This window comes from Melanerpes formicivorus, unplaced genomic scaffold (assembly GCF_026170545.1).
Source record: "Melanerpes formicivorus ecotype bairdi unplaced genomic scaffold, bMelFor1.0.p_v2 SCAF_83, whole genome shotgun sequence".
Taxonomy (NCBI): Eukaryota; Metazoa; Chordata; class Aves; order Piciformes; family Picidae; genus Melanerpes; species Melanerpes formicivorus.
This window is the reverse complement of record NW_027142435.1, coordinates 2,668,654-2,897,700: the sequence shown is the minus strand read 5'-3', so window position 1 is coordinate 2,897,700 and position 229,047 is coordinate 2,668,654. Positions and strand designations below refer to the sequence as shown.

The following is a 229,047-nucleotide window of genomic DNA, read 5'->3' as shown; positions in this document are numbered from 1 at the left end:
TCATGAGGTCTGTGGTGACAGGTCGAACTGGATGATCTTTGAGGTCCTCTTCCAACCTTGGTGATACTGTGATGCTGTGACCACAGGTTTCTTGAACACCAGGGATGGGGACTCCACCACCTCCCTGGGCCAGCCTGTGCCAATGCCTGACCATGTAATGCCCCATCCCTGAGCAGGCATCCCTGCCATGAGCATGTCCAAGCCTCCCTCATGGCCTCACCAGAGGAAGGCAGCTGCACATGTGACATTTTCACTGATAAAAGTGGAGCTGCTTCGTGTGGCAATGCCAGTGTGACTCCAGAGGGTGGGAAATCAATGGAGCCCAACATTAATTAGCCATGGCTGCAGTGGGGGCAACCATTTCAATAGAGCTGAAGGAAGCTTTTCAGCCTGCAGCTGGAAGCCTCCAACTCCATTTCCTTACAGCAAAGAAACTTTTCCTAACATCCAATCCACCCCCCAGCCAGGTGAAGAGCTTGGAAATGAAGGATAAAACATTGATAACAATTATCAGTACCCAACCACCCCCTCTGAGATAAAAAAACCCCACAACAACCCCCAAATCCACCAAACCCCAAATGAAGAGAGGCTCTTGCAGGACACCCCAGGACCTGCTCTTACACTGTGTGCGGTTTGCAGATGGAGTAAGCAAAGCAAGCTGGGCCCAGAGAGCTCTGTAGCAGGGAAGTAGGCAGGGGCTGGAATTTTAAAGGCAAAGAATTTAGCATGAGAAGGTAATAGCTTGCAGTGGCTTCCAGTAAATGTCATTGCTGTAATTAGGAGAACAATTATTGTCAACCAGCAGAATTGTTCCCTATCTGTCATTCCAGCAGGAACAGCCAGAGCCACAATTAACACCCAGGCAGGTGGAGCACCCAGCTCAACCCCTGCTAAATGGGATCAGGGAGGGCAGAGCTGCCTGCTGCCAGCCAGAGGTGCTGGGGGAAAGGGGTTTGGGGGGGTTTCATCCCCACCCATCCCACTCCTCAGACTCACCAGCCCTGCTCAAAGTAATCGTAGAAATCATGGAATCCCCTGCTCAAGGAACTCAGAATCATAGAATCACAGAATTATTTGGGTTGGGAAAGGCCTCTGAGGCCATCTACTCCAACCTTCAACCCCACACCACCAGGGCCACTACACCATGTTCCCAAGTGCCATGGCCACAGGTTTCTGCAACACCCTCCAGGGCTGGGACTCCACCACCTCCCTGGGCAGCCTGTGCCTATCCCTGACCACTCTTGCAGGAAAGGAATTGTTTCTCATCCCCAACCAAACCCTCCCCTGGCACAATTCCAGGCCATTTCCTCCTGTTCTACTCACCTGATAGTAGAGAGAGGGAGAGGAGAGGAGAGGAGAGGAGAGGAGAGGAGAGGAGAGGAGAGGAGAGGAGAGGAGAGGGAGAGGAGAGGGAGAGGAGAGGGAGAGGAGAGGGAGAGGAGAGGGGAGAGGGAGGAGGGAGAGGAGAGGGAGAGGAGAGGGAGAGGGAGAGGGAGAGGAGAGGGAGAGGAGAGGGAGAGGAGAGGAGAGGAGAGGAGAGGAGAGGAGAGGAGAGGAGAGGAGAGGAGAGGACAACCATCACACCTCTTGTCTCCATGGACCTATTTCTTGTGGCACCAGCCCCATGCTCTGACCTTAAAGAGGAAAATCTTTAAGTGACTGCTTAACTGGGGAAAAAATAACATGCAGAGCTGATGTACAAATTGGAGACCTTGGGAGCCAAACCTGCCTCCACCTACAGCAGCAGGAAGCTGGAGGAGATCCAGGGAGGGGGAGGAGGATGCCTAGCCATGAAGCTGGTCCAGGAACACATATGTTACCTCCAGCTTCCCCCCCCCCCCCCCCCCCCCCCATCTATTTATTTTCTCAGTGAGAATGTTGCTCACAGTGCAGCTGGCAGCACATCTGAGGCATGGGGGACTGATGAGTAAAAAAGAGGTTCCATGCTGCTGGAGCAAGGAGGAGGCTGCAGGGTGACCTGCGTGAGAATAGAACCACACAGAGCCATGGAGGCCTTGAGGTTGGAAAAGATCTCAGAGTCCAACCATCAACCCAACACCACCCATGCCCTCGAAATCACATCCCAAAAGTGCCAAGGCCACACATTTATTGAACACCAACAGGGATTAATGGCACCCAGGTGCCCCAAGATGGCTCAAGCCTGACCTTTCCCAGCCCCCGCGCTCCCAAATCTCCCTCTCCTGCTGCTCAGGTCCTGCTGCCATTGAGCTGTGAGGTGAGTTTGGGCTCACAGTCCATCCCCAGCTCCATCAAGGAGTCACCACCAGCAAAGCCAGAAGCAAAACAGCCAAGTGCAGCCTGCACCCAGATTTGCTGGGCAGAAGAAGAGGCTCCTGCTGAGAAGCCAAGGGGGGAAGGAGCAGGGGGGAAGGAGCAGGGGGGGTGATTGCATCCACCGAGCGCATTTGAGCATCTTTGCAGCTTGCTACAATTAGCTGTGGCCAGAGTGCATTAGCAGCCTGGGTAGGATGATTAACAAGCTCTCCTAATAGCTGTTTTTAAACCTGCTGTAGAGCTGGAGCAGAGCTGGAAGGGGGTGGGGAGACCTGGTGGTATCTCCAAGGAACCTGAAACAAAATGGGCTTTGGCACATCGCGGGGCCAGGCGAGGCAACCAGTTTTAATTTAAGGTTAATCATTGTTTACTCTCTGGAGGCTGCTCCCTTGGAAGGCAGCAGTTGGGCTGACCTCCAGCAGCTCGTGGGTGGGGCCCTCTGGTTCTCCACTGGGAAGGGTTCACTGCATCTCCTGATGGGAGCAGGGATGGATGGAGTGAGGGGGAAAGAGGAGCTGTGGGAGGGAAGAATGGATGGAGGAGAGCAAAAGGAAATGAAGTTGGAAGCCTCCAGTGTTGAGATGGATCCTGCCCCAGCTGCAGGCTGAAAAGCTTCCTTCAGCTTTATTGAAATGGTTGCCCCCACTGCAGCCACGGCTAATTAATGCTGGACTCCATTGATTTCCCACCCTCTGGAGTCACACTGGCATTGCCACACAAAGCAGCTCCACTTTAACCAAGGAAAATGCCACATGTGCAGCTGCCTTCCTCTGGTGAGGCCATCTACCCCTGCAGAGGAGAGATGGGGTGCTTGAATGTGCTCGTGGCAGGGATGCCTGCTCAGGGATGGGGCATTTGTGGTCAGGCACTGGCACAGGCTGCCCAGGGAGGTGGTGGGGTTCCCATCCATGGAGGTGTTCAAGAAACCTGTGGCCATGGCAGCTGGGGCCATGGTTTTGGTGGCCATGGTGGTGTTGGGTTGCTGGTTGGACTGGATGAGCTTAGAGGCCTTTTCCACCTGTAACATTGCTAGGAATTGTGCCTGGGGATGAGGGCCCAGGGGGTGTGAAAATTCGAGGAGCTCCTCTTACCATGGGGACACAGCTGATCAGGCACCAGCACTGCCCCCAGCTCTTCTCAGAGTTTATCTGCTGGATGGATAAGGTTGGCTCCTTCCCCCAGACCAGACATGATGTCTATAGATAGAGGTGGGCAGGGCTCAGGGCTCAGCACCCCAGCCCCATCCCTTTCTTACCTCCTTGCCCCCACTGACACCCACAGGTCCAACTCAGCCTGCCAAACCCAACTTTCCAGAGCACCCCTCACCGCTCTCCTCCCCTCTTAGCTCTTCTCCAGGCTGCTGCCTCCACTTTGCTGTGACCAAAGCAGGCTGCAAAGCCGCAGGGACATCGCTCAAAGTCTATCCTGGAAGACACATTTCCCCCCTCAGCCTCCCCCCTAAAATAAAACAACCATCTGCTGCTGCCCTGCCAGCGGTGCTGAGGAATGGCAGCTGAGATTAAGGATGGTGACAAGTCCCCTAAGCTCTCCTCCCTTTGCTGGAGACAGACATCTTTAATTATGAGAGAAAAGCGATCCTGCGAATCCTTGCGGTGATTTGGAGCGTGGAGCTGCATACAGGCTGGGAGATTGGAGCTCCTGATCTGGCTGGGCCTGTGGAGACACTTCCTGCTGTTTATTCCCTCTGTATTTGTAGATGCTTTCTACTACGTGGGGGTTTCAGAGAGACAACTCTGGGGGAAGGAAGGAAGGAAGGAAGGAAGGAAGGAAGGAAGGAAGGAAGGAAGGAAGGAAGGGAAGGAAGGAAGGAAGGAAGGAAGGAAGGAAGGAAGGAAGGAAGGAAGGAAGGAAGGAAGGAAGGAAGGAAGGAAGGAAGGAAGGAAGGAAGGAAGGAAGGAAGGAAGGGAGGGAGGGAGGGAGGGAGGGAGGGAGGAGGGAGGGGGAGGGAGGGAGGGAGGAAGGAAGGGAGGGAGGGAGGGAGGAAGGGAGGAAGGAAGGGAGGGAGGGAGGGAGGAAGGGAGGAAGGGAGGAAGGGGAAGGAAGGAAGGGGAAGGAAGGAAGGGGAAGGAAGGAAGGGGAAGGAAGGAAGGGGAAGGAAGGAAAGGGAAGGAAGGAAGGAAGGAAGGAAGGGGAAGGAAGGAAGGGGAAGGAAGGAAAGGGAAGGAAGGAAGGAAGGAAGGAAGGAAGGAAGGAAGGAAGGAAGGAAGGAAGGAAGGAAGGAAGGAAGGAAGGAAGGAAGGAAGGAAGGAAGGAAGGAAGGAAGGAAGGAAGGAAGGAAGGAAGGAAGGAAGGAAGGAAGGAAGGAAGGAAGGAAGGAAGGAAGGAAGGAAGGAAGGAAGGAAGGAAGGAAGGAAGGAAGGAAGGGAAAGAAAGAAAGAGAAGACTCCTTGGAGAAAGGTTTTGATGACTTAATTCCCTGTCTGATGCTGGGGATGAAGTGCAGGGATGGGGTCATGGGGTCGGGGGAGGAGGGGATGTGTACAGAGGAGAGGCAATCACCTCTCTCCAGGAGCAGTTTTGATCATAGAATCAACAAGGTTGGAAAAGACCTTAAAGATCATCAAGTCCAACCTGCCACCCAAGACCTTCTGACTACTAAACCATGGCTCCCAGTGCCACATCCAATCCCCTCTTGAACACCTCCAAGGGTGGTGACTCCACCACCCCCCTGGGCAGTCCACTCCAATGGCCAACAGCTCTCTCTGGGAAGAACTTTCTCCTCACCTCCAGCCTAAAATGAAGCCACATGGCCACACATTTTCTGAACACCCTCCAGGGATGGTGACTCCACCACCCCCCTGGGCAGCCCACTCCAATGGCCAACAGCTCTCTCTGGGAAGAACTTTCTCCTCACCTCCAGCCTAAATGAAGCCACATGGCCACACATTTTCTGAACACCTCCAGTGATGGTGACTCCACCACCCCCCTGGGCAGCCCACTCCAATGGCCAACAGCTCTCTCTGGGAAGAACTTTCTCCTCACCTCCAGCCTAAATGAAGCCACATGGCCACCACATTTTCTGAACACCTCCAGGGATGGTGACTCCACCACCTCTCTGGGCAGCCTATTCCAGTTCTTGCCCACCCCACCCAGCTGGTTTAGATGTGGATCTTGCAGTCTGAGGGCTCGTTTGGGATTCTAGCCAAGCTGAGGGTCTTGCCAGCCTTGACCCCACCAGCCAACATCAGGTCCCTTTGCTTTTGACCCAGGCAGGAACTGACCAACAGGAGATGTCAGAGCTGGATAAGGAGAGGTTTAAATCCTGCCTGGCTGGGAGCACTGCAGGTATTTAGAGAAAATAAACCAAATGCTTTTCCTGGGTTAATATTTACCTGGGAGATCAAATGATTAAACTATAATCTCCCCAGAACATTTCTTTATTAAGTTGCCTTTGGAAGCATTTATCACAAGCCTCTTCTGCAGCATCTCTACCCCTGGTGCCCCTCCCACCCCCATGGAGACCTGCCCCCATGCCAACCAGGAAGCCAGCAGCAGAGCAAGAACTTCAGCACAACACTGTGCAGTCCCCAAACTACTCTGTTTGCTCCCAGAAGTGAGCTCTCTCCTCAGCTTCTTTCCTGTCCTCAGCAGCCCACCTTGCCCCAGGGGAGATATCTGGGTTGGAGAAATCACCCCTCCCACTGTCCAAATGGAGGTGGGATGACTCCAGGTGGCCTTTCCCTAAAAGCTGCCTAAAATCTGCAGAGTCCTTCAGGCTCAAAGCATTTCCCTTCCAGGCTGATGGATGCTCTGGCTCCTGTGCTCCCTTGGTGTCTGAAGAAGCCTCAGTTTAAATGCCAGCTCTCTCTGTCCACTTTCCAGAGCCAGGTGCTCAGATGGAGGCAGTTCCATCTCAAGGCTCCTCCAGCCCTTCTGCAGGCACATCTGCTGTCGAGGGGAGCTGCTGCTGCTCCCTCCAGGATCATTTCTGTGGACAACCCATTGGGTTTTTGTCCCCATTAAATATTCTGAGCCTCTCCTGGGATTTCTCTCTCAGGGACTTGCTGTGGTTCCCAGGGGAGTAAATGGTGTCAGCTTAATCTCTCTGGCTCCAGCTCCCAGTGCAGCCCTGGAGCCTCAGGCTGATGCTATTTTTTGCTGGGAACTCTGGGCCTGGGATGGGTGCAGAGACACAAGAGTGAGCTCACAGCCTGGCTTTGGCTGAGCTGGTGGCTCTGGCCCAGCCAGGGAGTTCTGATGAAGGTGAAAAAGGTGAACATTTGGCTTGAGGGCAATGAAATCCCAATTTTCAGGCAACCCAGAAGTCAGCTAGTGACTGGATTTGGGCCAGACCCTCAGCAAGGCACAGCAAGAACCCAAAACCTGTGGCAGGTAATTGTCCACATGCTGCATGGTGTCCCCAGGCACCTTGTGTGCAGGGGTGGAAGGCTGCTGCAGGCACATCTGCATGCTCCTGGCTTGCATCATTCACCTGGACACTCAAGGGCATCCTGAAGCCTTCTAAAAAGGCTCAGGGGTGGAGGTAGAGCTGCAGTGGGGACATGGACAGGAATGGCTCAGCCTTGGGGACTGTGGACATTTCACAGCTCTTTTTGGCTTATTTTAACCTTCTGAAGCTACTGAAGGCAATGGAGCAGACCACAAGCCAGAGTGGCTCAGGAGCCAAGGTGGTGACCACCTCTGCACTGAGGAAGGTACAAAACACAGAGCTAGAAATCATCTGTTTTGATAAGCACTTCCCAACACAGGACCTGCTTGAGACATGGCCTGGGGAAGACAGGCATGGAGGGGGAGTGTGGGATGCCAGAGTCACCTACACCTCTGGATGCCAGCAGGCAGCACCAGCTCTGGTCAGGTCCCAAGAGAAAAGGACAGGTGAGGGAAGGTGAGATGGATGCTTTGGGGTTTGGGGGGTGAAGGACTTGTTTGTTTGGGGTTTTTAAGCAGCAGTTTTGCATCCCTGGTTGCCATGGCAGTGCAGAGCAGGCTGCAGGCTGCATCCCCAGGAGCTGGCAGAGCTGAGCACCACACTGAGCTGGGGCCAGCCATGGCCAGGCACAGCTGGGGCCCAAACAGGGTGTCCAAGGCAGCTCAAACTTGCAGTGAGCCTCAGAGCAGAGCAGGGATCAAACCTGGAGCCCTGCCCCAGGGCTCAGCCCCTGCCTGCAAAGAGGGACACCCAGAGTCCCCTGCCCAGGAGCTCTTTGGCCACCACTTTTCAGGAGCTCCTTGGTCCTGCCCTCCTGTTGCTGCCCCTGCAAAGGGGCACAGCACCAAGGGCTGCAGGAGCCCAACTTTCCCACCTTTGGCACACTTCCCAGTTGCTGTTTCCCCCCAGAGTTGCCCCCAACATCTCCAATCCCATCTCAAACCCCTGCTGTCCTTCTCCCTGTTACCTTGACTGCTTCTCTTTATTGTCTTGTTTGTCTCCCCTCCACAGTGTCATTTTCCCCTGCTGGAGCATCTCTGGACTCCCTTTGCTTTGTTGTCCTTCTGTGGTGCTTTTTATTCTAAATTCTCTTCATCTGGGCAGCTCTTTCTCAGCCAGGGGAAGCCAAAGGAAGCTACCTTTCATCCTTATCAAGATTCCTCTCCTTTCATTATCTCCAGTGGTGCTCCAGAGCATCAAAAGGGCATCTTTGTTCTTGCAATCTAATGTAATTTCAAATACAGCAATTCAAGCCTCTGGAGAAGATTATGGGCACCAGCACACATTCATTACCACCCCTTGCTCCCCCACACCTTGCCATGCTCCCAGGGGAGCCCCATGGATGCTTTGGGGCTGCCTGGGTTTCGGGAGTGCAAGGCAGAGGGAAAGAACATTTCCAGAGCCATGTGGGATGAAGGATGGGGATGAGCCAGAGCAGGTCTTGAGCATCTCTGGTCCTGATGCCATCCCTTGGGGGGTGAGAATGGCACCCAGAGGGGTGGGGTCAGTGGGACCAGTCAGGAGCTGGCAGTGGGCAGTGTTTTCCTCTGCTGATGTGCCCATGCTTGGCTGGAAGTGCTGCTGCATGCCAGATGCCAGGGAGATGGTCCAGATGTTTCCTCCTGGCTCCATCTGTGGCAGAGCCATCTGCAGTCATCGATCTCATTGCGTCTCCCATGCAAGGAGTGGTGCAAGGTCCAGGGTGGGCTGGAGGAGTCACTAGCAGTGATGGACGATGCTCAGGGTGGGCTGGAGGAGTCATTAGCAGTGATGGACAACGCTGCTGCTGCCGGGGAGCCCAGCTGGGCACGGCAGAGAAGGTCACAGATCTTTCATTGAAAGATGTGACAAGGTGAGGTGGTGAAAGCAAAGTCATGGGGAACTTCTGCCTGGGAGCATTTCCTGGGCCAAGGGACTCACTGGAGAGGTTTGAGAGGGGTCTGGCTTGAAATGCTGCTTGCTGGGGCAGCCAGAAGCTCTGTCTCTCATGGTCCCATCCTTCCTCACTCCCAGCCAAGAATAAACCCCAGATATTGCCCAGCCAGCAAATGCTGAGAGCTAACACAGGGATGCCACAACACCTTAAAACCCACTAGAACACATCCCCTGCTTCCCCCAGCCCAGACTTTACCTCTGGCTGCTTTTCTCTGCCCCTCACTTGCCCAAGCAGATACCTGGCCAAGGATAAGGCCATGTCAAGAAGAAGGGGGCAGTCTCTTTTCAATGGCCTGTGACAGGACAGGGACCAATGGATACAAACTGGGACACCCAAAGTTCAGCCTCAACATGAGCAAAAACTTCTTTGCTGTGAGGGTGCTGGAGCCCAGGAGCAGGCTGCCCAGAGGGGTTGTGGAGTCTCCTTCTCTGGAGTCTCTCAAGCCCCATCTGGATGCGTTCCTGTGTGACCTGCCCTTGGTGATCTTGCTTTGGCAGAGGGGTTGGACTTGATGATCTTCAGAGGTCCTTTCCAACCCCTACCATTCTATGATTCTATGGCTCTATGCTGTATCCAGACACCTGGATATGGTCACATCACAGCCCATGGTGGCACAAGGACTTACCTCCCACCTCTACACCCCTGCATCCCTTCATCCCCATCACCGCTCCAGCCTGATCCATCTCTCCAGCTGATCCACAGCTCAAAGATAACCAGGTGTGAAGGTGGCAAAGCTTTTGAAAGCTGCTGGAATAGAACAGAAATTAGCCAAACAGAAAATAGAATAGGATAGGATAGGATAGGATAGAATTAGCCAGGTTGGAAGAGACTTTTGAGATCATTGTGTCAAACCTATCACCCAACACTATCTGATCAACTAAACCATGGCACCAAGCAGCCCATCCAGTCTCTTCCTAAACACCTCCAGTGATGGTGACTCCACCACCTCCCTGGGCAGCACATTCCAATGCCCAATCTCTCTTTCTGTGAAGAACTTCTTCCTCACCTCCAGCCCAAACCTCCCCTGGTGCAGCTTGAGACTGTGTCCTCTTGTTCTGGTGCTGGCTGCCTGGGAGAAGAGACCAACCCCCACCTGGCTACAACCTCCCTTCAGGTAGCTGTAGAGAGCAAGAAGGTCTCCCCTGAGCCTCCTCTTCTCCAGGCTAAGCAACCCCAGCTCCCTCAGCCTCTCCTCATAGGGCTTGTATGAAGGACCATGAGGAGGGGCTTCCCTAGGCTCTGGAATAAATTGCCCATGAAAGTGCTGGGGAAAACCTATCTGAGGGCAAAAAAAAACTGTTGAGAGAGAGAGAGAGAGGGGAGAGAGAAAGGGGAGAGAGAAAGAGGGGAGAGAGAGAGAGAGGGGAGAGAGAGAGAGGGGAGAGAGAGAGAGGGGGAGAGAGAGAGAGGGGAGAGAAAGAGAGAGAGGAGAGGGAAAGGGGAGAGAGAAAGAGGGGAGAGAGAGAGAGAGGGGACAGAGAGAGGGGGAGAGAGAGAGAGGGGAGAGAAAGAGAGAGGAGAGGGAAAGACAGCGATCTATCTAGGAAGGGGAGAAGGGGAGAGATGGGGAAGTGGCTGATTGTTCCATGAGCACCTCTTAAAAGCAAACACAATAGACATGAGCAGTTTTTAAACTGACAGACAATACAATGGCAGATAATATATTTAAAACCCATATCAGTTGTTAACAGACCATAAAACCGCCGCTACATTAATCTGGGCTGTCTGTCAGAGGCTCAGGAAGCAGCTGGGTTATTTTATAGTTTCATTCCTGCAGGCTTCTCTGACACTTCCACAAATACATCTCAATTTATTTGGATAAGAACAAATAGAAATATTGAATTCTGCCTCCTCTGCTTCTGTGCCTTTTTTGGAGGAGTTTTTGGTGGATGATTATTTTCTTCCCCCCCCCCTTCTGTTCTCTTCTCTTCTCTCCTCCCTCCCTCCTCAGCCCTGGTGGAGGGATTCTCAGGGCAGCTTTCCCAGCATGGTTTTTTATCTGTCAAAGTGATGGCTTGAGGTGGAATGCACCAGGCTGGCACGTGCCTGCTCGCTTCCTTTGGACTCTGAGAGCTTCGTTGGTGCCTTCACAGTGAGTGGGAGGAAGGCTGGGCTCCCACAGCACCCTCGGGTGCTGAGCCCAGCTGGGCAGCGGGCGGCTCGCTCGCAAGGGGCAGCTCTTCCCCATCCTGCAGCACTTTGGGCCTCCCAGCCAGCCAGAACTGCCCGAGTGAGATGTGATTTCTGCCTTCAGCGATGTCCAGCTCTCACCTCTGCTTGCCCTGTCTCCCATCTCCACCTCCCTCCTCCTTCCCTTCAAGGTGGGACCAGCCAGTCCCTAAATCACATCCCAAATCCCATTGCCTTCGCTCCCTGTTTGCTTTTATTTCTAAAGAGGAAAGAGGAGGAGGAATAATGTGCTCCTCTGCTCCCAGAGAACATAAAGCACAGGTGAGGTGTTTGCTCAAAGCCATAGTTTAGTTTTCCCTCTAAATTTGCACTCAGATTCTGGTTTTTTTTTCCCAAGCACCAATTTTCTGCTCACAGCTACACAGAGAGCCACAAAACAAAGCGATGGCAGGGACAGGAGCTGCTCCCAGCCTCCTGCCCCCCATGGGCAGGATGGGTCCTGTGAAGCCCTTTGCCAGGGATCCAACACCTTCCCTGTGTCCCATCCTATCAACCCCATGAGCTGTGCTGCTCCTCAGAGGCTCTGCAGACCTGTGGGCATCCCACGAACACTGTGAGGATGCTCTCAGCCCTTTGCCTGCTCTCCAGCACAGCCCAGGAGCAAGGGGAGCTCTGGTCCGTGCACTGCTATGAGCAAATGTTTAACATGAATTATTCCAGGCTATGACACGTGGTAGGTTCAAAGCTCAGAGGCAGGCTTTGGTGTGGGCCCTTCAAAGAAGAGGCATTTCTGCTCTGGCTCCCACGAGATGCTGGTTGGGAATAGCTTAAGAAGCTGCAAAGTGCTCGGTGTGTGTCTCTAATGAGGGTGGAAGGAGAGCGGGAGCCTGCCCAGGGAAAAGCAGGCAGGGGGCTGGAAAGGGCTTGTGGTGAGCAAGCCAGAGCCAAACCAGGAGCTACTATCACCCTTAAGATGTAAGCTGAGGTCTGGTGGCCCTTGGACGAGGAGCATCGTTGTGCCCTCTCCCTGCTGGATCATCACATCCGGTCCAACCATTAACCCAGCACCACCATGGCCTCTAAACCACATCCCCAAGGGCCATGGCCACACATTTCTTGAACACCTCCAGGGATGGGGACTCCACCACCTCCCTGGGCAGCCTGTGCCAATGCCTGACCACTCTTGCAGCAAAGAAACTGTTCTTAATCCCCAACCTGGACCTCCCCTGGCACAGTTGCCGTTCAGCCTGCCAAGCCACACCAATTCCTTCCTTTCCATCACCAACAAGCACAAATAAACCTCTGTCACCCACACATAACCTTTTGGGTTGTCAGCTGAAAGACTGCTGCTGTCCCCACTGCATTTTACCTCCCAGCCCAACCCCATCCCTGCTATCTCCAGCTCTCAGGGCTGTCACTCAGCTGCAATTTCCCACTCTGGAGCTGCAAGGAGGAGAAGCTGCAGATCCTCTGGCACTGTCAGGATATCATTAACCTTTGCTTTGGATTCAAATGGTCTCTCCTTGTCACTTCAGAGCTGTGCAGTCATTTACAATCACAGAAACACTGTGGTTGGAAAAGACCTTTAAGATCACCCAGTCCAACCATTATCTAACTCTGCTACTTACTTGCAGCCTCCTCCCATCCTTCAGGTCTTGGGCAGCTCTTTACTTGGTCTCAGCACAACCTGGAGCTCACATGGTGCCACACACAGCAAGATGACCTCTAGAAGTCCCTTCCAACCCAAACCATTCCATGATTCTACGGTTCTGGGACTAAGGAGACATGCCCAAGCTGGCCTTGATCACGTTTACCACAGTCAGGAGAAGCTAACCACGTTTGGGGGCAGAAATTGACTGTTTGGTGATGGAGCTGCAGAGCTCCTGCTGCTCTCCTCTGAGCCCCAGCCACTGCATGAATGTTAAATGATCATCAAATATACAAATATAATGAGGAGAAGGATGGAGGGGAAGGGGGTGGGGAAGAACTGAAGCCATCAAAGCTGGGATGGGAGCCAGGAGCTTCTCATCGGCCCCACGCTGCTCCCGGGAGGCAGCAGCAGCTCCCCAAGCTCTCACCAGGGGCACACAGACTTGGGGCTGGCTTTTGAGCAAGGAAAGAAGATTGTATTCTTCTTTTCTTGATTTATTTTTCCCTATCAAAGGGATTTTCTTTGCCCAGACCTCCCATCCCAGTCCAGAGCCAACCATTTGACAGGAACTACAGGGAAATGGAGGTTTTGTAGCGGTTTGGGGAGGGGAAAGGGCAGAGCTGGCTGAGGGCTTCAATAAAATCAGAGCTTTCTGTCATTTGGGAATGGTTCCTGCCTTTTATGCTGCTTTGCAAGTGAATTTGTTCCAAATTCAAGCTGGAGGAACAGGGAAGTTTGTCACTCTGAGCTCCAGAAAGGAAATATTGATCATTTCAGACTCGTTCTGTCCATCAAAGCCAAAGGTGCTGCTCAGGAAGTGTGTGGAAACTGGGTCTGGCCAGGGGGAAATGTAAGTTTTAACAGGAAAAACAACTCTGCAAACCACAGCAAATGTTTGCTGCAGGTCCCCTCCAGCTCTGTGATGTCAGGGGCAACCCCAGCCTCCAGGTGCTTGTGGCAGATGTGGGTGGGCCTGCCCCACCCCCTGGAGATGTGCAAGGTCAGGCTTGATGAGGCTCTGAGCAACCTGCTCTAGTTGCAGATGTCCCTGCTGACTGCACGGGGGTTGGATTGGATGAGTTTTAAAGGTCCCTTCCAACCCATTCCACGATTTTATGACCCTTCAGGCTGGGGCCAGACTCTTGTCAGCAGTGCCCAGGGACAGGACAAGGGGCAGTGGGCACAAACTGGAACCCAGGAGGTTCCATCTGAACAGGAGGAGAAAATTCTTTGGTGTGAGGGTGCTGGAGCCCTGCAGCAGGCTGCCCAGAGAGGTTGTGGAGTCTCCTTCTCTGCAGAGCTTCCAACCCCCCCACGGCCATGGTGCTGCTGTGGGTGCCCTGCTTGAGCAGGGGGGTTGGACTGGGTGATCTCCAGAGATCGCTCCCAACCCCATTCCATGCTTCTATGGCCCAGCCCTGGATCCTGAACAGGGCACAGAATGGTGAGCTGGGGATGCAGAAACCTTCAGCCCCATTTTGGCCCTGGTTTGACCTCCTTTTGGCCCTGCTCTGAGGTGTGATGCTCGGGGGGTGGCGACGCTGCTCAGCACTCTGCTCCAGCCCACCCGCCCCCCCCCCCCCCGTGCAGGACACATCTCCCCACGGTGCCATCCTCCCAGATCGTTAGAAGAAAACAATTACTATGCAAATCTTAATGAATCAAGGCCACAACCCACAACTGGGAGCATAAATATCAAAGTGCAGGCTTCGATTGAAGGCAGAGGAAGAACTTTAATTAATTCCACCATGAAACATCCTCCTGCTCCAACCAAGAGCCAGGCTGAGGCTCACCACGGGGAGGACAGCTATGGATGAGGCAGTGCCCCAGGCTGGAATTGGGGTGCTGGACCCCATCCTGTTTGGACAGTGCCCCCTCAGAGGACAGGGCTCCGGGTATCTGGATCTTGGCTCCCAGCTCGGAATTAAAAGGTTATTTGAGACTTTGCCAATTGCTTTTAATCTGGTGATGAAAGAGGATGATAAATCTTAAGAGACCCAAATTAATAGAGAGGAAATTGATTTTGTAACGTGTGGACTTGTTTTATTAGACTCCTGCAGGCTGGGCAAGAGTGGGAAAGCAGCGGCGTTCCGCTGGGCAGTGGCAACAGCACGTCCCTGCCAGCCCAGTCCACGCAGGCAACACCACATCCCCCACCCCACAAGCAAGATAAACTCCTCACCCACTCCTGCCCTCACAGCACCCCTCACCATGAGCTGGTGGAGTGGTGGTGGGGAGCAAGCAGGTGCCCAAACCCTTCCTTCCCCGTCGCTGCCTCCTTCCTTGCCACGCCACGAGAAACCTTTGCTTATTTAAAAGCTGCTGCTTATTCCTCCACCCCCCCCAAATTGCTTCCCCCCCCCCCCTTTCTCCCCCTCCCTCCCAAGATTTGGAGCATGACCTTCCAGCTGTGAAGATCTCAACTGCTGGAGTGACAGCTTTGCAAATCAAGGAGTGATCAGGCAAAGGACGGGGCGCCTGCATCTGTTTATTAATTATAATGACTTGGTGACGTTCATTAAGAGCTGGGATTTATTTATCAGGCAGGGGTTGGAGTGCTGGGTGGCATTAGGGCTTGATTTCGTTGGGTGAGCTGGCAGAGGAGGCCAGGAATTAGGAATGGCTCTGTGCATTGGGCAGGAAAGAGATGTAGGGATCAAGCTAATGACATGAGAGAGAAGCAAAATTGAGCTCCACGGCGCATGCCTGCTCCGCCGCGCTCCGGAGGAGTAAATGGACGTCCAGATTATGATTGCAATATAATTTGAGCAGAGCATTTTCCCAGGATCTAGAGCATTTGCTGTAGTTAATTGAGAGCCCCAAGTTCAGTGCCTTTCATTACAGCAAAGCTCTGGAGCGGAATACTCCCAGCTAATGATCAGAGCAAGATGGAAAGGGCAGTTACCGGAGCTGCATAATGCGGCTGGGAGGAGGCAGAGTGTCAACAAATTTCCTCTGACCCCATCCTCCACGCTGGGGCTGCTCTGTGGCATGCTGGTGTAAACTGGGGGTGAGCTGGGAAAACCTTCCTGAGCAAGCAGAGGAGAAACTTCTTTGGTGTGAGGGTGCCGGAGCCCTGCAGCAGGCTGCCCAGAGAGGTTGTGGAGTCTTCTCCTCTGGAGAGCTTCCAACCCCACCTGGCCACTGTGCTCCTGGGAAAGCTGCTGTGGGTGCCCTGCTTTAGCAGGGGGCTTAGATTGGGTGATGTCCAGAAGGCCCTTCCATCATGCCTGGATTTGGTGATTCTGTGATCAGGCTGCAAAACCACCCAACACCACAGACTCCCCTACTCCCCCCTCAAAAACACTGAAACCAAACAAACATCCTGGGCTGCAGCAAGAGAAGCACAGCCAGCAGGGCCAGGGAGGGGATTCTGCCCCTCTGCTCCACCCTGGTGAGACCCCAGCTGGAGTACTGTGTCCAGTTCTGGAGACTCTGTTACAGGAAGGATGTGGAGGTGCTGGAAGGTGTCCAGAGAAGGGCCACGAGGAGGAGCAGAGGGCTGGAGCTGCTCTGCTATGAGGCCAGGCTGAGGGAGTTGGGGCTGTGCAGTCTGCAGAAGAGAAGGCTCCCAGGAGACCTAATTGTGGCCTTCCAGTGTCTAAAGACAGCTACAAGAAAGCTGGGGAGGGACTTTTGAGGGTGTCAGGGAGGGATAGGACTGGGGGGGGATATGGAGCAAAACTAGAAATGGGGAGAATCAGATTGGATGTTAGGAAGAAGTTCTTCCCCATGAGGGTGGTGAGAGCCTGGCACAGGTTTCATAATTAGCAGTGTTGGGTTTGCACGGGAGCAGCTCTCACAAATGCTTAGCCCAGAGCTCTGAGCAGAGAGGTTTACTCTGCTGTGTCTCACAAAGGTGCTCTCTGCCTAATGCCCTCTGCCTCTGCAGCAAAGGCATCACCTGTGAGGGACTTTTGAGGGTGTCAGGGAGTGATAGGACTGGGGGGAATGGAACAAAACTAGAAATGGGGAGATTCAGATTGGATGTTAAGAAGAAGTTGTTCCCCAGGAGGGTGGTGAGAGCCTGGCACAGGCTGCCCAGGGAGGTGGTGGAAGCCTCATCCCTGGAGGTGTTTGCAGCCAGGCTGGATGTGGCTGTGAGCAACCTGCTGTAGTGTGAGGTGTCCCTGCCCAGGGCAGGGGGGTTGGAGCTGGCTGAGCCTTGAGGTCCCTTCCATCCCTGACAATTCTCTGATTCTATGATCTTAAACAACAACAACAAAAAAAAAGAGAGAGGTCCCGTGGGGAATGTGAGCTCTCAATCATTCTGATGTGTGCACCTCAGCACCTGTCACCCATCCCCTTCCACCTGTGCACAGCAGGTTTTGCTTTTCATTAGAAATAAAAATAACCCTTGTCAGAGGGAGGGTTTTTTTTTCCCTTCCCCCTCCCCCCTCCCGTGGTTGAAGGCCGAGACGGCAGAGGAGCGTCGGCTGCGCCAGGGCCCCCTGGCAAGGCTGGAAGCTGGAGAATTTCTCTGGAGTTTTTCTAGGTTTAGCGAGGTGGAAAATAGAGGAGGAGAGCACAAAAGCAAAGGGCCGTCACTCAGGGGGACTTGAGCCCGAATTAATCCTGCCAAAACGTGGCAGGGAGGGAAGGGCTGGCAAAGAAGGGAGAAATAAAGTCAAAGGTAACAGGGAGAAAGTTTGGGCCCCACAGTTCAGGACAGATGTTGAGTGGCTGGAAGGTGCCCAGAGAAGGGCAGCAAAGCTGGGGAGGGGTCTGGAGCACAGCCCTGTGAGGAGAGGCTGAGGGAGCTGGGGTTGCTTAGCCTGGAGAAGAGGAGGCTCAGGGGAGACCTTCTTGCTCTCTCCAACTCCCTGAAGGCAGGTTGTAGCCAGGTGGGGGTTGGTCTCTTCTCCCAGTCAAGCAGCACCAGAACAAGAGGACACAGTCTCGAGCTGTGCAGGGGGAAGGTTCAGGCTGGATGTGAGGAGAAATTCTTCCCAGCAAGAGAGATTGGCCCTTGGAATGTGCTGCCCAGGGAGGTGGTGGAGTCACCATCACTGGAGGTGTTTAGGAAGAGACTGGATGGGGTTCTTGGTGCCATGGTTTAGTTGATTAGATGGTGCTGGGTGAGAGGTTGGACTTGATGGTGTTGAAGGTCTTTTCCAACATGGTCTATTCTATTCTATTCTATTCTATTCTATTCTATTCTATTCTATTCTATTCTATTCTATTCTATTCTGTTCTGTTCTGTTCTGTTCTATTCTATTCTGTTCTGTTCTGTTCTATTCTATTCTATTCTATTCTATTCTATTCTATTCTATTCTATTCTTGTCAGAAGGTGGTTTTCCACAGAATCCCCAAATCCAAGCATGGTAGGGTTGGAAGGCATCTCTTGAGATCATCCACTCCAACCCCCATGCTCTGGGTTTGAAATCTCTGCAGAGAAGGAGGCTCCACAACCTCTCTGGGCAGCCTGCTCCAGGGCTCCAGCACCCTCACAGGATGGAAGTTTCTCCTCATGGTCAGATGTCCAACTGGACAGGTGGGAGAAGTCCTGCCCCCTGGGAGCTGTGGCAGAATCTGCCCTGCAGCAGGCTGCCCAGAGAGGTTGTGGAGTCTCCTTCTCTGCAGAGCTTCCAACCCCCCCTGGCTGTTGTGCTGCTGGGCAAGCTGCTGTGGGTGCCCTGCTTTAGCAGAGGGGTTGGACTTGGTGATCTCCAGAGGTCCCTTCCAACCATGCTGGGAGCCTGGGATTCTGTTCCCTACCCTTTGCCTAGGAATTTCTGGTTCCCTTCCCCCTTTCACCAACCCTCTGCTTTCCAAAGATGCTTTTATTTTATTTATCTCCCCTCTGAGCTGCTTCCCAGCACCTTCACCTGGTTGCTATAGCACCCTCCATGCCAGAAATACCCTCCTTGCCCGCGAATCTGCTTGATTTCAGCCCAAAAGAGGCTGGGCAGCTGCAGGCAGGGCGACCTGGGGACACCCAGCCACTGACCTTGAGGTGCAGCTTTGTAGCTGTGATGCCATCACCCCTCTCTCCCTGGCCCCCAGCTGCATGGGTTCTCGCTGGAAGCAAACAAAGCCCCTGCTTGTGGCATGAGAAGCAACTCTGGGGTTAACCAAGGTGTTATTTTAAGCTTGATCTATTTTAAGCTGGTGCCTGTCCGGGGGGAAATGAAGCGGAGTGAGCATGTTTACACGTGGAGCTATGGAGATCTGTGGCATTAAGCCTTGTCACGCAGAAACCCCCTTGGTTTCCAGCTGCTTCTCCTCTCTCCTGTGGCTTTTAACCCTGATACCCCATGCCCAGTGCTTTACTGGAGCAGGAAACAGTGCCCAGAGCATTCCCTGCTATGCTAACACGAGCAGCCTGGGACCATTGTGAGAGGCATTGCTGGTGCAGAGCAAGGGAGGGCTCAGCCCTCAGCTGCAGCTCTCTCTCTGCCTCTTTTCTGAGGGTGTAAATGACCTCGTGGGTGCCAGGGGACAGTGAAGTCCTGGCTGGGGTCAGGAGGGATGCAAGCACAAAAGAGAGTGGTTATCATTAGTTAATACCAGGGAAGAGGCTACTGCAGCAAAACCCAATACCAAAACCCTTTCCAGATCTAATTTCCTTCTTTCCTAGCTCAATATTCCCCTGGAAGAATGACATTTACTTTGTGAGGTCACTCTCCAGCCCCCACCCCCTGCACTCCAGCAGTTCTGTGGCTGTTCCATTCCTCCCTCTAGCTGATCCCCAGGACTTACAGCAGGACCCTGAGGGGTGGGTGGGAGATGCAGGGTGCAAGGGGCAGCACCAACATCTCCCCTTTGCCACGGTGCTCCTGGTGAGATGAGGAGGTAGAAGAGTGCAGGGGCACATCTGGCAAACGTGGGTTCCTCAGCCCTAACACATCTGGACAGATGAGCATGGCTCTGACAGAGCCCAGCAGGCAGGGAAGAAGCAGAGGCTCTGCAGCATTAACCCTGCAGGTCCTGCCAAGCAAAGCTCAGCTGGGAGAAAAGCAGCAAACCCCACAGCGTGAGGGAAGGAGGGCTCTGCTCCAGCTCCCTGGTCTCAGTCCAGCTGGATGACCCTAGAGAAGAAACTCCCAGGCTTGCACAGGCTGCCCAAGGGAGGTGGTCGAATCTCCATCCCTAGAGGGGGCCTGTGGTGCTCAGGGCCATGGTTTAGCCCCAGCCTTGGTGGAGTTAGAGAATGGTTGGGCTGGATGACCTTAAAGGGCTTTTCCTTGAGTCTGTGAGCTGGGATCTGCACCCATCTCCCTGAGCACCCTATGCAGCTGGCAGGATTAGAGCAGCACCCTCGCTCAGCACAGCCCAGGTACCAAGGACAAATGGCCAGCAGACCTGCAGAGGTGCTCCAAGGGTGTCTGTCATCTCCACAGGAACCTCAGCCAAGCCATTTGGCAAGGAGTCAGGTGGCAACCTGAAGCTGGAAAGGGGCTTAAAACTCCAAAGATTTACAGCAACCCACCCTCTGCAGCCCTTTTATGTGATTAGAACAAGGACCACAGGCTGTGCTCAGGGTGAAGTGGGACTGCTTGTACCCAGCGTGCAGCCAAGAGGCACCTGAGCTCCTTTTGGGAGACAGAAACAGACAGAGGAAATCTCTAGAGGAGGTACCTGTGGGCTCATCTGTGCCAGTGGTGTGCCACACATATGTGCCATGTATGCTCCCCAGCTCCCTGGGCAGCCTGTTCCAGGGGCTGGGAACCCTTTCGATGAAGAAGTTTCCTCTAAGATCCAACCTAAACCTGCCCTGGTGCAACCTGAGGCTGTTTTCTCTCGTCCTGTCACTTGTTGCTAGGGAGAAGAGACCACCCCGTGGGACTGGTGCCCAAATGGATGCCATGAGAGCAGGCAGCACATCCCAGGGTGGGGAGGGAGGTGCTGAGCCGGTGGCTGTGGCGTGTGGCTGCATGGCATCGCGTGTGCAAGCCTGTGTCATGCCCAGGGTGCCCAAGGGTCAGGGCTGACGTGTCCCAGGCAGCCTGGGGAGATGCTTCCTCCAGGGTTATGTGCAGGTCACCTCTCAGTGCTTGCAGAGAACACAGGCACTCGGTGGGTTGGGTTTTTTTTCCCTCTGCCTGGTGACCAGGCTGAACTTCCCAAGCTGTTTGAGTGCTTGCAAGTGAGAACTTCAGCTCATTAATTAAGCCCAGAAAATTAGAAAGTGGCCTAAATATAGCTGCCCAATGAGGCTGTGAAATGAAAGGGGAACAGCCTTCCAAACCGCCCACCCACTCGTGCTGGCACACAAATAAAAGCCAGAAATTCCCCTTGGAGCTCCACTTCCCCCAAGCATGAGGGAAGCTCTGGGGAGGCATTCAATCAGAAGACCTCTTTGCAAAGAGCTCGGTCCAGGCTCCCATCCTGCAGGTGACTGGGATGCAGGAGCTTCCTCCAGGAAGGGGACATCTTTGCTTTGCTGTGTGGTGTGAACATGAGGTGCCTGTTGCCAGGCATTCTGCTAGCAGCAGTTGGGTCTCTAGGGGCTTCTCTGCCTGACATGGAGCCAAATCTCCTGCAGTTCCCTGCCAGCCTCTGGTTTGGGATGAGAGGAAAGGGAAAAGGAGAAAAAGGAGGAAGGAAGGAAGAACTGTCTTCTCTTCCTCAAGGGCAGGCAGAGTGTTAAGCCCTCACTTGCTGAGCACAGAGCTCACTGGAGCCCCACACAGCACATCACCTTCAGTCTCCTGGTTTATAGTCCAGATAATTTCATCCAGCCTAAACAAAAGCTTCTCCCCCTGCCTTGAGCATGGCAGTTCCCCAGTACACTCATGCACTCCACTAGGGCATGGATCTGGGGGACAGATGCAGGTTTTTTACCTCCAGGCTCATGCTGGAGGGGTTGTTTCCCCATCAGGCCCTGGAGGACACACAGTGATGTATTCTGGACTACAGAATTGCCACTCTTGGCATTTCCTTCTGATGGACTTCCCCATAAAGAGGCACTGGCTTCATCAGGGAGCTTTTCTGGTCCAGGGGCACTGGAGATGGTGATGGTAAATATCGCTTGCAGGTGCCCATGGGCAGCCTCAGCCAGCTGCCACCTCTTGGGAGGTGACAATACTCTGGCCTCAGCGCCAGAGCTTTGCTTCCTGATGCTTCTTGTCCCAACTCCTGAGCTCACTCCTGTCCCCACCACAGTGATCTTAGCCTGCAGACACTTTCTGGTGTGAACGAGAAGGGCTGTGGCCCCGGGAGGACGTCACCACCCCGTTGCCATTTGCCCGTGGTGGGGCTGCCCCCGGGGCTGCTGCTGGCTCAGGGAGGGCAGCACCCAAAGCCGGGTGCCAGCTGGCAGAGCTATGAGCAGAGAGCTGCAGTGGCAGGACCCCTCCCGTCCCACAGCAAGCCCCAGGGTTTGCTCTCTGCGGGCGGCAATGCTGCCGATCCAGCAGCCACCCGGAGATGGCAAAGCCAGCAAGGCTGCCAGGATGGAAGGGCTGCAGGCAGGCACCCGGCGTGACGGCATCTCCCTCCTCCGGGCATCCAGGCTGCCATGGTAATGAGGGCTGTATAAATACCAGGCATCGATCGGCCATAATTCCCAGGCTGAGGAAAGCAGGGCGGAGGGTTAATGACAGCCCTCGGGGCCAGATCCTCTGCTGCACCAGCTAGGAGAGCAGGGAGGGATTCCCTCTCCTTCCTGTGCTCCTCTCCGCAGCTTGGTGCCTTGCCGCACCGCGATGCGATGCTGGACCCACTGGAGTTTGCGAGTTCCGTTTGTCTCCTCCCTTTCCCCCCTTTTAGCTTCCCGAGCCCGTGAGGACAAACCCAAAAGCAGGGACGTGCTGAGTGATGCCCATAAATACGGTCCCTTTGGCACAGGGGGAGGGTCCAAGCGCCGGGGCTGGGCTGAGTCACCTTCCAGGTGACAGCAATGCTTGAGTGTCTCAATTAGCACCAGCTCCTGGAGAAGGTGAAGTGACTAATGACGAATCTCAGCGAGCTATTCCAGCCAGTTTTGTTCTCATTTCATTCAGACAAAAAGCCTCTGCTGCCTGCTCCGGCCCGAGGGGAGCAGCGGTAGCAGCACTAGCGGTGATGTGGGTGGCTCCTGTTCATGCTCTGCTGCCCAAAAGGGGGTTCTTTTTTTTGTTGGCAGCTCTGTGGGGTGACCCTCAGTGCAGAGGAGGTGGGATAGGGTCGGCCTGCAGCGAGTGGGACCTTGGGGTGCAGCTGGAAGAGGGGTGCAGGGCTGATCAGAGCTCAGAGTCCTTCTGTGGTAGGCTGGAGGAGGTGTGTGTGGCAGGGGAGAAACCCAGGGGAAGTGAGCCTGGTTTAATAGGTGGGGGTGGAAGGAGGAGAGTGTAACTGGTGGGTGGAAACCTAGCCCAGAGGCAGGAGCAGACACCCCAAGGCACAGCCTGCAACACTCTGCATCCACACCAAGCAATGTGCAATTGTTTTGCACTCAGGAAAGTCTTGGGCCTGGGTAATAGTACCCAGGGTGATGCATGGCAGTGGCTGTGGCCATGATGTGCTCCCTACTCACGGACCCACTGGCACCCACTCACCTTCTCCACTGCAAAAGGGAACGTTTCTGTGCAGCAAGGAGAGGGAACTCCTGCCCTTGCTTCTCCCTTCCTTCACTGTCGCTCTGGCAGGGTCCAGGTAGTGTCTGGGAATTGCCCCGGGAGGGCACCTGCTGTGGTGAGTCCTCACACCAGCTCTGGCTCGTGGTGGGGAAAGCCAAACCCCAGCATGGGGGGGAGTTTGGACCTTACATACAGAGTGGGTTACATTCATGGTGAGGCTGTTTGCAGCATCCCACACAGCTTTTCCTTATTTAGCCCATTCCATATTTATCCCACAGGCTCCTCTCCCCACACCAAGCCCCATCTCCACGTAGGCACTGTGGAGCAGGGGGCGAAGCTCATCCCCACCGAGCAGCTGAGCTGGAAATGTCCCTCCTGGGATGGAAAAGGAGAGGGAAATGAGCTGATGGTTTAATTCCCCACCAGATTGCTTCCTGCCTGTAACAAGTTGCTTTCAGCACAAAGATGCTGCTGCCTTGATCCAAAGCACCTGCATCTGCACCGAGCCGGGCTGGAGCACAAAGAGCTGCTTTTAGGCTTGGAAGCTAAAAAGGATTCATCAAGATTTTATGGCTTTTGCTCTGCAGTGATGAAACAGTGACCACAAGCCAAATCCCTCTGTCCTCTACCTTCCTGCAACACCAATGACTTTGGTGCAATGGAGAGCAACAAAGCAACGACACCCCCAGCCTGCCATTTTTCACCACAAAGACAGAATCCAGCCCGGAACGTTCTTGAGACAGCCAAGCCCCAATGACACAGCTGAAAAACATCAGCGGAGCAAAGAGCAGCACAAAACTTCCCTGGGCTTCCATATGGCAGAGCTCCATCTTGGACTGCCTGCTTATGATATTTCATCCAGCTCGAGCTGCTTCTCTGTGTTATCTGACGCGGGGAAAATGTTGATGGTGGGGAAGACTCTTTGGCTCCTGGCTGCTGCCCGCCTGTGCCGCATTTGAATTCTCCCCCACGGCTGCGCCGCTCTCAAAATGTTTTGTGAAGTTAATTTGTATCCGCAGCCACTTGTGAATTTTTCACATTATTTGATCTGTAACTGAACTAACACAAAGAGTAACTATTGTTCTGCAGCAGGCAGGCGCTGCCAAAGCCTGCGTTTTCGCTTTGACACACGCTTGTCTTCTAACCCCGAAGACGAGGGTCCCCCAGACGCCGGCAAAGCCGCTGCAAACCAATCTGGGGATGGCGCTACGGGGGTGTCCCCACGCTGCTCCAGCCCAAGCTGCTACCCTGCAGTCTCCAGGCACCATCACACCCCCCAAAAAAATCCTCACTGGGAGGCATTTGCCTTCAGCGCTGATTAGCCCAGATGGCAAATTGTGCCTCAGACGTGCTCCTGCAGCCCAGGGAGCTTCGTCGTGTCTTGTGGACACACAGCTTTTGGGGAGCCTGTGAGCAGGGGCAGCTTTGCTCCAGCCTTGGCAGGGATATGAGCCTTGTAGCACATCCCCCAGCTCTGTTTGCTTACCTCAGGAGGGAGGTTTCATTTTTTTCCTTATCAACCTTGGCAGCATCATTGCATTTGGGCAGTGTGGGGGCCGAGGTTGGGGCCAGCCCCATGCAGGTTACCTTCACAGCAGTTCCCACCCATCACTGTGATTATAGAGGGATTTATTCTCTAGAAAACAACATGTAAGGACCTGGGGGCAAGGAGAGAGCACAAAGCTGGAGCAAAACCCCCTGAAGGCAGCGCTGAGCTTGGGTTTACTCCCTCCCATTGCTCCATCAGCTTCACTGTCCCAGCACTGCTGCTGTGCAGAAGCAGGGTTCTGGTGGGACAACAGCGATAGAGAACCACTCTGTTAATTACCTCAGATGAGTTTCTGACTGAGGAAGAGCCTGGGATGATTTTTTGGGGGGTGATGTCTCAGCCACCAAGGAGACTTTCCCCAGCAGGGAATAAGGAAGGCTCTGGGAAGGGCTGGGTCACTCCCTGCAGCTGACCTGCCAGAATCCCCCAGTGAAAACACCCACCTGCTCTGGCTGGAAGAAAGTGGAAATGAAACAGAGAATGTGATGAGACTGCAGACTTGGTAAGCCCAGGCATGTCCACCCGAGGCCACAGGCACAGATTCAGCATCTCCAGAAGTGAGAGGAGGCACTGCCCCATGGCTTGGGGTCATGGCACCGGCTCCGCTCCCTGGGGATGGGGTCGATGGATTGGCACCTGCCCTTCCAAGCGGGAAGGAGCTGGCATCGATCGAGTGCCAGGCTTGTTCTTCAACTTGTTGTTTTACCAGCTTTAATTTAAGAACTGAATTCAAATGCTGTCAGGGGGGAGATCAATAGCTTTTTTCACAACCCACCAGTGACGGTGTCTGGGCACGGCAGCTCCAGCTGCTGGAGCTGACTCACTTTCCACCCAGCTTTTAGCTGAATTAAAACCCAGTGGAAACAAAAATAGGTTGGGAAAGAAGTGAGGAGCCAAGTCAGCTCCAGCACAAACCACAAGTGTCAAGGTCAAGCCCAAATCTTTGAATTTCTGAGGAGATGGGATGCCTTTGGATGAGGGTGTTGGGTTTACAGGCTAAAGGATGTTCTTTCCTTCAGGAAGTTATAATCCCAGCATGTTGGGGGTTGGAAGGGACCTCTGGAGATCATCCAGTCCAACACCCCCTGCTAGAGCAGAGGCACCCACAGCAGCTTGCCCAGGAGCACCATGGCAGATTCCACAAGGTGACTCCACAACCTCTCTGGGCAGCCTGCTCCAGGGTTCCAGCACCCTCACACCAAAGAATTTTTTCCTCCTGCTCAGATGGGATCTCCTGGCTTCCAGTTTGTGCCCACTGCCCCTTGACCTGTCCCTGGGCATCACTGGCAAGAGTCTGGCCCCAGTCTCTTGCTCCCACACAGACCCCTTAGCTCCTGCTGAGCATTGCTCAGATCCCCTCTGGGATTGCTCTTCTCCAGGCTCTCAGCCCCAGGGCTCTCAGCCTTTGCTCCTCACAGAGTTGCTCCCAGACCCCTCAGCACCTCTGTAGCCTCCTCTGGACTCTCTGCAGCACTTTCCTGTCTCTTTGAAGTGGGGATCCCAGAACTGTGTCCTCAGCAGGGTAGGGCAGGGCAGAGCAGAGAGGAAGGAGAATCTCCCTCAACCTGCTGGCCACACTCTTCCCTATGAACCCCAGGATCTCCCTGGCCCTCTTGGCCACAAGAGCAGACCGTGGAGGACCCACAAACCGTGTCTGCACGAGCTGGACCACATCCTCCTGGCACAACACGATGACAAAGGTGGCATTAAGATGTGACTGCTCCACATCCCAGGATGCTTCACTACAGCAGCCACCATTGGGCTCCAGAGGAGCCCTCACACACTTCAGCAGATGAAGCAATAGGGCAGAAAACAACGAAGCAAGCAGGATTTGGGGGCACATCTCCCCAGGCTCCACGTGCACCTGAAAACTCAGGCATTAGTCATGCGGCCACCCAGCAGTTGCAGATCCCTGCAGTCATTCACAGCTTTATGGCAAGTCATGAGATATTTGGTATTTTCCTTCCAGCAAACAAAAGCAGATGATTAAGGAAGAGGCACAGCTCGCTCGCTTTCGGGAGGAAGACAGCTTGCAAAATGCAACTCTCAGAGCTTCAATAAAACTCCAGAAAGCAAATAAACAGCCTGGCTGCGAGGAGAATGCTCCCAGAATGCTGAGGGTTTAGCCAAATTTGGGACTGGGGAGGTGGGGAGGATGGGGATTACCTCCTGCAAAACTGGCACCAGTGAAAATGTCATGGAAGTGTGGATGTTGAAACGTGTGTCGCAGCCCCAGCCTGGCTTTTCGGGCTGGATATAGAAGCAGAGAATCATGGAATCATGGAGTCATGGAATTACAGGATCATGGAAACACGAAATGATGGGATCATGGCATTCTGGAATCATAGAAACGTGGGATTGTGGGATTGTAGAATCATAAAAACATAGAATCAAAGCATCATGGAGTCACAGAATCCCAGGAACATGGAACTGTGGAATTATGGAATCATACAAACATAGAATCAAAGCATCATGGAGTCAGAGAATCCCAGGAACATGGAACTGTGGAATTATGGAATCATACAAACGTAGAATCAAAGCATCATGGAGTCACAGAATCCCAGGAACAGAAAATCATGGAATCACAGAAACATTGAATCAGGGAATATTTTGTGTTGGAAGGGACCTTTCAAGCTCATCCAGTCCAACCCCTCTTGCACTCAGCAGGGACATCCCCAACTAGAGCAGTTGCTCACAGCCCCAACCAACCTGACCTGGAATGGTTCCAGGGACGGGGCAGCTCCTGCCTTTCTGGGCAACCTGGGACAGGGTCTCACTACTCTCACTGTACAAAATTTCTCTCTTCTATCTCATCTTTTAGTTTCAAACCACCACCTCTTCTGCTGTCACAACAGACCCCAAAACTATAACAAACAATTCACAGCTTCAGAGTCTGCACTGGGTTGGAAGGGACCCTCAAAGGTCATCTTATCCAACCCCCCCTGCAGGCAGCAGGGACACCTCCAACTAGAATCAGGCTGCCACATCGAGTCTGATATTGAGTGTCTCCAGGGATGGGGCTTCAAGCACATCTCTGGGTAGCCTGTTCCAGTATCTTACTACTCTCATTGTAAAGAACTTCCTCCTGATCTCTCTCTCTCTCTCCATACATTACATTTTTATATATAATACATTCATATATAATTTATATATCATGCATACAGCTACAATTTATAGGTGATACTCACTCATAGAATTTGTAGATAATACATAGAGATATAATTGATATGGAACACCACCACCACCCTTCCATAATTTGTATTTAATCTATACATACACCCCAGAAACTTCCAAAAGTCCGTCAGAAAACCTCTTTCCAACTTTTGGAGAGCCAAAAGAAGAAAGCAGTTTGAATCTCACCCTTATTACTTCCATGTCCAAGGCCATTCTGGCTTAAGGCAATGCGTTCATACAAAACCCTTCGCTCTCCAGCCAACCAACACTCCCCCCTCCAAAAAAACCCAAACCAAGGCCCACCAAAAAGCAACAAAACAAATCAAAGAAAATAAAAAACCACACACAAAAAAAACCCCAACCAAACCCAAACCAAACAAAAAAAGAACCAAACCAAAGCAAACCAAACCAAAAAAACTCAACCAAACCAAACCAAACCAAACCAAACCAAACTAAACAAAAAAAACTCAACCAAACCAAACCAAACAAAAAAACCTCAACCAAACCAAAGCAAACCAAACCAAACTAAACAAAAAAACCTCAACCAAGCCAAACCAAACTAAACAAAAAAAACTCAACCAAACCAAACCAAACCAAACCAAACTAAACAAAAAAAACTCAACCAAACCAAACTAAACAAAAAAAACTCAACCAAACCAAACCAAACCAAACCAAACAAAAAAAACCCAAACAAACCAAACCAAACAAAAAAAACTCAACCAAACCAAACTAAACAAAAAAAACTCAACCAAACCAAACTAAACAAAAAAAACTCAACCAAACCAAACCAAACAAAAAAAACTCAACCAAACCAAACTAAACAAAAAAACCTCAACAAATCCAAACCAAACTAAACAAAAAAAACTCAACCAAACCAAACAAAAAAAACTCAACCAAACCAAACTAAAAAAAAAAAACTCAACAAATCCAAACCAAACTAAACAAAAAAACTCAACAAATCCAAACCAAACAAAAAAAAACTCAACCAAGCCAAACCAAACTAAACAAAAAAAACTCAACCAAACCAAACCAAACCAAACAAAAAAAACCCAAACCAAACCAAACTAAACAAAAAAACCCCAAACAAACCAAACTAAACAAAAAAAACCCAACCAAACCAAACCAAACCAAACAAAAGAAACCCCAACCAAACCAAACCAAAGCAAACCAAACTAAAAAAACTCAACCAAACCAAACGAAACTAAACAAAAAAACCCCAAACAAACCAAACCAAACCAAACTAAACAAAAAAAAAACAAACAAACCAAACAAAAAAAAACCCCAACCCAACCCAACCCAACCAAACCAAACCAAACCAAACCAAACCAAAGCCTTTCCAAGAACTATTTGCAGCTGGCAAAAAAACCCCAAACCCAATCTCCTGTCAGAAGTTTCCTGGCCACCACTCCATTTCATGCCAACGCTTCACAGGCTTTGAAGGTCTATAAACGACTGAGCAGCAGCAAATTTGGCCACTGAGACTTCAAGCAGTGGTAACAAGCAGCCTCTCCAGGCACAGGATTGAACTCTTCCTTCCCCCCCCCCATTTTACACCTCCCTTCACAACTATCTCTCAGCTATAAAATATACATGGCCACATCGATTGCTTTCACCAGCAAATCTCTTTTTCCCTTCCAAAATGATATCCACAGCCCTAAAGTGTCCTAATTAAAACTATGTCAGCGAGTTGAATTGCAAATAAATCAATCCCTTTCCCCAACCCCCCAAACACCAACCCCCCCCCCAAAAAAAAATTCATAAGGAAATCCAGGCAGGCAGTAGTGGAATGGGATGGTTAATAATTGATATTTACATCTCACCCGTGTCTGATCAAAGGATTTGATTGCATGACAAATGAGGAAATTACTGTAAAGGATTCGACATCCATTAAGAACACAGATGGAGCAGATAGGACGTGGGAGCCACAGGGATGGAGTGTTTGCCACCAGGATCTGCAGCCATTCCAGAAGGAGCTGGGCTGGTGGGGAAAGCAGGGATTGTCTGGGCAAGGGAGGAGATCAGTGATTTACCCCAGCTTTATAGGAGATGGGAAAGTGGTGTCTGGGGCAGAGAGTCGGAACGAGTCCAGCGGAGGCCACAAAGGTGATGCAAGGATTGGAGGAACTCTGCCATGAGGACAGGCTGAGGGAGCTGGGAGTGTGCAGCCTGGAGAAGACTCCAGGAGGACCTCAGAGCTGCCTTCCAGTACCTGAAGGGATCCTACAGGAAGGCTGCAGAGGGACTTTTCCTGAGGGTGTCTGGAGACAGGACAAGGGAGAATGGTTTGAAGCTGAGGGAGAGCAGGGTTAGACTGGAGCTGAGGAAGAAGCTCTTCAGTATGAGGGTGGTGAGACTGTGGAACAGGTTTCCCAAGGAGGTTGTGAATTCCTCCTCTCTGGGGATATTCAAGGCCAGGTTGGCCAAGGCTTGAGCAGCAGAGTCTAGTTGAGAGGTGTCCCTGCCCATGGCAGGGGGGTTGGAGTATATGATCTCTGAGGTCACTTCCAACCTGAACCAGTCTATGACTGTGGGTCCTTTATGGACTCCCATGGATTCTTTTGGGGTATTTTGGGTTCCTGTAGACCCCTGTGGGTCTCTGGGTGCACAAGAGCTCCCATGAACCTCTCTGGAGTGGTCCCCTGTAGGCTGCTAGAGGATCCTGTGCATCTGTGTTGGCTTCCATGAACTGCTGCAGGTTTCTATGAGCTTCTACAGACCACTGTACACCCTACTGGCTCCCATGGGCTACTATGAATCATGCAGGGGCCAGTGGGTTGCTATGGACCTGTACAGACCTCTATGCACTCCTGTGGACTCTTATGGACCTGTACACATCTGTATTGGCTCCTGAGGACTCCTACAGCTCTGTATGAACGTCTATAGACCCCTACAGGTCTTGATGGGTTCCTATGGGCTCTTATGAAGCTCTATGAGTCTCCATGAGCTCCCATCATTGGAAATGGCTCTTTCTTACAGAAGGAAATTAATTTAAGGACAAATGTGGAGGTTCCTCGTGCTGCTCCATGCCCTCAGGGGTCATGCAGCACGTGACAACGCCACTGTGACAACACTGCAGAGACCTGATGGTGTTTTCCTGGTGCACTTAGGAAACTAGAGCAGGTTTAACGCCCACAATTGCTTCCCAAGGCCGTAGCAACAGCAGCCTCTTGGCTCAGCAACAAGTGGTTCTCAGCACACAGAATAATAGGCAAAATCCCTCATGGATGCTCATACCTCAAGGCTGCTGGGCAGAACAGCTCCTCTCGGCCCCTGGCAGAGAAATAATAACAACTTTCTGCTGGATTTCCCCAGAACAGTTAAACCCAGCGCTGGGCTGACATTTGGTCAGTATTAGGAGGCACACGAGGGGATCAAGGAAAGTTCACAGAGCAGCAGATGGGGGAACAGGGTGCTTGTCCTCACCAGCGAGAGCACGGGCGCGCTTGGGAGGCTTGGAAAAGGAAAGTGATAAAAAAAGAATCTTCCTCTAATTCTGTTGGGGTTTTTTATTCCTTTGTTTCTCTTTTCCCCCGCTTTTGTGTTTGCCTGTTTGAGAGGTCTTAAATCCTTTCTCCCACGTCGTTCATCCAGTTGTCACGTAATCCCAGAACCCCAGCGTGGTCAGGGTTGGAAGGGACCTCTGGAGATCATCCAGTCCAACCTCCCTGCTAGAGCAGGGCACCCACAGTGCCCCACACAGCCAGGTGGGGTTGGAAGCTCTGCAGAGGAGACTCCACAACCTCTCTGGGCAGCCTGCTGCAGGGCTCCAGCACCCTCACAGGATGAAATTTTCTACTCCTGTTCAGATGGAGCCTCCTGGCTTCCAGTTTGTGCCCCCCCTTCTTGTCCTAGGCACCACTGAGACGAGCTTCTCATCAGCCAGCTCACCCAAGGCTGTTTCTTTAGAGCCACTCTCGAGCGACTCAGCACCCAGCTTGGATTTGTGCCTGGGATTGCACCAGCCCATCTGCTGGACCTTGCACTATGACTTGTTGAGCCCCACGCACTTGGCACTCACTTCGCAACTGGTTCAGAACCTTCTGGATGCCATCCCTGCCCTCGAGTCCAGCACCACACAGCTTGGTGGACACTGTGTTATCCAGGGCTACCGAAACGTACCTGGGACCATCCAAACCCACCCGCGGCCCGGCCCGGCCCGCCCCGCCCCGCCCCGCCGCGCCCTTCGCGCCTCCGCGCCCACGTGCCCGCAACGCGAGCGCGCCACTGCGCGAGCACGCGAGGGGCCTTTAAGGCGCGGCCCCGCCCCTCGCCTCCGCGCTGACGTCAGCGCCCCCCGCGCGCCCCCCGCCTCCTCCTCCTCTCCCCTCCAGGAGAGAAAGGAGGGGAAGGGCGGAGGGGGGGGGGGAGCCCGCCCCGCGGTGACGTCAGGCGGCGGCGGCTCGGGGAATGACATCACCTGTGCGAGTGGCCGGCGGCGGGCGGGCGGGAGCTCGCGCCGCAGTGTCCCCGCGCCGCGGCCTCAGCGCAGCCGCCGGGCGGAGGCGGAGGGAGAGGAGGGAGGAGGCGGAGGAGGAGGGCGGCGAGGAGGAGGCGGCGGCGGTGGAGGAGGAGGGCGGCCGCGGCCCTTCCGCGCCCCTCCGCCCGGCCAGCATGGGAGCGGGCGGCCGTGCCGGCAGGTACGGCCGGGGAGTGGGAAGGGAGGGGGGATGCGCGTTATAGTGAGGGGCGGTCGGTGGGTGGGGGCGCCGCGGCGGGGCTGCTTTGTCCGCCCGTGGGGTTGTACTGAGCCCGCGTTGTAGCGGGGGGGCGCAGGTGGGTCGCGGCTGAGGAGAGAGCGAGGGGCGGCGGGTGGGTTGCGCTGGAAGAGACGCGGTGTAGCGAGGTGGGGTGGGGGAGAGCAGCGCCGGTGGGCTGCGGGGAGAGGCGGCGTTGTCAGCGGGGGGGGCGTCGCGGTCTGAGGAGGGGTCGCGTTGTAGCGGGGTGTCGCCGTGTAGCGAGGGGTGCGAGAGGGTGTAGCGGTGCTGGGGGGGGGCGAGCGGTGCGGGTGGCTGGCATTTGGGGAAGGGGGTCGAGGGGGGGTGTTATAGCGAGGGGAGCGCTGGGGAGGGTGTGGGCAGGCTGCGCTGGGGTCTCGCTGTAGTGAGGGGTGCGGCCGGCGTTGGTGGGGGGCGAGCCGCGTTGTAGTGAGGGGGTGCGGGTGGGTGGCACTGGAACGAAGGGGGGGGTATAGTGAGGGGGGGGGGCGTAGGGGAGGAGTACGAGGGGCTGCACCGAGGGGAAGGGGCCGCGCTGTAGTGGGGGTGCAGAGAGGGGGCGCGCTGGACCCACCGGCACTTGCAGCGGGAGGATGCGAGGGAGAGCGGGGCTGGGGGCATCGGTACCGGCGGGATGGACACCGGGAAGCGTTGGAGCCCCAGGGAGAACGTCTTGGGGCGCTTCCATCCCACGCCCCGGTGCCGGTCCCCGCGGTGAGCCCTGCTCCGCGCCGGTGTCCGCGATCTGCTCGGGTACCCGCGATGTGCTCCGGTGTCCGCGATCTGCTCGGGTACCCGCGATGTGCTCCGGTGTCCGCGATCTGCTCGGGTACCCGGGATGTGCTCCGGTGTCCGCGACCTGCTCGGCTACCCGGGATGTGCTCCGGTGTCCGCGATCTGCTCGGGTACCCGGGATGTGCTCCGGTGTCCGCGATCTGCTCGGGTACCCGGGATGTGCTCCGGTGTCCGCGATCTGCTCGGGTACCCGGGATGTGCTCCGGTGTCCGCGATCTGCTCGGGTACCCGGGATGTGCTCCGGTGTCCGCGATCTGCTCGGGTACCCGCGATGTGCTCCGGTGTCCGCGATCTGCTCGGGTACCCGCGATGCGCTTTGCTGTCTGCGGTGTCCTCCAGTGCTCCGGTACCCGCGATGTGCTCCGTGGCACGGTACCGGCGGGTACTCTGCTGCTCCACTGCCCAGAATGCTCTCCGTGTTCCATCTCATGTCCCGGTGCCGGGAATGTGCTTTGTGCTCCATCCCATGCCCCGGTGCCGAGGTTGCGTCCGGTACCCGCTCGGTGCCGAGGCTCTGCTCCGTCCCGTACGCCGGTACCGGTTCATCCCCTCCGCCCTCCCAGCCTTTAGGACACGGCAGCCTCGTGTCCCTTTGCTGACACCGCTTCTCCTGCCCTGTCCCTCTGTGTCTCCCACCCCAATCACCTCTTCCCGACCGCTGTCGTACCAGGTGAATGGGTGCTCGGACCCATGGGTGTTCTGGTGTCATCCCCATTAAGGGCTGAGCATCACCGTGAGACCACCCGTGGGGCCCATGTGCCCCCTTAGTGGCATCGGTGGCTTCTTCATCTGCCGGTATCCGCGTGTGCTGGGGTTGCTCTGGTGGCGGAGCCGGTGTCACTCCCGGAGCAGCATTGCCGGGATTTGCAGAGCTTTCCCCGCGGCGCTGGCAGGGTGATGCTGCAGCCTGGAGGTACGGCTGTGTCCCCTCGGGGTGCTGCCCTCACCCCACCCCAGCGCCAGTGGCCCCCAAGGTGCCTTGTCCTCTCTGCCAGCTCTGGAGCCCATCGACAAGTGGGGTTTGCTCCGCTCCCCGCAGCGCTGTGGTAGCCCAGTGATGGTGACAGCAGTGAGGAAGGGACTTGGAGCACCCTAAAACTACCCGAGAGGAAGGAGGTGTGCAGGGGAAAGTGTCCCCACCCCTGTGCTGGGGCAGCTACACCAAACCTGCTGCTTCTGCAAGGTGCGGCTGGCTCGGGGGACCAGGGCACACTCCTGGGCTTGGCATTTTCCATCCACCCTTGGGGATTCTGACTAAAAGCCCCAAGCCCTGGGGCCATCCTGCAGTGGGCAAGAGCTGCCCTGGTGTCCTCAAGCAAAAACTTGTCACACAGAGGGCAAAAAAACCCCAACCCCCCCCAACAAAACGAAGAGTAATGATGATGGTGTTTGTTTCACTGGGAGGATCCGGCTCCGCTCCCTGCTGGGGAAGCAAGTGGTGTAGACGTGGGATAAGTGAGGAGGGGAGGTAAATGCTGGTGAAGAGGTGACACCCGTGGGAGGGTTGCTGGGCTCTGTGGGGACAGGGAGTGCCTCGCAGTGGGTGCTGCACCCTGCCGGGGCTGGGGACATCTCCACTCTTCGGTGGTTTGCTGTCCCCGAGAGGCTTTGCTTTAGCAAAAGCTCTGGTTGCAATCGGAAGGGAAAAAGCAGTTTTGGTTGGAGGGTGGTTTAAGCTCTTCCTCTGAGCTGGAGGCCCTGTAGGGGTTGGGGCGTTGTGCCTGGAGTGTGTTTCTGTCTTCTCCCTGGACAAACCTCTGGTAAATTGCAGGGCTCCCTTCAGGCACCCAGAGCCCTGCTCCTGCCTGCAGCTCCCAGGCTGTCAGTGCTGCCTCGGGCAGGGACCTGTGTCTCAGGCAGCAAAATATTCTGGGTTTCTCTGTTTTGTTGTGCTTCCCCCCACCCTGCTGTGAATTGTGTTTTGGGGCTCTGAACCTTTGCTGGGCTGGGGGAGCTGGTGGTGTGTCACCTGAAGGGGGTCCTAGACTGAGGAACGGGGAGGGAGGGGGAGAAATGTCCTATCTGGGTCATGAGCTCAAAGCCAGGTTGGGCAGGGCAGGGTGTGTGGCAGTGCAGGGACCCTCCTGGGGCCCTGGGGGAAGGCCCTCTCCTCCTGCCAAGCTGGTGGTGGGAAAGCTGTTAGTCGTTCCCTGCCAGATTGACTTATAAATTAATGAGCTTGCTGGCACTCTCCTCCTCCTTCCTGTGCATGGTGAGGGCCCAGATTTCAGATGGGGGAGAAAAGTCATCAATACCTTGAGTGATGCCAGCAGAGCTTCCATCTGAAGCTGTGCCACTAACTAACGTGGGGGGCTGCCCACAGGGTCCCCCCCAGTGGAGCTGTTTGTGCATCTGGATGTGGAGTGTTGAAGGTGATGAGGGGCAGGAGATCTTCAAGTCCTCTTCTGGCATCAGCCTTGCTGGCAGGACAGGGTCAGGCCCTTTGTGCCTCCTGGGGGTCTCTGTCCTCTGCTCCCTGGTGCTCACCAGGTTTTACAAACGTGAGTTTGGGAACTGCAGCATCTTTCTGGGCTGTCTCCTGTGTCTTGCTCTGAGGGGAGTGGGTTTGCTCAGCCCTTTGGATGCTGAATAACCACTGTGATGCCTAGCCTGAGGAGAAGAGGAAAAATGTGCCTTTGCCTTTTCTCCTTGTTAGACACCTCATTCTGCTGCTGCTTTGCTGGGAGAGGAGGGAATGAGGGTGAAGAGACACCTGAGGCCCAACCAGGTGGGATGTCTGAGGAGATGCTGTGGCCACACACTGGGGAGACTCAGGCTGGAAGGGGAGGATGTTTGTGGTCCTTCGTAGCACAGGAATAACTCCTGCCTGCCACGTGTGCCCAAAGGGCTTGGGCCATGGTCTGTGACTCTATTCTTGATGATGCCCCTGCTTACTGCAGAGAGGGTTGGACCTCATGACCTTTGGAAGTCCCTTCCAACCCAGAGCATTCTATGACATCCAGAGACCTCTAAGCTGTCTTTGAGGTGGGGCAAGCGTTCCACCTGCTGCTGCTTCAAGATCTCAAAGCGCAGCCCAGCAGTGGGTGAGGATGGCTGCCCTTGGGGGTGCCCTCCGTGGCTGTAGCCCTGTGTGGTTCAGCAGGCGTGGAACAGGCTGGAGATGCCATCCAGCTGCTCTGCTTGTGGCAGAGTGACTGAGCCAGGCAGCGTGTGTTGAGCTGTTTATCCACTCTCCCACGTGGCGTACGAGGGTGCGTGGGTGGGGAGTTGCTGTGTTGGATTCGAGGTGTTGCCCGTGGCCTGCCACCACGTGTGGATTTTATCTGAACCCTTCTCTCTTCCTGACTAAACCAGTTGTGTTTTTGTTGTTTTGGGGCTTTTGGTTTGGTTTCTTCTCTCCTCTCTCTTTTGCATTTGCAGAGATAACAAAGTTGTGAGTGTAGGATCCGGAGATAAAGTGAAGCCAGGGCTAGCCTGAGTCAGTGTGGGCAGCATGGTGAGGAGGGAGGTTGTTCAACTGCATTATAAAAGGTGCTGCTGAGTAGTTTAATTTGTGTCTGCTGAACTCTGGGCTTTAAATTCTTCTTGTGTTGGATAAGGATGTGCAGATTGTTCAGAACTCCCCCCAAAAGTACAACCTGCAAATGGCTTCAGCTAAACATCATTGCTTCAGCAGCGTGAGAAATGTGCTCAGCGTTCTGCTTCAGCTCCTCCCTCCCCTCTGCCCAGCTCCCTCCGTCCACGAGGCTCTTTGCTTCCTGCTTCTGGCGCAGAGGGGAGCAGGGTCGGTGGTCCTGGGTCGGTGACTCCAGGCAGGGTCCCCAGACCCGGTGCTGTGGTATTTGCAGCGGGCAGAAGATGGCTGGGCTGGGAGGTGCCTGCCTGTAACAACGTTATTGCTTGGAAATTGTTGTGGATTTTAACCTCCCGAGCCCTGCAGTAGGAGAGCTCAGGCCAGCTCTTTCCTGCAAAGTTTATTACACAATAAGCTGGAACAGTTTGAGGGCTCTGTTTGTTAGCTGGTTTTTAGTTGTGTTGGTTGGGTTTGGTTTGGTGTTTTTTTTTTCCACTTGTCCTCTCTTTCTGATTGTTTGCTTTACAACTTGACTGATTTTTGGGCTCTTTTCCTTTGACATCAGCCTAGCAAGCTGGAAATTGTCTGTTTTGTGGGGTTGGGTTTTTTTTCTTCCCCTCCTATCCTTCAACTCGTAAACCCTTGAGACTTCTGGGTCTGATCCAATGTAATTCTCTTTGACTTCTTTTATTTTCTAGCTTGGGTATCATTGTCTTGGCTTAGTAATTTATCAAGCCTGGCACCCCTGTGGCAATTGCTGCCTGTGCTCTCGGATTGTTTGCTGCTCTCCCTGAATGAGCCCTCCCCGAGCTGCCTGCCCTGCGCCCAGAGCCCTTCAAAGGCGTCGAGCTCCAGTTCAGCCCCAGCCCCATCCGAAGCAGTCATTTCAGCTGGTGTTGCATGAGGTGCTGGCTGGGAGGGGTGAGGGGTTTTTAGACTTTATTTATTATTCCTTTTTAATCTCTGAAGCCTTTTTGGCTCCTGTCCTCCCACCAGCTCCTGAGGGCAGGCAGGGCAGGCGCGGCCGGCGTGCGGCTCCCACGCACGCATGCGAGCAGCACACGCCGGGTGCAGCCGCCAAAGGGAGAGGAGGTGGAGGTGCTGCTGCAGCTGAGGAAGGAGACAGGGATGTCTGTGTGTCCCCCAGGATGTCCATGCACCCCCTGGGATGTCTGTGAGCGGGGAGGCAGCATGTGTAGCCCTGCCATGCAAACCCAGCGCAGGGTACGAGGGGAGTGGTGTGGGCTGTAGGTGGACCCAAGAGTGTTAAGAGAGATGCAGATCCTCAAAGATGCTTAGGGATGCTCTGCTCAGTCTCTAGGGACAACAGGGTGGTGATGAAGGCGAGGACAGCCCAGCTCGTGAGGATGTGGGACAGGCTAGGACCCAATGCTGGGAATTCTCTCTGCCCTTGGGACTTGTTGGCCTCATTAGGGACTCTTATCCCCTGCCTTGGCAAAATGAGGCTTCACCATATCCCAGTGCCAGCCTGTTGTGGCCCTGGGCTATGTGGGATTCACCTGGGCTTGTGCATCTTGGGTTTGGAAAGCTGTGAGCTCTGCACAACTGCTGGGGTAGCAGAGGGATTTCAGAGCTCTGCAGCCATGTCCATGCCCAGCCCGGAGAGTGATTTGAGCACTGCCCTCTCCAGACGTCGTAGCTCAGGCCACTGCACCGTGAGCTCTGTCACACAAACAGGAGCTGCCACGACGTCCATGCTCCACTTCCTTGGCAGCACTTACACAATTAAGAGCTACTCTAGATTAGAAAGCAGATCTTAGTTTGTCTAAACAGGTTTAAAAACCAATCAAATTAAACTGGTGATTCGTGCAACGTGCACACCTAAATTGGTTTAGCATTTGCATAAATCAGATTAAATGGGGGCTGTGGGATGGGTTAGGTTAGGAAGCCTCTGGCCATTTCTGCCCAGCTCCTGGAGGTCTCCTCTTTTTGCAGAGCAGCCCCTGAATCACTTGTTTACACTCTCATTCTTAGGTGGTTGCTCTGTGCAGTGCTGGTGTACGTCAGACCAGAGGGTTGCAGTTGGGCTGGCACCTCACAAGCAACCAAGAAGCCCTCGCCCCTGAGGGGATGTCCTCCAGAGGAGGAAACCTGAAGGCTGAGAGGCTTTTAGTGGTGTGGTGTGGGAGGGTGGATGGCAGCATGGCTGCAGCAGGAGATTCAGGTGAGGGCTGCTTTGGCTGCAAACTGTAGTTTGCAACATGTGGTAGGTCCTGCAGGTGGTTTGCAGGAGGTGTCTCTGTCTGGGGGGGTTTGAAACCTGTTGGGCTTGGAGTAGTGAAGCTGTCACGTGTGGGCCTGTACGTGGGGTGCACAGTGCCTGGGGGTCCTGCCTCTCCTGCTGCCATCTCTCTGCTTTGCTCTCAGGGTGTCTCAGATGTGGTCCATGGAGGCGTGAAGGTAGGAGCACATCTGGTGTCCTGCTTTTGAGTGTTGAGTTTCTGCTGGTTAGCCAGTTTCAGAGCACCAGAGGTTAGTGTTCTGCTCAGACTTCAGGAAGGATTTGTTCCCTTCAGCACTTGCTGCTGTGTCCCTGGGAGGTGGCGGATTTAGACACTTGGCTGAGGGATGAGTTGAGCTACATCAGATCCTAGCTTCAGCAAAGCCTTAACTTTACATAATGCTGGTTTGTTGCTTTTTTCTCTCCCCTTTTCCCTTCTGTGGGCAGTTGACACATGATGCACTGGGAGCTCCATAGGGTAACCACGTGCTCTGGGTGCAGAAGGCACAAGGCTGCAGGCAAAGTGCTCTCCATCTCCCTTGCTTGCAGCCACTGAGCTGGGATTGCAACTAGCAGGAAGGAGAGGGAGGACATGGAGGACATGGTGTGCTGCTTTCTGTGTGGCTTCCCAAAATGCACTATGCCCATCATGGGAAAACAGCAACCTCGCCTGAAATTCGGCTCCTTGGCTCTTTGTGGTGCTTGAGTTGTATCTCACCATCTCTCTCTCTCTGAGCTGCTGCTTAATTGTTTGCTTCTTTGTGGTATCCCTGTATCCAAATCGATGTTGCTGCTAATTCCACTGATGATTTCAATCTGACTCTCTCCTTAGAAGTCTTGCTCATGCTCCCCTCCATTTTGCTGTTGTGAAGAGGCAGAGATGGGCAGAGCGCCTGCCTGCCGTGCCGCGGCCGCACACGTGTGTGCATGCGAGATCTGCAGCGAAGGGGGATTTGTTCTAAACTAATCTTCAGCTCTGATATCATCAAGTGTTTGCTCTGGTGCCCGTGAAGCATAGATGGCTGCTGCTTCTGGCTCGCACTGATGAAGGTTTCCCTCCCGTTGCTTCTTTCCTTTGTTTACTGAGCCGCTGTTGCTCGCTGGCAGTGGCTTCGACTTGTTCCCTCCATCGGCTGTGAAGCTGAGCAGCAGTTTCCAGTCACCACGTGAAGTTCCTGTGGCACTGGTGGAGCTCAGGATATGCAGAAGGCAAAGGTGGTGGCTGGAGCCACATCCTGCTGGCAGCTCTGAGGTTGAATAGGCAGGTGGGGACCAAACTGGCCTTTGCTCCCCGCAGGAGGGGGTGGCCTGGGTGACGGGCAGAGATGGTGATGAGGAGAATCTGGTATCAGGATGCTTCAAAGGTGTTTCTTGGGGTGCTGTGGTTTCTCCAGGCAGCTAACTAGGGCACCCAACCCCCATGGGCAACCTGGGGGAAGGGGAGGGTGGGGGCTGAGCACCACATCCAGCACCCATACCTGTTGGCAGGCACCTGATGGCCACCTGTGAGTGGGCAGGGTGGTGGCAGTGCCGTCTCCTGGCCAGATACGGCCTGGTTGAGCTGAACACCCTGCAAGGGGCAGAGGGCTGCTCTGAAAACCTGGAGGCACTGGTGCAGGAGTGATGCAGAGGGCTGGGTGCCATGGTGGCTGAAGCAAGCGGTGTTCCTCTCCCCTGGTCCCCAGCATGGGGTGACTGACGACAGCGCAGACCTCAGCCTCACAACACTTTGTGCTGGACCATCACACACCATGCGTGGAGCAGAAGCCTGCTGGTGGGGTCCTTCCCTCCGAGCTGCCATTTTATTTCTCTTGAAGGTTGAAGTCTACCCCTACCCTAACCTATAAAAATTAGTTTAGGATGGCTGCCAAGAAAATCTCTGCAGTGCCTTGTGGGTAACTCCCTGTGAATTACCATAAAAGCTGTAGTGCCGAGGCTGCTGTGGCAGTTGTGAGGATGCCAGTCATAATGTTCTGTATTTAAAATTCAGATGAATGTGTAATGCATTCGTGTCTGGATTGCAGCAGCTCCAAGCACTTCGGGTGTCCCTTCCCTGCACGCCGCTGCTCCCACTCTTGCCTTTTTAATGTTGTCTTGTGCTCTTCCCAGTGTTTTGCCTGACTGCAGAAGGCAACAGGTAGCAAAACGTGGGCTAGGCAGGCTCGGAGGGAGAGCGGTTTCTGATAGCTTCCTCCCAGGAGGGACCAACCTCCTGCTTCCACCGAGCTGGCAGCAGTGCTTCACCCCGGGGATGCGCCGCTCCCTAGCCCTTCCCCTGCGCATCCTGCCTGGACCGTTCCTGCTTCCGAGGGCGCCGGGACCCAAACGTGAGCGAAGCGTGGCTTGTCCCAGTGCTGCCCTGCTGAAGAAGGCTGCAGCTCTCTGGCACCAGAGCTGGTTAGTGCTGCTGCTTTGCCTCCGTGTGCCCTTGGAAATCCAAAGTGCTTTGCTTTATCTCCTGCTGCTGCCTTTCCTCCGGAGTGGAGAGCCAAGGTGACCGCAGGTCTCCAAAGCGAAGCCTCGGTTGAGGAGCTCGGTGTGGGTGCTTGGCAGAAGGTGCTGCTGATCATCTGCTGGGCATGATGGATCATTTCATTTAAATTTTCCTGAAATATAATATTCATCACAGTGTCAGTGTCCCACCTTCATTATAGCTTCCTGATAAACATCTCTAATCGGGCAGCGATCTCTCCGCCCTGCCAGCAGCCGCCTGAGCGTAATGAATACATTTCTGGAGCTGGGAGAGGGTGTCTCGGGGATGTGTTCCTGCTCTCCCACCACTCTCTCTGCACAGAGAATCATCTGCCTGGCTGATAAATAAGGCAAGAGGCAGATTTGGTTTTCCCAGGTTATATTGGTGGTATTTGTGTGTGGCTGTTGCTGCTCAGGGCTCTGGAATGGTGGCGGTTTGGGTGTACCCTGGTGTCCCTGCTAGTACCTGGTGGTGCTTCTGAAGGGACCCTTGAACCCTGGGGCTGAGGATTTGGGGCAGCCCCCTAATGCAGTTTCACCCCCACCAGCCAGGCTGCCTCTTCCACCTCACCAGGGGAAAATCCCTGCTGCTTTCCCAGCTGGATTTGGGCAGAGGGGGATGCAGCTTTACGCTGGCTCTTGCAGGGTGCCAGGATGGTGATGGCCCTGCCTGTGGCCATCAGGGGGGCTCAGAGGAGCCATTTTGCTCTTCTCCTTGCAGGTCTGGAGCACATATGGGAGTGGGCAGGACCCAGTGCAAGTCCTGGGAGCAGTTCAACCATTTCCAGGCTGTTTTGGGGAGCTCAGGGACTGAGCAGCACAGCTCATCTCCTTCCTGGTGCCCTGTCCATGATGGCACAGCTCCACGCTGGTGGCTTCTGTGTCTTCATATTGCCAACAGCAGCCATCAAAGTGCTGCTTGTCTTGCTGCTCTGATAACTGGGTTTGCCACTGGGGAAGGGCTGCTCTTTCATGGAGGGCTCTGACCATGGGAGCTCAGTGTCTGCCCTCCCCACCTGGATCAGTGCACCCTGGCTCAGCTGCCAGCCTCAGTCACCCCCTCCAAAGTGAAGGTGACATCCACTGTGCCTGGGATGGATTTGTTTTCTCATCTGTGCAGCAGTGGGACATTATGGCTGCTGGTCCCTGTGCCACTGGGACTGCTCTGCCTTAGACAATTGTTGGCTAATTGCCCTCTGAGCCCTCCTGGGAAGGACCCTGGAGGTTTGGGGCAACCAGCTCCTGATCATCTCTGGGGCTTGAACTTCTGGCATCAGAACTGAAGCATTATGAGTCCCTTGAAGCTTTGTACAGACTTGACCTCCTGGGCTGCTCTTCTGGAAAGGGCTTTCCTCTCCCTGCACCTCCATTTCTGCCTCCGCTTCCTCCTCTGCATTTGACCCAGAACAAGCTGAATTTTTGTCTAGTTTGGGATTTCCTGTCACCTCTGTTCCTCTCTGGCATCCAAGCTCTGAGCCTCACAGTCAGTTTCTGACCTGCTGTAAAACATGTCAGGAGAAGGAAAGTTCCCCTGAATTTGGAATCCCTGGACACTGCCTGACTGCTGTATGAGCCCTGGCCCTGCGTCCAGACCTGCTCAGAGCCCCGCGGACAGCCGAGCAAGCTCCCTGCTACCTCCTTCCTGGAAGGACTTGTTGCACCACGCTGATAAGAAGATTTATTTTTTCCAGGAGCCCAAAGCACAACTTGGCAGCGTCAGAGGATGAGGCTGAACCAGCTGTCGTGCTCTGAGTGGAGCCGGGCACAGGGTAGGAGCTGGCAGCAGGGTCTGAGGCCAAGCCACGTCGCTGCCTGTCCTTCTGATCTCCCCCTGCTTCCTTGAGGAGGGACAAGGAGGAAACTCCAGCCACCAGCAGCCCCTATCACCTTTCAGCACCTCAATTTTTAGCTGCCTGACCTCCTGAAGCCCGTCTGGCTTGGTGGGGTGGGAGCAGCAGCATTTCTGGTCCCTGTGGCTGCTCGTGGACTACGTGCCCTAAAGGCTTTGCTGCCGGTCCCTGTAAGGGGATCCCACTGGGGTTTTCAGAGTGACCACGACCTCCAGTGCTCTCAGCATCTGCTCCTGAGCTGCAGGCAGCAGGACCATGGCTTCAGTGCTTTCTTTATCCATTCATCTCTCTGTCCCTCTGCAAAGCAGCTTGAAAATCCCCAGGCTGAGCAGCTGAGCTGCCCTGGCAGCACGGAGGGCAGGAGCATCCCTTTGCTTCTCCTCCTGTTGGAGGTGACGTGGGGACAGCATCCATCCAGCAGCCCCAAGATGTCCTGACCTCCTAAAAATAGGTGTGAGGCTGCTTTGAAAAGAGGGAAAAGCAGGGAGGTGGGGAGGAACTGAAGTGTTTCTTAGAAATAAGAGGAGAAGGTGCATAAAATATTTAATGGCCCTCACAGCTAAGGCTTTTCATCTTGGCTGCCTCGGGGAGTGTGCCCTGGGGGTTGTGAGGGCTCGGATGGGTGCCCAGACGAGTGCCCACATGGATGTTGTGGTCCTCCAGCATGCACCAGGCCTGGCAAGGAGATGGATTTTTGGGCTGAGCAAGGGGAGGATGAAGAGTGGAGATGCAGTTTTCGTCCCCAGAGGTGTGTTTGCAGCTGGCAGGGGTCTTCCTGGTCTAGGGGTGTGCACAAGGACCCACCTGGGCAGTGTCCCAGGAGTCCTACCTCATCCTGTGCTTTACTGCCCAGACTGTCCCCATGCATGGGGTATGGGTCTCTGCTTGGTGTCTAGGGGAGCTAGGGACAGGATTGGTCAAGTGGTATGGGCAAGGAGGTGACATCTGTGCTGTCTTTGGGTGACTCCTCGCAGGGGTGAGCTTGCTGCATGCTCGAGTGCTTCCTGCTGCCGGTGCAGCCAAGCACACGCTGAGGGGATGGGAAGCAAGGGCAGAAGCACTTCAGCTCTGCCCAGCAGAGTGGCAGAGGGCTGTCCCCAGACAGGGTTCTGTCCCCAGCACTGTCCGAGCCGGTTCAGCCTGCGGAGCACACAGGCTTGGATGTCGCTGTTCAACCTCCCCCGATCCAGGCTGTAATCGGGCTGTGCTGTCTTGTAACTGGATCTCCCAGCCCCAGGCTTTGTTCTTGGCTTACCCTTGAACTTTTTCCAATGTCTTTGAGTTGTGTCTCTTACCATGCCTCCATTTTTCAGCCTCCATCCTGACTCTGGCAGGACAGATGCTCTGGAGGCAGGGGCTGTCTGGCAGTGTCTCATGCAGGGCTTGCTCTCCTCTGAGCCCTCAAAGTCTCCTCATGAGGAGTGTTTACAGGTGCAGGTTTTTCTGGGATGTGTCTGAGGAGTTTGTGATGCTGGACTCATGCTGAGCCCCCAGAACAGTGCAGCTTTAATCTTCAGAATAGAACTAAAGCAAGACTCCCAGCTTGGAAGATGCTTTCTTTTCAAACCACTCTTCTTCTAATTCATCTTTTAGGAGGGAAGGAAACCTCCTATCCCAAAATCTTCCCTATGGGAATAATTGCCAGGCTTGGGCTTTAAGTCACAAGATGGCTGTGTTGCCTCCTCAGAGCCCTCCTCAAGGCATTGCTGGAAGGGCTGGCATCAAATGGAGTCCTGCCTGTCCATCCCTCTCTCTCTGTCCATGCATCTCTCGGCTCCGTTAGGATCCGCATCCTCCGGATGCGGATCACAGGAGCAGGAGAGCACAGACAGGTAGCCGTCGGTACCTTTTATGCTCGCAGTTGGTTGATGCTGGGGGTATTTGCTTGCCGTCGAGTTGCTCAGGCTGCGTTCTGGCACCGCTGGGCAAGGGCTGGGCAAAGCAAGATCCCTGCCAGGCGGCACCCCTCTGGGGAAGGTTCTGGGGCAGGCAGGATGGGATGAGCTAGGGGCGGACAGCAGACGGGTGCGTGGGGGATGCCGGCGGGAAGGAGGCGGTGGAGGGGATGCCGGGAGCGGCGGCAGCCCGTGCGGTGCGGTGCGGCGCGGCTCGGCGGCAGCCCGTGCGGCTCGGCTCGGCTCGGCTCGGCGGCAGCCCGTGCGGCTCGGCAGCGGAGGGGGTGTGAGCCCTGCTGCTCAGCTCGGTGCCAGCTGCCCCCTCCCCGGCTGTGCCGCTTCTCCCGGCAGGGCTCCGTGCTGCGGCCGCCCCCTCCCAGGAGGATGCTGCAAGGCTTTGGCAGAGCCCCGTTCCGTGGGAGTGGGAGCTCCCACTGCTGCAGGAGAGTCCAGGTTCCATCTCGCCCCCAGGGATGCTCCCAGCACGGGACAGGCAGCCCCTGCTCGGCTCGGTGGCTGTGGCCCCGGGGGACAAACGATCGTGAACCGTTTTCACGTTCAGGAGCTTTCATGACTTGCATGGCTGGGCCTCGTGCCGTGGGGTGTCCTGTTCTGCCTGGCCTCCAGCCTCGGCTGGGCTGTAACTGTATGTTCCCTGCAGTAAATTCACCTCGAGGGGAGGTCTCGGGTTCCCTGCCGGCTGGAGAGGTGCCCAGGGGCTGCTGCGCTCCCTCCCTGCCCCGTGGCATGACCCGGCGGGGAACGCAGCCCTGTCTCTGCCCGTGGCCTCTGTGACCAGGTCCTGCTGTGCTGACACAGCTTTTGGAGGGTTGGAGGCAGGGTGCCCTGAGTGCTCCTGGCAGGATAAGGCAGCAGAAACCCTTCTGGGCACCCCTTGCTCCAAGACCCAGCTCAGGAGAGGCAGAGGCTGTGGCGAAGTGCTGCTGCGTAGTTTGCCAGCACGTGCCAAAGCTTTTCCCTGCTCCTTGGTGGAATACAAATGGCCTCTGCTGTGTCTGCAACACTGCCACTGTGTCCTACCCAGGTGGCAGATGTCCCAAGTGGCCCTAGGAAAAACCCTTTGATGTTAGCTCTTGCTTTCACTCTTTGCAGAGAAAACAGAGCGCAGTGTCCTGGGGGCTGCGGGGCACCTGCAAAGCAGCCTCTGTCTTGGCAGGAGCAGAGGGAGCTGCTTGTGGTGTTGCTGGCAGGCTCTGAGCAAGTCTTAGCCCACAGGCAAGCTCCTGCCCTTCCCTGGGGAGTCTTGCAGTGGATTTTCTGCCCTGTTGAGGGGCAGCCAGCAGCCTGGCTCTTCCTTGGCTGTTGGGGTGGATCTGCCATCCAGCCTGCTCCTTATTCTTGGTTGCAAGGGCTTGGCCAAGCGTCGTGGTTGTGGGTTTTGGCCCCGGGTGAGCACAGGAGCAGAACCAAGGCCTCTGTTCCCTGGGGTGGTCAGAGTGAGCTGGGGGAGCTCAGGGAAATGTGACAGTCTCAGTTGTCCCCTGCATCCAGGGGAGCATGGTGGAGGGGTTTGGGGCCAAGGAGAGCAGTAAGGGCCTGGTTTGCAGTCGTGAGTGGGTGTTTGTGCTCCAGCTCTGGTCATTGACATCCCTCTGCTGAGAACTCCTACTGGGAGCACTGGGTCTGCAGCACAGGGATGCGTGGGCTGATGGGCACCTTGTCCCCAGTGGTGACAGTGACCCCAGCTGCCCTGTCTTCCTTCCCTTCAAGCTGAGCAGGGGTAGCTCTTGGAGACCATCTCTGACCTTTCCAGCTTCGTGCCCTCAGCTGCCACCAAGTGCCATGGTGACATTTCATATCTTGAATGTCTGAGCAATTTCATAAAGAAGGAAGCCAGCAGAAATGAAATGCTTTGGCTCTTTGTGTCCCACAGAGTGGGTTTGTTAACCTGAAGCTTTGTCTGACAGCTGGCAGGGCCCCTCTGTGGCCAGTAGCTGGTGGGACAGGGTGGGAAAGGAAGAGAGTAATTGTGGCTGGGACATGGGGAAGAAGAGGAGGGAGCAGTGTTATGCAGCAGTGTGTAGTAGCTGCTGTGCTTTCAGCATTTCTGGAGGTCTTTTTGGAAGGGATGGATCTGATAAAATCAGAGTTGTTTGGGTTGGAAGAGACCTTTAAGATCACCAAGTCCAACCTGAGACCACCATGGCCGCTACACCACTGGTGTAGTGCATCAGGCATGGGACAGTCCCAGCAGCGCTGCAACCCAGCCTGCTCCAGGTGGCACTTGCTGTTTCTGTCTCCCAAGCCAGGAAAGCAGAGTCTTTGCCCCCCTCCAGCAATGGGATGATGCCACCTCAGGCTGCTCTCCCCCAGCGAGCCACCGCCGCACGGCAAGAGCAGCGCCGATGCCTCTGCCGCAGGAGCCGCAGCCCACGCCTGGGCCTGTTTGGACAGGGCAGTGCTGTGGGGAGGTGCCAGGGCTGTGGGCAGGAGCCTGGCATGTCTGCACAGAGCAGGGGCCTCCTTCCCCAGGGGGAGGCAGGCACTGACCTGTGCTGCTGCTCAGCCTGGCTGGAGGTGCAGCGGTTGCACAGGACCCGCAGCGAGCTGCTGAACAAGGCTGCAGCTGCCTGAAAGCAGGTTGGAGCCAGGGGGAGTTGGTCTCTTCTCCCACATAACAAGTGATAGATCAAGAAGAAATGGGCTCAAGTTGCTTCAGGGGAGGTTTAAGTTGGATATTAAAAGAAGCTTGTTCATTGAAAGGGTTCTCAAAGGCTGGAACAGGCTGCCTAGGGAGGTGATTGAATCCCTGTCCCTGGAGGTGTTTCAAAGCTGCAGAGATGTGGTGCTGAGGGCCATGGTTTAGCATCGGCCTTGGTAGAGTTAGAGAATGGTTGGACAAAATGACCTTGAAGGTCTTTTCCAACCACTGACTGACTCTCACACTGTTTATGGTGCATGTGTATGGCAGGTAGAAGGTGCAGCCCCAGGTCCCCTCTGCTGTCCCTGGGGAGCAGGAGGAAGCTCGTGTGCAGGGGAAGGTCATTTGTTTCTTCTGCTTGCAGCCTCTGTCAGGGAGCTCTGTTCAGACTTAATGCAGTTTAACCCTGCTCTGGGGGTGAGCACCAGGAGTCCTGGGGCCCCTGGAGTATTGCAAAGTTGTTTCCCTTCCTTTTCCCTTTTATTCTAAATTAAGAAAAGAGAAAGAAAGCAAATCCAAAGGGCTCTGTGGGGCAGGCTCTCTGTGGGGCAGGCTCTCTGTGGGGCAGGCTCTCTGTGGGGCAGGCTCTCTGTGGGGCAGGCTCTCTGTGGGGCAGGCTCTCTGTGGGGCAGGCTCTCTGTGGGGCAGGCTCTCTGTGGGGCAGGCAGGTGAGTGTGCATGTGGAGAGCCAGCTCCCTGCTGAACTGCCACTGCTGCCCTGGGGACCATGCACCAGCCTGGCAGTGCTGGGGCTGGCTGCTCTCTGTCCCTGTGTCCCCTCTGCTGTGGCTCCCTCTGTCTGTGCTGCTGTTCCCAGCGCTGCCTTTCCCTGGCAGTGGCTTTGTGCTGAGCCCTGGGAGGATCCATTGCTGCCCGCGTGGCAGCTTGCAGCCTGCGCTGGGGTTTTGCAGGTCTCGCTTGGCTGCTCAGCAGGCTCCAGTGTGGGATGGCTGCAGGCTCTCCAGTGCTGCTCAGATGGAAAACACTCTCAGTAACCATGAAGAATGGAGATGGTGCTTAAAAAAACACACAGAGAAAGGTCATCTGTAGGGGCCCGTGGGCTGGGGATCTCGACGCTGCCTCATGTCACTTCTGCTGGGTTTGTGTGACTTGAGCAACTCCTTCCCCTGAGGGAGGTCTGCACAGAGCAGGGCTGTGCAGGAGGTGTCCTGTCCTGCAGATGTCACTGGACTGGATGCTTCCTCCTGCCCACGCAGCCCCACTGGAGATCACCACCAAAACAGCCCCAGTGGTGTTTCCTCAGGAGGGATGATTAATCCTCCTGTTTTGGTCACACGAGGCCTTGTGCATCAGCTGCTGCTGTGGGCATCTCCTGTGCTCCTGGAGCAATCCCTCAGGAGGGCATAAAGCAAATCTGGGATCCTCCTGTGCAAGCAACCGTGGCTGTTGGGAGAGAAGAGGAGCTTCAGCTCCAACCTGAGCCTGAGTTGGTCCCAGCTTGCTGCCAACCTCAGAGAGATCTGGGAGAGCTGAGGGATGTGGCAAACATCTTGGTTAGGTCTTGGGAAGATGTTGGAGGACTCAGCAAGGTGCTGCAGCACCTGCCTGGTGTCTCCCATGGCTGTGCTTTTCCAAGAGACCTATTAGAGAAGCTCCTCCAAGATTGTTTGGGCCCCAATGTGCATGACACAGTGTTTCCTATCCTGACATCACCCAGAGGACCTCCACCACCCCAAGCACTGGGGACACGGAGCCAAGTACAAGGCCAGGGGCTATACTTGAGCCCAAGGTTGAGGCTGAGGTGCCCAAACTCTCCTTGGGCTTCAAACTATACCAAAGCTCAGGCAGGGCAGGCAGAGACCACCAAGCACTGCCAGGAGTGGCTGCCAGAAGAAGCTGGTGGGGTGGCAAATGCCTTTGTTCAGTTTTCAGCAGTCTGAAGTGCAAGTGGGAGACTTGCACCCAGCTTTGTCTGCAATGTGGAGGAAGGGGCTGCAACCTTGTGCTGAGGCAGCAGTGCCATGGATGTGTGTGGCACATCCCCCTGGCTCCATCGCCTCGATGTGAGCATTTGATGCATCCTGCAGTTTAAAAATAAATAGCTGGTTATTTTGGGCAAGGGAGGCAAACAAATCAGCAGAGCAGTGATTTCTTCAATCATCCTGCATGCTGCACAGGGGGAAAATTAATAAACTACCTGCCATCCCCACAAGCTATTTGTTAAAGGCAAGGATGATGATGGGCAAAATTGAGTTCCTGCTTATGGCTCCTTCACTCACACTCCTGCTCTCCTGCTCCCTTTCCAAGGCATTGCTGGTCCTGGCAGTGCTGTGAGGGGGAAAGATCTGCAGCCTGGGGCTGAGTTTTTTCCAGTGTTGGCTGGAAGAATGGCCCAGGGCTCCCCAACCTCTCTGGGGCCTCAGAGAATCACACAACATAGAGGTTGGAAGGGACCTCTGGAGATCATCCAGTCCAACCCCCTCTGCTCAAGCAGGGTACCCACAGCAACCTGCCCAGGATCACAATGGCCAGGGGGATTTGGAAGCTCTGCAGAGAAGGAGACTCCACAACCTCTCTGGGCAGCCTGCTGCAGGCCTGCATCACTGTCAAAGTAAAGTAGTTTTCCCTTGTGCTCTGAGCTTTGGGTCTTTTGAGGCATTTTGGGATCAGAAGTCTGGATTATCCATGGTCCCTATCCTGTGGTTATTTCTCATTTCTTGATGAGTTGGGGCCCTTAGAGGCTCTTGAGGAGAAACTGCTCCTGGCAGGTGGCTGGTGGAAGCTGCTGTATGTGGTGGTGGCTGTTGGAGAAGGGCTAATCAAGGGCAGGCTCCATTCCCTGCTTTGCTGCAGCCCATGGGAATGTTGTTTTACCAGCTCAGCCCTGAATGCTCTCATCTGTGAACTGGGCACCTGCAGAGCTCTGCTTCAGGAGCCCAGGACTGAAAGAATTGTGAATCCTTGAGGTGTGCACATGACAGCCATGAGCTTAGAATCATAGAAGAGTTTGGGTTGGAAAAGACCTTTAAGATTGAGTCCAACCCTTCTCTACCTCTACCAAGTCTGGGGCTAAACCATGGCACTTGAGAAGCCCAAACTTTCCTGGGGCTGCTGAGAACTTCCTCAAAGCAGCAGCCAGCGTTGCCTGGCTCCTTGGGGCTGGTGGCTACTCTGTGTTTGCCCTCCCAGGGTTAACCCCAGAAACATTTGAACTTCTGGCCTTGAGAATAAGCCATCACATGATGAGAGCATCCAGCACCTCTTGACTGCAGAGCTCCTGGTGTAGGAAGGCTGAAGGAGCATCCTCACCTCGGGGTTTCATCACTGCAGAGCAAACCTGCACAGGCACCCAGTGTTGTCTCTCCCCAGCCCTTGTGTTCAGTGGCATCCAAAACACTCCTGCAGCCTTGCAGCAGAGACAATCCCACAGCTTGTTGCAGTTTCAGGGGGGCTGGCATCCAGCTGCTTGCTTTGCACCTCCTCAAAACTTGCCTCTTTGCCTAATTATTTCAGGACTGTTTCATGCTGAAGGTGGGGAAGTTGCAAGATCTCTTGTCTAGAGGTGGAGGGCTGGTCCAGCTGGGAGAGGGGGCTGTTTATTTACTGGTTGAGTGCTGTGTGGGTCTTGCATTGCCTCTGGGGAGCATGAACTGGTTGTGAGTGTAAGAGTCAACCCCAGCTGTGCTTGTGTGGAGGCCAGAGGGAATGCTGAGCAGGTCAACACTCACGTCCCACAGCCTGAGTGGCCAGGGGTCTTTTGAAAGATGACTTGAGAAGAACCTTTCCCCCCAGCCTGCTTTGGGTAATGCCCTCTGCTTACCCACATCCACAGGAGGCCTTTTGGCATCAGGGAGGCTGAAGGCAGTGTTTGCTGTTCTGTGTTTTGGGGTTGGTTTTTGTGATGAATTTTCTCCTCCCCCACAAAATACCCTGCTCTGGGCTGCTTTCATGTTCAAAGCAAGAAGAAGCAGGCTCCTCCTGCTAATGAACCTTTGCTGGCTGCCCCAGCTCGTGGGTGGGTGTGAAGAGCAGATCTGGATTTAGCTCACTGCTGGCAAGGCTTTGGGAGAAAGGGGGGGAGGGGGAAAGTCCCTTTTGAGTTTACTGTTGCTGTTGGAGATGCAGCTCTGTGGCTGGTGTTGATTGGGGAACGTGGCCATAAGGTGGTACAAGGCAGCCCTTGAGCTGAAGGTGTGCTCCATGGTGCTGGATGAAGCTCCCAACCCACTTAGCAGATGGCTCCCAGGTCCCATCGTGCTACCAAGGAATATTTAACTAAGAGATGGTCTGCATCCAGAGCATCTCAATTAACCAGAGTGCAAGGTGTGCTTTTAATCTGCTGCTGGTGTGTTCCTGGGAGCCCCTGGATGGAAAGGGTCCATGCTCAGGGGTGTCTCACCTGGGTGGGGCAGCAGGATTCCTTCTGGGGCTCTGGGATCCCCTGTAGCTGTCTCTGTGCATCCTTAACCCTCTTTGTCTTCTTAGTGAAAAAAAACATTTGTCTGCAGTGATGGCAAATGAACTGAAATTGCCCTGCTCATGGAGAGATGATCAGGTCCCTGCTGAATGCAAGCAACCACTTGAATCCCCAGCCCTGTCCTTAGGCTCTGGATGTCCATTTTCACCTTGGGGTGCTGGGTCTGAGGCTGAAATCACAGAATCAATAAGGTTGGAAAAGACCTCAGAGATCATCAAATCCAACCTATCACCCAACACCTCATGACTACTAAACCATGGCTTCAGGTGCCACATCCAGTCCCTGTTTGAACACCTCCAGGGATGGGGACTCCACCACCTCCCTGGGCAGCACATTCCAGTGGCCAACAACTCTTTCTGGGAAGAACTTTCTCCTCACCTGAAGCCTACATAGAATGGTCCAGGCCAGAAGGGACCTCCAAAGGTCATCCAATCAGACCTCACAGTATCACTAAGGTTGGAAGAGACCTCAAAGATCGAGTCCAACCTGTCACCACAGACCTCATGACTAGACCATGGCACCAAGTGCCACATCCAATCCCCTCCATGCAGTCAGCAGAGACATCCCCAACTAGATCAGGTTGCCCAGGGCCTTGTTGAGCCTCACCTTGAATATCTCCAGGGATATCTTCCCTGGACAACCTGTTGCAGTGTTCCACCACCCTCACAGTGAAGAACTTCTTCCTGATACCCAGTCTAAATCTGCCCTTCTCCAGTTGGAAGCCCTTGCCCCTAGGGAACCCTCTCTTGAAAGCTGGAAGAAGCTGACTTTCCCCTCAAGACTTTCCCCATTGCACTGGGGCTCCAAGCTGCTCCCATCCCAACCTGGGGGGGACCTCACCAGGGATGCTCCTGAGGGCTGTGTGGCAGCCACCACGAGCTGCTCAGGGCCTTCCCTGGCACAGAAAGGACAAATTAAACAAACATGCTTGATGGCTGAGAGGTTTGTCTTTTAAATTAGCAGCAGCTCTTCTGCATTAAGCTCTGTGGCTGTGCTGCTGGGGAACACTTCAGCAAGGTGGGGTGGGGTGGTTTACTTTTGCCTTCCTGCTGCTACTTTTCCAGAGTGATTTCTTATTTTTTATTGATTTCTATTTAAAAACCAAATGCAAAATGCAGGCCAGGTTTGAGGCTTCATCCTCTGAAAGATTGTGGTGGGAAGAAACTGCAGTGCTCGGAGCTGTGGGGCCCTGCTTGGATGTGTGATCAGGCAGGCCCCGAAGGCAGCGGTGTTTGCACATCCTGCCTTGGAAGTGCTGGAGGAAAGGGTCCAGGAAGGGCTTGTGAGGGCCTCCACCAATGTCCACAGCTTCCTGGGAGAAGTTTTAGTGCTCCCTGATCTGTCAAAAGAAGAGGAGGCTCAGGGGAGACCTTCTTGCTGTCCACAACTACCTGAAGGGAGGCTGTAGCCAGCTGGGGGTTGGTCTCTTCTTCCAGGCAAACAGCACCAGAACAAGAGGACACAGTCTCAAGCTGTGCCAGGGGAGGTTTAGGCTGGATGTTAGGAAGAAGGTCTTCACAGAAAGAATTGTTTGCCATTGGAATGTGCTGCCCAGGGAGGTGGTGGAGTCACCATCAGTGGAGGTGTTTAGGAAGAGCCTGGATGAGGCCCTTGGTGCCATGGTTGAGTTGATCAGATGGTGCTGGGTGATAGGTTGGACTTGATGATCTCAAAGGTCTCTTCCAACCTGGTTAATTCTATTCTACTGCAAGGAGGGGTTTGGAGGTGCAGTGACAGGACAAAGGGTAATGGGCACAAACTTGAACATAAGAAGTGGAATCTCCATCTCTGGAGACATTCAAACTCTACCTGAACGTGTTTGTGTGTGACCTTCTCTAGGTGACCCTGCCTTGGCAGGGGGGTTGGACTTGATGATCTCCAGAGGTCCCCTTCAGCCCTTAGCATTCTGTGTGTGGGAATGGAGCTGTCTGTGGGCTCACAGGGATGTGGATCTGCAGCCTTTGTGCTGTGGTCTCAGTCAGCATGGCTTGGGGACCGGCTGGGCTTGGTGTCTTCCCCTACAGGTGTGGCATGATGGGTGACCCTCTGCTGAGCTCTTCTCTCTCTGTGCCTGTGTATTTGTTTCCACTCTTTGGTCTCTATCCTGTTTAGATGGCAAAGAAGCAGCCTGGTGTGAGGGTTGCAGCTTGTTCAGCATGACAGGATAAAGAGGTTTTAGATGCTGCTCTAATAGTGCCCAAGATTGCTAAAGAGCATCTCTGGGAAGGCAAAATGCTGCTGGAGAAATGCTAATGCTTCAGCTTGACCTTGCTTGAGGCACATGGAGGTTTTGCTGATTCCACTGGCTTGCTATCAGATGTCTGAAATAGCATCTGGCCAAAAACTGACACCAGCAAGGATCCCTGTGTGCCTACCTGTGGGAATGCCATCCCTGCTGGGCTTCCTGGTGCCACTGCAGACTCAACTCTGCTCCTGCAGCTTTAGGGGAGAAACAGAGTGCCCACAACCCTGCTGCTCTTTGTGTCAGCTTCCCCAGCTGGAGCAAAGCTCCCAGCAGCCAGCTCGGGGACCAGCCTGGCTTGGGGGGAGCCTCCAGGAGATGCAGGGCTGGTGCTGTTCCCTTTCCCTTTGTGTGGCCCTTAGGCCACATCCTTAATGTCTTAATTAAAGGATGCATCCTGCAGGAGCCCAGCTCCAGCTTGCCTGAGAGTATCCAGGCATGGCTGCAGGAGCAGGGAAGAGGATGGAGGAGGCAGATGCTGCTCTGCACCCTCGCTAAAGGCAACCAGCAGTGGGGTTTGTTCTTTTGGTGGGTTTTTTTTTGGTGTGTGTGTGTCCCCACCACGTATTAAAGGTTTAATAAATGGAATTAAATACTGTGAAACTTAAGGTAATTAAATGTGGAAGCATACAGGGTGGGGAAAAAATTGTAGAGCATCCTCTCCAGGAAACTAATAGGCTCCATGCCTCCTTATCTTAATGATTTTCATCATTTAGCTGAATGCAGAGATAATGGAGCTGATGAACCTTTCTGGAGCTAACTTTAGAGTTAATGGGCTCCTTGCTGGGGGAGCAGAGTGGGGGCAGGTGCAATCAATGTGCTTGAGGAAGGAGCCAAGAGCCAGAGAAGCTGAAATAGAGCAGGCAGGAGGCTTTCCCGAAGCCTGAGAAAGTTGCTGTGTGTCCACCCTCATCCCACCTGGAATTAAGCCGGGAACCCTCGGGGAGAGGCCGTGTGCTTCCCTCCAGTGCAGCGCTGCCAACGGCTTCTGCCTTGCCACACAACCTCTGACCCTTCCCCGGGCCCAGGGAGCTGCAAAGCTGGGATCATCCTGCCTTAATCTGGTCTCATTGAGGCGGGATCAGCGAAACCACCTCGCAGATTCGCTGCATTATGGAGCAGATTGAGGGACTTAGAGAGCAAATTTAATAAATATCATTTTGATATTACTTGGTGCAGGGAAAAAAAAGAGAAAAGTCTGCTGAGTGAGTGGTGGTGAAGCATCCTGTGAAGGGTGGGTGAGAGGGATGTGAGGGGTGTGGAGAGCTGGGGCAGAGGGGATGGGGAAGATGCTGAATGGTGCTGTGGGATGATGGAGACAGCAGGAAAGGACATCCCTCAGGGCTGGCCTGGGCCAAGACTCGAGTCACAGTGGCATGTGCAAAAGCGAGCAGGGCTTGGAAGGAGGGGAGAGAGAGATGTGGGTGTTTGCTCAGGGATGGAGGTAGGATCCACACTTTTTGGTTCCTCTCTGCTGCCTCCTTGACTCCAGCAGAGCCTTGTGTGAGCAGGGCCTGGAGCAGGGCTGGGTGGAGATGCTGAAGCTGACCCCTACCCAAAGCCAGCTTTGATGTGTCAGTGCAGGGATGGCTGCCCACGATGCAGAGCAAAACTGTCCCCCGTGTGCCAGCAGCCCTGCGTGGGCACTGTGAGCAGCACAGTGAGTGGCAAAGCAGGGGTTGGGTTTGCAGCCAGCCCTTTGAAATCGTAGAATCATTTCCGTTGGAAAAGACCTTTAAGATCATCACGGCCAAGCATTTGCTAACCATTCGCACCACATCTGTGTCAACTCCTCGTGGGCAGCGTGTCCTGCTCCTGCACCCTCCCGAGCTGCTGCAGCGAGGGCAGCGTTCCCGGCCCGCCCCTGCGCCGGGCACCCGCGGCCGGAGGTGCAGCGCTGGCAGCCGACAGGCAGCCAAAGAGGCTGCGTTGCCTTTGTCCCCAGCAGGACCCCCTGCCTGCTGCAAAAACGCTTGGCTTAGGAGAAATGCCTGACCTCTTGCTAACCCCCTTCCCCTCTCCCTCTGCAAGATGTTTGGAAAAAAAAGAGAGGGGGGAAAAAAAAAAGGAAAGAGAGGGGAAAAAAAAGGAAAAAAGGACAAAACCCAACCCCAACCCAAAGCCCAGGCTGTGGCCAATCCAGAGAGGGTGAGAGCTGGGCACCATATCATTAAAATGCTAAAAATGAGCGTGCTGAAAACAGACACAATTGGGTATTTAAAGCTCTGAATGAAAAGAGTGTGTGTGTTAGCTGGCTCGTGGAGAGCCGGTCTCCCAGAGCCCCTGGAAAATATGTGGTCAAGCCCACACCATTAACTTTGTGTTTCTGGTTTGTAAAGTGACTGTGAAATCCTGGGGGGTGCGTGTGGGCATAGACCCCATGCCCCTGCCAGGCTGGGGAGGATGCCCATGCCCTGCTGGAGGGCTTGTGCACACCCTGAGCCTCTTGCTGTCCTGCAATGAACTTTATCCCAAAGTGTGGTGCTCAGCACAGGGCCTTGTGCGGCCTCTGGGTCACTGGGAACCCCTCTGCCGCCTCTGTTGCAGAGCAGGTGGGATTTAGAATCATGGAGTCATTTGGGTTGGAAAAGAGCTTTAAGATCATTGAGTCCAACCATTCTCTAACTCTACCGAGTCTGCTGCTCAACCATGGCCCTCAGCTTTTAAACACCTCCAGGGATGGGGATTCAACCCAGCCCTCCACCCCCACCCCCCTTGGCAGCTTGTTCCAGTCTCTGAGAGCCCTTGCAGTGAAGAGGTTTCTTCTAATATCCAATTTGCACCAGCTGGTCCCTCTTGCTCTGGCACGTGTGGGGTGTGGATGGAGGGATGAAGCATAACCCACAGAGACCTGCTCCAGCCCTGCCCCAAACCAGCCTCAAACTGACTCCTGGGTGAATCACCCCCAGGTCACCTCAGGGCCGTTGGCATCGTTTTATTTGCAGCATTTAAAACCTGGGCAGCTTGGGTTGCTGGAAGCTCCCAGCTCAGGTGCCCAGGGCTGAGAGGGCTGAGGTTCTCCGGTGGTTTCTGGTGCTTCCTTTATGTGGAAATGTGAATCTTCGCAGCCACGCTCCAGGATGGGTTTGCCACATCCCAGCTGGTCCTCGGGCAGAGGTTGTGGCTGGTGTTTAACTGCAGGCTGACAGTGTGAGACGTGGGAGGGCGAAGGCGTGCAGGGGTGATTTCTGTGTGGGCACTTGGGCTCCCGTCCCGTGCGCAGGCAGCGGTGTGGGTGCAAAACGCCCCTAAAATGCCTCCTAGGGCAAGTATTAACTGCCAGGCTGGGCTCAGCTCCAGCAGGCAGGAGCAGATGAATCAGACACTTAATGGTAGAATCAAACCTCTCCAAAGTATCAAAAACAACCCAGCCCCAGAGCCCCAGCGGGCTCCTCTCTGCCATCAGGGCAGCCCCAGCGAGAGGGAACGAGCAGAGATTTTAAACGAAGCTGGGATTTTTCGGGGCTGCCTCCCCCCCCCCCCCCCCCCCCCCCCATATCTCTTGGCTGCCAGCCTCTCCGAAGGGGAAGTTTTACCCCGCCTCCCGCGGTCTCGGATGTCAGGTTGGCAAGAAAAATCCCATCTGTTTTCAATCTGGATCCTCACTTCCATCCACCCAGCCCTTTTCCTCCCCTCGCTCCCCCGCTCCCAGCCCCCAGCGCTGGCGTCTGCGCCAGGCAGCCCTCGGTGACGCTTTTAGGTTGGGTTTGGATTTTTCCCCCCTCCCCCCCTTCTCTCTTTTTTTTTTTCCTCCCCTTTTCTTTTAATATATATATATTTTTTTTTCCTCCTTCTAAAAATGTATGTGGCCTCCTTTGCCCCCTCACATCCCCCCCTTCACCCAAGCACATGCTCCAGCACAGCCCTCTCCACGTCGGGGCCTGCCAAGAGCTTCTCTCTCTCTCCCTCTCTCTCTTTGCACTCAACCCTGCTCCGGTCGCTGGCTCGGAGAATTCCCAAATGACCCCAGGATTTTCAACCCTGACTTTCGGGGGGGGTGTGTGTGTGTGTGTGTGTGTGTGTGTGTGTGTGTGTGTGTGTGTAAAAAAAACCCCAACAAAACCAGGCAAAATATCTCCATGTGAAGAGAAAAAGAAAAAAAAAGACAAGAGGGAAAGAATTTTGTTGTGATTTTTTTTTTCCCCCTTTGGCGTTTGGGGGTTTTGTTTGGTTCCAGCTTCTTGGAATGACTTGGAAAAGAGCAAGTACAGAGTGTTTTGTTCCTGCCCAGTGATAACAGAGCTGCTTGAAATCCTATCTAGAGCCCGTGCAAAGGTGGGGACGTAGCAACTGGATCTTAATCTGTGAAGAAACCTCTTTACTGTACCCTCCCTCCACCACCTTTCTCTTAGCCGTCCCCTCTTGCTGGGTTATGTCTTATTTAAACTCTAAAGTCCTCAGGCTAGGAATTATCTTCTCTCTTTACAGATGGCTGCAAGGGCTTTGCATGTCTGCAGAGCTCCATGAAAAATAAATGAAGAAGGTTGAGGCTTTTATTGTTGGACTTTCTTTTCCTTTTTCTTTTTTTTTCCTAAGTGTTTGGAGGTGAGAGTTTATCTGACGGTAAAGCTAGGACCGGGGTAGCACGGACCTGGGTGTTGGGCTTTGTATCGTCAAACGTCCCAGGTAGGGATTATCCCAGCTGCACCCTTTCCGTTCTGGTTCTCTGCGCTGGCATGGGGCTGGCACGGGGCCGCTCGGCGCTGCCCCATCGGCAGGGTTTTGCCCTTCGGGTGCAGTTTGGAGGGCTCAGGGGGAGCCCTGGCTTCTGCTCGGGTGGCGTTTGCTAAGGGAAGTGCCCGGGTGCTGCTGTTTGGAGGGGCTGGGGGGTGTCTGTGTGCCAGCTGCCGTGCTTCGGTGTCCCCTTTGGCCAAGCGCTGCCAGCGAGCGGCTGCCCCGTGGGGAGGTGTTCACGGTGGCATGGCCGAGGGTGCCGGAGGAGCAGCGGTAATCCCCTGGCAAGGGAGGGCGAGGGGGACTTCTGCTTTTCGTTTTGGGGAGTACTGTGTGAGCTGGGGGGTCACGGCTGCGTGTGAGGGGACCCTAAGGGACCGCTATGCGGAGACGGACCACAAAGGGACCCCAGGCTGGAGCGGGAGGACCCTGAGGCCAGGCAAGGGGCACCCCAAAAGCTCATCCCCAGGGGCACCAATGACAGAATTGGAGTCCAGGCAGGGGTACCCCGGGGCCGGGCTTCCAGCGGGGGGTCTCACTGCAGACCTGGCCGGGCCGCAGCGTGCCCCCGCCCCGGGCCTCCCGCTCCCCCCCGGGCTGGCTGCCCCCCTGAGCCTCCCCCCGCCTCGCCGCTGCGCTGCCTGGCTCGGGTTGGGCCCCGCAGCTCCGCGGCCCGGCCCCGCCCCGGCTCCGCCTCCCCCCGCGCGGGCCGCGCCGGGCTCCTCGGCGGGGTCGCGGCGGCCGTGGGCCCCTAGGCGCCGCGGGGCGCCGTGCCGAGGGCGGCTCGGGTGGGACGGCCGGGCCCTTCCCGGTAAGTGACTGCCCCAGCCCCGCTCCCCGAGGGGCTGCCCTCGCCCCAGCCCCCTTCTCGCAGCCCCTCCGGCACCGCGGCGGGACTGGAGCCGGTGGGTTTGGTTGAAAGATGCAATTGTTCATCCAGTTTGGGGAAGGGGAGGCGCAAAACCCCGGCGCAACCTTCCCCCGGGGAGCAGCCAGCGCGGCCGCGGCCCCCCGCCGTCGTGTGCGGGACGGACCCGCGGCTGGAGGTACAGCGAGGAGGCTCCGGGGGTGCCGGGGTGGGGCTGGCCGCCCGCCGCTGCCCGCCCGCGGCTAACGGCCGGGTCCGTACCGCGCCGGTGGGCTGGCTCCGCCGGGGCAGCTGCCGGGCCCTGGGTAGCGGGGCTCGGATGGAGAGGAGCGTGGGCTGGGGTGGTGTTTGGAAGATGGAAAGGGACACCCCCCACCCCCATTCCTTCACCCCCTTTTTCCTCCCGGCAGTGGCTCACGGGAGCGTTTTGCTGCAAAACGAGAGACGAAGAGCAAAAAAAAAACCCCTCCTCCAGAACCCCCCAGTTTGTGCTGGGCGATACAAAGGGCCGAGCTTTCCAGCTCACCCTTTCCTCTAAATTATCCTTTTTACTACATGTTGTGGGTTGGTTTTGTGTTGTTCTTTTTTTCCCTCTCTCCACTGGAAGTGCCTTTTAGTTTTTAATGAGTAAAAGGCAGCCCAGGGCTGCATCCGTTGCCTGCATGATGCTCTCTGCAGCTCGGGGCAGGACACGGGCTCTGAGCATTTGAATAACGTACAAAATTTATTCACTGTAAACATTGCACAATTTCTGTGCCGCCTTCCCGGGATGAAAATACAACTCTTTGCTTTCTCGGTTCGGTGTGGCTTGCTCGCTAGCTGCTCTACTACTGCAAGCGCTGGAGATGAGGATTTGCCTAAAATGTGGCGTTTCAGAAACATAAAAGGGGGGGGGGGGGGGGGGAAGAAAGAAAGGTGTTCGTTTTGCTGTGAGAACTGTGTAGCTGGAACTTTCCCGAGGAATGGCCATATTTTATCCTTCTCTGCTCCCCACCCCCCCCACCCCTTAACTCTGGCAAAGGCAAAAGACTTTTATGTTGCAGGTAACTTTAACGTCGAATTTGAATTCCCAGCAGTTGGTCTGACTGGAGGCAGTTAGAGGAACGCTTGAAATGAAATTTAAATTTATCTCGTTGGCTGGCAGAGAACTTCTCCTGCACTTGGGGGGGGAGGAAAAAAAAAGTAAAGATTAAGCTGATGGTTGCTATATATGAAAAGTAGTTTCAAACGTGAACGTTATGGCTCATCCCTTAACAAAAAATTAAGGCAGAAAGGTGGATTCTCCGTGCTTTGTAGAGCTGCATCTCCCTGTGCCTTCAGCTGCCTTTTCCTGAGAGCCTGGAGGAGAAATCACAGAGTTGGGTGCAGTGGGATCACCACACACAATGGCAGAGGAGCTGAAAAGAGCTTTTCTGGGAGGAATAAACCACCTGCACCAGCTGGGGCCTTTTTTTCTTCTCCCTTAACTCGGTGTTGCTCACCCCAGGGGCTGCCCCTGGCTGCAGAGGTGTTGGTCCTCCCTGGGTTTTTACCAGCCTAAGAGAGATTTTCAGGCTGATGCTGTTGGTTAGGGTTTAGTTGTTTGGGTTTTTGGTTGGTTTTGTTGTTTGGTTCTTTCCCCCCCCCAGAAAAACGGAGGAAGTGAAAAATCTGCATTTGAGCTAATTGAGCTATTTTAACAGTTTCTTCCTGATTTGCGTTTTCTCTAACGTAAGGAGCGTCTGGAGTTGATTGGTGCCTTTCAGGCCTCCCTCTCACTGCTTGTGGAGGAGGGTGTTGGAATGTGGGCTGGAAGATGGTGAGTAAGGCTCCTTCAGGCAGCAGCTCTGGCTAAATGAGGTGGTCTGCACCTGGAACTGAGCTCGGCAGCTCTGGGGATGTGCTTCCATCTTTTTGCCTGTCATCCCTGGGGTAAAACTCGTAATACTCATCATGATTTCAAGTTACTGCTCCAAAATCCTGCCAAGGGGAGATACCTGTGTCCTTTGCCTTAGGAGTGTGTTGCTGGTCCTTGGTGCAGCAAGAGGTACATCACCTCCAGGAGTGGTGCAGGTGTTTGTTCCAAATCTCTGTCATTCAGAGTGGGGAAGCATCAAGGCTCCTGCTCTGCAGTCCTGCTGCTCTGCAGCCTCCTCCTGCAGCCAGCAGGCAAGGCAGTGATACTCCAAAGGTGTTGAAACCACAGAAGGCTCAGCTATGCTTTTGACTTGGAGATGTGTAGCATTTTTGGGGGGAGGTGGAGGTACCAAACTCAGCCATCTGAAGGTTCAGAGTGCAAAGAGAGAACGAATTCACCACTAAGTTCCTGCAAAGGTGACAGTGCAGCAGGTAGATGAGGAAATCCCTCATTACCCTGCAGAGCTGGAAAAGCAGGATATGGTGTTTTATTGTGTTTCTTAACCTTGATCACAGCAAGTTGCAAGCACCCTCTTTACCCTCTGCTGTTGAATCTGGCCTGTGGGTACAAATTCTTGTACGGCAGAGCTATTTCACTAGATTTAATCTCAAAGGAACGTGCCAGGAAAACAGCCCTGGGGAAATGGCAATCTGCTGGCTTCCTTCTCTGTAAAATGGGAGTAGCCATGCCTGACTCCTTTAGAGAAAGTGTTTTGGGGTCCACCGGTGAAAGCTACTGAGGTCCCACGGGTTGAGAAGCCAAAAAGGAGCTGAGGTAGAAGGGAGGTGTGCCCTGGCTCCTGTGGCAGGCCGGCAGCGATGCCGGGAGCGGTGCCTGCTGGTGTCTGCTCCAGCTTTGGCATGTGGGTGCAGGCCAGAAAAGAGCAGCAGCTAGGTGTAAAGGAGAGAATTGAGGTTGCAGGATCCTATCCTTGGTGCCTTTTGCAAGGGCTGCCCTGTGGTGCCAGGTGTAGGAGTGACAAGTTGTCTGACACTGGTCCATGAAGAGCTGGATTGAAGCCACTTACTCATTTCATGCTGGCTTCTGTGCAGCCCTTGCGTAGTGATGGCTTTGTAGATGCTGCTCACCTGGGCTGAATCTTTAACCAGTCACCTGGAGATGAAAGGAGCTCCATCCCGTTACCACTCCCCCCCAAGCCAGCTCCTTCCCTCTGTTGGAAGAGATTTTGAACCCCAGTTATGTTTTATTCCTTGGCTGTTGGACTGGGCAGGGGTTGCCAGGTGTCCTGTGGCACCAGGGAAGGGCAGCTGGAATTTACCTCATGTTGCCTTGGCATGTGGGAAGAATGAACTGGCAAAGTGAGGGCCTGTGGAAGGTGTGAGACACTGTGTTTGTTCAGATGCTGGTGCTGGGGAAAACATCTGTCAGAAGCTCTCTTTGAAGGAGTAGCTGCCCTTCCAGAACTGTTCTGTAGGAGTAATAACTGTTGCTGTAGGTGAAACCTTCTGAATCAGGAGGCGCCTGGGAGCTGTGAACGTGCTGACGCAGGGATGGACTCACAGAGTCATTACAGTTGGAAAAGATCTCTAAGATCATCAACCTTCTACCCAACACCTCCATGACCACTAAACCATGTCCCAAAGTCCCAGATCTACTCAGTTTTTTAACACCTCCAGGGATGGTGACTCCACCACCTCCCTGGGCAGCCTGTTCCAATGCCTGGCCACTCTTGCAGCAAGGAAATTTGTCCTGATATCCAACCTGACCTCCTTTTGCACAGCTTGAGGCCGTTTTCTCTTGTCCTATTGTTACTTACTTGGGAGAAGAGACCACCACGGGCCTCACTACAACCTCTTTTCAGGGAGCTGGAGATCTTGGCAGAGAGATCTACCAAACTCAATGATCTCAAAGGTCTTTTCCAATCTGGTCTATTCTATTCTGAACTGAACCCTACAACACCTTTAGTTTTCCTGTGCATCTTATGTCACTTCCAAAGCAACTGCCTCCTGGGTTTTTCATGAGCTCATGTGTGCTTGAATGAGCTTGGGTTTAAAGAACCCTCAGAGGACAGCTTGCAGGGGTTCGTAAGGATGTGATTCATAGAACGGTTTGGATTGGAAGGGAGCTCCAGAGGTCATCCAGTTCAAACCCCCTGCAGTCACCAGGGACATCCTCCACTAGATCAGATTGCCTAGAGCCCTGTGGTGCCTGGCCCTGAGTGACTCCAGGGATGGGGCCTCAACTACACCCCTGGGCAACCTGTCCCAGTGTTGCACCATGTCTCATGATGCAGAACTTGCTCCTAACATCCAATCTGCTCTTCTCTAATTTCAAACCCTTGCCCCTCATCCTACCACTGCAGGCCTTGGGGAACAGTCCCTCTGCAGCCTTCCTGTAGCCCCCTTCAGGTACTGGAAGGCTGCTCTAAGGTCTCCCTGGAGCTCTTTCTTCTCCAGGCTGAACAACCTCAGCTCCCTCAGCCTGTCCTCGTAGCGGAGGTGCTCCAGCCCCACTTTCCCATTTCTCCCTCTCCTAATCAGGGCTTCTATTAACACTTAGTGAGTGCCTTACACAAATTCTTTATTAAAAGCCTCTGCAGGGGCAGCTTTCAGTTTGCAGCCACAGCCTCAGCTCCCGAGTTGCAGGCTGCCTTACCTGCGAACTTTGCCTCGCCGTCTCCTTCCGATCAGGCAGGAAAAGCTGCAGCCTGGCAGCTGGGGGACTTGAGGCCAGCCTCCTGTTTATGGTAATTCTTAAATAGTTCATTTGGGGCATAATGCCTCCCTTTTCTTCCCCCCCACCCCTCCCTTTGGTTCTCTATTACAAACAGATTTCCTGATAATGGCCCCGGTGCCATTCAGCTGGGATCATTACTGTAATAGCCGCCAGGATTGGTATGGAATCGGTGTGTGGAATTTATGGAGGATCGTTATAATGACACCACTAATCCCATAAATAAAATGATGCTGGAGCAGCAGCACTAAACCTGGGTGGAAGAGAGGGAAGTGACAGTTTGCAGTTCCCCCGGAGCCTCCACGCCTTGGGCCCTACCGCCGGGAGCTGTCACCTACGGTCCCTGCCCGCGGAGGAGTGAGGTGGGAGCCTGGGTGGCTGGGGAGGGATGGAGCAGAGCCTGTCCCCGTGGCACAGGGATGCCTGTGGGGTGTGGGAGGGAGGGAGGGTGCTCATCCTGCAGCACCCATGCGGATCTGGGAAGCCATTAGCTGGAGCTGCTGCAAAAGCTGACCGGGGAGATTGCTGCAATTAATTAATTAGTGTAGAAAAGGGACATGGCTCTTCCAGCAGGGTGCTGGGCTCTGGGCTCGGGGCTGGGCTCTGCCCTGGGGCCAGATTCTGCTCTTAGAGCTGGGTTCTGTGCTTGGAGCTGTGTTCTGCCCATGGGGCAGTGTTCTGCACTTGGAGCTGGGTTCTGCCCTTGGGCTGGGTTCTGCCTGTGTGGCAGGTTCTGCCCGTGGGCCACATGCTGCACTTGGAGCTGGGTTGTGCCAGTGGGCAGGTTCTGCCCGTGGGCCACATGCTGCACTTGGAGCTGGGTTGTGCCAGTGGGCAGGTTCTGCCCTTGGGCCACGTTCTGCACTTGGAGCTGGGTTGTGCCAGTGGGCAGGTTCTGCCCTTGGGCCACATTCTGCACTTGGAGCTGTGTTCTGCATGTGTGCAGGTCTGCCCTTGGAGCTGGGGTCTGCCCTTGGAGCTGGGGTCTGCCCTTGGGCCGAGCTCTGCAGGCTCTGCCCCGGGGCCGGATTCTGCTGGCGTGCCGGCTCCATTAAGACAGCTCTTTGTGGGATGGGGCTCAGGCAGGGCTTTTGCACGCACAGCCTGTCCCTCCTGCACGGTGCTGGGACCGTCTGTGCCTGCCAGCACGTTGCCTCTCCCGTTTTCTCTGCGGGAAATGTGGGAAAGCTTGAAATTGCATTTGTGAAATAATGATGGGGGCTGAGACTGGAAACTGCCCAGCGGGACTTGACGGAGGAGGTTGATGTGAGCAGCATGCCCTGATAGCAGCAGCAGCAGCAATAGCACCAAAACCTCCAAGAGCAGAAGGAAAAAGGGAAGAAAGGGTAAAAAAAAAAGATACTATCAAATATCAGCACATTAACCAAGTTCCTGAGGCCGTGGAGTGCTGATTATCCTCCTTTCCACTCTCCTTTCGCTAAGCAGATCCCTGGAGATGGGTGTGTGTTGTCTTAAAGGCCAGGCTTGTGGTGGGGTTTTAGCAAATGCAGATAATCCAGATGGCTAATCTGGAGCGTGGTTTGGCTAGCAAAATCCTCCTGGCAGGCGAGGAGGAGGATGCTGGGAAGGGGTTTGCAGCAGCCCTGGTTAAACACAGCCGTCACTGGTGCTGCTTCAGCCTCGGCGTGGACGCAGCACAGATGTCTTGCTTGGGGGGTGATTGATTGATTGATTTGTAAAATAGAATCCCTTTTCCAGCAGGGCCCCCTGGTTATGAATCCCTGCTCTAGGAGAGGGGGAGTGGTAACCCTCTCGAGGCTCTGGGGTGCGGATGGAGTTTAGCCCCGGGGAGGGATGTGGCCCCTCGGGGGCAGGGTGGTGCGCAGCAGCAGAAGGGTGCTGAGCCGTGCAGGAGGGGTGCTGAGCCGTGCAGGAGGGTTGCTGAGCTTTGAGCTCGCTTTTTGCCCAGGGGCCCCATCGGGACAGGGGTGATGGGGCGACCGACTGCTTTTTGATGCTTGGCGCTGCCTTTGTCAGTGGACATCTGGTGCCAGGATTGCTGCTGTCGGGGCTGGGGGTGGGCTGCAGGGCCAGGGAATGTGATGGATTAGTGCGGTTGGAGGGCTGGGGGAGGGGACGGGTAGGGTTTCAGCTCTTGCTGCAGGTAGAGAGAGAATTTGGGGATTAGGGGCACTTTACTGCAGGCTGCAGAGGGAGCAGGATTTGGGGAGGGGGAAGGGTTGGGGAGCAAACAACCTTTCCAGTTTTCCCGAGGAAATGACATTGGTGTGTGTTGGGAGGCAGCTCAAGGGAGATGTGAGTGCAGGGGATGAAAAAAAAATCCACAGCAAATCTGGTGCCAGTCTGCCCCCCCCCAGCTTTGTAACCCTTGGGAATCCTGCTTGCTTGTGCCTGGCCTCGGGGTCACTTGCTTCGTTCCCTGCTGCTTCCTATGGATTCAATAACCTCCTTCACTCCCCAGAGATCAGCTTAAATTAAAACTTTATCCTTTACTTAAGGAAGCAAGCAGCAGCCTCTCCCCGTGCTCTGTTACAGGATCTGGGTAGTTTGCCTGTCCCTGTCCATCCGTGGTCACCAGATGGCCTGTGTCGGGAATCAGCAGCTTTTGAGCTGCTGGAGCAGGAGGGGGGGTGGTGAGAGATATCTTCTGCCTCTGATCTCTGAGGGAAGGGTAGGAAAGAAAATCCTGCTTTTTAAAAGCTTCCCCTAAGGCAGATATTTCAGTGTGCTCTTGCTGGGAAAATGGCTCTTAGGGTAGGACCAAGGCTCCTGGGGGCATTGCCAGGGTACATCACACAGTCCTCTCCTGGAGCTCTGTGTGCCAGCCAGTGTCCTTGTGTTGGTGGAAGTGCCCTGTCTCTTGTCTGCCTGCAAGAGCAGAAGGGTTTGCATAGTGGCAAGGGCCACTGGGAACTGATGAAAATGGGGACCTCAAGAAATAGCCCCAGTGAAATCCAATCTCTGACCAGTGCTGTGTTTGAGCATCAAATCCATGTGTAAAATCTGTCTGGGAGATTTAATGTCTGCTGGCTTTACCTCCTGGAAATGGTGCTGCAGGGAGGTCAGCTCTCCAGGAAGCACCTTTGGGGTTTGGTTCATGTTTTGGGGCTCCACATGTGTCAGAAACATCAGGTGGGTTCAGGGCTGGGTTTGCATGGAGCAGGGAGGGATGTGCAGCCCCCTCCTCCTGCCAGACCTGAGCCATGAAGAGCAGAGGGGCAGCCTCAGCCAGGCAGGGAGCTCTCTGCTTGTGCTGTGAAATAAGCCCTCATGGGTGATTTTGTTTGTTTTGTTCTTTTTCTTTTCCCTTTTCCAGCAGAAATTGAGCAAATTGCTGGTGGAGAGAAGCAGGAAGTGGAAGTGTAATGAAGGAACTTCAGGACTGAGATGAGTGAGGTACTGCAAAACATGAGGGACACCTGAGGGGTGTTGGAGGGTTTGGAATAGGGAATCTTTTGCCTTTCCCTGTGTTGCTGTAGTCCTGATGTGAAGGTTGCTGAGCAGCCTTTTGAATGCTGATTTCTACTCTGTAGAGCAAAGTGGTGGCTAAGGGCTGTGGGGATGCAGCAAGCCTTGTTGCTAGCAAGGTTTCGGAAGGCAGGAGGCCTTACAACGTTGCTCTGAGGAGAGGAAAATGAAAAATAAGGGATAAAGTTACAACTGCCAGCCTGGAAATGTGTTTATTTGAACTTTAGGGAGCAAAAGGTGGAAAAATTTGGGGGAGGGAAGAGAGGATGGAAGAAGCCCTTGTAAAAAGGCAGGCAGGGCAGTGAGCAGCTGTGTTGTTCTGTGAAATGGGAGCCTCTGGGGTTCAAAGGGTCATTTCTCCATCCAAGACCTGGGGTTTGTGCTGGGGCTGAGAGCTGCAACCCCAAGCTTGCAGAAGTTCAGATTGCAACTGGTGGATTAACTCCTGCTGGAGATGAGTTCTGGTAGCCAGGGAGGCTCTGATCTCCCCTGCCCCTATACTGCAGTATCCTGTGGGTCCTGCTCTTGGGGTGCTTTGGTGCCAGCCACATCCTGTACCTAACTGTGGAATGGTTGAGTGAAAACTTGGCTATTTGCTGCTGTTTCTCCAGTGTTAAGCATAGAATGGCTCAGGTTGGAGGGGACCTCAGAGATCACCTACTCCAGCTTCCCTGCCATGGGCAGGGACACCTCTCAACTAGCCCAGATTGCCCAAGGCCTCAGCCAACCTGGCCTGTAACACCTTCAGGTAGGAGGCATCCACAGCCACTCTGGACAACCTGTTCCAGAGTCTCACCACCCTCACACTGAAGAACTTCTTCCTGAGCTCCAGCCTAACCCTACTCTGCCTCGACTTCAACCCATTCCCCCTTGTCCTGTCTCTAGACACCCTTAGAAGAAGTCCCTCTGCAGCTGTCCTGTAGGACCATTCAGGTATGGGAAGGTAGATAAATAGGAATTTATCTTGTGAATTTATTTGAATGGATTTGGTGATTTGGTATCTTGGATGCTGAAGGATGCCATAGGCTCTGCAGGAGACCAGAGCTCCTCTGTGGTCCCTGCCCACCACTCCTGCTTCAGGTCCTCTGCCAAGCAGTGGTGGCTCGGAGCTAGGAAAGAGCTTCACCCCAACAGGTGATTCCTCTGAAGCATCAGCTTTTGGGTGCTGCTGGCCATGATGTGCTGGTCTAGATGGATCACCCTTGCCTCCAGCCTGACGTGCTTGATGGCTGCAGCGCTGCCTTGCTGGAGGGGAAGGAATTGTAGTCCATTACCAGGAGTCCATTTCTCTTCCCGAGGGCGGAGCGTCGCAGCCAGGCTGCGCTCACCCCCGTGCCTCGCAGCAAACCTTGGCGTGCCATGAAACACTCACTTGACAGCACCTTCCAGAGCAATATCCTGGGATGAAGGATGGGCCTGCTCTCTGCTTTATGCACTGCCCTGAGAGGTGGGGACGTGTAAATCGCACCATCCAAATGATTTAGCCCCAGGTGCAGTTGTGATTCAAAATGAATTTCTGGCCCTGCTTCTCCCCTGTGCCAGCACCGCAGTAACTGCTTGCTATAAACCAGGAGAAAATTGCAGCCTCCTGTGTGCTGGGAGGGGGATGTGTGGCTGTACCCTCCTCTGTCCCTTGCACCCATGGCCTTGCTGTGCAGGGTGTAGGTTTGTCTTGGATCCCTCTGTGTCTCTGGGTGGCTCTTCCCAAGCCAGCCCTAAGCGGGGAGCTGCACGGTGCCCAGCTTCCATTAGGCTTAATAGGGAAGATGAGTGACATGTTCAAAGTGGCTTTAGGTTTTATGCAAAGCCAATGATGCTTAAGCCAGCTGCTGGATTTTAGCATTTTCAGCAAGTTTTTATTGGACAAAACAACTCCTTTGGAAAGTGTCTGAGGTCCAGGGTGACACTCTGGTGGAGGTCAGGGTGATGGGAAGTGTGGGAAGCTCAGGGGTTGCTTCACACATTGCTGTGCCTTTGGGGAGTAGATTTTCTTCCCTCCTGCTTTGAGTCTTTCTCATTATTTTGCCATTTCCCTCCCAGTTTTATTTGTGGTGAGCAATGAACATTAACATGAACACCTCGGGGGAATCTTTTTTACAGATGAGTTTTGCTTCTTGGCTTGTGCCTTGGTTTGGATCTTTGAATCATAGAATGGGTTGGGTTGGAAGGGACCTTAAAGATCATCCAGTTCCAGCTTCCCTGCCATGGGCAGGGACACCTCCCACTAGACCAGATTGCTTGAGGCCTGATCCAAACTGGCCTTGAACACTCCCAGGTTTGGAGCCTCCACAACTTCTCACAGGCAACCTGCGCCAGCCTCACTGGGAAGAATTTCCTCCTAATGTCTCATCTGAATCAAGCTCCATTCCCCCTTCTCCTGTCTCTAGACACCCTTATGAACAGTCCCTCTCCAGCCTTCCTCTAGAATCCCTTCAGATATTAGGTGGTGTCTGGATGTGATCCTGTGTAACCTTGCTCTGGCAGGAAGGTTGGACTGGATGGATCTCTGGAGGTCCCTTTCAGCCCCTGCATTCTGTAACTCTGTGATTAAACTCCAAAGACTCAAATCACTGAGCCTTCAGAATACAGAATTAACCAGGCTGGAAAAGACCTTTGAGATCATCCAGTCCAACCTATCACCATCTCATCAACTCAACCATGGCACTAAGTGCCTCATCCAGGCTCTTCCTAAACACCTCCAGGGATGGTGACTCCACCACCTCCCTGGGCAGCACATTCCAATGGCCAATTTCTTTCTGTGAAGAATTTCTTCCTAACATCCAGCCTGAACCTTCCCCCTGCACAGCTTGAGACTGTGTCCTCTTGTTCTGGTGCTGGGTGCCTGGGAGGAGAGACCAACCCCCAGCTGCCTACAACCTCCCCTCAGGGAGTTGTAGAGAGCAAGAAGGTCTCCCCTGAGCCTCCTCTTCTGCAGGTTAAGCAACTCCAGCTCCCTCAGCCTCTCCTCCCAGGGCTGTGCTCCAAACCCCTCCACAGCTTTGTTGCCCTTCTCTCCTCCTGTGGCAGACACAGCTTGGGTGCTTTCTCCTCAGGAAATCCTTAGCCCTACCTGCATTAATTTCCCTGTTTTGAGCTCAAGGAGTGAAACCATGCCTGGGCTTTCTCCAGGAAGCCCAACATGTGCTGTTCTTTACCTGCTGAGAGCCACGGGTTTGTGGACAGGCAAATAAAAGAATTCCTGGTTCAAAGTGTTTCAGCAATGTGGTAAAGTTTATGGAGCATTTAACAAACTTTTTTAGTGTGCAATAGTTTATCCTGCCAGCAAGCAGCCAAGTGTCACATCAAAAGTTGTGGTCTTTACTCACTTAATGGCACAATGTTTAGTGCTGCTTGGGTTTATCTTGGGTGGCACAGCTCAGCAGGGCTTTTTCTTGTCAATTCCCCTCCCTCCTCCCCCCCAAAAAAAAATATCTCTGAAAGACAGGTTATGAAGAGTGATTTAGAGTCCACAGTTCAAGCCAGAGTGGTTGGATTCATTTTTCTCTTTCAAGTGGAAAAGACAAGCAAAAGGCAAATCATGGAGGTGACTTCAGTGGTGGTGTCCCTCTGCAGTTCCCTGCTGGGCTGGCAGAGCAGAGCAGCAGGATGAGATCTGCTCACTCCAGGAGAGTTTTGCCATCAGCTCCTAAAAGTTTTGGAGTGATTTCTCTTCTAAGACAGGAGCTGGGCTGTGTCCCTGACAGGGATGGTCTCTGCAGCTGAGGTTAGCAGAGGTGGTCAGGCCAGAGCCCACTGACAGCAGCATCAAGGCGGCTGCAATTTGCTGCATTTTGGGGTTTAATTCTCATCTGGGCTGGTGGAGAATGAGCTCTGGGGAGCTGTGCAGGGGCTCTCCTGTGCCCCAGTGCTTGAGATTGTAGTCATGTCACAGAATCAGTCATGTGACAGATTAAGGCTAGATGTGAGGAGGAGGTTCTTCACCATGAGAGTGGTGAAGCCCTGGAGTGGGTTGTCCAGGGAGGTGGTCGAGGCCCTGTCCCTGGAGGTGTTTAAGCCCAGGCTGGATGAGGCTCTGGCCAGCCTGATCTAGTGTGGGGTGTCCCTGCCCATGGCAGGGGGGTTGGAACTAGATGATCCTTGTGGTCTCTTCCAACCCTGAATGATACTATGATACTATGATAATCACAGAATGGTAGGGGTTGGAAGGGACCTCCAGAGATCACTGAGTCCAACCCCCCTGTCAGAGCAGGATCACCCAGGCCAGGTCACACAGGAATCCATCCGGGGGGGTTGGAATCGTTCCAGAGAAGGAGACTCCACAACTCTGGGCAGCCTTCTCCAGGGAAGAAGTGTCACCTTACGTTGAGGTGGAACCTCCTGTGTTCCAGCTTGTACCCATTGATCCTTGTCCTGTCACTGGACACCACTGAGAAGAGCCTGGCACCTTCATCCTGACACCCACCCCTCATTGATGAGATCTGAGGAGGAGTCCAAAAGCAGCCACTTCCATGGGGAATATCCTGAGGTGTGGGGTTGTCATTTCTATTAAATCTGAACTAGTGAGGAGTAAAAACTTCGTAACAGTGCCTGGGAAATGCATCATGAAGTCCCTTAGTTACTTGATTGTAGATTTAATTGTGATAATGCAGAGAGATAAAATGATGTCCACATGGAGGATCTGTTGAGTAGCAAAGTGTTTGTATAACTCTATCCTGAAACCTGAGCTGGATCAAGAGCTCCCTGTAGCATCCTTCATCATATTTTTTACAGTGAGGATAGTGAGATGCTGGAACAGGTTACCCAGGGAGGTTGTGGATGTCTCCTCCCTGGAGGTGTTCAAAACCACGTTGGATGAGCCCTTGAGCAACCAGGACTAGAGAGGGAGGTGTCCCTACCCATGGCAGGGACTTGAAACTGGATGATCTTTAAGGTCCCTTCCAACCCAACCCATTCTGTGATTCTATAAATATCCTGGCTGAAGGTGGGAAGTCCTCTCTTAGGTGTGATTACAGCTGGGGTTCTTGAGGCTCAGCCATTTCTGGGGGGTGGGGGTGACACAGCACCGGGTGTGATTTTCATCCCACCGCCTGCATTTCGGTCTTGGTTGCTTTGGAAATTTCCTGTGGAGTAGAAGGCAGCAGAAAATGTCTTATTCATGTTGATGTGATGTGTCATCAGCAGTAACCAGTGAGTTGGTCGATGAGAGAGGCATGTAAACAAGTTGGAAACCAAAATAATCTGGCTGTATTATTAAAACCCAAGCCAGTGTGGAGCAATAGAAGAGGAGGAAATTCCATTTGGAGTTTCTAACGACAAGGCTCTCGCACGTTCCTCCCGTGATTTATCTAATTGCTTTGATGGCTTGATGGAGTTATAGCTCTGCATTACACGAAGGCTAATCAATCAAAACCAAGCCTGTTTACCCCTCTGCTGCAGCCTGGCTATGAAGCAGATATGTTAGAGCCTGAAGTGTTCTTCAGCGTTGACTTTTTTCCCCCCTCCTGAGTTTCGGGTGTGATTTCAGGATCTGATACCGGCGTGAACCTGACCTCACCTTGCAGGCTTCAGAATGGTGCTGGCTTCACCGGGGGCTGTACCAACTTGCTCTTTCTATGGTGCATGTAGGAACACTTCTGCCTAAATATGCAGTGGGCTTGTTTGTTTAAAGAGCACAGAAAAGCAAACCGCAGCAAGGAGGCAAAAGGTGCCAACAGCCGAGCTCGCTGTGAGGGCTTGGAGGCTGCAGTCCTGCTCTTCTGGGCTTGGAGTCGGTCTGGTCTGCTGTTTCATAGGCTTCTTCCCCACCTCATTTGCTGCACAAGTTATCTGAGTGTTAGTCTCTGACTTTAGAGGCATTTCTTTGCCTGTTTACCAAATGTGCTGTTGTAAAATGTGGAAACTCCTCTCTTTTTCTGGGGGGGTTGCTGGAGTGAAAATTCAAAGCAGGCTTAGCGGCGAGCCATAGCGGGGATAATGTGCGCTGAATATTTGCGCTTCAAGAGATGACTTGCAGGAGATGATCCTGTTTCCTGGAGCACAGAGCACACTCAGTGAGCCTTTCTCTGTTGCCCACCCCGTTTTTTGTCCCTTTACCCAAAGGCAGAGGTTTCTCAGGGCCGTTCTGAGGCACAGTGGATGTTTAAATGGCTTCCGTGGTGTTGCGGAGCCGGGCTGTGCGCACGCAGCGTCCCTTCTGTCCTCTCCTGCCAGGCTCTGATGAGAGGGAGATAAAATGGAGGGGCTCAGAGGGCTGTGGGTGCAGTGCCTCACCCCTCACCCCACTGCTTATCGCTGGCTGCAGCATCTCCATCTCTGGCCGGGGATTATTTTTGGGTCTTTTTCCTGCGCGGCTCTGCCCATGGCTGCTCCCCGGAGACTCCCTTGCTCCTCTCCCTCCTCGCCTCGCTGCGAGGGGATCACAGCTGCTGAGTAAATGTTAAGATAATAGTGTTATTACAGAGTAATTATACTGCAAGTTATTGAATTAAAAGTGATGAGACTGCCTGGAAATGCTGAATGGGGAGAGGCTGGGTGGGAGAGCGCAGAGCCGCGAAGGTGGAGAATAGAGAAGAACCTAATAAATTTCCTCTTGTCGAGAGCCCCTCGCTGCCGGGACTGGGGCTGAGAATGAATGAAAGGGAAGCTGGGAGAGCTAATAAATAAACCATTTCCCTGAGAATAGAAGGGGGGATAATTAGAAACCATGGCCCTGTGGTTTTGTGTCTGCCCCGGGGTGGAATCTGCTCAGCGCTGCGCCACGGCGATAAACCAGGGAGACAATGCGGAGATGATGTCGCACAGTTGTTAACTTTGGAGCAAGGAAGCTGCTCTTGGGCCTCTCTTTCTCTCTCTCTCTCTCTTTTTTTCTTTTTTTCCCTAGAATGTGATAATAACCCCCCAAAATTAATAAATAATTGAAGCTTTGTGTGGCAAAACTTCAGTAAGTGGCTGCATCCCCCCTCCCCCTGAGCCTCCCCATCAGTGGCTCTGGCTGATGTGGCAGTTTTCTTTCTGTGTTCTCTAGGGGGGAGCTGATTGTCACTGTAGACTTGAGAAAACTTTACTCTCTTGACTTATTTTTTCCCCAAGAGGGCCAAAAAAGGGACTATTTTTTTTCCTTCTTTCTTCTTTGTCTTCCTCTATCTCAAGCTGAGATGTACTCACAAATTGAACATCTCTCCTTCCTCTCCTGTCACTGTTGTCTTCAGGGTAATTTGCTAATCCAAGGTTGGACTTGGATGATCTTTGAGGTCTCTTGCAGCTGGATGTGCTCTGGGATTCTGTGATTGATAGGACACAAACTTTTACTTTGTCTTTAGTGCCTCAGCCTGTCCCTGCCCTGGAAGATCACACCAGCTGCTTAGGTCTGTGGGAGGCAAAAGGATGGGGCCAGACTCAGTGGCACCCAGGGACAGGCCAAGGGGCAATGGGCACAAACTGGAAGCCAGGAAGTTCCATCTGAACAGGAGGAGAAACTTCTTTGGTGTTAGGATGCTGGAGGCCTGGAGCAGGCTGCCCAGAGAGGTTGTGGAGACTCTTTCCCTGTAGAGTTTCCAACCTCCCCTGGCCACTGTGATCCTGGGCAAGGTTCTGTGGGTGTCCTGCTTTAGAAGGGGCTTGGGGTGGGTGATCTGCAGAGATCCCTTCCAACCCCACCATGCTGGGATTCTGTGAAAGCCAGAGGAGCAGCAGCAGCCCTGCAGTGGCAGGGAGCAGAAGGAAAAGGGAAAGTGTGCCGTGCTCTCTTTGGGGCTGGACAGGCTTTGACAGCCACAGGGTTTTCATAGGTTGTAAAAGAATAAATTGCTGTCTCCTTCCTCTCCTGACAGAAGATGCATCACTGTCTGCCCATGGCTGGTCCCTCTGCAGCCATCTGTGAGGGGTCAGGAGTCAGTCCAAGGGGCAATGCCGGGGGCTGGCTGGAGGGTGGCTGCTGGGGGGGCCTGGGGGCCGCTCCTTTCATTTGCAATAATTGGTGGGTCTTGGAGAGAGGAGACAACAGCCAGCGAGGAGAGTCTGGGGGAGGAAAGTGGCATTTTGCTGCTGTTTAGCTTCACACTATCTTGTGTGGCTTTGGTGGAAAGGGGGGTGGTGCACTGCTCTCCAGATAAGAAGGTTCCCCCCACACTGGGATTTGTGCAGCTTAAGTAATTATTTCTGAGCAGCTCTTTGGTAGGTGCTGGAGGAATGTGGAGTGTTTACCTGACTTTACAATCTAAAAAACCCTAATAAAATACACAACAGGAACATTAACAATGGAACTATTTGGAGGATTATTAAGCTGCTATAAAAGAATGGGAGAGAATCTGCCTGGCATTATGTTCTGTGCCACTGGATATTTAAATTGATGCCTTTCCTATAGCAGCTCCTTCAGAAATCTCAAGGCACTTAAGCATCTTCAGTGAATTAGATGCTTGGTGTTGTTAAGTAGCTCTTCAGCTTTCTCTCTTCATGGGGCACAGGGTGGGGGAAACTGAGGCAGAAGACTTTGGCCAAGTGCATTCATCACTGGAAGGGTAAAGTGGGGATCTGGTTCCTGTGGGTTTCCATGGCCTTTTGGCTGATGTATGATGGAAAATGTCCTTGTCCAGCAGCACTTCCCACTGCCTGGGGATGCCAAAGCTTATCTGGGAAAGAGAAGACTGAGGGGGAATCTTCTCAGTGCCAATCAATACTTCAAGGGTGGGGGTCAGGAGGATGGGGCCAGGCTTTTTTCACTGGTGCCCAGTGACCAGACAAGGGGTGACAGGCACAAACTGGAATATCCCTCTAAATTCTGCAGTACTAGGGTGGTGAGATGCTGGAACAGGCTGCCCAGGGAGGCTGTGGATGCGTCCTGCCTGGAGGTGTTCAAGGCCAGGTTAGATGGGGCCTTGAAATGGCAATTAAAAATAAGGTTATGGCATCCAGTGAAAGGCTTTGGGGCTTTCAGTGTCAGCAGCAGCCAAGCTTTGGTGTACACTCAAGATTCCTACTTGCTTTCACTCATAAGCATAGAATGGTGCAGTCAGCAGGGACATCCTCACCTAGATCAGGCTGCCCAGAGCCGTGTCAAGTCTCACCTTGAATATCTCTTCAGCTACCTCCCTGGGCAACCTGTTCCAGTGTTGCACCACCCTCATGGTAAAGAACCATAATGATCCCACCCTTGTGGCTCAGCTCTTCTCCATGCTGGATATCCTTGGTGCAAGACCACCTCTACCTTGAAAAGAAACAGCCACCAGAGATCTGCATCTCAGCAGGGAATAGCTCCTGGATCTTCAGCATCAATGTGCAGCCCTTCACCCTCTGAGCAAGCCCTGAAGGAGATCTCAGCAGAGCCACGGTCCTGAGCAGACATCTGAGGCGGTTGCTGTGGGAGCTGCTGACCCAGGAGTGCTTTCTTCAAGGCACAGCTCAGAAAAGGGACCTGAGCTGGTGGAGTCATTTGCTACACGGAGGAACAGGCTGTAGATATTCTGAGAAGCCAAAATCAAATAGGAGAGCTGGTAGTGGAGCCCTTTGAAAAGTGTTCAAAGGGGCCCTGGCAATGCAAAGCTTCTATTTACGTTGGGCTGGGGTTTTTTTCTTGTTCTTTTTTCTTCCTCCTCCTTTCTTTTGTTGATACAATCTTGGCAGTGGGAGGATTTACAGAGATGCCTGTGTTTTTAAGCTGCTTCTTCAGACACCTTTTTTCCCTTGTAAATATTGTGTGAGAGGCTGAAATGAAAACCACTGAAAGCAAACATGGAAGAGTCCTCATCAGACCCTTCCTCTAATCACTTCAGAACCTGAACATGAGACTCGGTGTTGGATGTGTTGGAAGTGGATCCCCACAGCTCTGCAGATGCAGCAAGGATAGACCCATGAGACACCCATCACTTGGACTCACCTTTAAGCCAGACCAGTGGCTCCTTTTAAAGGCTGCCTGAGGAGGGATGGTGAGCACCCCCAGGCTCTCAAAAGGAGCCACCTCCAGACTCATCAGCATAAAGGTCCTGCCTTCAGGAGCATCCATCCTTCTTCTGGTGGACCCATCCAGTCTCTGACTGGGAAGGATTACTTTGGTGTATTCAAGAGTATCTAAAAGAACTCCGAAGTGGAATGCAGAGGAGCATCCTTCAGCCTCCCCTGTGCTGGAGGAACTTGCAAACCTCCTCTGGACACCATCTCCAGGGATGGTGATGAGGACTGCTGCAGCAGATAGAGGACTGCCAGCACTTCAAGCAAAAAAAGTGAGTTTTCAGAAGGGGTTTTGCAGCAGCAGCAGCAGCACCAGGGTGGCAGGAGTGATGTGGAGACCTGGCACACGAGGCCAAGGGGAGCTGTGGAAGCCATGCGTTCATGGAAGCTGGCACTGAAGGCTCTGTGAATGCTCTTTTTCTCCCTTGGGTGACTTGCTGGTTCCTTGCAGGCTGTGCATGGGCTGAGCAGTCTCAGCAGAAGCAGACTAAGGTTTTCAGGTGAATTAACAAGCAAAGGCAAAACTTGTGGGGTCCCTTGGCTCTCTGTCCCCACCCAGCTCATGGCAGCTCTGTGTGCTTTGGCTTCTGGGTGATGCTCACACTAAAGCCCTGCCAGCCCTGAGCAGGTCTCTGAAACCAAAGTCAGTGTTTGTGTTGGGGGTTGGCATGGGTTTGGCGTGGTGGATGTGAAGGGCATGGCAGAGCTTCCCTCCCTGGCCGGGCCCGCGTGGGGTTTGTGCTGGCAGGGGAATGTGCGCGGCGCACGCAGGCGGAGAACAAGAGCAGGCGATGAAGGGCATAATTACAGGGAAGGATGTGGAAAGCAGTGTGCTGAAAGGCAGTGTGATTGCCCAAGGACATGGGGTGGTGGAGCTGGGCTGGGAGCTCTGCAGCTCCTCTTCGTGTGCTGTGTCCAGGCTGGCACTTCGGCTGGGAAGTGGTTTTGGGGTGGGTTGCCAATACCTTTACCTTGATTTTTCTGGCCTGAAGGACTTTGTGAGTTCAGCTGAGTGGCCTGAATGGCTCTCCCTGCAAGCTATGGAAAGCAGCACTTTAAAAGAGTCCTGCTTGAACTTGTTAGCTGACAAGCTACAAAGGTTGTTTTGACCCTTCAGGATATTAAAAAAGAATCATAATAATAATAAAAAAAAACCTCTTTCTTTCACCTTCCTTCTCCCAGTTTTACGAGGGGGCAGAGCCAGGAGCTTTGCATTCGGCAGTAGGAGTCTGCTTGCAGCAAGTCAGGGCGAGCGCCTCTCCCCCAGGGCTGTTTCAGAGTTGGTGTTCACTCCTCTCTTGGTTTTTTCCCCCTCCCTCCTCCATGTTTTTGCTCTTTCTTCTCCTCCTCCTCCCCACACACGTGCAGCTGCGGGACCCCGCTCCCTGCCCGCAGAGCCCCGATGGGAGCGGTCCGGTCTGCCTGGGCGCCGCAGCCCGAGATGAAGCGCAGTGGAGCTGGAAGGGAGCAGCAGCCAGAGGGCTCTGCCGCCAGCCTGCCCCGAGCCGGGCAGGGAACTGCTGGCCGCGGCCCAGCGCAGCTGCAGGGGCCGGGGGAGCTGGACCCAGCTCCGGGCCTGTGCGGAGCAGGGCAGGAGCAGCTGGAGCGAGGGCTGCGCTTTGAGCCCTGCTGGCAGGCGGTGGCGGCTGGAGGGGCAGCAAGCTGTGCCCGAGACTGTGGCATCGGCACCTCCTCTTGCACCTGGGAAGCTCCCTCTTTGGACAAGGTCTGAAATGCTCCTGGGCCACAGCCAGCGCTTGATTCCTTCTTGTCCAGCTGGTGGCTTTGGGGTCTGATGTTCCCTGTGCAGTTGTGCCTTTGCATCTCCTCTGGAAGGCTGGATTTGTCCTGGGATAAACTGGGTGCAACCCCAGATTGGTTCTGCTGGAAGAGCAATGATCATCAAAGTCCTTTTAATTCTCAATTAGTGTGTGTGCCCAAGGCTTTAAAATTGGTTAGATAAACTGCATGAAAAGTTAAATCTGAATTAACCTTTCCTTGCATAGGCAGCCCTTTGGAGCCCTGACTGCAGCGAAGGCCTGGGTGGAAAGCAGAGAGCTCCCACTGGGACAAGCCCTTTCTGGGGCCAAAGCAGCTGCTTTTTGGGTGCATACCCCTGGCAGGGCACCCATTGCAGCAGGGCTGCTCCTCTTTGCGTGGCTGAGCCCTGCCATGAGCTGACCTTTGGCACAGGGCTGCCGTGCTGGGGTATTTTTAGAGGAGATAAGAGTGATGGCAGGAGAGAGGGCTCCCTTCCAGGGAGCTCCAGCTCTTTAATTATGTTTTTGGTCTAGAAAATTACATGGTTCCTAGAGCGTAAATAGGGAAAGCATGGAAGGTAATTGCACCTCTGGGTGCAGATCTGCTGCTGGCTGGGAGAGGCCATGTGGAGGCCAGGATCAGAGGGAAGAGCTGGACAGAAGGAGAGGGAGAGACTAGTTCCTTGAAGCTGCACCCTGCCTTGGCCCAGGCCTCTTGAAGCCCTGTCCTCTCCTCAGCAAGACCTCTCCTGTGTTCCTCCCTGCTCAGGAGTGGGGTGCACGCAGGCAGAGCCCCATTTCCCTCTGCATTTCCTTCCCTTCGCTGCAGCCCTGATTTCAGCTGCGTAATCCAGAAGCGCCTGGGTGTGGGCTCTGGGGCTCAGTGTGTGTCCCTCGCTGCTGCGTGCTGCCAAAAACGATGCTCTCGTTCTGCAACAGAAAGCACAAAAGCAGGAGCTTTGCCTTTCAAGTGCCTTTTTTTTTCTTCCCCCAGTATGGACAAGCTTAATTTTTGGTGCATCCTTTTCTTTTCAAGAAAGCTTTAAATTAAAAACCACCCAGAGCTCTGCATTGACAGCGGTGATTTTTCTGCCTGGTTCCCTCTCCCTTCCCTCTTTTCATGGAGCATGAGTGGTTTGGATGGAGGATTGTGTAGACAAAGAGAAGGGTGTGTGGGTGAGCTTGGGCTGCTGAGGATGGAGAAGGGCAGAGCTTTGGATCTGCTGGGTCTTGCAGAGCTCAGTACCCGCAGCAAAGAGCTGAAACCGTCCTTGGCTGCAGAGCGCTGAGCAGGGACCTGCGGTGACCCTGTCTCCACATCTGAACAGTTCCAAGCTAATGGAGACCAGGAGGTTTCTCCAAGTGGGACCTCACTGTTCTGGAATCTCCCACCTCATCCCCACAGTCCTGATGTTTATGGGATGTAGAGGCTGTGTTCAGGGCGAGTCCAGCAAATGCTTTGCTTGAGAGGAAAACCGAATGTCTCGATGGTGGGAGGAAGCCTGGCTGCTGGTGCTGGGAGATAGGAAAGGGACTCAGGAGAAAACAACTGGGATTGGATAAGGATATTTGGGCTTCAGTCTCAAATGCATCTCCAGCTGCAGTTTGTGAAGCAGTTTTGCAGAGCCTTCCTCCTCTTTAACCCCCTCCACCTGGCCAAGTGCTGGGGATGGGGGAATTTTCCCCCCCCCTCCGCCTCCCTCTCTCTTCCTCAAGGTTCCCAGTTTAAATACATGGAGCAAAGCCACCAGCTCTGTTTATTGAACACAAATAGAAGATAAAATAGTGGAAAACTAATTTTTTCATGCTCATTGGTGGGAAAGATTAAAATTATGCAAATCCTCAGCAGCGAGCTTGGTGCAGAGATAAGGGGATGTTCAAGTCAGCTGGCTGCCTGCTAATTCACTCATTGAAAACGAAATGAGCAGGAAAGCTGGGATCAGCGTCACTGGCCCCTCATGGTGCTCACAGGGCTGGGATTTCTTTGCTGTGCTGGGAGGAAGCTGAACAAAGAACAATCTTTGTTGTTGTTGTTGTTTTTTGGAGGTGTGCAGGATCCGTGCCAAGATGCTCCCCCCCCAAGCCACGTGGGTGCTGAGCGCCAGCCGCGCTGGCTGCCCGCTGAGCTGTGGGCCTGCGGCACGTAGGCCTTGTCCAGGGTGTTTCTGCTGACCTCCAGCCAGTGTGCAATGACCTGAAAGGACCTGGCAGTGGTGAGGGTTCTTTTCTGCTGGCATGGTGATTCTGAGGGTGAACCAGGTGAAATCTGCCACCCTGGTCCTTCTGTTGCATGCCGTAGAATCGTAGGACGGCTTTGGTTGGAAAAGCCTTTTGAGGTCGCCCAGCCCAGCCATTCTCTGGCTCTACCAAGGCTTTCCCGGGATGAAAGGCCTCTGTGTGTGTCTCTGAAGGATCAGGGGACATGCAGATGTGTTTGTGGTCAGGAAGGAGCAAGTGTGAAGCAGCATCCATCCCATCACCCCCCTGACTTCGGGTCTGTGACTCAGCCCCGTGCTTTGGCTGGAGGAAACATTTAACTCCTTGGGAGCAAACTGAGCCTGTGGAGCTGGTGAGCCTGAGCTGGTGAGCTTTAACTAACTAGTGAGTTTAGCTGGTGAGCTTTAACCAGTGAACTTTAACTGGTGAGCCTTAGCTGGCCACCTCTCCCATCCCAGAGAGATTCTAGGGTAACCAGTGGGTGCTGCACACTTGCCCAATCTCTCTCCAGACCTTGCATTTATTTCTTGAAGTCTCTCAGGATGCTGCTGGTGTGTGATGCCTGGCACGAGAGGTACCAGGACCCCCTGGAAACTGCAGCCCAGCAAAGCAGCTGCGAGTGCCCCCTGTGCCAAGGCACCCATGACGGCTGTGACGGTGTCGGGAGAGGGCCCCGGTGCCAGGGTGTGCTTTTGGAAGGCTTTGTCTGACTTCCTGGCAAATCAATATTTATTCACAAATCTATTTGTTTGCTTTTGTCCCTGAAAACTCTTGGGGGCTGCTGGTGTGTGTGTGTGTGTGTGCCTGGTGCTTTGTTCCCCTGGTGTATTTTTGGCGGCGCGGCGCTGGCGCGAGAGGGCTGCTCCAGCTTTGGCTGGCTCTGGTCATTCCAGCTGCTTCTCCCAGCCCTTGCTTTTGAGCCTTTTTTGGGTTTTTTGTTAGTAAGGAAGGACTTGGCTGGCAGCTCTCTGCCTGGGCACATCTTTCTCCCCCATGTGCCCTTGGGCTGGAGGGGACCATTGCTGCTGGGAGAGGAACTGGTTGACCTTGGAGAACTGGACTGGGCTGTGGATGAGGGGTGTGGAAGAGGGCTTGTAGTGATAGGGGGAGAGGGAATGGATTGAAGCTTGAGGAGGGCAGATTTAGATTGGAGATTAAGAAGAAATTCTTTCCAGTGAGGGTGGGGAGACACTGGAACAGGTTGCTCAGGGAGGTTGGGGATGCTCCCTCCCTGGAGGTGTTCAAGGCCAGGTTGGATGAAACCTTGAGCAACCTGGGCTGGTGGGAGTTGTGCCTGGAAGTGGATGATCTTTAAGGTCTCTTCCAAGCCAAACCATTCCATGAAGCTATAAGAATTCAGCTGCCCCCCAAATGCAGTGCCAGGATCAGTGCTGCCTCTGGACCTCTGCGTTTGGTTTTCCTCCATCTCCACATCCACAACCAGAACCTTTGCTGGTTTCTGGCCACGCTAGGAGCATGCTCTGGGTCCTGGCAGGTGTGGGACACCCTCACATCCACAGGAGCTGCCTGGATTGTAGCCGTGCCACAAGCCCTGAGCCGTCCCTCCTGGTGCCTGTGCCCTGGCAGGCTGCCTGCGGCAGGGCTGGGTGCGTGCGAGCAGGTCCCTGCAGGCGCAGGGAAGGCTCCGGTTTCACCGGCACCATTAACCTTCCCCTGCAGTTAGCTTTCCATTTTACTGTCAGCGAGACAAAGAGCGGCCTGGGCTTTGTGCTCTGCCTCCAGCCTCTCTCCTCCTTCTCTCTCCCTCCATCCCTTGCCTGGTTCCCATCCCGCTGGTGTTTGTTTTCCTCCCTGCCCCTCTGCTCTCCCTCCCTTGCCGCTTTACTTGCGCCGCCGTGCAGGCGGGGACCGGGGCTGTGACACCTCCCAGCTGGCGCAGCTCCAGCTGTTTGCAGAGCTCTTTACACCTGCTGAAAGCTGTGGCTGACGGAGATGGTGCCGCGATGGAGGCACCGGCCCCAAACCAGGGGCTGGAGCCGCAGCTGGAACCCAAAGGGGTGTTGTTTTTCAGCAGCTGGGTGAGGACTTGTGGTGCTGCAGGGGACCTCGGGCATGGGGAGAGTGTTGTCTTCTCCTGGGGTTGTCTGCAGAGCCCAGGAGCTGCAATATTATTTATCTCCCCCATGCCAAATCACGCAAAGCTAAATTGAGCTGTGGCAGGCAAAAGTGTGAAGCATATTATTAGGAACAGGGAGCTCTTGTTCCACAGCTGCTGCTGCTGCTGCCGTTGGTAATTAATGTTTGAGGAATTGCAGATCTTCATTAGGAGAACAATTAGATTAACGAGAGAACCCGAGCTGAGGCTGTGGTGGGAAAGGGCTGGGGGGGAGGCTTTGAAAACAAAATAAAATCCCCTCCCTGGCAGCCTGCCTTGCAGCTCCAGAGAGGTGCCCATGCTCTGGGGGGAGACCAGGGACAGGCACTGAGGGACTCTTGGGGGGGCCCACGAGATGGGGGGGGGATCATTATGGAGCAGAAAGACGCAATCTCTGATCGTCATAAATATTTCAGGCAGCCCAGCACCCATCCTCTGGCCATGGCAGCAGGTTATTAGTGCAGAGAGCACCGAGGAAGGCTGCTCAGGGCTTACCAAGGTCCTGGGCTTGCATCGTTAAAAGCTTTAATTGGTGTCCCTGTTGCTGGAATCGTTGACCCCTCCAAGGCAAGAGCCACCCTGGCCATGAGGCATCACCCTCAGGGTCTGGGCTTTGGTTCAGGGCAATGAATGGGCCTGAAGCTGAGGGATTTAAGATGCTTCTCAATACTTTTAGTGTTCTCTTTTTTCTTTTTTTCTCAGAAAGAGGTGTTTGGGGTTCCCCCCACCCCTTATTTTCTTCCCTGTGGGCTGCCCCCAAGCTGGGTTCATCCAGGCTTGCCCTGGGTTTTGCAGAGGGTTTGCCCTCAGCAGTGTGTGGCTGGAGGAAGGTGCTGCACAACTGGCTGCTGAGCAGGGTGCAGCAGGAATTCACTCAGGAGAAATGAACTGTTCAGAGAGGTTGTAAAATCCTGGAAGGCAATGCCAGGAGGGAGGTTGAAGGTCAGTTAATTCCTCTCTCTGGCCCAAGGCAGCATGGTGTGTTTGGAAGTTGTTTGAGGCAGTTGCATGCCTGACCTCTTCAGAACCTGCAGTGAAGGTGCTCCTGTCCCCGGGCTGTGCTGCTGTGGCCCCACTGCCACCTCAGCCCCACATGGGGGTGCCACCAGTGAGGTCCTCCTTCCATGTCACCCCTGCAGAGTGACCACAGCATTCCCTGCTTCTGGGAAAGGGTTGGAATGGAGGTACTCAGCAACTCTGCTTTCAGGAAATTGGAGCACATGAAGCTCAGTTTTCCAGCAAGGTGGAACCCAACTGGAGCAGCCTGGGCTGAGCTGGGATGGGGAAGCTGTGGGTCAGCTCCCAGAAGCAGTGTGGTGCTCAGGAGGTGAGAGACCCCCTCTGTGTTATGTGAGGACAAATCTCTGTGCCTGATCTTTGTGCTGATTGACCAAGAGCAGACACCCAGATGCTCCCAGCAGCTTGTCAAGGAAACCTTGGTGCTGGTTTAAAGTGAAGTGGAAAATGCTGTGCCTGCCAGGTGGAGGCTTTCTGAATCCGAGGTGATGGGGAGGATCTCCCAGGCTCCTCTCATGAGCTCCTTTCCTGAGCCTGCTCTCCAGGAGGGTCATGATCGGTCCCTGAACGCTTATCAGTGGTTGAAGCTGCCTCTGATGCATCTCTGGTGTGGGCAGGCTGCCTCTGGGTTGCTTTACTTTAACCAATGAAACGCAGCTGCCTCTGATGTGGGATGTGCCTGGGCTGGGGTGGGATGCCTCTCAGCCCAGCAGGCCCATGCTGCTCCAGCAGAAGGGGAGAGAAATCATATTAAGAGAAGTAAAGCAGCAGGGAGAGCTCAGGCTGTCAGGCAGGAGCTGGAGTATCCCAAGGATGATAGGACTCCCAGTTTCTGCTGCTTTAGCAGCCTCTTTATTTTGCATCTCAGATGGAAGGTGAGAATTGCAGCCAAGCCTGGCCTGGCTCAGCTGCTCAGCTCAGGGGTGCTGCACACTGCTGTGTGTTTTGGGGCTTCACTCCATGCATTGAGGTAACTCTGGAGGCACCCAGTGGAGCTTGGGCTCTCTACAAGGATGTGACAAGAGCCAGAGGCTTCCTAGACAGGGGGGCCAGAATGAAATCAGAAGGGAAGCAACCACAGAACATGGACACAGCTTCTTAACCCTCTTGCTGACCTTGAGCAGTGCAGCCTAAGACTCTGTCCAGTCTGCTTTGGTGTTTGCTGGTCTGCAGGGCTCCTGCACCAGCCCAAGCAGTGACCTAGCATCCTCCCAGCTTAGCACTCAAATTCAGATGAGCTCATGGCAGGCAGTGATGGATGTTTTCTTTCCTTTTGCTCCTCCTTTCTTAATCTCCCCTGGCTGGTGGGTCTGAGACACAGGATTCCTGCCAGAGCAAGGGAAGGGATTTGCTCATCTTCTGTCTTGCAAGCTCCAAACCAAATCCTCTTTGTGGAATTTAACCCTCTGTGTTGGCTGTCAGGGCTGGAGAGCCTGGCAGGGAAGTGGTGGGGAGAGAAGAGCTGAAGGAAAAGCCAGGTTCAGGTAGAGGTGGGGGGGAGCAGGAGGCACATCCCTGAGCCCTCAGTGCCCAGGGGGTGCCTCTGCCTTTGTGCTGTCTCAACCACAACATGCTTGGTCCATGGAGGGGTTGAGGGGCCTGTGGCTGTGGCAGCACACTGCCCTGTGTGCTGGCCAGCATGGGTCCCAGTGGAGGGGTGGAATGTCCCCAGCATGCTGAGGCTGGGTGAGTCTCCTCCCGTGCAGGGCTCCGAGCAGGCTGCCGCCGAAGGCAGGGCAGGCAGCGCTTCTAATAGCCTCGATTAGCTTTACTTGCTGGTCTGTAATCAGCAAGATGCAAGCTGTGGAGGCAAAGCCGGCTCCAGGGGATGGACAAAGGCAGACAAGCCTCTCTATCCTTCTTACTGCAGCTCAGCAGCCCTGGCCTCACTTGCTGGGGGATTTGCTGGTGCGGTTGTGCCACACGGAGCAGCCAGGCTCACCCCCCTGCTCCCGCTGCTGCTCCTAACCCCTCCTCGCTGAACACAGCTGCCCCTTTGCCATGGGCTGTGGAGGAGGCAAAACAGATCATCAGCTGTGCTGCTGCCACGGTGATTTTCATTTACCACCGAGTGGTAATTGGGCTGAACCTGCCCTCTTTGCTTCGCTACTTTCCTTCCTTCTCACTTGTTGTTTTTTGCTGGTAAGCAGAGTGTGTGCTGCAGCCCTGTCCCCACACAGCACTGCCCTGCGGCTCCAGCCTGGCTGCACAGGGGTCAGGGACTCACAGAATACACTGGGTTGGAAGAGACCTCAGAGGTCATCTTGTCCAATCCCCCTGCAGCCAGCAGGGACATCCTTAACTGGAGCAGGTTGCTCAGAGCCCCACCAAGCCTGACCTTGAACATCCCGAGGGATGGGGCCTCCAGCACCTCCCTGGCCAATCTGTTCCCTCATAGTAAAGAACTTCTTCCTAATGTCCAATCTTAACCTACCCTGCTCGAGTTTCAAACCATTGCCCCTTGTCCTAGTGCTGCATGCCCTTGGAAGGCTGCTCTAAGGTCTCCCCACAGCCTTCTTTTCTTCAGCCTGAGCAACCCCAACTCTCAGTTTGTTTTCCTAAGCGACCTGCTCCAGCTCTGGGATCATTTTGTGGCTCTCTGGACCTTCTGCATCAGCTCCATGTCCTTCTTGTGGTGAGGGCCCAGAGCTGGACACACTACAGCCTGTGAGGTCTCACCAGAGCAGTGTAGAGGGGCAGTATCACCTCTCTTGATCTGCTGGCTGTGAAAGATGCTCTACTTGGACCCAAACTCAGAGCAGCAATAGGTGGGCAGATTGTTCCTCACAGGACGTGAGTTCAAGGCTCTTCCCCAGCTTGGTTACTCTTCTTAGGACACACTCCAGTACTTCAATATCTTCCCTGTAGTGAGAGGCCCAAAACTGACCCCAGTACTCAGCCAGTAGAGAGGGACAATCACATCTCCAGACCTGCTGCCCGCACTGTTCCCCAGCCAGGTCAGTCTTGGCATGCCGCTAACCGCTGCTTCCCAGCATCACCTCTCTGCCCAGCTCCCAGCTCGGGGTGTGGGTGCTTTGGGAGGGGAGGAGGTGCTGGTGCTGCTCTCCCTGGTGGTGTTCTCCCAGGGATGATGCTGTTTGCTCCCCACGCTGAGGCTGGCTGGGGCTGACGGACGATTATTTACCGAGCGCTGTCGGCGTGCGCGTGGCGAGCGTGGAGACGAGCTGCAGTCTGTGCCCCAAGGAGCTCCCAGTCTGTCAGGCAGCTGAGCTGGGGCTAATGATGAATGACTCCCTAAATAAATAATAAAAAAAAGGAAAAAGCAGCTTGGAGGCCTGGAAAGAGAAAGGCAAAAGCATTCTCCTGAACCAGAAGGAAATGTGGCTGGCGATGGTTGCTGCTGCCAGGTGCTCAGTGCAGAGCTGCGGTGCTTTGGGGGGAGATCTGATGGCTGTTTGGGGGGGAGTGAGGGGAAGGGGATGGAGGGAGGCAGAGGGGAAAGGGACAGGGGATGGGGGGAGGCAGAAAGGAAAGGGATGGGGGGAGACAGGGCAAAGGGACAGGGGATGGGGGGGGCAGAGGGGAATGTGGCTCTGGGTCCAGTTCTTCCCTGCCTTGTGTCTTTGTGCAGCCCAGCTCCTGCCCTGCATGCCCAGAGGCAGAGGAGAAGCCCACACCTTCATCCCAGCTCTGTGCTGGGCCCAGGAATGTGCTCCTGGCACTTATTGTTGCCCTCTCACTGGTGGTGCCACCAGCACAGCCTTTTAGCTGTCTCACTGCAGCAGGGGTGGTCCTTTAGGGTCCTCCCCAGGCTGTGGCTGCAACACCCCACAGCATGACTAGGCTTGGGCTTAACAAGGGTGCAGCCCAGCCAGGAGCTGTGCTTCCTCCTCTTCCTCCTCCTCCTCGGTGCTGCTTGCTGTGGCTGCAGCAGTGTCCCCTCTGTGCACCTGCTGAATGCTCTCAGCCACCGCAGAGGCATCAGAGCTGTCAGAGCTGTCGCTGCAGGGAGCGTTGGGGCGGGGGGGACATTGATTTCTCCTGACCATTGGAACCCAACCTGGAGCTCTCCTGTCTCATTTCTTCTGCAGTGACCATGGCTTAACCCTCCCCATGCCATCATGCCCTGGGACAGGGAGGCAGCATCTCTTCCAGCACCCACTGTGCTGTGCTATGTCCATCCCCTGGGGACAGTTCTGGGCACTTTGGGAGGAGCAGGAATGCCTCAGGAAGGGAAAAAAGAGAGAGAGAGAGTGAGTGTGTGTGTGTGTGTGTGTGTGTGCAAAGCCTGTGAAAGGCATCATGACTTCATGCTCAGAGTGCTGCCTGAGTGTTTCCCACATTGTAAAAAAGGATAACTCTGTCATATCAAAGCACTTGGAGATCTTGGGATGAAAAGCAGCATACAGGACCGAGACAGTCCTGATCAAAGCTCTTTCTTCTCCATCTGTGTTTGTTTCCCCACTGAAGATACTACTCTGCCTCTTTCTTGTAAATATTTTTTCCTAAGATCTAAGTAAGTCCCTGCTAGATAAACAGTCCTGCTTAGCTCTGAAGGATCTCTGCTGCCTGCTCTAATTGTGTGTGCCAAGGCCATGGCCTGTGTTTTGAAGTGGGCTGGGGAGCTGTGCTGGAGTGTAGAGGAGGAAGTGTGGCCAGCAGCTTTGGAGGGGAAGGGACTGAGGTGGAAATGCTCCAGCAGCTCATTTTCCAGGCACCATTCACAGAATGCATCGAGTTGGAAGGGACCCTTGAAGGGCATCTTGTCCAACCTCCCTGCAGGCAGCAGGGACCCCTCCAGCTAAACCAGGCTGCCCAGGGCTACATCAAATCTGATTCTGAATGTCTCCAGGGATGGGGCCTCAACCACATCTCTGGGCAGCCTGTTGCAGTGTGGCACCACCCTCACTGTGCAGAACTTCCTCCTGATGTCCAACCTAATTGTGCCCTGCTCCAGCTGCAAACCTTCAAGCATCTTTTGAGATCAATTCTGCACAGCCCTTGGAGCTGGGCACCCAAAGCCACCAGTTAGCCTTGAGGTGAGCTTCACTGGAGGGTGGGGGTTGTATTTGTTGCATGAAGGTGTTTGCAGTGCCAGGGGGAAGGTGGGTGCTGTAGGGGACAAGATTGTCCCTCTCCCATGTGCCCCAGCAGAGGCTGTTCCTTGGAGCAGCCACAGGCTCCCACATATGAAGCATCTTTGCTGAGATGAAGTGGGCCAGATGGCAAAGCCATTTTGGGTGGTTCAGCAGGGACAGGGAGGTCTGCAGAGAGTTAGGAATCTCCCAGTGTGGGGCAGGGATGTGCCTGGGTCTGGCACTGGGATGTTCAGCATTTTGGGTTTGTGCCTGCAGGTTTGGTTTTTCTCTCCCCTGAGCTAACTCTGTGAGCAGCACCAATGCTGCTGTTGTGTGCAGACCCTGCTCTCTGGGTCAGCTTCCCCAGGGCCTCTCCTGTCTAACCAGGGTTTGAGGGGCTGCTTTTGGAGCAGAGGCCTCAGCAGCATCTCCTTCTCTGCCCTGACAGCAGCTTTCCAGTGCCTGATAGGGATCCATGATGGTTGTGATGTCTCCCTGCCCCTCTTCCCCTTAAACAGGGCTTAGCTGGTCAGCACATCAGTGGGTGGGGAGGGGGGAATGAGTGTCAGGAACGTGGACTTTGAAGCTCATCTCTTCATGCTCTGTTTCCCCAGGAGAAGAGCCTAATGCTTGCCAGCAAAGCAACCTGAGTGTGGAGCCATGGCCCACGTGGGCATCCAGGGCTTGCATGGTGGCATCTCCTTGCTCCCCTGCACCTGTGGGGAAGGTCCCATGGTAGGGTCTCAGGCCAGGTCTAGCAGGCAGCTTGCCCACGTTCCATGAGGCAGCAGCACTGCCATCCCCATCGCAGCCCTGGCGGGGTTGGGCTTGCCCAGGGCAGGCTGTCGGAGAGGAGCAAGGCAGAAACGTGAGGTGGCAAATTAGAATTTCATCTCTCCCCTGCCCAGGGGAGGTGACAGAGGAGCGAGTGGTTGTGCTAAAAGCTTTTCTTTCTCTCTTTAAAGAGGTTGCTGGGAGGAAATGAAGTGACCCAGTGACCTTTGGTAATACGCAGCACAAACTGAGCTGGTGCTGCTGGAGGGAGCAGAGCCCTCGGTGCAGCCCTCTGCCTGCAAGGTGTTTGCTTCGATTGATTTGTCTAATGGGAGTCATTCTCCCTCAGCAGCAGCTGGAAATGAAGATGTTTAATCATCTGCTAGATCTGTGTGGAACATACATTTTTTTTTTGGGTTTTCTTACAGAGCATTTTGTTAAACTTGTCTTCTCCTTCCCACACGGAGGGGAAACAGCAGAGGAGCCCAAATGCCCTTTTCTTCGGGGTGGCTTTTTCCCCAGGTTGTTACACTCTGATAAATGTGGAATGCAGGCAGGATCCCTCCCTCCAGGACTGTTTTAAATGCAGAGCAAACCTTTCAATCACTGGCTCCATGAGGGCTAAGACAAAGAAAAAAAGGTAACCTATGGCAAAATACCTGCAAAGCTCTGAGCCCACCCCAGGGCCTGTGGCTCTGCAGCCCCCTCGTTTTTAGCAGCATTTCCCCCAGGGCTCCCTCTTAAAGCAGCAGAGCCCAAGCTGGCCAAACTGGTCTGGAGATAAAGCCCTGTCCTCTTCTATCCCCTTGGCTACCCAAAGTAGCTTAAGGGAGTTGGTGTCCAGCACCCTCTGAAACAGGAGCTGCTGGGAGGAAAATCTTCAAAAGCATCTTAGCGGCTTAGGTTAAGTCCCTTTGACTCTCAATGGAACTTAAGCTCTTAAGCAATGTAGGTGCTTCTGAGCATCTCACCCTTTGTGCCTAGCACCCTTGGGTCCCTCAAGATCCCTGGCTGCTTGCTGCTGGCTGGGGGAGCCACAAAGAGAGAGCTGCTCCTTGCCAAAGCACTTCTCAGTTTTATCATTTCTAATAATACCCTTCCTGATCCTGTGGTTGGGGCTTACAAGATGAAGACATGGACATGCTTAGAGCTAGAGATCAAGCAGAGCACGAGAATGAATGCCTTACAGGAGCTCTTTTACTGTAAGAATTAATCTTATTCCTGAAATGTGACCATATCTAGCACAAATCTGACCCCACTGGGGGCCACGGCTTCACTTAATTGCATTCTTTAGCAAGGCTTGAGGTCTATTAGGTGGTTTGCTTCTGTTGCAGGGGATCCTGTGCCAGAGAATTTAGTGAGGGTTTGCAGGTCTGTGGAGCAGCACAGGAAACCTGCCATTATGTTTACTTGTGTGGTGCCAGGAGCTTGGCTGGGCGCTCAGCAGAGAGGCAGGAGGGATGCAAAGCTGCTTCCAAGAGCACAGGCAAGGTAAGCTGTGCACACAGAGGCGTGGAGAGGATGGGTGATAGAGCTGTTGTGATCTGAGCACTCAGCAGAGCGATTCCCCCTGGGTTTCAGCACCTCCAGAAGGGCAGGAGAGCCTTGTTGCGTGGCAGCTGGGTTTCCAAGCGTTGCCTGTTCTGCAGGCAGGGATCATGCAGTGGGTGAGAGGCTGTTTGCAGCCTCCCTATTGCCAGGCTGCCACCACAAAAGCAGAGCGATGCTCCTGCCCCCCAGTCTCTCCCCCATATCTGCAGAGGGAGCCAGGTGGGTGCACATCTTGCTGTCCTGAAAACCCCTTGTCTGGGGGGAGACAGGCAGTGATGTACCTGCTCTGAAGGATGAGTAGCTGGATTGAAGCTGACATGTCCTAATATCTCTGCCAGCACTTTCTGTCTCTGTCAAGGGCTCGGGAAGCACATTAGCACCGGAGCGGAAGTGTCACCCTCTGGCATCTCCTTCTCTAATCTTGGAGCTGTTGCTGTATCCCCTTTACCAGACCTTCCCCATCTGAGCCCATTACATGGCATGAAAAGCTGTGCTCGATGTGGGAGAGCAGAGCTGCCAGGCTCCTCTCTTGGGAGGAGGTGGAACATTTCCCTGACATGCCTGCATTCAGCTCTGTCATCGGGGGGACTTCAGGGGCGTGCTGCACGGGGAGGGCTGCTCCGAGCTGTGGAAGGTAGCTGGTGCCACATTTGGAGAGCAGACAAGGCTCAAGGAGGTGTTTGGTGGCATTTGCTGAGGCTCTGATGAAGCAAACCAAGAGTTTCTGGAGGGCTGGCCAAGCTGGCCCTGATTGTTTTGTTTTAATGTAGAGAGCTGGAATGGTTGGGAGGGTTTCTTGCTGTGGCTGTCTCCTGCCCTCTCCCCCTCCAGCCTCACTGGTGGGGACTGGGAGCTGTGTGATTGAAGCAGGGAGAAGGGAGAGCCAGCAAACAGCAGCATGGTTCCATTTGTTGTGCTGGCATCGCTACCACTTCCCCAGTTTAATTAACAGTTCCCATCACAGCTATTCATGATGTTCCCAGCCTCTGCTGGCCTCTGACAGCAACAAAAGAAACCCCAACGCGCTGTGCTGCGCCCTGGAACCCTGCGAACCCTGCACGGAGTCTGGCTGCAGCCTCTCTGTGTTTCTCTTAAGTGTGTCTAGAACAAACATTTGAAGAGATTCCCAGTGGTCTAATCCAGGGTGGTTTTTTATCTTTTGTTGTTGTTGTTATTTGGGTGAGTATCAGCATTTCTGCTCAGTTTTCAGAAGCCAGCACTGAGGCAGGATGCGTCGAGACGAGCGCAGAGCACACAGCGGAGGCTTTGTAATCCTCAAAGTGCAAGTCCTGAGCCTCTCTCTGAGAAGTTGCTCTTTAGGGCCTGAGTACATGTGGGGACTTCTTGTTTATCCTGGCTTGTCTTTTAATTCTCTGCACTTCAGCCTTGGAGAGTTAATGGGACAGAAAAAGATTAAAATGCCCCTTCACACTGCCTGCCCCGATGGTCTCATGCCCTGATGTCTGTCAGAAGGCTTAAGCAGCCTGGTCCCTGTCATCCCCTCAGTCCTTTCAAAGCCTTTGATCCCTGTACAATATCTCCTACCTGGCTTTCTTCCAAAAGGTGATAAACCCTGGGTTTGATTTTTTTAATTGGGGTAACTGATAGCAGGAAGGAATCTGCACAGATCTGAGAGCATCCTTCACACAACTCCAGCCATTATTTGCTGCTCAGGGTCTGCCTGAGGGAGGAAGCTCGGTGCTGCCAGCCCTACGAGGAGGTTGGAGCTGCAGTTCTGCCTCTGTTTTCAGCCCTTCTGGGGCAAAGCTCCTCTCCTCTATCACTGGAGGAAGCATTTACTGATACTGACACACAGGACTGGGGTTGTTGCTAAGAATACAGCTCCCTTAATGCCATTCCAGCTTTGCAGAGGGATCAGGATAAAGCCATAAGCAGGCATCTCCCTTTGGAGCCAGGAGTTGTCTCCATGGAAATGTGCAGGCAGGGTGAGGGGAGCCTCCTGGTCCTGAGCTTGCTGGCCCCTCTCACAGCCCTGCTAATGTGCTGGTGCTGTCCTGAAGCCACCTTCTGCCATGTCCAGGGCAGAAGCAGCCAGGAGAAAATCTCTCCTGTGTCCTTTGGAGGTTGTGTTTCCTTGTTGTGCCTTTAGATCCGTCAGGATCAGCTGTGGTCCCCTGTGCCCCAGGTTTTGCCTCTTTCAGTGCTGTGTTAGCTCAGTAATGAGGTTCCCCTGAGTGTTGCAGGTGGGGAAACTGAGGCACCAAGCTGGGCAGGGCCTCTCAGACATGCAGAGTAGTTGCTGTAATCCCAGCTGTGGTAAGAAGCCTGCAAGAGCCAGCAGTTTGCACCTGCCTTGCAAGAGGGGCTCTGGGGCACCTACTCTGCTCCCAGGGCTGAGGGGCAGGCTGGCTGTGCTGGGGTGAGTGCTGCACAAGGCAGAGCCTGCCTGGGCAGGAACCAAATCCCTGCCCCAATAGCTTGGATCCTCAGCCCACAAAAGGGGACACAGGGGAGACATCTCCTGCTTCATCTTCCCTCCTGGGCAGGGTTGGATTTTTCTTTCTTCATTCCTGGGTTTTTCACGTGTGAGGCTTCAGTTTTTCTTCGCCCTCCCTATGCTTTTGTGGAAAAATTGCCCTTTAAGAGGGTCCCTGGGCCCTGTCGGGTCAGATCCCTTCACACCTCATTGCTCCTGTGCTGCTCGGCCAGCGCTGCCTTCCTCCCGTGCTGGGGAGCAGAGAGAAGCCAGGGGGGGCTCAACTTTAAACACAGGCTCTGCACAGTTGCTGCCTCCTGCTCACGCTCCCCTTCCTTGCTCTGTTCCCTCCCTTGCTGTGAGTGTGTGCAGGGAAATCCACCGAGGCATGGAGCAGCCTGGCCCTGTCCCCCCCCACCACTGCTTGCTGATGGAGCTGGCCAGGTCCTTGGTGGCATCAAGGCTAAGGGCTGCCTGCTCCCCCCCTCCCCACGCAGGGACTGTGCACAGCAATGACTCTGTTGGGACCCTGCCACCACGCTGGGCAGCTGCCCTGTCCCCTGCCATGTGCTGCCCTCCTGCCTGTCCCTGAGTGCTCTGCCCTCTGTGCCTCTGCAGGTGCTGAGAGCGCTGGGGTGACGCCGTGAGTGCTGCTGACCCGGAGCCTTCCCGGCTGGGGCTGAAGGCCACTGCAGAGGATGAGGATCCTTCCCAGCCCGGGGATGTCTTCGCTGGTCTCCCTCGTGAACCTCCTCTCCGTGCTGCTCGTGGGCTGTGTAGCTGAAAGTAAGTCTCTGCTCTTCCCTCCTCCTCTTTTTTTCCCCTCCTATAGAATCACAGAATGGTAGGGGCTGGAAGGGACCTCTGGAGGTCGTGCAGTCCAACCCCCCTGCTAATGCTGCTTCACCTAGATCAGGTCACACAAGAACACATCCAGGGGGCTTTGGAAGCTCTCCAGAGAAGGAGACTCCACAACCTCTCTGGGCAGCCTGCTGCAGGGCTCCAGCACCCTCACACCAAAGAAGTTCCTCCTTCAAGTGAAACCTCTTGGGTTGCTGTTGGTGCTGTTGCCCCTTGTTCTGTCCATGCTTCATCTCCCTTGGAGAAGAGCAGCAGGAGAAGGCTTTAGTGCTTAAAGCCAGCCAAGTATCCTCCTCTTCTATTCAGCACTGAAGTGCTCAGTACCTGGCACCTGGTTTCATTTTCCAACATCTTTAGCTTTCCACCGGTGCCTTTGGGTTGTTCCCAGTCCTGCCTTAGAGGAACGCAGAGGCTGCCAGGTCCTCAGCTGGCTTTGAATCCCAGGTTGCCCCTACCAGAGAGGTGGAGAGAAGGGGAGGGAACTGTGTGACAGCTCTTGCTGGAGCCATCCTCCCCCTTCTGCTGGCCCCCTCTCCCCCCAGCTGGCCCACATTGTCCTCTCCTGCTCTTGCCTTTCATGCCTCTGTCAGACACCAGTGACCGTTGTCATGTTCCTTGCTGGGGCTGGATTCAAAACAGCATCTGAAGGCAGGGTATTATGTTTCTCCATCCCCCAAGTGAACCAGTTCCAGTTTAACACAGTTTTTATCTTTGCTGCCTTTCAATCCTTGCTTTAAAAAAATGAAAAGAGGAGTGGGGGGAAAAAAAAAGCCCACACAAAAAAAAGGCCAAAGCAGAGCAGGAGAGAAAATCTTCAGCGACTTGAATGTAATGTTCCTTCAACATGAAGGCTGATCACTGGGGATCAGTGGGGAATAGACTTTTCCAAGCTGATTGAATTATGACTTTTTTTCCCCACCCCAGCAAAGCTGCTTGAAGCTGGTGAGGGCTGCTCTGGTCAGCATAGCCCTTGACAGCTTCTAAGGTAATCGCTTCGTTATCAGGGGTTATTAAGACGCTGTGGTCAGCAGGGACTGAACGGATCCTCAACCTCTGGGTGCTGGGGGATGTGCTTTGAGTGGTGCCTTCTCTCCTCTATGCACTAGGTGAGGGAGGATAGATTTGCCCTTGCTTCACTCCTGGCTTTTGTTCTGTTTGTGCTCAGCCTCTCTTTGCAGGGAGGAGTGTTCCTGTGCAGGAGGAGGAGGTCTGCTTTTGTTCTTTCTCATTTAATGATCCTGAGGAGGGAGCTGGGCTGCAGGAGGCTCACTACAGAACCACTTTTCTGGTGTGTAGCTGTGGGTCAGTGAGCCTCACCTCAGATAGTGCTGGTGGAGTGTCCCAGCTTCCCTTTGAGCTGCCTGCCTCCAGCAGCAGGAGCAGTGTGGTGGTTGGCAGTGAGGAACCTGGTGTGAGGCTTTTGCCCAGGCGTTCCTCCAGGGTCCTGCTTGGATGTTGCTGTGACTGCTCTCGGAGGCTCTTTATAAGCACCCAGGGTGGATGGTTGATGCTGGCTGCTGTGTTCCACCGGGGCTCAGGGAGGCCTTCTTGGCTGGTGAAATTGGGCACTGGTGGTAGGCAAGCTGCTGGCTACAAAGCAGGAGACTGCAAGCAGAAATCTCCATTGCTGGCCCTTTGTGCAGCAGAGGCAGGAGGGGAGGGGATGCTTACAGTGGCAAATCCAGTGTCAGGGCTCCAAGGTCCCATTCTTGCCACTGGTTTGCTGGCCAAATCCCTTTGTCTTCTTGCTTTCAAAGCAAGCAATGCAGCTTTGTAGGCACAGATGGAGGGTTCATGTGTGTGCAGGAGCCTCTGTGTGAGCAGAGCCCTGATTCATCTGCTGTGACGTCTGAGCGCCTCTGAAAACTGGGCTCCTTTTTTCTGCTCAAGTCTCCTCCAAGCCCTGTGCTCAATGCTGGGGTGGACACTTTGCAGCATGGAGGCTGCCTGGCTTCAGTTTTTCTGGGGGTTTGGTTTTCCTGGGAAGGAACCAGGATGTTGCCTGTCCTTGTGGGGCAAGATTTGCTCTAATATTCCAGCAGAGCTGGGTCATCCCCCCCGGCTGCCACAAAGGGGAAGTGGTGGAAGTGTGCCCCCAGGAAGGGCTTCAGTTGATCAGACACAGAAGGTACCAGTTGTGTGGCCCAAGCCCTGCTGAAATCTGTCACTGCTTTGCAGACACCTTGCTGCTAGCAGCCAAGTTTCTTTCTCCTGTAGTTCTGCAGTGTCCTTGGATCCTGAACTGGGAGGTTTTGTGCTTCTCTTCTTGCTGCTCACAGGTCCAAGGCAGGGTTGTCCCTACCTGCTTCTCATGTCGATGATGTTGGGCCAGGCATTGCCTCTTCTCCTAACCTGTAGAGCAAGCCAACATCTCCCTGACCTGTCTGCCCTTGGGGCTGATGCCCATTAGGTCCCAGCTGTAATTCCCCTGTGGCTGTTGCTCCCTGCCTGGCTGATGTCTCCTTTCTTTGGAGGGGCTGCCGCGTTCAGCCTGGCGAGTCAGCAGGATCCGAGCCGGTCTGCAGTGCTCCCCACTGAGGCATGCCAACAGCAAACAGCTTTGTGTGTCACAACTGCAGGGGCTGTGTGAGGAGCTGTCACTCTGTTCTGACAAAGTCCTCTCCCATCAGATGGCCCTGGGCGCTGTCACTCTGCCTCTCGCGTAATCCCTTGGCCAGCTTCCATTTGGCTGGCGCCTGCTGACCCCATTTCCTGCCCCAATTCACCAGAGGGGCTGCCAAGGCCCTGCAGCCCCAGGGCGAGCGGTGCTAGGGTGGGAAGCCCACACCACAGGTAGGAACCCCCCCCAGGAGGTTGGCTCTTGGAGCTTGGTAGGGGAGCAGCTCCTCTTGCAGCAGAGCGTGGGCCTGAGAGCTTGAACTTGCCTCTGCCAGGGCAGCTCTGGAGGAGCTGCGGCCTCTGCAATCAAAGGACCATTAAAATCCTTGCCTTGTTTCCTAGGCTAATTGATCTCAGGCAGTGATTTGAATCTTTCTACAGCAGGAACATTCTATTTAAAGGCAACTGCTATTTAAATTAAAAACCCAAAGCTCCACACTGCTTTCTGCCTGATGCTCTTCCGTGTGAGGCTGAAGAGGATAATAATGGCAAGGTATGAGGCAGACCTCTCTCCCCTTCTGCTTCTGTTGCATGTGGACACTTCCTTTGTTTCTTCTGCATGGTCAAGGGCAGCCACAGGGAATTGCCTACTCCAGGATTGTTTTCACCTCTGATTCCCTGGAAGTTGCTATCATTTTGTCTGGGACTCGGCTGGTCGTGGCAGTAATGTTCATTGCCCTCCCTGCAGTGGCCTAGGGGAAGCCTTCCCCAAGAGCTGTGCTCCAGTGTGCTGCACAAGAGGGCAGATCTCATGCCCCTTCCAGCTGAGAGAAAATCACACAGCCCAGAGAGATGAGGTCTGGGGGTGGGTCTGGGCAGGGGAATAGCTTCCCAAATCCCTCATGTATCTGGGCACAGAACCAAAGCCTTGCCATCCCCCAGTCACACACCCAGCTCCAGCCATAAAACCTCTGCAGCAAGCACAGTAAAACTCCTCATTTCGTGCATGCACAGCAAGGAGTCCCATCTCTGGCTGGAGCTGGACGAGATGTGTCCTGCCTGGGCTGCCTTTTGGGCTCAGGACAGTGGTCAGCTGCTCCTGCCCTGCTGTGCTACCCAAAGCAACAACCTTGCCCACTCTAAGTGCTCCTCAGCTGCAGGTAAAGCAGCTCCTTACTGTACAGAAATGTGCCAGCAGGCTGGTTGCTTTCAAGTGGATTTTTGCCCCCCCCCATTGATCAAACCTTTTGCATTTTACAATAGTGCTTTGCTAATTGATGCTTTGCATACACAGGAGGCTGGCATGTGGCTCTCTCCACCCCAGCAAAGATTTAATAACAGATGCAGCAGTGAGCATTACTTAGGGCTTAGATTTCCTTCCCTTCCTCAATCAGGTTAGAGAAGGCTGCCTAGCACACTCTGAAGTATTACCATAAATAATTGAATCTAAATGGCAATTGTGCTCAGCACTGGTTAGGCCACACCTTGAGTGCTGTGTCCAGTTCTGGGCTCCTCAATATAAGGACATTGAGACACTTGAAGGTGTCCAGAGAAGGGCATGGAGGCTGGGGAGGGGTCTGGAGCACAGCCCTGGGAGGAGAGGCTGAGGGAGCTGGGGTTGCTTAGCCTGGAGAAGAGGAGGCTCAGGGCAGATCTTATTGCTGTCCACAACTCCCTTGAAGGGAGGTTGTAGCCAGGTGGGAGTTGGTCTCTTCTCCCAGGCAAGCAGAACAAGAGGACACAGTCTCAAGCTGTGCCAGGGGAAGTTTAGGCTGGAGGTAAGGAGAAAGTTCTTCCCAGAAAGAGTGATTGCCCATTGGAATGTGCTGCCCAGGGAGGTGGTGGAGTCCCCATCCCTGGAGGTGTTCAGAAAAGGCTTGGATGTGGCACTTGGAGCCATGGTTGAGTTGTCAGGAGGTGTTGGCTGATAGGTTGGACCTGATGATCTCTGAGGTCTTTTCCAGCCTTATTGATTCTCTGGTTCTCTGAAATAAAGCCCCTGTGATGATGCATTGCCCTGGCTCCCCCTGCTTTCCCATGGCCCTTGCTCCAGCGTTCCTGTGCAGAGCACAACTGATTCATGGCAGCCTCGTGTGTGGGGAGGGCTCTCGGAGCATCGCTGGAGGTTGGCAGCAGATGGCAGCAAGGGCTGCAGCAGGCGTGTGGGGCTCGCAGGGAGGATGGCAAACCCGTGTGGTGGGTTGGGAGAGGAGCTGGTGGAGGTCCATGCTCAGGCTGGCAAAGCAGAGCTGTGTTTTGGGAGCTGCTGCAGTGAGAAGAGGTTTGTGGAAGGTGCCTGCTCCAGTGTGAGGTGTGGGAGGTGGTGGCTGGCTGCGTGGCTGCTCTTGCTGAGATCCAGATCTCAGCCACTGGACCTGAGTCTTCTCCTCTGAATGGTCCCTCCTGGGCTCTTATCCACGGAGGATTAGCCTCTGCAGCAGAGCTCACAGCTCTTAGCTCTGGAGGTCCTGGCTTGGATCCGTTCTTGGCCAAGACAGCAGTTGTCAGAGAGATGGTGGTAAGAAGCAAGGTGGCTCCATCTCAGGAGCTGGTAGACATCAGTGGGAAGTGAATCGCCTCTGTGGGAGAAAGCTGCTCCACTCTGAAGTGTTTCACACTCCTTTGTGACAGTGCAGCAGCTCTGTCCTGAGAGAAGGAAGATGTTGAGGTGTGCTGGGGGCTGAACTGCCCCACAAGCAGCTCTGGTCCATGACAGTGCACCTGCTGGGGATGAGGAGCTGCAGGCATGCTGCAGAAAGGCTTTTCCCCCTGAGTGGGCAGGGGCTGAGGGGCTGGCAGAAGTTAAGGTGGGGCCATACAGGAGGGGTTGTGTGGTCAGCTGAAAGATGGTGGAGTTCCTACTTGCTGTTGCAGATGGTTCCTTCAGTGAGTGGAGGCAAAGGGTGTGCAGGAGGAGGCAGCACCTGAATTGCCTCCTCCAGAGGGCAGATTCCAGCTTCATTCCCCTGGCTCCACTTGCTGCTTGTGTTCCCCACGCAGCGGTTGCAGGCAAGAAGCCACCTTGCTGTCCTTCTTTCTGGCGTGCCCTTCCCTTTGCTGCCTCCTCTGTCTGCCAGCTGTGATCCAGCCTGTGGTTGCTGAGGGTTCTGGACTGGTTGTTGTCCCGCTCAAGGACACCAAATGAAGTTTCTGTGTCACCTTGTTTAAGTGCCTGATTAAATTAAGCCTTGCCTGCCTGCACCCAGCGATTGCTTCCCCCCCCCCAGTTCTATTTGATTCTTTTGTCTGTGGTCTTTCTCAGGCTCTTTTCTCTTCTTTCCTTCTTCTTTGCTTTTAGACAACTCAAATTGGAAACTTTGTGTCTTCTAGGGGACCTGGAGAGGAAATAAATCATCTTTTGAAAGAGGTTCCTTGAGGGCAGAAGGGGCTGTCACCTCCCTGGTCTCAGCTGTGCCCCACACTGCCAGCGCTTATTCGATTAATCTCTGCTGAGGAGCACCTGGGGACAGCAGCAGCTCCGGGTGCTAGGGACTCAGTCAGGGGTGTCTCCTGGTAAAGGATCTTTTCCCAACCAGAGGTTCTTGCTGCTCAGCTTCATTAGATGGCTAAGTTAGGGGAAAAGAACAGCTGCTTGTTGTGTAAACAAGCAGCTTGTGTGCAAATGTCATCTAGGCAGTGTTTGTGATGGAGGAAATGCATGGCGTCATCGTACCTGGGGGCCAGGAGTAGGCCTTCTGACTCTGGGCTCAGGCTTTGCCACAAAGCCAGTGCTTCTTGCTTTGTCACTTTCCCATTTGGGTGTCCTTTTCAGCCAGACACAAGCTTGCAGGAAGGATAGGACCTTTCTGCTAGCTCACCCAGACCCCTGGGTCACGGCAGCTTTTCATCTCGCTGGCAAAGGTCTCTGTGGTTGTGTCTTTTCCAGCCCCACTGGATAAGAATCTCCTGGGTCACTGAGGGGAAATCTGTGAGGTTATTCCCACCCTTTTTGTGGTCTGGAAAGCCCAATATTATTCTTAGAAGGCAAGCAGAGTGTTTTTCAAGGACACCCAACCAGAGGAATGTCGTCGCTCGGCGTGCGTGGGATGGAATCCGGGCTGGAGCTGGCCTGGGAGACACAATCTCCACAGAACACTTTTCTTTACTCTCTGCCACTCTTCCCCTCCAGTCAAGGATGTTCTCTTGCAACATAATTGGTCCCAGTTCCCACCTTAGAAAGCTGTGATGTTCCCAGCACTGCAGCTGCCTCTAATATTTTTAAAGTTCATGAAAACAGTCACGTTTTGTGCCATCTGCTGCCTGTGGTGCAGCGAAGCAGCAGAAGGGCTGTGGGCTGGGGACTGGGAGTCAGGAATGTCCTCTTGCTGGGGCTGCACCTTCTCCACCCTCCTTCCTTCCTCTGGCTTGCCTGGGTTTGCTTTTTGGGAGCAAGGACTTCTCTTGCCCTGTTGTTGTCTGGTGTAACGAGCCTCAGTCTTGGGTTGGGGTTCTCAAACTGGACACACTATGCAGTCCTGTTAAGGTTTGGCAGAGGAGCCTCCTTTATTATTAGAATAGAATAGAATAAACCAAACCAGGTTGGAAGAGACCTTCAAGATCATCGTGTCCAACCCATCAACCAATCCAACCCACCCAAACAGCTACCCATGGCACCGAGCACCCCAGCAAGTCTCCTCCTGAACACCTCCAATGACGGCGACTCCACCACCTCCCCAGGCAGCCCATTCCAATGGGCAATCACTCTCTCTGTGTAGAACTTCTTCCTAACATCCAACCTGAACCTCCCCTGGCACAGCCTGAGACTGTGTCCTCTTGTTCTGGTACTGGGTGCCTGGGAGAAGAGACCAACCTCTGCCTGTCTACAACCTCCCTTCAGGTAGTTGTAGAGAGCAATAAGGTCACCCCTGAGCCTCCTCTTCTCCAGGCTAAGCAGCCCCAGATCCCTCAGCCTCTCCTCACAGGGCTGTGTTCCAAACCCCTCACCAACTTTGTTGCTCTTCTCTGGACTCGTTCCAGCAAGTCAACCTCCTTCCTAAACTGAGGGGCCCAGAACTGGACACAGGACTCGAGGTGTGGCCTAACCAGTGCAGTGTACAGGGGCAGAATGACCTCCCTGCTCCTGCTGGCCACACTGTTCCTGCTGCAGGCCAGGATGCCATTGGCCCTCTTGGCTGCCTGGGCACACTGCAGGCTCATGTTCAGCCTACCATCCAAGGGCACAGCAGATGACAGCATGACTATGGAAGAGATCACAGCTAACCTAGACCTGCAGATTGCCAGCACACAGCATTAGAAATTGAAAAGGGATATGGCAATGAGTGATTTTACACAGTTGACATGAAGGAGTTCGATGTGGATGGACCTCTGCTCACAGGGTCGTTGCAGAGAGAGTTTTTGGTCTGTGTCCAGTTCTGGTGTCCCCAGCAGAAGGAGGACACAGAGCTGTTGGGCAGAGCCCAGAGGCCACAAAGATGATCCAAGGGCTGGAGCAGCTCTGCTGTGAGGACAGGCTGAGGGAGCTGGGGTGCTTCAGCCTGGAGAGGAGAAGATTCTGGGGGTACCTTAGAGCTGCCTTCCAGTAGCTGAAAGGATCCTTCAAGAAGGCTGCAGAGAGACTTTTACTGAGGGTGTCTAGAGACAGGACAAGGGGAATGGTTTCAAGCTGGGAGAGAGTAAGGCTGGACTGGATCTGAGGAAGAAGTTCTTCAGTATGAGGGTGGTGAGACTCAGGAACAGGTTATCCAGAAGGCTGAGAATGCCTCCTCCCTGGGGTTGTTCAAGGCCAGGCTGGATGAGACCTTGAGCAGCTGAGTCCAGTTGAGATGTGACCCTGCTCACGTTGGGGCAGGTTGGAGTAGCTGATCTCTGAGCTCCCTTCCAACCTGAGCCATTCCATGATCTTGCATGTTGTAGACACGAAGCATTGTTGTTTCACACTGGTTAAAACCAGTTTCAGGACATGGTTTGGTGGCCATGGTGGTGTTGGGTTGACAGTTGGACTCGATGAGGTTTTTCCCAGCATTAATGATTCTGTGCTTCTCTCTGTAATGCACGGACTCCTGCGTGCTGCCTTTTGAGGCCAGGAGGAAAAGCAGAGCTTGGGAAAGAGAAAAGGGGTGGGGGGGGAAGCAATAAATAGAAAGAGCTGCGACTGGTTTAGCATTCCACAAAGTTTCTGAGTCCTCCAAACCATTAATTGACTCAGGAGCATAAAATTGAGAAGGGGAGAGAGGGAGAGCGAGCGCGGAGTGGTGCGAGCGGTCTGAATAATTTATTGTCCTTTGAAGTTGCAAGAGAAATTTCAGCTGCCTTGGGGAGTAATTTCTCCCCATTCTGAAAGGGTTTCTCCTTATTTTAAACTCATTCAGAGGATGATAGTTTTGCATTTTCTGCATAATTAATGAGCATAGCTCCCCCCCCTCCCCCCCCCCTCCCCTTCGCTTCCCCCCTCTACTCTCAGCCAGCCTCGGAAGGAGGGTGGGGTGAGGATGAAACTTGGTGGTTTGTTTTTAATTAACAAAGTCAAATTAATTTGGCTGTGGCCTCTTCCTTCCTCACCTCTGGTAGAACTCGGGGATTTACTCAGCAGTGAGCCTGAGTGTGCTCTTAACACCAATCCTTACCCATCCTTGAGTGGAGTGCCTCAAAAGGTGTTGGTGTAAGGTTGGGTTTTCTCCCCCCCAGTTCAACAATTAAAGATCACCTGGAGATGAGCTCTCCTGTGAGCCAGGAAGGTCCTTCAGCTCTTGCTTCTCTCTGTTCATCTCTGTGGGCAGGATCTGTTTGGTTTTGAGGGCTTCCTGTGTGGTTGGTTGCTTTATGAGTGCTGTGATGCTCCTCTTTACTTACAGGATCTGCTAATTATGGTTCCTTCCAGGAGCTGCCACTTGAGGGTCTGCCTTCTCCTGGGAAGGTGAAGGCATCTTCTGCCCTGCTGCCTGGAGGGGCTGCTGTACAGCCTTCCCATGGCAAGTGTCAAACACGGACATGTCCTACTAAAACAAAAGCTCACATCCTCACCTGCTGCCTTCTAGAAGAACCAAGGGCTCCTTGCTGCTGCCTTTCCATGTTTCCATTCCTCTCTCACTCGTGTGGTGCTCTCTTTTTCTGGCTCAGTGGTTACTCAAAGCTGAACGTTTTAGGTTCCTGCTGTCACTTCTCAGCAGTGTTGCTGCCTTCTTCCATTGTTTTTTCTCCTCCTCCTGTTGAGTTGATGTGCCCACTACAAATCTGAATGATGAGGGTTGTGGGTCAGGGACAGGGATTGTGATGGCTCTTGTGGTAGGAGTCAAGGTTCATGATTGTTAGATGTTGATCCCTTAGCTGTGGCTTCAGTAGGTTTTGGGTTCTTGTTGTCAAGATCTCCCACCTTGAGCTCCTTTGACATCCCAGCCCCAATACTGAGGAGCAGCACAAGCTCACAGTCCACTGCTAAGACCCAGGGTAAGGTTGGGTTGGAAAGGGACCTTCAAAATCATCCAGTTCCAAGCCCCCTGCCATGGGCAGGGACACCTCGCACCAGCCCAGGTTGCTCAAGGCCTCTACTCATCAGCCTGGCCTTGAACACCTCCAGGGAGGAGGCAGCCACCACCTCCCAGGGCAACCTGTGCCAGTGTCTCCCCACCCTCACTCTAAAGAATTTCTTCCTAATCTCCAGTCTTAATCTTCCCTCCTGAAGCTTCTCTTAGCAGAGGTTGGACTCTAATGAGCAAGCTTTTGAAAATGCCCTGGACTCTGCTCTGGGAATTGTACTTGGCCCACCTCCTGCAGACCAGGAGACCTCCTCTCTTGCCTGAAATAAAGAAGCAAACAAGAGCTAGTAAGTGGAAGTAATGCAGCTTTTCTTTGCAGGAGTGAAAGAGCAGAGTGTCATCAGCTGCTGTCTGATTTACCTGCTGTGCCTTTCAGCCCCAGAAGATCCTGGTGCCTGTCTTAAGCTGGCAAACCTCGGCGGGGATCGAGCACCTGCGGTCGTGCCGCAGCCCCTCGGCAGGCAGCGCCAGGCAGGGGACCTGGCTCTGTGTGTTACATGCTGCAGAAGCCTGTGTCATCTCCAAGCCAAGGATCAGAACTGATCTCCCTGATCACGTCCTTGGGGCTCCCAGCACTGCTCTGCCTCTGAAAGACCATGAGATGCAGAAGCTTGTAGCAGTTTGTTTTCCCCGCTGCTGCTGACTTTGCTGTCACTTTGCAGTGGCTCAGGACCTCTGCTGGGCTATATTAAGTTGGCATCCCCCTCCTGGGAGTTGGCATCCTTGCTCATTAAGATTTCTTCTTTCAGGCTTGTCCCATAGGAGCTGGTTTTTCGTGTTCTGGTATCCCCCATAGACTCTGATCCTTCAGTGACTCAGGCAGAGCAGTGGAAGTTGATAGAGAGCTGAGGCCTTTCTTGCTGTGCCTTTTCTAGGCAGGCTGTGTGCTGAGCTGCTCCAGGATGCCAATATCAATGACACACTGGAGTGGAAGCTGTCCTATCAACATGGCAAGGGGAGGCAGAGCTCTCTGCCTTGAGCTTCTGACTGCAACAATCTGGGGTTGCTGTCATGGCATTGATGGACAAGGGGCCTTCATTAAGTTGCCAGGATAGCTCCTTGGGTTCCTTGCTGTTGCTCTGCTCTGGGTTATTATGCCTTGTTATAGGACTTGTGGACAAATATGGATTGAGATGTTGGTAGAGTTGATTGAAAGGACTTGTGTATCTCCAGGGTCCTGGCCTGCTGCCTTGCATGTGCTGCTGTGCTTGCTGGCCCTTCAGCAGCTGATCCCAGGGCTGCCACCTTCCCTGACATCATCACTTGTCTGCTTCAGCTCTTGCTGGGCACAAGGAGCAACTTTCTTCCTGGCATTGTGTTGCAGAGCCAGAAGGTGAAGGCGAGTCCTGGCCAGAGGTCCATCTGCATTACCACCTCCTTGCTCCTTTGCCCCTCAGTTGGATTTGTACCAGGGAGGGAGGCTGCAGCTGCCCTGTGCTGGGTGCAGGCAGCAGGCAGAGAGAGAAGCTGTGAGGTACCTGGAGTCCTTTCCATCTGAGCTGGTTAGAGAGGGAGCTGAGGACACCAAAGCACAGGGGAGGATATTTGTGGAGTGAGGCCACAGAATGCTTTGAAAGGCTAACTCAGTATCTTCTACCTCACAGTCCCTCATGTGCAGACTCCATGTGCTGCCTCTCTTTCATCTTTTCTTGCCTTGTGCAGGTCCTGTTCTGATGCTGGACAGCAGCTGCCTGCATGTTTGCTGCCCTTTACTGCCAGAATATAACTCCCTTCACCCCCAGTGTTAGTCTCTTATTTCTCATTCATTAAACTGAAGCCCACATGGTGCTCCAGGCTTCCACCACACCACAGCTCTCACAGGTTCCTGGGGTGTGCACATCACATACCATTTTCCTGTCTGGGAGAGGGAGGGAAGGGACAAGGTGGTCCAGAATCCCATCCCACTCCCTATAGAATAGGGACAGCCCTCTCTGTCCTGTCCTCTAGAGCAGTTTGCATCCTGTAGGTTCATATCATGACTGTGTGCCCTGTACACCTGCATGAAGCACAGCTGCAAGAACCTTTCCCTTGTCTGGGGTTGATCTGTGGCAGTTGCAGATCCCTTTTGTCCCATGGGGGAAGGTTGATCCTTTCCATACCTACCAATGGAGAAGTCCTGCTGAGCCTGGGTGACTACATGCTAGCTGCTGTTCCCATGTGATAAGGCACAGTTCCATGCAGCCCAGCAGTATAAATAGACCAGAAGGAAGGATTCTGCTTCCCCTCCAGCAGGCAGGGTAATGTGGTTTTTCTCACCTTGGCTGTCAGAACTAGGAATAGAGCTTTGGTAGCCTCAGTCTCATCCTGCCTCCACTGCTGCAGGCTCTTACCTCCACTTCCTAGGGGTCTGTATCTGAGTGCAATGCAAATAGGAGCCTGAAGACTCTATGGATGTGCCAGATCCTCAAAGTTCCAAGCCTCATGGCAAGAACATCTTGGCATGGTGCTGGCTAGGGAGGGTCTGCTGCCTCATGCTGGCTGAGGAGTAAGGTGGGAGCTGGCAGCACAGGCAGGCAGCAGGAGGAGCAAGTGTTGAGGTTGTTGGCCAACTGTGGGGATTGAACCAACCAGTGTAGGAAAGGTGGATGAAGTGAGTTCATCTTTCTTACCCATTTTCTGCCTTTCTTAAACCCTTTCCTTCCTCCCCTGTTGTCCTTCTTTCCTTCCTCCCCTGTTGTCCTTCTTTCCTTCCTCCCCTCTTGTCCTTCTTTCCTTCCTCCCCTCTTGTCCTTCTTTCCTTCCTCCCCTCTTGTCCTTCTTTCCTTCCTCCCCTGTTGTCCTTCTTTCCTTCCTCCCCTGTTGTCCTTCTTTCCTTCCTCCCCTGTTGTCCTTCTTTCTTTCCTCCCCTGTTGTCCTTCTTTCTCTGGGACCTTGCAGGACAGGAGAGGCAGTGGTCCTTCAAGTGACATTCCCTGGTGTCCAGCAGGGAGAGGCCTGCAGTTCACCTGCCCAGCTTTCCCCTAGTCAAGGGATGGTGGATCAGGAGCAGGGAAACAGCAAGGTGGAAGAATTTCACTCCTGAAAGAAATGTCCTCAGATCTCATTTTTTTTCCCCCTCCTTTCCCCAACCTTGCCAGTCCCATCTCCCTGAAGGGAGCCAAGAGCTGCTGACAGTAAGAGGAAGTCTCTGTCTGAACCTATAATTATCCTGTCTGCCTTCCCAGAAAAGGCCAGTTGGGGAGCGAGCCTGCTTCTGTTCCATGGCCCAGCCCTACCTTCCCCTGCCTCCCCAATTACTGCTTAATGGACTTTTTATGATGATAAGAGGACTGAGTTGGGGAGAAGTTATTGACAGGGAAATGGAATATAATTCACTCCCTGTTTGTTTGTTCTGTCAGAAAACTCTCATTTTAATTTTGTTTGTGAGGCGCTGAGAAAACAGCCCCTGGGGAGGAAGAAAAAGGGAAGTGGAAGTCTGCCAGGAGACTCTGGGTTCCCAGGGGACCAGGGGCCCTGGAGCACCTGGCCAAGGGGGGGTTCAGTCCACAGAGATCTGCATCTGTCCTGCTCCCAGTTTGCAGCTCTCACCTCTCTCCTGGAGGCAAATGGAGGTGCTGGAGCCGCTACCCCTCCTGCAGTCTCCCTAATGCCACTGCTTTGCAGTCCTCACCCATTCCAAACATCCCAGCCCTGCTCCCCACTCTCCATCTGTCTCAAATTTGGCTGCTCTGTGCTGTTTTCATCTCCTCCATGGTTTGCCTCCTCTATCCAATCTTCACTTCCTTGCTCTGGCTCTGAACATCTCTCTCCTCTCCATCTTGCTCCACTTCTCTTGCACTTTCCCTGTTGATCTCTTCTTTTTCCCACTGATTTTCCCCAGCCTTCCTGCTCCCCTCTTGAGCTCCTGGACTCACTGGTGTGACACAGCTGCTCCTCTCCTCTTCTGGCCATGCCTCCCAGCTCTCAGCAGTCCCATCCCCATCTCCACTCCTCCAGTGCAGTTGTGCATCTGCTGCATGCATGCAGACCACAGCAGCACAGGTGTGCAAAGCACCTTTCCTAAAGCAGCAGACAAACATTTCCTGCATGGCTGGGCCTGGGTCTCGTGTTCCTCAAGAGGCTCTCAAGAGGGGAGGTGGAAAGCACCTCCACCCAGGGCCATAGCTGGGGGACTGCCTGGTGTTTCTTCTCCAATTGTGAGCCTGTCAGCAGGTGTGGAACATGGAGATGGAGTTTCACTACATCAGCAGAACGTTTTAGCCCAAAAACCAAAAGGAGAGGAGAGGGGGAATAGGAAGAGAAGAGGGGAGAGTGAGAAGACCATCAGATTCCTGCCTGGTTGGTCTTGATGTTAGCAAGGGGTGGGGAGATAATGAAGAGAGATCACAGAATGGTTTAGGTTGGAAGGGACTTTGAAGATCCAACCTCCCCACCATGGGCAGAGACACCCCCCCCAAGACCAGGCTGCTGGAGGCTCTGCTGTCCCAGTTCAATCTGATCTGATTGCTGGGAGAGCACAAAGCCTCTGTCTGCCTTTTGTGCTTTATCTTCTCTCCCCCCCTAGCAGTGGAGGCAGAGGAAGGTCTCTGAGTTGTGTCTCTGGCTGTTTTTTGGTGGTGATTTGGTTTTGTTTCCGTTGCTGTGTGTGGAGGCTGGAGCTGTGTGCAACACCACCTCGGGTGCTGAGTGCTGAGCAGATCTGTTCAGCCCATCCTGTGCTCTAATTTGCTTGTAGTGTCTAGACCAAGGCAGGCAGCAGGCAGGTGTGAGAGATGAGGCTTGTCACCTCCTCGCTGTGTGTGGCAGACTGAGGTGTGGGGAAGGCTGAGTGCCCAAGGTCAGCCCAGTCTGCCTGAGAGCTGGAGATCTGCATCCTGGGCATGGGAATCATCTGGAGCCTGGAAGAGCAGACTGGGGTCTGCTAAACATCAACAGCAAAACAACATTGACTGTGGATGGCTTTGTGGTCTCAGCTTTTACTTGTGCTTGTGAAGGCAGAGCTGCAGCTCTCTGTGTGTCTGTATGTTGGTGTGCCAGGGGTGTCACCCAGAGGGACCTGGGCAAGCTGGAGAAACAGGCTCAGGTGAACCTCATGAGGTTCAACAAGGCCAAGTGCAAGGTCCTGCACCTGGGTTGGGACAATCTTTGTAATCAATCCAGGCTGGGGAGGGATGAGAGTGAGAGCAGCCCTGCAGAGAAGAACTTGGGGGTGTTGGTGAAGAAGCCAGCCATGAGCCAGCAGTGGGCACTGGCAGCCAGAAGGTCAGGGCTGCATCAGAAGAAGCATGGCCAGCAATTGAGAGAGCTGATTCTGTCACTGCTGTGGTGAGACCTCACCTGGAGTCCTGTGTCCAGCTCTGGTATCCTCAACACAAGGACAGGGACCTGCTGGAGTGGGTCCAGAGGAGGGCCACAAAATCAGTGAGAGGGTTGGAGCACCTCTCCTATAGGGACAGGCTGAGAGGGTTGGGGTTGTTCAGCCTGGAGAAGAGAAGGCTCCAGGGACACCTTGTAGCTGCCTTCCAGCACCTGAAGAGGGCTGCAAGAAAAACTGGGGAGGGACTGTTTACAGAGGACAAGGGACAGTGGTTTCAAACTAGAGCAGGGTAGATTGAGGTTGGACATTAGGAAGAAGTTCTTTACTGTGAGGGTGGTGGAACACTGCAACAGGTTGCCCAGGGAGGTGGTGGAGGCTCCATCTCTGGCCAGCTTCAAGGTCAGGCTCTGAGCATCCTGCTCCAGCTGGGGATGCCCCTCCTGGCACAGGGGGGTTGGACTGGGTGACCTTTGCAAGGTCCCTTCCAACCCAGTGCATTCTGTGGTTCTCTGGTGTGCATAAAAAGGGTGAATTTCGATCTGTTGGCTGGTTTGGAGCTTGGCTAAAGGTTGTCCCTGGCTGCCATGCCCTGAGCCTCTCTCGGGGGGCAGCGCTGCAGGGACTTTGGCTCAGCACCGTGGGAGCTGTTTGTTGAAGGTCGATCGGGAGCGGTGGGCAAGAGGAAGGCTGCTGGCTGGGTTTGGGGAGGCAAACAGCGAGGAAATGGCCTGCCTGCTGCGCTCTTGCTTTTGCTGCAGCCTGTGTGGTGCCTCTCAGGTACATCTCATAATGAGAGTTTATTCTCCAACCACGGAGAAGCTGAACCCCAGCCCTTGGCGTGGCGGCGCCGCGGGTCCGGCGCGTGGGCCTCTACCAGAGCCCTGCCAGCAGCCCCCGGGGGCCACCACAAATGGAAGCAAAAGCTTTTAAAATCGGCATTTTGTAGCTGCCTTTTCTTTTGTCTCCCTGGATTGCTGCTGCTGCTGCTGCTGTGGGCGAGCAGCTTTCAGCCAGGCTGCCGCTGCTGCCTGCGCCGGGGCCAGAGGAAAGAACTGAGTAGCTCTGTCTTTATTTGTGGCCTTTTGTTGAGCTGCTTTCCCGGAGGTGGCAGGAGGGGGCTGCAGAGCAGGGGGTGTTAAGCACAGGGATGAACTTTGCCATCTAAAATCAGCACCAGGTCTCGGCTGGAGATGAGGGGAGAGAGGTGGGGAGGGGTCAGGGGGAAGCAGAGGTGTGGAGCCCCCCCCCAGGGAGAGCTTGTGGGGCAGAGGGGCAGCTTCACAGGAGGACAGAGTACCTCTGGTTGGAAGAGACCTCAGAGCTCATCCAGTCCAACCCTCAAGCCAGCACTGAAGGGTCAGCACTAAACCGTGTCCCCAAGTGCCAGGTCCACAAGCTGCTTAAACACCTCCAGGGATGGTGACTGCCCTGGGCAGCACATTCCAATGTTTGAGAACCCTTCCAGTGCAGAAGTACTTCCTAACACCCATCCTGAACCTCACCTGGCAGGGCTTGAAACCATTTCCTCTGGTTCTTCTACACACACTGCCCATTCCTCCCCAAAGTTGGGGCGGATCATCCAGCAGTGTGAGCAGGGACCATCTTCTGCCCTTTCCCATGAAACTACCAGGAGGGCTGGGAAGTGTGCTGGGAGTGGGCTGGGAGTGGGCTGGGAGTGGGCTGGCAGCTGCCATGCTGGTTTTCCACAGCCCTCTGCACCCCCACAGCTTCATTGGCTGCCTGGGCTGAGCCGGTGGGAGTTTTGCCCTCAGCCTTTCAGGCTGTCTTTCCCATTCTGTGGCTGGAGCACAGTGAGGTAGTGCAGAGAAAGCTGCTCCTACCCTCTGGTGTGTTCTGCAAGGTTAAATGCGTCCCCAAGCTCCTTGTCCCTCCACAACCCCACCTGCAGTGCTGGCTGCAGGGCCAGCCGGCTCCAGCCGGAGAGCAGGCACGGGGGAGGCAAGCGAGGAGGATCCACAGTGCAAGTTCATAGCTCTGCTTTTTCTTCCCCCCCCTTGCTGTCAGCTCAGATCCGTTGTCCATTTGTGCTCTTGCCTCTCTCCCAGCCCTCAAAGCACCTCTGGGTTCTCCAGGCCTCTCTCTGTCTTTGGCTTTTGATGTTTCAGACAGGCATATGGTGGCCAGGCTGTCTGCCTGCCTGCTCGTCCATCACCCTCTATTCACCGTGGCAGCAGCTCCTGGGGGACAGTTGGGTTTAAAGGGTGACATGTCCCCTCCTTTTCCCCACTCTTACATCTTTCAGCTTTCCAGACTGTTTTGTCATCTGGGCATGATTAGCTGGGAGATGTTGGCTTTTTTCACATGATTGTGTTGGAAGAAGTTTTCCTGCTTTGGTGCCATGTGGAAGAAGGGAGGAAGGAGAGGTGAGGCAGCAGCATTTGCCTCTTCTGCAAGGAGAGCTGCCATGCTGTGTAATCCTTGCACGTGGTTTGATGTCACACCATGCTCCTCTGGTGCCTGTGCCCTGGGGATGTGGAGACCCCACCCCTGTCACCTCACAGCTGCTTCTCCAAGTCTGTATCAGAATTCACACAGAACTGCCAGGGTTGGAAAGGACCTCAAGGCTCAGCCAGTTCCAACCCCCCCTGCCATGGGCAGGGACACCTCACACTACAGCAGCTTGCTCACAGCCACATCCAGCCTGGCTGCAAAAACCTCCAGGGATGAGGCTGCCACCACCTCCCTGGGCAACCTGTGCCAGTGTCTCAGTACCCTCATGGGGAAGAAGTTCTTCCTGACTTCTAATCTGAATCTCCCCCCCTCTCTAGCTTGGATCCATTTTCCCCAAGTCCTTTCACTACCCAAAACCCTCAAAAGTCCCTCCCCAGCTTTCTTGTAGCCCCCTTCACATTCACATTCACAATGTCCCAGCAGCAAACATGCATCACATCCCCTCTGAGCAGACAGCAGCACCACCCCTGCTCCCCTAGGCTTTGGAAAGTGAACCCAGCTGGAGGCTGTCTTCACAGGGCTCAGCTCATGGTCCCTTGGCTGTCCCATGGCTGGGGACACAGAGCCAGGAGCAGAGGGGTGGCAGGGCAGAGGGCAGGCAGTGTGTGTGCTGCTGGTGGATCTGTTATATAGGATATAGAATAGAACAGAATTAAACAGGTTGGAAAAGACCTTTGAAATCATCCAGTCCAACCTATCACCCAACACCATCTAAACTAAACCATGGCACCAAGTGCCTCATCCAGTCCCCTCTCAAACACCTCCAGGGATGGTGACTCCACCACCTCCCTGGGCAGCACATGCCAATGGCCAATCTCTCTTTCTGGGAAGAACTTCTTCCTAACACCCAGCCTGGCACAGCTTGAGGCTGTGTCCTCTTGTTCTGTTGGTGGCTGCCTGTGTCTCTCCTTGTGCTCTGTGGCAGCTCTCCAGCGTGTGGCTTGCCCTGGCTGTTGCTGCTGGGAAGTGCGGAGGCGGTGGGCAGGAGCGAAAGGTTCACTTTGACTTGATGGCTTTCCATTAAGCTGTAGAGAGGAATCACAGGTACACAGCAGTCATCCACTCTTTTCAACCTCCTCTCTGGGGACCCAGACCCTGCAGGAAGCCTTTCATAGTAGGAAAAACCTTTTTAAGCTCCAGGTTTTTCCATTCCTGTTTTGATGCTGTCAGAAAACCCACACCAAAAAAGCCTCACCAAATTCTGCTGCTTTGCAAACAGAGGCAGGGAAACAAGAAAAACCTCTTGTGACCACTGGACCCAGGGGCATCTCAGACTGAAGTCTTTCCAGGACTGACTTGTCCTCAGCTCTCTGTGAGGGAGGACTGGTGAAGTGCTGTGAAATCTCCTGGAGTGAAGTTTGTCACCTGGAAAATGCCAGGCTCTGCTCTTGCTTTCTAACCGAGGTCCTGCAACCTGGGAGGTGTATGAGGGGAAACTCTTCAGCCCCTCTGAGCGGGCTGATAAATGTTTTCCCTTTCCCACAGCACCTTCTCCTGCTTTTTGGAGCCTCTGAGTGTGATTTGCAGAGAATTCCAACTGTTTGTTTCCCTGCAAGCTGGACCTGGCACGGCGGAGCTGTGAGAGTCCTACGCAGCAGGCAGGAATTTGTCTCAGCTTTGTATCATCAGCACCTTGCCTGCTTTTCTCCTCTCTCCAGAGAGAGGAGAGATGTTCTGCCAGGGGTGTGGGCTGCAGTGACTGAGGGTGCAGAGGTGGAGGGTGCCAATGGGTGATGATTTGGCAGGGGTAAGGGAGGGAGAAGGATCAAAGTCTGGAGCTTGGAGGCTTGACTGGGGGTGCAGAGGTGGAGGGTGCAATGGGTGATGATTTGGCAGGGGCAAGGCAGGGAGGAGAATCAGTGTCTGGAGCTCAGAGGCTTGAGCAACTTGAGAACTCAACACTCAGCTTGGATTTTCAGTGCTTTTCCCAAGTGAGTAGCAAAATGCAGCAGGTTGTTTTTGGAGGGGGATTTTTGTTTGCTTGCTTTCCTTTTGCCTCTCCCTGCCTGAGAGGGAGTTTGGTGTGGGCTGCCTGGCGCTGCAGCATTCACACAGCAGCTCAGCTTCCCCCCTTCTCTGACACACACTGAGTCAACAGAAGTCCCCAAAAAGGGATGCTGAGCAATGGCTCCAGGCTCACCATGGGTTTGTTGGTTGGTTTGGGGTTGGTTTTTTGAGCACCATTCCTGTCTTTAGGACAGAAATAGAACCTTTGTTCCCCTCTCCTCGCGTTGCTTGCACCCATTGCAGTGCCTAAGTGGCATTAAGGGTTATTAGGGCCTTTTATTTTAGGAAATCAACTTGCATCAATAAAGGGATCTTAAAAGCCCTGGATGGGTTTGGCTGTACCTTCAGAATTGACTTCTGCAAACTCTTCAGATAACTGAGGAGAGGAGAGAGAGAGAGAGAGGCAGGAAGTCAGGTTGCAGGCAGAGTGAGCATTTAAGAGTTTAGCCTGAAGCAAGGTTTGGATTTCTGCCTTCCTCAGATGGAAGACAGATCCCCCAGTGCCTGTACCTCCAGTGGGACTTGCTTGATAACCTTTAGCTGTAACATTGCAAAGCCCCTGGCCTCTAAATATAGGTTTGGGTATTTATAAATCCGCTGCTTTGCACACAGGGCACCGGCTGGGACGTAAACAGCTCCTGCAAATTGTGTTTACCTCCAGCATGGAAACAAATGCTTGATTGCATCACAGGAGCTTGCTCAGTGGCTTTGCACAGAAGCACAGAATCCTTTCACTTGGAAAAGACCTTCAAGATCATTGTGTCCAATGATTCTCTGACTCTGCCAAGGCTGATGCTCAACCATGGCCTCCAGCACCACATCTCTGAGACTTTGAAACACCTGCAGGGGTGGGGATTCAACCACCACCCTGGGCAGCCTGTGCCAGTGGTTGAGAACCCTTTCAGTGAAGAAGTTTCTTCTAATGTCCAATTAGTTTCTTCTAATGCTCCCCTGGGGTGACTTGAGGCCATTTCCATCTATCACCTGATCCTAGGGAGAAGAGACCAACCCACACCTGGCTCCAACCTCTTTTCAGGGAGTTGTAGAGAGCCAGATGGTCTCCCCTCAGCCTCCTCTTCTTCAGCCTCCTCTTCTTCAGCCTCCTCTTCTTCAGCCTGACCACCCCCAGCTCCCTCCCCAGCTCCTCCCCAGCCCTGTTCTCCAGACCCTTCCCCAGCTTGGTTGCCCTTCCCTGGACCTGCTCCAGCCTCTCAATGGCTTTTATTTATATACTGCTGGTTGCACCAAGCAGGGAAGGGGAGAATGCTTCCTTTTGCCTTCCAGCCCCCTAAAAGCCCCTGGAAAATTCTCTGTGGGTCCCTTTTGCCCTCTTGCAAAGCTCTTTGCTGGGCTGCTTCCATCTTCTGTACATCCAAACGCGCAGGCGGCGGTCACGTGGCTGCTCCGCTCGGGAGCGGCAGACGGCGACTTTATGATCTGAGTGATTTTATTTGAACACAGCTGTGGCCTTGTGATTTAAATATTTCAATAAATTGTAAACTAACTAGATGAGAGGAAACTCTGCAGGGAAAACAGGTTAGAGCAGGGAAGGAGGATTCCCTGGGGACAGAGCCAGCGTGGGCTCTGCTCAAACACTCCTGGCCTCGTCTTCCCCTCGTGAGAAAGCCTTTGGCACCTTCCCTGGTCACAAAGCACGTCCACAAAGCCTCCTCTCTTTGCAGAGATGCTCTTGAAGGCAGTCAGACATGGGTGGAAATCAGTGGCAGGAGGTGAGGGAGAGGTGCTGCATGCTCAAGTGTTGCTCCTTTGGCTAAACTGCAGCCCAGGCCCTGTGTGTGGTTGTTGAGGCATCACTGCACGTTGGGCATCTGCTTACGAGAGGGCTTTGAGGAGCTTTCAGTTCCTTCCTTCAGCAGTGTGAATTCCTTGGTGCTCTCAAGATGTCTCATGGTGGGCAGGGGAACTGCAGGAGCAGGCTGCAGACCTGGTTGCCCCACTCTTGGGTCTTGCCAACTGGGTGGTTTTGAAAGGATCACAACTTTGCTGTGCTGGGCTGTGTCCTGTCACCTGTTGCTGCGTAAATGTACCTGTGAAGGCCAGGGGAAAGATTTGCAGCTGAAAGCAAAGGTGCTGAGGAGCTTTCACACCCTAAAGCCACCGGCATCACCTTGTTTCACACCACCATCCTCAAGATCTCTAGATGCTGTCTTCCTGCTCCATTTATTTCATGGTCCTTGTCCCACCTTTTACCTCTCCCTATAAATCTCCCCCGCTCCCAGGTCTGCTAGGATCTGAGGGGTGCAATGCAGTGGCTCTGGATGATGTTTTCAGCTTTACCTCTTCCTATAAATCTCCCCTACTCCCAGGTCTGCTAGGATCTGGGGGGAGGGTGCAATTCAGTGGCTCCAGGTGATGTTTTCAGCTTTACCAGCTCCTGGTGAGGATCATTAGCTGGACTTTGCGAGGCCGATTTTCCCCTGGGCAAGCCAGTTTAAAAGTCCACTCCTCAGAGGCTTGGGCAGCATCATTGCATTGAAATCTCTGTGTGGGCCCAGGGCCTTTCTCGTTTGGTGCTGCAGTTTCTTGCTCTGTTGCATGGAGGTAAAGGTTGCTTGTTCTTCAAAGGCCAGGAGATTTAATTTCATCTGGGATCGTTCGAGGATCGCAGTGCTAATGCTGCTGTTAATTACAAGCAGTCTCTATTAGAGTTTGTTTTTCCTCTGTGCCAATAATGGTGGTGTGTTTTTTTCTCCTCTCTCTCCCTTAAAGGTCCCCCTGTGTTCATTAAAAAACCTGTGGACCAAATTGGTGTGTCAGGAGGGGTGGCCTCCTTTGTATGCCAAGCAACTGGAGACCCCAAGCCAAGGGTCACCTGGAACAAGAAAGGGAAGAAAGTGAACTCTCAGAGGTTTGAGGTAAGAGATGTCCTTGAAGTCTGTGTGGAAAGAGAGAGAGAGACTGACAAAGCAGCCAGCCCTCTGCTTTGGCCATTTTCAGACATGATAATAAAGGGAGGCTTGGAAGGGGAGGAGTTGTAGCAGCAGCAGGAGTGAAACGCAAGCTCTTGGCCATGTCAGCAGCTGGGTTTGTTCCAAAGCAAGAGAGAGAACTTGGCTCACTTACCTCACTGGAGTTTTTTCTTTTGTTTTATTGGTTTTTTTGCCTCTCCTGGGATATAATAAAATCTGCCTTTTCCTTCCCTAAGAAACTCAGCTGAGCTGGTGGTGCTTCAGCTCCCTAAGCACACCTTGGGTACCCATCCGTGCCTCAGGGTTTTAACCCTGGGACAGCCCAGAGTGAGCCATGCAGTTGCTGGCAACCAGACCCAAGCAATTGGCATTGTTTAGATAGAAACAAGAGTGGAGGAGCAAGGACTGGGAGGTCATCCTGTGGAATTTGCTGTGGGATTCAGCCCTGCCAGGCAGCTGTGTGCTGAGAGGAGCTTTGTGGTGTCAGCTGCCCCTGCATGGAGGAACAAGGCAGGGTTCATTTCTACTTTGGTTTTGCTTGGTTTGCTTCCTCCTCTTTCATCACAGTTGTGCTCTGAGCACCCAACCTGCACACACTGCCAGAGTGCACAGCAGTTTTGGTGGCTCAGTGGTCAGAGCTTGGTGTGGGACAGATCCCTGGCAGGTGCTGAGGTGTGTTTGGGGATGTATAACAGGCCTGGGTACATGCTGGTGCCTCCTTTAGAAGCAGGAATGCACCTTCTGTTGGCAAGCCAAGGAGGCTTGCTGCCTCACTGTGTGTCTGTCTGTGCTTCCCTCCTGCAGACAATTGAGTTTGATGAAAGTGCAGGAGCTGTCCTGAGGATCCAGCCCCTCCGCACCCCCCGGGATGAGAACATCTATGAGTGTGTTGCTCAGAACCCCCACGGGGAGGTCACCGTCCACGCCAAGCTCACTGTCCTCCGAGGTAAAGAGCATGCCTGCCCGCCCTGGGGCGGTGTCACAGGGCAGAAGGGACCCTCCAGCCCCTCCTCTTCCCTTTAGATGAGTGGGAAGGCCTTGTGGTCAAGGCACAAAGGTTTTGTGGGCTGTTCTGACCCCTCAGGTCTGTTTGCTGCTGCTGCCCCAGAGAGTCATAAACTTGCTGGGCAAGAAACAAAGCTAAACTTGGACCACTCTAGGAGGTTTGATGGGATGATATGGTGAGGTTCCTTCCAACCTGAATTAACTGAAGACTCCATGATCTTCCCTCCTCTCCAATAAAGATTCCTTCCCCAGCTTGGTGAGCAGCACCAGAGTCACAGAATGCAAAGGCTTGGGAGGGACCTCCAGAGATCATTGAGTCCAAGCCCCTGGCACAGCAGGACCACTTAGGGCAGGTCACACACCACAGCAGTGTGGCACCATTCATTCAGACCCCCAAGAGAGCCTTCTTCACAGAGGACTCTCTTGATGAGCTGAGCTGATGATGATCATGCATTTGCTTGGGCTCTCACACCCTTGGTAGTAGTGCCAGCCTCTCCCCTCCTGCAGGACACCTCTTCTGGGCATCCTCCCTGCTTCCAGAGGTTCTTTGGGCTTGAGCTCTTTGGGTCCCTTCCAACCCCTGACATGCTCTGATCTACTCTCCAGGAAAACAGCTTCCCTCTCCATTTTGTTCTTGTTCCTTTTTCCCCTTGTCCCCACTGTAGAGGATGTTTACAGGGATGCCTCCTTCATGTCATCTGTTTGAAATCTGCTCCCTGAACTCCATGTGGGAGAGGGAGCAATATGCTGTTGCTGTGGGTGCCTCTAGGTGTTTGCTGTCATTACCCCAGAGATCTGTGAAGTCCTTGTGTGAAACACTAAGCCAAGCTGCTTGCTAAAACTCACCCATTTCAGGGGGAAGGATGCTTGGTGCTCTCTACTCAAACCACAGGGCAATGCAAGTGACCCTGGCAGCAAGGGGGTGATGGATTTGAGGTGGGGTCTCACAAGAGGAGAGAGGGGATTCTGCCCCTTTGCTCTGCTGAGACCCCACCTCAAATACTGCATCCAGTTTTGGTGTCCCCACCACGAGGACACAGAGCTGTTGGAGTGAGTCCAGAGCAGCCCCTGACCTCTACTTGTAGCAGGAGATATCCCTGGACATGCTCCTGCCCCTCGATGTCCTTCTTGGATTGAGGGGCCCAAACCTGAACCCGGTGTTTGAGGTGCAGCCTCACCAGTGCCCAGCAGAGGGGCACCATCACCTGCCTAGCCCTGCTGGCCACACCATTGCTGATTCCAGGCCAGGCTGCTGGTGGCCTTCTTGGCCACCTGGGCATGCTGCTGGCTCATGTTCCTGCCTGACAGATTTGTGTAGGTGCACTCAGATCTGTCTGTAGCTGCCTTGCCTGGCATGGCATTTAACCTTCTGCTAGCAGTGCGTGGGGGGCTGTATCTGTCAGGAGCTGGAACAGTGCTTTGTGACATGACTGAGTCTAGCTGTGGTTATCCCAGCGGGCTGGGAGCCTTCCTCTTCACACTCCTTCCCAGAGATTCCTTGGGGGCTGTGACAGTTGGGTGGAGGGCTCCCCTGCAGCCACATTCCAGGCTTCTACCCCTTGAATTTAGCTACAGGCAGGGGATCTGCTGCTGCCCTCACGAAGCCCCTGCGTTCTCCTGGTGCTTTTGTGATGCTCTCCTCCCAAAGCAGAGCTGCTGAAGGGATGAGCTGAGCTCTGGGAGTCTCCTCAGGGACCAGGCTTCTCTCTGTGTGTCTTTGTGCAGCTCTTCCTTCCGGTATCAACATCATAGACATGTCAGCCAGAGAGACAGCTGACAGCAGCCGAGCTGCATCTCCCCATCCCCCCCCACCCATTCCACACCTTGCTGATCCCACCAGAGCAAGGCTGCTGCCTGCTTTGCTCCTCTCTTCTGCTGCCTAGGAGGACCTTGATGGTAGCTTTGTTAAGTAGTTGTGCAAGCAGCAGCTAGGGGTACCCAGGATGAGGAGGTCTGGGGGAGCACTAATTAGCTGTAGGCTTGGGCTGAGATGTTGAGAAACATGAAGGAAGCAGGTTTTGGAGCATCCCCTCCCCTTCCCTGCTCAGCTGGAGTTACTCCATCCTTAATCTTTCCTTAGCTTTCACACAGCAGAGGTTGTCTGTTCTTGATCTGTGGTTTTAAGTGCTGGGAAAGTTAAAAGGCCCAAGCACAAATCCACACATCCCCACAAGGGCAGAGCTGCCATGCTGCCATCCCTTCTTCTCTTCTTCCCACTCTCCTGTTTGTCTTTTCTCCACCTTTCTTTGCAAGGCTTCCTTCTCCTCCTCCTCCTCTCTGTCTCTTCCCTCACTTCCAGAGCTACTGCTAAGCATAAAGGTGGGGGCTGCTCCACAGCTTGGAGATGAATGTGAGCTGTCACTTGCAGAAGCTGTTACCTTGGCACACTGGAAACCTGGGCCCCAGCTGTTCCAAGCTGTGTAGGATGGGCTTTGTAGGAGCTGTGCAGTGATGATCTCAGTCATGCAATCATAGAATGGTCTGGGTTGGAAGGGACCTCCAGAGCTCATCCAGTCCAACCCTTTACAGTCAGCAGGGACACCTCCACTAGATCAGCTTGCTCAGAGCCCTGTCCAGGGATGGGGCCCCAACCACCTCCCAGGGCAGCCTGTTGCAGTGTTCCCCAGGCCTCATGGTGCAGAACAGTCAGGCACACAGGTGTGTACCTCCATGCTGTCCACAGGCATCAACAGCCTTGGGGTTGCCTCCATGCCCCTTGCAGACAACCTCATGGGCAGCAGAAAAAAACCCAATCCGTTCTTCGCTACTAGGTGCAGCTGCTGAAGGGATTGGGAGCAGCCCCCTCTTTGCTTATGCAGATGACTGCTCCTGGATCAGACCCTGATAGAAATCCACATGAATTCACTTAAAAACAGGAAGCTGCAGGAGTGGAAACCTCTGGGAGCTTCTGAGAAGCAGAGCTTGTGATGGACAGCGTTCAGCTTAGGCTCTGCTGGCCTGTTTGTCCTTCCTGCTCTGCTTCTCCAGGGACCTGAGTTTTGATAGGGCTGTGGAGACTTCTTGTTCTTTCCACAGCTGGCTAGACAGACTGCCTGTAAACCTGATTCCTGCAGGGCCTGAAGGAAAGGAAAGCAAGTGGTTTGGGGAAGCATTCTCCAGTTATTGTTGACTCCAACTGCTGTCATTTCTCATTACAGCCTGGGCAGAAGGGAAGGGAGTTGGACAGTGGCACCACAGGCTCTTGGTGCAGTTTCTCTGAGCTCCACACTCCCAGGAAAGACTTGCAGTTTTCAATTCTATTATTAGTATTACTGCTTCCTGAGGCTGAGGGAGCTGGGGTTGTTTAGCCTGAAGAGGAGGAGACCTTACTGCTCTCTCCAGCCACCTATAAGGAGGTTGGAGTGAGGCCGGTGTTGGCCTCTTCACCAAGTAACTAATGACAGGACAAGAGAAAATGGCTTCAGGTTGCACCAGGGGAAGCTTAGGCTGGAGATCAGGAACCATTTCTTTGCTGCAAGAGTGGTCAGGGATTGGCACAGGCTGCCCAGGGAGGTGCTGGAGTCCCCATCCCTGGAGGTGTTCAAACCCAAGTAGATGTGGGACTTTGGGACATGGGTTAGCGGTCATGGAGGTGTTGGGTAGAAGGTTGGACTTGATGATCTTCTGCAACCTTAATAATGATGATTCCTGTACACAGATTGCACTTTCCCTCCCCTCCTTTGGTAGCCTGGCAGAGAATCTCATGTGAAGGAAGACAAGTGAGCTGAGGGTACAGGGGAGCCACTAAACCATGTCCCCAGGTGCCTTGTCCACACCTTTCTTGAACACCTCCAGGGCTGGGGACTCCACCACCTCCCTGGGCAGCCTGTGCCAGTCCCTGACCACTCTTGCAGGAAAGAAATTTTTCTTCATCTCCAACCTAAACCTCCCCTGGCACCACTTCAGGCCATTTCCTCTCGTCATTGCTTCAGCAGCATCCTCGTTGTGGCTTTCTGCCTCGACTCCACAGCGTCTCACCATGCTCACACCCTCCTTCTCCTCTAAATTATTAAACAACTTTGCACACCCTGTGGGAGAAAGAGCAGCAGCAAAGCTTTATCTTTGCTTCTCATCCTCATTTCCAGCACAGCTAATTATCTAAACAAGAGAGCTGCCACCTTCCAGAGTGACAAGGGGACAGCGAGCACCAGGGTCTCCCTCCGCTCTCGCTGGTGACCCTTGCTGCTGCTGCGTGGCTGTGTGCTGCAGCTTGGTCCCAGGCATGTCCCTGGCACAGAGCATGTCCTCTGTTAGGATATATTATACATGAACACTGGAGTGTTCTTCTCTCCTCTCCCTGCCTCTCCCTCCATCCCTCCTCCTCTGTTCTTTCTCACCCTGCATTGTTCAGTGGCTCGGAGGCAGCTCACCAGCCTGTCGTCATGGGGGGCCCTTTAAAGAGCTCAGCCCAAGAGCAGGTATTTGGGGTGCTCTGTTAATAAGGCAAGTGCAGCATGTGAAAGCATTTGCCTGCCTCAGCTAGCCTGATTCCCATGATCTCCAGCTGCCCAGGTCATAGAATCATAGCATGGCTTAGGTTGGAGGGGACCTTAGAGATCATCTCTGAGGTTAGGGATGGTCGTCTCCCCAGAGACCACCTACCACAACCTCCCTGCCATGGGCAGGGACACCTCTCAACTAGACTCAGTTGGTCAGGGCCTCATCCAGCCTGGTGTGGTGGCCATCCACAACCTCCCTGGGCAACCTGTTCCAGAGTTTCACCTCAGAACCTCTCCCTAAGCTCCAGTCTAACCCTGCTCTCCCTCAGCTTCAGACCCCACCCCCTTGTCCTTTCGCTAGACACCCTCATGCAAAGGCCCTCTCCAGATGTGCCCTTGAAGCAGCTCCAGCTTGGCTCTTCTGTTCTTGCAGCTTTCCTGGGCTGCTTTCAGGAAGAGGATTCCCAGTCCAAGCCATCCCTTATTTCTTTATTTGGTCCCAAGTTGTGAGTGCTGTTTGGGGACTGCTGGGGAGGGTGGCAGGACGTGTGCCTGCATGGCTTGTGGGGATTGAGTTGAGGTTGTAATTGCATTAGGAGAGGGAATCCAATTGTTAGGGGATGGAGGCAGCTTCACTTTTCCTGGCAGGAAGGAAATGTGAGCACTTGAATCAGTGCAATATGTGATGCTCAGAGATGCTTCCTCCACTGCTCTGATCCTCCAGTCTGCTCACGCCTCTAGTCGCAGTTGTTTTAATTAAACTCAGAGGAATTCTGCACATTGTGCTGCAAGATTAACATTTTTGTTTAATTAGAACCACTCAGAGCTGGAGCAGGCCTCCCCCAGCACACACGTGTGCAGGCACACCCCCACCCCCACCCCCAGCCAGGCAGGAGGGCTGTGCCCTCTGGGGGTTAATTGGTTCCGTGCAATGAAGGGACAGGGGCTGGAGGCAGGTGCAGGAGCATCGCCAGGGAGAGGATAAAAGCAGGAATCAATAATGATGTCATCTGCAGCCAATGCGGCAGCAGCTCCTTCCCAACACACCACCGCTGCTGGCTGCACGGCAGAGGGGAGGGGAGGGCAGAAGGGAAGGCAGGAGGGAAGGCAGGACGTTAAAAGCCTGGCTGAAAGCTGTGCAAAGGCAGAGCCGTTCCCAGGGCCCCTCTGTCCTGAGCTCACTCCGGCGGCGGGGGGAGGCTGGGCTTTTGCAGCTCAAGCACACGGGGCTGGGAGACTCCTGCGGTGCCCCAGCACAGCCTGGTGAGCTGAGAACTCCCAAGCTTTGGGTCAGGTCCCTCATTAAAGATGGGTTTTGAAGGCAGTGCCCCGGTGGGGAGGTGCTTCAGATGCCCCCAAAACGGCTGCACCTCTCCAGTGCTGCCAGTTCGGCCCTGCTGGGGGAGCTGGTTGAGGGGAGCAGATATGAAAGGGTTGGTGTTTGTGGTCAGATTCCTTTGGTAGAGGAGGAGAGGTGTGGTTAATACATTTCACTCTCCAGTGAGTCACAATAGAGCTTTTAGAGCTCTCCAACAATGGGCAGAGGGAGGAAACAATGCAGGTTTTTAAACACACAATTGAGGCTTTTAAAGCCTTTTCTTCTCCACAGTAGCTGCGTGCTGCTAATAACAGAATTAGTCAAGAGTTTCTTGGCCTCAGGAGTCAGGGCACAGCACAGCACAAACCTTGAGCTCTGAATTCCTGGAGTTTTACAAATTGAGTGTGAGGCACAGCAGTGTGGAGCAGCTCTTACCTGAGCCGGAGGAGAGCAGCGCTGGGATCTGGTGAGCCTGCTTTGATCCTAGAGGAAAAGGCCCCCACAAAGCAAGGCCACTGGCATCCTCCCTTGCTCCCCCATCTCTGCCTTCAGCCCTTACATCTCACTCCCTACAGCTGCCTGAAAGGAGGCTGAAGCCAGCTGGGGGTTGGTCTCTTCTCCCTAGTAACAAGTGATAGGACAAGAATAAAGGGCCGGAGGGGGTTGGGTTGGATGTTAGAAGAAACTTCTTCACTGAAAGGGTTCTCAAACCCTGGCACAGGCTGCCCAGGGAGGTGATTGAATCCCCATCCCTCGAGGTGCTCTAAAGCCACAGAGATGTGGTGCTGAGGGCCATGATTTAGCCCCAGATGTGGTAGAGTTAGAGAAGGACCTTAAAGGGCTTTTCCAACCAAAGCAAGCCCATGGATCGATGGTTCTCTACCTAGTTTGGCTCCATTCCTGCTGACAGGTAACATGCCAGCAGTAGGAAATGAGCTCTTGTGTCTGCAGTTGGCAGGGATGCTTCCCAAGCAAGGCAGAGGGTTTCCAGGCCATCCCTGCTGCTGCTGGGAGAGCTCCCATTGCTTTCGGTGGGGAACTGATTGTGATGGATCTTCCCTTTCTTAAAATCCCACCTTTTCTGCTCCCTCCCCTCCATTGGGGATGGATTTAAAGCCATGAATTCCCAGGGCTGTGATCCCTCCACACACCTCATTTGCACTGCTGGAGACTCCCTGTAGAGCCTCACCTTGGTGCTGGCATCCTCCTTCCACGCTGCCCTCCCCCGGAGGTTTGGGGTTCTCTGGGGGGAAAGGGGAGAGATTCCTGAGCTGCCTCAGCCAGCCCAGAGCAGCTCCTTCCACGTGAGCTGGGAGGTCATGCCCAAGATTAGGGGGGAAGCTCTGGGGTTTGTGTTAGTTATCACAAATTAGTCAGCACTGCTGGGGCTGCCCTCCTCACCCTCATTAGTGAAGGCAAAGGCAAGATTGAGAGGAAGCAGGAAGCTCAGTGGAGCCTCTCTTCTAGGTGCTGGTGCCTTGTCCTCCTTCTTCTTCGAGGGCAGCAGCACTCTGAGTTAATAAATCTGAAGCTCACACCCTGTCTGACAGCTCTTGGCTCCTCGTTGTGCTGTGTGTCCCCTCTGGTAACTGCAGCTGGACACAGTTTTCCTCTCCTTTCTCTCTGAGTTTCCAGCCTGCCTTTGACAGCCCTCTTCATTATTTCTCTTGGGCACTTCTGGTTTGTACTGTGGGGTCTGGAGCAAGAAGATGAATGCCTGGTTTCGGTGTGACTGTGCAGACTGCACTCTGCAGAGCAGGGGGTGTGCAGCTTGTGCTGGGAAGGATCAGAGCAGGTCACTTACCTGCCAGAGGAGTTCAGTGTGAGAGCTGGAGGAGCTTTGGAATGGCTATTCCCATGCCCCAGAGGGTTTAGTGCATTGCATTTGAAGGTAGAATCTGATCATCAACTGGTTTGGGTTGGAAGGGACATTCAAATCCCCCTGCCATGAGCAGGGGCACCAGATTGCTCAAGGCCCCATCCAAACTGGCTTGCAGCCTCCACAGCTTCTCTGGGCAACCTGTTGCAGTGCCTCACCACCCTCATGGGGAAGAATTTCCTCCTAATGTCCCATCCAAGCCCAGATCCTTCCCATTTGAAGCCATCACCCCTCATCCATGCCTGTGTACAGAGTCCCTCTGCAGCTCTCCTCTAGCCCCCTTCAAACCCAGGGAGGCTGGTCTGAGGTATCTTTCTTTTCCAGACTGAACAGCTCCCTAGCAGGTATTTTAACCACTCTTTTGTTCTCTGCCCTCAGAGGACCAGCTACCTCCTGGCTTCCCAAACATTGACATGGGGCCCCAGCTGAAGGTGGTGGAGCGGACACGAACGGCCACGATGCTGTGTGCAGCCAGTGGGAACCCAGACCCAGAGATCACTTGGTTTAAAGACTTCCTGCCTGTAGACCCCAGTGCCAGCAATGGGAGAATAAAGCAGCTGAGATCAGGTAAGGTCTCTGGGTTGGGATTGGAGGGGTTGAGAACTAGACAGAGGGTTCTGAAGCAGAAGAGAGGGCTGAGAGGGACGGGCGCCGTTGGTATGGATCGGGATGTTAGCTTTCCTTTGGGTTTGGGACTCCTGTTCTTCCTCAGCTTGAGTAGTGGTTGGGGTATTTTCCTCTCCCACCCATCCTACTGCTCATTTAACACAAAGGGAGTCCCAGCAGGGTGGCTGGTTCCCACCCAGGGGATGCAGAACTAGTTCCCTGGATAATGGTGCTCAGGGGAAACTGGGGACCGGATGGGGGCTGAGGGTTTCGTCCTCAGGCCAAGAACTGGGGAAGGAAGAAGGAAAACCACTACAGCAGATGTGGCATTTTAGGCCACACACATCTGATAGAGGGTGCACAGCTCAGGCAGCTTCTGACTGTCAGAAATGATCCTGTTGGTGTAAGTTGAAGCTTTCAAAGCTGGCACTGAAGAACAGCTCTTACAAGATCTCTCCAGCATCAAGTCCCTGCAGTCATCGCTGGAGAGCAGTTGGGAGCATTCTGGAGTGACCTCTTGGTGGTCAGTGGCACTGCCCACAGAGTGATCTCCATGGGCAGATGTACCCCAGCATCGTGGCTCTTGTCAGTTTTCTGTCTTTCCCCATCTGCTTGTCCATCTGTCTCTTTTGTTTGCTTTCTGTTTGTTGTTTAGTGTGTGTCTCAGCACCACGTCTCTTAACCCTCCCAGTCCAGGAGCTGGGTTCTGTCCCCACTGGAGCTGCCAGCTCACTCTGTGTGTGTGTGTGCATGCAAGGAGGGCACAGGTACATTGAGCTTTGGGGACTACTGAGAAGCACTTCCATTTCCCAGCTTAAACAACAGCCTAAGATCTCTCTGATAGCTGCAAATGCAAAACAGACTTTGGAAGTGTTACCTTTTGACCAAAACTAACCCCAGCAAGCCCCAGTCTCACTTCAGCTGCTCAGAACATTCCTTTGGACAAACCAGAGGGAGCATTTTCCAGGGTCTTTGCTGGCCAAAGAATGGTATTGTTGTAGGGAGAGAGAGTCCTGGAATGGCTCAGGTTGGAAGGGACCTCAGAGATCATCTCCTCCAACCTCTCAACTAGAGGGACACCTCTTCAACTAGGCTCTGCTGCTCAAACCAGCCTGGTCTTGAACACTCCCAGAGAGGAGGCATCCACAGCCTCCCTGGGCAAGCCTGTTCCAGAGTCTCACCACCCTCCTACTGAAGAACTTCTTCCTAACCTCCAGTCTAACCAGCTTCAAACCATTCCCCCTTGTCCTGTCTCTAGACACCCTCTGCAGCATTCCTGTAGGATCCCTTCAGCTATTGGAAGGCAGCTCTAAGGTCCCTGTGGACTCTTCTCCAGGCTGAGCACTCCCAGCTCCCTCAGCCTATCCTGATAGCAGAGCTGCTTCAGCCCTTGGATCATCTTTGTGGCCTCCTCTGGACTCGCTCCAACAGCTCTGTGTCCTGCTGGGATGCAGAGCCTGGGGTTGCTCTCTCCATGAACACCAGAGAGTGGCACCAGCTGTTTTTTTCCTCTTTCTGTATTTAGCAAAGATCCTGGACAAAGATTTTCAGTTCTGTGAGCCACCAGTGGAGAAGATTCAGCACAGCTCCCAGATCAGCTTGGCTTTTGAACAGCCTTCCTAAACGGGTCCTCCTCCAGCCAAGCAAACTTCCAAGCTGCTCCTCCAAGTGCTTTGTTGAATTAGAATGGGCTGTTGAACGCCACAACCAGAGATGAGATTGACCTCCCTTGTTTTATCATCACAGCTGAGGCAAATGCAAATTAAAGAAATCACTCAGCATAACTAATGAGAGGTAAACTAGAATCAGCTCGTGCTCCGTGCCCAGGGTCTGAAGTGTGAGTAATGCAGAGGCAGATGATTCTTAATGCATTTCTCATCTTGCTAGAATGCCTTTATACTCTTAAACTGGGTTTGATCTGGTGTTTTCCTCAAAGCCAACCCAGCACTGCATTTTAATTCCACTGAATTGCTCTGCCTGGCAGTGAACTCTTGGCCTCTCTGATAAATCAGAAGGTACCTGCTGAGAATTAATCTCATTTACAGCTGCTTTGAATGAGGAGACTGCTGAAACCCTGAAGCATCCCTTTTGGCCTTAGGGCTGGAAACCTGTTGCCTGTGTGAAAGGGAGAGCAGATTCCTGGGCAGTTGGGATGTTACAGAGTGATTACAGAGTGGTAGGGGTTAGGAAGGACCTCTGGACATCATCCAGTCCAACCCCCCCCTGTCAGAGCAGGGTCACCCAGAGCAGGTGGCATAGGATGGCATCCAGGCAGATTTGGAATGGCTCCAGAGATGGAGACTCCACCAGCAGCCTGCTCCAGGCCTCCATCACCCTTAAATGAAGGAAGTTGCTCCTCATGTTCAGATGGAACTTCTTGTGTTCAAGTTTGTGCCCATTACCTCTTGCTCTGTTGCTGGGCACCTCTGAGCAAAGCCTGGTCCCATCCTCCTGACACCCACCCTTGAAGCATTGATCAGCATTGATGAGATCCCCCCTCAGGCTGCTCTTGTCCAGGCCAGAAAGCCCAAAGCCTCTCAGCCTTTCTTCATCAGAGAGATGTTCCAGTCCCCTCATCATCTTTGGAGCCCTTTGCTGTATCCTCTCAAGCAGTTCCCTGTCCTTCTTCAGCTGGAGAACCCAGAGTTGGACCCAGTACTCCAAATGGGACCTTACCAGGGCAGAATAGAGGGGGAGGAGAACCTCCCTTGACCTGCTGGCCACATTCTTCTTGCTGCACCCCAGGATGCCATTGACCACCGTGGTCATAAGGGCTCATTGCTGGCCCCTGCTCAGCCTGTTGTCCACCAGGACTCCCAGCTCTTTTCCCACAGAGCTGCTTCCCAGGAGGTCACCCCTCACCTGCACTGGTGCAGGGGTTTATTCCTCCTCAGGTGCAGGATCCTCTACTTGTCCTTGTTGAACTTCATGAGGCTCCCTCTGCCCAGCTTCCAGCTGCTTCTCTTCCATCTGCTTTTGTGGTCCTGCAGAACTTGCAGGTTCTGTGCTGTGAAGACATTTGAACATCAGGGTAATCTGTGCTGTGTTGGTGTCTGGGGCAGTGGAAGGAGCTGTTTCAAGCCCAAGGCAGAGCAGATCCAGGTGTGTGTTTGCATCCTGAGCATGATGTGCAAGGTGATGCCTGTTTGAGTGCTGCCCAAGTCAGAACTCCATTCAGCACACTCATCTTTCCCAGAAAACAAACTCTGCTGCCACAAGTGTGGCACCAGCACCCGTGAGGGCACTGGGTGCTTCAGGGCACTGCTAAAGAGATTCACCCACAGGTCACCAGAGGGTGACTCCAGCCCAGCTCCCTGGGGATTAACAATCACACCCAGCCAAGGGGTGTTTGACAAGCTCCATGTGGATGGGAGTGCAGGGAGGAGGAGTGACCCTGGCACTAAATCACAGCTCCAGTGCTGCACTGTGTTAAGCTTGAGCATAGAAACCAGCAGCTGTGTTGTCCCTGTGCCTTGCTCCCTGCTGGAGGCTGGGACAGGCTGAGAGAGCAGCAGGGCAGGACAGTCCCCCAGGTGCTGCCCTGGAGATGAAGCCATCAGGATGGCAGCAGCCCTGCTGCTTTGTTATGGAGGGTGCTGAGAACTGAATTTACATCAATAGATGAATTAGTGGCAAACATGCAAATTAGCTCATTACAGGTACAAGTGAAATGTCATGCACAGAGCTCTGCAGGACTGGGTAGCTGTGTCCAGATCTGGTTCTCATTCATATTAACCCTGGGTGCTCCTCTGGCAACCTAAATGCACCTCTGAGACCGTGGGCATTATGTTCACATCATCCCAGGGACCCATTTGTGCTATGAGTCTTCAATAGAGTGGAGAAACAGGGGAGGTGTCATGAGCCATAGCAGCCTTTCTCTAGCCAGCATCTCTCCTTCTCCTTTCCATCTCCAGAGGACCTTCCCTAGCAGCTGGCACTCCAATGCCTGGGGGCTCTGAAGCTGCTTTAGCAGCCAAAGGGGAGCAGGGAGAACCTCTGTCAGGGCTCCTGCTTCCCTCAGACAAGCTTGGACATCTCAGCCTTAGGGACCCAGGCTGGCTAAGCACTGCAGTGGTCTGGGTGGTGGAGGAGGAGAAGGGGAGATTGCTGCCTTAGCCCTGATGCCAGCGCTCTGAGGCCATCTGGAGCAGGAGGCAATGTCCCTTGCTCAGCCGTGCCACCTAGGGGGGGCCAGCAGGAGGCAGCCACCTCCTGCCCTCCCAGAGCCACTCGAGCCTTGTGTGTCTTTGTCTGTGTCTTCTGTCTCCTCAATAACTGCCTATAACCAACTTCTTTTGTCTTTTTTTTTTTCCCTTTTTCTTTTTTCCTTTCCTTTTTTTTTTCCCCACTTTTACTTTTTAACACTCAGAGACCTTTGGTAAGTTTGCTCAATTGAAACAAAAAACTAAATATATCTAATCAGAAATCAACCAAACCACACCCCAAACCCCGCCCCCCCCCAAAAAAAAACATTGATGAACTAAAACCCCCAAACCTGCTGATGCCCAGAGTTGTGACCCTTTGCCCTTCCCACTAATCCCTCTTGTAACAGCTTCTTGAGAGGCATGCTGTGCATTTCTTCTACTAACCCTCTCCAGCAGGGAGACTCTGCCCTCTTAAATGAAGTTCTGCCAGGGGCATTGCAGGCTACCAACAAAAACAACCCCACCCCACCCCCCAAACCAAATCAAAACCTCCCCCAACAATTATCCTAATGAATTTATCTGTCTAAAGAGGTAACAGCTAAATATGAGCCTCCTGCCATGGCACAGATGATTCTCTTCTCTTTCCTTTTCCTTTTGTATATCTATATCTATATCTATAGTGTCATAGCAACAGTTGTCCTGGAATTCCCCAATCACACAATAGCCTGTCCCCTGGAACTCTGATAATTGTGTTCACACCTGCAGGGAGGCTTTGGAGTTTCACATCTAACAGGGTTATTGGCATTTGCAGAAGGGGAGAGGGTCGGGGGGTGGGGGGCAGCAGCGTTTTCTGGTTGAAGCTCTCACTCACAGGTCATCAGCTATGGGGGGGGGGGGGGGAGGGAAAAAAAGGGTTGAGCAAAAGAGAAGCCCACCCCACCCCGAACCGTGCTCCAGATCATCTCTGTCCCAGGAGAAGGCAGGCAGGAGGCTGGCTGCAGGGCTAACGTCACGTTTCCTGCCCGTGCCAAGTCCCCTTTTGTTCCTGGGGATGTAGCAATCGCAGCTGTCAGCCAGGATCCGGCGATTTCCAATTGCAGAAGCCCCTTGATGATTGCTTGCTTGTTTGGAGCAGAAAGCTGCCTGCAGCCCTGGGGAGCAGAGCAGAGCAGAGCACACACACACACATGTTCTCACACGTGGCCCAGCAGAAGGTGGGGATGTGTTTTCTGTCATTGCCATGGCAATGCTGACCCTCCTCCTCCTCCTCCTCCTCCTCCTCCTCCTCCTCCTCCTCCTCCTCCTCCTCCTCCTCCTCCTCCTCCTCCTCCTCCTCCTCCTCCTCCTCCTCCTCCTCCTCCTCCTCCTCCTCCTCGACAGAGGATGACCTGCACATGGAATTCTGCCTGGCACCACCGTGGTCCTTTCTAATCCAGAGGCTGCCTTTTGCCTCTGCTGCTAAATGCTGGGCTCTGGCCATCTGGGCTCACACAGCCTCAAAATTTGCCCTAAATAGGCAGATCCCCAGGTCCTGGGAGGCTGTGCAGTGCAATATGAATAGTTTGCACGTGGCACCTCAGAGCCAGCTTTTCTCTCAGGATCTAGCAGCCAGCATGAGTTCTTCCTCCTTCAGTTTTCCTGCAGAGCTGGAGCCCTTATCCCCCCCTGGACAGTGGTCAGCCTGCTGCAGTGGTAGGACACCAGGCAAGCCAGCTCCTGAATGCCAGTGCCCTCCCCCAGCTCCTTCCCAAACTTCCCCAGACCTGGCAGAGTCCTTCAGAATGACTAAACGTGGTTTGGGTCCTCTTCTAGCACCGTCCTGCTGCCCCTGTGTTGAACATGAAGCTGGTTAGATGTGAAACTCCAACAGTGAAAATCTACCATCTGTGTCCCTGCCACCTCTCAAAGGCTCTCCTGCCCTTGCAAGTTACTCAGTCGGATTTTGATTCAAATTCTGCCCCCCTTCCATCCCTGCTGTGGAGCATCTTCTAAACCATGTTTTGCTCCTCACTCCTGTGTCCCACCTGCCAGAGTTAGAGCTGGAAAGACCCAGGTGGCACTGCTTGGCTCACCTGGCTCTCCAAGAGCGCTGTCTCCAAGACAGTCTGAGAGCTGCTGACAACCAATTTCCAGGGGCAATGCTGATGCTAAGAGGGAACAGGGAGTAAGTGACCTCCAGACACAAGGTAATGGCTGCTCTTGTATCTGCACTTCCACAGCTCCAACTTCCAGCATGTTTCTCCTGTCAATTAGAGGGAACCTTAGCAGGAAACTGCCAGGCTGAGCCAAGGCCAAAGGAGCTTTCTAGCAGTGGGTGATGTTGGGGTCTCTTCCCCTCCTCTACCCTCTTCCCATTAGCCTTGTTCCAGTTTTGTGCCACAGATGGTAGATTTTCACTCCAGTTTTGAGACAGAAGGATGTATCAGAGGCTGTTTTTATTTCCACTGAACTGAACTGTAACCCTTTGCTGCTTAGTCTCTCTCTCTTGCTCGCTTTCTCAAACCTCCCTGCCGTCTCCTGTCTGGAGATCTGCCCAAGTACATGCTCCCCACTTCCTCTTCCAAGCACTGTCTCTCCAGCCTTTGTCCTGACAGCTAACCAGCCTGCTTTATTAACCTTAGCTAGTTCCTAACCCTAACTAGATGCTAACTTTTCTCTAGCAAATAACCTAACCTCTTAACTAGAAGCTGAGTATAACTAGACTCTAATATCCTAACACCGTAATACCTCTCTTCCCTCATCTCCTTTGAAGAACAAAGGTGACCTGTAATCAGTATCCATCTATTTTTACCTTCTATCCTGAAAATGGAGGACTGAACCGCAGCACAGGGATGAGCAGGGCTGAAGGAGAAGGAGGGAAGGGTTTGGGGGCTTGTTGTGGTTAAGGCAGAAGATTGGCACACAGGAGGCTTCGGCTCCTGTTCTCGCCTCTGCCACAGACTTCCCTCGGTGACCTTGGGCAAGTTGCTTCACCTCTCCCGTGGGTCCCCATCTGTAACTGAGGGGTAGCAGTGCTGCTGCACCTCCTGGGGCAGAGGAGAGGGTGCAAGGCTGACATTTCTGGTGCGCTGTGCTGCAGCAGCCCTGGCTGGGAGGTGCTGCGGAGCTGTCACCTCCCTAGCGAGAGGCACTGCTCGGAACTGCGGAATCTGCCCCGTTCTCAGGATTGGGTAAAAGGCAACCCACTGAACCCCCCTCTTTGATAAGCTGTGTGACAAGTTTGAATGCCACTGTGAGCAAAAGGACCTGCCATGTTTTCAAAGGAAGATGGTTGCAACCTGAGGAGTTTAAAGCAGGGGGAGCAGTGATTTCAGCAGGGGCTGTGGCGTGGCTCACCAACCACCGCCTCGCTTCTCGCATCTCTCAGACCTGCCTCAGCAAAAGGCTGGCGATAGGCACTTAGGGGCAGCTGGAGTGGGGCTGAATAAACATAACCCAGGGGAGATGCAGTCAACAGGCAACTGTAGCAGGACTCTTCTCTCCCCATACAACCCCCCCTGCACTGGCATTTAGACTTCCAGAGCAGATGCACGAGGTGCAGCCCTTTGTACAACCTTCTTTAGCGCAGAGCATCTGGCTTCAGTCTCGGTGCCGAGCCACTGAAGGATAACTGAAGGTCCTGACAAGGACAGGTGTGGAATTCCTCACACATCTGTGCCAGGAACTAAAGTTTGGAGCTGGGAATTTGCTAGCAGAGGTGAGATCAAACCTGCAACTCTTAATGTGATGCAAGGTACCTGGATGTCCCTTTAACATGGCTGTGACGCCAACCCTTTGCCCCAGGAGTGATGAAAATCACTGCAAGCAGCAAGCAGTAATGGTAGCTGACAGCTTGAGCATTTGCTTTGCATCCTTAGCTAGGAAACAGAGCCAGGCTTAAGATTCTTGGAAACCAAGTGCCACGGAGGCTCTGTAGCCAGCCAGCTGAATTGGACTGCTTTCAAAAGGGCATCCCCACCTGAAGGACCCCCCCAGCCCTCTTCAGTCTGTCCCTGTCATTTAAGATGAGGTGGAGCAGGAAGTTTCCTACTGGGAACTGTCTTCCTTGACTCAGGTCCTTTTCCCACAGGCAGTCCAGGTGTTTGGGGTTTTACAGTCTGTTCACTTCTTGTCTTTGTTTCCTTTGCAGAAGGTACACCGATCCGAGGTAAGACACCCCCAGCCCACTCACTCACCCACTCTCCAAACACTTCTCTCCACTCAGTCCCCGTTCCATTGACCTCTGCTCAACACAGACTCCTGTTGTTGTTGTTTGTTGTTGCTCTGTTTCCTTGTCCTGCTTCTTCACCTCTGGGTGTTTCTTTTTCCTTTCTTTTTTTATTTGTTCTTTCCACACCTGTCTTTATTTTCTCTGTGGTTCTGATGTCCTTTTCGTGTTTGCTGGGTGCTCTTGGCGACACTGATGCTGTTGTGCCGATAACGGCCCAGGCTGCCCTGCCTCAGATTTATGGCAGAGTTTTAAGAGCTAATCTCTCTCCAGGACTGTGAAGGACTGAAGTTTATCTTAAGCATTAAATGCTATCAGAGCTTGGTGAATACTTAGGACCTTCTCTTGATTGGTGCAAAGTGCTGCTGAGCCACTGATGGCGGAGGAAGTTTTCCAATCCTTTTGCTCAGACAGATCTTCAGCACTTACCACCTCAGCTCACTCATTTGTTTGACCTCAGAGCCTTCTTTCCCCTTCCTCCCCCTCCTCTGACCCTCAGGTTTCTCTGGGAAAGATCCCCACGGTAAGTAGCTTCTGCACTGTCTCTCTGCTGGAGCCAAAATGATACCAGGCCTCAAAGCTGTGTCTGAAAGCCAGCAGGAACTGGGTGTGCACCCCTAGGAAGATCCTGCTTTGGTTTTGCCCACACTGGCAAATTTAAAAGTCCATAATTCTCTGCTGGTAAAAGCAACAGGAGGTGCTGTAGGTGAGATTTACTTTTTCACACATCATCTCTGCTGGCTCCTGACAAGTGCTGAAAACTCATTGACCTCTCTGCAGTGTAATTTCCACTGTTGCGTTCACCAGCAAAGCTGCAGTGGACAAGAGGAGTGGGGTGAGTCCTTTATTTCCCTGACAGAGCTGCCTGCCTGCAGCTGGTGGTTCTGTCCCTGCTCTGCAGAGAGGCTCAGTCTCCTAGAATCACAGACCCATAGAGTGGAAGGGGTTGGGACCTCTGGAGATCATCCACTGCAGCCCCCTGCTAATGCAGGTTTGCCTAGACCAGGTTGCACAGGAACATGTCCAGGAGGGTTTGGAATCTCTCCAGAGAAGGAGGCTCCAGAACCTCACTGGGTAGTCTGCTCCAGGACCCTCACACCAAAGAAGCTTCTCCATAAGTTCAAATGAAACCTCCTGGGTTCTAGTTTGTGCCCATTGTCCCTTGTCCTGTCACTGAGCACCACTGAAAAGAGCCCAGGTCCATCCTCTTGTTCCCCACAGGACCTTTAGTTCTTGCTGAGCATTGATCAGGTCCCCTCTTCTCCAGGCTGAACAGCCCCAGGGCTCTCAGCCTCTCATAAGAGAGATGCTCCAGGCTCCTCAGCATATTTGCAGCTTCTGCTGGACATTCTCCAGTAGTTCCCTGTCCTTGAGCTGGGGAGGCCACAGCTGGACACAGTGCTCCAGGTCCCCCCTCGTGTATGCTCAGAGGAGCAAAGCTCACGAGCCACACAGAAACATTTGTCTGGAACCAGTGGAAGAAAGCTCCAGATTTGTCCAAATTAAGAGAAACTCCTAGGAGAGCTCCCTGGCCAGCTCTCCCCTGCCTGGAGCTTTCCACAGGCAGAGCCTGCTGGAGCTGCAGCTGGGTGTGGAATCTGCTCAGCTGCTGTCTCACTGCGAAGCTTTAGTCTGTTTGGTTTCTCACTCCCCTTATGCTGACATAGCCACAGACTGGGCTGAAATCAAGTCAGTTTGGCTAAGTGGCTTGGGGGTGGGGTGGGTTTGGGGGGTTACAATTCTATCCTTTGTGCCCTTGGGAGCTCCCAGGCAGGGTGGGTGCTGGCAGGAGTGGTGCTGTCACCCCCCATCAGAAGCGCTCTCCCAGCTTCACACCTTGCCACCCGTGCACACCCAGAGGAACCTCAGCTGTGTGTCCTCCTCCTGTGAACACCTTGGGTTTTTCCTGCCTGAAGAGGCTGCATCTGCAGCCAGCAATGAGATCATTTTGCACTTGTCTCACTTAGGATGTGATCAATACTATTACACCGAGCTGCAATTGTTTGGTTTCCATCTTGAGGGTTGGGTTTGGTGTTGTGTTGTGTTTTTTTTCCACCCCCCAGCACTGGGAGTTAAGAGTTCTTGGAGCATGGGAGCTCTGTCCATATCTGTAGTATAATCATGTACTCCTAATACATAAAACATTTGCTAGCCTGTTGAATTATTTATCTAGTATGTATTTTAACTGGAATTTTGCAGGGATGAAGCCTTCTGAGGTAAATGAGGCAATTTTCTTCCATGTAGTTACATGCTGCAGATCTCTGCATGTTTGCTTACAGGAGTCTTTAGCATGGGCTCAGCATAGGTTCTCCTCAGCCACAGTAATAGGCAGCTTTGAGGACAACCTTAATCCTTTTGCCCCACTTGGTGTAAAGCACACAGGCAAATTTTCTTTCTCGAAGTTCCAGTGCAGCATTTAGAGGGATTTCCCCTTGGGAATATTCACTGCCTGTAATGTGCTTTTTCACACCGGCTCTTATCTCCAGGAGGCTTCCTCTGAATTGGGTATTTAGGCACAAAACAAAGGCAGTGGTGATGAAACCGCTCCCCCGGGATCCCGTAGGCAGTGGGTGACAAAGCTGTTTGCTTCCCTGGTCACTGCTTCAAAATCCAGCAAGAGAAAAGTCAGCCTCCTGCTGATAGATTTCTGGGGCTCCCAGCCATGGGGATTATTGAAGTGGATTTCCTGAGTTCTGGTGCAGAATGCCTGCATTGCAGGAGCCACAAAAGTTGTGCTTTTGCTGATCGCTTCAGAATGGAGAATAACACTTAGCAGAGGCTGGGGGGGAGGGTGGGGGTGGTATTGAATTTTCTCCTCCTGTTGGGTGTGTGTCCAGCTGTGACAATGAGCACAGCCATGAGCTGATGCTGACAAAGGGCTCACTGCTTCCAGAGCTCCCGTCCCAGTGTGCGTTAGCCCAAGGGGAGGAATCCTGGAACGTGTCAGGTTGAAAGGGACCCTCGAAGGGCATCTTGTCCAACCCCTCTGCAGTCAGCAGGGCCAGCTCCAACTAGATCAGGCTGCTCAGGGCCCCATCAAGTTTGACCATGAATGTCTCCAGGGCTGGAGCCTCGACCGCCTGGGCAAGCCGCTGCAGCCTTGCACCTCCCTCCTGGCACCGAACTCCCTCCTTGTGTCTTAACGAATGCGAAGGCAAAAGGCTTGCCACTGCTGCTCTGTCTTCAAAACAAAACCCGGTGGTGATGATGGTGTCTTTGCTGCGGTCTTCTTCTCTCCTGCCAGGTGGCCTGCAGATCGAGAGCAGCGAGGAGACAGACCAGGGGAAGTACGAGTGCGTGGCCAGCAACAGCGCCGGGGTGCGCTACTCCTCCCCTGCTAACCTTTACGTGAGAGGTAGGGAGCTCCTCGGCTCACCAGCTGCCACACATCTCCCCCCAGGGCCTGCCTTTGCCCCCCAGCTCTCTGCTGATGGTGCCTTAGTCCCTTGGATCCTCGCAGAGGGATCCCTCTGCTCCCAGCCTTCTTCACCGGTGCCTCGCTGCAGAGCGGCAGTGCAAGGGTCACCTGCAGCGGAGTCGAGTGGGACCCGAAATAGTGTGGCCCAGACCCTGCCAGCATCAGACCTGCAGGGCCCCCAGGGGATAAACAGCTTTGGCTGCAGAGAGCCCCTGATCCCCTTTTCCCCCAAAGGATCCCTGCTCTCTGCAAGTGGGATGGTTTCAGCTCTGCTGGTGTGGGTGTGAGAGGAGGGGAGGACCCTCTCAGCCCCCTCCACTGAGCTCTCTGTCCCCTGGATCTCAGCGGATCACGACCGGAGGCTGCATTCTCGCTCCTCACACACCTCCCAGCTGGTTTTCCCTTTGCCAGCAGTAATTTGTCCCTGGTTCCTTGGGCACAAACGCTGGCCACGGGCACAGGCTCACCAGCAAGCTGGAGAGGGCCAGCAGCCATCTCTGCCACAGCAGAGACAGATTCCCCCAGTGGACCCAGGGGGATTGGCTTCTCCTCGATGCCCCCTGGACGTTCTCCCACCCAAGGGGGCAGAACCTTTCAGCTTGCTTTGCCATTTCCATTTTAACCTCACTGACCTGCAAACTCTTTTGTGTGTAGCTTTGGTTTAATATCTTTCCACAGTGAACAACCAAAACCAGACCAAAACCAACCCCTTTTGGTAACGAGAGAGCAGGGCTGGCCCTTTCCACTTGGGTTTTTTTTTTAATTGAATGAAAAAAACACCAAAAAAGAAAAAGGAAAAAAAAAAAGAAAAATACCATGGGGGAGGAACAAAACCTCCAAAAACAAAAACACCCCCAAAAAAGCCAAGTTCCATCCCAGCAAACTGTTCCCATTTCCATCCCATCGACAGAGGAAGCCTCCCACCTACACTCGACGTTACCTCTGCAGCCCCCTGCAGAGCCATGCTCCTGTGTGCGCACTTCCTCCTCTCTCTCTTCTTCCTCTCTCTCTCTCCTGTCTCACGCTCACTGAATCACATGCACATGGAGAGAAGGCTTTTCAATAATTCACTCTTTCCCAGCTACATTTTTAAAGAGCCTTTTGTGGCCAGCTGGAAAATTGGGTCTGAAATTTTTCTGCCCACCCCTGGCCCCCCTTGACCTTGTTGCCCTCGCCACCCCCCACCCCCCACCCCAAATTCTTCTTGTTTGTTTTGGGGAGAGGGTGAGGGGAGCGTAAATCTGGCTGTGGTGCCGGCTGAGGGCTCAATCCTTTGCAGGCAGCTTGGGTTTCCAAAGAGGAAAGCAAACAACCCAACCAAAAGGGCAGAGAAAGGGGGATTTGGCTGTGTCATTATTCTTTTCTTTCTAAATTTCCTCTCCCTTTCTGGCCACTCGGAAACCACCCAGGAGCCAGAGGTGTGGTACCCACGGAGTTGCCTGTCTCCACCCCTGGAGCAGAGCTGGCCCTCTTTCTATCCCAGTTAGCCCAGGTCTACCTGAGCCCTGCCTGAGATCAAAGCCAGCCTTAGCCGGCCGAGAGAGTGCAGAAACCTCGGTGTAAGCAAGCTGGGCCTGTGGTTTGGGTGTTTTTCATGCTGTTTAATTCCTTGTTTCTTGTGTGTTGATATCGTGGAAAGGTAACACAGAGTTCTGAACTGGGATTTGCTTTGGTGGGAGGTGAAAGTTCATGCACATATCTTTTTATTTTTTCCTTCCCTTTTTTTTTCTTTTCCTTTTTTTTTTCCTTCCCTTCCCCTTTTGTTTTGTTGTTTGGAAAGAGTCTTGAACACTCCTGTGTTTCCAATTGACTTGTTTCTCCCATAACATGCTTGTCTCTATAGAGCACCTGGGATAGGAGTTGTAAGTTTGAACACTGCAAGGAAATGTTTTTTTTGCTTTTGCTTTTCTTTTCTTCTCCTAATGATTTCTTTTTTTCCCTTATCCAGTCCCATTCTGGAGTTAGTGCAAGCAGAGCTCTGGGGGCTGGGGGGGTGGGGGGCGGGGGGGGGAAGGGGGAAGGCGGGGAGGGAAAGCCGGCGGGAGCGTGGGCTTGGGGAAGATTTCCAGCCTGGAATCTCCGTTGCACTGGGTCTCCTCTGCCTGGTCACAGGTTGTGCTCCCTCTTCTCCAAGGAGCAGATGGCACTTGCAGAAGGGAGGACTCCTGGCTGGGGGTCGGCACCTCCGCGGGTGCCGCTCCCGAGTTAGGGTCAGAGCTTGGTTGGTCTTAACCAAAAAGGTACTTCAGGTGGAGGGGAGGGGGAAAGGCCAGGGAGGCAGGGACAAGAGGGTAGTTAACTATCTTTCATTTTTCTTTTCTGGTTGGTTGTTGGTTTTTTTTTTCCTTTTTTGTTTTTTTTTTTTTTGGTTTATTATTTAACCTTTCTTTATTTTTTTTATTTCGGTTAAGAGACAAAAGAAAAGAATAAAAAAAAGATCTAGAAAAAGACGAAAAAAAAAAAAGAGGAAATAAAAAACCATAAGCGAAAAAAAAAGCTCAAACAAACAACAATCAATTTGCAGCTGACAGCCTTGAGAAGGCCTTTTTTTACTCTCTCTGTGTTTCCCCTATTTTTCTCTTCTCCTCATGTCATTGTGTTCCGCATCAAACCCCCTTAACATCCCTCAGAGCTACGAGAAGGTTGGTGTGGTTTTTTTCTTTTTTACTTTCTTTACCCACATTTTTACATTCTTAAGAGCAAAGAAAAAAAAACAAAAACAAACAAAAAGACAACAAAACAAAACAAAAAACCAAAATTGAAACAAACAAAAAAAATAATCATTTAATAAAAGAATGCCAAAAAAAAACCAAACAAACGACTGAGCAATAACTGAATCAATCAATGAACAAACTGAACCAAGACAAAAGCAGGGTGAGACCCGCCCGTTCCCGGGTCTCGCCGAGATGAGTTGAGTTGCATTGTGGGCCTCTCTTTATGCATCCTTTGGTAATGTTGCTGAGTTCTTGCACCTTTTTGTCGTCATGGTTACCTTGCCTTGGACATTGGGCCTGATGCATGATAGGAGAATGTAACAATCCTCTCTGCATGCCACTTTTCTTTCCTGGTTTCTTCCACTTGGATTCTGGGATTTCCATTTTGAGTTCTTGCCGGGGGTTTCCTTTGGTTGGTTCAGTTACCTTTCGGTTTTATTTTGTTCTGTTGGTCTCGCTATCTGAACCTGTCTTGAGTTCTGTTGTTGGTTTTGTTGTGGTATTACTATTATTATTATTATTATTATTATTATTATTATTATTATTATTATTAATTTCTTACTACTATTATTATTTCTTACTATTATTATTATTTCTTACTATATTATTATTTCTTACTATTATTATTTCTTACTATTATTATTTCTTACTATTATTATTATTTCTTACTATTATTACTGTTATTCCTACAATTATTACTGTTATTCTTACCATTCTTACATTTATTATTACATTATTAGTAATATTATTATCATTTGTACTATTTTATGATCCTTTTCACTATTATTATTATTTTTACTATTATTTTTATTTTTATTATTATTATTTTTATTATTATTTTTCCTATTATTTTTCCTATTACCATTATTACTGTTAGTATTATTATTACTATTATTTTTACTACTTTACTATTATTTTCACTATTATTATTATTTCTACTATTCTTTTTATTATTATTTTTGCTATTATCTTTACTATTATCATTATTTTTACTATTATTGTTACTATTATTTTTACTAGTTTAATATTATTTTCACTGTTATTATTTCTACGATTATTCTTCTTATTATTTTTGTTATTATCTTTACTGTTATCATTATTATTTTTACTATTATTGTTACTATTATTTTCACTAGTTTAATATTATTTTCACTATTTTTTTACTATTATTTTTATGATTACTATTATTTTTAGTATGATTTGTATTATTTTACTATTATTTTCACTATTATTATTTCTACTATTCTTTTTATTATTATTTTTGCTATTATCTTTACTATTATCATTATTTTTACTATTATTATTACTATTATTTTTACTAGTTTAATATTATTTTCACTATTTTTTACTATTCTTTTTATTATTACTATTATTTTTACTATTTTTATTATTTTACTATGATTTTCACTATTATTATTGTTTCTACTATTATTTCTACTATTATTATTATTTTTACTATTATAATTATTATTTTTACTATTATTATTACTATTATTTTTACTATTTTACTATTATTTTCACTATTATTATTACTATTATTTTAATTATTACTATTATTTTTACTATTTTACTATGATTTTCACTATTATTATTGTTTCTACTATTATTTCTACTATTATTATTATTTTTACTATTATTTTTACTGTTATTTTCATTATTATTATTACCGTTATTTTTACTATTTTACTATTATTTTTACTATTATTATTACTATTACTATTATTATTCCTTCAGTTGGTTTCTTCTTTGCTTTCTTTTCCAAGTGGATTTCTTTTCTTCCTTTTGGAAGGTCTCAACTCGTTTTGGTTTTGGTTTTGGTTTCTGTTTTGGGGTTGTTGTGATTTTTTCTTTCCTTTTGCTTTCTCTTGAGTTCTCCAGGTTGTTGTTTTGGTTTCTGTTTTGTTTTGGTGATGCTGTGCTGCTGTAGTAGTCTCTTCCAAACGCATTGTGAGAAGCCAGTGTTCCTGCCCACCCGCTGGTAACTGAACTCCTCAATCCCTCCAAGGAGGAAAGGAGTCACACAGCTCTAACGCCTGTCCGTGGAAGCCCTGCTTATTTGGGACAAGCCTTTGTTTTGGGGGGGGAGGGAGCGGGGGAGGGAGGAGGAAAGGGAGAGATGTGGGAAGTGGAAAAGATGGTGAGCAGCCAGGGTGTGTTGTTCCAAGAGTTAAGAGCAGACCCTGGCTCACGCTATTGTTTCACTTCTGTTTCTTGGAGGTGTGGCTCTTGTTCCACATCCTGCGCTCAAAACAAGCTCCTGATCCCTCGGAAGGGCTTCCCCACAGCTTGCTCATTGGTGGCTGGCCCTCCAGTTCAGAGCTAAGACACTGCCTAGGGGAGCTCATCTACTGGCAGCCCAGGATGGGGAGAGGCAGAAAGCTGCCTGCTCTGCTCCTGGCTCAAGCAGTCGCCTCTCCCCTGGCACCAGTGTGTGCCCCAGCAGAGCCTGGCAGATCCCCTTGGAGGAGGGTGATGCCTGCCCTCGCAGTGTCAGAGATGGAGGGCAGCCAGCCACCTTCTGCAGAGGGGCAGCTGGATCTCTGCCTCTCCCTTTCACCCCCTTTCTTCCCTGTCACTGAACCATTATTGACCCACCTTGAAAACCAGCCAGGCCCAGGGAAGGTGGAGCCCTCCTTTCTCCAGGAGAACTGCAGCAGTGGCAGACACTAAAGAGGCTGATGGGACACATCTGGCAGCTGCATCTCTATTGTAAAACAGCAGCAAGAAATCTGACCAGTGACATTCTAGCTGAAAAATGCCTCTTTTCCCTCTTCTCATCTCCCTGTTTATCCCCCCCAGAGCTCCTGTTGCCTCCCATGTGAGCATCCTGCCTGGGGGAGCCACATGGGACAGGAACAGGATGGGGGAGGGGTCGCAGTGTGTTAGTTGTACCCTTGGTGCTTGGTGCTTTTGCCCGTGGCAAAGTGAATGCCCTTCCTTTCCCTGGGGATGCATTTCCCTCTGCCCATCAATCCTCACCACCCAAGAATCAACCCAAGGGAGGGCTTTCCTAGTGTACAGGTATTAAAGCTGTGTGATTTTTGAGAAATCCAGTGCAGTACTGACACAGTATCTGTCTCTCTCTTCCTCTGTCTCTCTCTTTCTCTCTCTCTGTCCTTCTCTTTTTTTTCCTTCAAATGCTGAGATTTCAGTGCTTGGACCCTCAGTGCTGGTATTCTCCCCTTCCCCTTTCAAGTCTCTCCCCCTCTCCTCTTAGCTCCAAGGGTACCACTCCCAAATGCTGCACTGTTGTGACGATGTCTTTCTGAATGGCTTTCTAACTTTGATGCCAAAAGACATCCCCCAGCCCCAATGCTCGATTTCAAGACAAAAAAAAACAAAGCAAAAACCCCAAAAGAGAATCGACCAAAACCAACCAACCAACCAACCAAGGCTCATTCTATTTAAAAAGAGCAAGGGAGAAGAACTAGGATTTGAAATGAGGTGTTCCCATCCCACCTCCCTCCTGCCTAGGACTAAAAGGTGGTAATCACCACTAATTACAGGATTTGCCTCCATGAATAGGAGTTTGAGTTTCAGGATTTAGGTGCAATTAAAAAGGGATTTATCCTCCATTGCTTTTTTTATTATTATTTGTTTATTTTTTCTCTCCTATAAAACCTTTCTAACTGGGGCTGCTGCTGCTGCTGCTAGAATCTCTTGTGAGCTGAGAAGGTTTGCAGGTGAAATTCTTCCCTAAGAGCCAATAAAAATAAGTATTAATAATAACAATAATATCAACAGCAAGAAACTAAAGGCTGAATTGGATGTAGTCCTGATAGGCTGGAATGACACTGGGAGAGGAAACAGAGGCTAAAAGAGCTCCTGTGGGCATGGGCTTGAAGTTATTGATGAAGGGTTTGCCTTCTGTATTATTAATGATCATGCCATGGTCCAAAAGAACAAAGATTCTGCCAGCAGGGAATATCCAAGGTCAAATGCAGAAATATCTTTCTGGGGAGCCACAAAAGCAGATCAGAAGTAGGGGAGATGAGTTCTACCTCCAGCCTGGGGTGCTGGAGGGTTTCTAGTCTGAGCCTGTTGTCCAGGTTTCACCTGCAGTCACTGAAAGGGAAGCCACAGCTGTAGCAGGCAAGCCAGCACACCTCAAGGTGGGGATGATGCTGATTTTTATGGGAGCTTTACAACTCACCTGGCCTTCAGAAGCCTCATTGAATGCTTCTCTGTCTCCCTCGGGACACAAATGCTGTCAAGCTTCTGGCCCATAGTGCCTGCAGGAAAGGACAGCTTCCAAGTTCTGTGTATGAAGGACTTGTGTCTCAGTGGTGGTGTTGGAGAGCTTCATGGCTCTCCTTGGATAGCCACAAGAGAGGCTGGTTTGAGAGCTCTTCTCCAGGCTAAACAGCCCCAGGACTCTCAGCCTTTCCTCCTCACAGAGGTACTTTGGGCCCCTCAGCATCTTTGTGGCCCTTTGTTGGACTCTCTCCAGTCGTTTCTTATCCCTCTTGAACTGGGGAGCCCAGAACTGGACCTAAGGACTCCCAGTGTGGCCACAGTACTCCCCAGGGCAGAGCAGGACAAGCAGGAAGAGCCAGCAGTGGAGCTGTGTGGGGCAGGTTTTAGCAACTCCTGAGCAAGCAGAGCTGCTGCTCTTGGCACAGGGCAAATTGGCATGGTTGAAAAAATCTCCCCCTGTTCCTCCCAGTGGTTCCCCCTCAGGAGTTACAAAAGGCAGCAGTTGTGGTGTTGCAGGGATAATCCTTTCTCCCCTCAGCTCCAGCTTCTTGTCGCTGTGCTCTTTCCAAGCCTAGGGAGGTGTCAGTGGTTGAGCAGGCATTTGGAAGAGCCCTGCTTAGGCTTTGCTGTGGGACTCAAGTACAGCTTAGTCACCCAGAATCAGGTTGTGCAGCCCAGGTCCTGCTGAGAACATTTCAAGTGTTTGTCAAGGCTCCCTGGAAAACCTCAACTCATTGAGAGACCCAAAACGAAAACAGGGCCAGGGCTAAACACCTAACAGCAAACCCAGCTGAAATCAGTTCCAGTAAACCCCTTAGAAAATGCAGGAATAGAGTGCCCAGGGCCCCAGGAAATAAAGCTTTTAAAAATACATATTAAAATGTGAGTAATTGAACAAATCATTTAGCCTGTAGCCTGCTCCTGGGTGAAGTTTGGCTCCTGTGTAATCTGACCATCAAACCCAGCCCTCGGCAGATGAGTGGAACGGTTGCTAAGCTCTTGGCTCTCAATGCCATTTAGAGGTTAGAGAGGAAATCATTTCACTTGCACTGTAGCTGTAACAAATAGGCAGAAGGTCAGAACAAGGCTTGTTTAAAATGTAGGCATTTCAGTACCTCTTCAGCCCAGCACTGATGAATTCTTCAGTGGAGAAGGAGGGAGGCAGAACCTCCGCCGCTTCCTGCGGCTGCCCCTGCGCTGCCCTTTCCCCGCAGCCGAGGGAGGGAGAACTTCCTGATGCTTCCTCAGTGGGACCTGAGCCCCTCCGTGGGTAGGGGGAGCACCTTGGCCATACATAGGTGGGGTGTCCTCAGCTCTGAAATTCTAGTTGGAAAGCCAACAAAGCAACCCAAAACCTAACTTTGCTGTGTTTCTGCAGAAGGATTTCTCAAGGGTATCGAGGCAATGGGAAATGGATACCAAAAGCCACCCCCCCAAAACCAAAAACCAAAACCAAAAACCAAACCAAAACCAAACCTCTGTGATTATATTTTATCTCTATCTCTCTAGAGGGCACTTTGCAGGAACACTGTGCTGTACTGATCTCGAAATCTCTGCCTGCCTGTGTCTCTTTACACCTTTTGCATCGCTGTTCTCTTTGTTTTAGGGGGGAAAAAAAACAAACCAAACAAAAAAACGAACCAAAAACCTAAAAATTAGATTACACCTTGTCAAATTAACAAACCACAACCATCAAATTAGCACAGAAAAAAAGAAGAAGAAAAAGCCTGTGTTGAAACGTTGCAGAGCTGCTTGAAAACCAATTGGCCTTCGGATTCTGTCTTTCTATTCGGCGCCGTTCGAAACGAAAAGAGAACCAAAACCAAATCGCAACGAAACAAAATGAGGCCAAGCAAACAAAAAGCAAAACAAACCAAAACAAAAAGGCAAAACAAACAAAAAAAAAGGCAAAAAAAAAAAAAGAAAAAAGAAAAAAGAGGGGGAAAATAAAAGGCAAACCAAAAGAAAACCAAACCGAACCGAATGCAGCAGAATCAAATCGTTACCAAAGACCAAAGGTGTTCAGCCAGCCTGATGTGTCTTAAGTGGATAAAGCAATGATGATTGGGCAGGTGATGGATTTCCTCCAGACCAAATGCCAAGCCTTGGTCTCATTCTTTATTTATTGACCTATTGACTTCTTGATTCTTATGTGCCACGAAGGAAATGAGGAAGGAGATGGGCACGAGCAGGGCAGCATCTCGTCCTCTGGAGGGACGGAGGTCGGAAATCCAAAGCCGCGCGAGCTCGCAAATTGGAGCCGGGGAGAGGGAGGAGGCCGAGGCGGCTGCACGGAGAGCAGAGGGGCAGGGCCAGACCACCTTTTGGGAGGGGAGGACAGGTGTAATCTAAGCTTCACTAATAACCTAGAGGCTGCACATTATTTTGGCACCCTTTTCCCCCCGTTATCCCCCCCACCACCCCTCCCTCATTTTGGAGCGAGACGGAACGAGTCCTGCCTCCCCAAAATGGCCAATAATGTCCGCCTTCTCACCTCATTTGGAGCAGCAGCTTGCTGAGTGTCAAAATGTTTTAATACCATTTGGTTTCGTTTGGTGCTTTTTCAACCAGTCACTTCACTTTTCTTTCCTTTCCTTCCTTTTTTTTTTTCCTTCTTGTTCCTTTTGTTTTGTTTTGTTTTGTTTGTTTGTTTGTTTTCTTAATTTTATTTCCCTTCCCTCCCCCTCCCCCAATTAAGTTCTTCTTTCTGAGCTGAAATCGGTTTCTCTTTGAGTTGGTTTAATGTGAATCGGGGTTTGAAGTGATGAGTCCTCGGCTGCTACCTTCTCCTTTCCCCCACCTCTCTCCTCCTCTCCCAGCATTTTTGTTCTTCCTGAGCTAATCTGGCAGGGGCTTAAAAAGGGGCACCAGAGAGTTTTCCTCAAGCTGGTTGGTTGGTCCTCAGGTTTCTCTCACTGGCAGCATCCTGGGAGCACATTTTAAGGATGGATTCTGGTGTTGCAAAAGTCAACCCTGGATCTCCCAGTCTCTCTTCCGATCAGGTCTGTAAATCTGTCCCTTTCCAAACCACCTCTCGCACCCTGTGGACCCCAGCTCTCTTCTGAACAGAGTGGTGGTGGTGGGGAACCGTAGCAGTGTTGATTGGTACCTTCTTGGAAAGAGCAATGCAGCCAAAGTGCCACTCACAGAACACAAACTGGGTTAAGCCCTCTGCCTCCGTGAGCAGCAACAAAACCAATTGGCTTTACGAGGGGGGGGTGACAAGTCCTGGATCAGTTCAGATCCCAGTGGAAGTGTCATTAAGCAGAATTTTGGGAGAGGAGTGGGGGCAGATTTGCCTGTGGGAAATCCTTTTTCCAACAGACAACGTTAAACAACTAACTGCACTTGAAAGCAAACCAAAACCTCTCTGTGCCTCCAAAATGGCTTCTCTGCATCGAAACACAATTTGACTCGGCACCATGAATGTCCAGCTCTAAAATCCACTTCTCTCAGTAACAAGCTGTATCCTTGTTTGAAAAAAGCTCCTGAGAGTCTTTTGGCCACTGGCAGTGTGTGTTTGTGTGTGCCTGCTTGTGTGTGTATCTCGGGAGATGTTGCACATGGAGCATGCACCTCTGTGTACGCATGCGAGGTCTGACAAAGCTGTCGTGGAAACCAAACATCCCTGAAACTCGGGGCACAGGTGCTTCTGGACACCCCAAATTGGTAAAAGTGGTAGAGAAATGTCTGCAAAGTAGAGCCCTGGCTGCCCCATCCCAGCTGTTCTTTCCTGGTCCTTCGAATGTGGATAGCACAAGGGAAGGAATCTCTTGGCTGCATTTTTTCCAGGGAAGATCTCCCTCTTTCAGCTGTGCTATGTGAAACCCGACTGGGCCTAGAGCTGAAATTGCTCCTGATTCAATCTGTAGCTGCACTTCAGGCTTTCTTCCCACCACTGCTTTCCTCCTCCTAGGCCCTGACCTGAACACTGACCCAGAGAACCTCAGCTTGACAAATCAACAACCAGATGAGAGTGGTGTAGGAATTCACAGGGACTGCAGCGTGGCGGTTCCTCGTACCCAGAGATGAGCCCTACAAGGGCAGCGCAGGCTTAGAGTAAATGCAGTTGTCCCAGCCCTGAGCCACAGCAGGGATGTATCTAGGGATGCTCTGAGGTCTCCATCATTGAGTGTTGGAGCTGTCACCCCATCCCAGCCCGGTGTGTGGATGTTTGCAGGTCTGTGCACACAGCGGGGTGTAGCTTTTTTTAAACCAGGATGCGCAGCCAGAGTGCTTCTGCCTGCTCCGGGCTCCAGCAGCCTGCTGCCAGCCCAGCCCCAAATTCTCCCTTTCCCCTGGGCTGGCATCCAGCTGTGCTGGTGGCTCCCTGTTAGTCAAGTGTGACCAACACCGTGGAACCAGCCAGATGCTGCCCTGAGACCCCCCAGAGCTTGACCTGACCCCCTGGGTGCTGCGAGGAGGGTGGGTGGAGGGAGCTGCTCTGCTCCCTGGCCCCGAGCTTGTGTTTTGTGAGTGGATCTTGTCCATCCCTGCCCCAGCCCCTGCAGACAGCAGCAGGCTGCTCCCTTCAGACTCCGATTCTCAGCACTCCACCTTACATCAGATGATGCTTTTCAGTTATTAAATTCTGGTTCCTTCTTCCTTTTTCTTTCTTTTCCTATTTATTTTGTTGTTGTTGTTATGGGTTTGTTGGGGTTTGTTTTTTTTGTTTGCTTTTGGGCTTTTTTTTTTCCTTTCTCTTTTAGTTTGGTTTTATTTCTTTGTGATTAGCCTCGGTTTGGATTAATTGTCTTGTTCTGTTTCCATGACAACTCAGTGTTTGCATCCCACCTGCCGTTGTTTGTTGCTGTTGATGCTGTTTGCTGACCAGATCCTGTCCGGCCTGTGTCTCCCCCCATTTCTCCTCACCTCTTCCCACCTTGCCTCCCCTCTCCAGAAGGTTACATACCAGCCCCTCCTCAAAAAAAAAACAAGCAACAAAAAAAGAGTCATCCCCACCCCAGATCTGTCTGCATGTTGGCCCCACTTGTTTCTGTTCAAGTTCTCTCCATCTTGTCTCAGATTGTGACAGGGGTGGTCTTCACCTGGCTCCATTTTCTGAAGTGCAGCCCCTCCTGAAGCAGGCAGCAGGGACAGCCTCTTGTGTCTAGGGCTAGGAGTCTTCCAGGGCAGTGGGAGAGGAGGCAGAAAGGAGCATGTTGCCTGCTCTGAGCCAGTGCTGCTGCCTGAGGTTGTGCAAAATCCCTGGCACTCTCCCTACACCTTTCTCTAAGCACAAAGTCATCTTCTAGGCTTAGTGTCCAGGTGAGTTTGTAGTCTCTCCCTCCAGGCTCCAGTCCTTTGCCCAGCAACACTCTGGAGGTGAGGGCATGCTCCCCGTTCCCTTCACAGTCCCTGCATGCAGGAATCCTTCTCTTGGCTTCTCTGAGCTCCTAATGCTGCAGTTCTGGAAGTCTTCTCTTGCCTGCCTCTCAGTCCTGGTTCCTGGGTAGTGGTAACTGCAGGACCTTTAAACTGCAGCTTTCTCTGAGGACGTCTTGCAGGAGGAGGCAGGGGCTGTCGCTGGCTTTTGGTGAGTAAAGCCACACTAAATGGAAACCAGCCACCACCCCTCCTGGCAGCATCCTTCCCATCTGAACCGATCCTGAACGCTGAGCAGCAGCCAGGGAAGTAGGACTGGAAGAGAAACCAAGAAAATCCCAAGGCATCAATTCTGGGGGACATCTGAAGGCACTGGGACTTGGGAAGAGCAATGGCAGGCCCAGCTCTGCTGCCCTTTGCGTTGCTTTTGCATGGATGCAGCTGCCACTGAGTTTTCATGGAGGTTCTTCAGAGGTTACCTAAGAACAGGGCAGCAGGGACAGGGATTTGTCAGGCCCCCTGCACTCCTAACCCTCCTGTTTCCCTCTCTCACCCTACCCCAGGGCAGTTTTCTGCATGGCTGTCCTGAAGCTGGAGTCCTCCCATGCTCCTTTCTTCCTTCAGCTGCTGCTGTTCCTGCATCTTCTCGGGGTCTGTGTCTGTTCCTCTTTGCTTGTGGGCTGGGACCTCCCCCTCAGCTCCCTCCCTGGGGACCCTCTGATCCTTCCACGTTTCTCCTTTGCCCTGCTTTGAACCCCCTGAGGAAGAGCACCCAGCTTGGCCAGGGCAGCCCAGACAGTTCAGAAAATGGAGCCAAGGAAACCTCCCCCTCCCCTTTGCGTCCATGTTCTTCCTGTGTGAGGTCTGGAAGCTGCATCCACCTCTCTGCTAAGGAGATGCACAGAACATGTCACTGTTTTCCTCCACGGTCAAGTCTCATCACCTCGTTTCTCCTTCTTAATTCTATTCTATTTATGACTCTGCCAGGGCTGAGATGTGACAATGTGAGCCACCACATTGGGTCACATCAGCTAGAAAAAAGTATGCAGCATTAAAGTGGGTTTCCCCCTCCCCTCCCTCTCTTTTCTCTCTCTTCTTTCTCCCTTCCCCTCCTGGTTCTCCTTCTCCTTGGTCTTCCTTCCTTCCTCTCTCCTTCCCCTTTCTATCCAGTAGCCACACGGGCGTTTGCTAGCCGCCCAGAAACGATAGTTCTCTGCATTCTCCTCTCTCCTTCTCTTTCTTTCTCTCTTTCTCTCTCTCTCTCTCTTTATTTTTTTACCTATTTTGCATGATGTTTGTGACTCTGAGAGCTGCATCTATCGATGGAACCGTGTCAGATCTTAAAGAGGCTTCGTTAGGGTTTCTATACCCGAAAACCACAAAAATTTCATTAGAGTTTCTCATCTTTTCCACACTGCTTCTGGCTCCAGGGGGCCTGCCTCCCCCTGGACCCTTCTCACACCCAGACACTGACTAAATTCTGCCCCGCTCCGGGGATTCCCTCTCCTCCCTTTTTTTTTTGGCTATTATTTGTTGCCTCTTGGCCCCCGGCGCGGCGTCTGGCTGCTCTTTGGAGATGCGATGCTTCTCTCTTTGTTGAAGGCAACAAGGCAAAAAAACCACCCCAGCAATAAATCCAGAGAAGTTTCCATCTCCATCCCAACCTCCTCCCCGCCACCACCCCACCCGCGGTGCGTCCCGCGGGCAGGGAGCGGCCGGTGGCAGAGGGCCTCCTCTGGAGAGCTGGAGGAGGCAGCCGGACCACTTCAGGCCGGGGTGGTGGTGGAGGGCAGAAGGTGAGGTGGGGGGTCGGAGCCCCGGGGGGAAAAGGGAGGAGCGGGGAGCTGGGGGCCCCAGCGCCCGCGGAGGAGATGTTTGGCCACTCGCCACGCCGGCTCCTGCCAGTAAAGATGAGAAATTGCTAATAAATTTTTGTGTCTTTATCTGTGCTGTGATGGGTCTAATCTTGATCAATGGAACCCTGTTGCTATGAAATATCGCTTTTATGTCTATATTCTCTATATTGTTTGTGAAGTAAACATTTCTTTGAAGTTTCCTTTCCTTTTTCTTTTGGTTTGGTTTGGTTTGTTTTTTTTTTTTGTTTGCTTTTAGCTTTTTTATTTATTGATTTAATTTATTTGTTTGTCCTTTTTTTTTTTTGTTGTTGTTGTTGTTGTTGTTTTGTTTTTCAATGAAGGAAGAAAATAAACGATGCCAAACCCCCATCTATATTTAAATTACCTTTTGCTCTTTTTTCTTCTTTCTTTTTCCTTTTATTTCTTCTCTATTTTATTTTTTTTTTCCCTTCTCCTTTTCTTTTCTTTCCTTTTTGTTTTATTTTCTTTTTTTTTTCCCTTTTCCTTCCTTTCTTTCTTTTCGTTGTCGTTGCTGTTGTTGTTGTTTCACTTCTGTTTTCGTTCTCCTTTTTGCTTTGGTTTGGTGTGGGGTGTTTTTTTTTTGTGTTACCTCTGTGTGTCTCGTCCGCAGTGCGCCGCGTGGCTCCTCGCTTCTCCATCTTGCCCGTCAGCCACGAGATCATGCCCGGGGGCAACGTCAACATCACCTGCGTGGCCGTGGGCTCCCCCATGCCCTACGTCAAGTGGATGCAGGGAGCAGAAGACCTGACCCCCGAGGATGACATGCCCGTGGGCCGCAATGTCTTGGAGCTCACGGATGTCAAGGACTCAGCCAACTACACCTGCGTGGCCATGTCCAGCCTGGGAGTCATAGAAGCTGTTGCTCAGATCACGGTGAAATGTAAGGGAGTGTGAGCAGCGCCTGCGAGAGCGAGGGGGTGGGTGCCCCGCCGCATGCGCAGCCCCAGCCTGCCAGCCGCTGCCTGGCTGCGCCTAGCTGCGAGGCGCTGGGCGCGGGGTCGGCCTGAGCGTGGGCGCGAAGCACACGCGGGCACGTGCTGCACGTGGGCGTCCGCAGAGCCCTGCTGGTGCCTGTCTGCCGCTGCACGAGGGGGAATGTCACCCTCTGACTGCATGGGGACCTCTTTCTGCCTGTGGCCTTGTGGTTGTCTGCATGGGGTGAGCCTGGTTTGCACAGGAGGAGTCTGGGAGCACAGCTGGGCATGCCGGAGGGTCGTGGTGCATGAGTGTGTGTGTGCACGGGAGGAGGAGCAGCATGGCTGCCTGGGCATGTGGGTCCCTGGCTGCATGTGTGCCAGGCCCTGTTGGTACAAGCCTGATGTCCATGTCTGGGTCTGTGGGCATGAGCAGAGAGACTAACTGTGCAGCACCGTTGCCATGTGCTGGGGTCTGTGCATGTGTCTTTGGGCATCCCACACACAGAGATCCACAGTGAAGAGGAAGCTGCTGGCTTGAGGTCTTGCCTGGCTTTAGGACAGCTGAGCTGTTTGTTGTGGAGAAAACTCTGCTGCCAAGCCCTGCATGCTTGTGTCTGTCCTGGGATGTGAGGCTGGCTGGGCTGTCTGCAGGGAGCCTTGCATGGCTTGGAGCCTGCATGCCATCCTTCCCTGAGGTTAGAGACTGAGCCAAGGCCCTGAGGATCTCTGGCATGTGTGCCCCTGCCGTAGAACCTAGTTCCAGCATCTTAGTGGCCGTTGTTGCCTCAGCAAGTGGGGGAGTAACCCCAGCTTCCAGCTAGCAATTCCCAAGAGGAGCACGGGTGCAATCTTCAATCTATTCTGTCCTCAGCAGGGGAGTATTAAAACCCAAGCGGTGATGCCCCTGTGGTTGGGTGAGTGTAGAGCTCTGGGCGAGCTGCTGTCTGCTCTGAGTGATGGCATTGCCCACGAGGGGTCTGGGGACAGAGGGGTGGGAAAGGCTGCGGGTGGGTGGGGGAGAGGAAGAGAAATGCTTTGGAGAAGGGGAGGGCTGAAGGACCTTGATGGATCTGACTGAGGAAGGTCTGTCCAGAAGTGAGCAGGGAGCAGTGACCCTGGCCGTGATGCTCCTCAGCTTGTGCACAGGGAGTGGGCTTGTGCCAGCAGAAGGATGCCTGGGGCTGGACTGAAGTGCTCCTTTGTTTTCCTGAGGATTTTTCCCCTTCCTCTCCTTCCTTGTCCTCCACTATCAATTGGAAAAGCTGCCGTGTCAGAGATGCTGCTCCTGCTTCCATCCATCCTCTCTCCTCAGATGGAGAATCTTGCCCCACTGCTACCTTCTGCCTGGTGTCATCTTATTTCTATTCTGTTCCCCCTCATGTTCCTGCCTGTAAGCATCTGCAGTCTTTCCCAGTCAGAAGATGAAAGGAGGAGTTAGAGCTTTAGAGGTGCTCCAGTCTAGAGGAGGTGAGGTTGGAAAGGGTCTGAAGCAAGGAGGACACACAAAGGTGCAGTCTCCAGCAAGCTCCAAAGGGAGCCGAGGGACAGGGGAGATGAATATTAACACATGTTTGTGGCTTGAGAGGAAGCACTCCAAATATTGATAGCTTTTCCTGTCTGGAGAGGACGTGGAGAGGTTGAGCAGAGCTGGAGCCGGGCTGCCAGGCTGGCTGCAGAAGATGTGGCTGCGTGCTCGGGAGGAGCTGCTGCGGAGCTGCCTTCCCCGGAGCCGGCGGATGTGCAGCTGGAGTTCTCTGCTGGCGGTTCCAGATGTTTAGCTGAACGCTTTTCCCTTTGATGGAGCAGTTTAAGGAGGATAATAGAGTGTGTAACTAGGTCCATAACGTTTCAGCAGCGCTTTAGTCGACTGCTGAGCAGTGATTGGTGCTGTGCCTCTGGCTCCTGCAGCCCTTAAGTAGCCCAATTAGGCACCGTTTCAGCAGCTGGGGGGTTTCTTAAATCTCTCCTCTCCCTGCTTCCCAGCGCTCCCCAAGGCTCCTGGGACACCGGTGGTGACAGAGACGACAGCCACAAGTATCACCATCACCTGGGACTCTGGAAACCCAGACCCTGTGTCCTACTATGTCATTGAATACAAGTCCAAAAGCCAGGACGGCCCCTACCAGATCAAGGAGGACATCACCACCACGCGCTACAGTATCGGGGGGCTCAGCCCCAACTCTGAGTACGAGATCTGGGTCTCTGCAGTCAACAGCATCGGGCAGGGCCCCCCCAGTGAGTCAGTGGTCACTCGGACTGGGGAGCAAGCTCCTGCCAGCGCCCCCCGTAACGTGCAGGGCCGGATGCTGAGCAGCACCACCATGATCATCCAGTGGGAGGAACCGGTGGAGCCCAACGGGCAGATCCGTGGCTATCGAGTCTACTACACCATGGAGCCTGATCAGCCTGTCAGCAACTGGCAGAAGCACAACGTGGATGACAGCCTCCTGACCACGGTGGGCAGCCTCCTGGAGGATGAAACCTACACAGTGCGGGTCCTGGCCTTCACCTCCGTGGGAGATGGGCCTCTGTCCGACCCCATCCAGGTTAAGACACAGCAAGGAGGTGAGCAGCAGTGTCCCAGCATCACAGAACCATAGAGTCGTGGAAGGGACCTCCAAAGGTCATCCAGTCCAACCCCCCTGCAGCCAGCAGGGACATCCCCAACTAGACCAGGTTGCCCAGGGCCTCGTCCAGCCTCACCTTGAATACCTCCAGGGAAGGAACCTCAACCACCTCCCTGGGCAACCTGTTCCACTGTTCCACCACCCCCCTGATAGCCAATCTAAATCTGCCCTTCTCCACTTTGAAGCCATTGTCCCTCATCCTGTCTCTGCAGGACCTTGCAAACAGTCTCTCTCCATCCTCCCTGTAGCCCCCTTTAGGTACTGGAAGGCTGCTATTAGGTCTCCCTGGAGCCTCCTCTTCCCGGCAGTAACTGACCTGGGATGCACTGAGCTGCAGCAGGGGCAGGGGTTGGCCTAGAGCCTCATCCAGCTGTGGCTGCAGTGTCACCAGAGGGTTTTTTTTTTCCCATTATTGATTCAATTTAGTTAAAATAAGACATCACCTTCTGGGAGGAAGCTTGGTCCAGTGGATGGAGCTGGGGGGGCTGGTGCCTGATTTCTGAGCTGAGCTTTCTGGGAAAGGTTGTTGCTGCAGAGGGTGGGGAGCATCCATTTCTGCTGGGCTGTATTTCAAAGTGAGATATCTTCATGCTTCCAGTTTCTAAATGCCTCTAATAGCCCAAGCAATGATGAACCTTAACTCTTCCTAAAGTACTCAGAAGCTGCCTCCTCAGAGCTGAGAGGGAAATGAGCCTTGCTTTGGCTTTTTTCTGAGAGGGGAGGAAAGCAAAGCCCTGATGTGTTGAGCTAACAAGAGCTGGTTTCTGCCCGGTTGTCACCCGGCTGCCTTTGGGGTGCTCTGCTTCTGCTGTGGGGTGCTGGTGAGGAAACCTTGCATCCTCAGAGGGCTGCTCATGGGCTTCCCACTTCCAGCATCTCCTCACACTGGGCAGCAGTGGGAAGGGCTGGATTCTACATTGCCCTGCATATGATCCAGCAGGACGCTTGCAGCAGCTCTGGACATGCTGGCGCCCTGCAGTGGGTTTTATCCCTGCACTGCCCTCCAGGAAGGGCCTGCCCACTCTGCAGCCTGGCATCTTGCTGCTGACATGCTCAGCACACACAGGCTTTGGGGAAGCCAGGGCAGGAGTCTTCTAAGCAGCCAAGTTCATGTGGTGTCTGCTGTCTCTCCCCTTGCCCCCGTGCCCCGTGGGCTCCTTCCCTCCGCCAGTCCCTGGGCAGCCGATGAACTTCCGAGCAGACGCCAAGACGGAGACCAGCATCGTGTTGTCCTGGAGCCCCCCCCGCCAGGAGATCATAGTCAAGTATGAGCTGCTCTACAAGGAGGGAGACCACGGCAGGGAGGTGAGCCTGGGGCAGTGCAGAGGGCTGGGGGACATCCCTCCCTTCCCTCAGGAGGCTGAGAGAGGGCAGCAGGGCAGGGGGCTGGGCAGGGCTGGCCTCTGCTGCGGTTTTGTTGTGCTTGTCTGGGTTTATTTTGTTCCTTCCCCCTCTTGCCCACCTCAGGTGCAGAAGAACTTCGATCCGGCGACCTCCTTCACTCTGGAAGGCCTGAAGCCCAACACTGAGTATGTCTTCCGGCTGGCCGCCCGCTCGGCTCTGGGCCTGGGGGCCTTCACCCCGGAGGTCAGGGAGCGCACCTTGCAGTCTAGTAGGTGTCTCTCCTTTTCCCACCCTTCTCTGAGGGGAAGACAGTCAGGGAGCCAGAGATGGTGGGCACAGGGGTACGGAGCTGTGGGGCGGACGCTCGCGGTGCTGCAGCCTGGGGCTCCTCTGCAGGGGGGTGGGCAGCTGGTGGGACACACAGACACACACAGACAGACATACACACAGACAGACACACACCCCCCTTTGGGACCTGCTGCCTGCTCCCTTTGCTGCCCCAGAGAGCTGAGACTGAATGAAGAGTGGGGCTGGCGCATGCTGTGGTGGAGGATGGGAGGCCAGCTAGCACCATCCACTTGATGAGGTGGGGAGCGGCAGAGAGCTGGCTGATGGGCCCTGCTGGCCCTTGGTGCTGAGCATGCTCAGGGAGGACAGCACCCCAGCATCACACAGCAGCTTGCCTGTCCACCAGCAGAAACTGAGCAGCAGCTGTCTGAGAGCGGGGCACAAGCAGTGGAGCAGGGAGGCAGTGGGGGGGAATTGGGAGGAAGAGGAGAAGGGAAGGTGATCAATCACAAGTCCAACGTTTTCACCAGCCTGGGGGTGAGCAGTCCTTGTGCTCTTCTTCCCCATGAGCGACTTGGTAGCCGTGGGGAGGAGGCCAGCTGGCCCAGCAAGTGCTGGGAGTGGTCCCATTTGGGCTCTGGGAGAGAGAGGAGTCATGTGGAGGCTGGGGGGGACATTAATGACAGCAGGCTGGAGCCAACCCAACCCAAACGGTGCTGGTTTTAGTTTAATGGATTGTCTCCCTTCACTGTTGCCCTGGGGACAATAACCCTGGATGGCAATATTTCAACCTGGGCTTTTCACAGATCTTTGCTTTTAAACGAGGTGTTTTTTTCACTGCATGAGTGGCTGTGGCAGCTGTTCTTTGTGTTTTCTGTCTCCTCTCATCTCTACTAAATCACTCCGCTGCAGTTTGGAGTAGCCGGGAGCAGAACTAACTCAGAAATGGCTCTGGTCACCAGTGTGAGGAGAGAGAGCTCCTGCTCCCATCCCTCAGAGCCCTTAACAAGGGACAGCAGTGGGCTCTCTGCTGGGCTCCTGCCCCAGCTTTCTGTTTTAATTTCTGTCACGTCCTGCTGTCTGTCTGTCTCTCTCTCTTTCCCCTCTCTCTCTCTCTCCTTCTCTTTCTCTCCCCCCCGGAGTGGGAGGAAAGGGGAGTGAGTCTGTTTCTGCACAGGCAGAATTCCTTACTGAGGCTTTCTCAGGCTTCCAGTCCATTTAAAGATGTTTTGTTTTCTTCCTTCCTTCAAATGTTTGTTTTTCCCCCCCTCTTTTTTTTTTTTCCCCCAATATTTTTTTGTCCTTTTATTGTTTTTCTTCCTCTCTTCACATACCAAAAGAAAATCCTTTCCTGGCTCTGCTGCAGATCTGCTGGTTCTGATCCCAGTGTGGTACTGTCAGAGGGAGCATCACTGTGGGGGTGGGGGAAGAGGAACTGAAAGGACCTGAAAAAGAAGTGTCAAACTTCACACACTCTGCTTCTGTTTTCCAAGAGGTTTCCCTCCTTGAGATTGGTGGGGAGGGGAGGAAAAGAGGGTCTGGGGGTTGTGCTTTCAGGGCTGTGGGAGCTGATGGCAGCAGGCCTTAGTGACACTGAAAATCTCTCCCTGCAGGGTGAGGAGAAGGGGAGCTGGGCAGGGGGAAGGCTCTGGGGCTTTTCCTAAGTTGGCACCCGGCCAGATGAGGCCTGGTCTATTTCTGTGTAGCTCAGCTTTCCTGGGGAGAGTTCCTTTAATTTAACACTCCTGAGAACATCAGCTGGGAGCTGTCAGTGTCCTGTAACTCGGTGAAGCACTTTTTCCTGGCTGGCTGTTGGAGGAACGAATCAATTCTCCCTGGTCCAGGCGACATCCTTCGGCTCAAAGACCTTCTGGCTCGGGACAGGCTTTTGTGTCTCCCCTCTGCAGCTCCTTTTCCGTTCAGCTCCTCCTTGGCCTGCTCCATGGCTCTTCTTTCTTTTCTCTTCTGCTGTCTGCCTGCCTGCATGCCTGCTCTCACTGCCCAATGAAACCAGCTCCCTGCTCTCTGTCTGCCTGCCTCTCGCTGGGCAGTTTCACACCATGATGGCATCTTGTCTGCAGCAGCCAAGCCTCCTGGGTCCTCTCGCAGCCTTGCCCAGGTGCTGGATGCTCTCTGCCCACCCCCAACTCAGCTGGCAAGCATGAGCCTGCATGCTGCAGCCCTCCCTGCATTGCACACCTTGCTGCACAACACCCTCCACCACCTCCCTGTCAGGGTGGCTCCTCCTGAGCATCATAACCAAAGTAAAATCCATTAAACTAAAGGTAAAGTATCTTTTTCTTCTTGAAGTAGCTGAGTTTTAACTCTTCAAGTACCAGAGACTTAGACTGTACAAAACCAAAACCAAAACACTAAAGTAACAGATTTTGATGGTTGGAGATTTGATGGTTTGCCCTTTCTAACTAGCCATGACCTTCCCAGGGCTCCTTGGCAACTCTCCTACTCAGAAATTTCAGAGTGCAAAGCATGTGTCAGCAGACAGGGCTGGCAGGGTGGGTGCTGTGAGGCTGCATGTGCAGGTGTAGAGGAACAAGGGAGCTTCCTTACCCCTGTTCCTTCTGAAGTAAGGATGTGTCCCCCACCCATTAGCTCTGCTCTCCTTCCCTTCCCCCCCCTTCCTCACAGTATATGAAGTGAAACAAAACCTTATCCAAAGTCTATGGTACCTAAAGGGTTAAAAAACACTGTATTGTACAAGGTCAGTAAGGGTCATTCTTGTGGCTTGGACAGTCAACTTTAAAGCATGTAAGAGGTGCAGCTCAGGTGAGTACTGGCTGGTCTCAAGCGGATTCACAAATACAGCCCACCCTGTCCTGCAGGGATCTGCACACACTCCTGGATGGCCTGGAGCCCGTGGGAGGGTGGGGAGGGCTTCCCAAAGAGCTGGGACCCCCCAGCAGCCCACCAGGATGATCTCCTGGCTGGGGGGGCCTTCCATGCGCTCTCCTGTGCTGCGGCTCCCCTTCCAGCGAAGGGGCTCGTGGCAGAGGTGAGCTCACAGCCTCCCCTTTGGGTCGTGATGCTTGGCCTCCTGCCTCCAGCTGCCAGCTCCTGGCTGCTGTCCCGGTGCAGGTCTGCAGGTCCCTCAGGGTGGGCTGGATTGTGAAGGAAACTCAGTGCCATGAGCCCCCCAGATGCGTCTCCAGTGTGGCCAGCCAGCACTTGGTGCCTCTTTTCATCCAGGTGCTGTAGAGCCGATGAGAGTGACGGGGAGGGGGTCCGGGTGGGATCTGGGCCTTCTCCCCCATCACCCACCCACCTGGCTGCCTCTTTGACCAGAGCAAGTGCAAAGCATCCCAAAGGGCAGCCTCGCTCCAGGGCCTCTCGGCAGGTCCCTGTGCTGGAGCCTGGAGGGTGAGTGAGCGAGCGTGGCCACGCAGAGTGCACCCAAGGGCCAGCTGGAGCTCCAGCTCTGCTTACTGGGGCTTTCAGAGTGAGTTTCAGGATGGAAAGGGTAGGTCAGGTCAGACCCTCTCTGCAGTGGGTTTCTCAGCCCTGGTGGCTCTGGCTGGACTGCTAGGCAGGAAGGGTGGCTTTTAATAGTCCCAGCCCTTGGTGGCGAGAAAAAAGAAGCAAAGAGCATCATGGCAGGTGCTGGAAGAGCACTGAGCCTTTTCCTCTGGGCCCTGAGAGGGACTGGAGGTGCTTCTGGGGTGTGGGAAGGAGCAGTGCACCTCCCTTCTGGAGATGTCACAGCAGATGGAGAGAGCTAGAGGGGATGAGAATCCATCAGTGGGACTCTACCACCCTGCTCTCTGGCCTCTGTCCTGTTAGCTTAGCAAAAGAGAACGGGTTGGGGTCCAAAATTGCCCTGACTGCAATAGCCAAGGCCCTGCTGGCAGGGGCTAGCAGTGGGGCAGGGTGGCCTTTGAAAAGCCAGTCATGAGCAGAAACCCACCAGGAGCTTGGTCTGGCCTCATAGCTCAGTTTCTCTTCTCCCATGAGAAAGTCTTTATAAGTTAGCAGTTGAAGCGTGGAAGGTAGGTAACCAAGACTGGGAATGTTCTGGAAGGAGTCACTTTTTATATCAGTATTATTTTATTATTATGATTTCCTTTCTGATGTTTTTTGTTTGTTTGTTTCAAATTACTGGCTTGATTTCTGGTTGGTTTTTCCAGTTTGTTCCCTTTGGTTTTCTTCCTTTGCCATCTTCTGTATTATTTTGCGTGGCTAGCCATGGCCAGGGGTCAGCACCCTCTGCTCTGGGGCTCCTGAGGACGAGGGGCTTTCATTCTGCCCCTTTTAAACAGAGCCAGAATGGGGCCACACAGCACAAAGGCAGGAGAGCAGCACCCAAAAGGTCCTACTGGACCGAGGTGGAAGGCTGAGGCAAAACCCACTTCATGCTGTTTCTTGGAGGCAGGTGCAAAGCAAAGTGGCTTCCACTCCAGGGCAAACTGGGCAGAGTGGGACTGGATGTAGCAGAGTCCTCAAGGCAGACTCTGTGTGGCTCAGGGAGGATGAGGTGTGAGCAAATCACTCCTCACTGAAGCAAGAGAGGAATGAGAAACGGTGAGCAGCCTTTACCTGCTCCTCTGCTCCTTACAGCTGATGCTTTGGGGGGTTATAAGGAAACCCCTCCAGTTTCTGGCAGTGTCTGCAGAGTTCAGAGCTGTTCCTGGCAGTTTGACTGTGTTGGGTGAGAAGAGATTTGCAGGGTTGCCTTCAGGATGTATCATCTCTGCTCACTTGGGCTGATCAATTGTAATCAGTGATTGGAAAAGCCTGGCCTGAGATTGCCCTAAGTGCCCAGGCTACAGGTGGGACACAGAAGGGGCAGACTCTCTGTCCAGTCCTTGCCAAGGGCTCAGACCCATGGCATCTCCATCACCAAACCCGAGGTTGTTGCAGCTCTCCCCACATCTCAGGGCCTGGCCATGGCTTGGAGTCACAGACTCGTTTGGGTTGGGACTGGCCTTTGAATCCAACCCAACCATTCTCTACCTCTGCCAGGCTGGGGCTAAACCATGGTGCTCAGCACCACATCTCTTCAGCTTTGAAACACCTCCAGGGATGGGGATTCAGCCACCTCCCTGGGCAGCCTGGTCCAGGGTCTGAGAACCCTTTCAGTGAAGTTTCTTCTAGTGTCCAGCCTAAACCTCCCCTGGGGCAATTTGAGACCATCTCCTCTTCTCCTATCATTTGTTACTAGAGAGAAGAGACCAACCCCCACCTGGCTCCAGCCTCCTTTAGGGAGCTGTAGAGAGCCAGAAGGTCTCCCCTCAGCCTCCTCTTCTCCAGGCTGAACAGCCCCATGGCAATGTGTGCCCCACACCTCTGTTCTGATGGAGCTGCTGTCAGCATCCTGCTTCCTGCTGAGCAGGCAGCACTCAAAAGTGACCAACTGCAGCTCACCAGAGCCCCAAGGTGAGCTGCCCTGCACTGGCAGCTGTGGTTTTACACCTTCCCAGCTCCTCACAGTCAGCCTGCAGACAGTTGACTGCTGCCACCATGAGAACATCAGAACGATTCTGTGATTCCATGAGCATGGAGCTGCGCAGGGCCCTGCCTACAGGCTTGTCCTCCTGGGGCTTGCAGAGATACTTCTTTGATGTGGGTTAGGCAGAGTGCAACAGGAGGCAGAGCTGCTGGCACTTGGGGAAGCCCCCGTGGGTAGCTGGGCACCGTGGCAAGGCTGCTGCCTCGCTCCTCTGCAAGTCTTTTCTCTAACCCCCTCCTCTCTAAACACGTTGTGGGCTCATTGCTTGGCAATATCCTGGGCACTACCCCCGGGGTTTTTCACCTCCTTCAATCTGTACACAACTAACAACTTCCATCTGGAAGCAGACTCTTCACTCTAAGCCTCCTGGCAAAAGATTTGCTTATCTTACCTACTTTTCCCAAATCCCTTCAAAGAAAGTCGAGATCCCAGAGACTGCAGGTTGGGAGCAAAGCATTTACCAGGGCAGGGTTTGCCAGACAGATGGAAAACAGAATGCTGGGGGTTGGAAGGGGCCTCTGGGGATCACCCAGTCCAAGGGGCACCCACAGCAGCTTGCCCAGGATCACAGAGCCCAGGGGGGGTTGGAAGCTCTGCAGAGAAGGAGACTCCACAACCCCTCTGGGCAGCCTGCTGCAGGCCTCCAGCAGCCTCACACCAAACACGCTGAGGTGGAACCCTCCTGGCTTCCAGGTCTCGCTGGTTGTCAGTGGGCTCCGCTGTAACGAGCGTGGCCTGAAAAGCAGGGAGCTGAAAGACAGGTCCTTGAGGGGGTAGAGCTGGTGGCTCCCCTTAGTGCCACCCACACTGGACAGACGCAGCAGGACCCCTCTTGGCTAGCCCGCTGGCCGCTCCCGCTCCTCCGGCTCCTCGAGCGCTTTGGTTCGCTTTTGATTTCCCATTGCATTTCTGTCCCGGTTTGGTTTGGTTTGGTTTGGTTTGATTTCCCCTCCTCTCCTTCCCCCTTTTCTTTTCCCATTCATTAAAACCCAACAAACAACAACCCACACAAAAGAGGAAAAAACCAGAAAAGAAACCCACCCCCAAAAAGAGACAGCAACAAAAAGCTCTCTTCTCCTTTAATTTTATCTTCCTAAAACCGAATTTTCGTACGTTTTATTTTTAGCTTTTTTCCGTTACCATTTTTCTTTTTTGTGTGTGTTTTTTTTTTTTCTGTTTCCTTTTGGTTGGTTTGTGGTTTATTTTCTTATTTTTATTTTCTTATTTATTTCATTATTTTTTTCTTTACCTTTCCCATCTTTTGTTTGTGTTTTTCTGTTTGGTTGTGGTTTGGTTTTGGTTTTTTTTTTCCCCCCTCCCCCCCCTTTTTTTTATTGTTTTTGTTTTGTTTTGTTTTGTTTTGTTGTTTTGTTTTGTTTTTTTGTTTTGTTTTTTGTTTTCTTTCCCTTTCCCCCCCTCCTGAATTTTCCCCCCCCTCCTAGAACCGTCTGCCCCCCCTCAAGACGTAAAATGCGTCAGCACCAGATCCACTGCCATTCTGGTAAGTTGGCGGCCGCCTCCGGCTGAGAGCCAAAATGGCATCCTGGCTGGCTACAGCGTCCACTATCGAGCCCTGGACTCCGAGGACACGGAGCTCAAGGAGGTGAATGATATCCCCCCAAGCGCCAGCCAGCTCCTCCTGGAGTCCCTGGAGAAGTGGACGGAGTATCGCATCACCGTGGTGGCTCACACGGAGGTGGGGCCGGGCCCGGAGAGCTCGCCGGTTATCGTCCGCACCGATGAGGATGGTAAGGGAGCCTCTGCGTCCTCAGGGGTTTGATCTCCCTCCCCTCAATCAGGCTGGGGTGGGAGCGGCTGGGGAGCTGCCAAACAGCGAGGGGCCCTGGGGGTGCTGATGGCCAGCAAGGTGGCCAAGAAGGCCAAGGGCAGCCTGGCCTGCATCAGGAATAGTGTGGCCAGCTGGAGCAGGGAAGTCATTGTGCCCTGTGCTCAGCACTGGTTACAGTCTCACAGTATCACAAAGCTTGGAAGAGACCTTGAGGATCATGGAGTCCAACCTGTCACCACAGACCTCATGACTAGAGCATGGCACCAAGTGCCACATCCAGTTTCCTCTGGTAGTGGGTTGAGAGAGAAGGCCTAGCTCACCAAAGCCCCAAGGTGAGCTGCCCTGCACTGGCAGCTGTGGTTTTACACCTTCCCAGCTCCTCACAGTCAGCCTGCAGACAGCCTAGCTTTCTCTCCCCCTCAAAGAGGGAAAAACCCACAGCTAGCTCAGCCAGAGAAGAGGAAGGAATGCTGTACTTCACCAGCAGTGTGGAAAGGCAGGTTAGATATATACAGTATTTACAATGTGGGTACAGAAATAAACAGCAGGTTGGTGCCATGGTCTAGTCATGAGCTCTGTGAACACCTCCAGGGATGGGGACTCCACCACCTCCCTGGGCAGCACATCCCAATGACCAATGACTCTCTCGGTGAAGAACTTTCTCCTCACCTCCAGCCTAAACTTCCCCTGGTGCCACTCCTTGAGTCCAGTTCTGGGCCCCTCAGTTTAAGAAGGATTTTGAGACACTTGGACGTGTCCAGAGAAGGGCAATGAGGCTGGGGAGGGGTCTGGAGCACAGCCCTGTGAGGAGAGGCTGAGGGAGCTGGGTGATAGGTTGGACTTGATGATCTCTGAGGTCTTTTCCAACCTTACTGATTCTATGATTCTCTGCTTCTTGCCCTGTACTCAGCACTCAGAAAGAGGAATTGGCCATTGGAATGTGCTGCCCAGGGAGGTGGTGGAGTCACCATCCCTGGAGGTGTTCAGGAGGGGATTGGATGTGCACTTGAAGCCATGGTTTAGTTAGTCATGGGGTGTTGGGTGATAGGTTGGACTTGATGACCTCTGAGGTCTTTTCTGACCTTATTGATTCTATGATTTCCCTCCCCCCCCAATTTGGGGGTGTGGTGGGTTGAAATTCCACCCCCAAACATTAACTTTGCCAGCCCAGCCCAGCTGGAAGCAAAGGGATGCTGCACAGCACCCACCCCCCCCACCCCGAAGTTAAAGGAGTTCCTCCTCATGGTTAGATGGAACTTCTTATGTTGATGACTTGATGATCTCAAAGGTCTCTTCCAACTTCAACAGTTGTTCTGTGGCTTGTGTGGGACAAAACCCAAGCCTGAGTAGGACCTTTGCTGTGGGATGTGCAGCCCCCAGCTCCCCCAGCCCTTCCGAGAGCAGGGCTCTGTAGGGTTGTCCTTCCCTGCTTTAGGGATGAGTCTTTGAGGTTGTCTTTTGAGCCTTGGCTGCACCACAATTCTTGACAAGCTGCTGCTGAGCAAGGAAGCAGCTGAGAGGCAGCAGAGAAATGAAATCAGAGGAGAGGAGATGACTGCTGCCAGGAACTGGTGTAAAATATTAAGAGTTCTTCCCACACATTCCTTGTTACTCACTCCTCTCAGGCCAAGTTTTGATTAGTGGTGGAGAGGAAGAATCTGTTAAAACCTACAAAATCCCTTCAGTGAGGAGCAGTTTCCACTCCAGTTCAGAGGCAGACACAGGGAGCAGCCAGCCCAGTTTCCTTGGCATTCCTACAATAAGGCAAACCCAAGGAAAAAGGAATGTGTGCATGGAGGGGGAGCACCCTGACAGGAAGGCTGAGGTAGGAGCTCAGTAGCTAGCAGAGGTCACTTCCAAACTTCTCAGGCTTTCTTCCTCCATCCCAGATAAAAAGAATTTGAGAAACAGCAGCTGGTTTGTGCCCACTGTGCCTCCAGTTTCCCTGAACCTCAGCCCAGGTGGGGACAATCCCTTGCTCAGGCACCGTGGCTGGCTTGCAGATGAAGCTGGCATGCCCTGTGGTTTTGTTTCCTGAGCTCCATCCCAGTCATCTCTTTCTTTCCTAGCCTGAGGTGATGCAGTGGCAGGTGGCACCAAGCCACCTCCCCTGCCTGAGAGACAAGGGAATCATAGAATCGTGGAATGGTTTGGGTTGGAAGGGACCTTAGAGATCATCTACTCCAACCGTGGGCAGGGACACCTCTCAGCTAGACTCAGCTGCTCAGGGCCTCATCCAGCCCAGACTCTCACCACCCTCATACTGACAAACTTCTTCCTAAGCTCCAGTCCAACCCTGCTCTCCCTCAGCTTCAAACCATCCCCCCTTCCCCTGTCTCTAGACACCCACATGAAGAGTCCCTCTGCAGCCTTCCTGTAGGATCCCTTCAGGTACTGGAAGGCAGCTCTGAGGGTGCCCCAGAGCCTTCTCCAGGCTGAACACCCCCAGCTCCCTCAGCCTGTCCTCATAGCAGATCCAGCCCTTGGATCATCTTTGTAGCCCTCTTCTGGATTTGCTGACACCTGTGTCCAAGGGCAAGCCATCCTCCACATCCTCTGCACCCCATGTCCCACAGCCAGGGCAGAGCTTTCCTGGCCCATTACCAATCAGCTTTGCCCTGAGGATGTGATCTGGAAGTACCTGGATGGCTGGACTGAGGTGGAGCTGCTTCCATGCACATCTCTGAGCCATGCAGATTAAAAGAGGCAGAGATGTGGTGCTGAGAGACCTAGAGAGCAGGGACTATTTGGATTGGATGATCTTAAAGACCTTTTTCCAACCAAAATGATTCTGTGGTCCTCTGATTAGATCCCCCAGAGCTGCTTCCCTGGGTCACTGAATAAATGCCATGGTAGATGATGGCATAGCTGGGGAAGTCTCCTCCTGCTTTCAGGGCTGGAGAGTGGATGTGGGGATGTGCCAGGGGTGAAGTGAGGATGTCCCTGAGGTGAAGTGAGGATGTCCCAGAGGTGAAGTGAGGATGTCCCAGGGGTGAAGTGAGGATGTGCCAGAGGTGAAGTGAGGATGTCCTAGAGGTGAAGTGAGGATGTCCCTGAGGTGAAGTGAGGATGTCCCAGAGGTGAAGTGAGGATATCCCAGAGGTGAAGTGAGGATGTCCCAGAGGTGAAGTGAGGATATCCCAGAGGTGAAGTGAGGATGTCCTAGAGGTGAAGTGAGGATGTCCCTGAGGTGAAGTGAGGATGTCCTAGAGGTGAAGCAAGGATGTGCCAGAGATGAAGTGCATCCCGTAGGTGAAGTGACAGGCTCCAGACAGACATCTGCAAGTGACTCTCCTGCCTTGCTTCCCTTCCTGGCAGTGCCCAGTGCCCCTCCTCGGAAGGTGGAGGTGGAGGTGCTGAACTCAACTGCAATCCAGGTGTTCTGGCGCTCCCCAGTCCAGAGCCGCCAGCACGGCCAGATCCGCGGCTACCAGGTCCACTATGTGCGCATGGAGAACGGAGAGGCCAGGGGGCTGCCCCAGATCAAGGATATCATGCTGGCTGATGCCCAGGTGAGCACTTGCCTGCTGCTGCAGGCTCCTCTGGTGGAAGGCCTGAGTTGGGGGTGGGTGCTCTGGCCGCCTTCGCTCGTCCCAGGCAGCCTGACTCTGGGGCAGGTGGCTGAGTGGCTCTGTGACGAGGTCTGTGTTGTCTCTCTGCAGCTCAGCTGCACTCATAGCTAGTGTGGAAGAGTCTGAACTGCTGCCCCAGCACTCAACTAAACCCCATCCACCCTCCCTGTGCCTGGGAAGTCTTTTATGACAGGCAAAAAAAGGCCACAGTGGAATCTACTAATTTCTCCCACTCTACTTCTTCCTTCATGCTGGCCTGGTAACTTCTGACCTTGTGTGGCTGCTTGCTCAGGGACTCCTTCCTCATGCTGTGTCTCTGTCTTTCCCTTCTTTCCCCTCCTGTATTCTCATGTGCAAAACCTCTCTTGTTCTCTGCCCAGTGGGAAACAGATGACACTGCTGAATACGTAAGTAAAACCAGTAGAAGTCCTCCCATCCTGGCTCTGTCCCTTCCTGTTGTGCTGTGATGTTTTCCTTTTCTGTGATACCTTTTGCAGTGCCAGTGTGCCTGTTTTAAAGCTCAATCCTGCTGTCCCCATGCATTGTCCCCACCCTCCTCACTTTGCTCTGCCACTCCTCTGTGATCATCTCCTTCGTCAGCACGCAGCAATGCTGCAGGGTTTTCCCCTCGGCTCTGGAGGAGCCACGAGGCTGCTGCTGCTCCTTCATGGGGAAGCAGATGGGACCTTGGATTTAGGACTACCTTGAACATACACTGAAAGATGGGCTGGTCTGCAGGCACCTCTGGCTTGTGACTGTAAAGCATGGTTAGGCTGAACCATAGAATTGTTTGGGTTGGAAAAGGCCTCTAAGGACCTTGACTCCAGCTGTGAACCCAGCGCCCCCATGGCCACTGAACCATGGCCACACAGTTCATGAACACCTCCAGGGATGGAGACTCCACCACCTCCCAGCTTGTTCCAATCCCTGACCACTCTTGCAGCAAAGAAATTGTTCCTAGTACCCAACCTAAATCTCCCCTGCTGCAGCTTGAGGCCATCTTAATGAAACTCAGTGGCTACTGTGGGAGCAGAACAGGTTTCTCTGTAGCTGATGGCTTCCAGACCTGGTGATGCAAACCCTGCTGTTTGGAAGTTCTGCCATTCCACACCCTGCTCAGCTTTGGGGACATCAGAGAGAATTTCAGGACCAATAAATCTCTCCATGTGCTTGCCCTGAGATACAATATTGAGAGCACCAAGGGGCAGTGGGAGGTGATGGGAGAGGGATGGCAGAGAACATCTACATCTCCCTCCTTCCCAGGGCCTTGGAGAAAACCCTGCTGCATGTGCACTCATCCTGTTTGATAGAGCATGGGGCTCCCTTCTACAGCACAGCCCTTGGAAGGGCTGAATGTTTCCTGGGGAAGGGCTGAATGCTTCCTGGGGAAGGAAAGGGCTGAATGCTTCCTGGGGAAGGAAAGGGCTGAATGCTTCCTGGGGAAGGGCTGAATGCTTCCTGGGGAAGGGTCATTCTTGAGGCCAGGCTGGTAACAAAAGCTCTTGGGAGCCAGGTGTGTGGTGAGGCTGATAGAGGATGGAAGGAGGGAGCTGTTGGGGATGGGGCAGAGAGCTTTAGAGCACAAACAGAAAAAGTGATGTTGTGTGCTTTACATTGAAGCAATCCCTTTAATGCTATGAAAGCATTAAAGAACATCTCTGAGGAGAGAAGGGAGGAGGGGGAATGGGGAAAAAGGAAATTGTCATCTCCCTGAAACCACTGAGACCTCCTCTGAGGCTGCAGAGTGAAGAGGAACTCTTTGAAGAGCACAAACAGCATTTTGATGGCTGAAGTGGTTTGTGTTGAGATAGGGCCTGTGTGAGAGGTGGATGTGGAAGGGAAGGTCTTGAAGCAGAGCCCTGCAGAGCCCTGCTGTGCTTACAGGGGCTGGGAGCAGCCAGGCTGTGCCTGCCTCTGGCTCAGGGAATGTGGCTGTCATCCTCCTGCCAGCTGCCCTAGAGTGTCCCCTGGTTTCAGGTTCAGTGACTGTTCCTGCATGCTAGAGAAGGGCTGAGCCTCCTGGAGGAGGAGAGGTGTCCCTGTGTGTGTGTCCCTGGACACTGACATGACTTCCCTTTGGGATCTCACGAACAGGAGATGATCATTGCTGGGCTCCAGCCTGAGACTTCCTATTCCATCACCGTAGCAGCCTACACCATGAAGGGAGATGGTGCTCGCAGCAAACCCAAAGTGGTCACCACAAAGGGTGCAGGTAAGAGTCCCCTCCTGAGCCCTCAGCTTTCACCACTTTCCTAAGGCCAAGAAGCTCTTTCTCCAGACTCAGCTTCTGTCATCCCACTCCCTCCAGGAAGGACAGAGCCACAACAAATGCCCTGCTGCCCAGGGGCAAAATCTCTTCTAGTGAAGCAGCAGAAGAGTGTGGCCAGCAGGTCAGGAGGTTCCCCTCCCCTCCTCCCTCTGCCCTTCTGAGACTGCACCTGAAGTATTGTGTCCAGTTCTGGGCTCCCCAGTTCAAGAGAGACAGGGAACTGCTGGAGAGCATCCAGCAGAGGCTCCCAAGCTGCTGAGGGGCCTGGAGCAGCTCTGTGAGGAGCAAAGGCTGAGGGCCCTGTGCAGCTTTGATGGTTGGTGCACAGAGATACCCTGAGGAGCAGGAGAGCCAGAGGTCATGGTGTTGACTTGTGAAGATCTGCAGAGCAGCAGCATTTCCCCCTTGCCAAGGCTCTCTCCCCTGGTCATTTTTCTCTTTTGGAGCCTTTCTGCCAGCCTCCCTCCCTCCTCACTCCCTTCAGTCACCCTCCCTCATCTCTCCCCATTAGGATCTGCAGTGCAGGTGATCAGTCACAGAGGGATGTTGTCTCCTGCACAGCAGCTATTACCCCCCCAAAAAAAAAACCCCACCCCACCTCCATCTCCCCCAGCTTGAAATAGCTATTTTTGAAAGAGAGGGGGGGTGGAAAATGCTCAACCTCTTTCCACTGGCTGGGTAACATTCTTATCTCCTTTGCAGTGTTGAGTCAACACACCTTCTGAGAGGAGAGATTTCTTTCTTTATCACTGAGGGCTAGGGGCTGAATTTAAGCACAGTCATACATCCAATTTTCTCCTTTACTGTCCAAACCAATTGCAAAATAAAACACTCCCCTCCCCCCTCCCCCCCTTCCCTCCACGCTTCCTTCTCAGCCTTTCTTCTCAGCAACATTTGTTGTGCAAATGTAATATTTTCAAGCTCAGCTGATTATGGTAACATTGGTGATAAAAACTGGGAGCATAAAGGTAATGGCATTGCTGTGCTCTTTAATGGCTTTCAGAGGCACTTCCAAGGGAGGCTCTCCCAGCGCTGCTCCCCAGATGTTCTCTGACAGTTTGAAGTGCATAAAGCATTTGTTTCCCAGGCAAGCCCACAGCCCCCTGCTCATAGTCACAGCATCCCAGCACGGGGAGGGTTGGAAAGGGCCTCTAGACATCAGCCAGTCCAACCCCACCTGCTCCAGCAGGGCACCCACAGCAGCTTGCCCAGCAGCACAGCGCCCAGGGCGGGTTGGAAGCTCTGCAGAGCTCCCCAGTCTCTCTGGGCAGCCTGCTGCAGGGCTCCAGCACTCTCACACCAAAGAAGTTTCTCCTTAAGTTCAAATGAAACCTCCTGGGTTGCAGTTTGTACCTGTTGCTCCTTTCCTGTCTCTGAGGAACCACTCAGCAGGGGCTGGCTCCATCCTCTTGCCCCCTCACCGAGGTCCTTTAGCTCTTGCTGAGCATTGCTCAGCTCCCCTCTGGGGCTGCTCTCCTCCAGGCTCTCAGCCCCAGGGCTCTCAGCCTTTGCTCCTCACAGAGCTGCTCCAGGCCCCTCAGCATCTTTGTGGCCTCTGCTGGACTCTCTCCAGCAGTTCCCTGGCTCTCTTGAACTGAGGAGCCCAGAACTGGACACAATACTTCAGGTGCAGCCTCACCAGGGCTCAGAGTGGGAGATGAGCCTTCCTCAGCCTGCTTCATCAACTCTTTAGATGTCAGGCAAAGTGGTTTCTCCAGTTTGACTCTGCAGAGGGATCCTTGCCAGCTGACTCCTTCCATCAGCTGCTCTGCAGCTCTCCAGCCTGCTGACCCTCGGTCGGGCTCCTGCTGCAAGCGTGGGCTGGGCTCTCTCCTAGCTCCATTCCTAGGAGAAACAGCAAGGCAGGGAGAGGGAAATGAGCTCTCTAATAGTGGAGTTGAGTGCAAATGGTGCGTGAGCTGCTGGAATTAATGCTCTGCTTTCTCCAGCTTCAGGAACCTCCAGGCATGCTCATGTCATTTAACTGTGGCTGTGGGCTTGCTTAGCAGTCAGGCGGTGCCAGGGCTCATTAGACAGAGGCACAGCTCCTGCAATATCCCCCCAAAAGTGGAGGGGTTAAGGAGGGAGCTAACTGAAAGCACTCCAACACTCAGCTGTCTTTCCCCTTCCTCCAGAGGAGAGAAACTGCACAGAGTAAGCAGCAGCACCCCTGCCCTCTGCCCTGCACAGATTTTGGGCTGTTTCCACTTCTTTCTGTACCCAACTGGGTGATCAGATGCCTGCCAGACTTGCTTAGCTGGCCTCCTGCCTGCTGCTCAGGACCTGGGGCTGCCCAGACTTCCCTTCCCATCCTTCATTACTTTACCCTCAGCTGCTCTGGACTTCCCAGCCTGAGCCAATCTGTTCCAGTCTCTTTCTGCTTGAGTTGTGCTGAGTAATGGAGAGAGAGGGGATGGGAGCTGGGAGACTTCAGCCTTCATTCTTCCCTGCTCTGGGAATCTGTCTGCTGGAGTGACCAGGACAGAGTCAGGACTGCAGAGTTTGTTCTCCCCAGCTGTGGCAGGGTGCAGCCCTTTCCATCCTGAGGAAAGGGAAGGGAAGAGAATAAATGCAGGATGTGCCAGCACCTCACAGCTGACACTTTGGCAGTGCCTCTCACTTCCTGAACCTGGCAGACAACATCCACCTGCACCACGGGTGGGTGGCAGCAGCTGGGTGTGCAGGAGGGTAACTGAAGTGCACTGAGTCACAGAGCAGAGAAATGTTTTGCTTGGAAAAGGCCTCTAAGATGATTGAGTCCAACCATCAACCCAACACCACCATGGCCACTAAACCATGGCCCCAGGTGCCATGGCCACACCTTTCTTGAACCCCTGCAGGGCTGGGGACTCCACCACCTCCCTGGGCAGCCTCTGCCAATCCCTGACCACTCTTGCAGCAAAGAATTTTTCCTCATCTCCAACCTAACCCTCCCCTGGTGCAGCTGGAGGCTGTTTCCTCTTGTCCTATCACTTATCACTAGGGAGAAGAGACCAACCCCCACTTCACCGCAGCCTCTTTTCAGGTTGCCCAGGGAGGCTGTGGATGTCCCCTCCCTGGAGGTGTTCAAGGCCAGGCTGGATGAGGCCTTGAGCAGCCTGGGCTGGTGGGAGGTGTCCTTGCCCATGGCAGGGGGGTTGGAACTGGATGACCTTTAAGGTCCCTTCCAACCCAAACCATTCTATGAAGCAGGCAGGTCTCCCCTCAGCCTCCTCTGCTCTGCTCTACTTGAGCTGAGCTGGAACCTGCCCTCTACTCTGAGGAACCTGTGGCAGCAGCTGCAGCTCTCCTGCAGGTTTGACTGAAGCTGTCTCTCCTCTCTCCCAGTCCCAGGGAAGCCCATCCTGTCCGTGCACCAGACAGAGGAGAACACCCTGCTGGTGAAATGGGAGCCTCCCCTGGATGCAGAAGGCCAGGTGCTGGGCTACAGGCTGCAGTTTGGCCGCAAGGACGTGGAGCCCTTGGCCACCCTGGAGTTCCCTGCCACGGAGGATAAGTACACAGCCGGCAGCATCCACAAGGGCGCCACGTACGTGTTCAGGCTGGCCGTCAAGAGCCGGGCCGGCTTCGGGGAGGAAGCTGTGCAGGAACTCACCACCCCTGAAGACATCCCCAAGGGTTACCCCCAGATCCTGGAGGCGAGCAACATCACGTCCATGTCGGTGCAGTTCGGCTGGCTGCCCCCCGTGCTGGCCGAGCGGAACGGAGCCATCGTCAAGTACACCGTGGCCTACCGGGAGGCCGGGTCCCCTGGCAGCCCCCTGGAGAGAGACCTGCCCCCCTCCCCAGAGAACTCCTACACCCTCAACGGCCTCAAACCCAACACTGCCTACGATGTTAAAATCCGTGCCCACACCAGTAAAGGCCCCGGGCCCTACAGCCCAACCGTCCAGTATCGGACGTTCCAGCTGGACCAAGGTAGGACTCACCGGTTCCTCCTCCCTCTCTCTCTCTCCTTGTAACCGGGGCTGGTGCCGGGAGGCAGAGAGCTGGAGAGGCCAAGCCAGGCCCAGCCAGGCTCGTGAGTAAATGCAGAGCGCTCTGGCGTCACGCTCAGTCCCTCAGCTCCCCTCTGCCTTGGGCCAGGTAAGTTCCTTTTACCGCTTTCTACTTCAGTTAAGTCCGGACACCCTTCTTTCTCTGGCCCCTGAGGTGGGGGGCCAGGCGCTCGACAGGTGGGCAGAGTTTTCTTCAGCTTTTGCAAACAGCCAAAAGAGAGCAAACAAAACTATAGCAAAACAAAACAATTAAACACAACCAAAACCAAAAACCAACAACCAAGCAGCCAAACCAGACCTCCAAAGGTGACCTGGGATGGGGTTTCCTCTCCTGAGCATGCTCAGAAAGCCAGCACCTCGTTCCTGCAGCAGCCACCCAGATCCATAACGTGTGTGGGGCAAAGCCACCCCAGCCTGCCTCACCCCTGCCTGGGGTTAGGCTTGGAGACAGGGAGCAGTGGGAGATGGACCTTGGCAATACTCAAGCAAAGTGTGGAGGAGGGAGCGAGCCCTTGTTCTGCAGCAGCAGCCAGACCCGGCCTGGCAGGCCCTGCTCCCAGTGCCTGACACTCTCTCCCTTCTCTTTCCTACTCTTCCTTCCCTCTGCTGCCTTTTCTTCTCCTTTCTCCTTTTCCTCCTCACTTTTCTCTCAGCAGTTTTACCCAAAAACTTCAAGGTGAAGATGGTGACCAAGACTTCTGTCCTTCTGAGCTGGGAGTTTCCTGAGAATTACAACTCCCCCACCCCGTACAAGGCAAGTGGAGTGGAGGAGCTGGAGCTGTGTTTCTTCCCAGTTTCCTGGGGGTCTTCTCTGTTGTTTGACTAAGAGGTTGTAAGAGGCAGGAATTCTGGATGCCAGGGAGTGATAGGACTGGGGAGAATGGAGCAAAACTAGAAATGAGGAGATTCAGATTGGGTGTGAGGAAGAAGTTGTTCCCCATGAGGTTGCCAGTGGTAGGGCTGACAGTCAGGGCTGTTGGGTTGCACTCCCCACCTCTGTTCCCAGATCTTTTCCTCCCTAGGCAAGTTAGCTCCATTTTCCCCTTTCCAGGTGAAATTTGCTCTTCCAGAGAAGTTTCAAGGCTTTGGTCTGCATCTGCTTTGTGCTTGGGGACCCTGTGATGAGCACCAGGGACAGAGAGCTCCTCGCTCAGATGGCTCCTTGCTGGCTCCAGCTCCGGCAGAGCAGGACGGAGCCTTGGCAGAGCTGAGCGCCCCGTGTCCTCTGCAGACCAAAGCAATGAAGGGGGAGGAAGGAGTTTGGTGGCTCTGAGGAGCCTCAGCTGTGGCCATGGTGCCAGCTGTGCTGCCTCCTGCCCCGCTGCAGATCCAGTACAACGGGCTGAACGTGGACGTGGACGGCCGCACCACCAAGAAGCTCATCACCAACCTGAGGCCTCGCACCTTCTACAACTTCGTCCTCATGAACAGAGGCAACAGCATGGGAGGCTTGCAGCAGAACGTGGCAGCCTGGACTGCAGCTGATATGTTGCCCAGGAAGCCAGAGGTCACCCACAAGCCTGATGCTGATGGCAACGTGGTGGTGATTCTGCCGGACGTGAAGAGCCCTGTGGCTGTCCAGTAGGTGTCTGCGGGGGCTGCGGGTGTGGGGTGCTCAGGTTCCCTTGGGAGGGTCAGCCCTGATGGCTGGAGGCCATGCTACAAACCTGCAAGGGGCTGTGCCCTGCATTGTTTAGCCTTCTGGAGCCACTTCCCAGAGCTGGAAGTGGATGCTAAGGACATGCAAAGGGTAGACAAGGAGAAATGTCATGTGGGGCTGCCACTGAATCCAGACTCATTGCAGGAGCAGCAGGAACAGCTGTGCTAAGTTCAGAATGCACTGGGGGGGCAGTGGGGCTGCTTGGCCCTCCCACAGCAGAGTGTGCACCCTCTGCTTCTGTGCCTTGAAGGAGGAGATGAATTCCTTCTGTTTCTCCTCATCATTCCCAACTTTCAGGGCTTACTACATTGTGGTGGTGCCTCTAAGGAAGTCCCGGGGAGGACAGTTCCTCAACCCCTTGGGCAGCCCTGAGGAGATGGACCTGGAGGAGGTGAGTGTGGGTGGAACTGCAGCCAGCTGCAGGGAGGCAGCAGACAGCTGTCCTGGGTGGGATGGTGAAGCGAGAGCCCAGCAAGGGTGGGCTTGGGGTACCTGTGCTCCACACTGAGCAGCTAAGGCGTGGGCAGTGTGAGTGGAGCTCTCCTTGGTGGTGCTGAGGGCTCAGTGTTGCTTTGCCCCCGCAGCTGGTGCAGGACATCGCCAGGCTGCGGCGCCGCAGCCTGCGCCACTCCCGGCAGCTGGACTTCCCCAAGCCCTACATCGCCGCCCGCTTCCGCTCCCTGCCCTCGCACTTCATCCTGGGGGACATGAAGCACTACGACAACTTTGAGAACAGAGCCCTGGAGCCAGGCCAGAAATATGTCCTCTTCATCCTGGCAGTGCTGCAGGAGCCCGAGGCCGTGAGTGCTGCCTGCTTTCTCTTGCCCCCTCCAGCAGCTTGTTCCCCTCTGTCCCCAGCACAGACCAGGAGGAGGCAGACCCCTCCCTGCTGCCCCCCTGGCATTCTCCATGACTCTCCCACACCAGATGCCAGAGTTTGAAGGGTTTGGGTTTTTTTTGGTAAAGATCTTCCTGCCCAGCTGCTGAGCTCCTGCATGTGGCTGTTGGAGCTGTTGGTGCTTCTGTCTGCCTGCAGGAAATGTGCATCCAGCTCAGGAGTCCTCAGCACAGCACTGCTGGAGGGGCAGCCAGAGGAGGCCACAGCAATGCTGGCAGGGCTGGAACCTCTCTGCTCAGAGGCCAGGCTGAGACAGTTGGGGTTGTTCAGCCTGGAGGAGAGAAGGCTCCATGGAGACCTTCTGGTGGCCTTTCAGTGCCTAAAGAGGCTTATAAGGAAGATGGGGACAGACTTTTGAGCAGGGCCTCTTGTGGCAGGACAAGGGGGAGATGGTTTGAAACTGGAAGAGAGAGATTCAGATGGGAGAGAAGGAAGAAATGTTTTACACAGAGGGTGGTGAAACAATGTCCCAGAGGGGTGGGAGCTGCCCCTTCCCTGGAACCAGTCCTGGTCAGGCCATGTGGGGCTGTGAGCAACCTGCTCTGGGTGCAGATGTCCCTGCTGACTGCAGGGGGGTTGGGCTGGATGAGCTTCACAGTTCCCTTCACCCCAAGGCATGCTGTGATGGTGCTTTTCCCAGCAGACAGGCTGTGACTCAAGCAGCTGTGCACTGCTGCTGCTGCTTTTTGCTGGTCTTACTGGTCAGGACTAGCTGAGGGCCATGGTTTAGCAGCAGCCTTGGCAGAGTTAGAGGATGGTTGGACTCAATGATCCTAAAGGTTTTCTCCAGCCATGCTTCTGTGACATGCTCCAGATGAGTGTCTGGGATGGGGAGTCCTGAACTCTCTGCTCAGGACAGAGGTCCTTGGGTCAAAGCCCTTTACAAGGAGCCATCCTTGCAGAGGTTGTCCTCTTATCCCTTAGGGCACTGCCCCTGGACACCCTGCTTGGAGAGCAGCAAGTCACAACCCCCTGCTTGGCCAAGCAGAGAGGGGAGCAGCTTCCAGTGGAAACCTCCCTGTGTCCCCCAGCACCTCAGCACCTCAGCTGCTTGCAGAGGGGCTGTGTTTGGCTTGCTGAAAACCAACTGCTGCAATATTTACCTGCCTCCTCCCTCCTGCACGAGGGGAAGCAGACTCATGCCTTGCTGTTTTTAAATCCCCCTGTGGAATTGTAGCAGGGAGCTCTTGGAAATGAAGGGTCTGCAGAAGGTTGTTTTTACTGATTTATTTGTTGTGTGTCCCCCAATAACTCCTGAGTGGTGTGGTGGATATTAAAGGATTAGGGCTGGCACACTGCTGAATGGTTCCTCAATCGGATTACTGCAGCTGCTGGTAACTTCTGCTTCAGAACAAGGTACTGCACCCTCACACACCACAGCCTGCAGCCCTGGCAGCTCCCAGCACTGCAGGCTTGCTGAGAGCTGATGGAGGTCAAAGACCCCCAACCCAGATCTCCTGTGCCCAGGGGGCCAAGGGCATCCTGGCCTGCATCAGGCAGAGTGTGGCCAGCAGGAGCAGGGAGCTTATCCTGCCCTGTGCTCAGCACTGGTTAGGCCACACCTTGAGTCCTGTGTCCAGTTCTGGGCCCCTCAGTTTAAGAAGGACATTGAGACTCTTGAAGGTGTCCAGAGAAGGGCAACAGAGCTGGGGAGAGGCCTGGAGCATAGCCCTGTGAGGAGAGGCTGAGGGAGCTGGGGTTGCTTAGCCTGGAGAAGAGGAGGCTCAGGGGAGACCTTCTTGCTCTCTCCAACTCCCTGCAGGGAGGTTGTAGCCAGCTGGGGGTTGGTCTCTTCTCCCAGGCACCCAGCACCAGAACAAGAAGACACAGTCTCAAGCTGTGCCAGGGGAAGTTTAGACTGGAGGTGAGGATAAAGTCCTCACAGGCAGTGCCCATTAGATTGGACTCTGCTGGGTTTGGAGGTGCCTCTGACTCTCCTCCTGGAGAGCCCAGCTGGCTGCAGAGGGAGCAGAGGAGAGAGTGCCTTCCATTAATTGATGCTTAATTGTGAGGGTTGGGTTTTTCCAGTCACCAGACCCAGACTGTTTGTAAGTGTTAATTCCTGTTTTAATCCCTCCCCTCTTTCTCTGTAATCCCCTCTGACTGTCAAAAGCCAGATGGTTACATGAGAGCCTGGAAAATGTGGTTGTGTGTTTGTGGCAGTGGGGAGGCCTCAGGGATGTGGTGGAGCAGAGGCAGAGATCTCTACAAGCATCTTCCTGGTTACCAGCTTGGGTGAGCCCTGAGCACAAAGCAGTCTGCAGCTTCACAGCCTCCCAGCATGGTCAGGGTTGGAAGGGACCTCTGGAGCTCACCCAGTCCAACCCCCCTGCTCCAGCAGGGCACCCACAGCAGCTTGCCCAGCAGCACAATGCCCAGGGGGGGTTGGAACTTCTCCACAGGAGACTCCACAACCTCTCTGGGCAGCCTGCTCCAGGAAGTTCTTCCTCCTGTTCAGATGGAACCTGCTGGCTTCCAGTCTGTGCCCACTGCCCCTTGGCCTGGCCCTGGGCACCACTCAGCAGAGCCTGGCCCCAGCCTCTTGCCCTCCACAGCTCCTTTAGCTCTTGCTGAGCATTGCTCAGCTCCCCTCTGGGGCTGCTCTTCTGCAGTCTTTCAGGGGTCTGTCTTGCCTGGAGCACTGGAGGAGGGTGGTGGCTGTGATCCAGCTGCTGCCAGAGCAGTTCTGTTGCAGGCTGCAGAGGGCATGGTCTGTGCTGGCTGGGTTGTGCCTCAGGCCTCTCCTCCTGCCCAGTGATTTCTCTCCTGGAATTCTCTTTGCTTGCCCTTGGTTTTCAGTCCCTGTCCCAGCTCTGATCTGTGCCCCACAACCTTTCCTGTCTTGCAGACTTTTGCTGCTAGTCCTTTCTCTGACCCCATCCAGCTGGACAACCCTGATCCACAGCCCATCATAGATGGGGAGGAAGGGCTGATCTGGGTCATCGGGCCGGTGCTGGCCGTGGTCTTCATCATCTGCATCGTCATTGCCATCCTGCTCTACAAAAAGTAAGAGATGCTTCCTGCCCAGACCTCTGACCCATTCTGCATGGCCCCAGCTGCAGCCCCTAAAGGGGTTTTCCTCCTTGGTCCTGCAGCTGTCAGCTGAGGGCACATCCCTCCAGCAGCACCAGGGAGAGGAGCCCTGGGGCACAAATGCTGACGTGGAAGGAAGGGTCTGAGAGGCACAGGAGAGACAGCAGTGGGTGGTGGGGACTCATTGCTTCAGAGTCTGCCCCTGGCACTCAGTGAAGCTGTGCTTGTCTCACAGACAGTCCCTGCTGGCAGGGGTGCCATGAGTTTGTCAGGTCTCTTGCCTTACCCTCCAGAATCACTGCTCACAGCCTCCCCTTTCTGTGCTCCATGTGTGCACAGCTGGGGGCGTGCAGGGAGAGCACCTCTGCTGCTCTGGATCAGCAGAGACCTCTCTTGTTCTCAGACAGGAGCTGGGAGAGGAGAGGAGAGCAGGGCTGGAATGTGAGTCTGCAGGAGAGGGGAGGGAACACCCCCTGGGAATCTCTCCCTTTGCCTTGGCTTTCTGAGCAGCTGGTGGTGTGTGGATGAGGATGGGAGGCCTCTGAGCACACTGTGCAGTGGAAGAGGACAGGAGAGGGAGCAGATGCTGAGCAAAAGAGGTCAGGAGGAGGGGCAGGATGGCAGCTGTGGCCAGGGAGGTTGAGTACCCAGGCTGGAGGGAGCTCTCAGCCCTGCACAGGTGCCTCTGCTCAGGCTCTGGGTGTGCCTCCTGCATCCCAGCCCGGTGAAGCTGCTGGGCACACCCAGGAGTGCTCAGCTGCTCCTTGTTGCTGTCCATTAGCCCTGATGAGGAATCCTTGCTGCTCCCACCTGCCACTGTGGTAGCAGGGTTAGAGCTGAGCAAAAGCTTCTCCCTTTCCTCTGCAAGTCCTTTCTAACCTGAACATTTGTCTTGTCTTCTCTCCACTGCTTTCCTGGACAGCAAACCAGACAGGTAAGAGCATCAGATTTGCCACTTCCTTAGGTTCCTTCTTGAGGAAGAGCTGCTCTAGTTTAGGGGTGACAGAGCACTGGAGCAGGCCGCCCAGGGAGGTGGTGGAGTCACCATCCCTGGAGGTGTTTAGGGAGAGCCTGGATGAGGCCCTTGGTGCCATGGTTGAGCTGATCAGATGGTGTTGGGTGATAGGTTCCAACCTGTCAATGGTCTCAGAGATCATGGAGACATTCAAAGCTGGTCTGGGCCTGTTCCTTTGTGCCCTTCCTTAGGTGGACCTGCCCTGGCAGGGGCCTTGGACTTGATCTCCAGAGGTCCCTTCCAAGCCCTACCACGGTGTGATTGTTGCTGTGTGTGAGGCAGTCTTTGCTGTCTGTGGTGGTGGGGCTCTGTTGTTCCTCTCATTAGATCTGTCCTAACAGCAGCCCTGTGTCAGACAAGCTCAGGACCATCTCTGAAGCAGGGCACACAAAAAGCAAAGCAATTCAGCTGCCTCCTGCTTGTCCAGCTTGGAGATGGAATGGTCCTGAGCAGCAGTGACAGTAAATGGCTCATAAAATGTTGGGTTAATGGAGCAGAGAAGCACTCATTTGTGTGGCAGTCAGGGGTGAGAGAAGGTTTTCTCCATGTCTGGCTGCTCCACACAGGCTGTCCCTGAGCCACTGGCATGCTGGCAGCAGAACCTCACCAGCTGAGCTGGCCTCAGCCCCTTGCAGGAGCTGTTCTTACCCCACCAGCCAAGGGACTTCTAACACTCTGCTTATGGCTGCAAAACTCAGACTCCTTCCCAGCCATTTCCAAGGCTGGGAGAGCTTTCCCTGGAAGTTACTGCTGGCTTTTGCCAGCCAACCATTCACAGCAGCTGCAGGACTGCAGCAAAAATAAACTGCTCCCTGAGTGCAGAGTGGTGCCCTTCCAAAATGCTGCCCCATGCAGTGCTGGCAGAGCTCCTGCCACTGCTGCCACCTATCAATGGCATTAAGAGGCAGCTAAAAGTGTGCTGGATCACAGGAGGAGGCAGCAGCTCTGTGGAGGCTTCTGTGCAAGCCAAGCAGGAGGAGGCAGCAGCTCTGTGGAGGCTTCTGTGCAAGCCAAGCAGGAGGAGGCAGCAGCTCTGTGGAGGCTTCTGTGCAAGCCAAGCAGGGGAAGGCAGCAGCTCTGTGGAGGCTTCTGTGCAAGCCAGGCAGGAGGAGGCAGCAGCTCTGTGGAGGCTTCTGTGCAAGCCAAGCAGGAGGAGGCAGCAGCTCTGTGGAGGCTTCTGTGCAAGCCAAGCAGGAGGAGGCAGCAGCTCTGCAGCTGTCTTGCTGGAAGGCCTGGGACAATGTTTGCAAGCCACAGGTTGTAGGTGCAGGTTCTCTGCCCCCTGCAGAAGTTCTGCTCCCACAGCTTGTCACTGTTCCCTTGCCAGAGGTCATCACACCTTCAGATCAGCACTGGGCTCTGCTCCCAAGTCCTTTTCAAGGAGAAGGAGCCAGGTCAGCAGAGACTTTTCAAGTACCTCAGCTAACCTAACCCATTTGGAGCAAAATCTATTAGGAAGCACTTAGATGTGCAGCTCAGCTGGCAGGTTGGAGTGGGGCTTCAGCTTCTGGCAAGGAGGTGAGACAGATCTCAGCAGGCACAGCTGTGATGGGAGAGGCTCTGTCTGCTCTGCTTTCTGAACCCAGAGTTTTAGGGCTGTGCAGGAAACTGCTGCTCTGACTTCTGTCTGCAGCAAGGCACAGAGGGCTCCTGAAGCAGGCAGCAGAGCAGTGTCAGTGCTTCACATCCAAGGTCATGGCCAGGAGGCTCTGTACTTTTCCAGATGATTGTCTTGGCTCTGGTTCTTTCAGCCTGAAAATGCTTTGGCCAGAGTTGGAATGTTTCAGGCTGCAGAGGTCTGCAGAGTTCAGTGGAGGTTTGTGTGAGCAGGGAGGCTGAGGTGGGAGTTCACAGCCCCTGGGCTGCTCCTTGCTGCCTGTCCACACTGCTGTGAGAAGGGAGGAATCTGGCAGAGCTGTCTGGAAGCTGCTGAGGGGCTGCTGGGCCGCTGTAAAGCTATCAGAATCAGCAGTGACAAAAGCTCAGCCCTTCCCTGGTGCAGCTCAGCCCTTCCCTGGTGCAGCTCAGCCCTTCCCTGGTGCAGCTCAGCCCTTCCCTGGTGCAGCTCAGCCCTTCCCTGGTGCAGCTCAGCCCTGCCCTGGTGCAGCTCAGCCCTGCCCTGGTGCAGCTCAGCCCTGCCCTGGTGCAGCTCAGCCCTGCCCTGGTGCAGCTCAGCCCTGCCCTGGTGCAGCTCAGCCCTGCCCTGGTGCAGCTCAGCCCTTCCCTGGTGCAGCTCAGCCTTTCCCTGGTGCACCTCAGCCCTTCCCCAATGTATCTTATGTTCTTTACATCTTTGCTCCCTGACCTTGGTGGGAGCTCAGGCCTGAGCAGGACCTGAGTAGCTGAGAAGATTGAAAGGTTCCTAAGCTAAGCTGCTTTGTTTTTCTGTTGTTTTTTCCCCCTTCATTGTTTTTGTTGAAGCAAAAGGAAGGATTCAGAGCCAAGGACAAAATGCCTGCTGAACAACGCTGAGATCACCCCTCACCACCCCAAGGACCCTGTGGAAATGAGGAGAATCAACTTCCAGACCCCAGGTAACCGGCTGCTGACCAGCCTCTCTTCCTGGGAAGGCAGGAATGGAGCAACTGCCCTTCCCTTAAGCCCCTCCTGCCTGCATGGAGGCTGCTGCCCTGCTGCCTTGAGAGCCAGACAGAGCTAACCCAGGATGCAGCCCAGGAGCAGCCAGCCTTGTCTGTGCCGAGGGAGGCTGCTGGCAGAAACCTCTGCTGGGAAACCTCAGGGACCTTGTGCAGGCTCTAGCAAGGCAGGGTGAAGGGCTTCCCTGGATTCCCAGTGACACTGCTGCCTCCTGGGCTGAGGACACAGCTGCAAGCACCGTGGCAGTGCCGAGCTTGCCAGCCCACCCAGGCCGCTGGGCAAGCTTGGCACCGCCGCAGGCTCGCACCGGGAGATCCCCAGGGGTGATGGAGATGAAGCCTGGCAGGTTGCCCAGCGTGCAGGAGTGCTCCAACCACATCTGCAGCTGGTGCTTGCTGCAGCCATGCCAGGATGCTCCTGTGAGGAGCCAGCCCTGCCCTGTGCAGCATCTCCCTGCTCGGTGCAGGCAGCAGCGCTGCAAGCAGTGAGCCTGGAGCCCTTCAGTGCTGGGCAGAGAGGCTCAGCTGCACCTCCTCCTTGCACAGCCTTGGGCCCCATCCACATGCATGTCCAGGCTGCCTGCATGGTGCCTCAGCCACCCACCAGCAGCCAGGGGCACGTCCTCACCCCCACAGACACTGGGCGATGCTGAGCGGTGACTGCTTCGCACCTCTGCCTCTGAGCTCCTGTGCCTGAGGAGCTGGAAGGGAATTTCTTGTGCTTTTGTTTGGTGTTGGTTTTGGGGGGTGGGAGGGCAGTGGGGGGCTGGCTGTTGTTTTCAGTTTGTTTGTGGTTTTTTTTGCTGGTTTGTGCTTGTTTAGTGATGTTTCTGCAGCTCCTGTTTCCCCTTCTCATCCCAGTCCTGTCCTTAGCGTTGTCTGAGTCCTCTCAGGGTGAGCTTGGCAAGGCAGTGGCTGCCCAAAGGAGAGGGATTTGCTGGGGGGGAGCACCAAGGAAGCACTGAGCTGAGGGTTTCATATCAAAAACAATGAGTTAGGAACAACCTGTTGGCATCAGCCCAAGCTTAGGAACTTGAGCCTCAGCAGAGGGATGGAAGGGGCTTCAGTGCAGGGCCTGGAAGCAGAGCAGTTCAGCAGGTCCCTAAATCAGCTCTGAGTGGCACTCTTACAGGGTAGTCTGAAGGTGTTGGAGACCTTTTGAGTGTCCCCAGCTGCAGCTCAGCAGCAGTTTGCATTTGTCTGGACTCAGTGTTACACAAAGAGGATGCAAACAGCAGCTCCCTTTGGGAGAGTTCAGCCTGGCTCCAGCTGGTGATGTGAGAGCCTGGGGAAGGAGCTGCTCCTCCCCTCAGTCAGACCTGTGCTGAAATCAAAATGAAGATGAAAGGTTGTGGCTGCTGAGCAGCAGCTGGAAGTGCTGCTTCTGTGGTTCCCTGGCTGGGTATTTCTCCCTGGCCCCACAGGAGAGCAGAGTCAGCTCAAGGGCAGTTCTGAGCCTCAGTGATAGATGAAGGGAGGCTGTCTCCCCCTGACCCTGCTGGTGTGGTCATGCTGGACCTCTGAACTGCTGCTCTAAGAGGCTTGTAAGAGACAGCTGAGAGATGCAACCTGACCAGGAGAGGTCTGCAGATCTGAAATGCCTGCCAGGCTCTGCTGTCATCCTGGCTTCAGGAGTTCATCAAGCCAGAGTTTAGCTGGCTGCCTGCTTCTGCTGGGCACTTGATCTAAGGAGTTTCCTCTGCTGGAGAGGTTGTAAAGCAGGAGAAGGTCTGAAAGGCTTGGGGCAGAATTGGTCACAAACAGTTGGGTGGAAATGGAGCTGGCTGGAGAGCCAGGAGCTGGGAGTGTGCTGCTGGAGAGGCTGTGGTGCAGCTTGCAGGGGAAGGCTCTGCAGGTCACTTGCATTGGATGTGGTGTGGATTAGAAGAGGACCTGAAGCTCTTCTCCAGCCACATGACCTAAGGTCCAGCAAGCAGAGGCTCCACTGTGTCCCCAGCAGCAAGCCAGAGGAGGGCTGTGGGGATGGGAGTGTGTGTGAGGGGGGCTGTGGGGATGGGAGTGTGTGAGCAGGGCTGTGGGGATGGGGGGGGGGTGTGAGGGGGGCTGTGGGGATGGGAGTGTGTGAGCAGGGCTGTGGGGATGGGGGTGTGTGAGAGCAGGGCTGTGGGGATGGGAGTGTGTGAGAGCAGGGCTGTGGGGATGGGAGTGTGTGAGCAGGGCTGTGGGGATGGGAGTGTGTGAGCAGGGCTGTGGGGATGGGAGTGTGTGTGAGCAGGGCTGTGGGGATGGGAGTGTGTGTGAGGGGGGCTGTGGGGATGGGGGTGTGTGAGGAGGGCTGTGGGGATGGGGGTGTGTGAGAGCAGGGCTGTGGGGATGGGAGTGTGTGTGAGCAGGGCTGTGGGGATGGGAGTGTGTGTGAGGGGGGCTGTGGGGATGGGGCTGTGTGTGAGCAGGGCTGAGGGGGGCTGTGGGGATGGGGGTGTGTGTGAGGGGGGCTGAGGGGATGGGGGTGTGTGTGAGGGGGGCTGTGGGGATGGGGCTGTGTGTGAGCAGGGCTGTGGGGATGGGAGTGTGTGTGAGGGGGGCTGAGGGGATGGGGGTGTGTGTGAGGGGGGCTGTGGGGATGGGGCTGTGTGTGAGCAGGGCTGTGGGGATGGGAGTGTGTGTGAGCAGGGCTGTGGGGATGGGAGTGTGTGAGGGGGGCTGAGGGGATGGGGGTGTGTGTGAGGGGGGCTGTGGGGATGGGGGTGTGTGTGAGCAGGGCTGTGGGGATGGGGGTGTGTGTGAGCAGGGCTGTGGGGATGGGAGTGTGTGTGAGGGGGGGGTGTGGGGATGGGGGTGTGTGTGAGCAGCCCTGAGGGGGGCTGTGGGGATGGGAGTGTGTGAGAGTAGCCCTGAGGGGGGCTGTGGGGATGGGAGTGTGTGAGAGCAGCCCTGAGGGGGGCTGTGGGGCTGTGGGTGTGTGAGAGCAGCCCTGAGGGGGGCTGTGGGGCTGGGGCTGTGTGAGAGCAGCCCTGAGGGGGGCTGTGGGGCTGTGGGTGTGTGTGAGAGCAGCCCTGCAGCTCGGAGGAGGGGAAGCAGAGCTCAGCAGAGGTGTCCCTCCCCTTCGACTTTTCCTTCCCTCTGGAGGTTTGTGCTGGTTTCTTGTTGGTTGGTTTGTGTCCTGTTCCCCTTTGGTTGCAGTTTTGTTGCTGTGCATGGAAAGCTTTTTGACAAGTGTTGCCTTTTTTTATTTATTTATGTTTTGCTGTTTTCTGCAGATTCTGGTCTGAGCAGCCCTCTCAGTGACCCTGAGTTTGACTTGGAAAGTTAGTTCCTGTGTGTTTTTGTTCCTGTTGCTTTCATTGCCCTCCCCACACTACTACTTATTATTATTACTATTGTTGTTGTTGTTATAATAATTACTCTTCTGACTCTTTGCTTTCTTTCCCCTCCCTCTCTCCTGTCCCTCTCCACTTCTGTTTCATCCCTGTTGTCCTTTTGGGGTTGGTTGTTTGGGGTTGTTTTGGCTTTGGTTTTGGCTGGGTCCTCTGTCCCCCCTGCAGTGTCTGCACATCTCATCCCCTCCGTCTCTGCCATCTCTTGTGTCTCCAGTTTTACAGTCTCACAGCCCAGGCCCTTCTGCAAGCCAAGGGTAGCAGCAGCAGCAGCAGAGAGCCCCTGGGAGCAGGGGGTGTGGGGAGGGGGACACTCTCTGTCCTTCTGTGTCTCTCTGGAGAGCAGCCTGGGTCTCAAAGCTGCTTTTTCTCCTCCTTGTCTAAGCTGTTCTTGTTCCTGAAGCTTGGTTCCACGTCCCTGGTCTGTGCAGCTGGCTCTCAGCCCTGTCCCTCTGTGTGCCTCTGTCTGTTGCTTTGTGAGGGAGGGCAAGAGGAAGGCAGAGCTGCAGCTGAGGGTCTCCTCGCTCTTTGGAGAGGAGCACAGGCACCTTGTCCTGGCAGAGCAGGGGGAGAGGCCACCAGGGCCATTCCCCATCTGTGGCAGGGGTCTGTGGCTTGGCATCCACTTGTTCCAGGAGCACAAAGCCCAGAGGCCTCTCCACTATCCTCCACACCCCCTGGATTTCATGCCAGGCACTATCCAGCCCTGGTGATGCCTCTCCACTATCCTCCACACCCCCTGGGTTTCATGCCAGGTGCCATCCAGCCCTGGTGATGCCCCTCCATGGTCCTCCACAGCCCCTGGGTTTCATGCCAGGTGCCACCCAGCCCTGGTGATGCCTCTCCACAATCCTCCACAGCCCCTGGGTTTCATGCCAGGCACTATCCAGCCCTGGTGATGCCTCTCCACTATCCCCCACACCCCCTGGGTTTCATGCCAGGTGCCATGCAGCCCTGGCCCATGCAGCAGCTGTCAGGGTGATGTTTCTGGTGAGCTGGCTGTGGTGCACAAAGAGTCAAGTCCTTTGTGGTAAGGTTAGAGAGATTCAAGTGACTGAAACGTTAGATGGCTCTGAAAAGCTTCACCCCTGTTAGAAGCCAGGCTCCAGCTCTGGGGGGGGCTGGGGGCTGACTTTGCTGTGCTGGGCAGGGGAGGGGCTGTGAGTGTTCAGCTGACCCATGGGGAAGCACAGGTGCTGCCCTGTGAGCTGGGATGGGAGCTCTGAATAGACTCACCCAAATGTTGGTCTTTTTGGTGCTGACTGCTGCTGTGGGAGGGGTCCCAGGCCAGCTGCCACCTCCCCCTTGCTGTGTGGCTCTTCAGGACACACTGGTCCCTGGCTGAAGCCAGGCCATGGCACTGGGGGACAGGGTCTGGGGGGGTTGGGTTGCTGGTGGGACTGGGTGAGCTGAGAGGCCTTTTCCAACCCAAGCAGTTCTGTGATTCCACTCTGCTCTGTGACTTGTCAGCCAAGTTGAATCTGGGTTTCTTTGCTTGCTTGCTCATTGTTACTGGGTTCTGGTTTGTGTTTTCCCTCTCAAGCTCCATGGCCATCACTGGGATCTCATTTACAGCTCTGTGTCCCTTGGCATGCTGCAGCAAAGGTCCTGTAGCTTCTGGCAGCAGAGTCGAGTGGTGCTGGCCCAGCTCTGGCCCAGCTGCCTCCCAGCCCAGGGGGAAGGAATTGGTGAGGAGATGACCCTCAGGCATCTGGAGATGGTTTATTGAGTTCCAGAAGTTGTTCTGAGCAGGGTTTGGCTTTGCTCTGAGGCTACAGCTCAAGGTGTGTTTGCTGCTCTCTTCAGCCCTTGCTTTCAGAGGCAGAAGGACAGACACTGAGTAAAGTGTTCAGAATATGAACTGGGTTTGGTCTCTGACCTCTGGTACCTCAACCAGTGTGGTCCTCCCATCCCACACTGCCAGAGAGAGGACCAGTTCTCCAAACACCCCCAGTCTGCATCCAGTGCTGGGTTATTGGGGTGGGCAGCAGCCACCCTCCAGCCCAAGGTGGGAAGCAAAGGAAGAGCCCTTGGGAAGCAAGGGAAGAGCCCTTCTTCACCAGGTCAGCAAAAGGTGCACCTGGGAGCTTCTCCTCCCTGATCTGCAGGAGACTTTCTTCCCTGATCCTCAGCAGCCCAGGATGGAGCCAGCACAGCCTGCAGGGTTATTTCTGTGAGGGCTTTTTGGTCTATTCCCCCTCGCTTCTATTTGCAGCCAGACTTCCTCGTGCTGCTCTCTGGGTAGCTTAGGAGAGACCTGGTGGAGTGGTGGCTCAGATCCCTGCCCTGTGGCAGGCTGGTGCTGTGCCCAGGCCTGGGGCAGGCAGCATCTCTCCAGAAGTCACTGTAAAACTGAGGCTGTCATGCTTGCTTTGCCATCTCTGTGCTGAGTTTTGGAGTCTCTGACCACGCTGCTGCCACCGCCGCTGCTTCGTCACACAGCACCCACGGGGCTCGAAATTCTCCCTGGCTTCCATCCCTCCTCCACCCCTCTCCTCACTGGGGGCACTGCCCAGGGCTTCTCAGCCATGCTGCTCTCCTTGCCTGCCTGCTGGCCTCCACAGCAGGGCAGGCTGGCAGACAGCATGGGAAGCCTTTGGAGAGCCCATGATCCGATGCAGATGAGCAAAGCACGGGGAGCTTTCCCACCTGGGTTCGTAGCGTAGCTGCTGGAGAGGGCAGGAGGGGAAGGATCCCTGCTCTTCCCAGGGCTCCACCTCCCCTCTCAGGGCAGGATGCTCCAATCACACTTCAGACTGAAAACCACCTCTGTCTGCTCAGCTGAGCCATCTCTGTGGCTGAGCTGTGCCTCGCCTGACCTGCAGGCTGCTGCAGCGTGGCCCTCCCAGTGCCAGCACAGCTCAGAGCAGTGGAGGCTCTTCCCTGCTGCCCACAGACGTTGGTGGGAATTGCAGGGGCAGCAGGTTGAACCAGGGGCAGGAGGCAACCCTCTCCCCAGACTGAAGGAGTTGGGGCTGTTCAGTCTGCAGAAGAGAAGGCTCTCAGGTGACCTCATTGTGGCCTTCCAGGATCTGAAGGGGGCTACAGGAAGGCTGTGGAGGGACTGCTCAGGATCTCAGGCAGTGATAGGACTAGGGGGAATGGAATGAAGCTGGAGGTGGGGAGATTGAGGCTGGAGGTGAGGTGGAAGTTCTTCCCCAGGAGAGTGGTGAAGCCCTGGAATGGGTTGTCCAGGGAGGTGGTTGGGGCCCTGTCCCTGGAGGTGTTTAAGCCCAGGCTGGATGAGGCTCTGGGCAGCCTGATCTAGTGTGGGGTGTCCCTGCCCATGGCAGGGGGGTTGGAACTAGATGATCCTTGTGGTCCCTTCCAACCCTGAATGATTCTGTGATAAATGGTTTCCCATCCCCCAGAGCAGAGGCTGTGACAGGGTTGGTACAACCTGCCCCAGGGAAGGGAGGGTGAGGACAGAGCCAGCCCTGGCTGTGCTGCAGGAGGAACATCACCCACCAGCCATGAATGGGAAGAGCAGCCCGTGCTGGACACTGCTCTCAGTGGTGGCCAGTGACAGGACAAGGAGCAGGGAACACAAAGGAGAGCCCAGGAGCTTTCACTTGAGCTTGAGCAGAAACTTCTGTGCTGGGAGGGTGCCAGAGCCCCGCAGCAGGGGGTTTGCTCTCTGGGGACTTCCCAAACCCTCCTGAACGCTGCAATCCTGGGCAAGCTGCTCTGGGAGTACCTGCAGGAGCAGGGGGCTGGACTGGATGTCCTCCAGAGGTCCACTCCAGCCCCCTCCTGCTCCCTGACTCCACGGCTCCCGCTCGCAGCCTGGGAGCGGCGAAGGCTCCACCGCAGCGGCCAGGACCTGACCGAGCAGCTCGCAGGGCAAAGCACAGCTCCTGGAAAGCCTCCTCTGCTTCCCCCCCATCTGCATCCCCTGCCCCTGCCCCACACCCCCCACGGCTGGCTGGCTCCTGCCCCTCCTCTGGCGCTGGGAGCTGGCTGCTGCTCCCGGCAGGCGCCGCACCATTTGCTGCGTGGGTTCCTCCGGCAGCCTTTGCTCATTTGAAGTCCACTCTGGGAGCAGCTCTCCCACAGCTGCTCCTTGGAGCTTCCTTTTTGCTTTGGCTCTGAGTTACTCCTTGGGCACGGGGCCATCCTGGGCACACTCTCATTTGACTGCTTTGGTTGGTGGCTTTCCTTGGTTATTAGTTGTTGTGGTTGCTATGATTTCCTTGATGGTTCTTTGTTGTGGGGTTTTGACTTCCAAGGACACAATTTCGAGCCCTGAACTCTTCTCTTCTAACCTCCCTACTTTCATTGCAGATCTCACATTGTAATTTAGTTATTTTTGCTTTCCTTTGGGTTTTGTTTTTCTTCCCTCCCTCCTTCCTTATCAAAAGGGCAGTGGTTGTGGATTGGTAGTGATGATTTAAGTGAGAGCCTTTTCCCTGCTTGTCTTTGTCTCTCCTAGGTATGCTCAGCCACCCACCCATCCCTGTGTCCGAGCTGGCTGAACACACAGAGCACCTCAAAGCCAATGACAACCTGAAACTGTCCCAGGAGTATGAGGTAGGAGCAAGAGGGATGCTGGGCAGGGGTTTGCAGAGCCAGGGAATGGAGGGAATTGGAGCAGGCCCTCAGCCAGCTGAACACACAGCTGAAGGCTCTGGTTGAGGAGACTTGGCCAGTTCTGGGCCCCTCAGTTTAAGAAGGACATTGAAACTCTTGAAGGTGTCCAGAGAAGGGCAACAAAGCTGGGGAGGGGTCTGGAGCACAGCCCTGTGAGGAGAGGCTGAGGGAGCTGGGGTTGCTTAGCCTGGAGAAGAGGAGGCTCAGGGGAGACCTTCTTGCTCTCTCCAAGTCCCTGAAGGGAGGTTGTAGCCAGGTGGGGGTTGGTCTCTTCTCCCAGGCACCCAGCACCAGAACAAGAGGACACAGTCTTAAGCTGTGCCAGGGGAGGTTTAGGCTGGAGGTGAGGAAGAAGTTCTTCATAGAAAGAGAGATTGGCCATTGGGATGTGCTGCCCAGGGAGGTGGTGGAGTCACCATCCCTGGAGGTGTTTAGGAAGAGCCTGGATGAGGCCCTTGGTGCCCTGGTTGAGTTGATCAGATGGTGCTGGGTGATAGGTTGGACTGGATGATCTCAAAGGTCTTTTCCAACCTGGTGTGTTCTGTATTACAAAGCTGTTTGTGTGTTCAGTGAAATCCTTGCTTGGTGCTTGGCTGGGGTTCAGCTCCAGGTCATTCATCTGGGGCAGGAGCTGAGCTCCCTTTGTGGAGGTGACTGGATGAGGATCTGTCCTTGGGCTGCCTCCTGCTGAACACAGAGAGGACCAAGCCAGGGGATGTTTGGGGTAGCTGAAGTTAGATGGCACAAGGCAGAAGTCCTCCACAGCTGCAGCTGAGCTATTGAGCTGCTTTCTGCCTGCCTTGTCCTCTCTGGGGCTTTTCCCCTCCTTTCTGCTGGTGTTTGGCTGCTCAGAGGGGCTCCTGCAGCTGAGCAGCTGTGGCTGCTGGACTGTGGCATTCCCAGAGGGCAGGGCAGACCAGTCCCAAGACAGGCTGAGGCAGGGGGAAAGGCAGAGAGCATTGCAGCCCCATCTTCCCAGTGCTGCTGTGCATCAGCAGCTGGGCAAAGGCTGTGTGCTGCCACAGAGCTGCTCCTGGCTGCTCCCAGTGCTGTGGCTGCATCAGCGGTGGTTAGATCCCGGTGCCGATGCCAGCTGCTGGTGCCCTTGGGTACAAGTTGCTTTTTGACCACGGGACTGAACTGGTGGTGGTGTGCCCTGATGTTTTTGGGCTGACAACAACTCGAGGCCTTGCAGGCACAGCGAGGAGGTGTTTCCTGGACAAAGGCTGCTGCTGGGATGCTTTCTCCCCAGGCTGGCTTGCAGGAGCAGGCTGCAGAAGGTGGATTTGCTCTGCTGGCGTCTTTCAGTCCGCATTGGGGTGCAGGGGGGAACAGCAGCCTGTTAATACCTTCCATCCAGATTTCAGAGGCTGATTTGCATAATGCAATATCCCAAGTGCCCTGGCTCCATTCCAGCACAACCTCCTCTAGTGGGAGAGCCAGAGCTAAACAAACATCGCTAATGAAATGAGTGCGAGGGAGATGAGAGGGCTGGAGAGCAAACAGCCACATTACAACTGTATAAATACCCATTAGTTAGGAATGCTCCTTGTGGCGCCTGCCTTTGTGCCGGCACCGCCGCAGCCGAGCCCTGCCGGGGACCTTTCTGGCCTCGCCACAAGCAGCGGAGGGCAGCAAACGCCTGCGGAGGGTCGAGCCCGGCAGGCAGAGAGGGACAAAGGCAGGACCCTGTCCCCACCACCCAGCAGCGGCAGGCAGGGAGAAGGGAGAGCGAGCAGCAGGAAACAACTCAGCAGGTTCCTGCCAAGCCTCCGATTGAGGCAAACCCCAAGGGCTCTGCAAAATGATGAAGGAATTAAGCCCTTGTTTTATTTAATTCTCTGGCTGAGGATTTAGAGGTAAACGTAATTAACCTAATTTCCATATCTGGGACAGCTGGACTTTAGAGGGAGGGAAAAAAACCCTCCCCAACCACCAAACCTGGCATAAATCAGCAGGACAGGCAGAGAGGATTATTCTCTCCAGTGCATTTCATTGTTTATTCCTTCATCCCTTCCAGGAAAAAGCCACACTGCAGTTTCTTCAGGCCAAGGTCCTTAGCCTTCTCTGTCCAGGGCTTGTAGAGCTCGACAAGGGGCAGTGAGTTTGAGCTGGAGGAAGGAAGATAGAGACTGGAGATGGGGAAGAAGTTCTTGGCAGTGAGGGCAGGGAGAGACTGGAACAGGTTGCTCAGGGAGGCTGTGGCTGCCTCCTCCATGGAGGTGTTCCAGGCCAGGCTGGATGAGGCCCTGAGCAGCCTGGGCTGGTGGGAGGTGTCCCTGCCCATGGCAGGGGCTTGGAGCTGGATGATCCTGGAGGTCCCTTCCAGCCCAACCCATTCCATGAATCTCTGCATTCCTGAGGGGGCAAACAGTGCATGCTGCCTTCCTCAGCCTGACCTTCAGAGCCGTTCTGGCCCCCACAGGGCAAGGTGTTCAGAGCTTGCTTTGCTGCTTTTCTGCTCTTCTAACCTTCCCTTTTCTTTCCCAACTCCTGCAGTCCATTGACCCTGGCCAGCAGTTCACCTGGGAGCACTCCAACCTGGAAGTCAACAAGCCCAAGAACCGCTACGCCAACGTCATTGCCTACGACCACTCCCGCGTCATCCTGCTGCCCATCGAAGGTACTGGGGCGCCCCTGGGGCACCCCTGGGCACCTCCACTCCCACAGCAGCCTGCCCTAGAGTCTATGGCCCTGCTCTGGCAAAGGGGTTGGCCTCAATGATCTCCAAAGGTCCCTTCCAGCCCCTAACATCCTGTGATCCTCTGGGCTGAAGCAGCTGCAGGGAAACCTGCTGCACAGCTTCTCCCTTCCCTCTTAGCCTCTCTGTGTATTCTTCTCCTAACACCTCCCTGGGTGCTGAGCACGCAGGAGGTGCTCTGCAAACCAGGCATTTGCTGAAGTCTGGTGACTGCCATTCCCTGGAGCTGCAGAGGCTTGTTTCAAGGGCTGGTTTATCAAGGAACTGTCTTCCCTTTGCTTGGAGATCTCTGCTCCAAACCTTTCTGACTAAGGACAAGAATCCAGAGCACAAGGAGCTGTGGAGCAGGGCAGTGGGTGGCAGTGGAGTGTGTCTGTACTGAGGATAAGTGAGAAGCCAGCACTGGGGGCAGCCATTTGTGTAGACCCAGGGAATTGTTTGGGTTGGAAAAGACCTCCAAGATGATCAAGTCCAAGTCTTGTCCTAACACCACCATGGCCACCAAACTGTGTCCCACAGTGCCATGGCCACACCTTTCTTGAACCTCACCAGGGTGACTCCATCACTCCCCTGGGCAGCCTGTGCCAATCTCTGACCACTCTTGCAGGAAAGAAAATTTGGACATCAGAGGAAACTTCTTCACTGCAAGGCTTCTCAGCCACTGGCACAGGCTGCCCAGGGAGGTGGCTGGATCCCCACCCCTGGAGGTGTTGAAAGGAGGCAGAGCTGTGGTGCTGAGGGCCATGGTTTAGCCCCAGCCTCGGTAGAGCTAGAGAATGGTTGGGCTGGATGGGCTTTAAGGTCTTTTCCAAGCCAAATGATTCTGTGTGGCATTCCTCTTTGTGCAGATGACTCTCTTCTGGCTTGGTTTTTCTCCTGAGATTAATATTGTATGAGCCAAGGAGAGCAGAGGCCTCAAGGAGCTGCCTGGTCATTCAAGGGGAGGGAGAAGAGCACCAGTGCAGAAGTGGAGGGCTCTTCATGCTGGCCTCTGCTGACAGAACAGAAGCACAGGGCTGGATGCAGGCAGCAGCCCTGACTCTGCCCAAGTGGCATCATGAGGGACTGCTGGTGCAGATCTGCTGGGCCAAGGTTTCAGTTGCAAGAGGCTGTGGCAGGTCCTGGCTGCTCTGCTCCTCCCTGCCAGGCTGCCATTTGCACTGAGGGCTGGGAGAGGAAAGGAGCTGGAGGAATTGTTGCTTTCTCTTTGTTTCACATCTGGATTTGTCAAGGCTGCAGGTTGTCACTGCCTGCTTGGTCAGGGAGCAGCAGGGACTTCAGTTCCAGGAGTGCTCTGCAAGGGAAGTGTTGCAGAGCTCTTGGCCACCACTTGAAAGCTCAGAGTGGACCTGGGGTGGGTGGGGAGGAGATTAATTCTGGAAGCTCAGCCTTGATTATGTTCCTGCTGCTGCTGCACAGCCTCCTTCCCCCCTGAGATTTCAGACTGGGCAGGCATGGGGGCAGGGAACCCTCCAGACATTTAATCAAAAGCCATTTCTCCCAGCAGCTGAGATTGCCAAGTACCCTTGAGGGCTGGCAGGCAATTCAGCCTGGGCTGCACCTTGCCAGCAGAAGCAGCAGTGTCTGTTGCTAGAGCAGGATGAGCACTAGCAACCCAATTTCATCTTGGTACTGCTCCCCACCCTTGGCTTCCCTCAAGACAGGAGTTGGGAGCTGTGTCCTGAGTTAATCATGGGTTAGCAGAGCCCTGCCAGCCCTGCCAGCCACTCTGCTGGAGTTAGGAAGGGGCCAAATCACCAACTGGCACAGATCCTCTGTGCCTCTCCAGAGCTCAACCTGACCATCAGTGCTTGCCAGTGCCCATTGTAACTCCAGGGCAGTCTTCTCCTGCCATGTCCCAATCACCCTCTTCATTCTGGCAGTGCCTCCTGCCACTCAGCCCAGCCCCTCAAAGAGGGACACAGGCAGGCAGCTGGAGCTCAAATGCCTGGAGCTTGTGTGGGTGGAAAAAACCTCTCAGAAATGAGAGCAGGCAAGTCAAAGCCTCTGCCTGCAGAGCCTTGCCTGGCTGAGCCAAGCCTGGCTTTAGCCCTCCCCTGGTCCAGCTGCAGCTCCCTCCCTGGGATCAGGCCTTGCACAGTGCTCATCCAGGGGTGTTTGCTGCCCAGGCTCTGGGTGCTCTGGGATGAGGACTGGGGGTTGTCCTGGTTGAGACCAGTGGAGCAAGAGCCCTGGGTCAGGACTTCTGCTCCTGTTACCAACTCCAGGAAGAGGATCATGGATTTCAGCCTTGCTCTTTGGTCTCTTTAGTATGGAATCAGAGAATCTTCAGAGTTGGGAGGGACCTTCAAAGGTCATCGAGTCCAGGGACACCTGCAACCAGAGCAGGTTGCTCAGAGCCCCAACCCACCTGACCTGGAATGGTTCCAGGGATGGGGCAGTTCCCACCCCTCTGGGCAGCCTGGGCCAGGCTCTCCCCACCCTCTGTTCATTCTTCCTTCTCTCCAGCCTGAGTCTCCCTCTTTCAGTTCCAAACCATCACTCCTTGTCCTATCACAACAGGCCCTGCTCAAAACCTGTCCCCAGCTTTCTCATCAGCCCTTTTAATCACTGAAAGGTCTCCTTGGAGCCTTCTCTTCTCCTGCAAGAAGTTATTTGCCTGCCTGCAGGGCAGGAGGAGCATTGTGAAGGAGGATTCCTCTACAAAGCCCAAGGCTGCTGAGGTCTGCAGGGCAGTGCTCTCTCCTGACATTGCTCTGAAGATCTCCTCAAGCTCCCAAGTCGGTCCTGCAGGATTCCCTGACTGGCTGTTGCCGCTTCCCTGCAGGGATTGTGGGCAGTGATTACATCAATGCCAACTACATCGATGGCTACAGGAAGCAGAATGCCTACATTGCCACCCAGGGCCCTCTGCCCGAGACCTTTGGGGACTTCTGGAGGATGGTGTGGGAGCAGCGTTCAGCTACCATTGTCATGATGACTAAGCTGGAGGAGAAGTCACGGGTGAGGCATGAGAGGGATGACAAATTAGTCACAATCCTGGGGGACTGGGGAGTGGGGGAACAGCAGATCCCTTTGATCTGCAGCCCACGTTGGTACTGGGGGGGTTCTGCCAGCTTTGCCCCAAACCATTCACCCTGGGCAGCTGCAGCCTCCCTTGCAGCTCCAGGAGGAGAGGACGCTCAATCCCAGGGCATGCTGGCTGGGTCTGTCTTGGAGTTAATCATGTGGCAAGCTTCACATTGAGTTCTCTTGTTTAACAAGCCCCAGTACATCCACTCTGATCTTCAGGATCATTCCAGTCTGTTGTCTCCATGATGGATGTGGTGCCTCAGAGCCTCTGCTCAGGCAGTAGGAGCTTTCCACACTGAGTCTCTTCCTGTCCTGCTGCTTTGGAAAGGCTCTGCTGCACCTTCTCTCCCCTGGCCAGCATCAGGCCAGTTCTGGAGTGAGCTCCTCCTGGTTCTGCTGGGTGTGTTGCAGCAGGAATGCCTCCTGTCTTCCAGATAAAGTGTGACCAGTACTGGCCAGGCCGAGGCACAGACACCTATGGGATGATCCAGGTGACGCTGCTGGACACCATCGAGCTGGCCACCTTCTGCCTCCGCACCTTCTCCCTCCACAAGGTGAGCCTCCTCCTGCTGCTCTTCTCCCCTGGGGGCAGGGCTCTGCCACACTGTGCACACACAGCAGGAGCAGGGCTCGTGGCCTTGTGCTGGGGCCTCACAGCACCGCTGGTGCTCGGCTGGCTTTGCAGAATGGCTCCAGTGAGAAGCGAGAGGTTCGCCAGTTCCAGTTCACAGCCTGGCCTGACCACGGCGTCCCCGAGTACCCCACCCCCTTCCTGGCCTTCCTGAGGAGGGTGAAGACCTGCAACCCTCCTGATGCTGGTCCCATCGTGGTGCACTGCAGGTACTGCTGCCCTTCACCTGACTTTTGCATGGGGCCATCTGCAAGGGAGGCAGAAGTCAGGAGGATGCTGATTCACACCTAGGAGCTGTCTGCCGAGGCCCCGGCAGCAAGAGCTGCCACAGAATCAGAATGGTGTAGGGGTGGAAGGGACCTCTGGAGATTGAGTCCAACCCAGAGCAGGAACCCCCCTGCCAAGCCCCTGTGAAGTGGATTCCTGGCCAGCATCTGAGGAGGAGGCTCAGGGGGTTGGTGGCTGCAGGATTTCCTGAGGAGTGCTCAGTTTGCACTCAGGTTCTGTTAGCACTGGAAGTGCCCCAGGCTGTGCTGGCCTCTGGGGCTCTGTGCAGGAGCTGCTGCTTCCCACAGAGGGAAAGGAGGAATCACAGAGGGGTTTGGGTTGGAAGGGACCTTCAAGCTCATCCAGCTCCAGCCCCCTGCCATGGGCAGGGACACCTCCACCAGCCCAGGCTGCCCAAGGCCTCATCCAGCCTGGCCTGGAACACCTCCAGAGGGGGAGCATCCCCAGCTGCTCTGGGCAGCCTGTGCCTCCTACCCTCCTGGGGGAGAATTTCTTCCTAATGCCTCATCTAAATCCTGCTTCCATTTTGAAGCCACCACCCTCCTCCTGTCACTCTAAGTCCTTGCTGAAAGTCCCTCCCCAGCTCTCCTGGTGTACTGGAAGGCTGCTCTAAGGTCTCCCTGCAGCTTTCTCTTCTCCAGACTAAACCACCTCCACGATTAGCCTGTCCCCACAGGGGAGGCTCTCCAGCCCTCTGATCATCCTGGTGGCCTCCCCTGGCCTCACCAGTTCCGTGTCCTTGTGTTGGGGGCTCCAGAGCTGATCAGACAGGTGGAGTGTGGCCTGGCCAGCCGCCTGGGGTGGCCCTGCTGGGTGTGTGGGAGGCAGAGCTGCAGCTGCTGGAGGCAGAGCTGACAGTGATGGAAAGAGGGATTTTGTTTGAGGGCTGCAGCCATTCTGGCAGTGACAAACTGGAGGCTGCTGGGGGCAGGTGCTGATCCCTCATTCAGTTTACAGCCCAAGGAGGACTGCTGGCAGCCTCAGCTCACACAAATCCTCCTCTTCCTCAGGAGGTGTGGAGGAGCCTGCAGGTAACAGGGCACTGAGGAGCCAGCTGCAGGTGCCAGGCTGCTGGGGGAAGCTCATCCTGCCTCTCCTGCAGGATGCCTTTTAAAGAGCCTTTGAGAGTGGGCAACTTATCACTGACCTTGCAGCTGGCAATTAGCTGCCCCTCTCCCCAGCTAAAGGAAGAGAGCTGCCAGCTCCCCACACACAGCAGCCTGCTCCCACCTCAGCTGCTCCACTCCTGCCAGAGTCAGCTGCCTGGCTGAGGTGCTAGGCAGGCTCATTAGCAGACATCAAGGGAGCTTCGGGGGGAGGGGGAAAAAGGGGGAGCTGCACTGGCAAAGTGAAAGGAAAACCTTTATTAGAGCAGCAGAGGCACAGCCCCCAGAGCCCAGCACACACAGGTTTGATGTGGCACAAGAACACACAGGAGCAGGGCTGACAACGTGTTCCTCATTACAGCATCAGGAGGTTCTGGGCTGGGGAAAGATCTGAGTGATTAAAGCTGCTTTGTAAGCCCTCAGATCCTGCCAGCCCTTTGTGCCAGCCCACAGCCCCCCTGCCTCTAGCTGCCAGAGCTGTGTGTGCCAGCAGAGCTCCTGCCCTGGGAGGGCACAGAGGAAGAGGCAGGAGAGGTGGCCAGGTCAGGGTGGAGGGGGCACAGGACCTCACCAGAGGTAGCTTTTCATCTTCCACCTGTCCCCAGGTGCTGCTGGACCAGACTTGGCTTGGGAAGTTTTTGCTAAACTGAGCTGAACAGGGCAAAACCTACAGGTTGTGACCTGAGGGTGGAAGCAGAAGTCCTTGTCCCCAGGACCTGTCCCCCTGTGCTCAGCACTGGTCAGGCCACACCTTAGTACTGGGCTCAGTTTTGGGTCCTGCACTCAAGAAGGACATTGAGGGGCTGGAGCAGGTCCAGAGAAGGGCAACCAAGCTGGTGGGGAGCAGCTGAGGGATCTGGGGCTGCTCAGCCAGGAGAAAAGGAGGCTGAGGGGAGAGCTCACTGCTCTCTGCAGCTCCCTGAGAGGAGGCTGGAGCCAGGTGGGGCTGGTAACAAGTGACAGGACAAGAGGAAATGGCCTCAGGTGGCACCAGGAGAGGTTCAGGTTGGACAGTAGAATAAAGGTCTTCACTGAAAGGTTTCTGAAGGCCTGGCACAGGCTGCCCAGGGAGGTGCTGAGAAGCCACAGAGCTGTGGTGCTGAGGGACATGGAGGAGTTGGCCTGGATGAGCTTTGGAGGTCCCTTCCAGCCAGGACCATTCTGTGATGCTCTGAGCCGCTGAGCACCTTTGCTGTCTGCTCCCTGCCTCGTGCCTCTCTTCCTACCCCTTGTCTGCTGCTGCTGGTGGCACAGGGCGGACCCTCAGGCACGGGTGGCCTGCTGGAGCACCAGCAGGGGCAGGGGGGCCCTGGCGTGGGGCTGTGCCGTGCCCTGGTGTGGGGCCGTGCCGTGCCCCAGCACAAGGCCGTGCCATGCCCCGGGCTGAGGCCGTGCCGTGCCCTGGCGTGGGGCTGTGCCATGCCCCGGCCCGAGGCTGTGCCATGCCCTGGTGTGGGGCTGTGCCATGCCCCGGCCCGAGGCTGTGCCATGCCCTGGTGTGGGGCTGTGCCATGCCCCGGCCCGAGGCCATGCTGTGCCCTGGTGTGGGGCCGTGCCGTGCCCCGGCCCAAGGCTGTGCCGTGCCCCGGGCTGAGGCCGTGCCGTGCCCTGGCCCGAGGCTGTGCCGTGCCCCAGCCCAAGGCTGTGCCATACCCCGGGCTGAGGCCGTGCTGTGCCCTGGCATGGGGCTGCCCTGGGCCCCTGGCTGAGGCCGTGCCGTGCCCTGGCTGAGGCCGTGCCATACCCCGGGCTGAGGCTGTGCCGTGCCCTGGCTGAGGCCGTGCCGTGCCCCGCAGCGCGGGCGTGGGCCGCACCGGCTGCTTCATCGTGATCGACGCCATGCTGGAGCGCATCAAGCACGAGAAGACTGTGGACATCTACGGCCACGTCACCCTCATGAGGTCCCAGCGCAACTACATGGTGCAGACGGAGGATCAGTACAGCTTCATCCACGATGCCTTGCTGGAGGCTGTTGCCTGTGGCAACACCGAGGTCCCAGCCAGGAACCTCTACACCTACATCCAGAAGCTGGCCCAGATCGAAGTGGGGGAGCACGTGACGGGCATGGAGCTGGAGTTCAAGGTGAGGGCAGGCAGGGGAGGGGGACAGGAGTCCCCTCTGGGGCTGCTCTTCTGCAGGCTCTCAGCCCCAGGGCTCTCAGCCCTGGCTCCTCACAGAGCTGTTCCATCCCCTCAGCATCACCTTCTGCTGGCACTGCAGCAGCCAGGCAGCCTTTCCAAGGCTGGTGATCACTTTTGGTTCCATGATAGAGAAGGGATGACTTCTCTGCTACTGCAGCTCCCAGTGGACACCTACCTGTCCCTGCAGGAGGCTTCCCTGGGCATTCCCACTCAAGCTTGAATTTGCTCCCTCCTCAGACTGAAACTTTGCTTCCTGGAAAGGGCTCAGACCCTGTGCCCACCTCAGGGGCCGCACCGGGCAGAGCGAGCTGGCGGGCGGTGGAGGGCAGGGGGAGAAGGGCTGGCAGGGGGCTGGGAGCTAAGCAAAGCCCCTGCTGAGCAGCTCGGTTGTGCCTCTGCTTCTGCCCTCAGCGCCTGGCCAACTCCAAAGCCCACACCTCCAGGTTCATCAGCGCCAACCTGCCCTGCAACAAGTTCAAGAACCGCCTGGTCAACATCATGCCCTACGAGACCACCAGGGTCTGCCTGCAGCCCATCCGCGGCGTGGAGGGCTCCGACTACATCAACGCCAGCTTCATCGATGGCTACAGGTGAGCGGCTCCCTGCTGCCCCTGCCCAGCTCCCTACAGCCCCTGCCCCTGCCCAGCTCCCTACAGCTGAGCAGCTCCCCCCTGCCCCTGCCCAGCTCCCTACAGCCCCTGCCCCTGCCCAGCTCCCTACAGCCCCTGCCCCTGCCCAGCTCCCTACAGCCCCTGCCCCTGCCCAGCTCCCTACAGCCCCTGCCCCTGCCCAGCTTCCTACAGCCCCTGCCCCTGCCCAGCTCCCTACAGCCCCTGCCCAGCTCCCTACAGCCCCTGCCCAGCTCTCTATAGCCCCTGCCCAGCTCCCTACAGCCCCTGCCCAGCTCCCTACAGCTGAGCAGCTCCCCCCTGCCCCTGGGCAGCTCCCTACAGCCCCTGCCCCTGGGCAGCTCCCTACAGCTGAGCAGCTCCCCCTGCCCCTGGGCAGCTTCCTGCATGCCTTTGAGCCTAAGCACCCCCAGGGGCTGGGCCAGGCCCCACCTGTGGCAGTTTTAGGGACCTGGTGTTGCTCTGTCTCAAAGCTGCCGCCCAAAACCTTCTCCTGACCTCCCCCCCGGGGCCTGTGCTGTCTTGCAGGCAGCAGAAGGCTTACATCGCCACGCAGGGGCCCCTGGCAGAGACCACGGAGGACTTCTGGAGGATGCTGTGGGAGAACAACTCAACCATCGTGGTGATGCTGACCAAGCTGCGCGAGATGGGCAGGGTGAGTGCCGCCCGAGGGGCGCGGCGGGGCGCCGGCGGCGGGGCTGGCAGTGACCTTCCTCTCCCCTTGGCAGGAGAAGTGCCACCAGTACTGGCCAGCAGAGCGCTCTGCACGCTACCAGTACTTCGTGGTGGACCCCATGGCAGAGTACAACATGCCCCAGTACATCCTGCGCGAGTTCAAGGTCACCGACGCCAGGGTAGGTGCTGAGCCGGCGGGGGCGCGGCGGGGGGGAGGGGATCAAAGCCCCGGGGAGGGGTGCAGCTGGGGCTGGAGGGGCTCAAAGCCCCTGGGAGGGGTGCAGCTGGGGCTGAAGGGGGATAAAGCCCCTGGGAGGGGTGCAGCTGGGGCTGGAGGGGGATAAAGCCCCTGTGAGGAGTTCAGCTGGGGCTGGAGGGGGATAAAGCCCCTGTGAGGAGTTCAGCTGGGGCTGGAGGGGGTTAAAGCCCCTGGGAGGAGTTCAGCCGGGGCTGGAGGGGCTCAAAGCCCCCATGAGGGGTTTAACTGGGGCTGGAGGGGGATAAAGCCCCTGGGAGGAGTTCAGCTGGGGCTGGAGGGGGTTAAAGCCCCTGGGAGGGATTCAGCCGGGGCTGGAGGGGCTCAAAGCCCCCAGGAGGGGTTTAACTGGGGCTGGAGGGGGTTAAAGCCCCTGTGAGGGGTTCAGCTGGGGCTGGAGGGGCTCAAAGCCCCCATGAGGGGTTTAACTGGGGCTGGAGGGGGTTAAAGCCCCTGTGAGGGGTTCAGCTGGGGCTGGAGGGGCTCAAAGCCACACACCAGGGGAGGTGGCTTACAGCACAGGTGCCAGCACTGTGCCAGCCTGGGGTTATCAGCAGTGGAGGAGAGCCCAGCTGTGAGGAGGACCACAGCACCCCGACCCTGCCTGTCCTTGAGCAGACCTTAACAAACTGCAAGCAGTTTTCCAAGCTGTGCTGACTGATGACAGCAGTGAGTCACTGTCAGGCACAGCCCCTGCTTGGGGGTTTACTGCAGCTCCTCTGAGATGAGAGCAGCACATCAACATCTCCCCAGACAGCTGATAGAGCCCCAGGCCTGCACCCTGGCCTTAAGAGGAGCCACCTTGGCTGATGCTCAGAGGGACACCTTCAGTTAGGTAATTTTAGGGTCAGTGCCAGGTTTCCCCTCTGAAGGAACATCTCAGTGCCCTCTGAAATGTGTTTAGCAAACATAACCCTTGCTCCCCAGGCAGAGCCTCCTGCCTTTGTGGCTGCCAGTAATGTCCAACCTGATGATTCTATTTGCAAGGCTGAGGAGGAGGAGGCCTCATCAGTCCTGCTAGAACAAGATTTATCTTCCTGTCAGCTGTAATTCTGACACCACAGCAACTCTTTCTCAAGATTGATAGGGAGGCCAGAACCTCACCTTGACTGTTCCTGTGCTGAAGGCTCCATCTGTGCAGGCTTCACAGTGCTCAGGGCTCTCAGCTCACCTGCCAGGAGCTCAGAGCTGCCCTGACAAGCCAGCTCCAGGCAGGTCAGCTGCACCCTTTGACACAGCAGCTCCAGCTCTTCTCACACAAAGTTGGGTCAACTTCCTGTGCTCCTTTATGAAGTAGCAGGGGGGAAAGAAAGGGAAGAGAGAGGCTTTTTTTGGTGCCTCTTGTACTGACAGCAGCAGCAGAGGCTGCTCTACACCTCGCTCTTGTCTCCCCCAGGATGGGCAGTCACGGACTGTTCGTCAGTTCCAGTTCACTGACTGGCCAGAACAAGGAGTGCCAAAATCAGGAGAAGGTTTTATTGACTTCATTGGACAAGTGCATAAGACCAAGGAGCAGTTTGGCCAGGATGGTCCCATCTCTGTCCACTGCAGGTAGGCAAAAGGGAAACATCTCATTCAGCTGAGGATGGGAAAGAGCAGGAAGGATTTCAAACCCTGCAGCTGTCTCCTTCCTCTCCCACCCCATCTCTGCAGGCAGCTTTCTTGGGGGGTTGCCAAACACTGCTGCTTCTGCCAACCACCTTCATCTCCCCTCACAGAGGGCATTGCCCACAGGGACTTTGACCTTGTCTGTCCAGGGGAGATGTTTGGACCTGCTGCAGTGAGGGAGGTGGGAACCACAGCATCACTGCTTGACCTGCAGCATTAGGAGTCTTTTTTACCAGCTCTAGCCCAGCCCTGCACCTCTGGCACTGCTGGGTTGTGTTTCATAGAGTCACAGAATGGGTTAGGTTGGAAGGGACCTTCAAGCTCACCCAGCCCCAACCCCCTGCCATGGGCAGGGACATCTCCCACCAGCCCAGGCTGCTCAAGGCCTCATCTAGCCTGGCCTTCAACACCTCCAGGGAGGAGGCAGCCACAGCCTCCCTGGGCAACCTGCTCCACCCTCACTGTCAAGAGTTTCTTCCTAAAGAGTTTCATTTCTGCTCTGGCAGGGGGGTTGGGGCTGGATGATCTCCAGAGCTCTCTTCCAACCCTTAGCATTCTATCATTCTGTGCTGGTGCTGAGCTGCTCAGCCACACCATCACCACCTCGTGCAGAGAAGGGTTTGGGGGTTGTAAGCAAGCCTTTGGAGTTGTAAGCAAGCCTTTGGAGTTGTAAGCAAGCCTTGGGGGTCGTGGGCTGCTGTTACCCTGCTGTGTGCTGTCCCTGCAGTGCTGGCGTGGGCAGGACCGGAGTGTTCATCACGCTCAGCATCGTCCTGGAGCGGATGCGCTACGAGGGGGTGGTGGACATCTTCCAGACAGTAAAGATGCTGCGAACACAACGACCTGCAATGGTGCAAACAGAGGTAAGGAGGGCTGGGGAACTCAGCCTCTGTCAAGGTGAAGTCTTCCAGTACCTGAAAGGGCTGCAGGAGAGCTGGGGAAGGACCTTGACAAGGGCTGGGAGTGAGAGGATGAGGAACACCGGATCGGAGCTGGGAGAGGGCAGAGGGAGAGTGGAGAGGAGGAAGAAATCCTTTCCAGTGAGGGTGGGGGGACACTGGCACAGGCTGCCCAGGGAGGCTGTGGATGTCCCCTCCCTGGAGGTGGTCAAGGCCAGGTTGGATGAGGCCTTGAGCAGCCTGGGCTGGTGGGAGGTGTCCCTGCCCATGGGCAGGGGGTTGGAACTGGCTGATCTTGAAGGTCCCTTCCAACCCAAAGTATTCTGTGAGTCCCTGCTTGGTACCTACCTGAAGAACCAACAGCAGAACTGCTTGGGGTAGAGAAAACCTTTAAGATCATTCAGTCCAACCAGTGTGTGACTCCACCAAGGCTGAAGGGATTTCCTTTCCCAGTAGCTCAGAGCTTTTGGGGATCAAAAGCCTGCCCCTGGATCCTGTGCTGGCTGAGGAGCAGGGCAGGGGTCTCCAGGAGCTGTTTCCACCTCTGAGGTTGGTTCTCTTTCCTCTCCCCAGGATGAATACCAATTCTGTTACCAGGCAGCTCTGGAGTATCTGGGAAGTTTTGATCACTATGCAACATAAAAAGCCATCCCTTGTGCAGACTCTACCAACCACTTCAGTCCTGGAAGGCCTCTTCTGACCCAGGAGGAGAGCTTGAACTTAACACAACTGAATCAGAAGAAGAACCTTTTCATCTGGACAATGCTTTGGGGAGCAGGGGGGGAAGGATTGAGAGGAACACCCCTTCAGGAACTCCATCTTGTAACCTGGACAGTGAAGAGGCAGCTCAGGAGATTGCTGAGGGACTGCTTTAAGTGGTGAACTGCTCTCGTTACCTCAAGTGGTGTTCGCTGTGGAGGACATAAGGACATCATGAACCAGATCCAAAAGCTAAATCCCACCTTGTGAGAAGCTGGAGAAGGGAAGGAAACCAACTTTGGTTACATCATTAGAGTTCAAGTTTATTTACTAATCTAGCTGGCAGTCTTTAAAGGAAGTCACTTGCAGAATTGGAGCTGTTCTGGACAAGAGGAGGGAAGGAACTAAACCAATCTCAACACTTAGGCAGACTTGAGGGGGTCAGGAGAGCTTCTAGCTGGAGTCTTAAGCAGCTCAGTAGCAGCAGGGGGGCTGAGTCTGGGCTCACAGGCACCTTGCAAGCAGCAGTCACAGAATGCCCCTGGCCACCCCAGAGGTTTTCTAGCTCACCTTTGGAATACTTGGAACATTCCTCATTTCTTCTAATTCCAACCTTTATTTTGTAGGATATTTAAGATGAGAGAGAGAGAGAGAGAGAGAGAGATGCCACCCCCAGCCTGGCTGTGTGCTGTGGCCTGCCCCCTCCTCACACAGCAGTGGGCCAGGGGGAGGGGGGTGGCAGCTCCCCTGGGCTGGGTTTGCTGGTTCTGTCCCCCCCCTTTCCCAGCACACCCAGCTGCCACCAAGGCATTAGGAACCTGTGCAGTGCTGGCCCAGCCCCTTCCCCCTTCTCTTTGCACATCCACACAGCCCCCACTGCTGCTGCCAGCAGCCCCCACACCTCCTGCCAGCTCCCTGCCACGCAGGGCCAGCAGCAGCTCTCTGACAGGAGCCTGAGAAGCACCCAGCAGAAGTTGTTATTTCCAGCTTGCTTCTTGCTGCCCACCCTGAGCAGAGCAGAGCAGAGCAGCTCTTGGGGAGCAACAGAGAGAGACAGAGCCCCTCAGGACTGGCCCAGCTCCACCAAGGCCATGCTGGGCACAGCTAGGCCCAGGCCTTAGCTGCCTGAATCAGTGGGGGGGGGGGGGGGAGGATCAAAGCAAGGTGCATCCAGTGGCAGATCCTGTGAGTGGCTTTCTTTAAAGCATCCATGTAACTGTACCCAGTGACCTGACCTTGGAGTTTGGGATTCTTTTGGGTTGCTTTTGGTTGTTGTTTTTTTTCCCTGAACAGTCTCTTTGGTTTGTTTTTTTTTCCCTTATTTTTTGGTCTTAAAAAAACAAGAACCAGAAGAAAAGCCCCAGCCAGAAGCCTCTCAGTCACTGAAACTCAACCAAGAAAGCAAACTTTGCTTCTTATTTGTTCATATTCTGTTCAGAGACAGTCTCTATTTTTTCACTGTAGAAATGGTCTGTGTAATGGCTGTGCTATATAAAAGGCAGTGCAAATTGCTCCTTCTACATCTTGCTCTTTTGGGTTTCCCTCCCCCCTCCCCTAACCAGTTCAAAGGTTTCACTTTGGCCTCAGCTTAAGGACAAAAATTCCTCCTTGCTGGGTTTTTGTTTTGGTTTGGGTTTTGTTGTTATGGATTTGGGTTCTTGGGGTTTGTTTACAGCTGCAGACATATCACCTGGGGGGGAGAGGGAGGGGGTGAAAGGAGCAGGCAAGTGCCAGCCTCACTCCCCAGCCCTTCAGCTGGGGCTGAGCAGGGCCAGGGGTGAACTGGAAGACAAGAATCCAAGCCTGGTTAGGTGTTCCAGGCCAGGTTGGGTGAGGCCTTGAGCAACCTGAGCTAGTGGGAGGTGTCCTTGCCCAGGGCAGGGGCTTGGAACTGGATGATCTTTGAGGTCCCTTCCAACCCAGTCTGTGACCTACTACCACCAGTGTCTGACTTGAGGGGAGGCAGGCAGCCAGCAGCCAGAGCCATGGCACCACACCAGCACCCACAGAGGGCTTTGACATCAAAGGTGGACTGTAGGCACCAGCCAGAGCCTGGGAGGCCAAGAAAGCTCTTGGAAGTGTGGGGGAGGAGAAGGCTTCTTGCCCCCCAGAGGTGGGGAGGGCAGGGCCAGGCCCTGCTGCCCTGGCTGCTGCTTGCCTGCAACTCTCCCTTCTCCTAGCAGGGCTACACCTCCTGGCCAGCCAAAGTGCCACCCAGAGGCCCCAGCAGGAGCTCTTCCCTGCCATGAACTGAACACACAAAAAAAAAGAGACAAGAAAAGAGAAAGGCACTGAAAGTAAAAAAGGCTTCTTCAAGATTTCCCTTCTTCTGTGTGTGGAAGTTGCCCAAAATTGCTGAAGTCTGTTGCCTCAGTAAAGACAAGAACAAAATCTTACTGGAGGAGCTGGGGGAGGGAGGGGAGCCTGGGTTTATTTTTCCTTTGTATGAGAGCAAAGTGCTGTTGCTTTCACACTGTTCCCAACTGAACCAGTAAGTGGTTTTCATACCACAGTGTATGTAGATATCTTGACTTTGTATTAAAGGAAGATTGTCTGAAGGATCTGCTGCCAGAGCTCTCTGTGGGGCACTGGGAGGGGTGGGGGGTAGGGGAAGGGCTCTGGTGCCCACAGCCAGGGAGCAGGTTGCTCTCCCTCTCTCTCTCTGCTCCTCCTACATCCAGGCCCTCTTCACAAGCCCAAGAAGCTCAGCTGCAGAGCTTGTGGCTGCAGGGGGCAGACACACACTTGAGGCTGCTCCAGCTGTGGCAGGCTGGCCCTTGGCAGGAGCCAGGGCCGTGGCTCACTGAGAAACCACAGAGTGGGGGTTGTGCCCACCAGCAGGTTTAAAGGCTTTGGTGAGCTCCACCCTGCTCTCTGTCCCTCTTTGCCTCCTGTGGGGCACTGGCTTCAAAAGTAGGAGATGCCAGCCCCTTGCCTGCTCAGGCTCCCACCCATGGGCAGCAGTTGCCAAGCCCCCTGAGCTGGTCCAGGTGCCAGCCTGGCTCTGGAGGAGGGCAAAAGCTCAGTGAAGAACCACTCACCAGAGCAGGAGGCAGCCAGGGGCCCTGCTTGCAGCCATGGCAGATGGAGAGCTCCCTCCTCACACTGTCAGAGGTTCCCATGGCAGCTGGGAAGGTCAGGAGGAGAAAGCAGCTCAGCTCCTCTGCTGCCTCACACTGCTGCCACCTGTAAGACAACAGAGGGACAGTGCTGAGAGCACAGAGCTTACCCAGCCTGCCCTCCCCATGCCTCCTTCAGCTGCTGAAGCATCTTGGAGCCAAAGAAACTAAACCAGAGCCCTTGGCAGGGCTGTGCTGGGAGTGGCTCCTGCTCACAGTCAGCTCAGCCTGGCCTGAGCTCCCCACAGCATCCATGTTAAGGCAGGAAGGGGCTAGAGGGAAGGGCCAGAGCAGGGGGATGGCAGAGTGTGGCCAGCAGGGTAACTTTCCCCTCTGCCTTGCCCTGGTGAGGCCACACCTGGAGCATTGTGTCCAGCACTGGGCTCCCCAGTTCAGGAGAGATGAGCAGCCACTGGAGAGAGTCCAGTGGAGGACAAGAGGATGCAGAGGGGCCTGGAGCATCTCTGGGAGGAGGAAAGGTTGGTGACAGCTCAGGAATCATCCCTCAGCCCTCCCTCTCTTCCTAGCTGTGCCACATCCAGAGGCCAATCCCAAACCACTCTGCTCAAGGTAGCTGCTGGAAGGCCACCAAGCCCTGAGTCCCTCTCACCAGGGCCACCTGCAGCCCCCAGACCATGTCCTGGCACCTGACAGCCCAGCCCAGCCTGCCCACCTCATCCCCAGGCAGTGCAGCCCCTGCCTGTCCCTCTGCTGGGGCCACCAGGGGCACCCAGAGCCCAGCTTGGCCAACCTGCAGCCTCAGGGCTGGGGGATAACAGCAGGAGCCAGCTTGGGGCCTGGGGGGAGCAGGCTGGGCCCAGCTGACACCACACTGGGCAAAACCAGCTCCTGGAGCAGGCTTCAGCTGCAAGGCCCTGACCCAGCTCAGCAGGAGCTTGCCCTGAGAGCCCTGCACAAACCAAAGCCCAGAGCCCCTCGGTCCCAGGAGCAGGACAGAGAGTTCCCAGCAGCTGGGATTCCCATTCCAGAGAACAGGAGCAGCCTTTCTTGCTGTATGGAATTACCCAAGTGGCAAACCCAGCTCCCAGGCCAGGAGAAATCCTTCTTGTTGCAACAGGCTTTAATGAGAGCAAGAGAAGCTGCAACAGAGTGAGAAATCAATTCCTGCTCCAGACTAAAATGGTTGCAAAGTCCAGGGCAGTAACTCAGCAGATGTAGAACTGAGCTGGGCAAAGGCAATCCCCTTGTAGGCTCTGAGCTGGGCCCAGCAAGTTCTTCCCCTGGGAAAGGGACAGAGGGAGCCTGCTCCCAAATTCCCTAAGCAGGAAACCCCAAACTCCTCTGCTCCTCCCTGCTGAGACCTCCCCTGCAGTGCTGGGGCCAGCACAAGGGCAGGGACAGGCTGGGGTGGTCAGAAGGCAGGAGATCAAAGACCTGCTGAGGCTGGAAGGGACCTTTGAGAGCACCAAGCCCAAGCTCACCAGAGCCCACAGTCCCAGCACAGCTGCTGAGCCACTGCACCACGGCCCTCAGCACCACATCCAGGCAGCTTCTGACCCCATCCAGGGGTGGGGACTCCACCACCTCCCTGGGCAGCCTGGGGCAGTGCCTGAGAACCCTTGGCTGGGACAAAGTCTTTCCTAATCTCCAGTCTGAACCTCCCCTGGCACAGCCTGAGGCCCTGTCCTCATCCTCTCACTTCTTGCATGTGAGAAGAGACCAACCCCACCAGGCTCCAGCCTCCCTTCAGGGGCTTGCAGAGAGCAAGGAGGTCTCTTCCCTCCTCTCCAGCCTGAGCCCCAGTTCCCTCAGCTGCTCCTCACAGGACCTGAGTTCAGGTCCCTTCCCCAGCTCTGTTGTCCACCTCTGGACCCACTCCAGCCCCTCAATGTCCTTCTTGGACTGAGGGGCCCAAAGCTGAGCCCAGCACTCAAGGTGTGGCCTCCCCAGTGCCAAGCAGAGGGCTGGCTCCAGACTGGGGATGGCTGAGGGCCCAGCAGCACTGTCCCCAGCCACTGGCAGCCTGCTCTCCCCAGCCACTGAATGCCTTCATCCCAGTCTGCCTTCATCTGCCTCTCTCTGCCCACCCTCCCACCCATCAAGGAACAGCTTCAGATCCCTTCCCAGCCCACACAGAGCTCACAGCTGCTGCTGCCATCTCCCCCTGCCTTCCTCTCTCCAAAGCCCAGCCGGTTCCATTCCCCCCCAGTGACTACAGGGAGGGATTCCCAGTGAGGGGACTCTGGGGCTCCATCCTCTGAGGACCTGTGTGGGGCCACATCCATCCCAGCACTCCCTGAAGTGCAGATGGCAGCCAGAGATTAATGAGTTACACAAGGGGCTTAGCCCAGGCTCAGCAGGGATGATGAAACCCTCAGAGGGGAAAAAACTTGTGGCCAAATGATGTTAAATAAGAGTGGGGGGAGGAAAACAACAATCAAAGCTCTGGTCCTTAACCACAGAACAGTGTGTGTGAGGAGCTGCTCAAGGCCAGGCAGGATGAGGCCCTGAGCAACCTGGGCTAGTGGAAGGTGTCCCTGCCCATGGCAGGGGGCTTGGAACTGGGTGATCCTGGAGGTCCCTTCCAAGCCAAACCATTCAGTGAGTCTATGAATCCCTAAAGCAGGTTCCACAGCCCTCCTCCCACCTCCTGGCTGGGAGAGAGCCCAGCCAGTCCCAGCAGAAGAACCACCAGCCCCATGGCAGACTGGAATGCCTGCACCCACCCCAGAGATGCTGTTGAGATTCCCTGCTAAATGCTCAGGAGGTGTCCACCCAGGAGAAAACATCACAGAAGCCCAGCATGGGGGGGGGGGAGGGGGAAGGGACCTCTGGAGGTCATAGAATCATAGATTGCTTCACTTGGAAAGGTCCTCTGAGATCATTGGGTCCAGCAGTCAACCTAAGACCACCATGGCCATCAAACCCAAGCCCCTGCCCAAGCAGGGCACCCCCAGCAGCTTGCCCAGCAGCACAGTGCCCGGGGGGGGCTGGAAGCTCTCCACAGGAGACTCCCCAACCTCTCTGGGCAGCCTGCTGCAGGCCTCCAGCAGCCTCACACCAAAGGAGTTTCTCCTTAGGTTCTAATGAAACCTCCTGGGCTGGAGTCTCACTTGTAGAGGCTGTAGGTGGGGAAAGGGGAGCTGGGAGACCTTCACTGTGCAGCTGAGCCCACTGCCAGTGCCTCTGCTAAGAAGCTCCTGGGTTGGATTCCTCACCCTCACAGCAGCACCTTGCCCCCCACACCACCACCACCCTCTCCTGGAGCAGCTGCTGCCCAGGAACTTCACACCAACAAACAACAACAGCCTGGGGGCCAAGACACAGGTGGTGCAATGCCCAGCTGCCCCACACCAGGGGGAGAAGGTGGAGAAGGGATGAAGGAACCAGACCAAAGCAGCAGAAGTGGAGAGGACAACTGCCAAGAGCCCAGCAGTAGCTGCAGCTGCAGACCCTCCCCGCGCACAGCGAGCCTCCATCCACGGCGAACACCAAGGCTCCTGGGGACACTGAACCCCTGCCCATGGAGCTACCCCAGGCCAGGCACATGCAGGATGAAGCTGTGAGCTGAACTGAGGCAGGACTGGAGCTGCTGAGGCCCCTGGGAGGGTGCAAAGGGGCTACAGGTGTGTGATTTGGGCAGCAGAGCAGCTGTGCGGCTCTCAACGGCCACAAAGGCTTCTCCTCAGCTTCTGCCTCTGAAAGAGAGGCAAAGGGAAAGTCTGCCACAGCTGTGCCACACAGGAAAGGCTCTTAGGGAAGCCCAGGAGCACAGTTCCCAGGAAACTGCACCCCCAGAATTCAAAGAAAACTGGTGGCTGAGCCTCATGTTCCCAGCTCTGGAGCTGCTGTGTTCAGGGGAAGGTGCTCAGGCTCCCAGAGGCTTCAACACCTCACCAAGCTCTGTGTCTGCAGGGGGAGATGCTCTGATGATGAGGAGCAAAGGAGGGACACCTGTTTGGCCCTGCTCCTCTTGAGGAAGGAACAGGTGGGGAGGGAGATGTTTGTGCCAGCAGGGTCTGCTCAGCCAGGTTGAGTTGGAAAGGGCAAGACACAAACCATGCCAAGCAGAGGCCTGAGACCAGGAACCATTTCTTTGCTGCAGGAGTGGTCAGGGACTGGCACAGGCTGCCAGGGAGGTGCTGGAGCCCCCAGCCCTGGAGCTGGTCAAAAGGTGTGGACAAAGCACCTGGGGCCATGGTTTGATGGCCTGGGTGGTGTGGGGCTGCTGGTTGGACTGGGTGACCTCAGAGGGCTCTTCCAACCCAAACAATTCCATGAGTCTATGAGAAGCAAGAGAGAGGACCTGAGCATGGGGCTGTGCATCAGGGACCACAGGAGCCCATTGGGAGTGCTTCTGCTGGAGCCTCAAGCCAGGAGTTCCATCTCTATCCCCACTGACAAGCTCAGGGAGCACTGGCAGGTGCCCCCTGCCTCAGGTGCTCTGAAGCAGACTCTGGTCACATTCCCTGGCAGGGCCTCCTCATTCACCTGCAATGGGACAAACTGTCCTGAGCCAGGAAACATCCAGCCAGGGGCAGAGAGAGCACCAAGGGTCACAAGAGCTGCTCCTCAGGTGGCTCCTGATGCATCCTGTGACCTTAGAGGCCTTTCCCAGCCCAAGCAGCTCAATTCCATAGCTCCTCAGCTGATGCCACACACGAGTGAGAACCTCCTCCTCTCAAGTAGCCTTCTACCAGCAGCAACCTTTGGGCAAATCCTCCTCTCTGGGCCCCCATGATGAAAAGCTTTGCTCCTTTCAAGCTGAAGCTGTGCAAAGGCAGTGCCTGGGGCTGAGGGGTTCTGGTTTATTCCCACTCCAATCACTTCAGCATCACTCTGGTGGAGCACCAGGGCCTAGAACCCAGCTCCCTCTGACCTGGCTGTCAGCCCTTAGCCAAGGAGCAGTTTGAGGGTGAAGCCCCACAGCTACACCCCAAGGAGTGGTTATGGTGGCAGCAGGAGAAGCTGCTTGCAGCTGCTGGAGGGTTTGAGGTTTTTTAGCTCAATAATGTTTAAACTTTAAAAAAAAAAAAGAAAAGGGAAAAAAAGCAAAAGGGAGGGGGGGGGGGGGGGGGGGGAAGAAAAATCCTCCACCTAATTACATCTTTGTGAGGAAGATCATAAATCACCTCATTACAATGGGAGCCTCTGCATCCTTCCAGCAGCCCACAAGCAGCCTACCCAAGTTCTTATCTCATTACTGTTTAATTAAGAATTATGTTGGAGCATCTTCTTTTTAATTATCACAGAGCCCAGATGACTTCTAAGCTCCTCTTTTCTCAACCCAAAAAAAAAAGAGGAGGGAGGGTGAGGTCCAGAAATGGGCTCTGATGAGTTTACAGCTGGCTCCTGGGGGAACTGGAATGGAATCACTCTGCAGAGAGGCTGAGCACCGAGAAAGGCAACTGGCAAAGGGAACATCTGGGGCCTCTCAATTAGTGTCAGCCAGCTGCCAGCAGCTTACAAGGAGGATGCTGAAGTGAGGGTTTTTGGGGGTCAGAATGGGGTGGGTTGGAAGGGACCTTCAAGATCATCCAGTCCCAGCCTTCCCCTGCCCTGGGCAGGGACCCCTCCCACCAGCCCAGGCTGCTCCAGGCCTCATCCAGCCTGGCCTGGGACTCCTCCAGGGGGGGGACAGCCACAGCCTCCCTGGGCAGCCTGTGCCAGGCTCTCCCCAGCCTCACTGCAAAGAACTTCCTCCTAATCTCCACTCTAACAGATGTTAGACCAGAGCTAGGGAGCAGGGTTGGACAGGCTGCCCAGGGAGGCTGTGGCTGTCCCCTCCCTGGAGGTGTCCCAGGCCAGGCTGGATGAGGCCTGGAGCAGCCTGGGCTGGTGGGAGGGGTCCCTGCCCAGGGCAGGGGGTTGGGGCTGGCTGATCTCGAAGCCAAATGATTCTGTGAGGCTATGAGGAGGGCTCACAGAGAGCCTCTCTTGCTGTGTACTGGCCAGCCCTGGGCTTCATCCCACAAAAATCTCCATCACCCCCTGAGGAGCAGCTTTCAGCACAGGCAGAGTTTGGGGTTTGGCTGTTTCTGGACAGATCCATGTGTTAAGGCTCCAGGTGCTTTCTGTCCTTCCACACCAGAACAGCTCTTCACCAACAACCAAGCAGGAGGCAGTGAGATCCCTCCAGCTCCCAAGATGCTCCACATCCCTCCTCCTAACACACACTCACAGAAGTGTTGCAGTTGGGAAAGACCTCTGAGGTCACTGAGTTATCACCACGGACCAGCACACACAGGGTGGCCACCAGGGGGATGGAGACCTCCTCTTTCCAAGGAGTCCCATGGGAAAGGCAAGGGCTGATGGGGACAAGGTACTGCTGGGGAGAGTCCACTGGAATCCAGGAGCAAACTGCTCACTGTGAGAACAGCTGGAACTGGAATCATCTCCCAGGGGAAGCAGTGGAGTGCCCTGCATTGGTCAGTTTAAGCCTGCCAGGGTGCTGGGCCAGCTCACCTCAGCTCCACCACCACCTCCAAGGGTTGGAGCAGTTGGTCCCTGGGGTCCTTTCCAAGCTGGCATTCCGGGGTTCTGAGTCCAACCATCAAGCTAAGGCCACCATGGCCATCAGGGGCAGCTTCTCCCCATCAAACCACTTTGCCACCAAGAGCTCCTGTAGCCTGTGCTGTGGCAAGCCCTGCTGCCCCTGCCCCCCAGCCCTGGCATCCAGCTGCAGGGGGCACAGCTCTGGCTTCTCAAGGCCAGCACCTCCTCCTTCAGTTGGGTGGAATCACCACAGAGAGATGATGAGGTTTTGGTTAAGATTTGATCCAATTAATTAGCCTGAGAATATCAGCACAGCCAGGCAGGCAAAGGAAAGCAGAGATAAATCCCTGCCACTGCACTGCTTCATCTTTTAAAGGCAATTAACTCTTAGTTATTAGCTTTTAATTAGGGAATAATAATGACACCATTAATACAGTTCATTATACTTGTCAGCAGACAGCTGTTCCAAACAGATTTCATTATCAGATCTTGGAGGCTTTTGTCTGCTCCCCTGTTGATGGGGGAAGGCAGCAGCTCCCCAAAGCTCTGGCCAGGGGGTCCCTGGGGGCAGCTCCTGGGAGCACAGCTCCTGCCAAGCAGAAGTCACCAAAAGCTGGGACCTTGTCCTCCTCTCCCTGTGTGGCAGGAGCTGGCTCTCACCTCAACCCCTTTCTGAAGCTGGATCATAGGATCCCCAAGGTTGGAGGAGACCTCTGAGATCAACAAGTCCAACCTTCCACCCAGCACCTCCATGACCAGGGATGGGGCCTCAACCACATCCCTGGGCAACCTGTTCCAGTGTTCCAGCACCCTCAGAGTGAAGAACTTCCTCCTGATGTCCAACACAAATCTCTCCTCCTCCAGTTTCAAACCATCTTCCCTCACCCTATCACCACCCAGCTCTCCTGTAGCCTCCTTCAGGTGCATCAGACCCAGCTGGGCCTCCCAGGAGCTCATTTCATTCTGGTTCTCACCTCGGTCCTGAGAGGGCCTTCAGGTCCTGGGTGTGATGCTGGAGGTGTTAGTGTCAGCACACAGCTCCCAAACCATCCAAGGTCACTTCTCCTTCACACCAGTGCCTAAGCCTGGATATTTTAGCAGAAGCTGCTGGAGACATCTTGGTGCAGCTACCAAAACTTCTCAGCTGAGGACACTTCTGTGCTCAGCTGTATCCAGGCAGCAGCTGGGAGAGGAAAACCAACAGAGGAACTGAATTTCATCAGACTTTGTCTCCACAACACTCCTGACACCCAAGATCAGGAGACACTGATGTTGCTCTCCTCATGAGGCAACCCAAAGCTCCAGGTGGGGGTTGTAAAGGAGCCACCAGCAGAGCTCTGGCTGCAGGACAGCTTCCCACCCCACCTGGCCATTGTGATCCTGCTGGGGGTGCCCTGCTTGAGCTCTGGGTGATCTCCAGAGCTCCCTTCCAACCCCACCATGCTGGGGCTCTGTCCTCTGGCAGTGTGCTCTTGGTCCTCACAGAGCTCCATGAACACCATGTTGTCACCTGCAGGTACTCAGCCACTCAGCTCTGAACCTGCACATCTCAATCTCAGCCAGGAGAAACAAATGAGGACATCTCTGGGCAGTGAGGAAAACTGCAGAGAAATCAATTTGGACAAAAGGATCCTTAATTTGAGAGTATCAGAGAAGGGAGAGGAATCAGCCTGCCTAATAAGCAGCCAATTGCCTGCATGCTGAAGGAAGGTGATGATGAATGGTTCCTGCAGAGCAGAGCCATCCCTCAGCAGAGGCATCTCCCACCACCAGCTGCACCCAGGCACATTTTTCCCTGCATGCCAAGCAGGATCTCAGGCTAAGCACCCAAGCCAGGACACAAAGCTACTGGATTGCAGAGCTAATTCCCTGCTAGAGCTGAATCCCAGCTTAATCAGATGCACCACTCCTCCTGCCTGGGTAGTCTCTAGTGGCTCAAGCTGTAACAAAAAAACCCCAAAGCCACACAGAGTAAGGAACAAAGCTTCAGCTCTAAGTGGGGACAGGAGGAGCTCAGCCTGGCACGGCAGCCTTTCCCCCCAGCTCGGTGCTTCTCCACCTAGAAAGTTGCCCAGGGACCTCCTCCTGTCCCTGCAATCAACTCAGGTTTGATCATTTTAGGCAGGCAGAGGAAGCTCTGCTGCTCTAAACGGCAGCAGCAGCTGGGCTTGCACCGCGGGTGAGTGACCATTCACTGCCCATCAGAGGCCATGTGCTGTGCCCTGCAGAGGGCTCCGCGGGAGGCAGCAGAGGAGGGCTGGGGATGGCCACTTCTTTATTTTCAAACCCTGATCTGGGGCAGAGGGGAGGGGAGGGGATCCCTCCTGTTCCAGAGACAGCTTGGCCACGAGCTCATTGGCTGGGGGCTATCAGCAGCTGGCATCTGAAATGGCAAAGCCAGGGCGGAGAGAGGTAAGCCAGAGTCAACTGTGCTGAACCAGAGCCAAGCTCTGATGGATTCCACAGGCAGAGCGGCCGAGCTGCAGTGCCTGTGTGATTCCAAACAGGATTTGCACAGTGACCTTTATGTTTCCCCTCCTGGAAACCAAAAAATGGAATTGTTTTGCTCCTCTTAATGCAGAATAAATAGCTGGCAGTCCTTCCCTCTTGGTGTGAGAGTAAACCAAGTTGTTATCTTTGTCTGCTATCAAAGCTGCCAAATAATTCCAGCCCAGCGTCTCCAGCTCATTTGAGCCTTGGTGTGTGGCCAAAGCTGCTCTGCTTTTGTTAGCTTCTGCCTGTCTGTTCCAGCACAGTTGCTCATGGGATGGGGGAGTTTTGGGGCCCTCACACCAAGCAGGACTTTGAGGGGCTGGAGCAGGGCCAGAGAAGGGCAACAAAGCTGGGGAAGGGTCTGGAGAACAGGGCTGGGGAGGAGCAGCTGAGGGAGCTGGGGGTGGTCAGTCTGGAGAGGAGGAGGCTGGGGGGAGACCTCACTGCTCTCTGCAGCTCCCTGAGAGGAGGTTGGAGCCAGGTAGGACTTGGTTTCTTCTCCCAAGGAACAAGAGGAAATAGCCTCAAGTTGCACTGGGGGGAGGTCAGGTTGGGCACAAGAAAAGATTTGTTTGCTGCCAGAGTGGTCAGGGACTGGCACAGGCTGCCAGGGAGGTGCTGGAGTCCCCAGCCCTGGAGCTGGTCAGAACATGTGTGGACAATGCACCTGGGGCCATGGTTTGATGGCCAGGGTGGTGTGGGGCTGCTGGTTGGACTGGGTGACCTCAGAGGGCTCTTCCAACCCAAACAATTCCATGAGTCTATGAGAAGCAAGAGAGAGGACCTGAGCATGGGGCTGTGCATCAGGGACCACAGGAGCCCATTGGGAGTGCTTCTGCTGGAGCCTCAAGCCAGGAGTTCCATCTCTATCCCCACTGACAAGCTCAGGGAGCACTGGCAGGTGCCCCCTGCCTCAGGTGCTCTGAAGCAGACTCTGGTCACATTCCCTGGCAGGGCCTCCTCATTTACCTGCAATGGGACAAACTGTCCTGAGCCAGGAAACATCCAACCAGGGGCAGAGAGAGCACCAAGAGTCACAAGAGCTGCTCCTCAGGTGGCTCCTGATGCATCCTGTGAAGCAGCAGCAAGGTGTCAGACAAGAGCAGAGTGTGGCAATAGCTGAAGGGAGCTGTTTCACACCTACCTGGGCAGAGGGACAGCTCTGGCACTTGGCAGCTTCCATGCAGACAAATCTTGCTCCTTGCTTTAATCCATCCAAGTACAACCACGTGCTCCAGAGAGCTCTTCTACCAACCTCTGCTCCTTCCAGCTTGGTCTATTTGCAGGCCAGGGCTTTGCAATCATTTCATCATTGCAGAAAGGCTGCAAACAGCTTGTTAGACTTCCCTTAGCCTTATGTAGGGCAGGGGAAAGAGGCCTGAGCATGAAAATCAGCAAGGATTTACCTACTGCAGCACCAGCAAAGGAAAACTCAAGCCAGGGAGAGAACTCATTGAATCACAGAATGGGTTGGGTTGGAAGGGATCTTAAAGATCATCTGGTTCCACCTCCCCTGCCATGGACAGGGACATCTTCAACCAGGCCTGTCCAACTGATCTATCACCCTCTGAGCCCTCAGGGGAGATGCTCACCACCAGAGCACACAACCCACCTGAGAAATTGCACTGTTCAGCTTAAACTGCTCTTAAACTAAACCAGCAGGCCCAGACTCAAGGCAAAGTTTAGTTCCTGATTACCTTCAGCTCCAACTCCTCAAGTCAACCACTCCAACCAAATGAAGGGCATCCTTCCAGAAGGGAATTGCACCTGCTTAATGAGTAGCTTTATTAAACTGCTGCAATTTGGTCAAGCTGAAGGGGAACTACTGATGAAGAACTAATATGGACAGCAAGGGAAGAGGAGCAGAGAGAAATCCTCACAGAACAACCTCCAAAAGGAAAAGAAAGAAAAAGAGAAGCTTTGGAGAAGTGGCCAAAGCACAGCTGTCTGCAGCACAGGACAAGGTTTCCCCATCATCTGCTCTTGTCTTCAGCTGAGCAGACACAGAAGTAAGGAGGAAAGGAGCAAAGAGTGAGTGCCTGGAAGTCCCTGATGTCCTCCCAGGTACAAGCAGCAACACTGGAAGCCAGGAGAGGCCCTGAATGGGAAAGCCACCAAACAGCACATGGGAGCATGCTCAGGGAGACCTGCAGACTGGAGATGTGCAGAAAGGCATTTGGAGGAGCAATCATCTTAACAGGACTAGGAATCATCCCTGGAAGCCATCCAGAGTGAGAGAACCATGACACAGCACAGGCCAAAGTGGGAGACCTCTCCTCAAGCCTTATGGAAGGCATCTGCAAGAAGAACCATTTTACCAGGACTAGGAGTTAGCACAGGAAGCCATCCAGAGTGAGAGAACCATGGCAGATAGGACTAGGAATCATCACAGGAAGCCATCCAGAGTGAGAGAACCATGGCAGATAGGACTAGGAGTTACCCCAAGAAGCCATCCAGAGTGAGAGAACCATGGCAGATAGGACTAGGAGTTACCACAAGAAGCCATCCAGAGTGAGAGAACCATGACACAGCAAAGGCCAAAGTGGGAGACACCTCCTCAAGCCTGATGGAAGCTGGGGTGGTCCCTTCAGCCCCAGCACTGAACAGCCTCACCCCAGTCAGCACTGCTGGGTTTAGCTTTCTAAGTAGCTAAGGAAATAAAGAAATTACCTCCTGCAATTCCTCTCACTGAGCCTAGGGAGCCTTCTCCAACCAGACAAGGAGTTAACGACTCTCCACCCACTGCTCCACTCTCCAGGCACAGGGCAGAAGTCTCTGCTGCTCTCAGAGCAGGAGCAAGCAGCCTGTTGAGCTTCATCTTCTTGTTGCTGCCAGCAATTATCCCAAAATGACTTTATTGTGCCTGTGACAGTTGGTGACACTAATTCAGGGAATTTTATCAGCTTCTGTGCTACAGGTTTCAAAACATCTGCTTGTGTGAAGGCACCCTGCTGTTCAGCAGCCCAAGAGAGCTGGACAAGGAGAAAGTGCCTGCTTTGTGCAAGACTAAGCCTCATGCATGGGTGTCTCCTCCCTGCCTTGGCAACCCAGGCCCCTTAATGGCCAAGTCCTAAGGAAAATCATAGAATCATTCAGGTTGGCAAAGGCCCCTGGCACCATCAAGTCCAACCATTAACCCTACTCCACAAAGTTCACCCCTAAACCATACCCCCATGCAGGACCAGGGGCGAGTGCCAGGCAGCAGGGAGCTGCACAGCAGCCACCAGGGCAGGAAGATGCTGTCTGGGGTTGAAGCACAAAGTGGCTGCAGCTCCAGAGGATGCAGCTGGCACAAATGGAGAGGGTGGAAAAGCCAAAGGTGGAAACTGAAAGATGCTTTAGGAGGAGTTGTAGCTCAGCTGCCTGGTGTCACAGACACAAAGACCTTGCCTGCAGGGCTGAGGGAGAGGCAGAGGTTACAAGAGGCTAAGGAGCTGTGCTCATCTCCAGCCCCAAACTGTACCTGGAGAGAGGAAAGCAGAGGAAGCAAAGCTCTTAGCAGCTGGAGTTTTCCCACTGTCTCCCTGAGGACTCCCTGGGCACAACATCATTCCCCCTAAGCCCACACCATCTATCCTGGGGTGCCAGGAAGGGTGAGGTAGGGTGGGAATGCCTCTTCCTGCCAGCGACGGCAAGGTTTGAGCCTTGCCTTTTGATCGCCGAGCCAGGCTGTCGCTTGGCAGCACGAAGCACTTCTTAAGACAGCTTTAAAGATCATATTAGCTCTTATTACAGCAACAGAGAGCCTTGAAATTCAAAGGGAAGCTTGGTGTGGGTGTGAATTCCGAGGGACTCGGCGGCAGCAGCTTCTTCCCACTCACGGTTCCTCAGCTCAGCAGAAGGAGACCTCCTCAGCTGCAGCAAGCCTGGAAGCTGGAGATTCCTTCCCTTTCACGTCACCTCCAGCATCAGCCTCATGCTGCAGCAACTGGAGAGGGATTGGCAGAAAAGCATCAGGGCCCAGGGTGGGAAATGAAGGTGTTTCAAGTCGGGGTTAGCTGGGTGCTGTTTTAGGAGGTTCAGTGTCAGCGCCACCTCCGAGGGCTTGAAAGAAAAGCTGCTGGCAAGGCTGGGGAGCAGATCCCAGAAAGGAAGCAGCAAACCACTGAGTTAAGGAGAAAGGGTTTCAGAACCACCTCTGCCTCATTAGCAACCACGTGGAGGAGGCAGCTTGAGCAAATCCTGGACCCTGGACAAACATGCACACTGCAAGCTTGGGTCTTGAGTTAGGGATGGGTGCAACCAACCCACCTCTGCTCCTGCCTGGGTAACAGAGAGGAAGGAAGGAAGGGCCTCGTTCTCCATCAGTCTCAGCTTCTCTTGGCTCAGTTTTCTCAGCCACCTCTGACCAGCAGACCTGGGAGCCACCTTCTCCTGGCTCAGTTGTCTCAGCCAGCTGTGACCAGCAGACCTGGGAGCCACCTTCTCCTGCAGTGCCTTTAAACTTAGAAATGAAGAGACTTCAACCCCCCCACAAAGCATAACTCTGAAGTGCTCAACAGCCTTTAATTCATCATGAACCTAGAGGTAGAGAGGGGGGAGGAAAAAAAATGCCAAAAATACATCACATCCTTCATCTAGGGGAGGGGAGAAAAAGAAGACCTCAGTATTTTTATAGCACAGAATCAGAGGCACAAATAAATCTGTTGCACTGGAGAAAGGGGAGAGGGGGAGGGAACTTCCTTTCACTAGCCTGGAGCACAGAGGCCATCCACATGGTCACTTTGTAGCTCATCTGCACAAACCAAACAGAGGGAATTTCAAACTCAACCAAAAAAGAAGGGTGGGGGGAAGAGGAAGAAGCCTTTTTTGAGACAAGGAAGGAACATTCTACAGTTCCAGGTTCATGTCCAAACATAACTCAGTATCTGAATACGGGGTGAGGAAACACAATTTGGGGATTTGGGTTGGTTTGGGGTTTGGTTTTTTTTGGTCTTTTTTTACAGTAGAAATGTTTTTTCAGAAGGTTACCACAGATGAATACAGCCAGGGTGCCATTCCAGTCAGGACCTCAACATGCAGAGGAATTCCTGTGCCTCACCACCAGCCCAGCCCCACCCCTTCCCCTCCCACCTCCCCCCCCCAAATAAAAGACCCTAACAATTAAATGCTGCTACCACCAATCAAAAAGAAAATCAATCCTCTGCTGTTTCAGTTCTCTGCCAATAGATTGAAATAGAGAATCAGAGAATCAATAAGGTTGGAAAAGACCTCAGAGATCATCAAGTCCAAGCTGTCACACAACACCTCATGACTAACAAACCCCTGGCTCCAAGTGCCACATCCAATCCCTTTTTGAACACCTCCAGGGACAGAGACTCCACCACCTCCCTGGGCAGCACTTCCCAATGGCTAACGACTCTCTCCCTGAAGAACTTTCTCCTCACCTCCAGCCTAAACTTCCCCTGGCACAGCTTGAGACTGTGTCCTCTTGTTCTGGTGCTGCTTGCCTGGGAGAAGAGACCAACCCCCTCCTGGCTACAACCTCCCTTCAGATAGTTGTAGAGAGCAAGAAGGTCTCCCCTGAGCCTCCTCTTCTCCAGGCTCAGCAACCCCAGCTCCCTCAGCCTCTCCTCACAGGGCTGTGCTCCAGACCTCTCCCCAGCCTCCTTGCCCTCCTCTGGGCACTGCATGCATTCCAAGATTTATTTATGGGCTTAAGGGAAGAAGCTCAATGCTTTCTGTAAAGAATTCTTGACCCTGGAATGATCTCCTCTTCTTGCCAAGAGAAGAGAGAGCCTTGTAGAAAAGAAAGGACCTGAGTCAAGGGAGAGATGGATTCACCTTTCACCTTTGCCCAGAGGCCATTCTGTTGGTTGGGGCAGTTGTAGTTCCACAGAACCTAGGGTCCAGCTGTCTGCATGTCCTTGTCCATTAAGTTTTACCCAGCTATCCTACACCAAGCATAAAGACTTGAGTCAGGCTGCCTTGACTTCTAAAGGCACCTAAGCCACATGGAGAGGATGGGATGAGCTGATCACAGTATCACAGTATCACTTAGGTTGGAAAGGACCTCGAGGATCATCGAGTCCAACCTATCAACACAGACCCCATGACTAGACCATGGCACCAAGTGCCACGTCCAATCTCGCCTTGAACGCCTCCAGGGTCGATGACTCAACCACCTCCCTGGGCAACCCATTCCAATGCTGAACGACTCTCTCGGTGAAGAACTTCCTCCTCACCTCCAGTCTAAACCTCCCCTGGCACAGCTTGAGACTGTGTCCCCTTGTTCTGGTGCTGGTTGCCTGGGAGAAGAGGCCAACCCCTTCCTGGCTACAACCTCCCTTCAGGTAGTTGTAGACAGCAATGAGGTCACCCCTGAGCCTCCTCTTCTCCAGGCTAAACAATCCCAGCTCCCTCAGCCTCTCCTCACAGGGCTGTGCTCAAGGCCTCTCCCCAGCCTTGTTGCCCTTCTCTGGACATGTTCAAGTGTTTTGATGTCCTTCTTAAACTGAGGGGCCCAGAACTGGACACAGGACTCAAGGTGCAGCCTAACCAGAGCAGAGTACAGGGGCACTATGACCTCCTTGCTCCTGCTGGCCACACTATTCCTAATGCAGGCCAGGATGCCATTGGCCCTCCTGGCCACCTGGGCACACTGCTAGCTCATATTCAGGTGGCTGTCGATCAGCACCCCCAGGTCCCTCTCTGTTTGGGTGATGGTTCATCAGTTCCCAAAGCACAGAACATTTCTCTGGTGGCTTGGCAACGATTTCTCCTCCTTTTATCCAAGCAACTCTGCTGCTCAACCAGCTCTCAACCCCACAGGAGACAGCTATGGAGGAGGGACCAACTGCCAGTAGTGAAAACTTTTATTACTCTCAGGTGGTTGGGTTTTGGTTTTTAATATTTTTCTCTATTATTCCATTGAAAATGTCCCAAAAAACCCTCAAGAAGTAAGAAAACCCCAACCCTGCTCCCAGCTTCCCCCAGCCACGCACGCCTGCACACGGCCAAGGGAAGAACCCGGAGCAGAGGGAGGAAGAAATCAAAAGGAACTTCCAATTCTCTTGGAGAAGGGGGGGGAAAAAAAAACCCAAATGTGTGTGTGTGTGTGAAATAAATAGAAAGAAATTGCTTTATTCTATCTCCACTCTTTCACTAGGACAATTTAATACCCATCCAGTCTCTTAAGATGCTAATCTACCATCTGCTAGCCCACAAATCCTTCCCACTTACTCCCTTAAAGATCCAGCCACAGCGGTGCTTAAAAACCTCTCTGCAGAACAAGGATCACCTTGGAAGTGCTGTGAAAAAAACACCACAAAGAGAACATCGTTTCTTTCTGTCCAGTGATTTCAGGGAATTAAGTGGGAAGGATTGGTGGGCAGCACTCTGGATAGCTCTGCTACCCCTCTGCTGGGGATGTGCCCTCGTCCTGCTTCAGCCACGTCCCGTTTCCAGCTCTGGGCCAGGGCTGCCTTTTTCCTCTCCCTCCAAAGAGAGTGGAAGACTTTCCAGTGACTTCAGCAGGGCTTTGGACCAGGCTCTATTACAAATCACTGCTCCATAACAGCTCTTTGACCAGAGGTGATTTCCAAGTGCTCAGGTGGGAGCTGCCCACTCAACACTTCAGGAGTTGGTTTTGCTTTTAATGCTTGTTCCGTTCTCAGGGAATTGAGTCCAGCCCAGCCAAGGGCTTGCACTCCTCTTCCCCAGGAGCACCTCAAAAGGCTCAGTCTCCACTTAACTAAAGGATTGTGGTGGTTTGGGCTGGGTGCTGGCCCGGGTGCCACTGCACAGACCACACCTGGGAGGTCCCAAGGGGTGGGCCCAGCCAAGGGGGTGGTCACAGGAAAGCAGGCATTCCATTCCCATAATTCCTGCACCACTACAAAGCCCACGGCCGGGTCTGGCACTTCCTCTTAACTTCCTCTCCGCCACCCGGTAGCTGGGGGAGAGATCTCCCAGCCAGGGGCCTGGCTAGGCCCAAAGCCACGGGGCGGGGGGGGGAGGGAGGGATGGGCAGTATCACAGCATCACTAAGGTTGGATGAGACCTCGAGGATCATTGAGTACAACCTATCACCACAGACCTCATGACTAGACCATGGCACCAAGTGCCACATCCAATCTCCTCTTGAACCCCTGAACACCAGTCTCAGATCTGGCCAGCCGAGACTAGCCTAGCAGTGGTGGTGGGGGGAAAAGAGGAGCCCTGGGGATCTTGGGTGCACCCTCAGGTGGGGCTGGGATGTCTCTGGGTCTGGTTTGGGGGTTCTCTTGTCACTCTGCTGCTGGTTTTCTGTACACACTCACTGCTTCCTGTTTAAACTTGCCATCCCTTTTGCAATCCGTTGGTCTGAGCCGTCGTTTCTGCCCGTGGTGGGGAGGAAGGAGGGTCTGCCCCAACCCATCACAAGGATGTCACAATAATCCAAGCTGTTTGGGGGGAAATTTCCTTCTTTAATAGGATAAAGGAAATTAAAAAACAAACAAACAAACAAAAAAAAACCAACAAAAAAAAGGCAAACAAAACTCAAACCAACCCCATTACAAACACCTCCCCAGGCTTCTGTCATGGAATGATTCTCACAACGGGTAAGGAGCACAACTCAAAAAGAGGAAAGGGGGGGTGGGGGGGGTGGGGAATAAAAGGAAAAATAATAATAAAATAATAATAATAATAATAATTAATAATAATAACAACAACAACCACAATGAAAAATAAAGACATAAAGGAAAGCAGAAGGTTCCTATGGGAGAGAAGTGCCTAGCAGAGAGCCAGAGCCAGCCTGCAGCAGGGAGGGGACAGCTCCTTGGCTCACCAAGTGAACGAACACAAGAAGCAACAACAGAAGAAGGAGTGGCAGATTGCAACTGAAAGCCATGCTGATTGGGTTGGGTTTGGTTTTTTCCCTCCTTTTCTCTTTTTTCCCCAAACTAGAAAGCAACTCTGAGGGCCAAGATGGGGAAGGAAGATGATAAGGATGACCACGGAGCCACCAATCGCTTCCCCGAGAGCCTTCCCGGCGTGCCGGCGGTGGCAGCAGAGAGCTAAGGGGAAGACAAAAGATTTCTTTGCCCATCTCTTCCCCTTCCCCTTCCAGCTCACAGAGGAGAGAGTGTTTCCTTGCAAATAAAACACGCCAAAACACAACAAAACACCACCAAAAGGAAGAACAAACAGAACCCAGAACCTTGCTCTTGCTCTCCCTCCCTCCCCGCTGCAATATGAAATCACATTTCAAGAGGGGATGAGAAGGGCAAGGAGGGAGGGGGAGGGGGAAGGGGAAGAGGAGGATTTTGTTTCTTCTCTGATTTAAAGCCATATTCTAGGAAAGAAAGAAAGAAACAAAGAAAGAAAGACAAAAA

General features: G+C 54.1%; 1 protein-coding gene and 1 long non-coding RNA gene across 20 annotated transcripts; one reads left to right on the top strand and one right to left on the bottom strand.

Moving 5' to 3' along the window:
• The first annotated feature begins 32,182 nt into the window (after window positions 1-32,182).
• PTPRS (protein tyrosine phosphatase receptor type S) lies at window positions 32,183-210,223 on the top strand. Of its 19 annotated transcripts, none has more exons than XM_068164959.1 (36): window positions 32,183-32,285; window positions 67,929-68,005; window positions 95,510-95,677; window positions 118,271-118,416; window positions 119,275-119,416; window positions 127,490-127,678; window positions 139,314-139,424; window positions 154,211-154,480; window positions 156,501-157,082; window positions 158,316-158,449; window positions 158,612-158,756; window positions 165,680-165,985; window positions 169,345-169,538; window positions 169,979-170,005; window positions 171,693-171,810; window positions 175,195-175,785; window positions 176,522-176,619; window positions 177,193-177,446; window positions 177,823-177,916; window positions 178,110-178,325; window positions 181,272-181,429; window positions 182,379-182,390; window positions 184,893-185,005; window positions 188,290-188,337; window positions 192,839-192,936; window positions 195,496-195,619; window positions 198,486-198,661; window positions 199,165-199,284; window positions 199,416-199,570; window positions 202,552-202,837; window positions 203,308-203,486; window positions 204,054-204,180; window positions 204,254-204,379; window positions 205,853-206,007; window positions 206,792-206,927; window positions 207,537-210,223. In XM_068164959.1, the coding sequence occupies exons 3-36, from the start codon at window positions 95,590-95,592 to the stop codon at window positions 207,603-207,605; spliced, it is 5,787 nt and encodes a 1,928-aa protein (XP_068021060.1). In that variant the 5' UTR covers window positions 32,183-32,285; window positions 67,929-68,005; window positions 95,510-95,589; the 3' UTR covers window positions 207,606-210,223. The 19 variants fall into 19 exon arrangements, with proteins under 19 accessions (XP_068021060.1, XP_068021054.1, XP_068021064.1 ...); XM_068164953.1 differs by having other exon boundaries at window positions 176,519-176,619; XM_068164954.1 differs by having other exon boundaries at window positions 32,185-32,285; window positions 67,926-68,005; window positions 176,519-176,619.
• A 486-nt stretch (window positions 210,224-210,709) lies between these two features.
• LOC137454791 (uncharacterized) lies at window positions 210,710-221,091 on the bottom strand. Its single transcript, XR_010990683.1, has 3 exons — window positions 220,875-221,091; window positions 218,212-218,420; window positions 210,710-210,848 (listed from the first exon to the last, which is right to left on the bottom strand). It is a non-coding gene; the product is annotated as an uncharacterized lncRNA (long non-coding RNA).
• Between the last annotated feature and the right edge of the window lie 7,956 nt (window positions 221,092-229,047).

Coding starts and splice junctions, on each gene's coding strand:
- PTPRS (XM_068164953.1), top strand. CDS start 95,590: ATGAGGATCCTTCCCAGCCCGGGGATGTCTTCGCTGGTCTCCCTCGTG. Junction 165,986..169,344: donor CGTCCGCACCGATGAGGATG/GTAAGGGAGCCT, acceptor CCTTCCTGGCAG/TGCCCAGTGCCCCTCCTCGG. Junction 185,006..188,289: donor AATCAACTTCCAGACCCCAG/GTAACCGGCTGC, acceptor TGTTTTCTGCAG/ATTCTGGTCTGAGCAGCCCT.